This window comes from Salminus brasiliensis, chromosome 20 (genome assembly GCF_030463535.1).
Source record: "Salminus brasiliensis chromosome 20, fSalBra1.hap2, whole genome shotgun sequence".
Classification (NCBI taxonomy): Eukaryota; Metazoa; Chordata; class Actinopteri; order Characiformes; family Bryconidae; genus Salminus; species Salminus brasiliensis.
The window spans coordinates 18,591,806-18,880,163 of NC_132897.1; the positions used below are offsets into that span (position 1 = coordinate 18,591,806).

Here is a 288,358-nt window from a genome sequence, read left to right on the forward strand (position 1 = left end):
CGTTGAGGAAATCCAGCGGTGGAAGGTAAATTGGATGGGTAAGTATTAGATTAAAAAAATAAATAAATAAAATGTGTTGTGTGGTGCTGTTTCTCCCCTGATATGGCAGGGGCTGTGTTGCTATGTCTGGTATTAGCAAGCTTGTTAACTGTACTGTAACCTTTGCTATGATTAGCATCCAGATTAGACACTTGTTATCTGACTTATATATAACATCTATATAAAGTTAAGGAAACTTCTAAGATGTTTAACATCAGAAGAGCATGCACTTGGCTTTGCTTTCTCTCTCCTTATTTCATTGTCAAAGAATATTACCGTAAAAAAAGCACAATTCAGGGACCACAAGTGGTCCAGCGGGTTAAGGCGCTGTCACTCTGACCACAGGTTGCTGGTCTGAATCCCGGGTTCTTTCTCTTCTGCTCTTTATGGCATTGTTAAAGAATATTACTGCAAAAAAAAGTACAATTCAAGGACCACAAGTGGTCCAGCGGGTCAAAGTGCTGTCACTATGACCAGAGGATTGCTGGTTCGAATCTCCGGAAGAGTGTAATTGGTGCTCCTTTCTCTTCTGCTCTTTATGGCATTGTTAAAGAATATTACCGCAAAAAAAAGCTTAGTACAAGGACAACAAGTGGTCCAGCGGGTTAAAGAGCTATCACTATGACCAGAGGATTGCTGGTTCGAATCCCCAGAAGAAAGATGTTGGTGTTTCTTTCTCTTCTGCTCTTTATGGCATTGTTAAAGAATATTACCACAAAAAAGGGGGAAATTCAAAGACCACAAGTGGTCCAGGGGGTTAAAGTGCTGTTACTATGACCAGTGGGTTGTTGGTTGGAATCCCTGAAAGAGTGCAATTGACATTTCTTTCTCTTCTGCTCTTTATGGCATTGTTAAAGAATATTACCGCAAAAAAAAGGTGAAATTCTAGGACCACAAGTGGTCCAGTGGGTTAAAGTGCTGTCATTATGACCAGAGGGTTGCTGGTTCGAATCCCTGGAAGCGTGCAATTGGCATTTCTTTCTCTTCTCCTCTTTATGGCATTGTTAAAGAATATTACCGCAAAAAAAAAGGTGAAATTCTAGGACCACAAGTGGTCCAGAGGGTTAAAGTGCTGTGATTATGACCAGAGGGTTGCTGGTTCGAATCCCTGGAAGCGTGCAATTGGCATTTATTTCTCTTCTCCTCTTTATGGCATTGTTAAAGAATATTACCGCAAAAAAAAAAGGTGCAATTCTAGGACCACAAGTGGTCCAGTGGGTTAAAGTGCTGTCATTATGACCAGAGGGTTGCTGGTTCGAATCCCTGGAAGCGTGCAATTGGCATTTCTTTCTCTTCTGCTCTTTATGGCATTGTTAAAGAATATTACCGCAAAAAAAAAAGGTGCAATCGAGGCCGACCCAAATGGTCCAGTGGGCTAAGGCGCTGTCACTGCGACCAGAGGATTGCCGGTTCGAGCACCAGTTCGAATCGGCAGACAGGGGGCCCAGAGAGAGCATAATTCGGCTTTCTTTCTCTCTCTTCACACTTCCCCTCCCCAACCTTCCCCACTCCTCTCCCTTCCCTCCCTCCCCTCCCCCCCTCTCTCTCTCCCTTCCCCCCTCCCCCCCTCTCTCTCTTCACACTTCCCCCTCCCCTCCCCCCTCTCTCTCTCTCTCCCCTCCTTCCTCAAACATTGCATTGCCATAAGTTGGACCTCACCAACATCTGTTCTCCCTCTATGGGACAAAGTGTTCAACTGTATCATAGTACAACATTAATGTTTTTTTTTTTAATTGTACTATAATATACTACAGTTCCACCAATGTTGTAGTATATGTATATATATAGTACGGTTCAACATTTCTATACTAGTATTAGTATATTATAGTACAGTTCAACAGTACTGTATAACATTGTACTACAATGAATTAATACTTTTATTGTACTATAATATACTACAGTTCCACCAATGCTATATATACTTATTTTATATATATATAGTACAACTGCTGTAGTGGAACTGTAGCATATTAATGTTGTACTATGATACACTTTGTCCCATAGAGGGAGAACACATGTTGGTGAGGTCCAACTTATGGCAATGCAATGTTTGAGGAAGGAGGGGAGAGAGAGAGAGGGGGGAGTGTGAAAAGAGAGATAGATGGGGGGGGGGAGGGAAGGGAGAGGAGTGGGGAAGGTTGAAGAGAGAGAAAGAAAGCCGAATTATGCTCTCTCTGGGCCCCCTGTCTGCCGATTCGAACTGGTGTTCGAACCGGCAATCCTCTGGTCGCAGTGACAGCGCCTTAGCCCACTGGACCATTTGGGTCGGCCTCGATTGCACCTTTTTTTTTTGCGGTAATATTCTTTAACAATGCCATAAAGAGCAGAAGAGAAAGAAATGCCAAGTGCACTCTTCCAGGGATTCAAACCACCGACCCTCTGGTCATAGTGACAGCGCCTTAGTGCTATGCACCACTCAGGGTCCTTCGTTTGCATCTTTTTTTTTTGCGGTAATATTCTTTAACAATGCCATAAAGAGCGGAAGAGAAAGAAATGCCAATTGTGCTCTTCCAGGGATTCGAACCACGGACCCTCTGGTCATAGTGACAGCGCCTTACTGCTATGCACCACTCAGGGTCCTTTGATCATGCCTTTTTTTTGCGGTAATATTCTTTAACAATGCCATAAAGAGCGGAAGAGAAAAAAATGCCAATTGCACTCTTTCAGGGATTCGAACCAGCGACCCTCTGGTCATAGTGACAGCGCCCTAGTGCTACGCACCACTCAGGGTCCACCTCTTATACTTTTTTTTTGTGGTAATATTCTTTAACAATGCCATAAAGAGCAGAAGAGAAGGAAATACCAGTTGCACTCTTCCAGGGATTCAAACCTGCAACGCTCTGGTCGTAACAACAGCGCCTTAGTGCTACGCACCATTCAGGGTCCCTTGGTTGCGTTTTTTTTTGTGGTAATATTCTTTAACAATGCCATAAAGAGCAGAAGAGAAAGAAATACCAGTTGCACTCTTCCAGGGATTCAAACCAGCAACGCTCTGGTCATAGTGACAGCACCTTAACCCGCTGGGCCACTTGTGGTCCTTCAATTAGCCTTTTTTTTTTGCGGTAATATTCTTTAACAATGCCATAAAGAGCAGAAGAGAAAGAAATACCAATTCCATTCTTGCGGAGATTCAACCCAGCAACCCTCTGGGCATAGTGACAGCCCCTTAACCCCTTGCAGCCCTTGAATTGCACTTTTTTTTTTGCGGTAATATTCTTTAACAATGCCCTAAAGAGCAGAAGAGAAAGAAATACCAATTGTACTCTTTCAGAGATTTGAACCAGCAATCCTCTGGTCATAGTGACAGCGCCTTAGTCTGCTGGACCACTTGGGGACCTTGAATAGCCCCTTTTTTTGCAGTAATATTCTTTAACAATGCCATAAAGAGCAGAAGAGAAAGAATCCGGGATTCAGATCGGCAACCTGTGGTCAGAGTGACAGCGCCTTAACCCGCTGGACCATTTGTGGTCCCTGACTTTTTTTTTACTGTAATATTCTTTAACAATGAAATAAAGAGAGAGAAAGCAAGGCCAAGTGCGCACTCTTCGGATCTTAGAAGTTTCCTTAACTTTATATAGATGTTATATATAAGTCAGATAACAAGTGTCTAATCTGGATGCTAATCATAGCAAAGATTACAGGGCAGTTAACAAGCTTGCTAATACCAGACAGCAACAGAGCCTCTGCCATGTCAGGAGAGAACAGAACCACACAAGACATTTTATCTATTTCTTTTTTTAATCTGATACTTACCCATCCAATTTACCTTTTTCCTCAACGCCAACTGCACTCTCTCAGGACCCTGTCCACCAATGACTCAGATTCGAACCTGCAATCTTCTGGTCATAGTGAGAGTGCTTTAATCCTGTGGACCACCCAGGACCCAGAGCAGGACGTTTTAAAAGTGATTGATGTAGGACTAGGAACTAAAGCATGAAAGACAAATTTTGGCTGCGATGGCCTAACAGAAAGGCTGATCTTTAAAGCGATTGATGTATGACCAAGAATTAGAGAAGCGTGTCAAATTTTTTTCTCACAATCTCACAATCCTCTGACCTTAGCCACTGCACTTTAGCCTGTTGGACAGTCTTAAAACTGATTGTTGTATGACCAGGAACTAGAGAGGCATGACATAATTTTGGCTGAGAATGCCTAAGAGAACCCTCTGATCATTGCAGCAGGGCTTTAGTCTGCTGGACCACCCAGGGCCGTGTCGCTAAAGCCTTCATAATGATTGATGTATGACCAGGAATTAGAGAAGCATGTTAATAATTAACGAAAATGCTGGGATTTGAACCAGCAATCCTCCGATCACTGCAACTGCGCTTTAGCCTGCTGGACCACCTGGGACGTTCTGCAAAGTGTCTTAAAAGTGATTGATGTATGACCAGAAATTAGAGAAGCATGTCTAAAACGTGGCTGCCTAAAGCACGCAGAAGGAATGGGAATCGATCCCGCAACCCTTTGAACTAAGTGACAGCACATTAGTCTGCTGCACCACCCAGGATCTGCCTGCAAAAGTCTTCATAGTGATTGATGTATGACCAGGATTTATTGAAGTATGTCAATAAATAACGAAAAGGCTGGGACTTAAACTGGCACTCCTCCGATCACTGCAACTGCGCTTTAGCCTGCTGGACAACCTAGGACTTTCTATAAAGCGTCTTCAAAGTGATTGATGCATGACCAGGAACTAGAGAGGCAAGACAAAATTTTAGCTGAGAATGCCTAAGAGATAGGCTAGTGTTTGAACCAGCAACCCTCTCATCATTGCAGCAGGGATTTAGTCTGCTGGACCACCCAAGACTGCATCGCTAAATCCTTCATAATGATTGATGTATGACCAGGAAATAGAGAAGCATGTCAATAACTAACAAAACAGCTGGGATTTGAACCAACCATCCTCCGATCACTGCAATTGCGCTTTAGCCTGCTGGACCACCTGGGACATTGTGTCAGATGTCTTCAAAGTGATTGGTGTATGACCGGGAATTCGAGAAGCTCGTCTAAAGTTCAGCTGCAAGTGCCTAGCAGAAAGACTGGGATTTGAACCAACAACCCACAACCAGTAATGACAGGTCCTTAGAGCACTGTACCACCCACAGTGCCACAAATGCACTGTTTAACATGATTAATGTATGCTCAGGAATTAGAGAAGTGCGTCTAAAATTCACCGGCTGATGACAATCAGCTTAACTGAGATTCTAACCAGCAATCTTCCAATCACAGTGAAAAAGGCTTTGTCCACTGGACTACTCAGGGAACTGTGAGCGCAATGTTAAACGTGATTCATATGCAATCAGGAATTAAACAAGGCTGTCTAAAACTTGGCTGCTGATGGCTGGAATTTGAACCAACAGTTCTCTGTTTGTACTGACTGCATGGACAAGGTCTTATCCCACTCGACCACTCAGGAACCTGTAGGCGATCTGTTGAAAGTGATTAATGTATGACCAGGAATTAGAGAAGCTCATCATAAATTAAGCTGCCAAAGCCTAGGATTTGAACCAACAACGCACAGTAAGCAGGCACAGGTCCTTAGACCGCTGTACCACCCACGTCCCTACAAAAGCCATCTTTAACGTGATGTATGTATGGACGTATTTGTCCGCTGGACTACCCACTGAACCGTGCTTGAGATGTTCAAAGTGATTGATTTATTACCAGGAATTAGAGAAGCATGTCTAAAACTCAGCCGCAGACGGCAGTCATCACGACTGGGTTTTGAACCGTTGTGTTTCTGATCACAGCGCCAGCGCCTTTGTCTGCTTGACTACCCAGGAAACTGTGAGAGGGGGGTCAAGAGTGATTGATGTTTAAACAGGAATTAAAGAAACTTGTCTAAAACTTGCATGCTGATGACTAGTATAACACATGGAATTCAAACCAGTAATGTTCTAATCATTTCAGTAGCGCCGTAGTCTGCCGGGCCATCCAGGGTTTTGGGTCAACTACCTTCAATGTGAATGATGTACCACTAATGAACAAAGCATGAAAATGCAGCTTTTTATGCCTAGCAGAATGCCTGGGATTTGAACCTACAATGCTCTGATTGCAGCTACAGTGCCTTATTCCACTGGCCCATCGAAAACTTCTGAAATCAGAAGACAGTTGGAAAGGGATTGATGTATAACCAGGAATTAGAGAAGCTTGTCTAAAATTTGGCATCCTAAGGTCAGTAGAACAAGTGGAATTCAACCCATCAATTCCTTAACCAAATTTTCAGTACCTTAGTCTGCTATACTACTCAAAGGCCTGTAGATGCAGTGTTCAAAGTGATTGATGTATAACCAGGAATGAGAGAAGTGTGTCTAAAATTCAGCTGCAGATGGCTATCAGCAAGAGAGAGCTTTGAATCAGTGATCTTACAACCGGGATTTGAACCAACAATTTTCTGACAGCAGACACAGTGCCTTATTCCACTCGACCACCCAGAGCCAACCGAGCAGAGTGTTCAAAGTGATTAATGTAGGAATTTGAGAAGCGTGTGCAAAATTCAGCTGCCGATGCCTTGCAGAATGACTAGAATTTGAACCAACAGTTCCCTGATTGTACTTCCACAACCTTAGTACACTGTACCAGCCAGGGGCTTGCAAATGAGATTTTCATGAGAAATGAGGGATTGGAACCAACAGTTCTCTGATCGTAGAGAGAGTTCTTCGATCTGGTGGACCACCTGGGATTTTCCCTTCCCCCCGTGCCCATACAATCAGCCCGCAGCTGCCAGTGACAGCAACAGCAAGTGTGCTTTCAACACATCATACGGAGACTAGACTAGGATGGTTGCTGGTTCAATCCCAGTCGTACTGCTTGGCAATGGCAACCAAATGCCTCTAATTCTTGGACATACATCAGTTGCTTTGAAGACCTCAATCACAGCGCTCTGGTCGGTCCAGCAGCTGTATTCAAAGGATTGCTGGTTCGAATCCCATCTTTCTGCTCGCTATAGGCAGCTAAACTTTAGACACACTTCTCTTATTCCTAATTATACATCAATTACTTTGAACCCTTTATGCAGTGTCCTGGGTGGTCCAGCAGACTAACGTGCTGTCCCTGAATCTAAAGGATTGCTGGTTCAAACCCCAGTGGCTCCACTATGCATCAGATGCCAAATCTTTTGACATGCTTTATACATCAGTCAGTTTTAACACCTTGCACAGAGTGTCCTGGTTGGCCCAGCAGAGTAAGACGCTCTGACTGTCTTTGGAGCATTGCTGGTTCAAATCCCAGTCTTTCTGCTTGGCATTGGTGGCTGAATTTTTGACATGTTTCTCTAATTCTTGGTCATATGTCAATCACTGTCAAGACATGCACAACACCTTGGGTGGTCCAGCAGGTTAATTTGCTGTCACTACACTCAAAGGGTTGTTGGTTTGAATCTCAGTTGTTCAGCTTGCTGTTTGAGCTTTTAAATTATAGACACGCTTCTCTAATTCCTAATCACACATCAATCACTTGGTCACTTGGACTCTATCTATGAGGTCTTGAACTGTTATTCAAAGTGACTGAAGTGTTACCAGGTATTTGAAAAGCATGTCTAAAATTTGGCTGCTAGCAGCACTGGTAGTGACACCAGTGGTGCTCTGGTCATTGAAAAAGCGCTTTAGTCCGCTGAACCACCCAGGGCTTTGCATATAAGGTCTTGAACTGTTTTTTCAAAGTGATTTATGTATAACTAGGAATATAGAGAAGCATGTCTAAAAACTGGTTCATTCTGGACATTGGATTCAAACCAGAAATCCTCTGGGCATAGTGACAGCACCTTAGTCCGCTGGACTGCCTTGGGCCCTGTGTATGGAGTCTTTAAAAGCAATCGATGTATAATTAGGAAATACATTTTGTCTCAAATGTGGCTGCCGATGGCTAATATTTGATCCTGGAAGTTTACCTGGTTACCTGGAAGCTGAAAGTGAACCAAGGAGTTCCCAGTCAAGGGCATTTATTCAGCAATACTGAAATGGATCTGCTATTTCAGGTCCCATATTTCATGTCGCCTACCCCGCCAGACATTAGCTTCACACTGATATCCTCCAATTAATCAGACTCTCAGGTTCAGGCGATATAAACGGCAATGCAAAGCACCCTTGAACTGAAGAGCACTCAGGCTGACGGATGAATGTTTAGTATTTTTTATTGCTATGTGCTCCCCATTACAACAAACAGCATCAGTAGTGTACACTTCAGTTACAACTAACAAATGTAAGTACAAAGAAACAGAGAAACGGCTGAAAGCTGTTAGAAACTGTCAGCCGGACAGAGAATTAATACTTAAATGCACAGGCCGTTCTGGGGATAGATTAGATGCGTCTTGTTTTTCTATACAGCGGATCTGTCTGAGGCTCAGGGATTGTCGCTTAAATATCTACAAATATCTACAAACATCTACAAACACTAAAGTACTATCCTCTTGGGACTCTGAAAGCTTTGCATAACATTAGCAGCCAAGTCGTCATAGGCAGCAAATCGAAAAATATGTTTATATATATATATATATATATATATATATATATATATATATATATATATATATATATAAAACAATATCTACAAATCACCAACATTTTCCATGTTTGCCTGTGCTTGCCAATAGGAATGATCTCAATATGGGTTTCATCTTTCTTTTTTTATTTTATTCTTATTTTATTAAGAAGATTAAGAACTACTACTTAACTGTAAGAACAGTTTCGTTGGGTCTTTTATCAAAAACAGCTGTAAGTGACAGCGTTGTTGGGCCTCTAAACTAAAATGCTCTACTGAAACAGCTGTACTGGACAGCATTCTCAAAGAAACAACATCTCAGTTTGGTATATACGGCATCTAAAACGTTAGCTGCAGCTACTTATACCTTCTAACTTGCTAGCTGTGGAACATCAAGCATAGGTTTGCTTGTTTCTGTTTGTTTTTTGGCATCTCTAATGCTTATAACTACCCCATAAAGAATGCTGGATATAAAGCAGTCTAGAAACTCAATAAATACTCTAAAGCCCTGAATCCTATATACAACAGCTATACAGTAGCACACAGGAGAGCGTGTGCTATGTTTTTTTTTTTTTGTACGTTCGTGCTCCACGGACATGTATGTTGGGGGAAGGGGCTCCTTCCATGATATTGCAGTCAGATGCATTGTGGTTGAGACAGATGTAACCCTCTGCTTCAGAAATAAATACCTTCCATTAGAGATCCTGCAGGCAAAAGCGCAACACGTTATACAGTCAAAAAAGTTCATGTTCCTTTCAAAATACAGCCTTGCATGTCTTAAGCGCCTTGCTGTGGATGTGATGGACTCCTACACAGCGCCCCACTGCTTTTTTTTTTTTTTTGACAAAGTCGCCTTGGCATTCAGGTCTCTTGCTGGTGCGATAAAGCTTTACCTACAAAAGAAAATACAGTACAGGATAACAGGCAGGGAAGTTCAAAGAAACTGATGTCGACATCAGCTTCCACCATTGACGCAGTTACAGAGACAAAGGCTCTTGGTGAACACAGGTATTAAGAGAATGGGCTTTTTTAAGGTTTTCACACTGATTGGTCTGTTCTGACAGGAGAACTGAGAACACATCTTCAAATACTTCTGCTGTCTTTGTATTCATGTAAAAAAAAGGAAGTGTACTTGAATAGTAAAAACCTGCACCATGTTTTAGTAAAAAATAATACTGACTTTTACACACACAGTATTTACAGGAACATTCATAAATATCCTTTTTCTTTGTTAAACAAACACAAACACCAGTAGCAATTCTATGGATTTCTGGAATTCTATATAACTAAAGCATTATCTAAAACAAGTACCACTGATGTCTCTTTAGTGTCGGCGAAGCTCTTGATAAAGAGACCTCTGACTGCTTTCAAAAGATTGATCTTTGGCGCATTCTCCCAAGCCAGCATTGTGTGAGCTGACTAACGTGACTCCAGAATGGCCGCTGTTGGGAGGATCCCAAAAACCAGAAAGTGAACCAGCACTTTACTCTCTAACTCTCTCGAAAATCTCCTCTCATAAGCAAGATCTGAAGTAAGACAAGGGATAAAGCTAATATATTATATCTACAAAACAAAAAGAGAGTCCGGAGGAGAAAACAAACAAACAAAAAAAACAACAACAAAGATTTGAGTTCGGCTTCATCTTTCCACCTCGGATATGGCCTTGGGCCACCGGCTGTCTCGGGAATGATCCGTCATGATCCTGGATGTTGCATTGGCGGATTGTCCGTGGACTGCCATAGCAGGCAGGTTCCTGCCGTTGGGTTTGGTGGCCTGAGCTGGGCGTTTAAGAGTCTTACTGTCGCCGTTTGGTCTTTGAGGTGCAGCGGTGGAGGAGGTTTGCTTAGCGTTGCGGCCGGCTGGGCCTGACCCGCGATGGCTCTGGGGAGGGAGCTTGAGTGTGCCGTTGACAGAGGCTGACAGGGTCTCCAGGAGCTGTGAGGCGGAGCCAAAACGCACCTCCTCTTCAGTCTCCACAGCCACGGGAAGGAGAGTGCTGCTCCTCTTGCTGCATGACTCGCAGCACAGTTTGCTGTAGCCTGGGATGGAGCAGTAGCGAGCCAGGACTTCCATCTGACAGAATATGGACTTGTCTCCTCCACAGGGTTCATCTGAGAGAGAGAGAGAGAGAGAGAGAGAGATTGTTCAACAACATCATGTTAAGCTTTTCACATTTAAGAGACATTTGGTGCAAAATCTAATTTACATAACTTTCCCCAAACTATCAGCCAATACATGTTTGGTATTTAAAATGAACAGCACCACAGACAGAATCTGGGTGTTGGCCTCTTCCGTTAATGGCTGGGAGTACTAGAGCTAGCACTTTTCTCCAATGATGCTGTGTTAGCAATCTTAGAGGAAGCACATGCTAGCCTTCATCTTTCCAGCACAGGTAGCGTTATGTGATGGGGATCCCTAACTACTGGGGTAAGTAAACAAAAAAAAAAAAAACAGAAAAATCCCATTTGTCAGTATGTATTTCTGCACATTTTAATGTACTACCACTTCTTTGCTGAATGCAACATACTGGACAAAACGTGGAGGTGCAAAATGTACTTTAGTAAATTCAGTTAAATTTGCCTAAATAAACCTGTTAAATTTAGCCAATAACAAATGTCATCTAAAATGAGCACAAATGCCATTTCTGTAGAGGATTTGTATGGTTTTACTTTTACATCTAAATATTATTCAAGCATGTCACTTGAACAGAGCTATCCAACATAAAACTGGATATCTGTTGTCTATTTTTTGGAATGAGAAAAACTGAAATTTTTAGAAGCTAATTGTTAGCTCAAATAGCCTTATAGCTGTGAATTCATGGAGCATTTATAATATATTGTATCGTATTTGTTTATATAGACATTTCTTGGTATTCATGGTTCTAATCACAGGCAGTGTGGAGCATTTCTGGCATTTAAAACATTTTTTTATCTACAAATCTTTAAAAAAAATTTTTAGGATTTGTTATCCATATGCAGTATTTAGCATGATTGTAGTGTATCAAGAGAAGCAGGTTTGGGATCAGAAGGTCACTGGTTCAGCCCCCTAGACCAGCAGGAGGTTTGGGTAGGGTGAGGAGAGAAACAGCAGAGCTGTCTTCGCCCTTCATATTAACAGCTAAGGTGCCCTTGAGCAACACACACAAGACGCCTAAGTCCTGACTGCTTCCAGGTTACTAAGGTGGCTACCTAGTGTGTGCTCACTGCCCCTATTCAGAACTGTGTGTGTGTGTGTGTTCACTGCCACGGATGGGTTGAATGTCGTGCAATAACTGTAAAATGTGTTCTTCTGTTCTTACTTAACTTAAATACAATACTGCAGTGTATAATTAGTGAAACCTCTATGGAGTCTTTAGGCCATTCTTTTTTTATCATTAACTATTATGGCATGTGAAGGTGACTTTGTTATCAAAAATTAAATGATACCATTTAGGTCCAGTTCTCGAGGATACTCACCCTAATGAATTTGCTGCAGGAGCTGTACGAACACTGTCTCAGTAATTGGCGAACAAACCCCTACTTTTTCTAATGGAGCTGCTGAGCTCATAATTCATCAATCACTTCAGTAATAGCTGACATCCAGCTCAAGACGAGTTCTTCAATTCATGAGCCTGTGATTTAAAGGCCCCGGAAGGCTATAAATTATTAAATCGTTACAGTAAGTTCATTTCAATTGAAACAGGTGGGATTAGGAACCATTTGTTGCCATCTGCAACACCTGCGTCCTTTACAGATGAAAAGTAGCAACACGCTTTGAGCTCTCCAAGGACGTTCTTTTGTTCTGAGCAGAGTGCAGTGTTTCACTTAATATGGACTGGGTGTTCTGTTTTCACTCTTCCTAGACAAGCTTCAGCGCAATGTGGGTAAAGCAAATGGGAACTGAAAGACTCCTGCTTGCAGTCATCAAAAGCCAGTGCCTAAAAAAGAGAAGCTGTTTCTCAGTTGATATAAAATCTGCTTCTGTTTTAAACATGAAGTCTGAGTGGCTGAGTCAGGGTCTGTGAACTACAGTGACACTTTATTACTGAACAGTAATTTTACCATCTTGTCAGTGACTGCAGGTTAACATCTTAATTTTAAGGGCTCACGTTTCACATTCAGTCTGATGATTTTAATCCAGTGTGATTTCTAATGTTTGGACTATGAATGGAGCGAAATCTCCACACCATGCAAACATTCAGACACTAAACTCACTCATCCTGTGGTCATTTCATTGCTATCTGGGTGCAAGAGCTTTATCTCTGGGGAGACATATAACATTTTATCATATGCATCCCCCTGGTAAACTAATCGGTCCAGATAGGGCTTAACGTTAAAAAGTACTGAGTACCCAAAATGGAACACACAATGTCCTCCACAACTGGACAATCAATCCTGAGTATTCTTTCTAGTTTCTCATTAAACTTGGAGCAAGAAGATGACTTTTGCATATACAGGGTAATGTGGTATGATGGCATGGTTTGACTGGTTGACACAGGCTGGTCAGAAAGCCCAAAGCCTAATGGTGTTATTAAGGACCAAAGATTAATTTGGTGTCATAAGCTAAGCAGAGCTTTTGTTGGGCTGTGGGTCGGCTGGAAATCAAACTACAATAAGAGACTCTGGTGCAGACAGCTTTTGAAAGCTGTAATGCAGTCACCTTCATTACATCATGGACTAGAGTGCATTTAGAAAAATAAATATAGCAAAAATAAATCTAAAAATAAAGCATCACTTTACTTGGTTGGTCCACTATATAATGCCTTGTAGCTGCTCACCTTACATTCAATTGAACATCTATTAAATGTCTTTTGAATGTTACCCTGTACCTAACCCTAACCCTTTCTTTACCCTTAAATCAAGTGTAAATCCAAACAACCCTAACCCAAACCTTATATCTAACCCTAAACCTAGGCACTGATCAGGTTTGGCTTGGGTTCATGGAGACTCATTTTGGGCTGAAGTTTGGATTCCAGTTTGGACTGTAAATTTGGTGCTGAGGGTCGTGTTGAACTTGGGCGAAATGTTCTCAGACCATGTTCAGGGTAAGTTTTTAAAGGCCAATTAAAAATCTTAAACTTGAAATATTTATTACAGTTATGTTTGGAGGTAAAACCCAGCTTGCTAAATACAGCAATATTCTGTATTCACTTTACTGTGTTGTGTTGTTTTTCAGATCTGAAGAAATCTACTGTACATCACTGAGGGGCGAATGCGGCTCGCTCTCCCACAAATGAAATCCCCATGTAGCATTATTATTGATAAATGTGAGCTGCAGAAGAGTTTGTAAAGTTAGGAAAGTTAAGAAGTCATAAGGGTACAATGAGAAAAGAGCTGTAAAGTAAGTTCCACTTTAAAATAAGACTCTTTATAAAGGTTTGTCAGTGGTTAAATATTAAACATAACTAAACATAAATATTAAATATAATTGAAATCATCATTATGAAACTAAAGCCGACAAGAGAGAGTGGGTATACATTCTAGTAGCAAATGCCTAGCCGTTGTCCTTTTAACGTCCACTCCCTTGAAAAAAAAATCTGGCCTACCCACACATTAGAACTGGAACTCGGAAGAGCTGTACGAGGAAGCTATACCAGAAAGAGAGGAAAAAAAAGGCTTTTTTCTGTCCTGCACCGAAGTGGTGGAATGAACTTCTTTTCGGTGTCTGAACTACTAAGAGTATTTTCTGAGTAAACAGTGAAGCACTTTTATAAGTCACTCTGGATATCAGCATCTGCTGAATTCCATAAATGTAAAAATAACAGGGTTGTAAATTTGCTTTTAAAACCGCATCTGAACATTTTTCACCCTAACCAGAGGGAACGCAACTTTCTCATACTTAATAAATGCACTCTTCACCAGGTTTAACACCTTAATATAGAAGACAATGTAAGATCAGTAACCAGCAAGATCTGAGGTTTAACAGTATGGATAAATGTGAGCTTAATATTAGTAGGAATATTTGGGGTTATAAGTGTTCACTACTTATTTTTAGTAATTATTTAGGAGTTTATTACCTAATTAATAACCATAACCACTTAAATCTTATTATAAAGTGGTATGCTGTTGATCACAAAAGGGTATATCACATTATGAATTATACATGTAAAAACTTAATGTATTTATGCCCTTCAGGTATTTTGTGACCTAATTAAATGTTTTTAAAGAAGAGGCACTTCTGTACATGCTTGTGTGCTTAATACAGGAAGTGCATCCTTTAGGTTTAGTGCTTGACTCTAACCACAAAGCAGTGAGAAATAAAAACCGCCAGCAGGCAAAAACACAGTCCTATTTTTTAACCATTTAACCATTCCCTCTTCATGGAACAAAAATACTATCAATCTGGTCAGACTTTTTGGGCATTCGCAATCTAATTGTATCACTTGCATTGTATATGCAGGGAAAATATGCATGCAGCTCTTTTCCAACAGTTGGAACAATGCACCAACAGCAGTGAAGTACTTGTTTATCCAATAGGACTGCTGGACGTCTCTGTATTTCTGTCGGTAGCATGTATTGACTTACTCCTAGCGCACAGGGGAATGTGTCTAGGTTAAGCGTGTGCTTGGGGCTTCAGAAGGACTTTTGTAGTGATGTGCCCTGGGCAGCTTACCGTGGCAGGGACCTGGCCGGCAAGGCCTTTGCAATTCCGGTTTCTCCCCGCTGCATTGATCTCCGATGCGGCAAGTGACCAGCCGCCGTGCCACTCCCTCTCCGCAGGTCACAGAACACTGGGAGAGAAAAAAGAAGAAACAAAGTCAAGTGTATGGTCTCACTGTCAAATTGAGCAATGTCCAAGGTAATGGCACAAACACTGGATAAAAATGTTCAGAATGAAGAACATTAGGGGTGATTCTGCGTTACTGTGTAATAGATGTAGTGAACTCCGACATGCCTACCAACCTACAAACTGTGAAAACAGAGAATTTAACACACTGTTCAGATTTGGCTCAGATTCCTAGGTCCTAGATCACACACCATGTCATTAGTGTGCCCCCATAACATTTACATTTACATTTACGGCATTTAGCAGACGCTCTTATCCAGAGCGACTTACAAAGTGCTTTGCTATTTACCCAAGAAAACCTCAGCTAGTTAGAATAGACTAATACATAACTCACTCACTACCAAAAACAAGCTGGAAGCTGGAAACCTAAGGACAGAAAGACTAAGGTTCAGCAAACTACAGCCAGTATAGTGCATATGTGCATGTTTGTAGTGCAGGAGAGTAACAGAGTGACAGACAGATATGAACTCAAGGTGAAGTAAACAGTAGCAGGCTAGTGCAAACAGAGACGTACGAGAATAAACTTCTGAAAAGTCTGAGAAGCCGGAGAGAGAACTAATGAAAATATCTCATTTGAAAATAAGAGGTACTTAAACTGTCCTTTCTGAACAAGGTTGTTTAAACAAGGTGAGAAGGTGCTGTTGATGCTTGATCCTTTTATATAGTATTTTATAAAAGCATGTCACAGTTTTTGGGACACAGTCTTGGGACTTTACTTTACGAACACAAAAGCACAGGATAAACGAAAGGATAACCTGCGACACACAGAAGGAGTGGAATGGAGTGAAAGGACTTTGTCTAATAAAAAACTGAAAGGTTTGCCACATGCTGGGTGTGTGTGTGGGGGGGGGGGGTACATGTGTAATTGTGAAGCTGACTAATGGAAGAAAATTTAACTAGGATTAATGTCAGACTTTGTGAAGGTCCCCCAATATTACTGGGTATACCACAGGAACCACTGCAGGGTGCTTACTAATGTGCCATTAGTAGAAGCACAGTAATCCCTTTAGTTTGTGGTCAAAATGTGGTCAATATGATAAAGGAGGACAAACTGAGCTGCAGGACAACCTTTTTCTCTGGGTGGTTATATACTGATTTGTCTGGAATTGTGAATTGATTTTTTTTTTATCTTATTGGGTTATTTACGCAAAATGAATGCTTCAGCTGGACAATAGTGCACTGTTATGAAAAGAATACTCTCTCAAATGCTTTCCAATTATAGTTATAGCTTAAATATACCAGCTGCCTGAAATGACTGCTACCATTTGTGGAGCCTTTGGAAATGTCAGCTGGGATTTAATCATATTCAGTATGGGAATGGGGGTCTTCTGTACAAAGTGAATGCTGTTCGATAGCTTTTAGCACAACTAAATGGAAATGAAACAGTCATAGAAACCTTGCATTTCTTGTAGTCTTTTCCCCTTTAGGCAGTTTTGTGAAATTGCCTTGCTTGCTGACTGTCATCGGTACCTTATTCATTTGTTAAAGCACTTTTCAAAGCTTGCACGCTACATTTCCCTGCTTTTTAACTGATGAATGCATGCCGCAGGTACTAGTTCATCTAAACGGGAGCCAAATCAGTTCAATTAGTTAATTTGGCATGACCTATTCAAACAAATGATCGAACTAAGGCACTTAGAAAAAAAGGAAAACTGCACCAACTTTTTAGAATTCTACATTCACTTGCCCTGATTACATGCGCTAATCAGTGACTGAATGTGCGAGTGTTGCTGAGGTCATGTGTCTTGGCTTTCAGCTTGTTTCAGCTTAATTGAAGTCTCTTCACCCCAAATTGCCTACAGTGAAGCTGACATCACTTCCAGAAAAGAATTAAGTCTAGAAGCTTAGAACACATGCACAGTAATGAATTACAGATATCATAGTTTACAATATCGAACCGCCATATAACACTATTTTCCCCGTATTTTTAGGCGTTGCCAACATTTACATTATATAATTCAGCTATATTAAGCCAGATCCACTGCTCTGTGAAATAAGACAACCCTGTCAGTTTGTATGAACTGCCTTGAACAGCAAACGGAGCATTCAACACATCGTTCAGGTGAGTAGCTCCACCTGCTACCTGCAGCTGCAAGTCATAAATGTTGCTGTAGTGTGCAAAAATGAAAACGAACAGCACCACAGCTGTATATCGTTCCTGATTTGAGAAGGTGAAAACCTACGGTCAGAATGGTAGGTTCAGCTGACTACAGCTGGGAGGGAGGGATGTGAACTCAAGGTGAAGTAAACGGTAGCTATATACAAGTAGGGACAAATGAGAATACATTTAGAAACAAAAGACTTGATGCAACTGGGAGTAATAATTAAAACCGGTGGGAGGGGGGGTGGTCGTGTCATGATCAGTGGCGCATTATCATGGCACTCAAACTGACCATTTTAAACAGGGCTGTTTTAGACAGGGTAAAATGGGTGCTGTTGGTGCTTGATTCTTGTGGTATTTTGACCAGAGCATGTCACAGACATTCCATTGAGGGCTATAATATGCCATCTTTAATAAAGCAGACTCATTTTATTTTACAAACCTGACAGCATACAACTCCGCTGCTCTATAAACTGGCAGCAGTGAGTTGCGTTCCTGGATGGGTTGTAAAAACTCAGTTGTAATATCTGCAATGCCACTGTGTTTTGAATGTGTTTGACCTAGCCACCTTTTCTCACGACAAGTGCATGCAAAAGCCATGTACGAAATACACTACGACTATGGCAATGTCTTCGCTCTTTTATCAGGCTGAATAAAACCCCACAGAAATGCTCAGTTTTATCGCTGGCGGTGCAGCACACCTTTTCTGGCTTTAAACTGGTGTTCAAACTGTACGAAAGGAGCAGCCACTGTGCACACGTTGGATTAAACTGAAATCACTGCACATTCCCAACACTAAAAACTCATCAAGTCTATGTACAAGTCTATGGACTATATACGTTAGTCCACATGATATAAACATGAAATAAGCAGCAAGAGGTCAGGCAGATACGCAAAACAACTAGAATGTCACATTATACAGCTGGCGTGCAAAACTTTGGCTACCCTAAAAAAAAATATCCTCGTACTGTAAATAGTTAAGTGAGTAGAAGATGACCTGATTCCTAAAAGGCGTACATTTAATGATGAAAAGGATTCATGCATTACATTCTTTTACAGCTTCAAAGTAACAAAAAAATGAAAATGTCAGTCAGTAACACCCTCTTTGGTAAGTATCATAGCGTGTGAACATCCTTAATAGCCATGGCTTCTTTAGTTCCTGTATGGGAGATTTTTGCCCATTCGACCTTGTAAAATAATAATTCTCTAAGAGTCTAGTTCTGTGGCCGTCTGCTCTTCTAACCACAGATTTTCAATATATTTGGCGTTGGGGACTGTGGGGGCCAAGGCAAATCCTTCAGCTCGCAGCTCTTGAGGAAAATGTAGATTAAGATGCTCGGTCAGAAACCTTGGCAAAGTTATCTGAGAGCACAAATATCTTTTAGACTTTTACAAGGTGTTCCTTTCCACTCCCAAATGATACAAGACACAAATAATACACTAAACTAGTTCGAAAAGAACGTTTTGTCTTTCTGCTTTTCGGTCAGGTCATGTTCTACTTACTCAACTATTCACAATAACAGATATATGGACCAGGGTTGCCCAGCCTTTCACATAGTTAACTGGAATCCTACCATACCTAACCTTAATTGCATGCAGAGTCGGGTCCCCATGACTGGAACTCCACAGTTGTGGTGTGGTGTTGCTTACAGCATATTTCTTACAGGGACAGAAAAACCCACCTCAGACCAGGCTCCAGTCCTCCACTGAGCGGGGCAGGGTACTCTGTTGCAGGGCCGCCTAGCCTCAGGCTTCTCTCCACTGCAGTACTTGCTGTGAATGGAGCGGTTGGTGCCCTCATGAAGGAACTGGACGCAGCGCACGGTGCGGATCTGGAAACCTAGGCTCCCACAGGTTTTAGTGCAGTGCTCCCACTCCTCAGCAATCCACCTGTTAGGAAAAAGACCATGGAGATGATGATTTGCCGAAAGTAGTCTGTGCTGATGGCATGTGGAGCTTCTGGTGTTTTATCAATTCAATGCAAACACTGACACACATGCCTTGATACTGAGAAGAGATCAAGTTCAACAACTTATTCAATTGTAAATTGTCTGTGTTTTAGACTAACCATTTTTCATTTGAAACTTATCATGCTGTCACTCAAAGAGCATAGCGTGAAGAAACTACATAAAGATGCAAAGTATACAGATTGTATTCCTGATTACTTACAGATCCTTTAAAGATAAAGGTAGGCTAAAAGGCTCAAAGTAAAAACTAGCTTGTGCTTTTTCTCGCTAATGTAATATCATTTTATAGAGCCATAGTTGTTTTAAAGGGTTAAGAACCATCCTACCCAACCAGAGAAAGAGAGAGAGAGAGCGCAAGGCCAATAATGCTTTCTTGAACTCTTAGCCATTAATAGCTGAACAGAATTGCTGCTCGAACTGACAATCATTTAAGGTACAAGTGGAGGAGTTCTTTAATTAAACTGATGGGAATATAATTCATGATCAGGGATTGAACCCTGCTCTTCTCCATGAAAAAAGTGAGTTATTGTCTATAAAAACAATCACGCATATTTACAGTCAGCTCCATAAGTATTTCAACAGTGACACAATTTATGTACTTTTGCCTCTGTACATCACCTTGAGACTTTGAGACTTTGATTCAAGGGGTTTAACAATATTATATTATAAACCGTTTAGGAATTACAGCCATTTTTACACAGTCCCTTCATTTTCACAGGCTCAAGTATTTGGACAATTGATTGATTCATGTCCAGGTGTGGCTGGTGTCCTCATTATTTCAAATGACTAGAGATTAAAAAAAGTCTGGAGTTAATCCTAAGTGTTGAATTTGCACTTGCTAGCTCATCGAGAGAACTCTCAGATACAAGAAAAGTGGAGAAGGCCATCATTTGGCTGGAAAAAAAACTAAACAAACCTATGAGAGAGAGCAGAAACAACAATTCACTACATTCTTATGAAGAATGAATGCACTGGTGAGCTCAGCAACGCCAGAAGACAACAAAATTAGATAGAAGTAGAAGACTGAAGTGTAATAAGCTAAACATCTAGGATTCAGTCAAGAGCTGCAAAACCGATAAGTCCAAAAACTATAATAATAACCTAAAACATGTCGTGCCAGTATCCCAAGAACTTTGTCAGCCAAAGAAACTGAATGTTCTTAAACGGCAGAGTTAATCATCAGACCTCAACATGAAGCTTTTTTTTTGGCTGCAGTAATTTATAACTATGCTATTCATAATTATGTTAGTTCTATCAGTCCAATTATTTTTGAGGCTGGGAAAATGGAGGGAAAATGTAAAAATGGCTATAATTCTAAAACTTTTAGCATTTAAGTTAAACCATTTTAACCACTCTACACTTCACTCACATCATTTGCAATCCACTGATGTGGCAAAATCACCAAAAGAAAAAAAAATGTCGCTTTATTCATACCTTAAAGTTAGCTTTGTATTAAACACAGTAAGTATTTGCACTGTTTTAGATCTGTGCAGGGAATACAAAGTTCCATGTAATTGTTCATTTTCCTCACCTAATTTAAAAGATAACATTTTTATGAGCGTGGGTGTCTATTAACTCCGTTTGAGCTGCTTATGAAGCACCATGTGGCACACTAATCCTTTTCATTTCTACACAACCAGCTCAACTGACATAAATCATTCTAAATAATGTGTTTTCAGCATTTGAAAAGTTGTGTTTGCTGTGCAGGGTATCAGCTGTGCACACTGTCTAATTTCTATACTAGAAGAAGCATGCTTGGTAGGTAATGGCGTTTATGAATAATTTATCAGTCTGACAGTGCATATATTCACACTGCCGGCTACAAAATACAGTGTCAGTCACCGCAACATGCTCAATGACAGCACATAGCAACAGCTAAGATTCAATATACAGATTTGATGCACATATCGTTACAGGCCAGCGGAACTGGTGGAACAAGTGGACTAATGAAACAAATGGAAATAAAAAGTGTGAAAATGCTCCTGAAAATGTTTCAGTGGCAATCTTCATAAACCTCCAGAAAGAGATGAAGCTTAAGAAGCAACAAAGGCATCTTACAAGTGTTGTAATAACACAGCACATGATGTCATCCAAGCTCTTTTGGATCTATCTGAAAAATGTTCTTTCTGAAAACGATGGCTTGATGACTGCTGGAATTCCATAACAGAAAAGAAAACACACTCTGGACTCTACAATATGAGGGTAACATCTGCACTACACTGCAATACTCAGTTTTTGTCAGCTTAGTGTCGCACATGTACAAAGCTGTCACACAAATTACCCCACTGAAGCAAAATAACACCTTGAATAAGGTTGTTATTACTATGAGATACTCTGAGACTCTGAGACTGTGAGCTTACTATGAGATAATGTTAATGTTACTGACTACAGGTTCTTGTAAAACGTCATCCACTAAAGGTGTGAATAAAGTTTAACGCACTCAATAAAAACCAGTCTGGACTGAGTAAAAGGTACAGAGCCAGGATAAGCTATGATTTTAAGGTTCCTGCCCATCACAACTTCAGAACACCCAATCAAAACATGCCAGCGCTCGTAACAAATCCCCTTCATACATTAATCACAATGCAAATGAAAAGAGGCTGTCTGTTCTTGATCTGTTTAAAATTAGCAGCACTAATCTGTATATCTGTCCAACTCGTCTCTGATTTCTCCTCTTATACGTTTCGGCTGAAGTACGCCGAGAGCATTTTCACAGGGAAATACACAACAGCTGTCTGCTCTCAACAGGCTCTTACAATTTGCAGTGCACAAAGACTTGTCATTCATCTGGCATAATCGGAAGACATCTTCCAGACTAACATTAATATAGTAAGTCTATGTATATGTCTGTATATAAAGGTCTGGGAAGTGTGAAGCTTTTACATTAAGAAGGTTTTTTGCTTCTCCGGTAAAGTACTTTGCAGGCTTGATGACAGTCATGATGAATACAGCTGGTAAAGTTACTGATTTGTAGGTTAGAAGAACACAGTTTGAACACCACAGGTTTGGTTGTTGACTTTTTTTGGTTGAATTGTCTGGGACCTCCTGAAACTGCATGGATTTGTTTAGCTGATTAGGCCTAACCTGAGTAGTGAAGGTGTTGATTCCTTGGAATGGCGCTGCATATTTAACCAGAAATGTCCAAATATAAATGCACCGTCCCAGCACATCTGTAGGGCACTTTACCACTGCTAGAACAATGAAGGTTAATAGGAACACCTGTGATGATTATTACTGTGGTGCTCCGCGGACAAGCTGCAGTAAGCTAGAAGATTATGGTAAGCCTGTATGCTCAAATCCACCGACCATGACAAAGGCAGCTCATCCATATCTCCAACAGCTGGAACTTGACCCTGAACCCCCAGAAAAAAGCACTTGCATCTGCATTGCTAAGCAGTGCTTTGAGGAGTGCCCTTCTAACTACTGCGATCATAAATCTATCCAACAATGGTGAGGTTATGCAGCAGGAGGAGGACGTGATCCACTTTGATTCAGTGATGGGAAAGGGAGTTCTACAGCATGCTCTTCAGATCTCGGCTGTATATTTCAGGGATGTCATGGTTTAATTTCCACCGTTGGAAGCTGTGGGAAAGAATGCATGTGAGACAACAGCTACCATTCCAACGTGGAGCCAACTGGATGAGATTTTTAGGCCAGAAATGGTCTCCACACCACATTTCCACACTATTTTAGAAAAGAAAATGCTTTACAATGGAAATCCTACAGTAGTGTACTGTAATTCTTTATTAAAGCAGATTGCTGTACAGAATGATGCACTCTAGGAGACACAGGTTGTCTTGGTCAAAGATGGCAAAATTAGCCATTATTTGCAGAGCATATTGGGAAAGTGACTTGGGGTATAGCTTGCCAGCATTTATTTTGGTTCTGTTAATAGTCTGATAATTTGCTTTCATTTAATTCATTAATTTCTTTAATGTTTTTTAAATACCTCCACTTTTCTTTAATCTTCATTTTTACCTGTCTTAGCATAAAAAAAAACGCCGCTAATATAACATCTATTTTGCTGAGTGATGCAGGGAGAAGGAGACCAATTAAGATGTCTTGCAATCCCAACCATGGAGGGCTGTGGCATTACCATGGATTGAATGCAATCTCTCTGACAGATGAGGCAAATGCTTAGATAGCTGCACCATCCAAGAGCAGCCTCCAAAAACATGCTTGAAAGCATGTGTGTTTCAGTTAACTAGTAAATTACTGTATTATGTCATTGTAGACCCTGACGCAACCCCTCTGTGGCAGTGAACTCACACACACACACACACACACACACACACACACACACACACTGCTGAATACGGGCAGTAATTAGGGGTTAGTTGTCTTGCTCAAGGGCACCTCAGTCGTGAATGCAGAGGGAAGAGAAAGCGCCGTTCCTTGACTCCCTCTCACCCCCCCAATTTCTACCGATCCACATTTACAAGCTTGCTTCTCTAACCTTTAGGCCACGGCTGCCCCCATGAGCGCAGGGTCAGCCACGTCAGCCAGTCAAACTAGATTTAGATTAGTAAAGGTGCGCCCACTGAGTAATGGTGCTAATGGTTGGCAGCCAAAAGTGCAAGGACCTAAAAAGAACATAAAAAGTAGGACCACAGCGCAACTAGGATACGAGTGAGAATGTAAAAAAAATGCTTTAGTAGTTTCTACTGAACAGTATATTGAAGTGATGTTGTAGTACTAAGCAATAGGCTGCTGTTTTATTAAAACAAAATTATTATTATTATTATTATATATATATATATATATATATATATATATATATATATATATATATAATGGAATGCTCCCTCAGTCCACCCACAACGGAATGTCCTTGAGTTCAACAGCACATGTAGTACTAGTGCTTAAAACTGCGAAAAAGATTAAACATCTTGTTAAGTGCTTTGTGATGCTCGAAAAAACCAAGGTCAATGATTGCAATCAGTTTCTTTTATAATAAGTACTGCTTTCATGAAGAACATTGCAAATTGCAATATCTATCTTCTCTCACTTTTAGAAGCTCATCCCCAGCTAAATACTTCAGCTACAAATACAAGAAAAATGTTAGATCGGGTATCGGCAGAAAAAAAAAGGTAAGAGAACTAGCGGGATAGGAAGCTCTATAAACAAGCTTAGGCTGGAAAATTTGGCTAATTCTGGCTAAGGTGGCACATTTACAGAAATGCTGATCCATCCCTTTAAATTTACATAAAAAAGATCTAAACATTACATTACATGGTCAAAATACACCAATTAAGGTGTCTTGGAAAGGGCAAATCCTAAGTGTTTGCCCTTTGAAATTAAATTACTGTATTATGATCATTGTAGACCTTGCCATCCCTGTCCAAGGCTTTTCCTGACTTTGAGCATTTTGGATTTCTGTGAGCATTGAATTGCATTAAGCCATGCAATTCATGAGTGTTAGTGAGGTCAGGATGTTGAATGATCACCACCCCACCTCATCCTCAATTCCCCAACTCAAAGGTACCCAAAAGTATTGGATGAAGCACCATCATTACAGAGAACATAGTTCCACTGCTCCACAGCTCAATGCTGGAGGGCTTTTTACCTTTAGAAATATATAGCATTTCTCAGCATTAAAAATGGACCAATGCCTGCAGAACCCAAAACACTGATCTGATATACCAACCAGTTCTTAGACTGTAACAGTAAACCGAACAGCAGCAACTCAGAGGCGCTCAGGAATTCAAATTAGTCAGTGTTAGTAACAGAACAAGGCCATGGGCTAGAAAGAAAAGTCTGAGGTATATTTTTATCTCATTTATTCTGTAATGACCATATTCTAAAATAGCAGCCATCGTTAGCCCAGAGCAACACTGAGGATCTTAATCAAAACCAGGAAAAATTCACCAAGAAAAAAAAGGGTGTACTACATTTCGCCTCTATGTGAATTTATTATCCTGAGGTCCACTTATAATGTTTGAGAGGAGTTTTTTGTAGTTTTTTATGACTGACCACTGTCCAACTTACCTTTATCTCTTAGTATAAAATGGGGCACTTATGTTACTGTACTTTTTGAATGAGGCACAGTAAAGGCAGTCCAGGTCGGAACACTCAGCTTGAATGCACTAAGGCTATATATGGATATGTAAACATATACATGTTGTGACACTGAACTCAAAAGTGACTGATTTTACAGCTTAGTTGTTTGGCCATGTCATTAGGCAGAATTTCACAAAACAGGATCCTCAGTTTAGCCAGATAACTTAAGCCCAAAGTCAAGTGTTGAGGCTGCTACATGTTACTTGGCTAAGTGAGACATCCTGTGAAATCTTGTGAAATACCCCCCTGGAAAGTGAAAGGTACATTTTCAAGCCTTAACACTGCGTACATCCTACAGCATCCTATTGTCATGTAAAAATCCATGATATGGATCCTTTATAAAGGTTTATTCTGGTGGAATTTACTAACAGACTTTCAACGGGATTCTCATTTCAGCCTAAAGGTCTTATACAGTTCCTCACCACATGCTGTAGAGCTCTTCTAAGCTATTTCCCAGAAAAAGCAAGGGAAAATGTCATACTCTCATGGCTTTGTTAATTTCCATTGTTGTTTGTGTCTCCGTGCTTCAGCAGTTTAATTGAATAATCAGACTGGCTTTCATATTTTTACAATACGCTGCAATATCACAACATATTATTCATGCAGGTATAGAGATATCTGTATATGTGGAATCCACAGAGGACAGAGCACTTGAAGTAAAAATAGACAGTTGTTTTCATGTCTGCTATACAGGAAAGGAGCTGCTTAAAACAGGGCACAGACAAAGTGCTTTTAAAGCATATTTAAAATTAATTAATATTTATTTTCTGTTTCACTGAACACCCTGCCTCCCATAGGACTGAATAACTGAAGGAGACTTTGAACTTTGTGCTTTTTGATTTATAAATTAAATTAAATAAAAAGATTTAACCCCTTAAAAATCACCCACCAGTTTGTCCAGAAGTGCCTGTAGTTACTGAGTAATACACCTTAGTGTGTATTAAACCTTGGAGTGTTAAGGTGTTAATAATAAAGCTAAAGTACACAGAGGTATTGGGACACCTACACATTACACCTACAGGAGCTATATGCCATAAAGAGGAGTTGGTCCCCCTTTGCAGCTCCAACAGCAGGGTTGGAAGTGTAGCTTCCAGCCATGTAGCTTCACGTGGTCGGACACTTCGTGGCTGAGCTGCTGTAAGTCCCTAAATATATTTAAAAAAATACCACTCACAGTTCATGGTGGAATATCTAGGAATATCCTATTCCAGTACCACACTGGAATTCTGTGAGCAGTGAATTACCCATTCTTTCACTAATCTGTATAAAGGCAAACTGCATGGCTGCTGCTGGTGGTGATCATCCAACATCCTGATCTCATTAAAGCTCTTTTTGCTAAATGCAATTAAATCCTCACAGAAATAATCCCAAATCTAGTAGAAAGCCTTCCCTGGACAGCAGAGACAGTTACTTTAAAAACAGGACAAACAAGATAAAAATCAATGAGCAGGTGTCCCAATACCTTTGTGCATATAGCATGTATATATAAGGAAAGGAAAGGAAAGATATATATATATATAAATATATAAATTGCCTGTCTAAATGCACCCTTTCCATTCCAAGAGTGGTTATTAGCGCAGTTTGGGTACAGTTCACTTGGCTACATCTTTATCTCCTATTTCAAAAACCTTGGCAAAATACTGCAATTCCACAATCTACCCACTTTTTTTCAGCCCTACATGCTACTAATGGGTATGTTTTCACAGGCATTAATGTATAAATGTATGTAGTACTACATGCAACTGTATATGCAACACGTTTTTGATGTACTGTTACAAACATTACATTCTGAACATGTCTACTGTTAATATACTTGCTACTGCACTCTAAACGCAACATTACTTATTTATGCATTAAAACCACAGCGAGAAGTGGCCTGCAAAACTGTCTCCTAAGCAAATATGGCCAAAGCTTACCCCATATTTCCCATGCCCAGAGGCATTTATATATGATGTGCTGAATGTATAATTTATAAAATAACCTCTGCTTCTATAAATGAAAACCCACGGAATGTGGAGGTTACATGTTAGTGAGAGGAATAAGCAATTCAAAGGTATTTACAAACCATATTAATTGAACTCTGTTCTTTGTGTTAAGTCTCTTAGGAATCTATATGTTCTGAACACACATTAGGCATCTCTGTAGCAACAACCAACAGCACACAGAACAGTTCGAGTTTGTTAGTTACCTCAAACGTACAAATCATATAAATAAATAAAAGTCAATAAGAGTGCACTGCTGTTTGTTAGATATAGATATGACAGACCGACAAGATTATTTGATGGTGAGAAGACCAAAATGCTCCAACGTCTAAGACGGAACTGCAGAGAGTTCCTGAAAAGAATGGAAGCTGTGAGAAAGATCAACGCTGGATGAACTAAACACTGAAATAATATATTAAACTTAGTTGTCAGTGTTTCTACGTAATTAATAAATATATAAATTCTATGAAAGTGAAAAATGACTAACTTTTTTTTTTAGATAATAATGTTTTAGATCAATCAAATGCAAACGTGTGGGCATTCGTAATCATCTGTAATTACATTGGCTGAATTCAATATATTGCAAGAAAAAAAGTGGCATGTAAAAACATTACATAATGTACATATGATGGTTTTTTTTATTGTTTCATTCCAATATGTTGTATTTAGAAAATAATCAACAACTGTGCTGTAATATTTAGAATATGCATAATTATGTCATATTTTAAGCATTTGGAAACATCCTGAAGTTTATAAAAACATGTACTGAATTATATAAAATAAAAATAAATACTAAACTTAGGTGTTAAGTGAAATGCACTCTTCAGACCTCTGAATATTCTAATCGCATAATAAACATGGGTGACACAGCCCCCTATCACTGGCACTCAAAATTTAGTTTACATTACCATGGCAATGCTGTGTTTTTTTAGCTTTTTACTTTAAATTTTATTTGTCATGTCACAGATCTTTAGGGTCTTTAGCTCACCAGGTGTAGGTTTAGCTTTAGGTTGCTCAGACTTAAAGAGAGGGCGGAGTCATGTTAGCCTTGTGATTGTTCAGGGTTATGCTGACGTAAATCTCATTCACTTTTAGGACCGCCCATTCCACATGGAGATGAGAGCAATACTGGTGGAATACTGCAGATATTTACTAGACTTTGGGAAGATATTCTTTGTACATTTACACTGGGGGCCCTGAGGACCAGATTAACGTAACAAGCAAGGAAATTTTGATGTAGGGCTCCAGGGGCTTTACGTTTGCTTCTTGTAGAGGATTTGCTCTTTTATTGTCAATCAAAAAAAAAAAATAAATATGAGGAAAAAAATCTTTATATTGGAACTGCTTAGCATAAAGAAAAATCTGCACACATTCCATAACGCAATGCACCTAACGCTCATAATGCAGAACACTCAGGCCATAAACTTTTTAGGCCATTTTAATTTTCTACAAAGAACTTGTGATTGACAACTGAGGCCCTAATACTGCAGATGCGTTTTCCACCCTTTAGTCATATTTGGACTAACTATAGATTGTTATCACAAAATTGGATATTTTCTGTAGGTTGGAAATTGCGCTGAGCCTTCTCCATACTGCAGGAAGGGAATTATATCTGTTAGAGAGACTGCACTCGCAGGACTTCCTCTTATCACATGCATTTAATTACAGTTCATTCTGATGAACTGATCAAATTCAAATTTTCGACACAATTTAAAACATGCTTGAGACATGCTGTCAGCACCTGAACATGCTGTTCCAGAAAACAGGACTTTTGTTCTGAGGCATACAGCTGGAGGGCCTCAGGACCCCATGCTGAAACACAACCTCCTTTCCAAAGGGCTTAATTGAAGGAGCCAGCTACAGCAATCAAGATGACATCAAACGCGAACAGCGGGTTTCTCTTCTTCGTGGTCAGAACTCTGCACTCTCCTGAAAGTGTGTACTGAGTGCCATGTGGTTTCCTAATAATTACAATATGGCATAAGGGTTTTACAGTAATCATAACTACAATATCTATACAGCAGTTGTTCTACAATGCTCTGGAATTTTACAGGGTTCATAGTTTTCTCAGTGGCAAGTTGGACATTAATAGCTAGAATTGTTCAATAGTATTCAGACAACCTGTGTAATTATTACATCCAGGTACTTTAAAGTGCACACACTGCTTTTAAATGCTGCCAATAGAAGGAGATGCTCTAGCTTGGCTGTGTATAAGCTTAAGATCAACATGCCCGAAGCCGTGTGATATAAAGGCTCACTTATGCTTAACGTTAAGTACAGATACTGCTCCGTCCGTACTCTGCGTTCATTTTGGTCGTATGTGTGACAGAGCAGAGAAGCCCCACTGGGGGCAGTGTAGCCAAGAGTTCAAGCGAAACCTAATCACTGCCATATGGAAACGACATAGAGGAACCTCTAGCAGAAGAAATCTAGTGGAACTCTTACAGCCATTTATACTGCTGATGCGTTTGTCTTTTTTTGTAATAAGTGCGTTATTAACGTCACCATTTGTGTTCTCAAAAATGTGGTTACATTTTTACTGCCATCTGGTGGATGTGTTGCCTAACATCCATGCAAGTATAAGGGCAGTGACGGATACGTAGTTTAAAACCTTCATACGTAAAGGGAGTCATAATGGCTTCATACATAAAGCCATTCAATTCTCCAGGCTCTGTGCTCTCCAGGATGATGGAGCTCCATTTAATACCCTTGGGATGAGTTGGAGTGGCTTATGTGATTCAGAACTAATCATCCAACATTAGCATTAGGGCATGACTGATATAGGCCACCACTGGTTTTAATGGAATTAGTGAAAATATAACCAGAACTGTTGGGATTCAAACTTGCCTTCTCCTGATGATAGGGCAAAACCTTAGGCTTTAGGTAGGGCAATGCCTGCCACTATGGAACCTGATAGGAGGCTTAAACTGTATGCTGTAGCAGTATAATAGCAGGACTGGTGAACTGGAATGGCAAAAATAATAATGATAAAAATAATGCTCATAAAAAGCTCATAGATAACTTTGTACAACTGACAATCTCAACAAGTCCAAGCTTGAGGCACATGGATTTCAACAGCAAAAAACAAACAAACATGGAAACATGCTGGGTTCACTTCTGTCAGCCAAGAACAGAAAGCTACAAAACTAGACAATTGAAAATCACAAGGATAAAGCCTGGTGTGATGAGGAACACAGATGTTGGAATTTGGCACCAACAGCATGAATCCATGAACCCAACCTGCCTTCTGTCAACATTGCATGCTGGTGAAGGTGGTGTAATGATGTTGGCGAATACCAATCACTCGTCCAAAACCAAGACCAAGACCACAACAAGCCACGAGCACAGCTGCAGCTATAGTAATATGGGCCTTGCTCAAGGCCCCAACAGTGGCAGTTTGCAGTGGCATCAAACCCACAACCCTGTCATCACTAGTCCTGAGCCCTTTCTAATACCACAGCATTCTTAAACATTGTAGCTGACCATGTGCATCCCTTTATGGTCACAAGTTACCTTGTTATCTTGTAATTTCTATGAACCTGACGATGACTTCGGTGTTCTTCAGCTCCAGTACAACACCTTTATGTGTGGATGTGGTAGAAGTGCTCCTGATGCAATCATGCCAACATGAACCAGAATTCAAAAAGGAATGTTTCCAACATCTTGTGGAATCCATCCCATGAATTGAGGTGATTTTGAGGGCAAAGCAAGGCCCTAACCAGCATTACTATAAAGTGCTTGTTGAGTGTATATACAGAAATATAGAATACAAACGAGTCTCTGTAGATCTTCTTGGTATTTTTTCAACAGCTCCTCATTAAGGAAGCAGCTGTCTGAAGCCAAACTGAAAGCCCTTGGCATTGCTCCTGGTATACAGTAGCACACAGCCAAAGAGAACTAGACTACCCTGACGTCTAACGTCAGGCCCATGTGTTAGTGTCTCATTAAAAAGCTCTCTCATGTTAGGCAGCCTAACAACCTCTGACACACAGCATTACTGCTATTATCTTATAGCTTCAACAGAGGGACCAAAGGGGCGCTTGCATGAGTTGTCTGAGGAGTTGCTAGCCGTCCTCCCCAGCTGTCGGATGGAATGTGTTCAGTTGGAAAATTGATCAGGACTGCAATAGGGACTGTTACATGACAATGTTTTATGAAATGAATGAGATTGTATTGTATATCTATATTTTAAAAAATATATAGAAAATTATTTATTTCAGCATTCTTAAGATGACATGACTGTTTCATGGCATTGTATTAATATAGGAGGAAAAGATACATGGAAACTCCTCCTCCATGTATGGATAAGCTGAATGGTGGACTTGTATGATCACATCAGAAGGTGGATTATAACAGAATAGAAAGAAATAAATACTACTAATGTTTTCTGTTCAGTTCTGTTTAAGGTGGAGATCTGGCAGCATAGAGGGAGCAGGAAACCTGCCCTACTGAAAGCCATGTGAGGGTTATTGAGTGGCATTACTGCATAGACAAAAGTGATCATTTAACGTTACTGTCAGCCCAGCGGCGTCGCGGCTCCTGGGGTCTTTTAGGTTGATGTTGGGTTGATTTCTATGTTCAGGTACTTTCTGTTTCACCACCTGTCTGTTCTACTACCAAGGACTTTTATGTTGACAGCGGTCGAAGTAAGACGCCATGTTTTCTGTTTATCTCTAATTTGTTTCACCTGAGTGCTGGGGTACAAAGGGAGCAAACGCAGATGCCTCGTCGCCGAGAATTACTCTTGCGATGCCAAGCTGTGAGGTTGGCTTCACGTTCAGGAGACTTCTAGGGAGGTCTACGAGTTCAAGTAGTATATGCTCTCTCGGAGCAGTTTCACGTTCAGGAGTTCACTGTCTGGTTCACTGGTTGGTCGCCAGGGAGATTTGGCGTCCGGTTTCCTTGCACCCTAGTCAAGTAAGTTCATCAGCGCCTGAAGAGCGTGGTTTTGGGGTGAGGCTTTTGTTTGCTAGTTTCATTGGTTCCTTTGCGTTCTAGCCTTCCTCCCCCCGTTTGATTTGTCCCCTCTCGCTTTGCTCCTGGACTACTTTCCAGCCTCAGGTGGTCTTCCAGGTTAAGCCCCATTTCAGTTGTCACCTGTTTGTTTTCTGTTTCTGTTTATTGGACCCTGTACTTTGCTGCCTCATTTTTGTTGTGTTTGTTTGTTTTTGTTTGGTCATTAAAGACTGTTTCCTTGCATTGCTCTGTCCCTGCGAGTGTTCCCTTGTCTCGCCTAGCCAGCATGACAGAATTCTCGGCCGACACCCTCCGAACAGCGGGGATGGACGTCTTGGATCACGCTGTTCGCGCCCAAGGTCAATGCTTGGGGCAGCAGCAACACACTCTGCAGAGAGTGTCAGAGGCTGTCGGCCACCTGGCGCAGCAACAGGTGGGCCAGCAGCACCAAGTCACCCAACTAGTGGGTGACGTTCAGGGGCTCACGAATCTAGTAAAGACTTCGTTGGAGCCTGCTAGCTCTCCCAGTCCCGTCTACACACCCCATAGCGCGTATCCGGTTGGCAAACCGGATACGTACAGTGGCAATCCGGAACTTTGCGAGGGGTTCTTGCTTCAGTACGAGGTCTTCTTTAAGAACTCTCCGACCGGCACTGACCAGGCAAAGATCGCCTTTATAGTATCCCGGCTCGCAGGGAAGGCTCTGGACTGGGCCACTGCCACCTGGACGGAGCTTAGCGAAGGATTCCTCTCGGAATACCTTAAACATTTTAAGGCAGTGTTTCTACACCCCAGAGAGGGACTCACCAAGGGCGACCTGCTGCTGCGCATGGAGCAGGGCTCCCGGTCGGCTGCTCAATACTCCCTGGAGTTCCGTACTCTGGCGGCAGGGAGCGGATGGAATCAGCTGGCCCTCTTGGCCCTTTTTCGTAACGGGTTGAACCCCCGTCTGCAGCGGGAGCTGGCCTGTCGGGGCGAGATGTTGGAGCTGGACGACTTCATCGCGCTCGCGATCCGGCTGGACCAGCTCCTAGGTCGCCCTACTCACCTCAGACCCTGGGGGATCGGTCGCCTGCCCCAAGAAGCAGGCCAGCCAAGGTGCGCCAGGGAGTATAGTACTCTCCAGTTCAGCGGGTGCGGCGGCCTCCGCCTCACCAAGTACACCGGAGAGTGAGCCTATGGAGGTGGGTATCGGCCGCTTGGCACCGGAGGAACGCAGTCGTAGGACCAGAGAGGGGCTGTGTTTCTACTGCGGGGATGCGGGGCATCGTCGCAGAGACTGCCGGAGGAGGATCCTGATGGCTTCCCGCCCAAACACCGATGGGCGTGGGGAGGGGACTCCTCGCGCTAATGCGGTGAGTCTGCCCGTTCTGGAGCTAGTGTCAAGGTCGATCACGTTGCCAGTATTAGTGACCTACCAGTCCCAGTGTGTGTGTGTTGCAGCGTTGATCGACTGCGGTGCGGAGGGGAGCTTCCTAAGGGGGCCGACATCGTGGAGCGTCTGAGGATCCCGGTGGAGGAACTCCAGAGACCTCTTCGCATCACCACCCTGGACGGGCAGCCCATGGGTCCTCGCCCCATTACCCACGTGACCACTGGGGTCCACCTAGCCGCGTGTTTCGTACACCAGGAGGAGGTCTCACTGCTGGTACTCCCGGCCTCTGAGCATGCTCTGATACTAGGTCTGCCATGGCTTAGTAAACACAACCCTCACATCTCCTGGCCAGACAGGGAGATAGTATCTTGGTCCTCATATTGCCGCACACACTGCCTCAATCTCGCCCCCCCTTAGCGTCGGGTCCACCTCTGTGGAGAGCCCTGAACCAGAATCCCTAGTCGTCCTGCCGTCGGAGTATGAGGACCTTGTAGATGTCTTCTCTAAGTCCGGTGCTGCTAAGCTTCCCCCCCACCGCTCGTACGACTGCGCCATCGACCTAGTAGAGGGAGCGGTCATACCCAAAGCACGAGTTTACCCCCTCACTAGGGAGGAGGAACGGGCGATGGAGGATTATATAGATGAAGCCTTAGCACAGGGGTACATCACGCCGAAAGGGGGGGGTTGAGGCCGTGTATAGACTATAGGGCGCTTAACGCTATTACCAGGCGCTTCCCCTATCCCATGCCGTTGGTCCCGTCTGCCCTCGAACAGTTGCGGGGGGCCCGGGTGTTTAGCAAGCTAGACTTGCGCAGTGCGTATAATCTCGTGCAGATCAGGGAGGGGGGCGAGTGGAAGACGGTGTTTATGACCACCAGGGGGCATTACCAGTATCGGGTCATGCCGTATCGCCTAGCCAACGCCCCCTCCGTCTTCCAGTCGTTCATTAATGACGTCCTGAAGGACTACCTCGGACGATTCGTGGTGGTCTTTCTGGACGACATACTGGTGTACTCCCCCGACCTGGTCACCCATGTGCGCCACGTCCGCCTGGTCCTGGCGAGACTCAGGTCCCACCAGCTGTTTGTTAAATTAGAGAAGTGTGTGTTCCACATGCCGGAGATACCTTTTCTGGGTTACATTATCAGCGAGCGGGGGGTTCTTATGGATCAGGCAAAGGTTCAGGCGGTCCTGGATTGGCCGTCACCAGGCTCGGTCAAGGAAGTACAGAGCTTTCTAGGGTTTGCAAACTTCTACAGGAGGTTCATTAGAGACTTCAGTAGTTTGGCAGCGCCCATCACGTCATTGCTTAAGGGAGCCCCGCGGCGCATCACATGGACGCCGGCCACGGAGGACTCGTTCCAAGCACTCAAGCGTGCTTTCATGTCGGCCCCATTGTTGCGCCACCCCGATCCCCGTAGACCGTTCGTAGTGGAGGTGGATGCCTCCAGTACAGGGGTGGGGGCCGTCCTGTCACAAAGACAGGAGGTAAGCGACCGCTTACACCCCATCGCGTTTTACTCAAAGAAGCTCACAGGAGCAGAGCGGAACTACGGGGTAGGGGATCGAGAGCTCCTGGCGGTCAAGATGGCGCTGTCCGAGTGGCGTCATTGGTTGGAGGGCGCTGCCCACCCATTCCTAGTACTTACTGACCATAAGAACCTCGAGTATCTCCGGCAAGCTAAGTGTCTGAACCCCAGGCAAGCCAGGTGGTCCCTGTTTTTCGCCAGGTTCCAGTTTCACATCACTTACAGGCCGGGCTCCCGTAACACTAAGGCGGACGCCCTCTCCCGCATCCACCAAACGGCGGAGGGGGGGGTCGACCCTGTGAGCAGGCAGCATGTACCGTCAGCCACCAGCAGGGGGTCCGGCCAGCAAAGTAGGAAAGCTGGTGGGGTTGGAGCAAAGAACTCCAAGCCCCAGAATTCCCAGCGGTAATCAATGCTGACCAGACCCACCTGTGTGGCATGGTATAAATACACCCAGCCAAACACACTTCCCCGTCGCACCTTTGTAGAGGGGCGAACGGTAACAGTGGGTTTATGTTGAGAAAAGAAAAGAGAAAAGTGAAGTTTAAGCTGTGAACAGAAAAGAGAAAAGTGAACAGCTGTGGAAAAAAAGAAAAAAGAAAAGTTTAAGCTGTGAACAGAAAAGAGAAAAGTGAACAGCTGTAAAAAAAAAAAAGAAAAAAAAAAAGAAAAAAAAAAAGAAAAGTTTAAGCTGTGAACAGAAAAGAGAAAAGTGAACAGCTGTAAAAAAAAAAAAAAGAAAAGTTTAAGCTGTGAACAGAAAAGAGAAAAGTGAACAGCTGTGAAGAGAAAAGTGAAAAAGAGAAAAGAATTTGAGTTGTCTTTAGTTTGGTTTTCCTTTGTTTGTTTTCCCGCCTTTTTGTGTTGCTTACGCTCAGTGCTTATACTGCCACCCCTCACAGCTGTGGTGGCACAGTGGAAATACACTGGGCTCCCATTATCAAGGTTGGGAGTTCAAGCCCAACAGTCACCAAGCACACACCACAAAAGGAGTTCTCATTTGACAATAATAAAACAAACTTTAACTGCACTTGAGTCCAAAGCCCACACCACACCGTAACAGACCCGGTACCCTTATTACCACCTTCTGTCTCAGTCGCGGCGATTCAATGGGACCTAGATACGGAGATAGCTGAGGCGCTTTCACGCACCGTCGTTCTCGCGGTGTGCCCCCCAGACAAGGTCTACATACCGAGCACGTTCCGGGAGAGGCTCATTGGTTGGGCCCACGCCTCTCCAACGGCCGGCCACCCAGGTGAGACCCGTACTTTCCACCTACTGGCAGCCAAGTACTGGTGGGAAGGGATGCGGGCAGACATTCACCGTATAGTTGCTTCCTGCAGCACCTGCGCCCTGTGCAAGACCCCCAAGACGCTCCCCTCGGGGAAGCTCATGCCTCTGCCTGTCTCAGACCGCCCGTGGTCTCACCTGGCGGTGGACTTTGTCACGGACCTGCCCGAATCGGGGGGTTACACGGTGGTAATGATGGTGGTGGATCGTTTCTCGAGGGGGGTTAGGTTCATCCCGTTCCCTACGCTGCCGACAGCTATGCAGGCGGCTCAGGCCCTGGTAGACCACGTCCTCCGGAATTAGACCCCCCCCCCGCGGTCCACAGGCTCCTGGGGTCTTTTAGGTTGATGTTGGGTTGATTTCTATGTTCAGGTACTTTCTGTTTCACCACCTGTCTGTTCTACTACCAAGGACTTTTATGTTGACAGCGGTCGAAGTAAGACGCCATGTTTTCTGTTTATCTCTAATTTGTTTCACCTGAGTGCTGGGGTACAAAGGGAGCAAACGCAGATGCCTCGTCGCCGAATTACTCTTGCGATGCCAAGCTGTGAGGTTGGCTTCACGTTCAGGAGACTTCTAGGGAGGTCTACGAGTTCAAGTAGTATATGCTCTATCGGAGCGGTTTCACGTTCAGGAGTTCACTGTCTGGTTCACCGGTTGGTCGCCAGGGAGATTTGGCGTCCGGTTCCCTTGCACCCTAGTCAAGTAAGTTCATCAGCGCCTGAAGAGCGCGGTTTTGGGGTGAGGCTTTTGTTTGCTAGTTTCATTGGTTCCTTTGCGTTCTAGCCTTCCTCCCCCCGTTTGATTTGTCCCCTCTCGCTTTGCTCCCGGACTACTTTCCAGCCTCAGGTGGTCTTCCAGGTTAAGCCCCATTTCAGTTGTCACCTGTTTGTTTTCTGTTTCTGTTTATTGGACCCTGTACTTTGCTGCCTCGTTTTTGTTGTGTTTGTTTGTTTTTGTTTGGTCATTAAAGACTGTTTCCTTGCATTGCTCTGTCCCTGCAAGTGTTCCCTTGTCTCGCCTAGCCAGCATGACAGTTACCTTTATTTTCCTTTATATGTCTGTTGAATTCTACTTAATTAAGGTGTTCCCTAATCCAATCAAGAATCTGCATGACCATTGCAAAATTGCAGTCCACAACCAACATCATACAATCAACCTGCTCAACCTCAAGCAAAATGGGTCAAAATCACTCCCAAGCTCTAAGCAAGCCTGGTTGAAACCTAGCCCTTCAGACTTGAATCTTATTTTTTCAGCAAAAGGACAAAGTAATAATTTTGCATTTTCAGGTTGAGCTAACATCACACTGAACACTATCTCGTCTAGTTAGGATGATTTGACACTAAGATTCCTTTAGGAAACCGGCCCCTGGTCTACTTTTATGAACATTTATGCGTGTAGTAGTGAACAAATAGTGTAGCAGTGTTTCCAGGGTAGGTTTCTGCAACATTACAGGTATCAACAAACAAGCTCAATCTTAATCAAACTGAACATTCATAAATATGACTGACAATTTCTGATTTTCCTTCCTTTTAAAGTGTTAAAATTATCCTCTGGATGGAACTGGAGCCAATAAAACATTTTGGGTTTGGTTAGAGACTTTTTTGCACATTAGAAACTTATAAGTAGGACATGAAAATTATGAACTGAGCTGATCCAGAATGCCTGTATTATGGAAGTACTTGGTTGCCATGAAAAGGAAAAATATATAACAGTTTGCAATTTGATATCAAATGTAATATTTCATTCTGTCAAAAAGCACAATTTTTCTTCCCAACACTGGGAGGGTGAGGACTGACACATGCACAACCAGCCAACACCTCTTTTTAAAATGCAGATGATGTAACATCACTGGGGCAACCAACACTCTTGAAGAAAGCAGCAGGTACCCAGCTCTGATGCCTCAGCTAGCAGACACCCATGCCGGCCAGCACCGCACTGGAGTGATGTGAAGACAGAGCGAGCCATCTACTTAACTGGAGAGAGCAAGACTAATTGTGCCCCCCCCAGGCTACAGCTACACATGGCATGACGTGGGATCCGAACTAGCGATCCTCAGGTCAAAGAGGCAGCTCCTTAGTCTGCTCAACCAAACTCTATTAAATACGTATTTTACTGAATATGAATAATAATTTAGTATGGAAACATTTAAATAATTATTGATATAGGTGATTCATTGGCTTTGAATTCGTGGCTTCTAGTGGCTTTCTATATTGACAATATTGTGTTCCAGGCACTCAAGATTAATGAGGTTTTCCTAATTAGTGTCTGAAGCTTGACTGGTTAAGTGTTTTCTCTTGGCATAAATAAAGAACAGTTTTGTAGATTCCCTTAAGAACAGTTAAGTTTACGTCTGTGGAAGATCTGGGATTGGATTTCTTTCCAGTCCTTTCTTCTTGTTCCAGGTTCTCAGAAGATTTTGACCTTGGGACGCACAGGGACTATGATTGTTAATATGCCTAATGAAGTTTAATAGAATCACAATGAGCTTTCGTTCAGCTACATTCACCAATATTGTTGATATTCAAGGCTGTGCTCTGCTGCACTATTAAAGGCACTTAGTATTCTGGAGTATTTTGCTGGATATAGATCCATTAGGGATGGCAGAAAATAAGGAATACACTTTGTGTGGATGAAACAAAAAACTGTAATAGATTACCATTACTGCTGGGATAAAGAAAAAAATCACACTTAGATGTAATCAGTACATCAAAGAGAAGGCAACAGCCCCCTGAAGTGCTCTAGAGAACTTAAGGAATAATGGATGGGGGTCAGTTGTGCATTTGCTTGAATGAAAAAGCTAGTGAAAGCCGCCTAAGATAGAGAATTAAGACACTCCTTTCTCTTTCAAGACATAGACTGTAGAGTATAAATAAACTCAGGTTAAGAGAAAGGTTCGCCTCTTTTTCTACAACAAACTATAATTGATAAGGGCAGGTGAGAAAAGTAAAAATATATATTTTTGATTTATGACGACTCAAACTGGGTGACTAAAAAAGGTTCCTGAAAAAATAGACTTCATTAAAACTAACTAGAGTGTAAAAATCCTCAAAACGCTTGCTCTCTATTTTGGGCCATAATTGAATACTGGTGCAATGTGAGCTCTGTTGGGAATGTTCCACCATGCAGAGCTGAGAAGGAAAATGCAATAGTTTTGGCTTTGTTTTGACAACAGTGCTAATCATTTCCCTATATATATCCCATAATGCTATACTTAAAAATAAAAAAGGCCTGCACTCTTAAAAACAAAGGTGCTACCACAGGGTTTGTAAACCAACTGTTTGTAAACAATCCTTCTATTGAATTCATCCAGCTACATTGTGTTGCACCTATTGCTGACACAGATATGACTCTCTGGATATAAGACACCCCCTCCCACACAGCATTGAGCTGTGAAGCAGTGTTTACTATAATGATGGTGCTCCATCCGATATTTTTAGAATGATTTGGGAATGAGGTGGGGTCCAACATCCTGACTTCACTTCATGCTCTTATTCTGTCCTTTACTGGTGGCTCAAAGCATGAATTCCACCTCTGGAAAAGGTATTAAAGACATTGGAGTTGGAGTTTTTCAATCCAGATTATTCTAAATATTCATACAAATTTCTCAGTAAATCTTAGATTTAAGCCTTTTGGTACAAGTGCAATAGTATTGGCATATCTGACTATTACCCTATAAACCCCAAAACTAGAAAATGAATACACATAAAATTTAATCTAATTTATTTATTGCGTTTTTTAGCAACAGCCAGTGTCACAAAGCAGCTTTACAGGAATCCAGTAAGAGTGCAGTGCAGCATTACTAGGCAGCCAACGCACTCTGAGGAAAGAGCAGGATCCCCAGCTCTGATACATCAGCCAACAGACGCCTGTGCCGGCCAGCATCACAATGGGAATAATAAGGGGATAAGGCACCATCTACCCACCCAGCGAGAGCTTGTCCAATTGTGGTGCTTTTTGGGGCTTGCTGATGGCAAGGCAGCATGACCTGGGATTCGAACTTGTGATCCTCGGGCCATTGTGTTAGCATCTTAGTCTGCTGAGCCCCGGTTGCACAAACAAGATAATCTATTGAATAAAAAAGTGGTTCTTCTGTGGGCTTGTTCAAAGAACCCTTAGTAGCACCTGTATTTTTAAGACTGTGCTTGCTTACTGCCTCTAGCCTCAAGTTTGAGTGTGTTCACTGCCATGGATAGGTTGAATACGGAGGCTAAATTCCATTGTATTGCTGTGCAAAAGCTATAAAAGGATGATCTTATTATCTAATTTAGTGCCGTTCACCTTTAACATATAGGAAAACCAAGAGTTCTCCCTAATCAGCTTTTTTTTGTTAGACTTTAAAAGGTTACCTTATGATAATAATGGTGAGTTTAATTTGAGTAGATTAAGTTCATTATGTTTTGAGTAATGCCAAGTTAGCTAGTGGGTGGAACTGGACATAAATTGGTCCAGTTCCAATTTAAAAAAGGGTAAAAAAAAATTCATTAAAGCTGAGTGTCCCTCTGTCATACACACATGCTGCAGAGCTGGAAGGGTGAAGGCTAGCATGTGCTTCTGGCAAGTTGTGTTAAGTGCCACCATATGTTTTCAGTGTCATTGGACAGCTAACACTAACCGCCAGGTTCTCTTCAACCAGTAAGAGTGAGGGCAATTTAGTTGTCCTAGACATCCCACCATGAGTGGCATCACCGCTTAGATAGCTGCACCACTCAGGAGACCTGCTTGAATAACCTTTGACAAATTTGCATCAAAAAGACTGCATCATCAAAATGCATCAAGATGTATTTCAGCCATTTTAGTTGAGAAAGTGCTTCAGTAAGATGGGATTTGACTTTGAATCACTCTGAGCTGCTTAACATGTATAATGCTGAAGTGATTAACGCAAATACTCAGCCGCCTGCAAACACACAGATAAGATAAGAATATTTCAGAAGAGAAAACAATAGATCGCCCTGCTTAATGCATGTCTGGATCTCCAGTCTTCCAAGGCGAAAGGCTAAGACCCAACTTATTCTAGGTGTACTCATCCTACACAAAGCGCGTTTTCTCACTGCCAGTGACTCAATGAGCTGAGAAGAAAACTAAGCCCTCAACTCAGCACTCCAATAACAGTACACCTAAGGGGACATCATATAGCATGGCTAGATTGTGAGCATCATCAGGAGTGTTAGTTGGAGGTTACACCTTTAATTTGATGTTATCTGGGTGTGACAACAATGCAATATCACGAGACTACCACCCACCCAGAGAGGAGGCCAATAATAGGGCAAACACTCAACAATAGAGTCAACGCTTTGATGGCTGTGCCACTCCTCAAATAACATGCCCAGGTGGCACCTATGTGGTTAGCTAAGAAACTAGAAACTAAAAAAACAGAACATTTTGTCCATGGGTTCCATGTTGGACCCATATATGGATGCCAACCTGCGTCCCACCAGGGTCAGTGATGGGACTAAGAGGGGTTAAACTTGGGCCCTATTAGGGTTGTACACTGCACATGGAGCCGATGGGCTGTCTCTATGACAAACATGGTTCCAAAAGTGGTTCTTCTATGGCATCACCCCCCCAACTCATCCCAAAAGTATTGAATTTGGCACCATAATTCCAGAGAACACAGTTCCACAGCTCAATCCTGGGGGGGGCGGGGTTGGGGTCTACCCCTCTAGCTCACACCAAAAGGTTCCTGTTTACCTGCTCCAGAAAGATCTATTCTATTGGCAGTGCTTCTCCACAGGGACTAGGCAAGTTGTGTGTATGTATTTGCAGATCTGTGTCAGCAGCAGAATGCATTCATTAGAAGGAATGTCCCCAAACATTTGGACATTAGTGTATGTAGCAACCTGACAATCACAATACTAGTATTAGTTATAATAGTTATAATGGATGTTCTTCTAGAAAAACGCAGTGTACTGTTAAAAGAGCAGCTAGTTATAGAACAAGCTGTTATTCCAGATGATTCTACGACAGCACCAAGTCGAAAAAATCCAAAATCCAACTTGCTCTTTTAAGCATGGAATTATATGGAAGATGCACAGGAGGTTACACACAGTATCTAGTGGGAATATTTGCCTGAGCAGCAAGGGTGAAGGCAAAGCAAATTTCCAACTGTGCCCCCAGCACAAGATCTGTCAACACTTCACACAGAGCAGCCACAGTTCGAGCACAGAAACCTCAAGGCTGACTCGGCCCACATACATACACATACGCGCTAACAGACCTTAGCCTTGTTGTGTGGCGTAAGACGCAAGAGGAGCATGAGAAACCAGCCATGCCCCAGGTCAGATCTGAACTCTTCCTGCTATGCCCTCTGTGTGAAGTCATGCGTCAGAGACGGAAAAGCATATATTACTAAACGGATGATGAAACAGTACACAGAACCCTATAGCATGGCATATTCACATTTACAGGACATACAACAACAACATACTGCTACAGTTTTTCTTTTTCCAGCAACATTACCAGTTAATATAGCAGATACTGGTATAAGCCCATAATTCCCATATTGGTACATATCTACTTATTCTGAGGTGTAACATCCTGTTTTATAATGTACCACCCTTAGTATTGTACTGTATTACTGAGCTATATTGCGTAACTGCTACTGGCTGCTAAATGTCATTCAGGATCAATAAAGTATCCATCTATCTAACTATTCTAATAGATTTTATTAATTCTCTGACTTTCCAAACCTTGGTGTCATCAACCATGGTGTCCTCTAAACGACAGTCTATAGAGGTGAAAATGAAAGTAACCAGTGCCCAGAAGGCAGGTGAAGGCTATGAGAAAATAGCGTTTTCAGGTTGTGGTTGTGAAGCGTAATGACTGGCCTTTCAGGGTAAGGTGTGGAAGTTAGGATGTGATCTGGAAAACTCAACAAAACAAGTCATATGCTGGTAAGACATGCAAATCAAAACTTCCCTGACCTGCAGTAAGGTTTAACTCAGTTGAGGGTGGTGGTGCATCGTTTTACTGTGCAACCTTTTTTTTAGAAACGTAAACTAAATTAAGCATTCAAAATATACCCCAAGATCCACCACAGATACATTCAGGAGACGCAAACAGAAGCTTCTAAAGTTACCTTCACAGTCCCCTGACCGATACATCCTAGAAAACACGTTGATTGAGTTTAACCCCTTAAACAGCCTATGACCTGTCGGTAGGTCAAAAGGGCTATTACAAATTACAAATGTCTATTACAGAAGAATAGCCCCACCAGTTTGTACAGACGTCCCTGTAGTTATTAAGTAATAAGTGTGTAACAAGCCTTGGAGTGTTAAGGGGTTAAACAAACAGTACATGGAGAACAACCCAAGCATATCTCAGAACTAGAGGCCTTTTGCAGAGAAGAGTGGGAGAGAAAATTCCAACTGTGAGTACAGAAAGACTTTCAGCTGCCACAAAAAGCAGCGGCAAGCCTTCATGTTTCATATCTCCACTAATTAAAGTTTGGGGTTCTGAAAAATTCAAAGTGTAATGGTTCTTCTTTAAAATAAGAGGAAAGATCATGTGCTCTCGCTCAGAATTGTACAATTATTATCTGAAAAACTGCCGCTGGTACACACGGTCATCTAGAAGTGCACTTTCAATTTCCAACTATGTTTACTGAAGCTGCTTTTCACAGATGTATGGGCAGATCTGTGGCCAGTTCAGCAGTGTTTGTGACAGAAGCTCATGGCACGCCCCCTAACCCCCCAATAATGAACCTTCTTTCAATTAGAAGTGTTCCTCCTTCAATCTTGCAGTACCACAGAGGATGTGTGCTGTGCTGCCTGTCTGGATGCATCTGCATTCATTACGTTTCTCCACTCATTTATTCACTTTTCACATCTCTGAGAGAGACTGTATAATAATGCATGCTGTTATGGTTGATACACACCTACTTCCTTAACATTGCTTTCACCCAAAACTTTCTCCAAATCTCCAATATGATCTAGAACATCTCTATATTTCTATTGGTCCATTCATCATAGATTTTCTGTTACAATGTAAAAAACACATTCACAGATTGACAGATTGACAGACTGACAGATTCAAATCATGTCAAAAGTAAAAAAGATAAAAAAATAAAGATACAATGTTTTTGTATGACTTTTCCGACAGTGATATTAAGCTGGGCTTCTCTAATCCACCTGTAACAGTGCACGCAATGCATATTTGGCCATTTTTGTTCATGTGTGACTACACAGCTATTAGAGAACCTTAATGAAGTGGGAGCCAAAACTCCTCAAATGTTCTACCATAAGCAAAACACTTCAGTTGCCCACTCTTATTAGTACATAGCTTACATAGTTATAATTCCAATATTAACTTTCTTTCTTAAGTTCTGGGGGCTCACACCCTAATTCAGAGCTGAATAAAGCAAATTTATCATCAAAAATAATGACTGTGCACAAAACAAACAATAAGAAGTCCTTTCACATAATATCGAAGCAGCAACATCTACTCACTGTGGCTGTGTGCAGTCCTGTAGGTTGCACATCCTGCGGATGGGTTTGGGTTTCTTACTGACGTCGCAGTAGCTCCTGTGCACCATCTTGCTGTCCCCTTTTTTACGGCACCCATATTTGGTGTATTGGAATCCTGGTGCAAAAACATAGGGAATGTCATACACCTATAAGAATATAAACTGGGGAATGTTTAAATTTACACTGTTGTACATTTAGCCCAGGTGTATTGAACTAGACAAGACCTGTACCAAAGTGTACTTCTGTGCTAACACTAGAAGTCAATTCTTGGCACCCAAATCGTTTCTGTATATTGGCCGCTGTCCAATGAGAGACATGTATCTCCAAAATGGTGACTTTATAAGAAAAGGCAAAACTGTTGTTTGAATGGAAGTCGATGTAAAATAAGAGTTCAGTCCAAGTCATCTAGAGCATTTCTATTGGTCTGTTCATCCAGAAAATCAATCAAAACTGAAAACACAGATATGTTTTTTATTGGACAGCAGAGATGCACTGTAATACTGTTTCTCTAAACCTGCTCAAATCTAATCTAGGCCATCATTAGGGTCACACAGACTGTTCTAATGTAAGTTACAGAGCGGGGTCACAGAGTACTGAGCAGCATAGTGCATAAAAGCCTCCAATGCTCTGCTCTGTAATAAAAGCTCCTGTGGGTGTTGTGAGGCACACAATACAAACACACACACAGTAATACACACACACAATTACAATATATACAATAAAGCAAGTCTTCAAGCACTGCTGATTTATCAATAAGGGTAATTATCGATAGTATCAAAGTTTTAATGTACTATCTTACTCCAGTAACATTGAGAGCCTTATTGTAGTGAGTGGTAAGAAGGTGAGAGAAAGGCAGAACAGCGTGGAAGCAGATGTTACCTCCATCACAAGGTCGGGAGCACTGGGACCAGCTCTTGAGGGCCCACTCATACGTGTCCTCCTGAATCACATTGTTGTTGTTGATTGGGACCGAGTCTTCATGTATAATGTATTTGTACATCAGAGTGGATCTCGTCTCATTGTCCTTCGGTATAATCTTACAGAGAAAGACAAAACAAAGAGGAAAATGTAATCAGGCAGTGGGATTCACTGTACTTTGTGTAATGCATGAGTGTTATACACATGCAGATTTATGCACTTTAGCGCATGCTAAGGTGACTCAAATTCTTGTGTAATCACATCACTTTATAAAGAAAGCAGCTAAGAACAGCGCGACTCCAGGAGCCCATTCATTCCAATGTCACACATTACAGATTAACAGGCAGTCAGTGAAGCTCATTCTGGCTTTATGTCTGTTTCTCAGCAGAAATGAGAATCAGTGTAAACACATGCAATGATGTTAAGGTCTGGACTCCGGGATGTTCCACCAGCCGTTTCAGCACTTTGATTTTGATTTGATCAAATGTTTCTTTTTCCTAATAAGAGTGCCTTGTTCAGATGATCATTATTTTAAGTCCAGAACACTGAGCTGTCTTTTCACAGCTGAAGAATAGACTAATAGAATTAATGTTAATTAAGAAGAGTGGAGTTTGATTTTCACCTCCCTCCAGGAAATCTTTATGTCTGCTAGATCTTGCTCAGTTAATAGTTTTATTTTCTCTGTATCTCGTTCTTATGCAAGTGAATTTTCTAATATCTAATCACCTTAGACAGGTTTTCTAAACTGTTATCCATATTTCGACAGGATTACTTTTACATGGGGAGGTGGAGTAATGTAATTTATGACTTGCACAGAATAAGAAATCTCAGTGTGATAAAAAAGGGAGTGGCTACTCTGTTTACTAGGTACACTGCCGTCACCTAGTAAAAACTGTGATATCCAATCTTATAACCCACTTACAGTAATAATACAATTTTTGTTTGAAAATTAGCAGCTACATGCTCGTAACTCGTATGTAGGCTACTGGCTATGCTGCACGATGACTGTTGATGATGAGGATATGGGCAGAATATGTACCCACATGTAGATTCATGCGGAATTAATACACACATTTTATGTATGGCTTATTTAACAGAAGAGTCTTTACTGACGCGGGAGAGTTACTGACATGGCACATTTGGAGATAGCTAAAATCCCTGAGAAGCTCTGGTGAAAATTCTATAACCTCCCTACCCCCCTATTTAAACTAACCCTGTAAACTGATTAAAGGTCTCTGATTCTGCACAACACTATGTAAACCATAATTAGTAAGGCTATGTTTAAACAAACAAAAAAAAAAGACCATAACCACGCCTTATTACCATCACCACCACTGTAAAGAAATTGGCCTCGTCCAATATTACTACTGTGACGTTAGCATGCCGGCTGCGGGCCTCGTTCAACATTACTACTGTGACGTTAGTATGCCGGCTGCAGCCTTCGTCCAACATTGCAGCCGCAGTAACTACTATTATGGGGTTAGCACGGCCCGACTAAAACCATCACTACCTTCATGAGGCAAACACTTAAAAGTGAACTGCAGGGCTTCTGTAGTAAAAGTTGATGTGTATATATATGATATAAGTTAGCGAGCGTTAGTTAGCTACATTCGACTTTTAAAACTAAACTGCTGCCATACCAACATAGCAAATGGAAAAAGACTAATGGGCTTGTACCGGCACAGAACAGTATGGTGTAGCCTTAGTAACCATTTCGCCCAGCAGTGGGAAAGAGGCCAAAGTGGTTTGAGTGATCAATTCTAAGAGACAAACTGTTCCCCGTTCACACCTGCACAAGTGCTGGACGCATGATCTGACCCATGACGCATGTTAATGATGGGTGTTAATTGGGCCTTTGTGGGTATAACAACATGCTTATATACAGGATCACATTCATTTGCCATGAACAGTAACAGTAAAGGAAACTACATGATTCTGCGCTCTGATACAGTCACTGGGTAGCACCCCACTGCTACAGCGTTTGCCTTTGCGGAGGAGGGCTAAGCCTATTTCAAAAACGGTGTTTATATGCGCCGCAACTGGCATCTGTAATTGGCATCGCAGCCAGTGAGATTTTTTATTTGTAGGGCCTTTTTGATTTTTTTTTCCTGGCTTGGCAATTACCAACTAATGGAAAACCAGACTTAATGAGATGTGCAGGATGTGTGCTGCTCGCAGAAAGATGGTGGCAAATAATTTTTGCACAAATGCCAGAAACCCCACATTTTTTGCATGTGTATCTATGGTTACCATTATCTACGAAGTACGTGGGCTTTGGCCACAAAAGATCAGCCCTTATAGGCTCCTCATAAAGATCCTAATTATAAGGCACTTACCATATAGTACATGCAAAGCACAGTTATGCATAAGCATTAGAACATTTACAATCTGAACAGCTTGAGAAGTGCACTTTGTTCAGTTGAAAGGTCTTGATTCATTGAATGGCTGATTAAATTACTAAGTGCAAGGTGCAGTATTTATAATGTTCCTATTGAAAATGATAATTATATCGTTAATAATTATACCTTAGTGTGACCCTTTACTCAGAAGACCATTTCCAATAAACAGGGCATCACTGAAGCCTATTTTGTGTGTAGGAGAAAACCTGTGCTGTCAAAAAAAAAAGACTAAAGTAACTTTATAAAGTAGGGTTAACGTTCCTTCAGGGCAAGACTTGAGATTCATTTGACCAAAGTACATCATTCACTGGTCTTTTGTCTTTTGGCCTTTGTCTAGGTGTCCGATGGCAGACATTAGTCTTACCCTTACCATGTTTTTTTCACAGCAAGAGTTTAAAAAAAAAAAAAAAAACTTGTGCAGTCTCTTTCTGATGGTAGATGCTGTATTTTGACATTATCTGTGCCAAGAGCTACCTAAGGTCCTGTCATGACATTTTAGGGTTGCCAAAATCTTGCAGTCTGCTCTTAGGCTGAACTTGCTAGGATGGCTGATCGTGTTGGCAGTTGTTTCACTTCAGATCTTGCCATGGTGAGACCACTCACTTCAACAGTCCAGAGAAAATAACACAGGCTCCTCCAGAGTCCTCTCTAGCCATGTTCTAATCATCTGCACCAGATTCTAATGTTCTAAGGCATTTAAAGTTAGTAATAATTGTAGAGGCTAGATAAAGCTAAGGAGTGTCCATACGGTTGCAGAAACCTATTACAGCCAGTGTTGTACTCAGTGTGATCACCAGTCTAACTCAAACTTACATTATTGTAGAATGTGTAAAACTAATGTGCTTTTAGCACCGCTAACTGGATACCCCTCTCGAGAGTACCTCACTCACCCCAGTACAGGGAGTACCAGAACACAGCAGAGCTAGCAAACAGCACTAACACAGCAAACAGTGCAGACCACATTTAACCACGACCAAAAGTATAGCAGCAACAGCCGGAAAGCTTAAGGAATTGCATTAAGGAATAGAGTTCATTCACCGGTTCTGGTGTTTTTTCAAATGTGGTTGATTCCAAAAACCAAAGTACATATCATCTTGACAGATAATGCAGGGAACAATACAGAAACCCATGTATGATGATGCATTACTAAGTTTGCCTGGAAAGTTTAACATAGCATCCTGCCCTGCCCTCGACCGGTTTCAGCGATTGACCGAATGTACTAAAAGAGGGTTGGCGATCGGTATAGGCCCCAAAAACACTGATCTGTCCATCTCTAGTTAAAATAAAGTATAACTGTGTTTCAAAGAATAGGTCAAATCAAGTAATACTGTATGGATAAAATAAAGTATATCTGTGTGTTTAAAGCTGAAATAAAATGTATCGGTGTCTGAAGGTATAGTTAGACCAGTTAACGGTTCAAATAAATGCTGGCTTAGGCCGAAAGATAAACCAGACAAATACTGCTGCTACAGACCTTCTATACATCACGGGGAAACACACTCACTTACATTTATTCACCTTCCAGCTTGTCTAGCCTTGACTTGTCTCCATCTGTTTTAATAGATAACCTGACCTTGCCCCCTATTCCTCACTCAAAGAGAATCTGCTCTGGTGGAGTAGATATTCTCTCCCCTGTTGCCTCATTTTCCCTGGGAAATAAACACATCTGTCACAACACTCATGCTACTTCCTCATCAGAAACCCCTCTGTGGCATCTATGATGCGAAGTGGCTCAGTCGCTGACCCTGCCTGACCCTGGCAACTGAGTGCTTGCTCCCATGCAAGCCCATACGTTAAGCTGTTTACTCTCTCTTTTCTGCATCTTCCATTTACACTCTTCGTCGCCAGAGCTACGTGTGCAGGAGGACAGCTTTTAGAAATAGATCGTAGAAATGAAAGTAACATGATACATCTTTTTCCTGAGCTTTAATACGATGCACCAGACGCAATGTATCAGCAGTTTAAAACAGATTTAAAAATAAATAAATAAATAAAAAAAACTAACTAAAATGCACCAAAACACCGCTACTGACGCAGAGCAGCTGGCAAGGTGGCATAGGTATCATTTCAACTTTGGGAGTGGGTGCACTTGAGCAGTCATATCGGCTGGGCCAGTGATAAAAGGGGTGGGACTAAGCCTGCTGGGCTCGATTACTTATTGAGAAATCTAGTTTGAAACAGTAGCTTGTAATAAAAGTGGGCTTGGGACTGGGAGTCGACTGATTCAATCCCCATGACTGGCAGGAAGTGGGGGCATGGAAAGTGATGGACAGTGCTTTCTCCTCCTGACTGAGGTGCCCTTGAGAAAGACACAGGCATTTGAACCCATGATATTATACCAGTCAGTCACTGTTCTGAATGTAGACACCATCCACATGATACACACAGAAAAAAGGGGCCTGTATGAGTTGCCCAACTTGGAACCAGATAGTTTTGCCCATAGGTCCCATGTTGGCCCCACATGTGGATGCCCACCAGGAGGGGTTAAACATGAGCCCTATCTGTGTTGTTCATTGCACATGGGGCCTAGACGGAATGATGGGGCCCAACTGGGTCCCAGTAACAACACATGTACAAACCCACTCCGAGCCCAAGCTTACTTTGAACCCACCTAGCTCATGTTCCACCCATGTGAGCCCCACACTAGCTGGGATGTAGGCCTCTATTACACTTCTGGATTGCAGATTGATGTCCTACAGTTAACATAGGTAACTAAGTTTTCAATTTCAGCCTTAAAGGTATTCTAAAGGTATAGCCAGAAGTCCTTCCGAGCTACAGTTACGCACGGGGGCTTCATCAGTTTTCAATTATGGCCAACATGAGTCAATTCTAAATTACAATTTCTAAAGAAGGGTTAATGTTCGTAGATCGTAGGTGATCTTTGGAGTCTAGGGATGTCCCGATCTGATCCAGTGCATATTTCTGGATCTGGGCTGATTTTAATAGATCAGGTATCATCTATTTTAAGTCTGATCCAGATCTGATCCTTTGTTTCGATCATTCTAGCAGGGAACCTTCTGGTAACCTCTATGTGCCATCATAGAAATTTGTATTTAGGATTAAGGTCCTCGGATTGGGGGAGGGGGGGGGGTAGATCTGTACATCCATACAGCAGATTGTCAATGGTCAATTAAAATACATCATACATAAATATAAATGAACTTTAAGTCAGTACTGTGTAGTGTACACTAGGGTTCAATTCCATGGCCTTGGGCAAGAATCCTAGTGCTTCTTTCTTTTGTTGTCTCTCTACACAGCTGTGAAACATGATTCAAATGTAAGTCAGTCTGGATAAGATTGGCAGCCATATTCCAATAATGTAAATCTAATTTACTTTCAACAAGTGACAGCTGCAGATGTGAACACCAAGGCTTACTTTACAATCACAATCCTGTGCTTATCAAACAGCCTCAATACATTTTAAATGTAAAGTGGGCTGGGTTGGGAACCGATGGGATGGAAAAGCAGGTACGGCTGATTTTCTTTGGAGCCGTTTGTTTTGGAGAAATGAAGGCAACAGTAATGTGCCTTAAATCTGGTACCTTTTGCGGATGGCACACAGAGAGGATAATCTAAAAACGTGTTTAACAATTCCAAAAATACTGGTCATGAGTCAGACAACATGATTTTTAAGATACTGTGGGTTAAAGCTACACTACGTAGCATTTGTACCTTAAAATAACAGCTTTAAAATCATGTGGATGCTCTACTGTCCTGTAATAGGGAGAATAGAACTGCTATCATTGCTACTTCAGTCTTAGCAGGCTGCTAACTGCATTATGTAACTTCGAAGAAGCGAGCAGGACAACATGCAAAATCCTGTAATGTTAGTCTACCGCCTCAGGCCACGTTATTTTTTCACTTCACTGTCGGTTCTGTATCCCTCAGCTTGTAAAATGCCTGTGAAAAGACACTAAAATGTCTTTCAGTGGTGGCTCAAAGCGCAAATTCCTCTTTCTAACTATAGGGGGAGCCCAGGAGTATAAAACTAATTCTCGCATTATGCTGCTTTAAATCAGTAGGAGGCTTGAACCTAGGGACAAAGACATTTGCATTATGCATTATGCAATTTTTTTTCTTTCATTATTTCTTTCATTGTGCAAGAAGTTTATTATTTATTTCTTGCTCTTGGGCTCCCCCTGCAGCCTGGGACCACCTCTGAAGAAGAACAAAATTACATGCATTTCTGGACAAGCTGCAGAACCATCACTAAAAGTGAAGTGAAAGTGAAGTGAGGTGGTAGGGTAATATTACAGGATTTTACACGAATATGACACAGGTTAAGCAGTGTTATGCAGGTCAGAGGGTTTAGAGCCCAGAGTGGCAACCGCAGAGATGCTATTCTCCCTATTACAAGTCAGTGGAGCTTCATAATGATTTTGAAGTTGTTATTTTGAGTCAAACATGCTGCATAATGCTGCTTTAATATAAGCTAAAGCTAACAGTAAGATATTTTCTTCCCAGTTAACTCAACAAACAAACAACTACCAGCTTGTTTGTGTGATGATACCACTGTGAGCCATTAATGTTTATTTCTGTAACTATTACATACCACTGACTGTGGTATTTGTCATGCTCAGACCAGAGCTGTAATTACCTGCTTCAGGTAGGGATGGAAGTGGCAGGCTGAAAATGTGAAAAGGGCTCATTGTGACATTATTTATTGTGATTACGATATCATATTGTCACATTACTAACCTCTAAAGGAAGACTATTTTTATAATAATATTTATATATTACACCATTTCCACCTCCGTCTGAAAAGCACATGCATACACTCTTCGTAAACACACTACCTCAGTCTTTTCAGCATGTTTTTCCTTGATTTGAGATTAGAGAGTAGTGGCAATAGGCACCCCTGGGCAAAATATCTGTTACTGTGAATAGATAAATGAGTAGTAGATATGCTGAGATCACTGTATTTAACAGATCACTGTATTATTTCTGCTATGTACAATGAGTTCAGAATGGAACAAAGAAAATCACCATGAAAGGAACACCACATTAAAGTTTCATGGTTCATTCTAATAATTAACAATCTAACCATACCTAACGATCAACATTAGGAAAGGTCAGGTGATGCGAATTTCAAAGCTTTATAAATACTCCCAACAATCAACAGCCATTGGCTCCTCTAAGCAGCTGCCTTGTAGTCTAAAGAATTCAATATTTTAGGCCCACAAAGCAGGAGAAGCCAATAAGAAAATGTTTAAGGTGCCCATTTCCTCAGTTTATAATGTTAAGAAATGGCAGTTAACAGTAATCTGGAACAGTGGAGGACAAGTGGACAAGTGACCAAGACCAACATTTTCAGAGTGGTCATCTTATAGGTCATCAAAAGAAGACCTTTGCAGGGCCCTGGACACAAAATCCAGTGTCTGACGATTTTAGACTTTAGGACTGCTAAAGTCACAATACAACTTACAATACAATTTGGCCACAATGAGTGAAAACACTAGAAGAAAAACATGGGGTGACCAATTCATGCTTTGAGCTTGTGTTGCAGCCAGAGTCGCATGAACATTTAACTGGCAGAAGGAATCACAGGGAGGAATGGCTAGAAGCAAATCGTTTGTAAGAAAGTCAAAGATAACACAGGAAAACACTTCTAAATAGACCTCAAAACACACAACGAGGTGCTTTAAGAGGTGCAAGCTTAAGGTTTTGCCATGGCTCTCACAGGCCACCTATCAGAAACCTGAGGATAAACCTCAAAAGACGCATGTGAGACAACCCAGGAATAGATGAAAATCCCACAAACCACTGAAAGACTCTTTGCTGGCTCCAAACAGTCCATAAGCTGTTTTTTTGACAAAAAGGGGGTGTTACTAAATAATCTTTTACTTGCTTCTATTCACAGTAAAAGTCTATCCTGAGTCCAAACTGGCATGTCTGAGTCATTTAGTATAGTATAGGCCTGAGTATTGGTTGATACTGAGTCAGTTCTGACCTTTCATGAAAAAACACTTGAGGTAAGATAAGCGAGACAGCCTATACCAAGACACCATGCCCATGTGGGGCCTGTGTGGTTGGCCCAACTGGGAACCAGAAAGTTTTGTTCATGGGTTCCATGTTGGCCTCACATATGGATGCCCACCAGGGTCAGTGATGGGACCAGAAGAGGCCCCATCTGGATTTGTATACTGCACATACTGCCTAGATGGGACCCATGTGAGATTAGGGTGAGCTGTAACTATGAGGCTCATTTGGGAAGCCCAAATGGATCCCAGTAACAACCCACTCAGAGCTCATGACCACCTCACCTAGTGAGCCTCACATGAGCATGTTGGCTGGGTAAATCCTACAGCAAATCCCATTTTTACCTGTTTTTTAGGCCTGCATTCACTTAACAGTGTGTTTAATGTTTTTGATATGAGCGAATCTGGTGTAATCTGGCAAAAAGCAGAACTGTCTTACCCTTAGACTATAACCGCTATAAAAAACATGGCATACATGGCAAACAAGGAGATTTGTGGGAGTTAATTATGCAAGCTAAGTTTAGACAAGAAACTGCTTCTATGCTAAACACTATTTATGTTATGAAGATTTGATTCCGAAAATACAGCACAAAGCACCTAATCTACAGATATTAGCTGGACATAGCGTGTGTGTGTGTGTGTGTGTGTGTGTGTTGTCAAGAGCAGAAAAAAATGAAAAGAAAATTAAAAACAGTAATTAATTGAAAAAAAAAATCCTGTATTTCTGCCAGCAAATTATCCAGAAGGCGGTTTGTCTGAATAAACCCATTAAAGTGTGTAATCTCTTTTCTTTCAGCTACACTGTTTTCAAGCCCACCAAAATGATTTTTCTAATCAAAACTAATAGAAAAAAAGTATTGCACCCCTCCCACCAGCCATCAACAGACTGTCCAGTTCACTTCTTCAGACCGGACTGTCTCCACTCATTATTCATGACGCCGAATTGTAATCGTGAGCAGCAGCTTCGTGATTGATTCTGAAAACAGAACGATAACTTTACACCCCAGACAGTGGGATGGAAAAGCACACGTAGCCTTTTTTTTTTTTTGAGATATGAAGAAGCAGGTTCTATCCCCTCTCTTTGAAGAGGAGGGAAAAGAAAAGGTGGAAAGAAGCCTACACCATCTACACCATGGATGTGTGGGAATAAGGTGTGACCCGATCAAGAAAATCAGAGGTGATAACACTTGTTGCCTAGCAACACTCCTTTAACAGAACGGCAACTTCAAACAATGCCATGCTGCGGCCAATTTCTTAGTCGAAATAGGGAAGACAGCAGGTCTTTAGGCACATTCCTTTTGTAGCTGAGATGAATTTGCTGAGAGGAGGTTCTCCTAAGACAGGTCTCACGAGCCGTCTCTGTTGCACGTCAAACATCTGCACAGATCTCCTCAAATGTCTGAAGCTTGCACATGCATGCCATTAAAGTCTCCCAAGGCATATGCACATGCATATTTATAAAGGTAGCAGGGTAATTATTTCACATGTAGAACATCAAATAAATAAACAAACAAAAAAAGCGAGCACTTTTTGTTCTGTTGCCCTTTGGTAGGTTTTGTACTATATACTATAGTATAAAGTAAAAGCATAGTGCCATTTTTAGTCTTTAACATGTATTTATATCAGAGTGCATGTAAAAAAAAGGACATTCAATGCAATATAAGGACTACCATTAGTTTTATCATTATTGTGGTATAGTTAATATTATTGCTAACATTATCATTTTTAACTGACACCCACTGCAACCACACGAGTTTGATTGTACATCCTGGATTTATGCCTTTTTGCTCAGTGTATGATCTGATTTGATGGTAAGCAAATATAATAAAAAAAGGATCAATGCGAGCAAATCTACCTGATACATACAGCTGTTTAAAAATTGCAAACATTGGCATTCAGCTACTTTTAGTTGCACCTGTTGCTGACACAGATGTGCAAATGTAATGCACAGATGTGCAAATACCCCCCCCCCATAACTGATCTGTGGAGCAGTGGAACTGTGTTTTCTAGAATGATGGTTGGTGCTCCATCCAATACATCTGAGATAAGTTGGGGAGTTGGGGATGAGCTGGGGTGGTGATGCAACAGCCTGAGCTCACTAACGCTCGTATCGCTGAATGCAATCAAATCCTCACTTTTCTTTCACATCCCAAAGGTGTTCTATTGGATTCAGATCCAATGACTGGGAAAACCACTAAGGAACACTGAACTCTGTCATGTTTGTGAAAAAAACTGTTTAGGAGGCTTTTGCTTTGTGAGATGGTGTATTACCATGCTGAAGACCAGCCATCAGAATACTAGAAAGCAACTTCACAGGAGAGAGAAAAAAACTATTTTTAGAGGAAGTCAATGTAAAAAGATTTGACTCCAGCTACTTTTGGAGCATTATTGGTCCATTTAGCACAAAATGTGATACATCTAATTATGTCACAAGGTGAAAAATGGCAAAAACAGAAAATGTAGCCGTAGGCTGTTGCCATAAGGCAACAGTTTTCTTCTGCCTTATTGATTTGTTAACCCATAAAATCTAAACTTACATTTATTACATTTATCAAAATATTATTACATTTTTTTAAATTCATTTGTTAAATTTTACATTTAGGACAGATCTGGGAGATGCTCTTATGCAGAGTGATTTACAACTGAACTATGTTACAAACAAATATACTGTTAAACTTGTTTAAGCACTCTACACTTACTAATGTAGTATAATGTGCCAAACATTATGCTTGGTAGAGTTGGCCGAAAAATAATTGTTGCCATATGGCAACAGCATGCAGCAAAGGGTCGAATAAAAGTAAAATGCATAAATAAATAAATTAACAATAAGAACTATTCTTCAGAATTGACTATAAATGTAAATACATACCAAAACTATGACTGCATCGTGTAACGGTCCGTCCGTTTGGAGAGTCTCAATGTCGTCTTCAATGAGGTAGTCCCACTCCACTCCGAGGTCGATGAAGTTGTGAGACCTAACGTCCTCCCCTTTACCATTCAGGATGTAATGTCCTGTGGCTTGGTTCTTCACAGCTGCAACCAATGACCAGTGAGAAACCTTCACACCGTACATGTACTAGAAAAAATGTCATTTTCCTTCACTTCCCAAACATGTTTTTCATAACTCATGAATTTTTAAGAGGCTTTCTAAATGCGCAGCTATCAGTAGTTTGTTATTGCCACTACTAGAGAGCGCAGCAGTGACGTGAAGGGTGAAGGTGCCACGGCACTTATTCAGTGGCACTGGGAAGTAATGATGCACTCTGGGCCAAGGACAGTAGAGTTGAGCATCTGACTGAATGTCAATGGAGATTACTGCTGCAGAAAGACGTCAAGTGAATCACCATTGCTATCAGCCAGTAAATGTCACTGCAATGGAAAGCGCAAGAGCACTGGAATGGTGCTCTATTATACTACTGTGTGTTAGTCTAGTACTCTAAAGCCAGTCTATACAGCAGTAAAAAAATCACACCAAATAGAAGCTGCTGTGTTATTTCACAGACATGCAAGCAACATGGGTGCAATAGGTTTGATTAGTTAAAATTGAAGGGCTGGATTTTTAGTTTTAGAATTTGGAACTACCCAGTCAACATCCCTGCTCATGGGTGGAACGCGGGCTAGGTGGGTTCCAAGTGGGCATGGGCTCTGAGTGGGTTTGTACATACATTTCTACAGGGACCCAGTTGGGATTTCCAAATGAGCCCTTTTGTTACAGCCCACCTTAATCTCACACAGGTCTCATCTAGGCCCTGTGTGCAGTGTACATGCTTAACCCCTACTGGTCCTGGTCATCCATATGTGAGGCCAACATTCTGGTTCCAAGTTGGACTAGGTTAGCTGGGTAATAAAAGATACACACATGTTCAGATGAACTCTTGAATTGAGGCTTTAGACAGTTTTGATATTGTAACCTAATAATTGCAAATACACCCCCAGCTACTTACAGGCTAAATACAGTATCGAGCCACACATTTGCTGGAATCAAATCTCATTAAATATTAAGAAAGATTCAGACTCTGTGTGAATACTGAATGGGAGACTGTTAGACAATGAAGAATATTTTGAAATGCAAAGAGAAACCTCATTAATTAATTACAGACTAAAGCTAACGGTGATAAGGTGAAATGGACTAAAAATCACAAGTCTTCAAACTGAAGACTCACAAAGTGGTCAAGGAACCACTATCAAGGAGAAAAACCCTTGTGGACTGTGTCAAAGTCATGGAAAAAAATCCTTCTTTCTTTAATTAAAATAAGTTTAGGATTAATTAAAATGCAGTCTTCGCATTATAATTCTCCACTTTGGTTGAGGAAAAGGTTTGGAATGACATTCTGGCTCATGAATACTGACTGCTGGTAATTGCAAACCCCATGGACTTTGAGAGCTCTAAGGTGTAAATTCAGCAAATTTGTCTTTAGCTATTTATCTCACTGATCTTTTCAATTACTGCGAAAACCATGACTGAGAATAGGAAGGAGACAAAAAACCCTCAACTTGAACAGGGCATGAGGTGCTTGTGCAAATTTGGAATAAATATGTCTTTGGGTGGTGTGAAATGATCATCATGAGCACAGCTAAATCTCTCAACTAGCCAAATAGACAGTAAACTTTGCATGATGGAATGATGCAATTCAATTTATGCAATGAGGGATGGGGAGGAAAGCATGGTGTGAGATGACACAAATGAAATGACTATGGAGCCACCAGGGTTCCTCAGTGCTGGTGCGATATTGGTGGAAATGGACTGATTTCAAGGCTTAGTGGGTATGTAAAAAGGTCAGCATGCTTTTGATTTCCAGGTCAAAGAACCATTGAGGACACTTACCAAGAATGTGAGGGGAGGCCTCATGTTCTTGGATGACCACATGTCTAGTCCCAGGGGGGATGAGGAACATCTTTAGGTAACCTTTGCATCAGAGCGAAACGGCAACAGAAGCAAGGGCGTTTCCGGGGAAGGAGGAAGGAGGAAGACAGCAGAAGCAATTTGTGAGCAAAGGAAGGCTAATGTCTGGTTGTTCTTTGCAGAGGTGGACATCCTGGGGTTAGAAGGCACAGTGTTCGTTCTTACTGCTAGGCTCTAAGAAAGCTCGCAGTGTTGAAGAGTCACTACCACGGCTGTCCGGCGAGCTAGACTGCGCAAAGCCTAGGAGAGAAAGTTATCTAAAAAAAAAGGTGAGTGAAGGTTCTCCATTCAGATTTCATCTTTACTTCAGTAAATCTCCTAAGCAGAAGCTTTGACATTTACAAGAATGTTTCTAAAGCAGTTCAGCCAGAGTCAAGCAAGATGTTGACCTAAGAAGAGCAGTTGAGAACTTGCCCTCATTGACAAATGCATGATGGAAGCTGAACGGAGGAACCTTGAGCCACTTTTCAACACTCTAGAGGAGTCAAAAGCTCTAAAGGCACTAAAATTGCCTCCGGTTCTACTGCGGATGTCCATGCCTCTGCAAAGCATCACACCACTCACCAAGAACATTTCTAGGATCGTCTGTTTTATTCAGATACACGTGACGTGCTCCTTTGGGCAGTGAGAAGGCTCCCCTCGTCTTCCCTTTGGGGGATAAGAAGCGACTGTTACATCAGTTTTTTTGTACTGCACTCTTTTGCCATTGACATAGGAGTGTTTTCTTAGAAGTTGCTAGCAGCGCAGGGTCTATCTGGCTGATGACCACTGAGGTGCTGTTTGTTTTAATGACAGGGCATGCCATGGGGCTCTTGCCGAGAGATCTGCCTAATCTCAAGAGGGTTCAGGTGAGGTAGCAGAATTGGACTACTGGAGAACTTGAAGCAGGAGGGGAGAAAAAATGAAGCAATGAGAGGCTCATACTACGGCAGTAATGTGGAGGAATACAAATGGGGACAGGTCAACAGTGCACAGTATGTGTAATGTGGATCTTACATACTGCAATATTGCGATGACCTTGCTTAATTGGGGGTTGGGGCCAGAGGTCATTTTCTTTACACGTTTACACACCTTTAACCTGTTTTGTGTTATGGATCAATATAGTCTAAGAGATGAAGGGGACACAAAAGGTGCTTTGGAGCAATAGCAAACTTTTAGTTCCCTTTTAGTTCCCTAAAGCGTCTGTCAGATTTTGTATTTGAACCGAAAGTGGTTCTTTTAGGGCTTTTTGGCAGCTTTATTTTCCCGCCAGATCCAGGTCATCTTTTATCTTATTCACCTACATGGAAGCTTACCAGTCAATGGCAAAGAAAGCATTACAAAAGGGGAGAGAAAAGTGAAAGATTAGGTAACACAGAATACTTGCAGATTGTGTTTTCCAACAAAGGGATTTCTTTTTGGCATCTCTTGCTTAACTGTTTCCCTGTTAAAAAAGTGAGTAATGCACGTTAACACAGTGTTAGAGATGTGTTACAGTATCAACTTCGCTCATGCCACATTCAATTCAGCAGTAGTAAGTCACTTACTGTGCCGTCCTCTACGACCAGTTATTAAGATGACGTCAAGACACATTATCCACAAACAAACAGTCGTGCTTTTTCATGACCTCTTACACAAAACGCAACATGCTGTCACATGCCATTTTAGGCTAACTGCTAGACAGAAGTTGGGCATCGAGAATGCCAACATGCAAATTACGTCCAGTGTTAAACAACCGAATCATTCAAGGTCAATGCTAACGAGAGAGTTTCACATTTTGAATGGCAAGCTAGTCATACAGTCTTCATCCAGTTACGAGTTAGAAACTCACATTAAGTCAGGAAATGTACCAAGAAGCAAAGAATCCCATATGTTTTTATTTTCTTTTTGCATTCGTGTTAGAGGCCATAGGGCAACAAATGCTAAAAAAAAATCAATTTCCATTGGCGTAACAGTCCAGAGATCTGTGCAGGAGTTGTGTCGCTATGTCAACACTTGGGCTATGTCTTAAGACTTTAGAGTCAATAATTGAATAATAATAGAATGGCCCTGGAGTGCAGGTGGAGCTCGAGAACAGCTGGCATGATTATGGGGACGTATCCATAAATGAATAGGTTTCTTTTTGTAATTTAGCACAAGGCCACATGGTTGATGTTAATCGTGGCCTTGCATGACTGGTGTGGTATTAATTAATACAGCTTAAAATATCCACTTGGTTTTAGAAGGCTATTTTAATGGAGGCCTATTATTTTAATGGAGCTGGAGCTTTAGATAAGTAGCAAGCCCTGTAATCACTCCACATTGCATTTACGATGGCTAATGTGTATGCGGTGCTTGATGGCACTTCCGGAGCCATTGTAAAGCCTGTCAGTGCGCTGCATGTATACTGTTCTGAATAACTGAACACTGTAGTGTAAAGTTGAACTTAGTAGTAGAAGACGAGGGAGGGGGGCTTCTAACATACTTTTTCTCTGGCTGACAGAATTTTTGTTTTTTAAATTTTGCGTTTGCATAAAAAAAAAATCTATGCAAATGTTTTATAGTAGGTACACACAATTTTAAGTATTGTTTTATAAATACATGCATTGTTAAGTACTTCATTAATGTAACTTTAATGGATCAAACACTCCTTTAAATTTACAAATGAGCATTTTTTATTGTAAACACCCACAAATTTACGTCTAAACAAACGCAACAAAATTGCCTATTATTTCTAATATCTGATCTGATATTTATTTTTCATTTTACACCCAACTACAAAATCCAACTAGAAAGGATTAATTATGCTCTCTTTGTAAAATGTGCAGTTGGTCATGGTTCTATGAGTATTGTTGATGTTCATTATGTGCCCAGAAAAGCACATTTTTACATATTGGGCTAAATTCATGAAACTAGGTGATAGCAGTGCTACAGCACTATGCTGTATTTTACGGCCAAGAAATCCACATGTTAATGAGCTCATGCATATTAATGACCAACACTCCACCTATTTGGTTGCCAAAATGGACAGAATATCTCACAATAAGAGCAACAGATTCTAATAAAACAAACAGAAGTTCTTTTTGGATTTGGAGAAGCACAGAGCAATGGATAAAGAACATAACTAACAACAATAATAATAATAAGTAAAAAATATAGCTACAATATGCTATCAAATGTTACAGCAACTTCCATGTGCTGTCATTGAAGCAGCAAGACACTGCAACTGTGCTGAATTTATGGACTAAATGCTTTTCAATTCTGACAGAACAGCAGAATCACCTCTCTGTAATTATGTTTTTTTTTAGGACTGGGTAAGCTTTGTTTAAAACCATTCTGTATTATTGCACTATAAAACCCCTCTCGAAAAAGCCAAGCTGGACTCAACTACAGTTGTGATGTTTGTTTTGTCTGGTCTAATGTAAATAATATAAATATCGTCATAATGCCCAGCCCAAGTCCAGACTCCACCAAACTATGCTGCAAGTAGTTTGCCACTGTTTCTTCTGCATTTTCTTTTACCTTTTGACATTTTTTAGTCAGCTACCAGTCATGTGTACTTTTCAGGGTTTCAGGGTAAGGATATTTTATCTATATAACTATCTATAGCTATATCAAAATGATGCTAATGAATATATAAGGACATTAAAAGTAGTCCTAACAAGCTTAACAACGAGAAAGTTCATTATTATAATATAAGGTCTAAAGAAATAGCTTCAGGCCACTACAAAGCTCTGGTCCTTCAATGTATCCTTCTTCAAACAGAGGACAAACAGTGGGAGACCAACACTTGAGGGACCAGAGCCAATGTTTAAATGGCTTAAGTTTGCTTCAAAAAGAAGCCTTTTTTTCCTACTGTCTCAAATGTTCACAGAAACCTGAGGCAGGTTTTAATTCCTGTATGTTAAAAAGAGTTCATTAGTTTTTGGTTCTTTTTAATTCCACACTGAAATGGTCATTACTGTCAGAGTCAACACAGCGGTGGCTTTGAACACTAAGCTAGAACTATTGCTGTAATATTACAAAGGCAGGGTCAGATATATAACTGACTTTACAAGTACTATCTGAATATCTGAGGGGGTACAACAATTTTAGGCGAGCACATTCAAAGTTACATGCTCAGGGACAACTTTATGATTTTCTGTAAGAGTAATTACCTCTCAGCTTGCAGAAATTACTGTTGTTTTGCTATATTATTTAAATAATTCCATAATTACAGAGTTATGTAAGCACTCACACTGACATTCAATTTACATTCATCGGCAGAGCCTACAATTTTAATATCAACAGATGACAATTGTGGCAGAAATGTACTGGAGTTTCTTTCTTTTTGCAAAGCAAGACTGTAAACACAAGTAGGCATGGAACTATGGGACGATGCAGAGGATGGATATTTTTCATGCAACTGTCAATTTGTATAATGTAGAAATTGCGGCTATATCAACCTGCGATAATGTTAGAGTCGCAATGCAGATATTTTGCATTCAATGCAGATGCTGTGGTAGGCTTTTTGATTTGGTTATGTGTGCAACCAACGTACTCTTAAATACGCGGACGACCCAAAGCAGACATATATGGACTGGCAACATGATAAAACATCATCAGGAAAATGATCTCCATTTATATTCATGATCAATTTCATGAATTATACATGATGTCGAGTTCATGCCCTGATGCCGACATGTTTCCCAGCAGTGGATGTGGAGGGTGAGGGTACACATTTGATCCGCTTGAAAAGGGCTTATTCCTTTTAGCCTTGTTTTTCATCAGGCAAATATTCTTTACAAGCACTGCAAAACAGACAGGCTTGTCCTTTTCTGATGAATATGCAAATCACTTTCTCCATGGGTGACGGTTAAGTACCTCTTATGCTGCCACAGAGCTTCGGCACTCCACTATAACAACACCTATGCATATTACATATGTGCATACACATGCGGAAGCGCTGCTGAGTAGATGAGGTGCAACTCTAGGCCTCGAAATGCTGAATAAAGTTCTAATTAGAGTCAGCCAAAGAACAATGAGTGTGTGCTTTTGCCGACCTAATACAATAAAAATGTAATCATTTCTATTGAGATTTGACACTGTTTTATAACAGCCAGACACAAGCTCTGAATGAAGCAAATTACAGCTAATTACTTCTTATCTCTGAATGAAGGTATAGCACACTATTTAAACCATTTATCTTGGCATAAAAAGTAGTTTTACGGGAAAAAACTGTAGACCACACTAGAGCAGACGCAGGTAAACAGTAATAAATACAGAAAACAGTATTTATATACAGTAATATTGGAGAATTTAGAAAGATCAGGTGTTGGATGAGAACTCTAAATAATACCAGACGACCATGGAGAGACTTTCTGTATTTGTGTTATTTATATTTATTCTCATATTAGTGTTTTACTATTAGTGTTTTTTAGTAAATGAACACTTACTGCACAGGGGTGAGTTTCCCAAAAGCATCTATCTTCACAAATAATGAACCAACTAACGAAGGATAAAGTCTACGAGAGATTCCCGAACAGCCATAAACTGACACTAAATGAATAACGTTTAAAGATACGCAACGCTACTCTCACTTTTGCAAAAACAGTCCTTTATGGAATCAATAGTGTTTTTTCTATGATATCACTCAAACCATCACCTAGTGTTTCACTGTGTGATGAACAGCAGAAAACACATTAGGGTCTCGGTTTTTAACTGTTCAGAGGCAAGAGTCTGATGAGTCTGGTTTTCAGCGCGTCAGTGGCTACCTTCAGAGTAACGTCCGTTGCCAGATAAAGAGAGACTCTCGATGCACTTTGGTCCAGATTCAGCTGATGCAGTGACCTTTGATGTTCGTTAGAAATCAGAAGGGGACTGTTGGGTTGCAGGGCCTCAAAATCACTCTAAGGATACATATGGGATCTATTTTGGTCACAGCCCATGTCACTGCATTATGGCCGCCAAGCCTCATTACTAGGAAAGGCACAGCAGCCAGCAGAGAGCGCTGTAGGGTCTATTAGAAGAGAAATTCTACACGTGCTTCGGTGCATCCGCGAGTTTTAAAAATTGGCATTTTAACTTGGACCAAAGTCTCTATCCTTAAAGCTCGTCTCAACTTGCTATCAAGTACATTCATCTGAGCACATGAACAAAACTCAATATAATAACCAATTATTTAACAGATCTGCAGGAAAGATTGCTACCGATTAACCCATTGTTTCTCTTCTTACATATATTACAAATGAATTATTATAATTATTATTATAATTATTATTATTAACACTACATTCTTAATAAAAAATACAGATAAGGTTAAAGAGGTTTTCCTGGGTTGGCTGCTTTTAACCCTATCCTATACAGCTACATCTGCAGATTTCTGGAATTCTGTAAAACTTTCATTAGTTTCACAATTAGTTGTGAAAGTGCTATACACTTTTAAAAATGAATTTGATGAAGTTAGATCTGTGTGTTCAGTCTTGTTTTGCAGGAAGAATAAAAGCATTCTTTACATTTTATACTGTTTCCAGTAAAGTTAGACGAGCTGAGCCTTTCAGTTGAGTAACTACTCAATTAAATATGCAATTATCTAATTACGTTAGACCACTATAGCAATACAATCAACTCTCGACTCAGAAGGGATAACATGAGAGCTCTGAGGAGCTGCATCTTTAGATGATTCACAGGAGCACCAAAAGGCCAGCCTCCTGCACTTGCCAAGTCCTCAAAAATGTGTGAGCAGATCTGTGGCATGAGCAGACATGTGAGCTTGACCCTAAAGCCAAGACACAGCTTCAAAACACAGGAAAAAAACCCCACAGTGGCTGGACTGTTTTGCCAACAGGGAGGAGAAGGAGCAATAGAATGATTGTTCATGGGAAATGAAAGTGATTAGGGTCATACCAGCTTTCTTGGGGGTTCTCGTGAAGGTTCCTTTGACGGTTCTGCAGTGGGAGTTATCCCCTCCACACACTCCACACTTATCTTCCACCTTGTTGGAGCCGATTTCTCTGTCACAGCCCACTTTCTGAAAAGAGGGAGAGAGAGATTGAGAGAGAGAGAGAGTGAGGAAGTTAACAGGGAAGCAGAAAGAGAGAGGGCAGGCAGAAATGAGACATCGGCCAAGACACTTGTCTTGAAGCCTCTCGTCACTTTTGTCTCAGACGCCTATTATTAGTCCCAGTAGACGCCAATGTCAGGACACTGCAGCTCTAGTTGTGATTATTTTGCTCTTTGTGGGGAAAGAAAAGACAAATGTCCTGGTTAAAACCACACAAAAAAGGTTGTAGTCTGCTATATTTTTCGCGGAGGCACAGACTCTGGTTCTCCCAGAGAGCTTTTTCAGAGCTTCTGTGCATTAGCTGAACTTTTACAGGTGATAAGCACTTCCACAAACTGCTTATTTGCCCGTTTTATCCCACAAAAACGTGATTATTTCAGTCGCTGTCTCTCAAAAATGAGGAAAAAAATGACACGGTTTTATTATTTCATTCAGTCTGTCAAGGAAAAAAAATTGTGTGAGCTTCCATCAACCAGCGCAGAAATAGTCCATTATTCAAACAACACTATCAGTTTCCGCATAGCGCTCATTTATCCCCCGCAGCCATTTCTGCAGTGGCGGGTAAATGCGGTAATATGAATATATTGATATCAATACCACAGTCTTCTTTTCAGGCTGCTTTTGTGGGGGATTTTTTTATTTCTCTTCGTGACAAGCTGTTAGAGACGCTGTCAACATTTCGGGCAGGTGCTGTCAGGGGAGTTTTGGCTGTTTCTGTGAAGCTGCAGCGCTGTAGGGTTTGAGAGGATAGTGGCTGTCAGCGGCTTACCACACACTCTCCCCGCACACAGATGCTGTAGGGATCCTTGTAGGAGCACCTCGTTCCGTCGTGCACCAGCTGCTTCATGTACGCCACGTCGCCCGTCTCCTTGGACTGGCAGTAGAGATGACATCTTTTGTTGGCTGAAAGACAGTAGGAGGAGTTGTTTAATAAAGCCACATACAATAGACACAGTTTAATATTTAACAGAATTATTACATAACTTTCTGCAGCTCCATCCCCAGTGATGTCCCAGCCATCCATACATGGGAGTCCATAAGAGAACAAATGGGCTCCCTCTACCCCCATTTACTCACTCAACACAATGCTAGATAAGGAGGTTAGTGTTCTCCTCCAAGCGTGTTGAGCTGAGGTATACACTCTTAAAAAAAATAAAAGTGCTACAAAGGGTTCTCCAAACAATGCTAAAGGGCATTTTTAGACTTTTCCCATATACACAGGTCTAGAGGAAGAGCTCATTATCGCTGTTTTGCTTCCACATAGAGGAATTTCTAATTAAAACTAATGCATTTACTTTGCATTTATGCTAAATGGTAAGACCTAGGTTCATCTGTTTATTGCTTTTCCTTATTTTGCATTCAGAGCATTTCATCATGCAGAAACACCTGTAATCAAGGAACTGTTCTCATCGGAGGTTTTTGTCCCCAAGCAGGCGTTGAGTTGAAGCAGTCACATGACCATGAACCAATCACGCAACCTCACACACAGCGCTGGGAGTAGTCAGTAGTCAGCTCAAAGCGAACCCCAGAGATTGTTTCTTGAAAACACACTTGACCAAACGTGCCAAACTCTCAGAGCAAGCGCTCCCGGGCCCAGAAACGAGTTAGTATAGTGTGAAAATGTCCATAGATAAAACACTTTTAGTGTACAGCCCTATTTGGATGGGATTACATTTACGCCGGGGTCCTGGGGAAATTCTCTCTTTTATTTACCGTCCGGATCGGCTGTGTCTGTGTTTTTCTCCTTTGTCCTCTGAGAAAATTACAAGCTGAATTGCCTGCTGTTATTCACTGAACTCAGCTGTGCTCTGATAATTTAGTTCCTGTGATTCACATCTCTGTGATTTTCCAGACAGATGTTGGCCACATGCAAGTATCTACTAGATCCTCTAGTACATATTAAATACTTCCTGAATCGTGAAAAGAAACCAGTTTTTTTTTAGAAGCCAGTTTTTCTTTGAACATTTGGATGCAAATGATTTGTTGTGATTTTACTGTCATCTTTTATTATTCTATTATTATTATTATTATTATTATTATTATTATTACAGATGACCCCCTGATAAACAAATCCAATCCATATAGTGCTTAGGACGAACTTTTATTAGAAAACAACAACCATAATAAATATCCCAAATTACTGCAATCAGCTCAAATAATTATTATCAAGCATTATTACTTTATTTATTTATTTATTGTTTATTTTTTCCCAAGCTTCCCATTCACTCCCACTGGCCAAAACACTACAGTGCTGTCTTGATACTATAAGCTTTCTGGTATAACAAAAATAAGTATGTCCATATGTTAACATTACTATGTTAATGTTTACACCACACATACTCGCAGCAGACTAATGCATATAGACTATCCATCCAAATGTTTGTGACACCCCTTCTAATTCAGCTACTTTAAGCTGCACCCATTGCTGACATTGATGTGCAAAGTTACACACAGCTTATCTAGTCCCTGCAGAGAAGTACTGCCAGTATTGTGTTCTCACTTTTGAGATGAGTTGGGGAGTTGGGGATGAGGTGGGGTGGTGATCATCCAACGCCCTGACCTCACTAATGCACTTGTAGCTGAATGCAAATAAATCCTTACAGCAATGCTCCAAGAGCTAAAATCTAATAGAAAGCCTTCTTCCCTGAACAGTAGAGACAGTTACTCTACTCTACAAAAGCAGGATAAACTCTTTTTAATATCCTTAATTTCAGACGAAGCAATGAATCTACTTATAGTCTATTATAGACACATTGTTTGAGGCAGTGTGTGACAGTCTAGGCATGTAGTGTTCCCCGTACAAAATAGTGAGGTAAAAGCGTCCATTTCTTGTTAGCTTGAAGTGAACACTGGCAGAGCACAGCACAGGCCGGTCCAACCCTATACCCTGTTTTCACATAGGACAGATCAGATACACATTGGAGATCAACACCGACAGTGAGCTGGCATTGTTTTATAGCTAGAAGGAAAGTGAACTTATCGATCGGTAAGCTGGGGTGAGTCTTCATATGCTTGCTTTCTGTTTACTAAGGGTCAATATGGACCATCAACGCACGTCAACCACAACATTCACAGCAACCTTAGAGTTACATGTCTTTTTGCAAATTCTGTTTTCATATGTGACTCCTTTGGGTTCAGACAAATTAATCTAAGCTGTCTGTATAGATTTCCACCTTATTAGATATGACTGCCATGCAAAGGTCAACTGAAGTACAAGTTAAAATCAATGTACAATAGAAGTTTGACATGCCACTAGGGAACAGTCCCAAAAAAGGTATTATAGGGTCATTGATAATCTTATAGATGAGGTAAAGCTGTGGGTGCCACCAATGTATCTACTGTGAGACAGCCCAACACTACTGCAGTAGGCCTGATTGGGCTGAAAGTGCTTGTACCCCGTGCATTGCCATTTCTGGCTATATTAGTTCAAATTAGTAAAATTGCACTCATTTCTTCTATTCTACCTAGAAACAGAAATGTGGTACCATTGCTTTGACTCTAAATTTGTAATATTTCAATAAGCTAAAACTGAGAAATGATTAATATAAATTTAACCACACATTTTTATTACCTTCTAAGAGTTCACGTGAGAATTTTATGGCAGGGCCCTCTCTTAAATAGTAAATCTCAAGGGATCTGCTTAGTGAAAACTGATGAATACGCATTTCAATCAGTGGTGGTGATAAACTATATAAAAATGTAAAATGACCACGTATAAAAATAGGTACAAATAATAGCCGGGTACAAAAAAAAAAAAAAAAAAAGAAGTCCTGTTAGGTGTAAGCATCATGGCCTTTTCACCATCTGAGCAACACATTACATTTGAAAGCTCTTTTATCCCCAATGACCAGTGGTCAAAAACCTGCTGAGTAAATAGCTTTGGACACGAGGACCACCTGCATTAAGGCACTGCTGTGCTGGAGAAGCACAGGCTAAGGGGAAAGGGACATTTTTTATATGTGCGCCCAGGAGCAATCCATCAGTGTTATGTGGGAGGCTCCGTTTAAGACCTGGCTTCTGAAACTCGGCAGGCCTTGCGTTCGGCTAAAAGCGAGGTGAATGGAAGCAAACAAAAGCGTACAGATTAAAGGCCCGATAAAACAGAGGGGAGGAAAGGAGTGGGGCATGATGAAGAACGGCACAGAGCCTGAACTCTCGGCATGTGCAATAAGGCAACGCTGATTCTTTAAAGACCATTGCTTCACAATATTAAATAGGATGTACTTTTGCTACTTTTAACTGGCAAAACAGTGGATTTGTAGAGGCCGTAAATAAGCTGGACGATACGGTTAGTTAACGTAGTTAATTAACGTAGAGTTAATTTGCCACCATCTCTGCTGGCCAGTGCAACAAACCGGCGGAGGTCAATTCTCAGCATTTTCTACAGCTCATCTCCCTGCTTTATATTCTTACAGCAGCCCTCCTGCTTCTTGCTCAAAGGCCACCTACCAGAAGCTAAAACTTCAGCATTTTCTCCCATGACTGCCTTTTCAAACTACCTCAATTTGATGGCAGGTGTGCATGCTGTACAAAACACTCCAGGGCACAACCAATGAAAGGATAAGCTCTACACAAACACCTCTGCTGTAGGGTGGCATATGAGCCCTGCCTTGATCTTAACTTGTTTATTTCACATGTCATGTGGACTGTATGAAATTCCCAGTCCTGTAACTCACACATTAGCTTCTTAATAATTATAAGCCTTAGCCCTTTAAACCCTGTGTGCAGAATCATACTTCAGTTCTTCACTCTTGTAACTACATTACTGCCATAATAAACATACCTAGACCCTAAATTGGAATCATGTTGGAATCCTTAATATATGCTTAGCTAATTAATTCCCAGTAGTTTCTGCATCAGGATTAAAAACGGTGTCCAAAGGGATACAATCAATAACTTAGTCATAAATCTACAAAAAGGAAATGTGGACTCTCTAAAGGTATTCCATCTCACATATCACACACACACTCACCATCTGGATGCTCGTAGGGAAGCCAGTGGTGTTTAGTGTTTTGGTACTCAAAGTGCGAGTTACGGAGCTGACACTGCTGGGCCCTGAAGTCTTCAAAATGCTTGGGGCAGTCGTCCGTGTTGCACAGCTGGAACTCGTAGTTCACCCCTGGACAATCCTGACCACCATTAGATGGACTGTGTCACACAGCAGGAAAGGAAGGAAGACCAAAGTAAAAGACAGGTTCAGCAAATATTTCCTCTTAACATACAAAACAACAGTGAGGCTACTTCATTAACCTTTGCCATGTCAGGTCTTCTGAATAGTAATACATGTGCATCTTGAGTTGCATGTGTTCTTCCAGTCTTCAGCAGCCCGGTTTTGGTGAGCCTGTGCCCACTGCAGCCTCAGCTTTCTGTTTTTGGCTGTGAAACCTGACATGGTTTTCTACTATTGTAGTCCTTCCTTCTCAAGGTTGGAGAATGTTCTGTATCCGGAAATGCTTTTCTGCTCACCGCAGCTGTATTCATCTTTTTTTTTTTATTTTGACTTTATAGCTATAACATGTTTTATTTTATCTGTATCATTTACATTTCATATGAAAATTGACATTTCATATTATTATGAACTGTGTTTTGCATAACCTGTCTGATTTTACTTGCTTTAATTGCTTTCTAATGTTACTTTTATCATTTATTCAATTACTTTATAATTTTATAGCCATTACGTTTTGTATTTGTACTTATTCCTAATATTATGACTTTACTAAGTTGTGTTTATATCGATAGTTTCTTGCATGTGTTATTCTATTTGTGGGCGCAATGTTTACCCTTCTTTTCAAGTGCTCTGTGAAGCATTCTGAGTTGCCTTTCTGTGTGAAATGGGCTATACAAATAAAGATTATTATTAGTATTATTATTATTATTATTATTATTATTATTATCATTATTATGCCATTGATTGACTAGCTGTGGTATGACTGGCTGTGTGAAAGCTGAAGGTGTTTGTCACTATTTGTCCTGAATCCTAATGTCTCAGGTTGAGAGTATTTGTTTTTAAACATGGCAAAGGTAAACAACAGCCGGTTTGTACCACTAGTTATATGTTATGGATGCTATAAAAAAATAAATAAATAAATAAATTTTAAAAATCACATACGCTGGGTTGTTGCATTGCCGCGTCCTGAAGCGCACGCCTGTCCCACAGGAGCGAGAACACGAGCCGTACTTCGTCCAGGCTCCCCACGCTCCATCCTGCTTCACCTGGTTGGCGTTTTTCCACATGCAATGGCCTTTGTAGCACCACTTTAAGAGAATTAAGAGTCGCAATCACTTTAATGGTTAGGTACACTCACAAGTATGTGGAATTTGTTCTAGTGGAGTTGGTGCTTGTGTTAATGAACAACACAAAGTACAAATAAAGAGTTTAATTTCCAAACGCATTACTGTATTACACACACACACACACACACACACACACACACACAGTTAGAAAGGTGTTTTCATTCTCCTGTAAAGTTTGTTGTTTTTTTTTGCATTACTGCCACATTCAAACGGTGTCCACATTCATCCAAGTGTCCAAACACACTTTGTGTTTTTGTATGACAGAGAAAAAACACACACATATACTGTATGTCTAAATGTTTGTGAACACCTCTTCTAATAAATGCATTCAGGCTACTTTAAGCTACACCCATTGCTGACACAGATGTGCAAATGCACACACAAACAGCTTGTCTAGTCCCAGTAGAGAAGTACTGCCAATTCAATAGGACTCTCTGGAGCAGCTAAACATAAACCTATGGGCACCATGCTGTCTAATGCCAGGCAAGGGCTAGAGGGGTTTAAAGCCCACAGCATTAAGCTGTGGAGCAGGGGGACTGTGTTCTCTGGAATGATAGATGTGCTCTATTCAGTACTTTTGGGATAAGTTGGGAAGTTAGGGATGAGGTAGGTGGTGAGGATCCAACAACCTGACCTCTAGAACACTCTTGTGCTGAACAATATCAAATCCTCCCAGAAAACCTTCACTGGACGGTACTATATCTAGTACACTTAATTCTATCCCTCAGTAGAGAAATTACCTGACCCCCAACACACTATTGACTATACTTTACTATAGGATATTTACAGTAATACAGATTAGGTGGGATAGCACTGTGACAGCTGCAAATGGCCAAAGTGGGATTCAGCAGATGTTCCATGCAAGACGGCACAGAGATGAAAGTCAGGGGCCAACAAAGTGTTATGTGACACTGAAGTGTTTGGTTTTACCTTCCCGGGCGCACACTCTGTGCCGTCTAGTGGCGGTCCCTTTTTCGTCTTGCAGAAATATGGGTTGTCTGGGTGACTGCACCACAGCTGCTTGCAAGGATCAAATGTTCGAAACTGGGGGAAGAGAAATGATGCATTAGTTCCCATGGGTGGGTTTCGAGAAAGAAAGCGAGAACGAGAGAGGCACACAGAGAGATAAGGAGAGAGAGAACTGAGCAGCTTATGTCTCACTTCCGTTGGCCTTCAGATGGTCCTTTTCTGTAAGAAACCAGTCAGTGTGTGTATTTGATCAAAGCGGATTTAATTGATTCTCCCTCTCAAGTTTGCCCTGCCTGGCTTGGCATTGACAGGTCTGGTCTTCGCCCCGAGACACAGGCGTTTTTGATTTTCTACATAAAACACACTTCTGCACTTTTTAAGGTAAAATTACTATTTATTTGATCCTTTAACATATAACCATAAAAAACATTGAATGTGGTATGTGCTAAAGTAATAGAATATTGAATATGTTTTGTTTTATTTTTTAAATATGTTAAATTCAGAAAATCAATAGATATTGTGTTTAAAATATGCAGAATTACTTAATTAATTATTAATTATTTTCTTTTTCTTACTGATTTTTCAATTTACATTTGCTTACTAAAGAGGGTTTATTTAATGGTTTATTTGCAATTTCTTGGGCGATCTTATTTAACATTTTTAGTCATATGTGTGCTGTGTAGTAAATTCAGCAAACAGTGATAAATATTTAGTATTCATCTTTTAACATTTTGGTCATAAGTACATTTGACATGTTTATTCTTATTATACTTAATAAACCATGCACTTATTTCTGAACAAGTAAAATTCTACATTAATAATTCGTATTATTTATATTCGCTAAAGCCTAGTATGCAATACATTTTAAAAAATTACTTACTTAAAAACTGTAATTGAGTCGTACTGCTGCGATGTCATATGTTCACTCTCATCAGGTGCTGTATGAGTATATTTTCAGTACTTTTTTGTGACAATATTTTTTAACTTGTATTCTAATTTTGTCATTGTAGCTAAACACACAAACCAGATGGTAAGATCACTAAAGTTGTAGCATTAAAATTATTATGTTGAATTCTTACTAAAAGGATCAACAATGATTTGTGCTAAATTAAAAAGAATCTTGGTAATCAAGCTTGTTTTAATCTTTTTATGTGGCCAAATGTCATGCCTGCCCTTGTTTTGCCCTGACAAGTGCTTTCTCGTTTTGTATCTTGTCAGTTCTGGTCCCGCCTGTGCCTAAATGTTCACACCTGTACCCCGTTCCTTGCCACACCCTCTCGTTCCCTCCAGGTGTCCCTCGTCCTTTGTTGTGTATATCTACCCCTGTGTTTCACATTTGCCTTTGGTTGTCTTTCCTGTCAGTCAGTGGTTTGTGAATTCAGTGTTTCTTTGTTACCGTGTGTAGTTTGTCTGCCTCTAGGGAGTGTCTCCTGGTTACCTTGCTCGGTTTGTCTGCCTCTAGGGAGTGTCTCCTGGTTACCTTGCTCAGTTTGTCTGTCTCTAGGCAGTCTGTTACCTTGCTTTGTTTAGGTTTTCTTGTCTTGGTCTGTTCCATGCCTGGTTGGGTACATGTTCTTGTTTGTCAGGTTTGTATAGAAAGTCCCTTATCTGTAAATAAAGACCTGTGAGTATGTAGGCATCTGCGCCTGCTAAAAGGCCAGCAGTGCTAGCTGCCCCTTTCCCTATCCTGGCAGTGGCATCTGTGCCTGCTACCAGGCAAGCAGTGTCAGCTGCCCCAGTTTCTGTTCTGGTAGTGGTGGCTACTCCTACTACAGGTGTCCAAGATGGTGGAACCCCCTGTGTCCAAGACTACTGTGCCCATTGTAGGTTAGCCATGTGCTTCCTTTGCCTCCCCCTTTGCCAGCTCTGTGGGGTGGGGGCTTTCTAGTACATGGCTTTGTATCTTGCCAGTTCTGGTACCTCTAAGTGTTCACACCTGTACCGTTTCTTGCCACACCCTCTCATTTGCTCCAGTTGTCCCTCGTCCTTTGTGTATATCCACCCCTGTTTCATGCTTGTCTGTCTGTCCTTGCACATGGTACACATGTTTGTCTTCTGTCTTTGAGGTGTGCCTCAGTCAGCGGTTTGTACCTCACTCAGTTCATGTCTGTATCTAGTCAGTGTTACTTATGCTTTGTCCCTTTGTTTTGGTCTGTTCTACACCTTGTTAGGTTTGTATGTTGTTCCCTTGTTTGTTTGTATCCTGTTCTTACCTTAGTTCATGTATCTAAGTGAAGACCTGCAAGTGCTTCTGCCTCCACAGCAAGCTCCATGACACCAAGATATCAATACTTTATTCTCATTTTCTTCTATTAATAATGTGATAGCATGTAAGGTCACTTGAGTTGAATTGTTCTGATAAACAGTGCTTGGCAACTGCTCCTTGAAATAGTTCACATGCACATTCACATTTTTTTTTGTAAAAAAAACATAGCTCATCCTGCAAAAGGGTGACCTCATGGCTCTTTTGAAAGAGATGCTGTAGTGCACTGAAAGCCTTGCTACATTTGCCAATGGTGTCGTTTGAGCTTTGTAACTCATATGGCAGCAGATTTAAACCAGTAAAAAACAAAACACTAGGGGGCCTGAGGAAAGAGGAGCTGTAGGGGAGTGCTCACAGCAGGCTCATCTTGTTTACTTGTGTTTCTGACTTTGGTGACAGAATGCCAACCATCGTGCCATCTGCTCCACCAGGCTGCCAAGCCAGCGAGCAGGTGTGAAGATGCTGAGGTTTAGAGCAGGCGTTTGTTAGACATGTGGTGATGCATTGGGGAAGACACACTGGGGTATGGTCAACTGTGTTAAAATGTTGGTAAATCTTTTAATGAGAATTAAACTTTACTGTTCCTTTTTTGGTAAGGTTTTAATGAAACCCTTATGAGTGGTAGCAGGAGCCACTGGCTGTTCAGGCAAAACATCTAATGTTTCAAATGGAAACTGAAGTGATGGTAAGCTTGCGTTTGTTTTTTTTTGTTTTTTTTTTGTGGTTTGGTGTATTCTGCAACACTCTACATCAAGCTCATTGCTTGCATGGCCTGCTGACATTACTGGACGCAGTGACACTTTCTGTACGAGTGCATAATCTACTTCACAGTCGGGTGTGTTTTGTAAATGAATATGTATGTACAGACTGTAGTCCATCTGTTTCTCTGCATACTTTATTAGCCTCCTTTCAACCTGTTCTTCAATGATCTGGACCCCACAGCACCTCAGGGTAATTCTCAGCACTGCAGTGACTGAGATGGTGTAGAGTGTGTGCTGTGCTAGGACAAGTGGATCTGACACTGCAGTGCTGCTGGAGTTTTTAAAAACCACCAGTGTCACTGCTGGACTCAGAATAGAGTATTTATAAAACTCCATAGGCCCAAGAAGCTATTTAAGGGCTGAGACATTGGTCAAGGTTTTGAGAGCTAGAGCTCAGAGTGGCTCAGTGGTCTGATATGTTAGCACCAAGACGCAGGGGTTGCAAGTTCAAATACAGAGTCATGCTGCTTTGCCATCAGTTGCCAGTGTCTGAGGGTGCACAATTGGCTGTGCTCTTTCTGGGTGTGTGGATGGCTTTTCTCCTTTGACTCAGTGTGCCAGCTGCCCAGCAATGCCGCATTGGCAACAGTTAAAAAAGAAGCAGTGTAATGATGTAATGAACAGACTTTCAGTCAACTGTATCTTATGAGATCAGCTCATTCTTTACTAACCTAACTGTTTACAGAACAAGGCCAATTGTGCGTTCTCGGGGCCTCGGCTGCCTTGGATGGCTAGCAGCATGACCGGGATTTAAACCAGCGATCCTCCTGATCATGGGGACCGTGCCTAGTCGGGGCTCCTATGGTTGGATTCTTGGACACTCTGTCGGTTATATTAACATGAGCTAAGTACATAGAATGAATACATTTTTATCCTCCAATTATTCTAACAAACCATATCCTCCAACCCGACTGTAGCTTGGTTGCACCATGACGAATGTCCCCTGTGTCTGCAGCATTCAGGGCTTTTAAAAATACAATAGGCTGATATATTCAAAGTCTTGGGGGGGAACTTTCTGCAGGTCATGGCGATATGCATCAAAAGCTGAATGTTGACTTCAATGTGTTTTGAAAACTGATGTATTATTTATGGTTTTGGCTCGTCAGGAGAATGTGGTTGACGTAGATTATTTCGCTCTTCAAAGGCAGTTGATATTCAGTTCCACTAGAAAGCTTTCTAAAGGCAACCTCAAACAGCTTTTACAGATACGTCATACAGCGAAATGTAACTAGCTTAGAGTGACTTAGTGGGATGGATCCATCAGGTTTAATAGCGCGAGTGTGTCAAAAGAAGAAAACTGCCTTTAGCTAGACTTACTGATGTACAGATTTTATATCCAACTCCGAAATCGAAACGACACTGCTCGTCCATGGAGTAGTTGATGCCAGGCAGTTCAGGAAGCTGCGGCCAGTCGTGCTTGAAAGGATCGTCCAGCAGGCAGTCATAAGAACTGTGAGGAACAATAAGAAGAAGAATTACAGCAAATGTATGCCATTAGTCTGCACTGTTTTATGATGGACTTCATAAGCAGGTTCAGTACATCACAAACAATTCTGTTCCTAAAGGGTTCGAGTGGTGAAGAAACCTGGACTAAACCTTTAAACCTCAGTGTAAGCATCATGAATGAAGTCAGCAATGAAGGAGACTCACTAAATGCACAGTAATTAAGTCCTCAGTGCAATGCTCTCTCTTTACTGATGTAACTTTTGTCTATATGCAACCTCAGTAACAGCCAACCTGCAGTTTATTGAGGTCATGACAAAATAATGACAGATGTACAGCGGCAGTCTGGTGGTTAAAACTAACAAAAATCAGTTACTGATGCTAATAGAAAAATGAAACAATATATAATTTGTAAACAAACAAAACAATGTGTTATCAAATGTAACTTCTATCTTGACCGTATTGAGTTTAAGAAGAATCAGCTCTCCTCAACATACAGCTCTGAAAAATATTGAGACTTTTTTTCTTTGCATATATGTCAACCATTTTATTCCAGGCATTTCATCAAATAAAGCTTAACTGAATTTGCAGACCATGCATAATTTGCATAAAGTCACTGAATAGCAATGTAAAAGACTATTGGAGAGCCTGCCATCAACTTCAAACAGCAATATCTTTATTTGGAATTTAAGGGAAATGTTGTCCATGGTTTATGAAATATAATGAAAATGTTAATTTCCCTAAACGCATTACCTATAAGTAGTAAAACCAGAGAAACTGATAATGTAGGGTGGTCTCTTCTTTTTTTTTTTTTTCCAGAGCTGTATATCTGTTCATATTCTGAGTGGCTGAGCCACGCTTTAATATACACTATATTAAATTCTGTTTTAATAAACTCTGAAATCCTTCTCAACTGCAGTTGTAATGTTTGTCACGAAGCTCAATCCAAACCCTTCAAAAACGGTCTTGATAAGTTACCAAACATGTTTGAAAGCATTAAAAAAAAAAAAAAAATGCAAACGGCATAATTGTCATTTGATGCAATGCTTCCTTTGACATCAAAGTATATCTGCTGGTGGGTTTATGAAACATTTTGTTTTCATTCAATGGAGAGCTTATGGTTTTTTAATACATAGAATTATTGAAACAGCCAGAAATCAATGATCCAAATCAATAGCTCTTGAAGACCTGTTTTGCTGAAATCCCCACTGTCCTGATTAGTCTTGAGGATGATATAAAGAGAGAAATATATTATGTGAACTTTTAATACTAGGTGAGAGTGAATGGCTCTTTAACTGAGCTTCAAAGGGCTCAAATAGAGTGTAAAAAAAATGGCAGCAAAACCCTTACCCTAACCTCTAACTCTAATCACATCCCTAATCCTAGCCTTAGCGCTACCCTACCCCAACCCTAACTCTAGACTAGTCTGGTGTGTGTGTGTGTATATATATATATATATATATATATATATATATATATATATATATATATATATATATATATATATATATAAATAAAAGTAAGAAGAAAAGTTTTTTAAGGACCCTTATTGGTGTAGCATGGTGCCAAGCTGGGAATTGAACTCCAGTCATAGTGAGAGATGAACATTGCTGTGGGGCTTAATGTCACAAAAGATAACACTAACCAGTCAAGTTTTCCATTATCAACATTAAACTTTGTTTACGCCTCAACAATTGAACTGTGCTGCGATTTTGAAAAATAGGTAAAATTCCCCTTCGTGTTTGCAGACAATGACAAATTTCTGTTTTAAATAGAACAACTAAGCCACATGTCCCAGTTCTAAAAAAGGTGCATTGATTATTCATGAATTGGTATCAATGACTGTATTGAGTAAGAGAGCCCAGACCCTGAAAACTCAAGTAAAAATTGATATATATTACATAACACCCATACACTTTATTTGCCATTGTTGAAGAAAGACTTTCGTAAAGAATTTATGGGTACTTTTCTTCCAATCATCTTTTTTTCAATCAGGAATTAACCTTCAGTGCACAGCGATAGATTCAATTATTCAAAATCCTCGAGTGTTATTCAGAAAAGTCCTCCCAGAACCACCAAGCAAATCAGCGAATGCCTGGGAGCTACAATAAAAAAGATCACCCCAATTTGCAAGGTTTATTAAAACTACTTACTGAAGGCCACTGCAGACTGGCTGATGTATCATGGTTCTGAATACGGCCCATCTTCAACAAATGACTGGTTCCCCCGACGGCAGCGAAATACAGAAGTATTAACTACTGGGTTCAGCGTGCCTTCATACCAGAGAGGTTTACATTGTCTTTTTCAATTGTCATGTTTTGTTTTGTTTTTTTTTCATCCACAAGCCATTACCTACAACTATGGGATCCAAAGTTTGTTTTGTAAGCAATAAAGTACTAGTGATGGAGGTTTCCCGGGCTTGGCAAGCTGCCACTGTTGGGCCCTTGAGCAAGGCCCTTTACCCTCTCTGCTCCCCGGGCGCTGGAGTTGGCTGCCCCCCGCTCTGGGTGCATGTGTACTCACTGCCCCTTAGACACGCGTGTGTGTGTGTGTGTGTGTGTGTGTGTGTTCACTACCAGATGGGTTAAATGCGGAGGACACATTTCGCTGTACAGTGTACACTGTACAGTAACAAATATGTGCACCTTTACCTTGAACACACTGTAAATCAACCCAGCTTAACTGCCTTAAATTAAAGCAACTGGTCACAGTGGAAACCCTGCCAGAATAAAACAGTAGGTTCCAACACTTTAATTGTCTCTGTAAAAAATGAACCAAACTTTCAAAGACTTCAGACTTCAGAGATCAAAAGTAGTAGATACCAACACTACTGATTCCATAACCCATCCCAGTATTCCGAATCCTGTGAAGACTTCTGAAGCTGATTTTTGTAGGACCTTCAAAGTGTATTTGATGTGTAGCATGGTGTGCTGTCACACCTGCACAGCACTGCTTTTTTTGAACATCAGTCCCTTAAAAAAAAAAAAAGTTTAATATTGTTTGCCAAATATTCTTAAAAGAGGTTTTCTTGAATATTCCTTAACCAGTCAACCCAGTCAAAATCCATGGATTTCAAAAGTAATTGGACACTGAATTCACTTATTTTGTTTCTTGTTCTATCCAATGGCAGCGTATTGCAAATGAAACAATGACTTATAAGGCAGAGTTGTTATCCTGTCCAGCTCTTTGTTGTTCATGCACAAAAGACCTAACAAAAGGTCTGGAGCTGATCTGAGATGTGGCATTTGCATCCAGAGTCTCTTACTGTTGCCAGTCAACAGGATCAAAGAAAATCAGAATAAATATGATCTCAACAGGCCATAGCCAAAATATCTTACACACAGAAGCTTGTTAGGAATATCTGGTGAGCCTTGTGGATGAAGGAAGACCATGGTTTACCACAGGGTTTAGCACAAGACCGTGAGTCAACCTCACGAACAGAGGAACAGGCCGGGTAGGTCTGCAGGGACAACATCTTACGACGAGATGAGAAGTCCAGTGAAGAAAAGAGAAATGGAAGAAATAAAGGAAGGGCACATGATCTAAAGAACACCACCTCCCTCACTCACACCAGCAGCTGCTAAGAAAGCTTTGGAGTTTTTTGGGGACAAAACTGGAATTACCTTCATTGGCCAAGTCAGTCGCCTTAACTGAACTCTACGGAGCGTGAGGACAAAGAGCAAAGATCGAAGGCAAAGAGCAGAGCATCACCAGGGAGGATACTCTGACTCTGCTGACACGACAGGCTGTAAAAGAGTTCCAACATGAAACTTGTATTTTATATTTAATTCATTTGTTTTTGGTCCACTTAAAATGGAAGAATTACAGTAGCTGTGAAAAGAACACGCATTCCTATATAGGTTAAACAACGGCCATGTAGTTAAAGCTGGGATTCTTTATTCTAACCTCATTTTAACTGTTTTATCCTGATTATTTTCCTCCCTGAGGGCAGAATAATTCATGAACTGACTACAGTCAATGTGTTTTTGGCACACAGCTAAGGTCTACTGTTTATTGTATTGATTGCCATTGTTTTCCTTTACAGTTTTCTTTTTTTTTTTTTTTATAATTTTGAGGCTGGAACCAGAAAAAAAGAAAACCCAACAACTAATAGCTATACAATTAAAGTTGCTCTATGATGAAAGTCTCTGTTGAAGTAACCCTTGTCAGATTATGATTTTTAATCAATAAGTAAGTGTTAATGCCAGAGGTTTACACATTTACACTCATCATGGACATGCATTATTGGGCTTTTGATGGTTTCTTTGAGCTGTTCTTTTTCTGGTCCAGAATGAATACATGTTTTTATTTGAGGGTGTTTTCTGAATCAACACAGTGTCAAAATTAAACATACATCCCCTATCCACCTGCACCTTGACCAGATGCTTTTAGTAGCAATCAACAAGCTCCTGTCAAAAAGCTTATTGTTTATCTGATGTATCCATTCCAGAACCACCTGTGATGTGACATTGACTCTGTCCAGTTGTCAACTATCAGTTCGATGATTTGAGGGTACACTGAAGAATTCTAAGGTGGTCTTCCTTCATTATTACATCCATTTTTGTGCAATGGACCAGTTCACCTGGCAGCAAAACAGCTCCACAGCAAGAACCTCCCACCACCATGCTAAACAGTTGGTAGCATGTTCTTGAGCTTAAATACCTCACCTTTATCCCCCCCAAACATACATCTGGTCATTTACAGTGTCATCTGACCATACAACCTTCCTCTAGAAGGCTTTTTCTTTGACGATGTGGTCAGAGGGTCACAGTTTGCGTATTCTTCCAGACCATGGCTACACCTCCCAATAACTTATGTAACTTATGCACAATTGTTTGAACTGATGATCTTGGAATCAAATGACAAATGAACTCCTTGGACTTTCTATAGTACTGTGTGTTGGAAAATCTAATCAAAGCAGACAAAAACTTTTTTTTTTATGTGGGCACAGAGAAGCTACCTGCTGTGGTCAATCATAATCACTAACAGGAAGTTAGTTACGAGCCCTTGGCAGGGGAGAGTTAAAAGACATTATGGAACTTTCAGAACTACTAAAATGATAATTTACGCGGGTGGATGTATTTTTTGAACCAGTATGTATATATAGTATGTAACTATTACATATATATTACATATATATGTATATTATATATGTATAATAGTATGTAACTATTCCTCTGTGGTGGGTTTAGAAAAAAAAAAAAAAAAAACAAAAAAACTATTAAACACTGTCTGGTGTTAATGAATGCATGGATTTGCAACCTATTGATTGCTGCTCTTCATGAGAGGTCAATATGCAAATACTAAGCACACTAGAACTTTCAGGATATCATTTTAAGGTGTAGAGGATGGCGAACTTGTTGATGCTGACCCTGATCTTAATATCTCCTGTAAATACATTGCTTTAAAAGGAATTAAAAATTGTTCTGGAATGGATAAATCAGATAAACAATAAGCTTTTTGGAGTGACTTTTCCAAAGTCCTGAACTCAACCTTAATAAAAATGTGTGGTAGATGTTTCTAATGAAAAAAAACTATTAAAGATATATGTTGTAACTCATTCTGCCCCAGAAAAAGAACAGTACAAAGACATCACTGAAAGCCTAATTTTGCCATGACGCCCTTTGCTATGATGAGCGTATATAAACTTGAAATAACAAAGTGAGGTATTTTCAACCGAGCAGCTATCCTCTGGCAGCTGGCGCTGTCTAGTCTAATCAACAAATTAACGGTATTGCGCGATTAACCTGTGCATCTGGTCCCAGCAGTTGCTACAATTCCACCATTAAAACTCATCAGCCCGTAACATCCGCTGAGATCATGCTGGTGAAGACCAAAATGATTTTGTGCCTGATCTTTGAAACGTCTGCAGGTATGTAGGTTGTCTTCTAAGCTTCTTATAAGAACAGGACCACCGCTGTAAAGAATTTCAAATAGAAGGATTCTACGGACAATCATTTTAAACATACAGCTTATAAAATGAACAGCTTTAGTCTGACTCCACACAGAGCTTTGCTCTATTGGCTTGCCATCACTGTACAGATAGCCGCTGGACAGATTTTTTGTGACGTCCGATGTTGTGGAACTTCGTCCAGCGTTACTCTGTGTCCTTGTATTTGTTTGTCTGGTGTTAATGAATGCATGGATTTGCAACCTATTGATTGCTGCTCTTCATGGGAGATCAATATGCAAATACTAAGCACACTAGAACTTTCAGGATATAATTTTAAGGTGTCGAGGACAGCGAACCTGTTGACTCTGACCCTGATTGTCATACCTCCTGTAAATACATTGCTTTAAAAGGAATTAAAAATTGCTCACTATTCATTGTTGGGGAAAAAAAACCCTGAGCATCCCAGTTTGCTGCAATTACAACATAAAATTGATCATCCTACAAGCACCCAACATTGATCATCCCACAAATAGCTGTTTACATAACAGTGCACTACGGTCTGCAATGTGATACTTACAACAAAAGCCGGTCATGAAGATTAGCAATCAATTTGGCCAAATTCTAAAGGTTTGTGGAGTCATATTGGAAGGACAGATGTATACAAGTATGTTGAGTTACTTGAGCAGGGGTCAAATAAAGTGTAGCCAAAAAATGTGTATTAGGATTATAAATAGAAAATAAGACAAAACAGAAGCTTTACACCAAGTCTTCAGCCCCACTGTTTTAGCAGGTATACCAAATGAAATGGCCAACTACCACATCTATAAAGCAGGAATTCTTAAAAACTGGACTCACTGGATACTGTCCAGAGTTAGTGGCTGTGCTTTCATGCTTTCAGAATGTACACCATTAAAACAAAAGCAGTGCTGAAACTCTGCTGCAGTTGTGTTCTGTGTGTTATATCATACAATGCTCAGAGCCTAATAGATCACCTCATTTGGCCAACCTGTTCAACTGGGAAGCCTAAATATAGCCTCCCATCTGACCTCATGGTTTTCTCTTGGCAAAGGTCAAAGTATGGGTGAGCTGTGTGGAGATCGTTGCGATCAAAACAGTTGGCTGAACCTGAGCTGACACCGAACAAAGCTGAGCTCCAGACACACCAGGGACCGCTGTTGACTAGCAAGTGAGCACAGCTGTATAAAGAGATGTGATTTGCATGCCAGATCTGCAATGAGGAGCTGGAAAACATGACAATAAAGAATAATCTTTTAAAAGAGCCAAATGTTACATTTTTGATGATCTTGTTGATTGGGTATCGGATGTGCTTTGCCTGAAGGTCCCGCATACAAGTAAAAATACATTTAAAGACCCACGAAAACACTGAACAGGCAACGGTAGTATGGCTTGCCTTTTGAGGGCTCAGAATGCTACTGGATGAAGGTCTGAATGCTGATGGTGATGTTGTCATAAAATGGACTTTCCTGCAATAAAGCTTGCACACACCAACGGATGTTTATCAGACTTACAACACAGCTTCTCAATCTTGTCCTAAAGGGGTCTGACTGTCTCTGTTGAAGATAAAGCTGTGGGCTCAGACAGAGTGCTTCAAATCTCAAGTGACACTCCAAAGACAATACTAGCAGTGACTATTAATATTCGGATACTGAGACAACCAATGAGACCAGAGATTAAAAAAAAAAAAAATACATAATATAAAATCAACTGCCAGAAAATGACCTTATCTTGTGTAATTCACACTACTTAAGTGATGAATTAAGGTGTTACTTTCTTCCTCTCCAGGGGAGAGTTCAGGTCTTTAAAACACCTGAACTGAATTTTAATAAATAAATAAACATACTGTCAGGGTCCATTAATATTTGGAAAGTGACATGACTGTTGTGATTTTGCCACACAGTGGATTTGAAGTGAAGCAATTCAGATGTGACTGTAATGTAACTCAAATGGCTTAACATAAATATTGCAATAACACTTAAGAAATTACAGCTATTTTTTTTTTTACATATTCCCATCACCTTCACAGGCTTAAAAGTAACTAGACAATTAACTGATAAGCACTGACAGATGTGGCCTGTTCTCAAATCTTTACCTATAATTAAACTATAATTAAATTGGAGAATGGAGAAGAAGGAACGAAGGGGTTTATGATTACAAGCAGACCACAGCATAAGTCAAACATGGTGGAGGCTCTGTTATGGCTTGGGCATGTACGGCTGCCAATGCAACTGGGTCCCTGGTACTTACTGATCATATGACGGTTAATAAAATGATTAATTCTTATATTCTAATATGTATAGAGATTTTTGTTGAGATTCAGATTCAAGTGCTGCAGGATGGTGCCTCACATAGATGAAGATGGATAATGACCCAAATATCTACACTTCAGTAACATATTGATTGCTTCATTTTTAAATCCACTGTTCCGTACGTTATGGACTTATGGTCTCATCATAATGAGATGTTGTGAGTGCATCACAGATGCAATCAGGACTTCTGAAGCTCTGAACAACTGTATACATCATAAAAATGCAGATAAAAATATTACATTGTAGATCATTTAAAGAGTCTGTAAACAGAAATCAGTCTGTCTGTTCCTTCCTATATGGCTTTTTTATGCTTAGACAAAAATAATAAAGCGAAGAAAAATCATTTGTGCTTGTATTCATAGCCTTTAGTTAGTGAATAAGCCTTAGAACGTAGACAAGCAAGGCATCTGAAGGGGTTAAAGATAAAACCAGGGAAAGAGACAGTTGTTGACTCACTGAATGTATCTCTTCAGTTCTTGTCCACTGCACATGGACCAGTGATAGCGGTGGAAGGCTGCCTGCACCAGAGGGGCCATGACACTCCCCATGGCGGTCTCATCACCACAGCGATTGCCCTGTCCATCATGCTCCATGCCCAGCCTAGAGAAAACAAAAGGAGAGTGAAGATGGACTCATACCTTTCCTCATGCTCTATTGTCTGAATTAGCACATGGCCATTCCTACAGATGAATATACAATATAAACTATATAGACAAAAGTATTGGGACAACTGTGCATTCCTTGTTTCTTCTGAAATCAATTGTATTAAAATTAGTTTATACTCCATTCAGTGGCGAGCGTTAGTGAGGTCCAGATGTTGGATGATCAGCACCCAGTTCATACCCCTCTAGCCCATGCCTGGCTTTAGGTATGGTGCCACTACTATTAAGCATTTGCACATCTGTTTCAGCAATGAGTGCAACTGAATGCATTTATTAGAATGGCTGTCCACAAACATGAGGACATGTGGTGAACATTTTTAATAGAACATTTGTTTTTAAATATTGGGTCTATTGTGCCTTAGCAAACGGCACCTTGACCTTTTTGGTAATCTTCTCCTAGAGTTCTCAATCTTGTCCTAAAGGGGTCTGACTGTCTCTGTTGAAGATAAAGCTGTGGGCTCAGACAGAGTGCTTCAAATCTCAAGTGACACTCCAAAGACAACACTAGCAGTGACTATTAATATTCGGATACTGAGACAACCAATGAGACCAGAGATAAAAAAAAAAAAAATCACCATAATATAAAATCAACTGCCAGAAAATGACCTTATCTTGTGTAATTCACACTACTTAAGTGATGAATTAAGGTGTTACTTTCTTCCTCTCCAGGGGAGAGTTCAGGTCTTTAAAACACCTGAACTGAATTTTAATAAATAAATAAACATACTGTCAGGGTCCATTAATATTTGGAAAGTGACATGACTGTTGTGATTTTGCCACACAGTGGATTTGAAGTGAAGCAATTCAGATGTGACTCTATTGTGCCTTAGCAAACGGCACCTTGACCTTTTTGGTAATCTTCTCCTAGAGTTCTGGTTGGACATTTGACCACTCTTGTCAGAATTGGCAGAGTTAAATAAAATGTGTTGGTTTTAAACACTGTCCACACATTCTTAATAGAGGTGAGGTCAGGACTTTCAAAAGCTTAATATTAGCTTGCTTTATCCATTCTACAACCACTTTCTGTGCATGTTTGGGGTCACTGTCTTGTTGGAACATCTAATTGTGTCCAAGTCAAGTTCCACTGGCAGGCCCAAAACAGCCCCAGAACATGTTTCCAACAGTTAATAGTTCTTGGGGTTGAATGCCTCACCTTTACTCATCAATTACATCAGTGTCCCATGGTGCTGTAAAACTCGCTTGACTGTACACAGTGACCCTGGTCTTCCTGCAGCTTCAATTTCATGACAGGCCTGTGCCTCAGTGGTTCCTGGGTTGTTGCTAACCATTGGAACCAATTTCCTCTTAGCTGAGGATAATAGTTCTTTGAACCAATGGTCTTGGAATCTGGAATCCGAAAGACCAAGAATTCCTGACTAAATCTATTATCATCCTGCACTGACCTCCATTGACATCCCCATTAAACTGTTTGTTGGTCAATCTAATGAGTGCTGTCAAACAAACCCATTTTTGTGGCCACAGAGGAGCTACTAGTCCGAACTGTCCTTGCAGTCCTACAGAAATGTTGATCATGATAAGCAGATTTAAGCCTATGGCCAAAGTGGACATTAGCGTGACGTACTCGTACTGGTGGCAGAGGAAGAGTTGAATAAATGAGTTGCATTGCCAAAGTCTCGCGTATATAATTATTGTATAACACAGAATGTTTGGACCATTATACAGCGTGCTCTCTGTATACAGGACAATAAAGAGGATGTCTTTGTCTCTATTGAAAAGAATTCACTGAAATGAATGGTGCGCCTACTTTTTTGTCACTGCAAATGATTGCCTGAAACCATTTTCTCTTTTGACACTAGAAACAATATCTAAATGCTTCCAAAAATATATATAAACAGCTCTGTTCTTGTAGCACTTTCACACAGTAATAGAAATAATGGGCCTAACTGTCAGTTAAGGCTGAAACAATTGAGCTGGACAGGGACTTACAAAGGAATTGAATGGATTGTCGTTTGTCCTTCTGTGCATCCGGTTGCAATTTTTATTTCCAGTTGAGCATTCAATACATGTGCTTACTAATACCAGCCCCGGGGGAAGCGACGGCGCCAAGCGGCCAGTGAAAATGTTCAGCAAGGTGACAGACTAATGAAGGATCTTACCATACTGCCTCTCTCTCTCTCTCTCTGGTATGCAGTGAAAGCACAGAAAGAGAGGGGAAAGACATTTAGAACGGGTACAGATCTGAGCAGGCATGCACAATACGCTGGAGATGATGAGGCTGAGTCAGTGACTAATCTGTGTGGGTAGTGTATTCTTTGTGAACCCTCGCTAAATGCTCAATAGCCATGAGCTCTAAGCTCTGCTGTGGACAAAGGAGATTTTACGCTGATCTACAAAATAGATCTGGCACATGCGATCCAACTACAGATACATCTTAATAAGGGGTTTATTAACCCCGCGTCCTGCGGCGAGGGGGCGCATAAGGATTTGCGGGAACATTCTAAGCTGAGGGCTTGCAAATTAACGTCTGAGTGAAGATGTCTGGTAATGGGGAATACGGCGCAAGGTCATGTACTGTGAGGTTTTAGCTGGAAGGTGTCCTTAACCTCATATCCGATCAATTAAAGAACAGCAGAGCTATAATCCAGTAGGTGGGATATTTTCGCCGGAGCACTAGAATCACCTGAATTTGCTTAAGGTTACCCCCCCCCCCAACCCCCGGTTTGGCCAAAATACAAAGGCCTATACGGTCTTCTGAAAATGATTTATATTGTCAGCTATGATTCCAGTACACATTTGTAGCTGAGCAGTTTACTCCCACTCGTAACGCGAGCTGAATCTGCTTCCGCCCACAGCAGACATTCAAAGACAATAACTAATGTGTTATTGCATGAGTTGTGCAGCAAGGTCAGCTTTGATCACGTCAGGTGCAGAGTAAGTAAATAATGTAAACAGGTAACATAAAGAGCTGCATACAGCTAAGAGTCTTGATCCTTAAGAGTTTGAGAAAAGGCATGTTGAGGCATTGAAATCTTAGAGCAGCTTGTAAAGTTTACAGGAACATTTCACTTCAATGTAGAAAACAAACTAGAAGTAGAAGTTTAGGTAAATGTAGGCAAAGAGCCCAGATCCTCTCCCTAAAGTCAACTGATAATGTTGGCATGGTTTTATGTACCCCAGTATGTGAGCCTCAATCAGAAAGCAACCCCAGCTAAAATCTGCAGACTGTCAATGAACACCAATGGCAACGAAAATGCCAAAGTGACCAGAAAGGCACTCATAATCTATAATACATAATATATCATTTAGGTGAAATCTGTATTTTTTTAATATCGCTATATATCTGGCAGAAAAAAAATATATGTTGATGCCATAAATAATGCCATGTCAGCTTTTTCTAATATTGCGCAGCCCTAATATCATAAACTAAGCTATACATTAACATTTACAACATCTGGCTTTCTTGTCCAGGCACTCGCACCAGTAACAAATGTCATATTTAAAATTGTATTTGGTTAAATATCAATGCCCTGACATGCCATAGATCATGGGATAGCAGTATGTAAATTGATTATGTGGCGTTACCTCAGGGGACGGCCTGGGAGCGTCCACACCTGTATAAGTTGTGAGGTGTTATCTTGTGAGTGAGGTTAAACACTGGTCACCTGGGTTTGTGAGGTTGCAAACTGGACTCTACAGGACTAGCAACATGTGGCTAATGGTAGGGTTTGTGTGTGGTGCAAATCCCATGAAGTCATGTACCCTAGCTATCAACAAGGCACTGTGCTGGCGAGAGGTCCTTTTATACCCGAGATCCCAAGGGGGCTGTAGGTGGCTGTTCAGACAGATGTCAGGTCAAGTTGCTGCACTTCGCATGGCTAGAGGGGGTCCTACGCAAAACTACTTCCTGCCCCATGACTTTTAGCATGTCAGTGTATATTGCAATTAAACTGATGGGATACAACACAACATCATTACAAACACAGGCCACTAGGGGGCTGTGAAAACTAGGTATTTTTAGTCAGTAGTAGTTTAGTCAGTTTTGGCCTAAAAGAAGTGTGTACATATAGCTCACGCTGATCACCTATTGGCTTATGCTGGCTTATGCTCCCATCATTTTAAAGATGTTGTTTGTATGCTCATCTTGTCGGTGAAACAAGCTGCAATCTCTCTTTATCAAAGACACCTACCAGTGACCAATTTCCCAAGCAATGTTCAATAACAACACTCCTTATCACTTTACTGCGCAGTCTTGTAAAAAACTCAATTATGATAAATTAAAATAAATTATTAATTTTTTTTTTTTTTACAATGTCTCCATATATGGACTAATTCTTTGGACTGGAGACTAAAACAGAGCATGTTTTAAAATGTGCTTCCATACTACATCAAATTATTTTCCAAAAGGAAGGGAGAATATGAGGATATGAGCCCTTCAGCTGCTTTCAAAGCATGCTTTCTTCTTTTCATATTCACCCTGGAACACTGCATGGCCAGCACTGCAGAGAGAAACATCTTTGAGAAATATCACGCCTTGTGAGGTGCTGGAAAACTTACACATGTCCAGTCTCGTGGGCCACAACAAAGGCGGAGGAGAAGCCGTCTTCGTGGTTGAGGGTGCAACTGCGCACCGAGTGGCACATGCCAGTGACGGGGGCGTATCCTGGGATCAGAGGGAAGAGACAGGCTTATTCATTATGTAACAATGGCAAACTCAAGGCTACTAACTACTCAGGGTGACAGCTGGCACAGATATGGGGCGAGATCATTTGGGGTCAGGCTGTCGTATTTTATCTGAACTGACAATGATGACTATCTGGCTGAATTAGCAGATCTGTCCACATCAGTACATGCTGACGTTAATTATGAAAACATTTTTAGAAAACACAACCCAGGCCAACATGCCAGACCATCTTTTGTTCCGCAGTCATTTAGCCAACTTGCTCATGATTCCATTATGAAATTGACTTTATTTAATGAATCGGATGAGACATCTACCAGCAGTGGCTAAAATCCCAGTCTGCAGGAAAGTCAAAAATTGTGGCTGAAATACAAAACTGATTGACGCAAACCCTGCCTTAATAGTCTAACCTCAACAATTTGGAACAAAGCGCATCCCTCATCAGTTCAGTATGGAACACGATTCTGTATTTTACAGGGCGATTCTGCAGTTTACCGGGTGATTACGTATTTCACTGGATGGCAGATTTTTTTTGTTGTTTCTGTATATAACTGTATATAAAAGTTACCCATTTAGCCTGAGAAGATTGATAACACAAAATAGCATGTCAGACAAATATCAAAAGTGTCCGTCTGCTTTGTTTTGGTGTCCAAAGCTTGCCTCTGTAGCTTTACACTGGAGCTCCTAGGCTGATGTAGCTAACAAGTAATACAATTAGCCAGTTTAAAACAAATTAGCATTATGCAAACTGCACTCCTGAACTGTAACACACTTGTCTCAAACCACATCAACCTGTTCAACAATACCAAATACCTTTGATTTCTGACGCTGTATGACACAGTTATTTAATAAAAAAGTTAGCCACAATAGCTTTTTAGCTACAGCATTAACCTTAAGAAGCAAGAATAAAAATCTTGTAAACTGGAAAAACAATAATTTGTCGAAGGAATTTGAATGTACTGTAAGTATGATCCCCTTTGCTTTGGTGTCTAAAATTTGCTTCTTCAGATTTACACTTGAGCTTCAAGACAAATGTAGCTAACAGGTACTGGAATTATCCAGTATTTAGCAACAAATTAGCAAACCGTGCCAACTACATTCGTAAGTCATCACACGCTTGCCTTAAGTCACGTCAACACATTTGCTTATGTGCTTTCTGACACTGTATGACCTACTGATATCCATAACAAAAAATAAATATTACTTTCTTGGCTGAATTAAGCCTTGTAGCTCCAGCCCAAAACTGCAGAAGCTCGTCTTGGTCTACATTCGAGGTAAATCGGGTAAATCTTGTAAATTGGATCTTCTGGCAAACTTTTCCCTCAAACAAAGTAGCAGTGTTTGACATGTGGCTTGATCAAATATTGCCCTAAACTGATAAAAAGATTTTCTCTCTGTTAAAGCAGTGGGTGTTCGAGAATGGTAGCGAATAATTCACTATGCACAGCGCAGCTCCCCAGCACAGGAGACCTGTGAAAATGAAACAATGGCTATGTTTTTTTTGAATGGAAGTGGCAGACAGCCTTGTTCCACCGCCATGTCTGAGAGTGCATTCGAGTGCCAATTTGTCAGATGGGTGCTGAGACGCTTAAATTGATCTGCGTGCTGCTCTACTAAGCCTTAAGTATATATCTCAGGTGTCTCGAGAGAAGGACTACAGTTTGCAGGGAACAATTGCTTCACCCTCGCAGACAGTGGTGACAGTAGTGCGAAAACTCTAAACAATACCTCTATCAACCTACTGTGCTCGGAAAAAAGAAAACAAGACCTTCGCCCTTTTTTTTAAAAATATATATATGAAAAAAAGGAAACAGTCCCTGACGAATCCGTTTCGGAAAAGGTCGATTGACATTTACAAAATCTCACATCTGTTTGAGGACAATAACGAGACTTTCTCAGCTGGCGAGATGGGAACAGTGTTCAAATTGGCTCGTCGCTGCTGGGATTGTCCTCAGGGCAGTGTAGCAGACCATTCCTGATGACTGCAGTGTCATCAAAGCCAGGTACCGAATGCTGACCATTCGGTGGGCACTTAGGGAGCGTGTATTTGAAGGCATGGGAAAATGGGTTTTAGGCCTCCAATTAACTGACTAACCTTGTGCCACAGCAAGATAAGAAGGGACTCAAGGACAGTGACAGTAGCAGCAGAGGGCTGCAGCGAAATCTGTGCACTTCTGTTAAACCACATGAGTGCACTTTTTACCTTTCTGGACTCAATGGCCATACCTGGCGAGTGGAGGCTCGATGCTTTAGGTGAGCAGCAACCGCTTTCTGACTTCTGATGTTATGAAATTGTGCATTTACCACCCTTTTCAACTGAAGTCGGCCTCCTCGCCACATCACATAGCTTCGCTACGGGGGGATGTGGACGAGTGGGCAGGTTTCAAACACCAAGCGGAGGTTCTTCCATGGCCGCATTCAGACTTAATGTGATGACTGGGTTATGACAGGGCCTCAAAAGGGTCTGAGAGTGAAAGAAGGGGATGAGGAGCCCACACGTGCGGAAAAGCACTTTACGCAGCTTGGGATTTTTTTTCAAAAGAGAGGATGATGCAGTGGACAAGGCTGAAATGCTTAGGCAGGTGGGGAAATTAAGGGTGGGTGGTTCGGGGTTAAGGCTAAGCTACAAGAGCAAAGTTTTCACCAACGCTGATATTTTCTCTGTTGTAAAATGTAGTATTGTCATTAGCTTTACTCATAAGGCATCTGGCGCTTGCAGGTCTGCGAATGTGTCCAGTCAATATGTGTAGATGTCTGCCAGCTTATTTACATGTAATGTTAACACACGCACTAGGGGGCAGTGCCGCCTTTACCAAGCCAGAATGAACGGAAATGAACTAAGAAACCTAGCAGCCATACAACTGTTCAACTTAACGCGGTGCTGCACAGATCGATTGCTGCCCGGCTCAGCTACAGTGACCTTTACAGGAATGAAAATCAAAAGGGTTTTTTGGATGAAGAAAAATTCTTTACTCTAGGAAACATGTGTAACACTAGGCCCCCTATCTTGCGCATAGGAGCGACATGATGCTCAATGCTATCTTACACCCCGCCAACATTTCATTTTCACGCCTTCAAACTGTGCTGTTTAAATAGCAACGGTGCTTGTTAATGTATCTATGCAGATGGCTGTGGTGGTCTTGAAATGAGGTGTGTTTAGATATATTTCTATCGTAATGCTATTGATTATTGGGTAAATAGCAAAGCACTTTGTAAGTCGCTCTGGGTAAGAGTGTCTGCTAAATGCCGTAAATGTAAATGTAAATGTAAATATTGCGATACTGATCCGATAGAATTGTTGAATTGCTGAACAATATACTTCACCATATAGCAAAGACTTAAGGCATCAGGATTAATTTAAACACTTTACTAACTTTGTAAAACTAAATATGATAAATGATCACAGATATTAATTAACTATTTTGAATTTCTATTTTTTGTCTCTAAAATTGTGCTGCACCTCAGAACAGTGTTGTCCTGGCTCAGGACTTTTATTCTGAAATCTGTGTCTGTAAGTCTGTGAGACTAAAAAGGAGCGAACAGGGCAGATTGGGTAGGTCCTGATGTTTGCTATGACATGTGTATCATGTCTGTATGTCATTCAAATCCTGAGCTATGAAACCTAGAATACCGGCGGTGAGGGAATCAGATTTAGTGATTGGATCAGCCCTATGGATCGGGCCGATTATACAATACCCAATCCAGCTAATTTTATTAGTATAGGGACCGATTTCCGATCAGAGTTTCAAGGACTTAAAATGCTGTAAATTTTTTGTTTAAAATGTTTGTTTAAAAAAAATCTAATCAAAATAAATGTCTAAATATTATGAAGATATAACACGGACACCCAGTTCAACTGTATGCTGATTGTTGTTAACAAGCTCTCAATAATTTGTGTCATTTGTAGGATACATGTTGTTGTTCAGTCTTCTACAAGCACTAAACCATCATTTTGCTGCCCACCCCTACTTTGCACTACCTATTAAACAACTAGGTAGTAAAACAACACAATCAGAATAAGATCAGACAGATTAGAACAGAAGAGAAAAGAGAAAAAGGAGGATTTGGCGTTGTTTTTGAGACAATGGCGATGTTTCATTGCTCATTGTTTACTATACTTCACATCATCAGCTTACAGCAGTGGAAAAAGGAATGCAGGCATAGTAGCAGTAGACTAATACAGCTGCACTGATAAGGCTGTATCACTGATACGGCTGCACTGATCTCCCTATTCTAGGAAGACTAATGACACTGCTGATGGAAATGTACTAAATTTCACTGTACAGCTCAACATAAACAGCATCTTGTCTGTCTGTATGTCATCCTACCTTCCTACTGATTTACTTCCTTACTGAAAGGCTCACTCTCTCTGTCAACAGCCAAAAAAGGCTGCACATTTTGACTTCAGTTAGTTCCAACTGATGGGACTATTTGAAATGTGACAATGTATAAAAACGGGTGACACCTAAAAAGAGTGACACGTCTGTAATTTTGGGCCGCTTGGCTTTAAAGACATTGATATAGAATGACAAACACTGCCATAAAGTAGTATTATCACTGAAAGGGAATACTGCAATTTTTATTTAGTCATTTATGAAAGCAGTCATGTCACAGAGTAGCGAGTGTGTGTTCACTGTGTTTTTCTTTTACATCATTGGCACAGTTCTTGTCATCAAAGTGCACTGCTACTCTAGAATCTCCAGAATGAACAGAAAAAGTCTAACTACTCTAATTAAAAGTAATTAGTGATTACAAAATAATGCACAGTGGATACCATATGTATTGTATATACTGAATAAATCATAGTGGATACTCAATAATTCATAGCAGTTATTAAATAATTCAAAGAAAAGGTTTCATGGTGGGTACTGAATAGGTTATAGTAAATGCTGCATACTAATTAACAGTGGAATACTAAATAATTCCTAGTGGTTACAGAAACATTTATAGTAGATCCTGACTAATGCTTAGTGGATACTCAATAATTCACAGTGGATATTATATAATTAAAAGAAAATACTGAAGATTTCATAGTGAATATGGAATAATTTAGGTGGATACAGTATACTAATTTGTAGTGGAATACTGAGTAATTTCTAGTGGTTAACTGTAAAATTTATAGTAGATATATAATATAATATATTGTAGATACTGACTAAATCATAGTGGATAGTGACTTTATAGTAGATATTAAATAACATCGGACAGTGGACATTGAAGATTTCATAGTGGATACTGAATAATTTATAGTGGATAGTAAATACGTTACTGTTGATTCTGAATAATTTATCATAGTTCATCATAGTTTGTCTAATTTGTAGGATACATGTAGTTGTTCAGTCTTCTACAAGCACTAAACATCATCTTGCTGCCCACCCCTACTGTGCACCTCCCCTGGGAGTTAAAGGAACAGTTATCCATGAACAATGATGTGGGGTGTGATGCGAGGAGATGGGGGGGTGGGGGGTGGGGGGTTATTACCCTGCATGCCGGTGGGGCCGAAGCCCTGGCGGGTGAGGAAGATGGCGTGGTCGTGGTGCTCCGAGTGCTCAGGATCTTCCTTCTGCTGCACAAAGGCCCATCGGCACACGTTCTCCAGACTGCGCGACGGGTTGCCCCTCTCAATGAGGCTAATGGACTGAAGGTGTAAAAGAACAGGCCATGCTTCTGGGTCTCTGTTTACTCCTTTCACTCAAACACACATTAGTCTTCACGACCTGAGTTCCCTACAGAGAGGCCACTACTTAGAGTGGGATGCATCTCTGTTTGAGGCTTATGCTTGGCTTTGCATAAAAACAATGAAGCTAAGGCATCTGTGGGCCCCTTTGGCTTACTCTTTATATATGCTGCTACTTTTTTTCATTTGGATTCAGGCTGTTTTTTTTTTTGTTTTTTTTTCAAAATTAGCCTGAAGGGAATGAAGTGAGGGCACATGAAAGAAGTGAAAAGCCTTTTCCTCAGGTCTCATTTTAGATAAACATCACCCTGGGCATGCAGAATTGACCTTACCTTCGCATAGCCGAGCATGATCATCCTGACGAGCACTACGTTGATATGCACACCAAGCGACTCGTCGTGGTAGATCTCATTCACCTGCAACAAGATGTGTTATAGCAAGGAGTTAGAGAGCAGCTCCACTAAAAGAACTAAATAACACACTGGGCTATTGATGATAGGGTTGTGGGTTCGATACTCCGGGCTCGGCAAGCTGCCACTTTCAGGACCTTGAGCAAGGCCCTTGGCTGCCCATCGCTTCAGGCATGTGTGCTCATGGTCACTGTGTGTGCTCCACTAGTTTACTGCACAGATGGGTTAAAGGAGTACAACACAAATGGTGAACATGCCATGGTTGAAGACTGACATGCCAATATCATTTAGACTTGTTGATTTTACATGAACGCACTGGTTCATTAAAGCACCCACAGAAACACTTATTTGAAACTGTGGTTGGTCAAGATGCTCACAGAACACAGTAAAAATGGTTAGTTATCACGATAACTAATAGCTCGTGTTGCTTTAGTCTGTGTTCAAACGGTGTTGTGTTTTCCACTCCACTCCATGCCATTATGTGCTGTCTGGAAAGACAAGAATTCCGCATGTCCCGCACATTTCACCTCTACGTCAAAGATTTGCCATAATGTGCAATATAAAAGTGCCATTACATGCATTGTATGCTTCAAACATAAAACATTATGTCGAACAAGCATAACACAAACTTATCATAGCATAGAAATGGCACTTTTTTTCATTTAAAATGATCTTCAGGTAAATCGGAATGCTAAAACATCAGTATTGGTCCTCTTTTAGATAACCATAAGGCTTAATACTCTATACTTCTGTATATACTACACCTTTAACAGCGGTTATAGGTAGTTTTATACTAAAACTCAGTGTGCTGTATTGTACTGTGGTGAGCATAGAATGACATGGATTATGTGTTTTCACTGTTAGTGATAGCTGTGCTAGCCAGCTTGCTAATTGCTAGGTTAGCGCTAAGCAGCTTCGCTATGCAGCTATCCAACCACAGCAGTTCTACACTGTCTTGCCATGACTAGGTGTGCAGCACCAATCATTATTTACTTGTGTTTTTATTGATGGTTGAAATGCTAGCAAACGTTTTGGTGAACGGTCTAGCTTTTTTTTTTATTAACCTTTCAAGCACATGCACCTTCATATTTTAAGACTGATCCAGATGGTGGATAAAAACAGTTTTGCTTATATGGGTCATTTAAAAATATTGTACTCTTCAGATAAATATCACTATCCTCGCATGCGTACAATCCTTTTAATTGCTAGGGTGCAAACTGCCAATTTCTTAGATCTGTCCATTTAGCGTGAGGTGCGATGTGGTGTCAACCCTCCCGCCCTTAACACTGCCCTTAAAGCTCTACTTCACTGCTTCTCTGCTTTGCGAAACATGTCACAGGGGGATTGCTCACATTTCAGACTTGGAGTTTTTTCCGGGAGACGGTTCGCCATCTGAACGCAGCCTTAGGCGCACTGGCCTAGTGGTTGTTAATCCCGGTCTTAGGTATCCAAAGCTCCAAAGCTCTGCATGTATTTCCCCTGATTTAACACATCTTACTCAGCTCATGGTGAGATTTAAAAAAAGAAAAAAAAACACTCCAGATAACAGTCCACCATGACATTTACTGCATACAAAAACCTCCTGAAACTGTCTAATAGCGATATAAGCTTATTTTTGCAAGTCTCATTGACAGTCACAAAGACAATCCTAAATTTCCTTTCTATACAATTGATAGACTGGTTAGTCATTCTTCTCAAGCCCCATTAGAACTCTCAAATGACAAATGAGAGGAGTGTGTTGATTTCTTTGGTAATAAAACAGTTTCCTTCGGCGACAGCATAGGTAATGAATATCACCTGCCTACAGCCATGCTGGCCTATCAGATATTTAAAACAAGCATGTGACTTTCTCTCAAGGCATGTTTTTTCTAATCAGTCAGTCACTTTACCTATAAAACAGCTGTTATCAGGCCACTCCTAAAGAAGAGTAAGGTTGACCCCTCCATTTTTTTCTCCATTTAATTATAGACCAATTTCAAACTTTCAAACTATCCTGAACAGTCCCAACCTTTTAAGGTAAACATTTCAGTCGAAATCTTTAGGTTTATCATAGTAGCATAGAAACTTATCAAAGTTTAAAATTATCTTCAGGTTATTTAGGATGCTGGTTCAATTTTATATCGTTGTGAGGCTTTTGAAAAAGTTGATCGTAAGAATTTGCTTAACCATTTATTTGATTGGGGTGGTCTCTCTGGTGCTGTCCTTAATCGGTTCTAATCTTACTTGAGTGGGCATAGTGGGAAATTCTATGAAATTTATTTGCCCTGTGGAGTGTCCCAGTGTTCCATCTTGGGACAAGAACTTGGGACAGGACCCCTTCAATCTTACAGACCAATTTCAAACATTCCTATCCAGACTTTTTTAAGTTAAACATTTTAGTCAAAATCTTTAGGTTTATCATAACAGCATAGAAACTTTTAAATGATCTTTGGGTTAATCAGGAGGCTGTTAACCAATCTGTAGTGGTGTTCTAATCTTACTTGAGCGGCCACACTGGGAAATCCTATATACAAACATTTTATTTAAGAACTATTTAATCTCTTATTTAATGCTCCCGTTAGCCAGTGTAATCAATAAATATAACATGACACACAGTTGTGTATGTATATCACTAATACCGCAAAGATCTATTAACAATCTATTTGACATTAAGCCTTGGATGTGTCATCATTTCCTGCAGCTAAATTAGGATCAAACTGAAATCCTCGTCATTGGAAATAGCGAACGGAAAGCTGATGCACTTGCATATTTAGAATCCCTGTCTATGAAGGCTCAAAGCTCTGCCAAAAAACCTGGGCATCATTTTTGACAGTGCCCTTAGCTTTAAGATCCACATACGCCACGTCTACAAAACAGACGTCACTGGCTGATTATGAGAAAATTATACATGCTTTTGTGTCATCCTGCCTAGATTACTGTAATGCTCTTTTTCTGGCCTACCAAAGAGTTCTACTTCCAGCTTGCAGAGGCTGCAAAATGATGGGGCAAGAGTCATGACATGCACACAACCGAGGGGTCGTATTACAACCTGTGCTCAACCGGCTGCATTGGTGATCAGTATCATTTAGAACTGAGTTTAATATTCCCTTTTAAAATTCCTTCATGGTCTTGCTCCACAGCTCCTCATTGATCTAATTACTAGGTATGTTCCCTCAAGGGCCCTCAGATCAGCCAACAGGAACATGCTGGCCCTACCTGCTGCTTGGCTTGAAAGTGGAAAGGCAGCCTTTTGTCATTACAGCCCTAATCTTTGGAGCTCTCTTCCTAATGACGTGAGGGCTCTTCACGATCTTTGCACAATTAAGTAGAAGGTTAAGACTTTTCTGTCTTGCCTGGCTTTCAATTCATCAGATTTTTGTACTGGCTGTACTGCTCTGCACTTTATTGCACTTTTAAATAATTCATAATCTACTTTATTTTTATTCTGTTTCTTTTCATGTTCTTTTTCTTTTGCAAAGCACAAAGTATAGTGTTTTAAAAATGTTATAAATAAAGCCTTTGCCACTGAGAAGCACCCATAGCATGATGCTGCCACCACCATGTTTCACATGAGGGATGATAATAGCCAGGTCATGTGCATTGCCTAGTTTTCACCACATAAACAGCTGCATTGGTTATTATTATCATTTAGAATGGAGTTTGACATTCCTCTAAAAGTCATTCATGGCTTTGCTCCACAGCTCCTCAGTGATCTAATTACTAGGTTGCCTTGAGAGCCCTCAGATCAGCCAACAGGAACATGCTGGCCCTACCTGCTGCTAAAAAAGTGGAGAGGCAGCCTTTTATCTGCCTAGTCTGGCTTTCAATTCATCAGATTTCTTTACTGGTTTTACTGCTCTGCATTTTATTGAACTTTAAATAATTAAGCATTTTATTTGTATTCTATTTAGTATATTTTTCTAATTTCTTTTTGCACAACACAGTGTATTCAACCTGAGAATGTCTTCATATTCTCTCCATATCACATATTTGATTTTCTTGATTGTTACTAATCTCCCTGCCCACCGCCACAACAAAGCACCCCCTTATAGCATGAAGCTGCCACCACCATGCTTTACATATGGAATGGTAATAGCCAGGTGATGTGCAGTGCCTGGTTTTCACTACACCCATAGAAAGCACAATATCACAATGATCATGTGGTCTCCAGGGCTGAGACTGAAAACTATAGGCATAGTTTACACCACTACAAAGTCACTGTAGCTTGGGCAATGTCCATGAATTCACAGCACAATTAACATATCTAACTGTAAGTGGAAAGAAGATGATCTCACCATGTACAGTTAGAAAGTGCTCAGGTGGGCTTTCTGTATGGTAAAAAAAATACTGAATCACCTGGCCTGTGATCTGTCAGTCACATGCTGTGTTTGTACAATTCAAAACTGAAGTGATGTGGAAAGCCAAGTGTTGTTGCATACCTTTGGCCACCTGTGGAGGATGGCAACTGCACCTGCAGGAAGTTCACAAGTTCAGAGGACCAAGCATTTACATAAGTGCCGTTTGATTTGCTGCTACTAATTTTAAGAACCTGGACGAGTTGGCAATAAGCCAGCCAGTGTGTAGTTACAAAAAATGTACCTGCTGGTTTATTGTAGGTGTCTCTAGTGAGTGAAAGGTTATTGTGGATGCTGTTCTGCTTCATAGATAATTGAGCTAAAAACAAGGCATGTCCTGAACTGTCATTAAAGATCTTAGTCTCTCCTCCATGCTCAGTATCTCAATATTGACAAGACTGACCAAAGCCCCGTCTCAGACCACCTCCAACTGACTGACACATGGACAGAGTTGTTGACTACACTTTATAGACAAATGTATTGGGATACCTGCTCCTTTACTGTTACTTTTGAAATCCAGGGTATTATGTTACTTTTGTTGGGGTAACTGTCTCTACTGTCCAGGGAAGGGGGCTTTCTATTAGACTTTGGAGCATTGCTATAAGGTTTTGATTGCATTCAGGGACGAAAGCGGAAGTGAGGTCAGGATGTTGGATGATCACCACCCCGCCTCATCCCAAACTCCCAAACTCATCCTAAAAACATTGGATGGAGCACCAACCATCATTCCAGAGAACACAGGGGCTTTATACCCCTCCAGCCCACGCCTGGGATTAGTCTTGGTGCCAATATATTCTTATATAATCTTCTCCAGATTCTCCACATTGGTGATACTTCTCTACAGGAACTAGACGAGCTGTGGGTTTGCATTTGCACTTCTGTGTCAGCAATGGGTGCAACTTCAAGTAGCTGAATGCATTCACTAGAAGAGGTGTCCACACACATTTGTATCCATTTTCCTTTCAATTAGCATCCATTTTCCTTTCAATGGAAAACTGTGAGGTCTTGGGCTGGGCTCGATCCCTGTCCGGTAACTGACCCAGTATGCTCAGTCAAATATTCAACTCATGACCTTTTTTTCAATAGACAACAAAGCGTGACGTTTTGGCATTACCATGCATCAGTGTCTGCAGTCTAGCAATGCATTGTCCTCTTTGAAATCAGTGGCTATTTTTGACTGATGTCCAGACCACATGCGTAGGAACCAAGATAAACAGGTGGGACATGCTCTCCTCAATATTACAAAGGACTATTTGTGCCCCCCAGTGAAACAACCTACACCAGTCTCAATTAATATCTGTAACTAACTAAAATCCTTTTTTTTCTTGTCGTGTCACAAACGCATTTGGTAGTCAGTGGTAGTGAGAACAGCTTCTATCTTATAAAAACTGTTGCCATTACTAGTCATGTTTGGTATAGGATGGTATTAGCGGCATGTGATTAGCCTATAAAGATGGACTCTTTTCAAAATAAAGGTGGTCAAGGTGTTCTTTGAGTGATGGCACAGAAGAACCACTTTGGTTCCATAGAGAAGCATGTTTATAACAGGAGATGTGAGAGTGTCTATAACCTTCTAAAGTTCAGAAGAACCTTCACACATCTCTATCACACGTTTTTTTATGGAACCAAAGGTGGTCCTTCTATGGCATCTCTCAAAGAAGCACTTGAAGCACCTTTATGTTGAAGAGTGTAGCTAGATTTTTATAACCACTGGTGTCTTATTGTCTTATTGATGTTTGGATGTAGGACTGGGCTTGTAACCACCCTCACATTGAGCATTCCCATCCACACCTCTCCATCTTTTCAACCATCTCTGTTCTTCTCTGGTTGATTTGGTCACCCCTGATATCCACCTTCTTCCTACACCCTGTCCCACCAGACTGTCTAGTAAATGTGCCCTTAGTCTTGTAAGCAGTCACAATTTCAAGTGAACCACCCTGTAACACCTGACTAACTCACATAGAACGAACAACCACAGCTGAGTGGCAATTACACCACTTACAGGCTTAAAGACATCAACCACCAACAAAGTATGGCGGCGCTTCACCCGGCAGGCTTTAAAACCCTCCTTGCATTAGCATTTTGTCACGTCTGACGACAGAATCAATCCTACAATCGAAAGATTGCAGTAAATAAGGAGATAAAGAGAAACAGAGCTGCTTGGCTCCATGCGCGGGGCTCCGTACAGCAAGCAAGAACGAGTGAGTGTGTGGAAAGCCACACTTCTCTTCATAATGCATGCCAGCGAGGGTCTCTCGATAGGAGCGCTGGCATGAATGACAGAGAGAAGGGAAGGAAATTGGGTCTTAAGGGGCATTCTCTCGTTCTTTCAAGCCTCCTACAAGGAAGCAAGAAGGGTTGGGTTCGGTGGTGATGGCGGTGGTTGGGCGGAGGAGGGGGTCGGGCGGTAAACCCATGGTGTTTTAGGTGTGTCTACAGAATGAATGAACATCCAGCTAATGAAAAGACCCTAGTGTTAAGCCAGTAAGACAGGGAGCTCTTTAAAGGCACAGCTGTTTTTCCTTTCTCACCTAGCTAAGGGGCTGCAGTGTAGCTCTGGGAGGGGAGGCCATGACTAGGCTAGCTCTATGAATGCAGGATGTGATACTGATTCCATGCCCTTGAGTGCAAGTTTCCAGAAACCCATTCGGCCTCTGGTTTACATGTACTAGTTACGTCCAGGGTTGTCGGTTTGCTACAGCATTCATTTAATTGTTTTAATGTATGTGTATAACATGCTTAATTACATGTGATGTACATTAACATTCCATGTTTACATATACAGGTTCAAGTCTACACTTCAAATTTTTTTTGTTTTAACAGAAATAATAAAAGCTCTACTTATAAAAGCCCTATTTTAGCGATTTATTTATGACCTAGCGCTACTCGGAACATGCAAAAAGCATGTATGAAGTTTCTTACTTAATCATATGTGTGTTTCGTGCAATAAACCAATCAGCGTGTCACTTGCCTTTCCCTTTAAAGATGCAGGTGCGGTCTGACTTCAGCGGATTGCTATTTCAGTGGTGCAAAGCGGGGATGTCAGATAGCAATGAACATCTGACTGTTGACTGCCTAGGTTGTTTTTAGTTAGTGGAGCACCTGTGTATCTGCGTTGCCAAGATAGAAATACGCCAGAAATGTACCTGAACACACTTCATTTCGAGACCACCACCACGCCCTCTATGGGCGCAAGATAGCAATGAGCATTGCGACACACCTTGCACAGCGAAGATAGGTCCTATAGCCTTTCTCATAATCAGTGATAATTACTTTTCACTGTTCAACTTCAGAATCTACAGAACGGCAGTAATGTCAATTGTCAGAAAATTTCTTGGCCAAACATTTTTTTTGTATGTAGATGGCAAGATCTACATACTACACAACTGTGCCAAAAAGCTACTCTTCATATACTATATAAACTTATACATAGTATAAATGTTTTGACTGTGTCCAGTCGACAAAGTGTGTGGTTAGCTAGCAGAACAGATTGTAATTGGTCGGCTGGGGTAGCTAACCAAGCGCCTGCTCGCTTCACCAGCTTTTGCCTTGTGAGCCTCGCTTCCATATTCTCTAAAAGTAACCAGTGTGTGCTGGGTTTATTTACAAGTTGAAGGCATAAAGAAAACAAGTCAAGACTGTGATGTAACAGTTTTGGGATTTTGAAATTGGCTCTTTTTAGATTATGCCAGAGACAACAGTGTTTCAGTTTTCAATTCTAGGAAGCAAGGACAGGGACTCCAAATAGTAAGAAATTCTGAAATTTGTGCTAAAACATCAAAGATTGCATGTTTCACTCAAATTGTTATGATGATAGCATAGAGTGAAATTACGGAGATTGCCAATCTCAATCTCAACCAAAGAGAAGATCCACATCATCGCTGTTTTGTTAGTAGTTAATTCAAGGGGCATTCTAGATGTTCAAATCGCTCAGATCAAGATGATATCTTTATTAAGGTCAATTATTGCTCGTATGGAATGAAAGTAATAGCCTATTTGCAGGGTTGTTTTTTTTTCTTCCAAGTGGTTAAATTGCACACTGACCTCAAAGATCATTCAGGTGAGAGTGGAGCCAAATTGAACATGCTAACGCATAATGGCAGCTTAAGTGAAGCGCGTGGGAAGTCACGACACTGAAAAAGCCTCTAATTGCTACCCTCCTTTAAGCTAAATGGCATTCAAGCTCCAGACGTATATTTATTTACAGTGCAAGAGCACAATAATACCGGCAGTGTGGGTGACCGTGGCTATGAGTATCCATTTAATATTACTGTACGCCACTCAGACGTAAGAAAGGGTGCAGTGACCGTGGATGCGAACTTGCATCTGTGCACAATTTATGCACACCTCACCTCCGCTGTATGGAGAGCGGGCGATCAAGAGGTCCACTGTTTTAGTCCTTAAAGGCATACTACAGATATGCCATATGTTTCCTCGGCTGCGATAAAGCCCATAGGTGAAGGACCACATTATTATATCATGCCCTGGTCTTTGCACGGTGTTTAACATGTAAAAGGTTCTAGCTTCAGGGCAAAACACTTGGCACAGATCAAAAGGTCAGTGACTTCAAAATGAAAATGGGTAGGCAGGTGGACTGGAAAAAAAAAACAAAAAGAAAAAACAAGCCACTGCAACAGAAGGATAGCGATAGTGTGGGGTTCTCCAGGGATACCTGCTAGGAACACTTGTGTTTTTTCATAATAAAAAAACAAAAAAACAGACAAGCTGTATATGAGGCCTGTCAGAACAGAATGATGTCATATGTCTGAAATGGAAGTTTCACAGGAGAAGGAAAAATGTTCCTAAAGTGCAAGTAAACCATCATTTATCTTTCACCCATTTCCTCCCCAATTTGGAGCGCCAATTACCCAACCTGTATGTACCAGCTATGAATACTTTAAAGCGCTAAATGATACATTTTAGGATCGATTGCTAAATAATAAGCCTCCACTGAACTACATTCCCAGGCACAAGATCACTTCATTGAGAACATCTTTCAACTTCAAATGCTCTCTTCATCTGAGGTCAACATCTAGGGCTGTGAAAAGGTTTTTTGATGTAATTAACTTGGTGAATGAAAGAAAAGCCCTCAAGCACCTTTATAAATGAGTGTACTTTGAGTGGCTGTCAAAGATTGGGAGCAGTGTGTGTGTGGTGGTGGTAGCGGTGGCAGTGGGGGATGTGGGTATGTTTGCTTCAGCCTGGCTCTTTTTTTTAGAGGAAAGATGTACCCGGGCGAATGATTAAATTGTTCACTGGCATATGAACACAGATTGCCTCAACAACTCGGCTTCAATCAACTCAGTCCTCTCCCCATCCCACCCCATTTCACCCCATCCATCACCTCCCCTCCATATTCCTGCCCAAACAATTAAAGAGCAACTCCAGCTGATATAGGGACGAAAATGTGGCTTTGGGACTTCGAGGGGTCGGTGATGGTGGCGAGGGGGGGTGTGACTGGGACTTATCGTGGCAAGGTTGGTCAGTGAGGAAGCGGTGATGAAATTACACTAATTACAAAGAGGACTTCAGGGACTGACCACACATCTGCACCTGGTCAGAATCAATCCGTTCCAGTTTATTGGAGGAAAAAAACAAAAAACAAAACAAGCTATGGAACGTGTGCCGTTTTTCTTATTTTTCATTTACACACCAGCGGTGGTGGGTGGGTGGTGGTTGGTGGCAGACTTCAGCGCAACCCACACTAACAGGACTTTCTTCTCAGAAGTCATTAGAATAATAAAGGCTGGTAGGCCAAGTGGCAGAAAACATTAAAGTAGATTGGTAGGCCATGCTAGCACACTAGCAGCCAGTCATTAGCAGACAGCCAATTAAACTTCCCGGTTTGCTTCATTTGAGCGGAGGGGTCTGCGGACGCACATAGCAGCAGAGACATCTGCTGGAGAAAAACCGTTCTGAGAACAGCAAAACGGCAGCATCATAGCATGCAGAGCAGGGGCAGCTTTTCTGAATAGATACTTCAAGCCAATTAAATTACCCCCTGCCACCAGCTCATCTTCACACGAATGCTTGTGCCTCAAAGCTGGCAACACAAACAAAAAGCATCTGAGGGCGCAAATTAAATATACATTTAAAAGAATGGCCTATATGATTTACTTCCCCACCCCCCTAATACATAAAGTAGGTGAATAAGAAGTTTGTTTTATAGGTGTCTTATATCATACAGGAAAGCTGAATGATCTCATGAGGAATAAGGAGCTGACACATGTTGTAGGCCACACTACGGTGTAGATGTTCCTTGTACATATGCAGGCCTTGGCCTAAATCATAAAACACATTTTTTGATTTCCATTCAAGGCTGAGTGGAACATGTGGAATGATGTGAAGCAAAATAGTCCCCAAGGAAAGCCAAAATTAAAAAAAAATGCAGTGTGCCTTCATTTAAATTGCTTACACAAGACTCCAGCTTATTACTACAGAACGTAAATCGAATGTAAATGCAGTTCCTTATGGAACAATCTATGTAATTGAATTGAAACTGTTTAATCTAGTGTCACCACATTAATAATGCATTAAAGCTAAAAAGTATTAACGCTACCCATTTTCTTTTAAATGCTGCTAAAGTATTTTCCTAGCTTAACCCTTTAAACTGTCCATAGTTTTAAACTGACCTAGTACAGCTGCTCAGATGCGGTCCAATGGTCTTATAGGATCCATGGCTTAGTCTCAAATGGCTCTGTACTCCCTATATATTTACATTTACATTTAAGGAATGTGGCAGATGCTCTTTTCCAGAGCAGCTTACAAAAGAGCTTTACTGTTTACTCAGAAAATACCCTTAGCTAGTTTGTATAGACTAGGATGCAAAAGATAGCTCTAAGCTTAGATACTACTAAATACAAAAGTCACTATGGATACCATAATACTCCACACTACACCTCTTACAGCCGACAACACTGAGACCAGGCAGTCAAACATTTTAAAAACTATAACCGATAATTGATGGTAAGTTTCCCCTTTTTCTCCCAATTTGATTCTGCCAATTAACCCACTTGTTCGTAGCCCCCCTAGGACTAGCAATGCTCCCAACACTAAGAGGGTAATGACTCCTCTGATACAAAGCCAGCCACCGGCTCTTTTCTAACTGCTGCCGATGTGGCATCGCCAGGCAGCCATCAAACTTGGAGGAAAGTGCTTGGTCCCCAACTCCACAGCACTGCTTAATAGTGTTGAGGTGTACAGCCAATTGTGCTCTTTTGGACTCTGTCCACTGATGGCAAAGTGGCATGGCTCTGGATTCGAACTTGTGATTCCAGGCCAAATCCAATAGTTCACATTATTCCAAGGTTTTTCACAGTCACACATCTCTATTAAAAGCATGGTTCATTACCAGTTAAGTGAACTGAAGACAAAACTGATGTGTTAATATAATTGATCTGTTGATTCATCATTTTTTTTCCATTGGAGTAAATCCACTGTAAATGGCTATGGTACCTTCAAAGTCTTTGGTTAATGGTATTACTGTCAGGGAGGTATTTGGCAAAACATGACTCATGGTCCCTAATCTAATGTAAAGTCCTATTTGAACAAAAAGGACAAAGCGAGTTGAAAAGTAACAGGCTTTGCTTTCCCAACAAAAGAGATCAATGGATATTTTCATTCATTTATTTGTTCTTCTCACAGCAGATGGTAACGGCGCTCTGGAGCCTTCGAACTTCTGCTTCTGAGAGTTTGAACTGAATCGTTTGGAGATGTGCCTTAGCTCCTGGCAAACAGTGCCTACACCTGGGAAATTTCCCACCACATGCATGAGCAATCTATAAACAGGAGCAGTTTCGTGAGAAGGGGAGGCAGGAAAATATCGACTAGCATCTACCCGCTCAAGTGTACTGGCATTCAGAAGAGTGAGCTACCATTTGATCTGAATGACAAAAGGAGCAATATCAAATTAGCTCTGTAGATCTGTGGTGGGTAGATTTGCATGTTGGGTGTATTAACCCTTAGATTTTGAACTTACCCCTTCAGAAAATGCATGGTGTAATTGGATATGAATTTTTAGCTTGTTTCAGCTTGGTCACATCTTTAGACATCATGGCCTTAAAGCAGTGGTATGCGAGAATTAATATTTCTTGCTCCTGGGCTTCCCCTGCAGACGGTAAGTGCAATCCGCGCTTTAAGGCACCCCTAAAGGACACGCTTTACACATGCATTTCTGGACAAGCTGAGAGACACAGAACTATCACTGAAAGTGAATGAAGCATGTGGGCTAACGTGTAAATATTACAGTTACATAGTACAGTTAGCAGTGTTTCTGGAGTAGCAATGATAAACTTGCTACTCTCCCTTTTACAAGTCAGTGAAGCATCACAATGATGAAGCTGCTATGCTATGGTCAAATATGTTACATAAAGCTGCTTTAATGTTCATTGCTAAACTGATACTTATATTTCTATTAGCAGCCTGCAAATGTGAGTGTCTTCCATGTTCCCAGCACACCTGAGCCAAGTAATCAACTCATTTATACGCCTTAACTGAGCTGAAGTCGGTCCAAGCAGAGCTGTGGGCCACCAGAACCATGGTTGGAGACCACTGATGTAAAGCACTGAATGCCTGCCAGATTTCTCAAACTCCATTCTGACATGACAGAAATCTCACCAGTCCCAATCCCCTGGTAAACGGGTGCTCAGCTAGGAGTTTTGACAAAAAAAGGTCCCCAGCTGCTGGAAACCTCAGTTTTGTGGGTTTGAAGGTCAAAGAGGTGGCTTTGCGCAATGTGACATCAACAGTTGCAGCTGTTGCATCCCATTTTTGTCTGATCGTAATGAACGGCATACAATGTCTCCATCTATCTGCTCCGCCATGATGTTACTGGGTGATTTAATATTCATGTTGACACTAATTGCACACTCACTACTGAGCTCTTGGCTATTCTTGACTGTTTGGGTTTTACAAAGCATACTGATTTTCCACAATATAATCATAGTTGCTCTGTTCCACTGGTCTCCACATTTTCGTTTTTGTTACTGCTGCTACTGTTGGCTTAGTGATCACAGGCTCAATGAACTGTTATCTCAGGACCCCCCACTTCTAAACCACTTAAGAAAACTACTATCTCTGTCTGTAATCTTCATCCTGTTGACCTGCACCTGCTTTCTGACTCAGGATCTCTTTAAGACTGAGCTTTTTTCTGAGCTTTCTTTCAATTATGTAGATATGTATATATGGTTTCACTTTCTAATGACTATTTCTATTATATTTAACATTCATGCTCCTCCAAATATTAAACAGACCTCTGCCCACCCCTGAGCCTAGAGCTTTGATAGCTATCAGTTCCTGTACAAAAAACTGGCCTTACTATTCATTATTTGCTTTTTCCTTAAAATATCTGTCAGTACTGAGACAATCTAAACACTGCACACAGTGCCTATACATGGTGGCTGTTCTGAACTCTATTTTGGACCAAACTTCTTCAACCTTCTTCTCTGGCTACTCCCAGCTACGCTGAACAGTACCAGGCTTTTCAGGATTTCTTTCAGATTAAAATACGCAGCAGGTACCAACACTTCCCTACCATAGAACAGTCTTCGCAAGTAATGCTAACACTGTTCTCACTGCTTTCACCTCAATGTCAATCCGTGGACCGTCTCTGATATCATTTAGAAGTCTTTTCCCTCATCTTGTCCTGCTTCCACTTAGCATCTGTGCCTCTCTTTCTTCTCCCATTGCTTGATTTACCAGTGTTTCTTTTCTGCTTTTGCCCAAATCGCTGCAGTTACTCACATACTTCAAAAAACCTGGGTTAGGTACATCGTCACTTTCTCATTATAGACTCATCTCCAAGCTCCCGTTCCTAGCCTAGGCGATACTCTAGTGCCTAGTAATACTCTTTCAGTCTGGATTTCGCACCCAGCCAAGTACCTAGTCCGTCCTTCTGTGAGTCATATTTTACTTTCTACGTTCAGTTTTTTTAACATTCTTATACGTCTGGACTTCATTTCGACCTTCGACACCATACATCCTGACATACGTATTTCCAGCCATAAGTATTAATGGCTTAGCTATTGATCAGTTTCAGTCCCATCTTACCAACAGGCAACCGGTCATCTCTAACTGTACACATGCCATCTATTGTTTTTTCAGGGAGTGCCCCAGGGTTCTGTTCTTGGACCCCTCTTTTTTATAATATACTCTAAATTTAATTTCTATGTCAGATTTGAACTATCATTCCTAACTACAGTTTTCTATTTTCACTGTTATGCCGACGGCATTCAGGTTACATTACCACTGCATCCCCCACTGTTTCTTTTGTTCTGGTCCAAAGACTTTTTACAACTTGCCCAGCTTTTCTGTTGATGGTTTTTACATTCAAGTGAGCCCCATATTAAGTCACTCGTTTGCGTCACTGGTTCTTCTCTGGTTCATCTTCTCATATTAAGTACAAACTTCTCCTGCTCATGTTGAAAATCCTTTATGGTCTCGTCTCTGCTTACTCAACTAAGCTTCTTCATCCTTACTGTCTTTCCCGCTCCCTCACATCTTCTGATACTGGACTACTTGCAGCCCCATGCACAAGACTTTTCTCAGCTGGGGGCAGGTCCTTCAGTGCTGCTGCTTCTGATCTCTAAAAATTCTCTTCCACAGTCTTTTCATGACTTTATGCTCTTTCTTTAAAGGTCAGCTTAAAACTTTAATATTTACAGCAGAATATTCTTCATTTCCTATTTCCTCTTTTTTTGTTTGTTTGTTACCTCCTGCTCACCCCCACCAGTTTCTCTTTGTAAAGAGTCCCTGTGGTTTGTGAAATGCACTGTATACACTGAAGTTATATAAATATAATTCCTGGCTTACCTCGGAAACCTCTATTAGCTCCCTTGTCAGGACGTTCACATCACTGCACATAATATATTACTGTACTACTTATACTACTGTTTTGAATAATGTAATACCCTTTTTGCTGGCCTTCCCTCGAAAACCATTACCACATCACAGTATATTCAAAGTCCTCTCTTCCAGCTACCACTTTCTGCCCATGTTCTATATGAAATAGTCCTTTCAACCTTTAAAACCTCCAGTATTGTCTTGTAATCAAGTCATGTTTTACTGGCAGTCCCTAACTTCTCTCTTTTCCATGCGTGGCAGACCCTTCAGTTTACTGAAACATGAACCCTACAGAACCTTCATACTATATCTTGTAATGCATTATTGATCTATGTAATTAGATGTAAGCTAATCAGTCTCATATTTAACACATCAATAACATGTTTTAACATGCAATGCAGGTCTAAGAAATAACTTCTACATCCAAATGGTGTACTATATTCTAACAGCAGGTCTTTTTTAATCAGGCACAGATTGCAAGACTCTAAATTTAACATATGGAGCAATACTTGGGAGTAAAATCCTTAGTTTTATGATTTATGTAGTGCACTATATAGGGAGTAGGGAGCTTTTTCGATTAAACATTTAAATGATGTTGAAAAGTTATTTCTAGCTGCTGCCACACCCTGAACTTGTTCAGAAGTAAAGTACATTAAGTCCGAAGTATTATTGTAAGCTGTAAGCTGTAAGACAAGGGCGGGAGGATACAATCGTAGAGGAGCCAAACCAGGGACTGTATTTATGGTGTATATGAAATTTACTGCCTAAGTGGGATACATGTGCTATGTATATTAATAGGTTGGAACAGTCAGCCATTGTTGTGCTTAGTATTTGTCAGTGAGTGTCATGTTCTGTTTTTTTTACACAATAATGTTACTAAATTATCGAAAGTAATACATAAATAAATCTTATTTTGTCCACTCTGTAAAACAGTGTACTGCATAAAACATTGTGACTAAACTCTATGAAATATGTAACCGCATGACAGCCTGAACAACAAACATTTTATCTGAATAATTTTAACCGTTTCTAACAATGTCGTTAAAAAGTACTCACAATGTTCATCAGTGTAAGAAGATAGTTCTGGACATGCTCCTTTCCGTGGAAGCGCACAACAGAATCATCAACCCCAAGGAGAACCTCAATGTTGTAGTCATCATCACCGGCATGCCTGCGCTTCCTGGCTGTGTGGTTGACTTGTTTGGCGATGTTGTCCAGCACTCCAGGAACATCCAGTTCAGGCTCTGCAGGAGAAAATGAGAGTGAGTGAGTTTTTCAGTTTCTGAAACACTTGGCGAGAACAAATTCACACCCTGGGGTCAACAGGATGAATCAATGCACCATGAGCTTGTGTCTGGTATTTTAAAATTTGGTCGTAGAGTGCCTCTTCTCATGCTGTGCACTTTTTTTTAAAAGAAAAGACTTTCCCATGGGTTCCTTAGGGGTCTATATAGAACCATGACAACTTAAATACCCATTTTATTGCCTAAAAAAATGTTCCAATTATTGTTACATAGAACCTTTTTTGTTAAGTGTTGGACATTTTACTACATAGCACAAATTGTAAGGAACCAACTGTGGTTGGTGTAGCAGAATGGGTAGTAACATTGCCTTCCCTGTGGCAGACTAGGGTTTGATTTCCTGGCTAGGCAGGAATCCTACACAACACCAATAAGCGTTCTTTGGTAATACTCAGTCACCCACCTGTGTAAGTCACTCTGGATAAGCTTCAGCCAAACATCATTAACATAAATGTTCTCATCCTACCTCAGTCAGTTCAACTGATGTAATTATACTAAAGTGAAACCTATTGGCATATTGACATCAAATGCTACAGGCAGTCCAAGAATGGTAACTGACATTTAAACATGTAATTGTCCAGTGATCCGTCACACGCTACAAACGTTCTGCTAGATTCATTACATACCAAACATGGATTCTGACACTCTCAGTGGCCTGCTCCAAAAGCTTTGGTTACAATGGCGGTTCAGTCACTCTTTCTGCATAATTTAGAAAGCCTTTTGAAGTCGTCAGAATGCTTGCACAAAGCCAAGAGCTGTCACATTTCATAATGGAAGGGGATTTGTATGTTTGTTTACAGTGACAATATCAAGGCCTGAGTCAAGCCCAAACCACTTTGTTCACCAGCTCTTTGGGTTATGCAAGTGGACAGCAGCCAAGAATGCCAGCAACATACTCTGAGTGCTTGTTGTTGCTCGTTTTTTTTTTTTATTTAACTCTCTGAACACTTTGAGTAGAATAGTTTAGGGAATTATCCAGCTTATCGGCCTCAAAATTCATAATTAATTTATGCATAATAATATCTGCATTTGTTTTGTGAAACCTTTACAATTTTCTGTTTTTTTATGCATAGATGTGACCTGGAGTGTGTGTCAGATCGTCATCTCCAAGCCCTAAAACTTACCTAGGGGAACCCAATTACTCAAATAACAAAATACATAGTTTTCAGATTTCTTTTTTAAGCAAAATTATCTAACGTTAAATATCTTTCCTGTAAAAAAGTATCTGAAACTCTCAGTACTCTTTTGCTTTCAAAAACTCTTTCATTGCATTTCAAAAGACTCCCATAGCAGCAATAACTTTGCAACCTAGCTGTTTTGGTAAGTAGTAATTGGTGCTTGGCCATACCTCCTTATACAACCTGTTTCAACTCTGTGATCCTGGTAGGCTTCCTTGCATGAACTGGTCATTTTAGGTCGTTCCACAACTGAACTGAACTTTTATTGACTTAAGGTTGGGCTCTGATTTGGCCGTTCCAAAATGTTGAGCTTTTCTACTTCAACCATTTCTCTGTAGACTTACTAGTGTGCTTAGGGTCATTGTCTTGCTGCATGACCCACCATTCTCTTTCAGTGTTTGTCTGATAGTAGACAGATTACAGTCCCAATTTTAGGCTGGTCTTAAACACTTCCCAGATTATACAACAAGAATCATAACACCTAAAGGAAGAATGCAGAACTGGCTCTTAGCCTAGACAAATGGTTCTTCATATATAAGGAAAAGCTCTTGTAGATGCCTTTAAAAAAAAAGGCATCTACAAGGCAGCACCAAAAATGCTTCCACTGAGCTTCTTTTCCTGTACTGCTAAGAATTTATGTTCTAATAGTGAAATAACCCTTATGATCTATAATCAGCGATTCTAGCATTTCATAACTGATGCAGTTGAATTGCCACCAGCAGGTAAAAGCATCACGGTGCACTGATCTAGACCCACTCCTCTAGTCCCTCGCTCCAGCCTATGGACCTCTGTCTATCGTTAGCGTGGGTGAAGGTAAATACTGGGAGCGGCTTTCGCTCTGGGTTTGGCTCGGGTCTACAGTGTGGGGATTGTGAGGCGCATTCCTTTGCCCCGTGTCCCGTCATGACATACACATTCTTGTGCTGCCCAGTTCCCAGAAGGGTAAACATCGTTCCACTTCAAAAAATACAGGGCTTCCCCTCAGACTCCTTTAAGACTCAGAGCATGTGTTTGTGTGTGTGTCCCAGCTTGGCTGGCCTGACCCACAGTGGCTCTGCATCTCATTCCCTTGGGGATTTCTCTGCTGGGGAAATGGTGAAGCAAAGATAGCACACACGTGGCAAAGCTGGCCAGTATCTCTTATTAAAATATGTAAAAAAAAAAAAAAAACATGACCACCAATGGCGACTCACACAGACCAAACGGTCGCTAGTGGAAATCTACCGTGCCCGAGCTGGACGCCTCCAGGGGAGTTGGGTTTCATCGCTACGTCAAAGCGACGCACTCCAACACACAGGAGCTAATGGGGGTTTTTTTCGGCTCTGCTACACAGAATGCGTCCGTTCATGAAAAACTGGTCAGCATTAGAAACGTAAAGTCCTGAAATGTGTGTGCGGTCACCACCAGCCAGTTAATCTTCTATTTTTTGCCTGTGGGGCATAAATCCCAGCTAATTCCCCCTACCTGCTATATTATAGAGATTGTATTTTGGAGGCAGGGGGAACTTTCTTGCCGTTTGCATACATGCATAGGTCCCAACATGTCTCTTGTCACCAGTAGGAGAAGGAAAAAAAAGACCACAAGCAGACACAAAAGCATGCTCTATTATGTTTACTCAAAGCAGAAGTTAGCTTTACCTACACAAAAGCAGTATTTTGCTTGATTCCTATCCATTTTTCTTAAAGGGAAATTCCACCAACTTTTAAAATGCCTCTTAAGTCCGTGTTTTAGATGTAAACAGTAATTCAGAAAGGTTTGAAGCGAACTGGTTCATTATAGAGAAATGGGACTCCAGTTTTTTTTTGCTAGTGATGCCGACAGGAAGCAGGGGTTGTGATGTTTAGTGCCCAAATAGAATAGAGTTTCATATGTAATGTTGGTCATGGTAAAACTGTTGCACATCTCAAAAACTACATTTATTTTTAATCTATTTTTAATTGGGGACTGTCCCACCTTGTAGCAGCCTGTATGTAGCTCTCTACACTAAAACATGTGTAATGCCAAATCCTTCTCAAACCTTAAAGACATCCTGCAATATATTTATAACCATTTTACCCTAATAACTTTCTGTCATTAAGCTTTTCAGACATTTCAGACGTTCCATTCACCACCACTGCAAACAGTTCTGTCCGGGGAAGCTGCTCTAGAACGGCTCACTTCTCATCTCCTAAAATTCCTCTCTAAGGTACAAAACTTAGGCCCCTCCTTATGAAACATTGACCCCTTTTTAATGCAAAGAGGCCAATGCAAGCTGGCAGTGATCAGTTAATAAAAACCATCCACTGATGAAACTTATTTATTGATGAACTCCTGTAGAGTAGATTTGATTTTAGCATTGTCTTAGCCAACTCCATTATTTACAATGCGCCAAGTTGCAAAATATGGGTCAGCGCAGAGAATCAAAAGTGGAGTGGGGGCAGGGGGGGTTGTAGAGCTGCGTGACTGGATTTAATTTTGCTCGCCCTGCTTTTATTTACCTTCGGAAAAGGGGGTCGATCGGCTTCCCGCACATAAAACCCAGATTAACAACCCTCCCTTTGAAGGCTGAAGGTGGGTCTTTTTCGCTGCCTACTAGAATCCACAATTAAGACCGAACAGCATGCTAATAACTAACAGCATAGCGAGTGAGCCGAAAGATGCTGCAGGAGCCGGTTTACGTGGAGCTTTTATTTTTTTTTACACGTGGCACGGAGGAATAAAGAAGGCAGAAGTGGTGCTCTAAAGTGTCAGGAGCTGCTGGAACACTTTATAAGCATAGGAGAATGCCCTTGTAAATATTACAAGCTGAGCTGGCAAACTGTAAGCTTCTGCAGTCAAAGTGAAGCAAGGTGTTGAGGGCAGGGGGGTTACTCTTCATGAACACACATTTATTCAAGGCTATGGTTTGACTGTTAACTTGATCTTTTGTTTTTTCCTCTTTGATTCACTAGGCCTCCATGCTGAAAGTTGTGTCTCCAAACTTCACATCTTGCTCAGCGCACTTAAATTCCAGTTAACGGAACTCCGGCTACAGAGGAGGCCGCAAGAGGTAATCGATATATATACATAGAGCGTCTAGCTTTGAAACAAAGGATGTTTTTAAAAATCGCCAGCTGTTAAGTAACTGGAGTTTTTTGTAAGAGTGAGCCAAGGAAGGTGGTACAGCATGGATGGATGTATTTGGAATCATCTGGATCTGATGACAAATAAAATGTGGTCTGATCTTGACCGTTAACTAAACCAATAGCACGAAAACATTGTACCGTTCATCTCTCTTATTGAGTACATTGAGTAAACATCTTCATTGCAGGCTAGAAAAAGTAAGTGAACTTTTGAATTCAGTAGCCTCCACTAAACGTATCCTGTAACTGCAAATAAATGTGCACTATATGAAGAAGGTGTTTTGGACCGTACCTCCCTGCAAACATGCCTCAGTTCTTCAAAATTTCTAAGATGCCCAGGATGTCCACAGCCCCTTAATGTCATGCCACAAGCACCCTGATGAGGTAAGAGTCAGGATCCTGACTTGGCCACTGGTTACTTGCATTAGTATTTAGATAATTGTCTTATTTCACCACCCAAAGTCTCCAGATCATGGACTACTGCCTGTGTTCTGTAAAATGTTTTAAATCTTTTAAATGTAAACATTCAGGTCATTTCAAAGGGTTCACTCACTTTTTCTTCGTTGAAAAGTGGTTCTGTGCACTTCTGAAAAAGAGTTATTTGAGACAATAATGTGGAATCCTTTTTGCTGCTATATAGATTTTTTTAAACAGTGTAAAAAGAATCTCCAAAAGATTTGCTTTGTATGTGATGAATCTTTAAAAAGGTTGTTTGATCTCTGCCATTGCCTTTATTGACAAACCCTTGAAGAATTCTTGTTTTTTAAGAATATACTACATCATTCAGAGCTAACAGTACCACATATTACATTGAAACATTAACATAGTTTCAATAGGCAGCCTACAAATGCACCTGTAAATCACCAAACGTTGTCTGCCTGCAATGTAGAAAGTTTATGCTACAGTCTTTGGTCTGACCCACAGGCTTTGGTCATGCTGACGGCTCAATCATGGCCCTTTATGCATAATTCAGAAACGGCTTTAGAAATGCCGGAGCAAAAGCCGAAGGTTGTCACTTTTCATAATGAAAAAATATTTGCATGTTTGTCCACTATGACAATGTCAACCTGCCCTGAGAGAGGGCATTCTTCATCAGCTCCGATAGCACAGACTTTCTGCTGTCACCAGCACTTACGCCCAGCAAAAATGAAGGACTTTTTTTTTTGGCTAGATGCTGATTCTGTACAAAGCTGAGCAAAGAAGGGTAATACATGCTTTGTTGGGGCAGTGTTAGCTCAAGTGATCAAGTCATCAGGTTTAACTCTTTCAATATTCTTTCAAATGGCTGGGAACTGCTAGCTGGTCCAGACGTCTACTACTACCTATACCTTAGAAACGAGTCAGCTAGTTTTTAATTAGATTCTGAACAACAACAGGCCTGGATTTTCAAAAGGTGTCATAGAATGGAAAACTGTAGTTATCCTGGCATAGTTGTGAACAATGAGAGTTACCGGTACACGGTAGTGACATATTGTGAACTTCAAACACTGCTCTACATATGTAAAACAGAGCTGTAAAAGGGGCCAATTCCAGAACCTTCAAACCCTTTTATATAACAACAGTCTCGACTCCTGACGTTTACGCCACCAACATTTTCATAAACCCAGCCCACTAGTAGAATTCTTCCAAGGTTAAATGCAACGATTGTTTGAGGAGAATATGGATGTGAGGCTGGAAATGCTAAAATTTAACACTTGCTGACCAGTCAAAGAGCTGGGAGAGAGCCGCACTGCACATCAGCACGCTAGCAACACACCATGCCAAGTGGACACCAAGAGGAACCAGAGAGGACAGCAACACTATTCGGTAAGAATTACAGTGTTCTTGTTGCAGTGCTTAAAACCTAGCTAAGCTGGGTTCTGCTAGGCTACGTGGCTACAGTGAGCTGCCTTGGTTCCGTAAACCAGCTAATAAAAGCACTGATTTTCCACCATAAAAGGTCTAAAGTAAAATAACAGGGTTGTAAATAGGCTTGTTAAACTGCATATGAACATTACTTACTATTTTTACAGCAAAGAATACTATATAATCTACTATATATATCCATCTCCCAAATGCATAATAATTCCTTTAAACTGTTTAATAATAAGACATACACATAAGACCTCGTATTTTGATACTAATGGATCATCTAACGTACAAATCATAGAGACAGCAACAACTCGTTCCATGGATTGACATGAGGACAGCTCCTATTTGAAGTCATAAATGACATGTCATAAATAAATCATGGTTTATAAAGCAAACCGGCAGTGGACCTCTGTCAGACTTGCTCTTGGCTTTTCCTCATGAGCTGACATGACACTTGGCTTCCTTCTCAAATGTCACTCAGGCTGTCAGCGACGTGACAGCTAAATCCCCTCAAAATCACAGAAAGGCAGCCGCCAATGAAACTGGGAAATAGGGGAAGGCCAGACCGACCTCCTGCCCTTATTTCTGTGCTTTCATTGATAATGTAGAGTCATCAAGTTTGGCTCTTTGAGGCTTCTGGCCAACCTTACTGAAACAGTGAGGGGCCATAATTAATGTGCCCATGGTGGCTCCTACGGAAAACTGATCTTCACAATCTGTCCAAAGCTTTAGAGGGGTCTTGAGGGTGACGGACTACTTTATATCTCAATGGCGGCATGAATAAAACCCCGGCTTGTGTCAACTGTCTGCGATGGCCCCCAGGGAAAGACCTCCATAACCGAGCAGATGTATCCCCTCCCACAGCGAGGCAGTGAGCACACACGTCCAGACAGACAAATAGAGTCACGCACACACATACACGCGATCCGAGAGGCTTGGTGTTCCCCAGATTCTCTGTCTCGCAAAACAAAAACAGATGTGGCCACACTGACGGAAATGCGACGAGGTCTTAATATTAAGCTTTGTCTAAGGGGAGCCAGGTGCATCGCAAGAAGAAGAAGAAGAAAAAAAGCTCTTGCTAAAAAAGCAAACAAAACCTCACCGCAAACCCAACAAAACGCTTTCGGATATTCAGCATTAGAGGAATCTGGTTCTAATATCCCAGAAGGAGGAGTTGAAATTTCGTATGCTTCCCATATGACACAGGCACTCACATCAAAAGAGGGTCCAGAGGAAATTCTGGTCCCTGGGAAAGCCAGCCAGGGACACTTCATGAGCGACACTGACCATGATTACACTGACATCAAGAAAGGCCCACAACCACGGAAATGTCTCAAAATGCCCTGAAATTATTGTCAGACATCACTGAAGTCCTCCCAACCTCAAGACAAGCCCAGAAGGACCTTAAAATGTCCCAAAACGATCTGAAAAGGTCAAAGACAAAAAACAAGACATGCTTGTGAATTGAGCAGATTGAGCAGATTCTGCTCCGAAACCAGATGGTAAAGCCTAGCAAAGTAAAGTCTTCACATCAGACAGCAGAGTTCTTCACATTCATTTCAGCTAATGAACAATCTGTTGAGTAGAATAGGCAGGGTGGCAATGACATCATCCTCTGGGCCAAGAATTCTAGGAATGCCTCTTGTTTTGCCAGAGTGTCTAAAACCGGCAGCCTTTGCACAGAGAGAGTGAAGAAGAAGGGTATTGTGGGATGGCAATAAAGCACTTCCTATTTCGCTGCCAGATGGCATGGCTTCGGGGTGATCCAATGGAACAAGCGCTCGCAGCTTAAGTGACCAGCTCTGATACACTCAAGTGATGTAGAGTGCTCCCAAGGTTGTCTCTGTTTTTCAAGCTGGGACTATAGAGGATAATTATAACAAGGTCTCATGGAAAGAATTCATCAGGCAAGACCTCAACTATTACACTTTGGTTTTTTGAGAGAGAATATGGAAAAAACACAGCCTCGATTCAGGATTGATGGCTCGCGCTCGATTAATTTACGAGGATCAAGCGCAAACTCTCCTCAGGTGATGCCAATGCTTCACAAGTTGCAAGGAAATTTTCCCTTGTTGACGGGTGAAGTGAAAGTTTGTGCACAAAGCTGGTTTGGGAAGAGAAGTGGATTGCATACTTTGGAATCCCTCTGCGCTGTTCTGACGAGCAAGTGAAGGCTTGGCCAGAGCGACTCTAACTAGTGGTTCAAATTAAACCCCGAGAACTCCAGGCTCCAACGGAGCACAAGCAGATACTTCACACCGATTTTCATGCTCAAATCGGCCGTTTATCTAAAACCGACAATCAGCTGCACATTTTAATGAACTGGAGAGAGTATGTCCCATGGACAGACTGACTCATTAGTCCCTGGATGGATTATAACCATCGATAATTTGTCTAAAATGAGGCTTTGATTGGATAACAGAAGAAAGACGTCTTTTTTTTTCCCCCCTGACTTGGGGATCAGCGCTAGGTCACAGTGCATGGCGTTAAGAAGGTCAATATGGAAACCAGACTCCTGGGTTCTCGCACTCTTCACAGAGTTCCTAATCCACACAGATCAAGCTGTGAGGCCTCAAAAGTGAAAACATACCCTTTGCCTAAATGTTAAGCAATGCGTTTTATTCACTGGTGTCTGTTGAGACATTGTTAGAGGGAGCCTCAAGAGGCCTGTCATTTTATTCTGCTTGAGAGCTAAAAAATACTATATGGCATTCCCACCAGATTTATCTCTTATGTCTCGAGCTAGGTTTGGCATGGGCTACTTTGCAGCCGAGACTCCATTCATTATTTCACTGTTTTCATTAGCTAGGTTTCTGCCATTGTTACTTTGAGTATATTTTAGCATACTGTATAAAAAAGACTTGAATGAAATGCCAAATATTGAATATTGGCAAACGTTGTACAAAAGAGTGTAAGCTCACCTGGTTCAGATTCTTTTTCTTTAAAGAAATTAGATTTATGAAGTTATGATGGATGGATTGCTGGGTAAATACTGTAAATAAAAAAAAGTTAAATGACTGATCATGCGCTTTCTTTATATAATTTCCTGGCTATAGACAATAATGAAGGAAGCAGGTATCAGTGGACTGACTAAAGAATTAACACACCCTTATCAACAACAACAAAAAATATATATAAATCGATAAAGTTGTAACTGGATGTTCACATATACTGATCATGCACATGAATGCCAAACCAAAATTGAGCATTCATTGATTTTTTTGAACTGTATTTTAGGAAAGGGTCCTGAAATGAACATAGAGACAAACCATGCTAACAACATAAAAGCCACAATAACCAGAGATATGTTTGTAGGAGTAAATCTGACAAATTTGACCCTGAAAAGACTGTACCAACTGTTAAGATTAGTAGTGTACTTTTATGCTCTGCGGCTGTTTTGCTGCCAGTGGAGCTGGTGCATTGCACATGGATGGATAAAGAAGGAGGACTTCCTTAGAATTCCTCAGCATAACCTCAAACCATCTGATAGATTGTTGAAACTTGGGTACAACTGGGTGTTCCAACATGATAATGACCCCAAACACACAAAAAAGGTGGTTGTAGACTAGATAAAGCAGGCCTTCCTGCTTTGTCCTATGCTAGGAAACTAACAAACTGAATTAAGCTCAATTGCTTCTGGTCAGATATCCAACCAGAATTCAGTTAGAAGCTTCTTATGGGAGAGAAAATGTGACAAAAACTATGAATGTATATATAATTCTGATATTATGTGGTCATTCATTCTGCCCTAGAATTCGAACAGTTCAAGAAAAGCATGTCAAGATTTGTGTATTCTGCATGTATCTCATCTGTGCAGTGAACACACACAACACCAGTGAAACACACACAGTGGACAGTGAGCACACAGGCCCGGAGTGGTGGGCAATCATTGCTGCGGTGCATGGGGAGCAGGGAGGGTGAAGGGCCTTGTTGCCATGCTCAAGGACTTGCCGAGCCCGGGTATCAAACCCACAACCTGGTCATCAATAGCCCGGAGCTCTAACCGCTGAGCCACCACTGCCCTGCATGTCCACAACGAGTGTACATAAACTTCAACCACAACTATATCAAAGAGCAAACAAGCATAAGAGGCCTGTCACTGAAATCACTGTCCCCATGCTAGTCCCCAAAAAACAGCCATCGATTTAAACAAAGCGTAAAGCGAAGCAGCTGAACATTGTAGGGCTCTTGGAAGCATTTCGTAAAGAGTTTTATTCTCTTGTAAAGAGCTAATGGAAACTGTTTACTTCACATACACTTCTTGCAACACTTCAGATATTCAGCTGAATGGAAAACTGGCTACTTTTCTAGGTTCCTTTTTAAGAGCAGACTGAATAGCACCTCCTATCTTCTATTAAATGTTAAGTTCTACATACAGCAAACAACCCTGTTCTTCTTTTGTTTGGGAGGATTTCTCCCGTAGGAACGTAATAAACACCAGAACAGAGCCTGATGAGACTGTAATGGTGCAGCTGATTATCCAGCTGAAGGTTTTATGACGCTCATAAAATTCAGCTGTTTTCTGAAGTTTCTTTTTTCCCCTCTCTTGGTCCATGCCATAACTTCTGTTTCAGAGCAAATTAATCCTGCCTCTCATCTTTTTGTTTACAGCGCATGAAGAAAGCTTTCCTTTTCCTGCTGGCATGTGCCACTGTGATTTATTCATCTTCATGCGTCACAGACTGGTTCCAATATGGTAATGAGGGACGGGAAAGTGTCCAGCCTTCTTTATTCCGTTGCATAAAAAGCAGTTCAAAGCCCTTTATTCCTAATGTGGAAAAATATTTATGTTGACTCCTTTGACAGCCCACTGGAGGAGGAGGAGGAGGAGGAGGACAAGGAGGAGGAGGGGGAAGGGTCTATGAAACTGTCGTAGGGAAGATGCTATTATTCACAATCAAGTCCCTTGCCATCACAATGGCTCACTTCCTAAGTGCGGGCCGTTACTTGCTCGTTCCCAACTGTGCTAGAAAGGCCGATTATTCCCGGTTGTTGAGCGGTCACTAAGCGCTTCCCAGGGCTGTCGCATTCCTCAGAGGAAAAGATGCTCCTGGACGATGACCTCTGCGCGAATCCCAGTACACCTGTAGTGTGTGGGGACAAGCCCCGACCATTAAAGGACAATGAGGACTAGCTGTGAATGAAAGCTAGTGTTGTCAGTTAACATGGCAACATAAGATCCGGTTAATTGTTAGCCACATTAGTCCTGACTGGTTGAGCTATCCATCATGTTAATCCTTTTTACTGTCCCCTTTTAGGGTCAGTTCAACCAAACAATGCTAGCATTATTAGCATCCCTCTAGCTATCCGAGCTGGAGTCCACTCCAACCTCTACTGCAACCTTCTCAGCGTCTATGGTCAATCCGTCTTGGTCCGGAGTTGTAGAACTGCAGTGAATATTTTAGCCTCCAATTAGCATTCCACCCGTAGCCCTTCCCCACTTTAAGGATTCGGCTCGGAAAGAAAGAAACCCATTACTGATGTAATGCAGAACAGTGATAAGCAGCTTAATGTCAATAGCTTAAAGTCTAAGGCCATCTAACATTTACAATTCACTTCCCTTCTCCGCCTCTCTCTGACCAAATTTCTTGGCACTGCCACTTCTAACTCCACTCACCTGTCCATTCCGGAAGGATTATGTGTTGTTGTTTTGCTTACATGTCATCAGCTTTGAATATTTCTCATTCCAGCCAGCTCACCTTCCTCAAATTCCTCTTAAGCTGAGTAGCCCAGGCTCAGCTTAACACAGCTGTGACAAATATAAATGACTTTATTTATTTATTTATTTATTTTTTAAACCAGCAGGCAAATTCGGATCTTTCTTTATTAGAAGCCCTTGTGACTGGAAACAAAAGGCATTGACCACTACAGCTATGTGCTTCCCTGATTATGCCAGACCACAACTCTCAAAGGCGGCAACCTGTTTCTGTGAACCTCACGCACTCTGCCTTAACCTCACTGCTGGTGTAAAATCTTTGACCTCATATAACTGAATGTCCCACTTCGATCGATGCAGAGACTTCTTGTTAGCTCCTTGGTAAATCTGTCCATGTGGTAAAATATCTCAATACGTGGAATTAAATATTTCCATGGGTTCTTTTGCTATATAAAAGATGCACAAGGCTTCCTTTGTTGTTGGGTGCACTGTGACATTTTCTTAATGAGTGTGTGAGTTTATTAGGAGTGCATCTGGCATTTTTGGCATTATTATATGTTTAATCCGAGTAAAACACGACTGATGGAGGACTTCTATATTTCTGTTTATAAATCTTCTATACAGCATTACCAGCAGTCTGAAGCTACAGGTTTAGAAAGGTCTGCTGCAGAAGACCAGATCCAGTCATACCCAGATATTTTAAAAACATAGCTTTTTGGCCTCTTCTCTACACAAAGGTGGGTTTTTTAAGTGCTCTTCAAGATGAGTTTTTTTAAGCGTGTTTTCAGTGTTTTCGTGTAGGTGAGCAAAATGCAGCTTTTTTGAAAAGCTGAGATCTCAATCAGTGCTTTTACATGCACTTCACAATCCAATAACTGCAGAAAATGTTCTTTTGTCAGTGATCATCTTATTTTTTTTACACAAAAGCCCCCATATGAACATACATCATTATATTTAAGTATTTAGAGTATTTAAATCCCTCAGTTTCAGCGCTGCTCCAAAACTGTTATGGCACTGTCTTTGGTTAGCCGCCGTTTGCTTTTTTTTCTGTTACCACGGGCGTCCGAGAGAAATGCAGGTAAACCTTTTACATGCACTGAAAATTCTGATTACTGAGCTAAATTCAGCTCTCTTCATCAGATTTCTTAATCTAGACTCTTCGATCTAATCTGAGAATGCTGTTTGCATGACCACTTAAGTAAATCAAACAACTGTAGAAATCCCATTATTGGATTTTTTGAGTGCATGTGTATGAGTATGTGATTCAGTGTTAACTCTCTCTTTCTGCCTAAACAGGAGTGTACAGAAATGGACAACGACAGTGACGTTACCAAGGCAACAAAAAAAAATACAAATGTAGATTTATTTTCCGTTTTTTCTTCCTGGTGTTGTTAGTTAACTGTGTGTCAGTTTCTGAATTAAGCATTGTATTTAGGTCTGTTTTGGCCATTACACCACTTCTTCAGAAATAAAAAAAAGGTACATTTAAAAAAATATTGGGATAAGAATGGACGTGGCCTAAAGAATTTTATTGTTAGCTGGGTTTTAAACAATGGATTTTTATGCACATTTCCCCATTCTCTGTGAATAAGCCTGGGAGCTCATTCAGAGCGAACTTTGGAAGAGCTGATTAAACGTCAGGAGTAGCCACTGCTTTGAAGGGTTAATCCCCTACTGCTAGACATCTTTACTGACTGCTACATGTTAAAATGCAATTTCTGTTTTCCAGCACTGTGGGCAGCTCAGTGTATGCTGTTACTCTTTGTAATTGGTATCCCCTTATGTTAACTGCACCTACTCAGCTGTTCTGAACAATCTGCCAATCTCCAAAACACAGCCGTCTCTAATGTGTGTTGTGGTGAAGCAAGGCATGGCACTCACTTTACTGCAAGGTCTGCAATGTACACTAAACTGGGTCTGTCAGCGTGCTGATGTTTTTTGTTACCCTGCGGAGCCTTCTGACCTTTCAGGCACTGCCCGTGGAGGGAAACTACATCTAGTTTACGTTGGCAATTTAGAATTAATTACTGCAGGGCAGAACTTTTGAGTGACGTTTCAGCCCAGTTACTGATGCTTCTAGGCCTCCCATGGAGTACATGCCTTTACATGCCTTGTCTTACATTGTGCTTCATTAAAAATCAATGTAAACCAAATGACCAAAAAAAAAACCCACAAGCTTCTAGGTGTTAAAGAACCGCATTCATTATATCCCTACTGCACAGCATGTGGTCTGCACACTGGAAAAAAGCTCAAAGGCGTACACTGACTATAGTTTATTCAGGGACTATAGGGATATAGGGACTATAGGGACTTAGACGCACTTATTCGCATCAAGTGGCATTTTTGTACAATAGGATTGAAGAGGAATAGTGTTTAGCTGATTATTCTCACTCTCTTCTGTGTAATCTTCTCAGTGGCATTTGTTTAAATAAGTGCTCGACATCACAGAGAGCGTTTCACTGAATAAACCAGCGTAACCCTTAAAAGAGAAGCAGTATTTTGCTCACAAGGTGAAATGCTATTGACTGTTTACAGATCCGTCTTGCAAACTTACTAATCTTAACTCTAGAAACTGCGTACACTTCTTCTGCAAGTACACTATGGACCCTATTCTAGCGACCTTTAGGCGAGCCGTCAACCGTGCACCGTGCAGCTTCATTTAGGGCGTGTCAGTGTGTCTTTGCTATGGTAAAGATGGGAAAAGTCATGTTCAAAGTGTGTTTTTGGTAAAACGTGCAATAAACCAATCAGTGTGTCACTTGCCATTCCCTGTAAGAGCCAGGTGCGGTCTGACTTTGGCGGACTGATATTTCAATGGTGCATAGTGGGTATGCGCACGTGTTGGGCATGCGCCAGAATTGACAATTTACTGCCAAGAAACGTCTGACTGTTGATGGCTGCCTAGGTTGTTTTCCGTCAGTGTCGCACCTTTGCCAAGATAGCAATACGCCAGAAATGTACCTAAACACACCGCATTTCGAGACCACCACGTCCATCAGAGTAGATATACTCGCAAGCATTGTTGCTATTTAAACAACGCAGGCGGAAGGTGTAAAAATGACTGTGACTGTTGACGGGGTATAAGATAGCAATGAGCATCGTGATGCACCTTGTGGTGGGGATAAGATAGGGCCCTAGAGCAAACTAGAGGATGCTCTGCTAGAACACAGTGGTAAAAACAAAGGATCAGAAGTAGATCAGCTTAAAATAGTTTGGATCAGTCCTATTTCTGTCTTGTCCTCAATGAAATCCCACCATGATTTTGACCAGGAAGAAGTGGATGGATGGCTGGACAGATGAATGGACTAAACCCCAGATCCACAGGTTTGGTTTGGATCCTTTACATTAAGGCCTAATCCTTTACATTAAGGTTCTTCACAGTTCTACATCTCTATTCCAACCATGGTTCTTCATAAACCGAAAGAAAACATGATTCTTCTATGGCACTGCTCAAACAACCCTTTGTAGCACCTGATTTTATTAAAGAATATAAAATTAAGAAGACTTTCTTTTGTTTGTGTTGAGTTACACCAGCAGCTTACCTGATTTAATTTTATTTGATTGATGACTAATTAGATAAACTAGGTATTGGAGGCTAACTGTAAATACTGGCCTTCCTCCGGTAAAGCTCTGGAAAGTGTTAAGCTAACACACACTTTTTAATTGTGTGTTTGTATTTATTCATTATTTAAATGTTGTCAATCTGAGATGATGATGACGACGTCAACACCACGTTACCTGGGGCTAATTCTGTTTCACTCATTGTTAGCCACGTTAGCACGCTTCAGATGGCCTGTTCCCTTTAAGGAACTAGAGTACCTCTTTCACACTGGAGGGAGAGGAGAGGCCCTGGCCTGACCTTCATGGAAAGTGTTCAAATAACAGGGCCGGGAAGAGCACTGAAGGGCCAGGAGTCACAGCAGCCAGCAGCGTCTCTGAGAGCCTCTTTCACTAGCGTGTGCTGACTTACTGTACTGACTAACCTGCTGCTGAGGCCCATGGCCAAGTCAGTGCTCGCTCAACAGACACATTCTGAAGGTCTAAAACAGCAGAGTTTGTCTGTGAGGTCTGTGAGATTTCGGTCTCACTTACAATACAATATGAACTGGGCATAATTGCTACTTAGATCCACTTCTTGTATGCAAAGCCAGCATGGCTGCTGTAATGTAATGTAACGTATTACACTGCGGCAAATGGCTATGGCTAGCTGATCGGCGTCACAGTATATTGTTGGTGAATATGTCCCACCATGCCTAATTGGCCAAGAACTGCCGATCTGAATCGAGTGGCCGGGCTGGGAGAAAACCCTTTTCTCCAAGCTGTCATGAGCAGGCTGTGATTTCCAAGCAACCGGGACAGAGTGGGTAATCATTTCTCACTCCTGCATGCTTCCCACCTGGAACAATGGCACACCATCACATTGCTATGGCAACTGCAACAACCAGACAAGCACTCCCCCTTTAGGAGGCAAATGAATGAGAAGAAATCTTGAAAAGGGCTGTAGAGCAAGGAGGCCTGGAGCGTCCCCCTTTCCAGTGTAATTATAAAATTATTGCCACAACAACAATAAAAGTGTCACACTTGACTAAGACTAAGCTCTGTTTTTCATATGTAAATCCATATAAGAGGGAGAGGAGAAACAGTGGTGACTGGGGCTGCAGCAGTTTACCGGTTTTAGGTATACCATGGTAAGAAAATTGATGGTTATCGTTATACCGTGTACATTCGCTTAATACCAGTACTGGGAAAAAATGCAACCGAAGTGCAAAACAATTTATTACTGTTTCCGGTGTTGCAAAAACTGAAAAATCAATTGACTAATGGAGAAAATAATCAGCAGATTAATTCATAATAAAAAAAAATAATTATTTGGAAACAAATTAGTTCAACAAAGCTTTTTTAGCTATAGGAAATATCTTATTCAAGCAATTTATTTACAGTGCCCTCCATAATTATTGGCACCCCTGGTTAAGATGTGTTCTTCAGCTTCTAATAAATTGAGTTTTTTTCTAAATAATATAGGACCACGATGGAAAAAAGAGTAAAATCCAACCTTTAACTCAAGTGAATTTATTCAGTAGGAAAAAAATACCACATTAAGAAATAATTGTTTAACATCAAATCATGTGTGCCACAATTATTGGCACCCCTGATGTTAATACTTTGTACAACCCCCTTTTGCCAACACAACAGCACCTAATCTTTTCTTATAATATTTCACAAGATGGGAGAATACAGATAGAGGGATCTTTGACCATTCCTCTTTGCACAATCTCTCTAAGTCATCCAGCGACCTGGGTCCTCTCCTCTGCACTCTCCTCTTCAGCTCACCCCACAGGTTTTCAATGGGGTTGAGGTCTGCGGGCTGAGATGGCCATGGGAGGAACTTGATTCTGTGTGTGGTGAACCATTTCTGTGTAGATTTGGCCATATGTTTTGGGTCATTATCTTGCTGAAAGACCCAGTGACGACCCATCTTCAGCTTTTGGGCAGAAGCCACCGGATTTTGTTTGAAAATGTCCTGGTATTTCAAAGCATTCATGATGCCATGCACCCTAACAAGGTTCCCAGGGCCTTTGGAAGAGAAACAGGCCCACAGCATCACTGATCCTCCCCCATATTTCACAGTGGGCATGAGGTGCTTTTCTGCATACTCAGCTCTTGTGTTACGCCAGACCCACTTAGAGCATTTGTTGCCAAAAAGCTCTCTTAGTTTCATCTGACCAAAGCACACGGTCCCAGTTGAAGTTCCAGTACTGCTAAGCAAACTCCAAACCTTTGCGTTTATGATTGTGAGTGAGAAAAGGTTTTTTCCATGCATGCCTCCCAACCAGCTTGTTGGCATGCAGATAGCGCCTGATGGTTGTTTTGGAGACTTTGTGACCCCAAGAAGCTACCATTTGTTGCAATTCTGTAACCGTGAGCTTTGGAGACCTTTTTATTTCTCTTATCCTCCTCACTGTGCGTGGTGGCAAAATAAACTTGCGTCCTCGTCCAGGCTTGTTTACCACTGTTCCAGTTGTTTTAAACTTCTTAATAATTCCTCTGACAGTAGATATGGACAGGTGTAGGTGAGTGGCTATTTTCTTGTAGCCATTGCCTGACTTGTGGAGGTCAACACACATCTGCCTTACTTGAATGGTATGTTCCTTTGTCTTTCCCATGTTGAAGAGAAATGGCCTCTGTGTCACGTCATATTTATACCCCAGGGAAACAGGAAGTTGTGAATTACTAATTAAATGTTCCTACATACTCTGATCAACTTCGTAAACTACTGTAGAATTGACAGAAATACTTTAATTACATTTATTTCCTAAGAAATGTTAGGAGTGCCAATAATTATGGAACAGGTGATTTTATGAAGAATAATTATTTCTTAGTCAGGGTTTTTTTTTCCCTTAAAATTCACTTGAGTTAAAGGTTGGATTTTATTCTTTTTTTCATCGTGGTCCTATATTATTTAGAAAAAAAATCAATTTATTAGAAGCTAAAGAACACATTTTAATGGGTGCCAATAATTATGGAGGGCACTGTAAGTGTATAATAATAATAATAAGATGAAGAAGAACAAGAACAACAGCAACAAAATACCATTATTTCGTGAAAATCTTACCATTGTAACCCTAGTGGTGACTCCACTCCAGGGGATTACTAATATGGGAATTGGGGGCTGATTTCAATATCCAGTAATATATACTGATACCAATGAAGATATAACATGTAATATTTACAATTAGTGTTTTACATTAAGAGAACAATTATTTTTAGAAAACAGGAAGTGTCTGTTATAAAACCCGATTCCACAGTTAAATACTTAATAAATAAGCATCTATAATCGCCACACAACTTAATTAGGTAGTAACTGAATGCTGTGTTAATGTGCCAAATTAACTAAAGCCATTGCACTTTTAATTGGACTGTTATGCTGCGAGTATGGACCATCCAGTGTACTGATAAATGAGTTAGAACTTAGGCTTAACAACTAGACAAGGTGATCTACTAAGAAATGCTGTTTTAAACCCAAGCTAAATCTCAAATCACCCTTTTACTCTCTAAGCAGGTTATAAAATTTTGCCCTCTAACCCCAAATTTTGCAGTGCCCTCTCCTCACTGGCCCCCTGTAGCTGCCTGCATTATTTAAAACCCTGTCACTGGCCTACAAAGCTAAAAATGGACCTTCCACCTGATGGCAATGGTCAAAACTCGATCTGTACCAAAAGCCATTAAAGCTTCAAGTATGACTGGGCTTGACCCTACATCCCTTTAGATGGACAGAACACAAGCATCTAGGCTCACCTCTGCCCTGGCACAGAGGTGGCGGAACAGTTCACTTGCTGTCTTCTTTAAACACAGACCAAAGATAATTTATTTTGAGAGCTCCTAATTCAGCACTAATCTCCTAGTTATTATAGGCATGTGACTGCACTCAGATGTCTGACTGAGTTCTTGTGCATAGTATAGTATTGTCTATTACGCATCTTCTGTATCATGGTATTAGCGCTGCCTTTTTTTATTGGGCAGTATAGCCTATTAGCCTATTCATATTAGCTAGTTTTCTGAGTGGACAACTGAGCACTTCTGTAAGTCACTTTGAATAAGACAGTCTACTAAATGGCATACATGTAAATGTTGATGTAAACTATATGTCCAGCCGAGATTTAAACATACGTCTGAACCTCAAATAGACATAACAAGGTCACTGTTTGGGTGCAGGAGCTGCTATTTAAAGTCCTGTGCAATTGCATTGAGGCACTAATGAAAATTACGGTAAATCATTACATAGCTGTTCTATACTATGGAGATTGTGTCCGGCTTTGGCAATAAGTAGTTGCTTGTCGGCACTAGCTTCTACTGGCTAAAATAGCACCTATTATTACATATGCTACTGGCTTAATTGACGTGATATTAGATAGTGTACATTAGCTTGTTTCAAACATGTGCTACTGGGGGACGATCTAGGCAAGGCACAGTGCAGATAGCGTCAGTTAGCTAGCTAACATCATTTTATACAGGGACTGTGGCAGTTCCAGAACCATTTACAATACAAGGGGTCCTTCAAGGCAAAGACTAGTTAGGGTATAAGTTAGCTAAACAATCAGCGAATATTTAACGCAGTGGCACCTGTTGACATCAGGGGGGCCCAGGGTTGCGCTAATCAGTTACATTACTTTCATTTTGTTAAGCATTGGTGATTAAGCTTCGGATTGGAAGACCTCTGCAGCAGAGATTAACTACATTTCAGACAAGACATTTAAGAAAGAATCATACTCTGATATTTCAAATAATAATAATCATTGCCGTGACATTAGTTGAAGCACCTTTGGCAGCGATTACAGCCTCCAGTCTTTTTGGGTACCTGCACACAGGATCTTTGGAGCTCAGCCAGAATGACCATTGGGTTCTTGAACACCTCTCCTACCAAGGCCCCTTCTCCCCTAATGACTTGGTGGGGCGGCCAGTTCTAAAAAGAGTCTCTGAGCTCTACAGACAGTTCCTTCCTCCTCGTGGATTGGGTTTTTGCTCTGATATGAACTGTCAGCTGTGAGGTCTTATATAGACAGGTGTGTGTCTTTCCAAATCAAGTCCAATCAACAGTCACATTTATCACAGGTGAACTTCAATGTGAGGAACTCCAATCTAAGACATGGAAATTCAAATCTTAAAGATGATAAAGAGCTATGAGCTAGATTTCAAGTGTCATAGTAAAGTGTGCAATTTGAGTGCTGTTTTATAAAAGCAGTACAACACTTGAGACTGTGTACTTCAGTGATATTCTCACAGGTAGAAGGAAGAACACCTAGAACACCAAGCCGTTCATGGCTTATTGCTTAAGTACACAATTACAAAAACACAGTAAAAATAATGAAATGCTAATATCAAAGTACATGTTGCTTAAACATGCTGCTCTATTGGAGCACAATAAATACATGTTTGCATATTTCAGGTTTTCCTAGCTAATGGAAAGAAACAATGCCTCTTTAAATTGCATGTTTTCTCCACGTAAATCTAATGCATCTCCCACACCGATAATAACTTAATTATCTTCCTGCACCCAAAGCATGAGGCTTTCACAGCAGATGCGAGCGAGGTGGCTGATTTTACTGAATTACAGCATACATAATGTTCGCCTGATTGAACGAGAGCAATGGCACAACGTCCCTGAAGAACAAATTGCTCGGCGAAAGGGTCTGCGGAACAAAGGCCCTCAGATTGATCTGGAAGTTGACCTAGAAGACCTAGGAAGTTGGAATTCATGGGGGAGGGGGACTGTACATCTTGATTGCACTTGACTGTGACACCAAAAGGTGAAATCTGAGCAGGAATGTGAGATTCCGAAAGGGGCCAACAAAAGACTTACAGAGGGTTTAATGTAACCCTTCCATACATATACAGGCAAACAGCGAGTTTAATCATTGGAAGACATCGCCATTTGCAGAGTGGAGGGGCTGAGGGGAAGCAAAGCTGACAAGCAATTTAAAGCCAAGGTCGAGAAGCAATGAGAACTTAAACAAGCAAGGCGAACGAGTTTCCGAAGCAGAAAGCCAGGAGCCTCTGCGAATGAGCTGGATACAGAATAGGCCCAACCTCCACAGACCTTGGTTAGCGATTACTGTATGGATGGAAAAGAAGGGAAGACCGGAGCACGTACCTAGGGGTTGGTAGTCCACCGAGACATCTGAAGGAGCTTGAAGTAGAGCAGATCTTCGGTACACCACATGCACTCGTCCGTTCTCCTCATGCTCCTGCGTGCCACGCTCCAGAGGCTCTATGAAGTATTCATCCGCATCAGTACGGATCATGCCGGCCTTGGGAGAACAAGACAAGACCGGTCGTTCGATTGTGTGCAAACATCAGCTATGTGCAGAGATTTGGTGGGGCAGCCTTTCCACCAGAGGATCAAGTCTGGTTTAACAATGTACACTTCTGTTTTTTTTTTACTTTTGAGAGACTTTTGGAAAGAAAAGAGAGGGGTCCCATGTCATGTAATGTTGTTTCTGATTAAAGCAATTTAGCTTTCATGAATATTTTGCTTTTGCGTAATACTTTAATACGGAACATGTCTTCATGGTGGTCATGCTATGATTGGGTATATATATATATTTATTTTGAAATATCATCCAAAAACACCTTTCAATTTCCAATATTATTCACATTACTGATGAAAAAACGTTCCTATGCATATACACTCCATGTCCAAATGTTTGTGGACAATCCTTTGAATTGCACCAATTGCTGACACAGATGTGCAAAAGTCCCAGTGGTGAAGTTTTGCCAATAGAATAGGACTCTCTGGAGCAGATTAATATGAACCTATTGGCACCATGCTGCCTAATGCCAGGTGTGGGATGGTCCAAAATTCACTCCTCAACAAAAGCAGGATAAACTCTTTTATGAACAAATGAATGACCAGGTGTCCCAATACTTTGGTCCATATAGGGTGCTTTCTCACTATGTAAGGCTTTGTTAGCTCTGTTATGGATTAAAACTAATGCAGCATCATCTTATTAAAGGTGACGAGTAGACTGACACCCAAGTATTTTGTTTAACGCATTTATTCTCTGATGTCTGCATCATTGAAGTTATGTATGACTTTGGCCAGGGTGAAAAATGCTTAGATGAGATGAGATGAGACTCCATTTATAACCCTGTTATTTGAACCTACAATGAAAAGAGATCGTTTATATTCTATAATGGGCTCACGAGTAATCTGATGAGCTCTGTTCTGAAAAGCTGGTTTACAGCACTGCATCAGCTTACGCAGAAGCCACATAGCAGGTCACATCATAGCTTGGTGCTTAGCCCTATAACTACAGCACCTTTCCTTTTTGTCCCCAGGTCTTACTGGATTGTGCTGTCATCATGTCATGTGGTGGGCAGTTAACTAGCTAAAGTAGTTAAAGCTGGTTGACTAAGGTTGGCTTTTAGCCTAGCAAGGATTCCTGCTTTTTAAGAGCCTTGCTCATGGGCTTAAAAGTGTCAGCTTAAAAAACTACTGACAATTCTGTAGAGACATTCCTGTACGCTGGGATTTATGACTGTACACTTCGATACACCTGCAAATTCAGCTCTTCATACTGCAGCCTTTGGCACACCCAAATGCGATCACTCCTTTTTGCCAATCATTATATCTAACATCTAACATCTACTTTGCGACATGTTTTCCACACATCGAACAAGACACTCACTGCACTGTACCACCTCTTCTCAATCTATGGATCCTGCCACACACCCTGCAGGTATTTACATGCCCATCATCCTCATGCAGCACCTTCTGCAGAAGCCTGCAGTTATTACCACCTTGTCCGGGGATCTTATTAAAAAGGTCTTTGGTTATTGCTGTTGGTTCGATAGCTACACTATTTACAGTACTACATAGCTTGATCCACAGGATATTGACATTTTCATTTCCACCAGATTCAACGTAAATAAAAAATCTAAAATTACATTTTTGCATGTATTACATATTATTATTATTATTATATTATTTTTTATGTGGAAAAGCAATAAGCAAAGCGAGACTCAATCAAATCATCATGAAATGTGTACTCTTCTCCCTTTCTTGTTTCAAACAATGTGCGGAATTCACATTTACACCATCCTTTTATCATCACTGACAATAACTGCGACTTCTGAGGGTTCATTTGGAAGGAAGGGCTTGTAAAATTGGAGTGAAGTAAGTGTGAATTCCCCACCCACAGATAAAGCGTAAATACCCAACACAGCATCATGCTTTTGAAGTTGTTCTCAGCCCTTTAATGAGTACACAGTTCATTCTCATGTTCATTATGCCTTCTGATTATTTTCCTTATTTCTTCGAATGCCAGTGGCAGTTAGACTGCAAATCACTCTGTTTCCTGCGGCTTTGTAAACAACGCTCTCCTGCGTGGTGGAACAAACTCATTAGCGTCAACTGGCTGAGATTAAGCTTGATTAATAAGGCTTGTTATTGGCGGCAATTATTTCCGACACATCCGTGTGCGGAGTGTGCGCGCGCAAATGAAAGGATGTGTACATGTGAGAGGCAAAAGAGCGAGAGAAAAAGTCTAGCCACAAAATGAATATCTTTTCATCAGCAAAGTTGAAGTGGCCATTCACCGGCAGCTCCCTGCGGAGGGTGAGAATGTGTACGAGTTAAACCCAAGCTTAACCTTAAGTCGTAAAAATGATCTGCCAGTAGCTGCATTGCAACGACGAACTGCCTAGGTGTGTTTTCTCCTAGGCTGCAGGTGTCCTTCCAAAGGGAAGAGTCTCTTTGTTGGCACGTGTAATGAAACGTCTGCGCCTCCTGCGCGCATCCGTTTGTGCGGCCCATGTAAACATCCATTTGTATGCATCAATATCACACCCTGCCGCCATACAGCTGAACGCTTATGCTGCATTGTTCTTGAAAAAAGGGACTTGCTTTCTACTTCTTTCTGTCTTCCAGCTGTGTCAAAAGCAGAAAGCTTCATTCGTAATGCAGCCTTTTCTTAACGATATATTTCTATGTGACCGAGGCCTACAGACGGGGTGCTTTCTCTTAGTGACAATCAGGCTGGAAATGGAGTTAAAGCTTCAGCTTTGTGCTGTTTGCATGGACTTGCATCAGATACCTTCTACCTTTTCTTAAACAACTGGCAATATGTGTTATTAGGAGTGTGAAAATACAGCGCATCACGCTGCACGGTTCAATACGTGCCTATCAAGTCAATACACCCGGGTGCTGAACAATACATTTAACAAACTGGAGGAATCTAATAGCCAGTACTCGCTTCAGAAGAGGGCCGAATATCCCTCCTCTGGAAATATTGCTTTCTCCTTAACTCACAATCAAGAGCGGGAATGAAAAGCACAGTCCTCACTTTTTCTCGAGTTGCCGTAGCAACATCATCTGCTTTGACTTTTACCAGCAATCAGAAAGACATTTCTGGATTTGCTCTGAAGACGGTTTTAAACTTTTTGAAGTGTTTCTGAGCACCGAGCTGTGTGTCTAAGTCACAGAGCTCACAGCATATTATCTGATTCATCCTCTTGGTGGCTGAAATAAATAACCAGTTTAAAGCACGTAAACACCTCTAAACAACACTGAGAGCTAGCCAGGCTAAAGTACGACCTCCATACGACGGGGTTAGCTTTAACACAAAACACAAAAACAGAGGTTTACATAAGAGAGGTTTTCTCAAATCATTCCAACACCTTTGGTGTGTGTTGTGGGTCATTATCTGTTGGAACATGTAATTGTGTACAGTTTTCCACCGGGACTGTAGACAGCGACACCGACGTTTCAGCAGCTTCTGAGAACATCAGCACTGCTGTGTTAATGGCACCTTGAGGCCACCGTGGCTCTCTGAACACAGAATTAGAACTGGATTGAGATTAAAATAGTCAATACCCGATCAATGACACCATGCCTGGATCGCCCCTGATCCACTGGATTGGATCCTGACATCCCTAGTAGTCAATCATGATCGCTCACAGGAAATTAAGAGACCTTGGTCTTAATAAAGACAGTTTGGAACTTTCAGCACTACTGAATTAACAATCTAAGTGGATGTGTGTATATTTTGACCCTGCATTAATTACAGAAAATCTTCAAAAATGGAAAAAAGAATGTTTTCTATAATTTTTTTTTATTGAAGATGTTTTTTCTAATTTTCTCAAGAAGAGTTCAAAGAGATCACTGAAAGCCCGATACTACCATGACATTTACGTCCATGATGAGTGTGTGTAAACTTCCGACCACAACTGTATTTATACAGATACTAAAACAAGTGTACTTGCACCTAAATGTTTGGCAAGCAAAGTTTGTATTTTGCCTTTTCATTATTAAAAACATACGCCTTCAAAAATGTGTATTTTTGCTTACCAAAACAGTCATCCAAACACCAAAAAGTCAACAGAAACTGAAGCGGGCAGTTACAGTCCGGGCATACAGTGACTGACTAAGTGGTCATTAACTAAATAGGCCTGCTCAGTGTACGGCGCTTCTGATATTTTTTACCCCCCCTGTTATATACAGCTTTTTTAAAGTGTGTCTTCACATGCCCCTGCTCTGCGAGTGTGTCACTGAGTGCAACTGTGAATCTGTATGTGTGAACCGTGAGTGGGTATGTATGCATCCATCTGTGTGTGTACATACGTGAAGGGTGTGTGCGTACTGACCTCCTTGCTCTCTTAAAACGGCTCTTTTAGCCAGAGCCTCCGGCCCCAGAACCGGCCTCATGTACACAGACCAGCCTCTCAGTGCTGTGCTTTGGAATGTGTTAGAAGACTAGCTCTCTCTCCCTCCCTCCCTCACTCACACTCACACTCACACTCACTCTCTCTCTCTCTCTCTCTCTCTCTCTCTTCATCATGGCCTGGCCCTTCTCAGTGCCATCTAGTGTGCTCCTTTCTCTCTTCCTGCCTGCTGCTCGCCACTCAACCCCACCAATAAGCACCCTCTTTTCTGACCCATTCCAACATGCCTCTCAGGAATCTGTGTGTTTTTCTTAATTTGCACTTTCAAGAGCTGCATGTTTTACATTAAAGTGCATGAAGGGTTTTAAAAGCAATAGTTTAGTGTAGATTCAAGCAGGCCCAAATTTTCTTTTATAGCTCTAATGTATCCAATCAGGTTAGACGTTGTTGGTGTGTGAAGTTTGCTTCTTTAGTTTTGGACTGGAGATACGAGGCTAACATTTACTAGAAGCTTATAGCTTTAAATCATCCAACGCTTGCCTCAAACTGCATGAAGTTCAGTAGATATGTGGTGCGGTTTCTGACATTGTATGACTTATGAGGTCTAGAGTATTTGTACCGGACCATCGCATTATGGATGTCACAATTCAGTCCGCCGCATTATGAATATATAGTACACGGTATTAGGGTAAATGCGGTAATTCCATGGTAATTTTAAGATGTAAACTATTGCATTTGCATGGTACTGAGGGAAATGTAGTGCATTAAGAGTATTACTACAACATGTTCACATCATTTCTTGCATGAAACTTCCTCAGCAGTGACTTCAAGTGGGCAGCCCATCTCTCTAAAAGATGGAGAAGTGGGCTTGGGACCAGAAGGTCAACTGCTCTATCCCCTGGACTGGCAGGAAGGGGTGATGGAAGATGAAGGAACTTTGCTATGGATGGGTTAAACGTGGAGGTTGAATTCCACTGTCCTGCTGTGCAATGGTGGTAAAGCATGCTTTCCCTTCTGTTCCGTTTAATTTGGTTTAGAAATCTGTAGCAGAACCAATCAAAACCTCCGTTTCAGATGCAGGCGGGATAGGTTCAGGCAGTCCAGGTCAGAGTCCTAGCCAATCAGAATCTCAGAACTGAGCAAACCGCAAAAACCTTTTTCTGCTAAATCAGAAGTGGTGATAAAGGAAGGCATTCTCGTGCCACTAGGACATAGTTTTCAGTCTTCAGAAACCACAAAAGCAACTCTAGCTGAGAATGCATAACAGCACAATGTGGCTTCGGGCAAGCATAGCAAGAAAGGGAAGATTTAGGCATCACTTTAGCAGGTGGTGTTAGTGTGGGTGACTCATACTTCGTGTATATGTGTATGGTGCGTGGGTCTGTGAAGGTAGGGGCATTGAAAAACGAAACAGCGAGAGAGACAGAGTGAAACAGACAGAGAGAGAGAGAGAGAGAGAGAGAGAGAGAGAGAGAGAGAGAGAGAGAGAGAGCGATACCAAACCACCTTAGGGTAAAAGGTCTCATGCTGTGACTCTGAAGCGCAACGGTGCGCTAAACCAAATAAACATTTACCAACACACCAACACACACCGCAGCCCAAGCACCTTCAATAACATCACAGGCATGAGATAAAAGGTCGCCTTCGCACGTTTGTGTTAATTCCAAACTCTGCTTTGCACTGTAGCAACGTATCAGTGCAGATAGAGAGCGCTTGATATGGTCAAAGGCTTCCTGGGAAAATTAATCCCTTCCATCCGACAATCCTTAGCTTTTGTGAAGCCTTTTCACCCACGCCCGCTCCAGATTCACTCCGCTAACTGTAAGCAGCCGAGGGGACTCGAGTGGCTGGCGACGACCCCTGTACAGCTCTGTGGGGATTGGGTGAAGCGGTGAACAGGTAGACGAGAGCCTGGGTTTGTAACTGGGGCTTTGACAGTGTGCAGCTCATCTCTGACCGTCCAGTGGAGCAAGGACAATGCCTTATCCTGAGATATCGTCTGAAATGACATTTCATGGTTGCTTAGGACATCACGCCTTTAGCACTTAAATGTCTACAGTTCTTACTGTTGTTCTAACAGAGCTTTTTTTGGATTAACTCAAACTTTGTTGAGTCAAAAGTTCTCATAATTCGGTCTAATGTGCCACAACTATGCGCGAGTTTGAATCCTGAGCCATGCCACTTTGCCATAAGTGTCCGGAGTCGGAGAGAGCACAAGAGCTTCCTCCAGGTGGGTAGATGGCACTCTCTCTCCCCTCATCACTCTTAACGCAATGTTGGCCAGCAAAGGTGTCTGTGAGCTGGTGTCGGAACTGAGACCTGGCGCTTTCCTCTGAGTGTGGCTGCATTGGAGGCAAATCGAAAAGAAGCAATGGCTGTCTTTGCATGTAGTGGAGGAGACATGTGTAAAATGTTTAGTCAGTATCCCTATCCTGTCAATTTATTTACTGTTTATTCCCTTCTGTAGGTTAGAATCCAATCACATGAAGGGAGACCTTCCTATTCCTGTTCTGATCAAACTCTTGATCAATGTGATCGGCTACATTGTAGAAGAGCATTCCTCAATGCACCCCGAGATTAAATAAAGGTTGGCTGATCATGGAGAGCTGTGTTGATGGGATTCTTAAGAAGCAGGCAGTTAGATAGTTGCACCATCCTAGAGCTGTGAAACCATATACATTTCTGCTCCCAAGACAGAACAGAGGGATAAATGTACTCAGAGCTTTGTGTTTTACAAATCTAGAGCAATGGGAATGTCAAAAGCATCCCCATCTATGGACGTCATATGATGGAGGGGGTTTCTAATTTGCAGATGGGAATAAGCAGTAAACAAACTGAGACGGAGAAACACAGACTAAACATCTAACACAAGCCCTTGAGTGAAGGCTGCCCACCGCTCCAGGAATGTGTGCTCACTGTATCACTGCGTGTATGTGTATGTTCACTGCATGGATGGGTTGAAGGTGGAGGCCAGATTTCATCTGCGTTCAGCAGAGATAATGAATGTAGTGTTCTGTCTGTCTCGTCAGCAGCATTAATGAAGCCCCAAAATGTATGTCCTGATGTTGGATGACTAGTTCTGAATCACAAACACCACTCCAGCTGATCCCAGAATGAAGCTCTGGAGAATAGAGCCCAATGATATGGGGCTTTAAAACCCTCTAGCTGATGCTTGGAACTGCGTATGGTGATCTCAGACTCATGTGCAGCTGTTCAGGAGCATCCAAATCTATTAGCAATGCTTTTCTATGGTGCTTATGCACGCTGTGCATGTGCAACTGGTCACCTGTGTCAACAATGTATTCATTTTAAAGAAGCTGGAAGGCGTCCACAAACCTTTGGACAAATATAGTGTATGTATTAATCAAGAATTACCAGAAAAACATCTTCTTCGCTCTGGATAAATTCTATTCTGTAACTTAAAACGTGTCTATGTCTATCTGTTCCATCTTCTGTGTGTATTATTTGTTTGTGAGGAAACAAGCTGGTCAATGTATGATGATTGTACTGCGACTCTCAGAGAGGTTTACTCAGTAGTGACTGCTTTCTTCTTGCTTTTCCATTGTTTTTTTGTGTTCAGCAGTGTTCATCAACAGACATCCGTCTTGAACAATGACAGTCTATTTATCGATGCACATCCCCAGCCGCGGTGGATCTCAGACAGTAATTTAAGGGCTTTCACGTCACTATGTGGTGCCAAGGGTGTCCACAGTCACCGTTCAGATGGTGCAGATTCAGCACACTGTATAATTAATCTGTCTGGATCTTTCTTAAGGCCTCACCAGGTAGTCTGAATTTGGCAAGGTGTAAGGAATGAGCTGGCCTGTCATAATTATCTTTAAGCTCTATGCTCCAAAATAGAAAGCTAATATGCAAAGAGCAAGATCACACACATGCTGGGGCCCGAGACAGCTGGCTTGGGTGGAAGACGCGTTTTCGAATGCCCATGCCGAGGAACAGTGTGCCATGTGCACTTGGAACAGGGCCGTTAATAGAGCTAGGCTACAACAGCACAGTTATGCTCTGATTATTACAGTGGAAGGAGGGATTTTCCTTCCAACCCAACACACCATGGGTCAGCAAACTCATTTTTACCACAGTCCGGCACCCGGGACTGGAGTTGAAGTGGGTCACCTTGATGCTTAATTCTTAAGCTTGTGTCTGCTGTATGGGTGGAATATTCTGTGACAAATTAAGGAGATAAAAGTTGAATTTAAGTGTTGATAATGTATTTGTTAGCTACTCAGAGGAACTCTCAATATGTGGACAAAACAGAGCAGAAACAGGCCAGAAAGTGGCCAAATCAACAATTTAGTACGTTCTTAAAACTGTACCAAATGCACTAGTGAGTTCAGCAACACCACAAAAAGGAGGACCACAGAAGAGATCTAAGGTAAAGCAGGTGATGACAGAATGCTTTCCTTGGTGGAGAAAACCCTTTCACAACATTGGGTCAAGTCCACACACTCTTGAGGAAGTAGGCGTTTTACCATCAAAGTCTACAATCAAAAGATGCCTTCATGAAAAGAAAACATCAATAATAAAAATAAAAAAAAGCCTGACCAGTTCAGGAACAGCATTATTTGGACACATGGAGCCAGAAGTCGTGATTCAGAGCAATACCACATCATCTGTCAAACATGGTGGATGCTCTGCTAGTTTACACTCTCAGAGTGAGAAGAACCTTAAAATACAAGTAATGGTTCTTCCCACTTAAATCTCCATAAGAAATAAAATGTCTTATAGACATTCTTTATTGGGCCCAATAATACCTTCATCCTGCTACATCTGCTTATGTCACTCCAGGGCAGCTAAACTTCAGGATTTCAGGTCATAAACAGCTTTTGGGCCAATCACTGTCCTGCTATTGACACCATGGCATCCACTGCTATCCTGCTAGCCTCTAAAAAATACGGCAGGTGTGGAGCCTTTGTGGGTTTGTCTTTATCTTTTAGTGGTTTCCCTTTCTTTTTGCTTGTTATCTTGCCAGCTTTGGTTCTCTTGGTTCTCTTGGTTTCTAAGTGATGCTGAAGCACTATCATAATGCATAACCCTGCATTAGTGCCTGAAAACCATGTGGCAGTGTCATTCCCTACAGCAGACGAATGGTGCTGTTGCAATTTTGCGGGGTTTTTTCTGTACACTTAATGGATACGTTCAATTACTTGCCCCATGCATGATTAGATGCACTATATGAATCATTATTTATTGTTTTTTTATATATATATTTTCATCATAGCATATAACATTCTTGACCAGCATCACAATTTATGTCCATATCGTGCAGCCCTCGTTCCTAGGTATTTAAATGTCTCCTAAATGCCAAAATGCATATGGAAATTTAAGAAAATTCAGGAGGATATGGCAGCCTTTCGGATTTCGGATTATTATACCGGTAACGGGTAAAAATCCCCAGTCCATGAGTCATCCATACCAGCAGCACATGCAGCATATAACCACCCGCTTAAATGCACAATGTGCAATATGTAATCGCTCTAAGTCTGCAACAACTTTAAGACAGTGATGAGTGCAGAGCTGTCTGGACACCACACATGCCTAGCATACCGTATACTGGCCAAGGAGAACACATGCTACGGGAATGTCTAGAATACAGCCGACTGTCAGCATCGAGATGGTACTGCGGCGAGGGAATTCTCATCAAATTTTCAGTGCATTTTCACTTCCTCTTCCAGCTCTAAATAGCACTAAATAAATCTCATAAAGATCATAAACCTTTATCGAGGAGTTCAAAACGGGGGGGTGGTTGCCTCCGTTGCTGGCTCGCATTGCCCTGCGGAGCCGTGATGTGCTTGCTTTCTACGGCAGACAAAAGCAGGTGACCAGTCGGAGCCTTGCCGTTACCTAAATAGCCACCCTAAACGGCAACGTTCCTCAAAAAGGGATCAAGCGTTCTGTGTTCCATCAGTTTAATATCCCCACCATCAGGGCTAGCCAAGCAGACACCCGCGCCAGGCCAAGACAAACATATGGGATTCAGCTGAAGGGGTCCAGTTTTCTAAGACAACCCTCCAGTCTGAACTTCTTAAGGAGCCGGTATGAACGTGCTTTAAGAAAAAAAAGAAAAGCATGGATTCAGCCTGAGACACTGCCACCTTTCACCCTCCACTTTTAAAGGCGTGCTTGGTTTAGAAATGTGTGCAAACCTTCGTCATCATTACCTGCCATTTTCATCTCTCTTTAAAAAGGAACTTTAAGCAAAAATTACGCCAGCTAATTCCTCTATACAAGAGAGAGCCCAAAAAAAGCAACATTCAAAAAATATCATCCCAGAGAGCAAAAAGAAAAAAGGAAAAAATAATCATAATAAACAAGACGAAGTGTGAAGTATTTCACAGGTTCTGTTAAGAAAGTAAACACGATAAAGACCTCCTCACGCATGCACTACATCAGGCTTTTTGCAGGGATTCAGAACGTAGGCCCTTCCTTGATTTGTTTGGAATAAGGGAAAGCTTCCCACCTCCAAAACGAAGCAATAACCAGAGCAAATCTTTGCTCAGAAAACATATTTAATCAAAACAATCCAATCAAAGTTGCAAAAAAAAAACACCACGGCGTGAAGCCTCGGTTTAATTTCCAGTAGAAAAGGCAACATGAGAATTAAGCCTGTCTCGTTCACTTCTTTTTTTGTTGTCAAGAACGAAAAAAAAAAGGTTGGCGTAAATAGAGCAAACATTTACCCAGAGCTCCGGGTGTTGGTGAACCTTCACTGGTTAACTGAAGAAAACTCAATAAAGCACTGTTGGTGAACTGACCCAGTGTCCAAGGCAACAACGAGAGCAAATGTGGGGCGCTTTTCTTAAAAGTTCGGCCAGGTTGTGATTATAACGACATAAACATTTATAAATATATCAATAAAAAAAAGTGCCTGGTCTGCACTGCTTTTTGGTTTTCTGCTTAAGCAAACTGAAAGAAGCAGCTTGCCTCTGCATATCCTTGGGCAACTCCCCTTGCTGGACCTCAAAACCGTATACCAAAACAGCTCGAGGGGTCAGGCCTCTGCAACAGGCCAGTTCCTCGGCTGAATCAACATGGCACATCAATAACTATTAGTGAATACAACTTTTGTGCCTCGGTTGCACTTCATGGGGGGAAGGAACTGGCTCCAGTTCGTTCCCAATAAAAGAGAACCATTTTTGCTCTTGGCTCTCAAGAAATGTGTTCAAGCAGAATTCCGTTCCTTTATTAAACCCTCAGTAAAATGAAATGGTTTCAAAATCAAGTTGAAATGAAATTGTTACGTTGGGGCATTGGTTTACGAGAGTTTTCAGAAGATTTTGGCCTTTTTTCCAGCTGTATTATGATCTTACCAGTATCAACACTACCTGAAAGACACATGTAGATCCACATACTGGAAGGTAAACAAAATGGTTACACTGAAGGAGTTCCAATTAGGCATGTGTATTGCTTTAATTCTGACATTTGAAATAAGAAAGTTAACCATGAGCAAATATTAACATGAGGCTCTAGACATTATTTTACATTATATTTCATGATTTAGACATGATACAATTAATAATGTCGGCCCACAGTTTTGGATGCCGATCAAGACGTCTTCCAGGTCTTTTCTCCTCGGTGGACAATGTGCCATCAGCTTTTTAAAGAAACATCTTACATCAGCTAATGTAGTGAACCTACCTATATTTTTAAATCAACAATCAGTGAGGTCCCGCAGCACAGAATGGATATTTGGCCACGAACTAACTCCAACATGTCACAATTCTCAAATACCGTTCTTATTTCGAGATACCGACTCAACTTTTAAATACTGCAGTAAACGGTATTGCCGTTATGACACCCAACCCTACTTCTAGCTAACTTGAGCAAGACTAGTTAACATTATAGTATTTACCATCTTCAACCAAAATCTAATAATGCCTAAAAAGACACTTTGAAGGAAGGAAAAAACACAGTGTGATTTCCTATCTGCAGTCTGATTCTCTGACCTTGGCCTACAACCTTTCCCAATGTAGAAACTTTGTGAACTCTGGGTTGCTTTTTTTTTTGTTATGTCAAAGCAGTGCCTCAGTGAACTCTAAAACCAGCCATCTGGGGAGAGCACATATTTTTCACCAAATATTGGCTCAGCTCAATGACTCCTTTCAGCATCCACAACTGAAATCAGGTAAGGTTTGGATCGTGGGAGACGGTCCTGGCACTTGCAGCAGAAAAGAATAATTGACCTAAATCGAGATCCTCCGCAAGGAGCCTGCGGTTAATGTTAACTGTTACCTCACCACCCAAGAGGTGCTATGTACATAAAGTGTCTGCAACTTTGCTGCAAGTTACCTTCAACAAGCAAGCTGTTTTTTTTAGTTATTTGATCATGCAAATTCACAAAGGCCCTATTTCTTAAGAAGCACCTGCGTGTTAAAGCTGCGTTTTTTGCTCATACAATTGAGCAGAGCGAGCTGTTTTCAGAGCACAAGGAAAGTCGGCGACCTCTTTCCAGCTCTGCTATACTCAGCAAGGTTTACTGTACACAAAGCATTTGCCGGCGCGACAAACCGTGCTCTGCAAATAACACGGGTCCTGAAGCCTTGGCTTATTGTGAAATCCCTACCTGCATATACTGCTAAAGCCTCCTCACCATCTTCAGAAGGCAAAGGTGTTTCTTATCTTTCTCCTGATAGGAATTCCCTGAATGCTTACAGATATACACAGGAGGGCAAGCAGCAGATTGAAAAGGGAAGTTTTTCAAAATGTCTACATTTTTCAGTCATTGAGATGTAAACAGTCCTTCAAAGCGTTTTGACATGAAATTGTTTATCGAAAAGACTCCTGATGTCAGCTAGATGTCAACTACTCATGATGTCAGCAAAATTATTAACTACTCATGGTGTCATCTAGATGTTAACTACTCATTAAGTCAGCTAGATGTTAACTACTCCTGATGTCAGCTAGATATTCAGTTTTAGCTGTGTTTAACTGTTGGTGGCCTCTTCATGCAGGCTCCCAAGTGGTGTAGAAACCTGGAAAGTGTCTTTGTTTGAGGGAAACAAAGAATGCTACATTCGTTACAATTGGCAAAATGAAGCAGTGATGATGCCAAGTTGCAGATTCCACCGTTATTGAAGTTGAAGTTATTTAAGCTGCACTGACTCCATCCAACTTCAGTCTTAACCCCAGGCTTTAATATTTCATTTTTCTATTTGAAAGAGTTCACATGTACAGGTGTGCAAATTTCCCCAGGAAATCTAAACATGGTGTACATAGAAAAGTTGCATAATTGGACACTATTGTGCCACTGGGAGTCAATTTACATACTTTCTGCTTTGCCAGTGTACATTCAGATCTGACTTCTAATCATGAACAGCTTGTTTTAGATGTTGTGAACATTTGCTCAATCAGACTAACAATAAGAAGTGATTGAATCTAAAGAAAGCCTATGAATTTATTTGCTTGCTTAACATGATGATGAAGTTTCATCACATACCACAGATGCAGTCGATCAGATAAGGCATATGTGATATTTGATGTGAAATTATTTAGTTAATAACTGGAGTTGCTGGGCTAATATTGCTTACACTGATAGTTACTTCGACTGTCAAGAGTGTAATTTCTGTAAAGACATGCCTATTTTTAAACATCCTATTTTTCAGTTTAATAAATAAAAAATCTAGTTGTATGCATCCTTAATTAGCTAAAACATCACAACAATATCATATGCATAACGTCCTACTATGTTTTCCCTATTGTCTTACTTTTCCACTTTCCACCTGGACTGCAATGCAGTAGGTACAAGTGTCTCCTCCATTCAGATATGTAGAGAAGTATATTTTGCCTTTATAGACTAAAGTAAGTCATAGCATGTCTTAAATCACACTGATTTAATGAAGATTTGAATGCATTTAGTGTTTTTTGGAGATGTGGGTTGAGATTGGTGACCATCTACGTTCAGTGTTTATTAGCAATGTTAGCCTAGCGTCTCCTATTCGAAAACTGAAGAAGCAAAATGTAGACATTGAGCTCATCGGCTGCATTTGGGAACAGTGGTATTAATAATTAGATTAGAGAATAACATTTTTGGTCAAACCGCTCCTTTAAAACTGCACCCATGCAACCTGCATTCCTTCCTGCTCCTTTGTCTGACGTGGACCATGGTCCCACATCTGTGTTACAACTTTGCAGAAGGAACCAGGCTGACATAATGGGTCAAAGGTGACTTCCACAGTTCTCCATTTTACGTTCCACCTGAGCTCCAATGTAAATATAGAGTAGCCCTCTACGTACCAAGTAACAATCAGAAAAGCCTGAGCCGCCGTTTATGAAAAAAATGGATTTGCAGATGCTGCCAAATGTCGTCTCAAAGATCCTACAAACGAGATGGATTCTAACACTACGCTCTTTGTGTGTCTCAAGAGGAATGTTAGGCATGGACTGGGCAAAGAGAAAAGGCAGAGTTCAAAGACTGCTCCGCATCAGCATGTGGATCAGAGGGACACGGACAGTCGCGGACATGTAAAATGGCTCTGGAGGTCCGGGCCGGCCGGGCTGAGGAACGCTGCACCTCCGCCGGTCATTAGCAGTGCTAAGCTGCGGACAAAAGGTGTGGTGTGGGGGGCCGAGCGGCCTGGCGTCTGGCCAGCTGCCTGTGTGAAGCCATGCCAGGAAGTCCAGAAAAGCGCCTCAGATCATCAGCTCAGACAGAGCAGCATCCCTCAGCACCCTGGCCCCGGAGCACTGCAGAGTGCATGAAAGACGACGAGCCGCAGGCGACAGCAAGAGCCAGATTAACCCGAAGCGTGGAAGCATGGCTACGACATCAGCACAACTGGGAGGACATGACAGCGATTTTTCTCCCTTTGACTCGTAGCTATTGATGTATCCTAATGGATACCTTTGAACACAGTTGAGTAGATATCAGTGGATACATATTTGGTCACAGTACTCTACTACTATTTCTTGCAAACATTCAGTTTCAATCCAAAATTTTACATTTTATGCAATACTCAATTTTGAACAGGCAGTTTACTTTCATTTTATGTTAAAATCAGTTTGTAAAGTTTGTATTCACACTAATTTTTTTAACAACATTCGAGCCTCTTGTTGTTCCTTTCAATCTAACCAGCTGTTTTTGTGTCAGTGCCTTTAAGACTGATTTATGTAAATGACCTCTGTTCTGATTGGTCCTGATTGTCTGCATTGCGCCTCATTCAAAAAGCTTAATAACTCCTTAGCTGACTCTCAATTTGCGCTCTCATCTGTACTTGGGCTCTTGTGAACGTCATCAGTCTAAGCCTAAGTACTGTTCCATTCAAAAGTCTGCATCTAGCAGAGTACAGTCCAAATCCCCGGATGTTGTTCTTGCGCCGACATGTGAGGTCTCGCTGGCAGTACGTTGCTGTTGTTATAGCAAATTGGCTGTACTAAGTAGTTTGTACTTGCTAGTTCGAGCTTGGCCTATTTTGTTTTCAGAACTGTTTAGTGAGAAGGGGGCGGGGCTAGACCGCCTGTACATGTATGTGCTGGTTTTTGTGACATCATAAAACCGACTATTTCAAAATGGGCTATTTTTACAGCCTAGTTTCCAGTGTATGGACTATGTGGATCAGGGAGTGAACAGTATGGTCTGAAACTATGGTTTGAAAATTCAGATTTCGAGGATTTCCAGCCCTTTAAGTAAACACAGCGGCAACGGATTACATCATTGGGTCCCTCAGAAGTCCATTGCTAATACTGTCATTTTTCTATCCTGTTTTTTTACCCCAATGAGTAATTACAAAAGCACCCAATTCATTCCTGATATACTCACTTACTTTTAAACCCGACTTACACTCAATTAGTTTGTCAATTAGTTAATTAGAGTCTATAAAATTAGAGTCTTTGCTGACAGTTATTTCTTCTCGTTTCATTAAAACGGAGTTCAGAGTGAGAAATATTTCAAAGGAATCTGCAGCATGTTGATGTTACTGCTGGTGATAACTTCAAGGCGTCAAATATATCGTATAAGTCTCACTGGGCCTATCAGAAAAAACTTGCATCATCAGTCATGTACTTATTTTCCCTTTCTACCAGTGCTTTGGCTGGCATTCTGGGATTTTGCAGACTTGCGTAGCAGGATCATAAGCGTTACATCATTATGAAGACTTCCTTCCCCCCCTTTCTCAAAGGAATGTTCACGGCCTTGAAACATGCTTGACTCATATGAACAAGCCCTATTCCTCCTTCAGCTCCTCCTCCACAGGGGCTCTACATCGTCTCTACATCCCCCCCATGGGCTTCCAGCACTCAGAGGAAGTATCCACTTCATAGGCCCAAGCTCCAAGGCTACACATAAAGACTTCCAGACCTGCAGTAGCTGTAATTAAGAACATGGAAGCACACACCTAGCAAGGACAGAGAGTGCCAGTTTACATCAAAGGCAGGCCGTAAGAGCTCGCCGTTTGATCTGAGACGTGGTGTGAAATACTCTGGCCATACGTGGGTTTTGTGTGGAAGATACGTCGTCTGAGAATGGCAAATTGAGACAATGCCACATAAGCTACGAGTAGAGTGATGCTTCACTTATTAATGTCAACTTATATAAGTAATCGACATTAAAAGAACATGCAAGCTGAGCTTTGTAGCTTGCTGATCTAACACTTACTGCCACAAGCTAATACATTAGCCCTCAAGCCTACCACTCTAGCGACAAGCTAACATACTAGTCACAATACGATGGTACTTTCCACTGTATAGTTCAAAAAGTCGAGGGGGACCAATAAAAAGTGTCTACCTGTCTTTTTTTAAATGTGTTTCTGACGTAAATGATGTGTAAATGATGTTAAGCTGTAGCACATCTACAGTCACGTACCAGTGGTGGAGAATCAACAGTGCCAAAAGTAATGAGACACCTGCTCATTCAGTGTTTCTTCTAAATCCTTGGGTATAAAAAATTTGGAGCACTGCTGAGGATTTGATTGCATTAAGTGACAAGAGAGGTCAGGATTTTAGAAAATCACCACCCCACTTCAAAACTCCCTAAGTCACTTCAAAACTATCGGATGGAGCACCAACCACCATTCCAGAGAACATTGTTCCTCTGCTCCATAGCTCAATGCTGGGGGGGCCTAATGCCATGCCTGGCATTAGCCATGGTTCCAATAGGTTCATGTCTATCTGCTCCAGATAGTCCTATTCTATTGGCAGCACCTCTCTACAGGGACTAGACCAGTTGGAAGTGTGCATTTGCACATCTGTGCAACTTAAAGTGTAACTTTAAGTAGCGGAATGCATTCATCAGAAGGGGTGCCCACAAACATTTGGACATTTAGTGTACTTAGCCACGGTGCTCCAGTAGGCTAACTACTGTTCTTTTTGTGCTGCCTCTGTCAGCTATGTGCGTCAGGTGTGTCTGTTAGCCAACTGTTAGCCTATTTATTTAGTCCCATGACATTAAAAGGTTAAAAGTACAAGTTGGGTACAAGATACCATATTTATAATGAATTAAAATGTGCTTTCCAAATGGCAAGTAAGCTCTGGGCCTGTCCATTTATTTCTCATTAACTTGGGCTAATAATAAGGGGTAAATGCATTAGCCTCATTAATCTGGCTAATGACAGTCAGTAAACAATAGCTGTGCTAGTAATTGTTTCTAAAAAGCATATCTATATATTATCTGAGGTTCAATGATTTCAATGTCAATTTTAACAGTCACTTTCTTACCCTAAGCCCTATTTGGGCAGGATTAGTTTTACATGGGAAGGTGGAGCAATGTAATTTTACTACAGGACGTCTGTTGCATCTATGACAGATTCGCATGGGATAAATTTCAGCATAAATGACTGAGATAGAAGCGGCTACTCGATTTCTGCACTGCCGTCACCAAAAAAAAAATGCTATAGGCTATGCTACACAGTGACTTGACTAAAGCTACTGGAAGCGTTACGATTGTGGGGTTGTTTGGTTGGTCTTCTGGATTTGACTGAGGTTTGCCACAGACTTGAACGACCAGGTATATGGGCAATGCACAACAAAATTAAATGCCTCCTGAAGAGCCTCCATGAGGGTGCAATGTGTAAAAATCCTAATCCTGTAACAGGGCTTTAGTATATCTAAAAATATATATAAATAAAGGGTCTGGTTCCTGGACATGGACATTGGATAGGCGAAGCTTAGGCTTAATCTTGCTCTGAACAACTGGACCTTTACTTATAACATAAGGGACACTACAGTAAGGTAAGTTGGGGCTTTAGAAAGTCATGCATTGGGTTCTTAGTTGTTTTACTAGCAACTATTTTTCTTGATTTATTCGTTCTAATATTAAAGACCTTTGGTGTCACTTCCCTCAATAGCTTCAATAAAACAACTCCTCAGTCTGGACCGACTTAATAAATCACTCAAGGGTACTGATGTGCCGTATGCAAGGTCTGCTCAGATGTTAGGGGCACAAAAGATTTCAGCTATAAAGAAGTACTTGGAACTGACAGGTATGCCCTGACTGATGTACTGCAGATATGCACTTATAAGTAGGAAAAAAAAACACATTTTAAACAACTACAAAATAAGCAGCACTCAGAAATAGCATCAGACACCACAAGGTCCACCAATCATCTGTCTAACTTTCTGACAGTGCAAACTGTGCAGTCAAACGAAAACACTGAGCTGTTTTTTTCTAGGCCACTAGTCCTCTAGGAACACTGCTACACATGATCCCTCATTTTCGTCAATCACTGCGTATTTCTTGGACAGGCAGCACACTCTACTGGATCCCGAGCACAGATAGAGAGAGAGAAAGAGAAAGAGAGAGAGAGAGTGTGTTGTTTCTTCTTAATTTGATTAGACATGCAGTTCATTGTGTTCAGTACTTACGAGAGTCAAGATGGGGTCAGGAGAATTCAACACTGATGGCAACCACCCCAACCTCTGCTAACCCCAAACCACAGCCTTTCCCGCCAATTGCTTTTTTTGAAAAACAGTCCCCATATTGAATTATGGTAAGAATGGCCAGATCCAAGATCAGCTTTTTCGAGCCAGCAGCCCTTCCAGCTTCCTTCTGGACTCTGTAATAATGTAATATTACAGGTGTGGGCAAAGCTGAGGGCACAAGTATTAAAAGTATGTCATGAAGAGTCTTTTTTTTGTTGAATGCTGCACATTCCACACGTCACTGCACCGAATTATGCCTCAGATGTCCTGTGATATTACATACTGCCATACTATTTCTATGTAATGACATGATTACATAAACACTTACACGGTTAGATATGCTGTGAATTGTGTATTCATCTGATTCACATTCTAAGCCAATAGGTTAAGCCTGTTTCCGCTCAAGCAAGGTTCATAATAATAACCTTTCCTCTGATTCACATCCTATTCAATTCCTCCTCATCCATCAAATAACTACAACTTTGAGGGATTGTGCCTTGGGACGTCCTGATCCGATCCACTGGATCAGGATCTGGGCCGATGTGCAATAAGATGAGAACGGGCACTGTTTAATGAATTGCCGTAATTGCCGCCATGCAAAAACATCAGATTTCTAATTGAGATTTTATTCCTATAAGTCATATAGGAGCATTTCTAGTGATCCACTGATCAAGATATGTGAAAACGATGTAAAGGACAACTAACAGATTGAAATTGTGTCAAAAGGTGAAACACGACAAAAAAGGGATATAGGATTTTTGCAGCAATGTGTGCAAACAACCAGCACCAATCAATACCTGAGTCCAGCAAACTCCTCCCACCTCCCAGCTGTAGTCATGTTAGTAGATGGATACTGTATCCATTGTTCTTCATTCAAATCTTGTTCTACATATTGTAACAGTGCTGAATTGTGAATCTGGCACTGGGAACCAAATGTGCAAAAATATGATAAAAATCTTCACCATATGTGCAATAGTCCCGGTTTAGCCAGTCTGCTTCTTCATTCAGGAAGCGAGAAGCTATATCACACCCTGGACTGGACACATTTTTCAGCTTTAATGTACCAGAACATTATATAGTGTTCGATATGTCTTTCGCACTTGTGTCTGCTACATAATGGCCACCAGGCCCTGCAAGAGATTTGTGGACTAAACTCAAGCAGGCTATGGCCGCTGGCTGCAATTTTCTGCGTCTGCTGCAGAGAAGGAAAGTCTAGAACGTCTTCTTCATTCAAGCTAAAACTGTGACTTTCACAGTTCCAGGGACTGCAGTTATTACTCAACCTGAAAAAAACAACAACGGCAAAAAATCTTTAGCATATGGCTCTACATGGCCGTGTTTTGTGCTTCAGGTTGTCAGATCGGATCCAAGGTTATGTTGGCGTCTTCGGTGTCAGCTGTAGGGGAGGATGGATTAACGGCTGCAGCCCTTCACAGCCCGAAATCAGTAATAGCAGTTTTATTTTATGCTTGGCTTGGTTTCGCCAACAGCACCACATATTCCGGTTAAACATCCTGCCTGTATGTAGCGAAACGATATTCGGCTAGCGCAGCCGCCTGCCGGCTATGCTGCTACTGTCGTCTAGCAACAGCGCAACGTGCGGCCCAAAGCAGCCTTAAGAAACTCCGTGGTCTGACCTCCCAAGATACAAAACATAACATGGTGAAGCTCATGTTTGTTTCTCCCTTCAGAAAAGAGCAGTGTGAACCCCTTTAATAACACCTTCATTTCTTATCTAATGCATCCTGACTGTGCGAGTTCTCAGAGTCTCTAACAGTCCACAGTTTATCCTCTCTGTAACTTACCATAACCCCCCACCAAAAAAAAAACTAAAAAAAAACTCAACAACATGCCACGGGCTGGTTTTTAGCTGAGGAAAAGAGTGCTCTCGCCCCAGTGTCAGCCGAACCCCTGAGGACTGAGGGCTACAGCTCATTTGTCAGCATCCTGGAGCCACCCAGGGTTCACTCAACTCTGCTATCAATTTGGACACTTGCCCCGGGCATGCATGTTCTGTTGTAAGGGAGTCAAAGGGCTGGAGGAGAGCACAGCTTACGATCTTCCCTCGCACTAAATAAACCGATGTGAACCCGGTCTGCTTCTTCATTCAGGAAGCGAGAAGCTATATCACACCCTGGACTGAACGCGTTTTTCAGCTTCAATGTACCAGAACATTATATAGTGTTCGATATGTCTTTCGCACTTGTGTCTGCTACATAATGGCCACCAGGCCCTGCAAGAGATTTGTGGACTAAACTCAAGCAGGCTATGGCCGCTGGCTGCAATTTTCTGCGACTGCTGCAACTTCAGAGAAGGAAAGTCTAGAACGTCTTCTTCATTCAAGCTTAAAGTGTGACTTTCACAGTTCCGGGGACTGCAGTTATTACCTGAACCGGAAAAAAACAACGACTGAATGAACTAAGGTGTAGATGTTCGTGCCTCGTTTCTCTTATTGCTAAGCCTGTTTCTTATATTGCTAAGCACACAGTAAAGTGGTCATGTTTAAGCTGTTAAAGCTGGGAGCGTGCCTGAATGAGTTGAACGGCCTCCTACCCCACAAGGAAAAAAAAAAAAAAGCTTTACGAGCAGGGTATATGTTGCGTGAAGAGGAAGTTAAGTCTGCAGTCTGCATATTTTGTGGGAGTGAGTGTCTGACAGGCAGGAGGTTTCTTGTAAGTTTGCAACATACTAGGGATGACTAGGAATTCATCAACAAACTTACATTGTACAGGAAAACCCAATCTGACGGTAGAACTGCAAATGTAAAGCTTCTTCATTTAACTGAGGAACCAATTTTATTAGAAATCTGATCTGATCTGATCCGAGTCTCTTAATGCGTATCAGTCAATACCAAAATAAATAAATATAAAATATAAAATATTTAATACCAAAATATAAATAACACAGTCACACAGTTTAGACAAGATGAGCTGCTGATTAAAATGTTAAATTAATAAGTAAAATCCCTTTATTTTTAGTGTATTTTAGTCTATAATCAGACATTCTGGACTGATTGATTTAGTTTTGTAAAGCCTTTTCTTAAAATGTTTTATAGTGTGTTTAATATTGTATAATCCAGTCTGACTCACATCCCTGACCAATCAGCTGCCAGTCTCTGATGGGCAGGATGTTTCATGTAAGTTTGCAACATATTAGGAATGACCAATTCTCCAACGCATAACCAAACGTATAGAATAGTGGAGTTTTACCATTTAGCTAAAGAGAAGAGACTGGCAGGTCATTTGCATGGCAAAAACCCAACAACCCCAATGTTTATCATTAACCCCTGCACTTCCAGGCTTACTATTCTGTACTATCTTACGTAGGGATGCCCTGATGTGAGAATTGTGGCCACCAGCAGCTCATGTAGGCTCAAGTATGAGTTCTTTTTAATCTATTAATGGCACTGAGGTTTTCGCAAAGCATTGTTTTGTGATTTATTATTACTTTACCTCAACTTGAGCATTACATATGGAAACTCAGAAGACACATGTTGGACACTGGTGGCTTTAAACAGTAAAGTTAAATTTTTTTTGGGTGCTATGCAGAACCATCTACAGAACACTTTCCACCAATGTGAAGAAACCTTTTAAGCATTCAAGGTCAAGGTTCTTTGCCTTGTCATATATGTCATATCTTTGACAAGTCTATATAGAACCATTCTTGTACGTTTGCAACATACTAAGGATGATAACTTCTCGAATACATAATCAAATCATAAAGGATATCCACCCATATGTAGAACAACATAATTGCACTGTGGGCCAAGAGAAATATAATATTTATGTCTGTTGAGTGATAAAATTCAGTCAATACAGTAAACTGTTCCATGCCACTATGGTCTATGAAAGCATATATTGTATCTGCCCATATAAATATGACATCATTGTACAACCTCATTTTAAGAGTTATTAGTTAGTAACTACTATGAAACTAATATGACTGACTTTTTCTTGGACACATGTGTTGTTCATTAGTTAAATAGTAATAAGCTTTTTATTATTAGGCAAACAGTATGTCAAGGACCTCTTGCGTAATTAATAACACATAATTACATTACTTACAAATGATATGATTCCATTAAAAACCTTGCGCCTGGAAGGTCATGCTAGAGATGACAAATTCCCCAACACAACCACATCATAAAGGAAACCCACCAGTCTGGCGCATAAGGGTGGGACAGGGAACCTAGTTTTATCATGTATCTGAGGGAAAGAACTTATAAACTGCCAATCTCTGTACATATACAACAGTAGATATACATGTAGAAATTCAGAAGACAGATGTAGGGGGTTATTATTATTATTATTATTATTATTATTATAGACACTGGGGATATCGGGACAAGAGTGGAACCCTTTTTGGTGCTACAGTATATAATATATTGGTTTCACCAATGTGAGGAACCCTTTAACTAGGCAGGTTGGCATGGCTATACAGAACTAAAGCCTTTATTCAATATCTCGAGGAACCTTTTTTCGTATATTGTTTATATTTGCAACGCCATATTGCAACCTCTGGTTCCTATCACCATCACTGTAAAGGGAATGAGTTGGTAGGTTCCTCACCAAAGAACCATTTCTCGTCAAACCACTCATTAACTGAATTATATACAAATTTTTTTAAATTATGAAATGAACTTGAGTTCAAACATCTGACTGGTGCTGTAAGTGATGACGCAAGATCTTTTGCCAATTCTGTGTTTCCTCACTCACTGGAGACTTTTCTATGCAAGAAGCCGATAGAGCTCAGGATGACCTCGGGGTCTCCGGCCTCACAACACTGTAAAACAGGACTCACCAGGCCGTCGCAGTTGTTGATGGCGACGGAGGCTCCAGGTATGTCGGTGATGTCGCCTATGAAAGTGCAGTCCGTCTTCAGCAGCTCTCTCCTCAGTATCCTCTCGGTGCGCGTGCCGTTCTCTGTGCTGTTGTCGGGTGCTTCCACCTCGTCGTGCCACTCCACCATTGCCCCTGGAGCCACCAGCCTCCTGTTGGGGTGCAGGCGCAGGTGGAACTCCTTGCCGAAGGCAGTGATGTTAAAGAACAGGCTCTCTCCTGTGGGCTCCGAGCCAAGTAGCGTGTCGCGCTTGACGCGCTGCTTGTGATTGGCCGAAAGGAGGTGCGACAGGAAGTGGCCCTCGGAGTCTGTGCTGATAGGTGTGACGAGGCCATACTCCTTCAAACGACTCTTCAAGAAATCTGGGGGGTTTGAAAAGAGAGACAGAGTGAGAGGGCACATCAGCTCCTTATTTATACTAGGGTGTAGCGCTTACTATGTGCGCTGTTCACCTTTTACTAACTATAGAAAATAACAATATAAAATTATCTATATTTTTAATTTTGTCATATATCGTGAACCTGGCAGTTGTTTTTAATATTGGGTCACAGTGTGACTGAAACTATGGCCTGGAGGTCGCAAGAACTAATCCCGGGCCATGCCGCTTTGCCATCAGCCGGCGGAGTCTGAGGCCATGCTATCTCCAGGTGGGTAGATGGCGCTATCGTCCCTCATCATTCTTAAAGCGATGTTTGCCGGCACAGGCGTCTGTTAGCTGGTGGGGTGGAACTTTAGTGCTTTCCTCTAAACGTGCCGGCAGTTCGAAAAGAGGCAGTGGCCTTCTAGTGCCAGGGGTAGTTATGAACGGGTGGGTTAATTTGCAGTACCAAATTAGAAGAAAAAAGGGAAAATCCAACAAATTTATATATAAAAAAAAAAGAAAAAAGACTTCCATTGAAAGTTAGGGAGTTTTTTTCCTTCTCCTACATTTTTAGAGATTCAAAGTTCTTGCATGACAGCGACGATACATACCAGTTCAGCTTATACTTGTTTATTCGTGCTAAAGTAAAAACGAGTGGTTTGGCTCGGACTGCTTTTTAATGAGGCACAATACAGAACAGCCAATGAGAGCAGGGGTCATTTACATTTAGTCTTAAAGACACTTAAGTTACTCTTAAAATTTAACTGTGACTGTTTTGGGTAAAAAAAAAGCCCATTCCAAGTGGACCCCATAGTAATGCTTCACCAATACACTTAACACTGTAACAGAGCAAATTGACTAACACGGTGCATGCTTTTATAGATCCCATTTAGATTCATCCGCTTTATGAAGGCAATGCTACATTAGGAGAACATTCTAATGGGTCCATTTTTCTAAACTTTTAGTTGGTAAAACATATCTGATCACCTACACTATTGCCAATAATTTAATTGAATTGCTGTTCCACACAGTACTCTGTCCATGCAAGAAAGTTTAAGGCCCTTAAAGCGTTATTCTGAAAAGCTGTCTGAAAGGCCTTAGACTCCAGAGGGTCAAAGCAGGTTTCCACTAACACTTAGTCTGCCTCGTGGATGTATGAATGATGGCTTGCGTACAGGTAAGCATCTGAAATAGAAGAAAAAAAAAGAAAACTCCCGGAGCCAAAGACTGTGCGCCTTGTAATTTGCCTGCGGTACCTTTGGCAATGTGCGAAATAAGAGCAGATGTTATTGTTTGACACACGTTGTAAGTTTGGCGAAATTGCATGCTTTGCTTCCACCACAGTCTGGTTTTAGTAGCACTGCTGCAAAGAAGAAGAAAAAAAAGACGGTATTGGAGCTTCCTTGCTTGGTCTCAGGCTTTCAGGCCGGCCGGCTGTCAAATACTGAGCAAAAAGACTTCCAGAGGGATATCCTAATTCCTGTCAAACACGATGATTGTGTCTGATTGCAGTGGGCTATTTACTGGAATATGAATGAGTCATGGCTCAACAGAATAAATATCCACTTTCTGGCTGGCCAAACTAGGTCGTGCCAGCCGGAAAACTCTCCAGTGTCAGAATCCTGTTCTCTCAGAATATCGGGGAATTTTCCCACACAGTATTCTTTAGGATTTCCACATACAAGGCAGCTGCAGTTCATTCTCTGCAAGTTCTTGAGTGCCTGTCAATGTCAATATATGTCATATAACCCACACCTTAAAGGGATACTCAAATAAACAAAATTCTAGACGTCTCCACGTAGAGCTCCAAAGCTATACACGGCTCTAGCTACTGACTTTACCACATCCAATCTTTTTCAATGGCAAACTAGACCTACTAACACCACTCACACCAAACTCTGCAAGTCAAAGTTGGTGCACATTACCATGCTTAGGTTCAGGTGTCGTCGTGATGTGAATTTAATGTTATTTCCAGCTTTCCCTTAAAGTTCAAAAGGTCACAAGAAACATTTCTGCCGGCTGCTGAAAGACAAAGACAACACTTAGAGTCTCCATTTCTTCTCAGGATGGCTATTATGTTCTCTGTGATCTTCCATAGCTATGTTCTCTAGCTGCATTCTTACAATGCTCCCGGTTATTCCTCTATGTCTGATTATTTGGTCATTTGGGTGGAGGCCTAATGCTATTTACGTTAATATAATGAAGGAACTTGTAATGGAGAATTCCATCCATTTTTCAAATTATCTGCAGAACTCAAATGTTGAGATGTGAAGAAAGTTGTTCAGAGTGGTTTACTGAAAAATGATCGATTCTAGAGAAACTTCCTAACCTACATTTCTTCACAGTGGTGATGGTAGGAACCAGGGGTTGCGTGAACAGGATAAACTGAAAAAAACTGGACAAATAGTAGAACAAACCCTCTCTAAACTACAGTAAACACTCCAACAAGCAAACATTAAGCAAAGTATATACAGTGTATACAGTATACAGTTATATAATAACTGTTTCAACAATCAACATTTTGTGAATTTGCTGTTTGGGTGCCTGGTTTTTATCAGAATTTTATGAACATTTATGAACAATTTTATGAACTTTATGAACTCAAGAATGTTTTCTTTTTACTTCTTTACACCATCTAAGCAGATATTTAGAAAAAATGGGTGGGTTTCCTCCTCAAAGGTCAGGTCATCTATAATCTAGCAACAATGGAACTGACTTTCACACCATTTACTTTCTAAATTGAGCCTTGGCTCCTACTGGAAACGCCTTGCATTCATAGTCAGATCAGTGATTGCTATCCATTGAAGATAAGAAGTGCTGGGATGTGTTTGACTTGATACAAGTGGAAAAGTCCTGAACACTACTGAAGAACTTCTTCAAAATGCTCTGTACTGAGAGGCCTGGCTGATATGCATCCTGCATCATGTCTGAATTCTGTGGACAAACCCAGCTCTTACTTTTTTTTCCTGAAAAGATCTATATTATATTTCAAATATTTGTGTATATGCTAATTATATCATATAGCCTGTTCACAAACTTTTTTTTCCAGACTCACACAGTGGCACACTGTCTCCTTCCCTCTCGGCATTCAGTAAACCCGTTTACACTACACGAGTTAACCCCTTCAGTGACCAGGAGCTGCAGGCGGGTGCAGCTCCAGGAGCTTAAAAAAAGGGGCGCTGTGGCCGAGGTGAAAAATGGAACTGTGGCTACAACTGCCGTAAACATACCTGCTCTCCTCCGACAGCAGAGCCGCGGGAGACTCTTTTGGTTGTCTCTGGTGTAAAGACTACTAAGACACTCCCTTTCTGATGACGTATCTTGAAGGTGCGAGACACCTTTAAAAAAAAGTCCTAAGCATTTTGAGGTGGATTCTTGAGGATGGGCCACTTTTTCCCCCCACTAGCAGGAGGAGAATGGTCCTCCTTTATTTATTAGCAGTGGCTTTGCTGTTGATGTTGTTGTTGTCACCCCCCACCCCACCCCCCCACCCCACCCCATTGCTGTGTACTGTAGGGCCTTGGGAACAGCTCTGCTTAATTACTGAAGAACACACCTGGGAAATTAAGGGGTTAATCTGGCTCTTGCATCAAAGTTTGAGAGCCCAAGCGTTTTTTTCCTCAAACTGAGCAACATGTGAACACCAAGCCAGCTCCAGAACAGACCTCAATGGAAGTCTCGAGAAAGTTGAAGCACATGTAAACATTAAAAGTCAAAACAACAACAACAACAACAACTATGTCTTACCTTCTTTATGTGTGTCACCAACCTGAAAAAGAGGAGAAACAGAAGAAGTCTTTAAATGATTACAGTCCTATGAAGACACACAGCTCCAGGTCTACAGGTCCTACAACCCACAACCCAGCACCTCAAGACAGAAGGTCCCCCTAAACTTCACACCGGGCACATGAGTGAAAGCCTGGATTAAACGGTAAGGCTGTTGGGGCTTGGCTAGCGTTCAGGACCACCCAACCAAACACACATGAACCGTCTTTTGCGAGACGGCAACGCAACAGTGACATGTTCATTCAGCTGAGGCGGAGATAGCGGCTACATAACGCAGATTCTATCGGGAGTTAATGAGGGCTAATCCACCCGAAAGCCCCCTGAGGGGGGGCAGCGCCAAAGCAGGCTCGAGACTACAAACACTGCGCTTGACTTTCTCCCACGAGTGCCAAACTTTTCCCCCAGCGAGTCTTTCTCTCTCTCCCCCTCACCACCACCACCACCACCACCAACACACACAGACGCAGAAAATGTGCAAACGGCAACGTCTGCTCACTTACCGGAGAGGCTGAAGTCAACCCTACTACAACTCCTACAAGCAGCAGCAGCAGCAGCAGCAGCAGTGCCCTGAGTGACAGCAGCGCGACCATCACGGCGTCCGGCTCTGCTTCAACTTTTTAGTCCAACTCTGGAGCTTCTCTGCGCGCTGCGTGTCTACAGTGTATCCGCCAGTCCAGCAGACCCGATCAGTGTCTCTGTGGAGGAGAGGCGAACATCTGTCTCCTGGAGCTTGTATTTCTTTCTTTGGTTTGTTTGTTTCAACGTCAGTGGATCTGCAACCCGCAACTCACTCAAGCTAAACACTGCGTAAGAGAGCTGAAAGTTGCAGCACTTGGGTCAAGTGTGGTTCTGGCTCTCGTCTCTCTTTCTCTCTCTCTCTCTCTCTCTCTCTCTCTTTTTTTTTTTTTCTTGCTATTTGGAAGAAACTTTCAACGAACAGACTGGGTAGCCCAGCTGAGGTCTGTGTAAGTAAGTGAGTGAGTGAATGTGTGTGTAAATGTGTGTAAATGTGTGTGTGTGTGTGTATATGTGTGTGTGTATGAGAGTGCTCCTTGCTGCCCGCTGCTCCTTCACTCCCGCTTAATAAACTACAGACCAGCCCTGGAGTGACGTCAGCCTCTGCCTGGACCTGGCGAAACACGTGGTCGAAAAAAAGGAAAAGAAAGGAGGAGGAGGAGGAGGAGGAGGAGGAGATTGGGGGGGGGAGGGGGTCGGGGGGGGTGAAGAGTGGAGAAGGAGAAGGTAAGAGAAAAGAGGAGAGAAGAAGGAGGAACATGTACTTTTTTTTTTCCCCCCAAGTGAACTGAGGAGGAGGTCCTCCGGCCTCAGGCTGGTAATTCCTTGGCTTGGTCTTCTTGGTCTTCCAAGTAGAAATTGGGTATTGATTGATGGATTGATTGATTGATGGATTCATTCATTCCTTCCTTCCTTCACTTTACAGGAGAAGGAAAACATCTCACTTTCAATGGAAGTCAATGTAGAAAGCACGTGAGAGCACTTCTACTGGTCCATTCGTTGGGGAATTATAAATCGGCAACAATAAATAAATAAATAAATAAATAAATAAAAATGGAGATACAAGGTTTTTGCTTAACACCGACGTCATATTGGCTCTGTGTGTAACTGAAGGTGTCAAAAGATTGGCCTAGAGTCTGTAGCCTGTAGCCATAACCATCCCCTCAGTTTCTGTCAGCACTGCCTTTGGTAACACTCTTTTAGTAACTGTTGCTTCATTTGTTGGCAGGTTATCACCTTTATTACAGTGTTTTTACAACACAGGTCAACGCTAGGTCACACGTCAAAGCTTATTCTGGATGAAACTTAGTATAACTCATAAGTTTAGCCGCAGCCTTACGGGAAGTGTCGCTTTTTGCAAGCTACTGACTGACTCTGACCCAAATGGTACATTGACATGCTTTTCCATGTTCCAAAAAAAAAAAAAAAAAATCAAGCATTCATTCATTCACTTATTCAGGGTTGGAGTCAAAAAAAAGGAGGGGGGATCAAATGGGAATAATTCCAAATAAGCCAAATCAGCTGAGCCATGTTTTCTGTGCAGGCATGCAGCTCATTCCTATGCATAAGATCATCCCAAGAATATATATTTGATGTAAAAGCTAGATTTTCAAAGCCAGGTTTGTTTTTGTTGCCGTGTGTCTCCCAGATTGACTGATATGAAGAGATCCCACTGGCTCCTGCTCGTTTTGTGTGTTTGAGCTGTGTCATGCAAACAGCATGGCTTAAAGCTTAACCCATTGTATTGTAAGTAACCGAGGCCTTTGTTTTTTTACTGTTATTCTGCAGACTTGTTGCACAATGTACTGAAATTCTGGTTGTTTTTACTACCCCAATATGGTAATATTAAATTGATTATATATATATATATATATATATATATATATGTGTGTGTATTATTATTATTATTATTATTATTTTATTTTTATTTTTTTATTAAGTTTTTTAGGCTGGCATTATGTTGATGTTACATTCAGCCTATAGACAAATGCAATTGTAAAGGATAAGTTACATCAGATGGGCCCACTGCAGCAAAATATGTTACCTTAACCGTAGGTATAGCCCATTTTGCATTTCTTCACAGTGCAACAAATGTTTGACTACACTGTAAGTCCTTGCATCACTGTTAATCCTCTCTTCAGATGGAAAAAAGGTTATAACTATTGTACATGTTTTCTATACAGTGTACAGTACAGTGTATATGTAAGTGTTCCTAAATGTTTCTTCATATCATCTGTGTCGCTTATATGTGTCATTATAGCGTACAACTGAACCTACTCGTTGATGCATCTCCTGGTGAGCTTTATAAAGACCAGTGCAATAACCTTGCAGTTAAGTTGCCCCAAAGCCTTTCTGTAAAACACTCTAAGAACTACACTACCGGCCAGGTTTATAATCACTACGCTTGATTCAGAACTACAGGCAGTATCCAGAATAATGAACAAGGCCTCAAGGTGCTTCTAAATTGACGCAGAAAGCTGCAGAACATCAGGAATGTAATGATAATAAATGTAATATATATAAGGCTTAATACACTAAATAGACAAAAGTATTGGGACACCTACACATTACACCTACAGAAGCTTTTAGTCCATTCCATTCTAAATCCATAAGCATCAATATGAAGTTGGTCTCCCTTTGCAGCTATACCAGCTTACCCCTCCTCTAAGAAGGCTTACTACAGGGGAGGTTTTCCCCATTCGTCCAGAAGAGCATTTCTGAAATCAGGCAATAATGTGGGACGAGAGGGCCTGTCTCGCAATCTCTGCTCTAGTTTATCCCAAAGGTGTTCGATGGGGTTGCGGTCAGGCCTGTGTGAGGGCTAGGCAAATTCGTCCACACCAGTTCTTAACCCTTTTGTATTTGAGTTCAATGCTACAGTTGTAGCAGATGTTGTCACTCAACCATGTCTTTATGGACCTTGCTTAGTGCAACAAAAGAGGGCCTTCCCTAAACTCTTTCCACAAAGTTAGTCGTGGTCTGCTGAAGAATTAAGATTGCCCTTCACTGGAACTAAGGGGACTATAGACCAACCCCTGAGAAACAACCCCATAGCATTATCCCTCCTCCACCAATGTTCTCCAGACATTCGCCAAAACCAGACTTCTCTATTAGAGTGCCAGAGAAGTGAAATTCCTGAGAAGAGCACATTTCCACTGCTCCAGAGTCCAGTGGTGGTGCTTTACACCACTCCCTCCGACGCTTGGCATTGTGCTACGTAATGCAAGGCTTTCATGCTGCTGCTCAGCCATGGAAACCCATGCAGAGGAGTGCCTGGCACACAGCTTTTGCGCTTATGTTAACAAGCTTATGTTGGACTCCAAATCTCAAACCTCAATGCTCAAATCTCAAATTATAAAATATATAATGTATGATAATAGGATAGAGTACAGTTCTCAAACATTTTTAAATGTATATATTTTTTTATTGACATAAAAGAATCCCAGTCTTGTGGGTTTCTAAAAAATATATACAGTCCAGCTCAGTGCAGGAGAAATAGATAGGCGCAGAAGTCAACATTTTTTTTTCTCACTTCTGGTCCTGGCTGCCCTCCAAGCTGTTACTGGTGTTTTGCTGAGATGTAGGGATGAAATTCCAGCAGTATTGTTATCGTTGATTAAAAAGGGGCGCTTTGGGGGTCCTGAGAATCTCAGTCTCCCCTCAGGTCAGCATGACCCTTAAGGTTTTTATTGGGGGCTAAAAGTGAATGTCAGCAGCTCCTTTGTTTCCTGTCTGTGATTCCTTCAAAACAGCCCCCTCCCACCCACACATACATACACACACGCATGCCCATGCACATTCTGCCTACACATTTAATACGGCTGTAAAGTGGTCAATGAAACTATGAAAGAGTCTTTGTGATTGTGTTGACATTAAGGACCATGCTGTTATTATGTAGTAGATTTGGGGTTCCACGGTTGAATGAATGTGTTCCATATTTTCTTTCTCTTTGCACCATCAATTCTCCTACAGTTGTAAACAGAGCTGCAGAGCTTCCAAATGAAGGTTCCTTGCTCTGATGTATAATCTTTATATATAGAACTGTTAATCATTTTAGAACTTTACGTTACGTGGGGGTTATGTAAACTTTAAAAGAGGTGTGTAATCTCCTTTAAAAATATGGTTGTTTTAAGAACTATCCATTAAATGGTATTTGAGCACCATAGGGGGTTCTTCTGTTGCACCTGTCTTTTTTTTCAAGGGAATTCCATTAATTTTTCAGAATTTCCAGATGAATCGAGATGTGGTCAGAAGTTCATTGTCGTATTAGACTTTCGATGATTTCTGTGAACCGCTCTTTTTCGTTCAATTGGTTAAATGTCCCTTAGCAAGCTGCTTCTGGACCAGATGCTTTGGCAAGCCATCATCAAGCTTCGGGCAGGATTCTGGTTGGATATTTGACCACTCCTTTTTTACAAAATTGGCAGAGTTCACCTAAATTCCCTGGTTTCCTGACACTGTACACATATTTTCAATGGGGTTGAGGTCAGGACTTTGGAGTGGCCATCCCAGAAGCTTGATGTTAGCTTGCTTTTCCCATTCCACAACCATCTTTGGTATGTGCTTGGGGATCACTGTACTGTTGGAACACCTAGTTGTGTCCAGTTCTTAACTATCTAGTTGAGAATTCTGATGTAGTCCTCCTCCTTCTTTATTATTCCCTCCGCTTTGTGCAGTGTACAGCCACAGAGCATGGTGCTACTACCACCACCATGCTTAACAGTTAGTACAGTGTCTGTGAGGATGAATTGCAAATATAGTAGTTCAGAGTGCACCTGGAGTGAATAACACTCTACTAGGGAAACCAATCTTCTCTGCCATCAACCACCTCACACCAAACAATGAGCGACACCTCAGCCAGAATTGTTCAGCAATGTTGAAAAATCTGTTAGTTCCCCTTTAGGAATGTATCTAAAGACATTGGTTCCAGCCCCGACATTCTTGACACCCTGCATTTTCTCCAAGGTAACGTGTATTGATAGGCTCATGCTGGATGGCACTTGAAAGTTCTCGCAATCCAGAGGCTCGTTCATGTTGTTTGACGTGATGTATGGGACATGATAGAGCTGATTAGACCACACTTAAAGGCAGTTTGCATCGCGGCTGACCTTGCCGACATCCGAGAGGGCAAGCCGGTGGATGTGAAACAGGAGGATGAATGTCCTGCTACAGCTCCACCTTTGTTTCGGGACAAAAAACGAGGACTACAATAGGGACCAAAGGCATGCCAAAGTCACAATGCGCATCTTGCTGGTGGTGTGACCACCCTGCCAGGGGCTGAATGGGTTTGTCTGTGCACGTCACTAGGAGAAAAGAGGTACAGCAATAAAAATCTGTAGGGAGCAAGAGAGAGCATTCTCTAAAGATGGGGGGAGTGGAACCGTTTGACATAATTTAACACATCATTGTCGCATAATGAAAGAAGGGGCTTACTTGAGCGCCTTCCGGGTACTCTGGAATTTATTCATCTGGGATCATTGCACAAGGTTGAGTAGACATAAATGGAGTTACTTCAGACAAAAAATAGGGGTGAAAAGACAAGTCGGCGCAGGACAATTGTAATGATTTCACACAGAAAAACAGCCATTAGGAGTCTCTCACGACTTGTCTTATTCCAGAGAAGGCTAGTGTTTCATCGTATTGCTACCCTATATAAAGGTAATTATGCAATATGCATAATTAAGTTAAGTGTTAGTTACATAATAAATTGCTTTAACTTTATCAAACATTCAAGTCTGAGTTTCTGCCCTGTTCTTTTGGCTTTAATGTGAACTAATGAACAAAACCATGGAAAACAACATTAAATGACTGCCCACAATAATGCTTTAATAATGCATAATTAATCATCTCCTCTACTACTCACAACCACTAATGCGGTATTGATTAAACGTCTACTATCTGCACTTTCCACAGACTTTCTCAGCTTGTTTCAATTAAACATGAGAGCATTAAGTTACTACATTTTATTACTGAACAATTAGAATTCCACTAGATTTTCAACATTTCTGCATAATAAAATGGCTAAGATGTAAACAGTCATTTAGAGCAGTCTGGTGTGAAAGTATTCATTCTAGAGACACTTCTAGAGTGGTTTTAATACTTCTGTAAACTACAGTACATAAGTTCACATCTCAAGCATGAAATGGTCACAAATGACTGAGATATCCTTTAAAAATATATGGTTTTAAATAGTTTTGGCATTACCATACATTTTTACAATTCATTTGTGGTGGAGGGATACATGCAGATGTGTTGCAATGCAAAACAGTCCCCAAAGACAACTTAGATTTACCATTATTTAATCAACATTAACATGTACATATACAACAGAAGTTACTGGTTCCACTAAAGATGGATAATATGGAGAAATTGCATTGCAGACATCACAACCCCTGGTTGTTATCAGCACCACCTTTCATGAGCAAGGCCATTGTCATGAATTGCACAGTTAATTCAATAACTCAGGGGATGAACTGAAGACCCAACTTTTTTGAGAGTACTTAGGCAATATAGTATAGTAGTGTATGTTGAGTATCGTGCATCTAGGGATCCATACTGACTGTTGTACTTGCCAGCATCTAGCTTAAGGTATCTTTTGGATTCTAGCCTTTACAAACTAGCAAGAGTAAACAGTGAAGCACTTTTCTAAGTGGCTCTGGATAAGAGCATCGCTAAATGCCTTAAATGTAAATGTAAAATGCACCACTTCACCCTCATTGTTGCAATTACAAATGCTTTGGTATTCATGTGTTGTCTTCTTTTGGATGCAATTAAACAACACAAATAAGCTGCAAAAAAGTCAAGAGTCAAATCTGGTCTCATTCCACACAGAACTCTGCGAATGGAGTTCTGCATTTTCAGCATATCTGAATATTGGAGGGGCCGTGCCCCTCCCAATATATACTGTGATGATGGGATCTTTCTGAGTCTGTAGGTTTTCCTAAAATAAACCAAACCAAACTACTTTAAATGACTGTTCACATCCCAACCCCAGAATCATTTCGAAGTTTTGAAAAATCTGTGGAATTCCCCTTTAAAACACACAGCAAAGGGACAGGGCTTTGAATTGCAACCGTTCTGGCAATTGTCATGTGTGGAATTTTACTAAGCAGCCCTTGCGGAGTCGGCAGGACGCATTTGGAACTCAACCAAACCCAGAACTCCTCATCAACTAATGTGTTAATAGTGCATACTACGCCTTCCAGCCACACAGGAACTCGATGGGTGTTCAGAAGAAGTCTTTCATTCTGTTGGTGGACCAGCATAGGAAGCAGTAAAGGGCAATACTACAGAGAGGAGGAGAGCGTGACCTACTTAAACGGAATGTCACTTCGTGATTTCACCCCTTGACATTTTAATGAATACGGGTCACTTTTCCCAGCTATTCTTTCTGTGCAACAAGTGTCATTAATAAAAGTACACAGTGTGACAGATGATGGTAGGTTTCCTCTATTTCCCCATTCCCCAGTCGTGTTCTGGCTCTCGCAAGGCATGTGTGTGGGAGGATATATGTAGGAACACCACTGCGTTCATTACAAGACCAAACTAGTAGTAGTAGTAGATCCAACATTTCTGTTCAAGCCGATTCTCTCCTCTGACTCTAAAAGCGATAAACACTTTCTGAAACAGCACATAATTGGACGATTGATCTCACTCTACTGAGGGACTTAATTAATGGAAAGAACGTTTTTTTTTACCTGCAGACGATTTTGCGTGCCACCTGGTTAGTGCTTGGAGGCAATTCACAGTCTTTTGTTCCAGAACCATTCATACTGTCCACTTAAAAAAGGCATTCTCCAGTCACTTATATATATAAACAGGCAGGTTCCAGACAGTTAACCTTTTGAAACAACAACTTCTAGGAGGAATGCCCACTTTCCAGGCCAAACAGCCATGACAGAAGCCAGGAACATTGCAGCAAGCCACCAAAGCAGCCTGTGTTTGGACACATGTGGACGCATACATTACGCACGGCAAGGAACACATCATTTTTTGTGAACATTCACGACAGTGAATGGCAACGATTCAAATTATGGATTAAGAAAGTCTTGATTTGAGGAACTGACAGTAATTGCTTTGGTCGTTTGCTGGAAAGATGTATTTCTCCATAAACAGCATGCCACTGAGATGTAGTATGCAGTATAATGATATACTACCTGTCCAAATGTTTGGGGACACCCCTTCTAATGAAAGCATTCGGGTGCTTTAAGTTCCACCCATTGCTGACACTCCCACACAGCCTGTCCAGTCAGAGGAGAAGTTATGCCAATAGAATAGGACCCTCTGAAGCAGATAAACATGAACCTATTGGCAACATGCCTAATTCCAGGCTTGGGCTAGAGGGCTAGAAAGACCCCCCAGCATTGAGCTCCATCCAATACTTTTGGGATGAGTTGGGGTGGTGACTTCACTAACGCTTTTGGCTTGGCTGAATGCAATCAAATCCTAACAGTAATGCTCCACAATTGAGTAGAAAGCCTTTCAAGGGCAGAAGAGACAGTTACTCCCACAAAAGCAGGATACACTCTTTTTTTAATACTCCTGATTTCGGAAGAAACAATAAATGAGCAGGTGTCCCAATACTTTTGTACATACAGTGCAAGTGTAATGTGTAGGCCAGTGTTTCTAAACCCTGGTCCTGGAGGCCCCACTGCCCTGCACATTTTAATGCTTTTGCTGATAATGAATAATGGGCAGCTAATCAGCTGATTAGTTGGGTTAGGTGTGTTGGGAGCAGGGCAAACACTAAAAAGTGCAGGGCAGCCTCCAAACAAGGCCAGGGTTGAGTAATACTGGATATAGGCAAAACTTCCACCTCACACCTAATAGGGCCTAGAGGATCTGCTGCTAATTTCTTGGGGCCAGCTATTCCAGGACACCTTGAGAGGTCTTGAGGAGTCCAAGTCTTGATGGGTCAGGCCTGTTCTGGAGACATAAGGGGGACCTACACAGTATGAGGCAGGTGGTTTTAATGCTATGGCTGAATTCTTTCCATATGAAATACATTTAGCAAAATGTAGCACAAAGAAAACACAAATACTGATTAAGATACAGTGAACTAGGTCTCATAATACATAACAATGGCATATGGCTGACGTTCCATCAGCTACGTGTTGCTATGCAGTTCCTATACAGTGCTTGTTGGGTAATGGGTCTAAATCTGTCATTTTTCGAGAATGTTCATGATACCCTTAATTTACTCAGACAAGCCCATAATGACATCATTTGTCACACTGCCCACACTGTTTGAAGCACACACAGAAATGAGCTAGCAGATACGTTGTACTCTTGTATGGCTCATCATACATACAGCAGCTCTGTCATTTCTCTTTTGCCATTTCCCTTTGAGCTGCAATCTATGTTGAAAGGCAGAGCGGGGCTTAACTTTAAGCAAGCAGAATGTCTGAAGTGATTCAGTTTTAAGCCACACTTCTTATTTTAGCACTGTCATGTGCACTTAGCAGGTTCACTGCAGAGCACCGCCCATGTCAATGTGGATGCCAGTTCGCTCGGCTGAGAGATCTGTGAGGACTCGATTGGTACTCCACCGAAATCCCTCCCGTGTGTTAAAAAGCTGAAGCGAAGAGGCCGCATACCAGCCAATAGGGGGCTTTCCGTACATTACCGCACCTGCTGAACCATTGCTAGCATAGCACGGCATGCCGAAAGAGGAAAGAGAAACAAAGACAGGGGAGATCAGAGGCAAAGGAGTCTCTGATTCGCTCAAGCCTCTGATTCTTCTCAGTAAGCCTCGTGCCTTAGCTGAGGCATCTGTGCGAAAGCCCCGCCACGGCCTTACTTAATCAGCCGATCTGATTCCACCGCAGTTAAAAGGCTTGATCTTATCTTTCTGCTAAAGCCCCGGCCCTCTCTATGGATGTGGGGAAATCGCTTGAGTAAAAAATGACACCCGGCCATCTGGCTGCTTCACACAGATGGAGGACTGGATTAAATTGCATCTTTTCCAAAGAGTAGAACTGATATTTACAATAGGCAAGCCAATGAAATCTGATTCTGGCCAAATAAGGTCTGTATACTCCAGCTGCACCTAAGTGTTTTAATGGAGTTAAAGTCTATGGGCTGCTACTAAGTCTAGCCTTGGACATTTCAATGCAAATGGAATGGCATGAGAACAGTGGCGCTGCTGGAGATTTTGGGCCTCAAGAAAAGATGGGCCCCCACCTGCCCTGATGTGTGTATCATTATTACAAAAAAACAACAAAAAAACAACAGCATAACCAGTATATGATATATTTCTGATACTGCTATGCTGGACAACCAACATGGCCATCCTGGGAGTGACCAGCTAAAGCAGCACCAGACCAACACTAGATCATAAAAAACAGACTTAGACCACACTAAAAGGCAGGATGGTCCGTGCTTCAGTTTTGCAGCAGGGTCTAGAAAAGTAATGTCAGTGTTTCAATTATTTATATTGTAAAAAAAAAATAGTAATAATAATAATAATAATAATAAAATCCCACTGAGCCCCAACAACAAGGCGTTTAACACTTGTTGCCTTGTAGCCTCTGTATTTCTGTTCGTGAAGGTGCAATAACTTGTTTACCAAAAAAGTATACTACATGGACAAAAGTATTGGGACATTTATTGTTTCTGCGTTGATTAAGGGTGTATCCTGCTTTTGTAGGAGTAACTGTCGCTGCTGTCCAGGACGGCTTTTTAACTAGATTATGGAGCACTGCTGTGGAGATCTAAATGCATTTAGCAACACAAGTATAAATGAAAATGTTGGATGATCACCACCCCACCTCATCCCTAACTACCTAACTCATCCCAAATGTATTGGATGGAGCACCATCCATCATTCCAGAGAACACAGTTACACTGCTCCACAGCTCAATTCTGGGGGGGTTTATACCCCTTTATCCCATGCCTGCCATTAGGCATGGTGCCAATAGGTTTATGTTTACCTGCTCTAGAGAGTCTCATATTTTATTGGCAATTCTTCTCTACAAGGACTAAGCAAGTTGGGAGTGTTTGTGTGTGCATTTGCACATCTGTGTCAGCAATGGTTGAATGGTTAATAGCTGAATGTATTCATTAGAAGGTGTGTCCACAAACATTTGGATGAGCGGGATGTTTTAGTGTGAAAGCACCCTTGGTGTAGCTCAGATTTGCTCTTCAGGCCCCAGCCTTGATTATTTGTGCTTCTCTGTTTAAAATGAAATTTAAAATGGGCGTTAAAGAGGCCCACTGTTGAGATATCCATTCCTGTGACTGTATTTCTGGACTCAAATGTAACTTTGCTAAAAAAGAGATCGCAAATCTTACAAAAAAAGGAGGTTATTCATAAACGAAAGTGGAAAGCAAGGCATACCTGAGTACCAAGGCTGCATGATGGTTTGCAGCCATGACAGAGCAGAGGGTGGTGGAAGAAAGGTGAAGCATGAAGCCATTAAATATATGTGTATGTGTGTATAGGATTATGCAGGTGAGGTACCCGCTTCTTCGCCTAGTCGGATTGGCAGGGTTGGTTGCTCTTTCTCTCCATCTCTCTCTCTCTCTCTCTCTCTCTCTCGCTCTCTCTCTCTCGCTCTCTCTCTCTCAAACATAACGCCACCCCAGCAGCTCACCGCAGACGAGACAGAGATGCCCTCCTCCACTGGCCTGGCCTGTTGATGTTGGCATAGTGCAAGTTGTCACGGAGCCTCAGCCCCACAGGAAAGTCCAATATTTGAACTTTTCACTCCTGTTTCGGCTGCGAACCCTGAAAAGGTCCAGCTTTGTCGAAGAGATGACAACCAGACTGAGAAAATAACCGCGGCAGGGTTTGCCATGGCCCGCCTCGGACCTGCCATTTGCTGTGAATGGGTGTGCAAATTCCCATAAAAACAAGAGCTGCACTGGAATCGCTTGACCGAGTTGCGCAATGGCTTCAGCAGCCCTGAATATAGAATATGGGGTTGAAACTGTAGTGGATTTTACTGGGTCAGCCCAGTTTTGGGAGAGAGTGGCTCAGATTTCATACTGGAAGAAACATATACAGTCATGCCCGAAAGTATTCATACCCCTGGCAAAGTTTGACTTAAATTTACTTTTATTTAACCAGAAGTTATATTTTTGCCTTGAAACGACACAGGCATCTCCCAGGAGATAACACGATGATGTACAAGAGGCATCATTGTGGGAAAAAATATTTCTCAGCTTTTATACACATTTGAACAAAAAGTGGCATGTCCAAAATTATTCATACCCTTTGAAAACTGTCACAGTATATGGGAAAATCCAAAGTTCTATACCATTCCAAATAGTCCAAGCTGTTTTAAAGCATCCTAATTACCCTGATTCATTGGGAACAGCTGTTTTAATCAACTCAACAGGAGAAAAACAGCAGCTCTCTGCAGTTGGTTTGTGGACAGTCATGGCTAAGACAAAGGAGCTCACTAAGGACCTGCGGCTGTGCATTGTGGCCGCTCACAAGTCAGGAAAGGGCTATAAAGCCATATCAAAATGTTTTCAAGTTCCAGTGGCTACAGTGCAAAGTATTATTAAAAAATACAAGAAGTTCCGCACTGTGGAAAATCTCAGAAGATGTGGTCGGAAGCCAAAAGTGACACCTGTGCTGGCCAGGAGAATAGTGAGAGAGGTGAAGAAAAATCCAAGGATCACCACCAAGGCCATCCTGGTGAATCTGGACTCTGCTGGTGGCGACATCTCAAGGCAGACAGTTCAACGGACACTGCACACTGCTGGGTTCCACGGACGCAGGCCAAGGAGGACACCACTTCTCCAGAAAAGGCACACAAAAGCCCACTTGACCTTTGCAAATGCTCATCTGGACAAAGAAGAAGACTTCTGGTGTTCTGTTTTATGGTCAGATGAAACAAAAATTGAATTGTTTGGCCACAATGATGTGTGCACCATTTGGCGTAAAAAAGGAGAAGCCTTCAACCCTAAGAACACCATCCCCACTGTCAAACATGGTGGTGGGAACCTAATGTTTTGGGGGTGTTTTTCAGCCAATGGACCAGGGAACTTGATCGCAGTAAATGGCACCATGAAAAAAGAGCAATACATCAAGATTCTCAACAACAACATCAGGCAGTCTGCAGAGAAACTTGGCCTTGGGAACCGGTGGACATTTCAGCACGACAACGACCCAAAACACACAGCCAAAGTGGTGAAGAAATGGTTAGCAGACAAAAACATTAATGTTTTGCAGTGGCCCAGCCAGAGTCCTGACTTGAATCCAATTGAGAATCTGTGGAGGGAGCTAAAGATCAGGGTGATGGCAAGGAGACCCTCGAACCTCAAAGAGTTGGAGCTCATCACTAAAGATGAATGGGCAAAAATACCAGTGGAGACATGCAAAAAGCTGGTCAGCAATTACAGGAAGCGTTTGATTGCTGTAATAGCCAATAAAGGCTTTTCTATTAATTATTGAGAAGGGTATGAATAATTTTGGACATGCCACTTTTTGTTCAAATGTGTATAAAAGCTGAGAAATATTTTTTCCCACAATGATGCCTCTTGCACATCATCGTGTTATCTCCTGGGAGATGCCTGTGTCATTTCCAGGCAAAAATATAATTTCTGGTTAAATAAAAGTAAATTTAAGTCAAACTTTGACAGGGGTATGAATACTTTCGGGCATGACTGTATGTTTTGCCAAGGCATTTTTTAATGCAAATACCTTTATGGAGTATTTTAAATTGCTCTTTAATGTATAAGTTATGTATAATGTATAATAATATGAATAATATAACTAGTAAGTATAAATGTTAAAATAGTAAGTATGTGTAGTTGTACTAGCCCATTTACAAACCTGTTATTTTGCCTTAGGGGCTCATGTGGAAAAATGGTGAGCATTGCTTTTATTAGCTGGTTATGGCATCAGCCTGTGGCAGCATAAATTAGCATAGCCTACTTTAGCATAGGTTTCAACACTGTAACAAAAACTTTTTGTAAATATTCTAAAGCCTTACCGGATAGTCCTGCTGTCGTCCTGGGTCTTCAAGGTGTCCTGTCGGCATAGTGTGCTATTAGCTAGCTTCTGGCTAGTGCCAGCTCGCTGTGATGTGTGACTTTCTCCCTTTCCTGTGGAATATCCAGATTTCCTTTCTGTTATAAAGAACAACATTTTTTATTTGGTGCTTATTTCTGAGCTCTCACTGGGTAATACCACTCTTTTCATACAATATTGTTTCTCAAAATTCTCTATATTCAGAACCATTCATGACATTTTACACATTAGTTTGTCCAAGTTTAGTATGAAAAAACAATATTACAGAGAGATATCCCAATACATGTCAGATATTTGAGGAATTTATTCTATAAAATCCTTTCTCTGGGGTGTGTCAGTATTTATTGATTCATATTTATATAAAAAGCAACTAAAAGACAACTCTGAGATACAGTAGCTCATTTAAAAATAGTCATTGGACTATTTTGTTATGTTCTGCTTCTAATAGCAGAACAGAACACTGTAGGGAGCTTAAGACACTGTACACGCTGAACCTGAAACAAAAGACATATCATTTTGTTCTCTGACACTATACCACTATAGAGCTTTTACCAATCCTCCCATTTCTGGAGATTCCTCCCAACAGATATACATATACATACAACCCTCCAACCTAATCCACCCACAATGCTGCAGTTGCCGTAAATGTCTGGCAACTGCAACTTCCAAGGAGCTTCATACAGAAATTGATAATCGAGAACACATAAGGTCTAGTTAATGATAATCATCTGTTCCATGACTGAACACAAACTGAAAACATCATTAAGTACAAGACAAGAAACAGACGCTTTGGTTTGGTTGAACAATGCCCTGTTACATCTCTGCTTTTTCCCTTTCTGCCCCCCCCCCACCTGGCGGCTGCAGATGTTAGCTCATTAAAGACGACAACTTAGAAAAACATCTGGATAATTTCATTCGTATTCTTCATTAGTGCATCTGATCTTTTGAAATCAGTGCAGGAGGTCCATATGATTTTCCTAAAGGAATGGCTGGGAAATGAGGAATACTGCTCCGGATCAGCAATCTTTTTCTTATAAACTGAGGAATAACAATTAGTACACAGAAACTTACTGAAAATGTATTCAAGCCGTACTGCAGATGAACACAAACCACAAACTCTGTACCGCGTAGGATCCCTGAGGTAATTAAGTTTCTACAGAGGCTCCTACCAGACATTTAAATTGGAACTTTTACAAAAGTTCAGCGTAATTTAATTGTTAAGATGTAAACAAAGTCATTATAAGTGGTTGGATATGAAATGCTGTGTTCCAGGGAATGTTACTGAGTCAGAATTAAATTATTACACTCTGGTGGTGATAAGGAGTCTTTAATGGCTGAAGTTATTTCTGGTTCAGAATACATTGTTAGATGCCTGAGCAGGGGCTTGGCCACATGCCCTTTAAAAAAAAAAAAGCCTTGCCACCCCAATTTAATTTAAATGTTCTAAATAAATCAATAAATAAATCAATAAATTAATAAATACATTGGATTGGATTGCTGTGTGTTCCTCTAATAGGCTCAACAGAAATTATACTGCAATATTATTGGCTGAGAAAGATAAAGGGGAAGAGGTTAAAAGTGAGGGGGGAAGTCACACTTGTTAAAAAAGGGTCCACTGCCTCTCTACCTGTGTAAACCTACTTAATAGATTAGGCTTATAAAATATCACAACATCGAGTGTGTCATTCGCATAACTGTGTTATGTGTGGGTGCAGATCAGTAATATGTTTCCATATTGAGATCTAAGACTGGAAAGAAGAGTAGCCTCCGGCATGGTCCACCTCCCAAACTCTTTAATTTCATACATTACATGTAGTGACTGACGTTATCACTAAGCTCAAAATAGCAGTTGTTACCTGCACATTCATCCTGACTCTGAGTCACCAAGGTGACAGTTCCCAGTCCCCAGTCAGCAGCAGCTGATATTAGCTTGACAATCTCCTTGAAATACAATCCTAATCCTGGGTGAAAAAATTAGAGAATATGAAAGGGCTTCCTGCCAGCCCTAAAACTCTGTTCAGGAGATTTGTTTCAGGTCCTGCCAGAATAAATTCCCTCCATAAGCAAGTTGGCCCAGACTCCATCCTGTTCAGGATGGAGGGACAAGACACCCAGCTTCTGCATTGTGAAGAAACTTTCACAATCTTTTCCATGTAGCGCAAACCTAGCCAAATATACCTGCATGTTCTTTCAGACTTTCACTGGGGCACATTGGCGTTAGCGCTTGTGACAGCTGGGCCTTAAAAGAACTTAATTGATCTCTTTAGTCAGATATGGACACAGTAGTACACCTACAACGCAGAGAAGTAACAAACCCCTTAAATCGTACCTCACCAGTTACCCATAGTTTTTAACCATTCACAGCCCGTGTCTGTAGAATGAATGTTTATCAAAAAAGTCACACAGGGAGGGTTTTCATGAATCTTCTAGTAATCAGATGTTCTTTATCATGTCACACAGTAAAATATGACATAAAATGAATGTAAATCAAATAGGGGTTCCCTATTGGTTCCCTATATGGCCAGAACCATCATGTAGAGGTAATGTTTGCCTTGGGGACCCACCAAATATTTTTTCAAGTGAAATAAACTCAGTGTCAAAACCTTTATCCGTTCAACTTGAAGTCTCTCATTATTTAACCATTGTGAGGTGCAGTAAACCTACTTGGGTGCTTTGGGAGACTTTGTCTTGTAGCGCAATTGTGGCCTGAAGGTTGGAGAAGTGGCCTTGTGATGCCAGATGTTCGAACATTTCCTGAGGAATGGACCAAAATGGACATTTCCATTAAATAAATCATCCAAAAGAAATCATCCAAAATACAAAAAACTAAAATCATTTCACTTTTTACAAGCTTTTTTAAAGTTCTTTAGGTTCCAGTGTAACATGTGTCTTTATATGTTTTCCTATCCTGGTCTGTCTCTGTCTTACCCTACCATGTGCACATTAGCACGTGGCTCTGTTTGTTGGTCTCTTGCAATGATATATATATAATGTTTTAATTATACGACAGTTAGTTCCGGCCCGCGAGCTGATTGGTTCAGAAGTGTTCTGGTTCAACTGTGCTGTTATTTCGCCATAATAGTTTTTTTTTTTTTTTTTACAAACACTGTATCACTCCACTGAGTGCCGTTAAACCAAGAAGTAACGTAAATGCTCTGAGATAAAGAAAACAAGTATGACCTCAAACAAAAATAAAAGTACTTAGACAAGAATACATGATAAAAAAGAGAAAAGTGACATAGCATCAAGCGTCTTGTTAAGGAACTATAATTTGGTGAAGGATATGCTAACATGAAAACATCAAATGGTTTGTTCACGACAAATTTATTAATTTATTTCTTGCTTTATTGATTTACTGAACTGTTGTATAAAAGCTGAAGAACACTTTAGGTTGTGTTATCGTGAAATAGCAGCACGGCTGTGATGAAATACTGCTTCATCACAGCCGTGCTGCTATTTCACGATAACACACTCCCTCTCATGGGGACAGGGAACTTGCTTCATGAGTATTCTTGTGATGGTTGAGTCATGAAAACTGAGGCGAGAGCGGCCTGCAGTTCTTTAGATGTAGTTCTTGGATTCTTTGTCACTGTATGAATTTGCCCCCTGAAATTTTGGTAGGGCGTCCTCTCCTGGGAACAGCTGTTTTCAAGCTTTTTCAATTCACTAGGACAGTGTTGTTCGGTGGAGTCCTAGCGCCGGTGGTGGTTCTAGTATGCATGGGAGTGCTCCCATGATGCACTGGGCGCATTGTTGCTTTTGTGTACATTTCTGTTCCTACAGCTGTTTTTCATGTGGTCGGTTGGGTGTTTTTGGGGAGTTGTGAGTAATCACCATTATGATGTCAACAAAGCTAAGATTGAGCCTCAGGGCTGTTTCGAGGGGCTATGACTACCTCGGCTTTGAAGGCTCCAGCTGTCTTCCTATTGGTGCCTTTATTTCTGCTACCATTTGTTGTTCAACAAAAAGCTTCATGACCTGGCATAGCTTCGGGTGCCAACGCTATGATGTTGTTAACGTGTAAAATACATTTTCTGTTCCTTTTTTTTTGGCACGCACACGGCCCCCGGCAAGAAACCATGTCCATGTCGCCCACACTTAAATCTGCCACTGTGTAGAGCCTTAGAAATGGCTTTGCAATGTCTTCCAGGCATCTGCAACCTTTTTTGCTGAGGTCTTGAGGAATCTCTCTTCTTTGTGGTATGATGTGCCTGACTAGGCAACCTGGGTGCTGCCAAGTTCACTCTGCCCAAAGTGGACAGGGGTGGACCAGCTCAAAGCTTTTTGTTAAGTGAAGCACTCTCAACTGTTACTGATCACTGATTCTAATAAGCTTTTCAGTTCGGTTGTATCATCTTACTGCAGTACCTTTTCACACCTGAAGATTGCATAACTGATACATTGTACACCAAAGACGTTTGCTTTTCCGATGGAAAGCCTTTTTGTAGAGTAAAGACAGCTACTCTAACAAAAGCAGGATAAACTTTTTTTTTTTGGTGTCCCAATACTTTTGTCCATATAGTGTAGGTCTGAATCGATTAAAATGTCCAAAAGCCAGCATAAATACATGTGAACAGGATCTTTTGTTGATCTCATGACTCATTATTGGCTTCTTTTCGCTCTATACAGCTCTATAGCCGGCTCCGGCATTATGTAAAAGACGAACAGATGATTCAGAACAGGCCTGAAAATGACTAGTAGATTTGTGGCCAAGGCAGAAAAAGTCCCTGCAGGGATTATGAGGTATAATTTGACTCCTTTTTTTATTATTATTCTTATTATTATTATTTAAGAGGCCGCATCATGCTGCTATAATCACTAATTCCCCAATCTGGCCACTGTGAATTGAAATGCAGCGAAAATGTTCTCAGCTAGTCATATGGCGTCTGAGGTGAAGGTTGAAAATAATGTTAATGGCCCGGCCGACACAGCAGCTCGTGGCTGCATTACTGACGTAGTGAAAATTACAGTAAAAGAAAAGGTTCCAGATGGAGGAGAGAGGAACATGTTGTTCCGCCCAGACCTCTTATCACCCTACCATCTTATAAACCACATTGTTTTCGCACTGCAGACAAAACCTAAGGAGGAAGACATGCAGTCCCAAAGCCATTGTAGTAAATCAGGGCACTTGTCCAGTCGGAAAAGTGCTCTCCATGAGAATCAGCGCTTTACGCGCCTCCATTGTTTTTGTAATAAACCATTGTCGGACACTAGTAAAAGCCTAAGCAGTAATTGTTTGTTCATTTTAAAGGGAAAAAAAAACACAGCTTTTCGCTTTTTGCGTCTGAGCAAAAAAAAATTGGAATTTCGCTTTCCTCTTAACCCGTGCAGAAGTCTCCAGGGATGTCATTAGGTGGAAAATGATTTCCCTTTGTGGAAGCAACTCGATGAACTTAAATATGTAGCACCAGCCCGTGAAAACAAGTCAAAGACAAATTGGGCTTTCTGATGTTTTGTCAATGCATCACTAAAGCCATCAGATACTCTACAACTTTGGCAAACTGAACGTGTACTCGCAGTACAGTAGCCTTCAGCCTCCAGGAGGAAATAACAGACTTTTAACCAAGCTGACAAAATAACCCCTTTTTAAATTGTATACAATTTTTTTCCCTTTCAAAACAACTGGTGACCCTGGTGTTTGAAACGGCCTCCTCTAGCATACCTAGTCACTACCACATGTGTTGAACCCATTCTGAATAGCCTTGCATTCCTCTGACAAAAAAACTCTCTATCTCTAAAGATCCTTGAAATCCTTGGGTTCTGCATCCTTCAGTTCATGCCACAGGTTTGCAATAGTAAACAGACGCAATAACGAAAAACCTCGGCAACACTAATAGAAGTAAGTGCTGGAGCGTCTGTTATCTTCTCTTCAGGGCAGGTTGAAATTTTGGCATTTGGAACAATGTTGTAAAAAGTCCAATTCCAATTGCAGAATTTATATATATATATATATATATATACTTACATATATAACTTGTGCAGACTTCTAACACTACCATAACACTACCATAAAAGACTAATGATTAAAGATATAGAAATATATTACAATTTGGCCTGTAGTGATCATATAGTCCTAAAGTAAACCAGAATCCAAATGTTCAATCCAAAAAAATTAATAATAGAGCTTGTCATCATCATGAAACAAAACATCATATGACATAATAATCTTAATGTAAAGCAGAAAGTGGGTTGCATGACAATGACAATGACAGTCTTAGCAGCACCAGATTAACCCATTTCTGCTGCCTTGTCTGGATGTCCATTTACTAGGATGGCTAATCCAAAATACCACATGCATATAACGTTGTCGTAAGCTACTTTAGAAGACACAAAACCAGATCAACTCACATCACAAGCATACTAAATTCTATTAAAAGAAAGAAAAGAAAGCTATTCAAAGAAAGGGGCGAGTAGAAAGTAGTCAAGTATTAGAGTTGACTACAGATTAGGCTTTACCACAGAATACCTCCAAAAATGGTGCTTAAACAGAAATGGTGGCTTTTACATTATGTTAATGATCAATTGTCACCAAACAAAAACCCCTAATAAATGAAAACCTTCCTTATATTAATTCATGTCAGTGTAACAGGGCATCTAGTGTTTTTAAATGATGTTAAAAAATTTAAAGAAATAAAGGAATAAACAGTGGGGAAACAGAGTTATGAGGTTCAGTGTTTATCAAATAGATCTTGAGCTGTTATATCAGGTTATTTTTAAATACATAAACAAAGAGGGGGTGTTCTGTCATTCTGAGTGTGGTATGGTGTTCAGTTGTTTTCCATTGTGTTTTTGTCTGGGTTGGATATGTTTACGCTGTCATAAATGTGAACAGTGTGTGTACTCTTTTAATTCGAGCCACATTTTCACCTCCAGTTGTCATTACTTGGTCTACCCCTTGTATGTCACTTTCAGTTTCAATTCTCACTTAATTGGGACCATATTTCTGGGACCCCCCAATATTAATTATAGGGGGTTGTAGGGGTGGGTTGGGGGGTGCGCAAACCACTTTCTCTCAGCTTCACGGAGAAGAAATATTCAACAAATCCCTGAAAGCATCAGCGGATCGAGTGAGTCATCACTTCCTGCTCACTCAAGAAGAAGTCGAAAAATGTGGCTTTTTAAATCAATCACAAAGCCTGTCTTTAATCTACTGCAGGGCCTCTGATGTAAGGATTGTTCAGAACACAGAAATGGCCGTCCAATCCTCCTTTGCTCACATCTGCTTTAGAGTAATCATAACTCAAAAGCAGGGCTGCACTTTCAGAACTACTACCTGTGCCAATTGTAGTGTATTCTGAGTATTAGGTGAAATTATAGCAGGGGTGATATTATCGTGCCCTGACTAAAATAACACACTTTGTCTCTGTAAGGCAAAAACCTTATGTCTGAAAAATGGGGTCCCCATGGGTAACGATTTCTCAGTAAATAGTAAACCGAGAAAAAAAAAAGACCAATCAAAAACATCAGGGAAACAGCAAAAATGAGTTCAGGCTCAGTACTGGCACTGAGGGGAACAATGGCAATATCTCGAAAAGAGTGAGTGAGTGAGAGTGTAATGTTGTTTGCATAGAGGTCTCAACCTCTCAGGGGGGTGTAGACAGTTTGATGCTTTCCCTGCTCAGAGCATCTGCCAAACCTGGAAACTAACATGAGCTGAATTAGGTGTGTTACAGCAGTGACATCACCATCTCTCAGCACCGAGTTAGATAAAAGAGTTAAGGAACTTAAGGGAAAGGGGGCCAAAGTTGGTAGTCAATAGACCAGGGAGGCTAAATGCATATTGTTGGTCAAGGCAAAACTGTCCTGAACTCTGAATGGAAGATAATGTTAAATAAGAGTTCATCCTAAGTCATTTAGAGCATTTCTATAGGTCTATTCATCCAGAGTTAGTTACACAGACCAGCTACAGGGTTCAACCCATGGAGAAAAACGGACACAAATGGAGATACACACACACTATACTACTTTTTTGTGGCATGGATTCCACAAGTTGGAAACACTTTGGGATTGACGTCCATGATAATCAACAAGACGTTGCAGTCTGCAGAGTTGCCGCTCGCTCTGAGGAAACTTTCAGCATCACTCTGAGGAAACTCTCAGCATTACTCTGAGGCAACATTTTTCCCCATTCTGATGGTTGATCTGAACGTTACCTAAAGCCGCTGGCCTGTATTTGCATGATTTTATTTATTACACTGCTGCCACATGATTGGCTAATTGCTAATTGCATGAATCAGCAGGTGTGGGTGTTTCCCCATGAAACACCTGTTGGCTGTAGGTTTTGTCTGACTTTGCAACTGTGGATTTATGCCATTTATGCCATTTTACTGTGGTCTACAATCTAAATTATTGTTACATTTTTTTAAAAATGAGAAATGATTAGTTTAATGATTTCATTGATAATTTTTGGTGACTTTCATTTGAATGGGATGGTATTTTGCGAAGATGGTATTTTGCTACATAACAATGATAGAAACATGCGTAAAACATGTCCATTAATATAACAGTGTCACGTTACTATTACCAGTAATTTGTCATGACAGATACAGCTACAGTGTTTGAGATTATGACAGCTTTTGTCTTATAACATTAAACATTGTAGAGTCGGTCATGACACTTATCGCTAATGGTAAAACAAAAGTGTTACATTGCTGGACAATAGTTTAGAATAGTTTCTATGGCTGTTTAAGGCAGATAATGCAGGGTTTAAGTAAAGTGTTACTCCTTTTAATCTTATATATTTGCATGTTGTTGCACAGTGGCTGCTTTAGTGAAGATCTGAACTTAGCTAAGGTTATCTGGTGACCAGGGACCAGATTCATGAAAGCTTTCCTGAGGAAAAACTTTCACAGAAGGTTAAGATAACATTCATACCAGTGCTCTTTAAGTGAATTCTTGAACAAAAGCCCAAGACAGTCTTAAATATTTCTCGAAGAAAGTATTGTAGTATATCGCAATTAGTATAGTAATTAATGATCGCAATTATTTGTTTTTCTTATGTAGTTATTTGTAACATAGCCTGTATTCTGCATTTTACAGCTTATTATTAACAACACAAGACACACAAATCTGTATTAACTTTTATATATTCCTATTATTTTGTCAATGCAGGAAAGCAACATTACTTTCAGAATAATTAACAGTACTTTAACAACAGTCTCCATTTTTACATTGTTAAACTGGACATAAATAGTAGCAGTTCAACTCATTTTAGAGCCGGACCTTCTGAACTTACAGTCTAAGGGCTTTTTCACACTAGAGTTTTTTTTCTAGACCCAGGAGCGGTCTCGGTTCGTTTGGTGAAAGTGTGAAAGCTGTTTTTCGAGCCAGGGAGCAGTCCAGAGCACTGATTTCTGCTCCTCCCTAAATCAATGGTCTGGGGTTCGCTTTCAGTGACTTGTGGTTCCACGGTTTATGCAGGTGTGGAAGCTATCAGGTCCCGACGCCACGTGTAAGGTTGCGTGATTGGCTCATTGTGTCACATGGCTAGCTAGGTGCAGACCCATGTATTTACAAGGAGTGTGAGACAATCAATAAGAAATGATAAGAACATATTTTAGAGCATTTTTTTAAAGAATGCCAATTGTTCTTTTGAACAATTTCCAGACAAATGTTAAGGAAAAACTAAGAAATTTGTGAAAAATTACATTTTTAGACATTTTTGTGAATCCGCTTTTAAAATGAGAAATGATTAGTTTAATGATTCATTGATCATTTTTGGTGGCTTTCATTTGAATGGTAAAGGATAAGAAAATATTTTAGAGCATATTTTTAACAATGCCAATTATTCTTTTGAATGTTTCTAGAGAAATGTTCAGGAAAAACTAAGAAATTTGTGAAAAATTAAATTTTTAGACATTTTTGTGAATCCGGCCCATGTCAGTCCACACTGATTCCTGTTGTGTTCATGATGTTGCAGTTAATGAAAAAGTGCAACAGTGGTTGTGAAATTGTTCTGTCATTCTAGTCTCTGTCATTAAGTAATGAAACCCATCTAACATCTAAGCTCAAAAAAGGCAATGGTTTATCTAAGTTTGGGCTGGCTTGGCCTGGCATACCCTGCCTCAAGTCCCCAGCAACCGGTGTGAAAATGTGAGCAAATATGAATATAAAAATTTGCTCACTTGTAACTTCAAATCTGAACACTCTGAACAGATTTAAGAAAGAAATCTGATCTGGCCTGCAGTGTGAAGAAAACCCAAGGCAACTAATGCTAATTAAATACTGCATCTACTCAGACCTCTCTAGCTGCCTTTTATTTAAACCAGCCCAGTTATGTTTCCTTCATAAAACCATAAATACATCATAGCAAGTGGAAGGGCCTTGGAAGACCATAGCAATTCCATGTCACTATGAGCACACTTGTTTTCACTTGCAGGAAGGACATGATTGACCTCTATTTTTCTCCATTTCCCCTGAAATGATCTCATTTTGTCCTGCGCTATATGAAAAAAGCCTGAAACTGAAGCTGATGCTGCTCAAATGCTTTTTCCCTTCAAAGCCTCATTTCATTTACCTAATGTCCTCAAAGGCAGTACAGTAATATTTTCCTCAAGAATGACTACATCAAATACTAAATACAGAAATATCGTCGCACCTATGCCATTGCAGGTCTCCTCACAGATTTTCAAGTACAAGTCTTTCCATGTCTCAGACATTGGTAGAACATTTCACATATTTCGTCACCCTAGATGCCTCAAAAATAGGCGGCAATAGTGCCATTCAACTGCGACCTCCTGCACAAGGTCCAGCTCTAATAGCTGTCTGCTCTCGTAGTCAGACAGTTAATTTCTTCATGGCTCAGCTGTTATCTTTCATTTTTCGACGAAAAGCTCTGAGGGTGCCGGGTTATAGCCAGGAACTGCAACATTACCACAGATGGAAGTCTTTTAGGGAGGAACGGTTTGAAAATCAAATTCCTGTCAATCTCCCGCTACAGATTGTCTCTTGGCGAGGCGTAATGTAATAGACTGCAGAGCGTGGATGTTTTCATGACTAAAGCTGTTTGTCAAAGGCAATAACACAACATAGATGTGTGTCCTTTCCCCTCCTATCAAGGCGGGAGAAAAAGGAGAGATTGTGTTGCAGTCAAAACAAACCCACGAGCTGCCAGAGCATCACTGACACATTCTCCCAGAGGAAATAAGGTATGCGAATGAACAGGAGGTGGATATGGGCTCCTGAAGAATGCAGCTTACACTTAAGGGTCAATTTTGTATGTTTTTTTTGGGTTTTGTCTTTTTTCGGAAGAAAGAAGAAAAATTGGTGTCGCCGCCTTCTGCCATCCCCTCAAAGTCCCTGTCACATACTGTGTCCAATTGCGAGACTGAAGAATCCATTAATATTTCTGTGCATTCAAGATCCACCGTCACAAATGTAAAATTATATTCGCGCCTGTGCTGCTAATGCTATTGTGTCAGATGTGGGCGTCCATGACCTTGCGACTGAAGTAAACAGGGTTGAGATTACCCCCCCCCCTTCAGAAGATGCCCATTTACTGTAAAGCTAAGGCATGTGTGTTCAGGCGTTTTGGCCCCGAGGAGGCCCCTTTTGAAGATGTTCATGTAGGTTTTGTAAAATGTCCAATTCATATGTCACATCATGTCTATTAATTTTCTTAATTAAAAAGAAAGAAAGAAAGAAAGAATCTACAAATATTGTGTTTTACTAATGCGTTTCCAAGTACAGCCAAGTGATCACAAGCTTTCTCTCTGGGTGGGTAGATGGCGCCCTCATTAAAGGTGTCTGTTAGCTGGTGTGGTGGAGCTGGGGACCCGGCACTTTCCTCCGAGCCTATCGTTTATCCGGCAATGCCGCATCGGCTGCATCTTAATAAGTCTGGCAAAAGTCAAACAGCACTAAAATATAAACATTTGACATATTGGGGACACCTGCCAATTCATTTCTTCTGCAATTAAGGGTATTAAAAAAAGAGTTGAACCTGCTTTTGTTGGAGTAACTGTCTCTTCTGTCCAGGAAAGGCGTTCTACTAGACAAGAGCGTTGGTGAGGTTAGGATGTTGAATGATTATCACCCCACCTTATCTTCAACTCCCCAACTTATGCCAAAAGTATTGGATGGAGCACCAACCATCATTCCAGAGAATACAGTTCTATTGCTACAAAGCTTAATTCTGGGCGACTTTATATCCCCATAACCCACACCAGACATTTGGCATGGTGTCAATAGGGTTATGTTTACCTGCTCTAGAGAGTAGAATTGGCAGTGATTCTCTACATGGACTAGACATGCTGTGTGTTAGCTCATTTAATATTATTCTTATTAGTAGTAGTAGTAGTAGTAGTAGCAATAATAGTAGTATGGAAACAGCAATGATATCAAAGCAACAACATGCAGCATCTAAGTGCTAAGTGTAAATGGCTATTAGACATGGCAGAAGAACATGTTAAGAGTACATTTTCCCCTTGTCTGGCGGTCTTCTTGCTAATGTACTGCCCTCTTCGCAACCCCCTGTAATCAGATCATTTGAACATTTTTTATACAGCTTAATAAAAAGGCTTGGATTGCTATTATCCAATTACCAATTAGATCAACTGACCCCTAAATGTTTCCAGAGGGAATGAATTGCAGGAATGTAGTGATCCAGATGAAGGTTCTGGATACATTACACCACAGCCTTTTAGTAAATGTTTTAAGATTAGATTTGGTCCCATCATTTGATCAGGAGAAAAAATGGGGGGATACATCGTGTGAAAATCGTGTAGCTACACTTTGAGCAAAAAAGCTTTCTTTGACCATCCAAATGGTTCTTTGTGATGACATGGTTTTATACAGAACCATTGCTTTTACTAAAGAATCGTACTCTTTTCATAGCCAAATTTGTAAGACTATAAAGTTACTGGAGGACAGAGAGATGTTTGCTTCGTTTAGACAGATGGTTGGGGGATTGTGGGACCAACAGTGGACTGAAGTAGCTAATGAGAAAAAACAAACAACACAAATGTTGAGAATTTCAGACCTTCATTAAAATGTTAGGCTTCTTTTTTTTCATGAAACATTAACCCTTTGGAGTCTATGGGTATTTTCTCAATCTTCTTAAATCCGGCATTAAACACACTTGCATCTACTATCTATAATGAGACCCAATGTGACTTAGAGCACTGTGTGAAGAGATACTCTGACCCTAAACCTGATTTGAGAAGTTCTTACTTTTCTTGTGAAAACATACCTTTACTCATGTGGTGTTTGAAATGGGTTTACTAGAGCCTTGTATGTATGTATAAATGTATGAATAAAATAGTTTAAAAAAACACAAGGCAGTTTATTAGTGCCCATTGGACAGTTTCACACGCAAACCTACAGATAAACGCATGAATCCACTAATTACAAATAAGAGACAAATGACGGGCACATGAATCCACCAGATAGAGACGAGCGGGCTCTACAGATTCAGGAAATGTTTGAACCGTGTTTCTGCACTGTATTATTGCATAGATATTAACAGAAAAATCTAGAAACTCATCAAGAATGCATTTAGAACAGTGTATTCTGCCCTCAGTCATCGTTGCTTTGTATCCAGCATAGTGCCTGGATACAAATGGCTTTTCATAAAGCCAGTTTCCTTGGTTCATCTTAATCTGACATATTTTAATAAGGAATGACTGCATTTTTTTGGCAAAGTTAAATAATAAGAGTTATTATGATACATGGAAGTAACAAACCATCAACCTCAAACACCGTTGTGTCTTCACTGAAGAGCAAATCCATCATAACCAAAGCAGAGATCTAAAATGACCCCCTCCCAGAGATGGGGTCAGTTCCTAAACCCCAATACTGTTACATAACAGTTCTGACATGCTCTTAGTTATTGGAAAATGAGTTGCTGTTCCAACCAGGTCTCATGACTGAAGCTTTTTCTGTGCTAGTGTCCAAAGTGTGCAATAATAATAATTTAGTTTTGTTCCTTGTGGTTCATTATTACCTGTATCTTTTTTTTAATCTCATATTTCTCCCAATTTTGTTCTGCCAACTAACATACTTAGCCTAGCCATTAGCCTAGCCAACCTAGCCTAGCCATTAGCAGTGTTCCTGACACTAGGAGCTCATGCCTTCTCCAGTACATGCAAAGCCAGCCACCAACCGCTGCCGATGCAACATTGCAGAGAAAAGTGTTGGGTCCCAGCACCAGCTAACAGACACCCCCCCAAGTTGTGCTCTCTCAGACTACAGACACTGATGGCAAGGGTGACATGGCTCTTGTGTATCTAGGCCTGTCACAATAACTTTCGCTTGTTTTTCTTGCAGTGGTGTTTCAGTTTGTTTCAGTAACTAATCTTTATTGATGAACCTTTTCTTATAATAATACTATAATAGTATAATAATTAAGAAGTATAATAATTAAGAATTGTTTCAGAGATGTTTGTTATTTGGCAATTGTACTGGTACTGGCTGTTAAAGTTGGATGTTTTTTAACCATGTTTAACGGCATCAGTTCTTTCGCTGTACAGAAAGGTACACTATCTGTGAGCGTATCTTTGTGCAGCCATGACCACAAATGCACAAATGCACAAATGCCGTAAAAGCTGTTATGTTTCAGATGAGCTTTTAGGTTAGTTGCACTGCCACTTTTCATTGCCACTGTTTTTAAACAAAGTCGACACACCGGCTCATTCACATTAATGGGCTCTCCCTGCTCCTTCAGCTTAACGCCAAAATGTTCCCACATCGGAGCTGTGGAATGCAGCTTTGATACCAAGTCCATTTGGACTTACTCTTTTAAACTGTAATTCTGCAGTTTGTGGGAAAAACACCTACTAGTCTCGAGTAACACCTCTTTACCTGTCCCAGTTCACTGGCATTGGTCACTGCACATAAACACAACCGGCAATATTGAGGTAAGCAGAAAATACTGAGGTCATGTCCATATTCAGTATATGTTCAAAAGTTTGTGGACACCCTTTCTAATGAATGTATTCAGCTACTATAAGTTGCACCCATTGCTGACATAGATGGTCAAATGATCACACACATAGCTTGTCTAGTCCCTGTAGGGAAGTAATGACAATAGAATAGGACTATCTAGAGCAGATAAACATGAACCTATTGGCACCATGTCTAATGCCATCAAAATCCTGACTTCAGCAATGCTCCAAAACCTAGTGGAAAGCCTCAGTGACAGGACAGCAGAGACAGGGTAGTCATACATAAATCACCCACAAAAACAGTTATGTGAGAAATATCTGTCCCCGATATACAGAATTCACAACAGTAAGCACTGGAGGCTTACCAAAAACTGATGAGTTTTGCAAAATATGCTAAAAATACATATACAAATAACCTTTCTGCCACCGGAGCACAGTGCATTCTGCTGCATTCGCCCACTGTGGATTAAGATGGGAATGTCAGTGTCAATAACATGAGATTATTTGCATTCGTGCTGCTAATGCTGTTGTGTCAGAGGTGTGTGTCCGTGGGCGGGTTTAAGAAAGGGAGAAGAAGGGCAGCCGTCAGATAAGTGTGTGTTGGTATGCCAATGAGAATGTGCACCGCTGTAGTGTGTGTGTGTGTGTGTGTGTGTATATTCTGCAAATACTGGATCAGTGCTGAAACAGCGGCAGTGTGTGTGTACAGCAAAGTCCTTCCAGTAAGAGGGAGCGCGAAGAATGCCTTTAAAGATGACTGTCATCTAAACACACACGCGCACTCAGAGTGGAGAGGGAAAGCGAATAAAGAGAGAGAGGGAGAGCAAGAGCGGGAGAGAGAGAGTGCTGACATATCTGCTTTGCCTCCCCACAATGCACGCACCTGCTGGGTCCATGTGTTTTAATCCGCCGTCCTATTTTCAGGCTTAAATTCCTCCAAAGCACATCAGGCAGGTTGCTGAGGCCCTGCATTTAGTTCCCCGTCATCTCCCAGTTTGAACCCAACCCTACGGCCTTCTTCTTTTCCAATAGCCTGGTCTGACTGCACCACAGTCGGCATCGAGTAGATGAAAGCAAAAGGCACTCTAGGATGGTGGAGAGATGGTCAAGTGGGGATGTGCCTCAACAGTCCATCTTGCAGAAGCTCCTGCGCCCTTCAGGAAGCATTTCACAATCACATGCTTTCTCAGCGAGGGTCTCTTCTTCTCATCGCATCTAGCTGAACTGTACTTGGCACCACATTTCTCTGAAATTGCTGTAGCTTGGAGCTTTTGCAGTGCAGGCTCTTATCTAGCTCATACTGTCCACTGCATAGTATGTTTGTGTAGCACTAGTCGTGCAGATAAGGCATTCGAAAAAAAAGAAAAGCAACATATGGTGTGGAAGCAGGGTTGCCAGGTGTCCAAAATCATTTAACAGGACAATCTAAAGAGATATTAAATATGGATATGTGCATTCCTATTTATGCAACCCCAATTCCAATTAAGTTGGGACTTCTGATGATCTGCAAATCCTTTTCAAGCTATATTCAATTGAATACATTACAAAGACAATATATTTAATGTTCAAATGGATAAACTTTGTTTTTTGCAAATATTTCCTCATTTTGAATTTGATGCCTGCAACACCTTCCAAAAAAGATGGGACAGAGGCATGTTTACCACTGTGTTGCATCACCTTTCCTTTTAACAACACTCAATAAGCATTTGGGAACTGAGGACACTAATTGTTAAAGCTTTGCAGGTGGAATTCTTTCCTATTCTTGCTTGATGTACAACTTCAATTACTCAACAGTCCGGGGTCTCTGTTGTTGTATTTTGCCCTTCAAAATGTGCCACACATTTCCAATGGGAGACAGGTCCGAATTGCAGTGCAGGCTCTTTAACTACGAAGCCATGGTCTTGCTGAAATAAGCAGGGACATCCCTGAAAACAAGATGTTGCTTGGATGGCAGCATATGTTGCTCCAAAACCTGCATGTACCTTCCAGCACTAATGGTGCCTTCACAGATGTGCAAGTTACCCATGCCATGGGCACTAACACACCCCCATACCATCAGAGATGCTGGCTTTTGAACTTTGCTCTGATAACAATCCGCACAGTTCTTTTCCTCTTTGGCCCGGAGGACACAACGTCCATGATTTCCAAAAACAAAGTGGAAATGTGGACTAGTCAGGCTACAGGACACTTTTCCACTGACTGCGTCAGTCCATCTCAGTTGAACTCGAGCTCAGAGAAGCCGACGGGGCTTCTGGGTGTTGTTGATCTATGGCTTTCGCATTGCATGGTAGGGTTTTAACTTTCACTTGTGGATGAAGTGTCGAACTACGTTCACTGACAATGGTTTTCTCAAGTGATCCTGAGCCCATCACAGGCATTCAATGTTGGTTTTCGCACTTGCCGCCTACTTGCTGAGATTTCTCCAGATTCTCTGAATCTTTTGATGATATTATGGACTGCAGATGTTGAAATCCCTGAATTCTTTGCAATTGCACATTGAGAAACGAGAAACGTGGTAAACTTCGTCCCATCCTTGCTTGTGGACAACTGAGCCTTTCGGATGCTCCCTTTATACCCAATCGTGACACTCACCTGTTTCCAATTAACCTGTTCACCTGTGGAATGTTTCAAACAGGTGTTTTTTGAGCATTCTTTAAAAATATCTTTTGTTGCCCCAGTCCTAACTTTTTTGGAAGGTGTTGCAGGAATCAAATTCAAAATGAGGGAATAAAGTTTATTTGTGTGAATATTCATCAGATTCTGTTTTTCTTTATGTTTTACACAATGTCCCACCTTAATTGGAATTGGGGTTGTACATTAAAGGACTGGGCACATGTGTACACATATACAGTATGTAAGTGGGATGTTGGGGATGTTGGACAATATATCATATAAGAATCATACATATATTTTTGATTGGCATATGTGTGAAACATATACAGATCAGCCATAACATTAGCACCACTGACAAGTGAAGTGTAAAACATTGATTATCTTCATCTACAGGGCGCCTGTCAAGAGATGGCTATATTACGGAGCAGATGAACACTCAGTTATTGAAGGTGATGTGTTAAAAGCAGGTAAAATGATCAAGCATACAAATCTCACTTTGACCCAAAGAGCCAAAGTCAGAACATCTCCAAAAAATCAGGCAGGTCATGTGGGGTGTTTTCAGTGCTGGTGTGCAGTGGTCAGTACCTACCAAAATCAGTGAACCAGCAACAGGGTCATAGGCACCTGAGGCTCATTGATGCAATCCATGGACGCCCCGCCTTCAGAGGTCTTGTAGAGAGGTCATGCCTCGAATAGTCAATCTGTTATGGCAACAAAAGGAGGACCTACTCAATATTAAGCAGGTGGCACTAATGTTATAGCGGATTGGTGTGTATTGTCACTGCTGGGCAAAAACCTTGTATCTTAATTTTTTGTCGTATTGTGAATCTGGCAATTGTTATTTACATTGTGGACCAACAGAAATGCTCCAGAATTACATAAACTCTTTTTACACTGACTTCCATTGAAAGCCAGGAAGGTTTTTCCCTTCTTTGGTAAAGTTGGCATTTTGAGATACAAGATTTTCACATGACAGCGATGATCTGTTGGATATAAGGAAATTCCATATATTTGAATGTCATATATGGCATCTACATTTTGCCATATGCATGAGTCTGTGAACCGACTTTAAAAATGCTTCAGTTAAAAAGCAATCAAATGTGTGTGTTCAGGGGTTCTAGGCATACATAAGCAGCAGGAGCTCCAGCGAATAAACAACGAGTTATTCTCTCATTAAAACTAAGTCAGTAGTCTGGAAACCTGTTCAAACAAGGTCAATACAAACTAAATAAACTAAAGACAACTGAACTGCTTTAAAACACACACACACACCAGAAGAGAGAAGCGAGAAGACAATGTAGGGTGAGACATACTCAATGAATCATTTAACCCTAAGGGAACCTTATACAGGGCTCTGTAAATGGTCTACATATAACCATTGCCTTTACTAAAAAGACCCTCCTTTTTAAAGGAATTGGTTTAATTGTTTTCTTGTGTAGAAGATATGCATATATGGTGTATGATCATATACGAGTCAAAAAACTAGTTCACAGTACTATACAGAACCCTAAAATGTACTACATTCCTATGAATTCAGTTTAAGACCAATGCTTATTAAGGATAACTACTGATTGATTGATGGCTGATTAGATTCAGCAGCTTTTTTTTATTAATGCTTCTCATCTGGAAGATTCTGTGAGGCCTGGGCTCCTGAAGGCAAAGCACATCAGTTGGTTCTTTATTACTTTGGGCTCATGTGGCTGAGAGACTGAAAAGCTCCAGAAGTGCCACATTACCTGAGTATGTACCCAGGGGTTAGCAGTGCCAGGAGCACTCTTTCACCTAAATCCATGGCAATTCTACAGAAGTGACCAACAGGTTCAGCGTAGAACAGGAGCTGAGCGAGGGGGGCTCCACACCTTCATTAAGGATTCATAAACAGCCAATGAACTCCATTAATCTTCATAGCAGTGGCATCAGACCTCTTGACTGAAATAAATGGCTTATCATGAAGCCAGTTTCCTTCACTATTCATCATGACCTTGCGAGATGGTTTCTGACAGAATTATTAAGAATAAATGACTAGTTGGGAATGGGATCAGGACCGTTCTTCAGAGTCACTGCAGTGTAATATAGGAGTCGGGTGCTAGTTCAGCTGAGTACTAATGAAGCACAGATGGCTGAAAAATTACTGGAGCTTTAAAGAATTTTGTGAACAGTCACAGTATACACTTGTAAAAAAAGGTGCTGACAAGGGTTCTTTAGACAATGCACAGAAGAATTTTTCTCTAAAATGTTTGCGGTTAAGTTAAAGTTAAATGGCTGAGAGTGAAGAACCTGTTTAAAGTTTAAAGGTTAATACATAATAAAAAGTTCTAGAAAGACTAAGTGAAGGGTCTTGACACCTTGAACAGATCTCCTTGAACCAGCCCAGGAATCTCCAGCTACAGCATCCTTGGTCAGACATAAAAACTGATTAGCAGTGGAAAAACAGAGAAACATCCTCTCTAGCAGTTTTTTAGCAGCACTGTTCCTACAAGAAACTTACTGGTGCATTTTGGTAAAGACTAAAGAGTTGTAAAGAGTGTATCTGTTGCTTACCACACCAGGGTCAACGAAAAAGGAGGTGTGTACTACACCAAGGTCAACAGGATAATGTGTACTATACTAAGGCTTAAAGCTCAAGGTGTACTATACCAGAGCTAAAAGGATAGTGTGCATTATATTAAAATAAGGTCATTGTACTATACCAAGGCTAAAGGGCAATGTGTACTATAACAAGATCAAAAAGGTCAGTGTCTACTGTACTGAGGCCAAACAATCAATGTACTCTTTGTTTAGGCCAGCAGATCAATGTGTACTATAGCAAAGTTAAAAAGGTTAGTGTGTACTGAATCTAGGATTATAAGTAGGCCCAATAGGCCAGTGTGTACTTTATCAAGGTTAAAAAGGTCAGTGTGTATTACAATGAGACAAAAAGGTCAGTGTGTACTATACCAAAGTAAAAAAGGTCAGTGTGTACTAAATCGAGGACTATATCTAGGCCAAAAGGTCAGTGTGAACTAGTGTGAACAGTCAAAAAGTATTCAATGTGTATATAGGTGGGTGGGTGCTTTTAAATATATATAACATTAATAATACATCAGAAATCTAATTTAGTAGTAGTAGTATTTAAGTAATAAAGTCAATATCACACAGATACTAAGTCCTAGTTACAACAGTCCAAATAAATTAACATTCTATTAAGGCTGATTTTCAGATGAGGATTGTTTCTCTTTCTGAATTCTCAGCTGGTAAAACTAAAACATTAATCACATGATTGACATGTTCATCATTAAAATCTGAAAGGCGTAGAGTTTGCTTGTATGTTTGGTAAATCTGAACATGGCTTATGCAGGTAATGCAACAAGAATCAGAATGGTAGTCAAATATACAGCGTTTACTGCTTAGTTATTAAAGCACCATTTGCATGTTTCTTTAGGTATACTATCCAAAAGAATATCATTATTTGATTGCAGAACACCTACAAAGTGTAGCACTGTAACCAAAACTGCCACAAATGACACTTAAAATGCTACTGTATGCATGCCATTAAAGTGTTAATACAACAACAATGCTGCTCATCATAAAACCAACTGCATTGTACAGTAAATAGGGCTGTTTCCTCTTTCACACCTCTGATACAGCAAATCCTCCAGCACCATGAAACCTAGCCAAGTCTCCAGAGGAGCACCATCTGCAAACCATTCACCTAGCGCACCCCCCCCCCCCCCCCCCCCACAGCGACTAGCCATGCAACCAGCGTAAGACCAACTACTAACAACCAAGTTCTTCCATGGGTTCCTGGTAGGCATCTTATTCCTGGCAGCTTGTCAACTATAATCAGCCTGTCAGTCTCTCAGAAATGATTTGCATTCATATACGCCAACCACGTTGCCCTCGTCATTCGAGAAGCAGACATCCCTTCTCGCATACACAGACCGACCATGATACTTTCGTTTGACAGCATGCCCATCTTAATAAGGCTCAATAGTGTGGAGTATCTGTGTAAGTGTCAGAGGAAGAATCGGGGGTGTAAGGCAGCTGTCCAGTCCAGTATGGATGTCTTTTTCAGACAGGCTCACAGCTAAAGTGCAAAACTTTGCACCGTTTGTGGGGTCAGCGGAACTTTCCACAACATAATTTTTAGAAATACAAATGCAGTCTAGACTAGGTTTCCCAAATACACTTCAGCACCATAATGGTTCTTAATTGGAAGAGTGAGCATCACACTGAACACTTTATTTCTACTAGATTTTGGAGCATTGCCATGAGGATTCGATTGCCTTCAGCGACAAGAGCACTAGTGAGTTTAGGAGTTTGGATGATCACCACCCGAACCCATCCCCAATCCATCCCTAACCCATCACAAAAGTATTGGATGGAGCCCCATCATTCCCCGGGGGTCATGAGTTCGAATCCCAAAACATACCACTTTGCCATCAGCATCCAGAGTCTGAGAGAGCACAATTGGTCAGGTAGATGTGATGGTGATCACTCTTAAACTACAGTAACTTCTGTATAGAGTTTGTAATAACACTTTCGGCCCATCATTAGTCCATAAGGGGTTAAGCAATGTTGGCCGGCACAGGCCAACTCAACGTGGTAGAGCTGGGGACCCGGTACTTTCCTCCGAGCATGCCTGCTGCCCTGCAATACCACATCAGCGGCAGCCTGAGGAGGAGATGTGTTAAGTCGCTACCCTCCCAGCGTCGGGAGCATTGCTAGTGTTAGTTGGTTGGTTAATTGGCAGCACCAAATTGGGAGAAAAAGGGACAAATTTGACATGATGTGTGCTTCCTATACTGCATGCTGACTATAGCCTATCTTGAGGTTGTGCTTCCCATTTAGTGGAGGTCCTATACAGATTCTTTTTTTTTAATCAGAGACTACAGATATGCAATTAACTTTGTGTAAGTGTCCAGTGTTGTGCAAGAACAGCCTGCAAACTAAATTTTCTAATATTAATAAAAGGCTAGAAAGCTGTACAGTATTTTATTTTTGGTCACAGAGGCGGCCGCAATTACCTCAGGCTGAGAAGCTAATCAGCGCCTACAAGTGTTTGTGCCATTTTGCAACGGAAGCCAGCAGGATTCCTCTGTTTGCTGTCCACAACAAACGTATCTATGCGTGTTTAGATAAAAGGTCTGCTAGTTTTTATCTCTGCTGGAGGAAAGTACTCTATGTGAAGAGATAAAGGCCTCCTCAATCACGCTGCGCTCACCTAGCCACCGAAATGCTGAATCCTGCAGCGACAATGCATTTTCTCTGCAGCTCCCTTGAAGTGGTGCATGTTGGGCTATACAGGAGGAGCAAAAAAAATGATAAAGCTGCTACAAAGTGCGACTGGGATCAGAACTTCTAATAATAGAGAGCACCTGGCCCTTTTCATGTGAACGTACATATTTTTTTTATGTCACTTGAAAATGGAATTCTTTAAAAACAAAAAAGAAAGAAAGAAAAAAAGCCTGCCTTGGCTATCGAGTGGGCTGACCAGAACTCACAAAGGCTACAGAGGAATAGCAGGGATTGCGCTGGCACCTGACTTTCCAGCTGCCATCTCTGGCACGACTACAAGGATTACCGTCCAAGTTATCTCTTTCTTCAGAGGCTTGCTACTATCTAAACAGCTCGCCACTTCAAACGCGCGGGAAGAACAGGCGGCCATGGCTGCGAAGCCTCGGACAGAAATGGGCTTAAAGCAGCTTCAGTTAAACAGGCCGAGCACAAAACTGGATTGAAGGTTTTGATCTCTGAGGGGGAAAAAACTTGATCCAAATTGAGGTGGAGATGCTCCCTACTGACCTCTGGTGGTCAGGATCTGTAACGCATGTGAGGTTAGCGAAGTAACCAGCTCTGGTGCTTTGAGGAGAGGCGAACTGCAATACTGGGACAGGGCGTTCCTGTGACACAAGCATTTATCCTCGGATCTTTTCGGGAATAAAAACATCCATATACAGTACATCTTATATCAGCAAATCAAGGATGTTGAATGACTTTAACAAAAGGATTAAATGAAAGTAACAGTATCCCGCTCTCTGTTACAGTCTAGTTGGTTTCTTATTTGCCAGCTTCTTATTAGAACCTTAAAAATGGCAACTTTACAGAAGGAACAAACCCTCCTAACTAAGGCTACGTTCACACAGCCGGTAAAGTGTCCCAAATCTGACTTTCTCACCACTATCTTTTTAATCTGATCTGTCTGAACTGATCACGCTCCTAAACTGACGCACATGCGCAAATAAGCAGTGCTTCACATGAGGTTTCGGTTTTATCTTCACCAGCATCACAGGGGCTATCAAGGAGTTCCCATGGCTGACAGCTGGGACGAGACTGCAAAAAGCTTACTGTAAAAAGGGCACGTTAGTCGGCCACGCCCACTTCTTTAAGCTTTCATTTTCCTTCGACACAGCAGCAGCGCCCTCCTGTGGCCATGTTCAAAATTTCTTTAAATACTGAGCGGCTGCGGAATGGGCCTTCTAATTTTGTCTAAGAAGAGACATGACCCTCAGAATTGAGATCTAATAACTCGCTACTGAAAACCTCTGTCACTGCTGGTCGTCATCCATTTTTAGCTTCATGCCACACAGATAACACATCTGTGTCATATATGACAAAAGGATAGGATCTGGGTCATTTTGGGCCACTTTTAACAGCTATGTGAACACAGCCCTTCAATGGGCATCAGTGCAAAGAGATTTCAAGTCATTTATCATGAACTTTTGGCACAATATAAACAACAACTGCTTAAATATATACAAGGTTTTTGAGGGACAACAACAATATTCTATCTATTAATTATATCAAAGCAACTACTAATGGTATCCATCCAGTTGAATGTTATCATTCGGGGCCACTAACGGCACATAAGGGACTGTGCTGTCCCTGGTTGTTTTTTGCAGGGAAGACATGTTTTGCTTGCTGTTTTGTGCACTAAGCTCTTTAAGTTTCATGTGTCCTTGGTGGAAGCTTTTTTGTAAGATGTACTGAGCTAAAAAAAAAAAGGCTGTCAAGTCTTTCAGTCAAGTTTTCTTTCATTTAGCTGATGAATCAGTCTTTTATTGATAGTGTGGAGCACAGAGCGTAGTGCCTACAGTCTATTGCATGCATCTGCCATTTGATATGCTTCTTATAAAATACCACAGAAAACCTACACTACTTGGACAAAAAACACTGGGACACCAGCTTATTAATTATTAATTAATTAATTATTTATTAATTATTTATTTATTTATTAATTTTTTTCTGAAATCCAAGGTTTTGAAAATAGTTTATGCTGCTTATGTTGGAGTTATTTTCTCTACTATCCAGGGAAGGCTTTCTACAAGATTATGTAGGATTGCTGTAAGGATGTATTTGCAATTCAGCAAGAAGAGCACTAGAGAGGTCTGGATTTTGGATGATCACCACCCCACGGCTTCCCCAACCCCCAAATTATTGCAAAAGTATCGGCTGGAGCACCATCCATCATTCCAGAGAATGCAGTTCCACTGTTCCACAGCTCAATGCTGAGGGGGCTTCATAGCCCTCTGGCCCATAGATCAATTTATGTTGATCAACTTTTTAGGGAGTCCTATTCTACTGGCTGTCCTTCTCTCTTCTCTGAACTAATGTACTGTACTAATGTCCAGTATGATCTTACATGAGCCATTTCTTATGAACTTATCGTTGGTTAACTTATCTCCTGCGTGATACATGGCCTGGTAGGCTATGCTGAAACAATGATCATAAAAAAGCCACAGCAGTCAATATATACACCATACGTAGTGTGACCCACAATCAATCCCGAATGCCAAATCCAGAGCGATTATAAAGTCTTCCACTCTCAAACGTAGACGAAGACGTAACTACACAGTCTGCTTACTTCAAGAAAGGCTACCAGGTAGCCAGCCTTAAGGCTGCATACATTATATCAAATTGTTGTGAAGGACTGCGAACTGCAACACTGTTAACTAAGAAAAAAATAATATACTGTAGGTTTTATGCATTATACTGAAACAAACCAGGTTAAAACTGCATAACCCAGGAGATACTGTGATCAGACTGTAAAACCTGAAAAACAGTTAAAGGCGCTGACCAGCCAGCTGCTCAGTTAACCCCACAAGACCACCAATGTTGCCACACCACAACCATCCTAATTAGTCCTGGAAGACTTGCTCACTCCACTCAGAATCTGGTATCTGGCATTAACATGCATTGTTGGTGATTGGATTCCATTTGGATTTCTCATGTCCGTATAAAATCTAGGTGATCTGATTGACCAGACCAGATTCCGAGGTGGTCAGAGACGGATCTTGTCCGCATTTAATAAGTGTAAAAGGAATGTGTTTTCTGATATCGGATTCCGTCAGACATAAAATACATCTGTCCAAAAAAAAAAAAAAAACAACATTAATATGATGAATAATTCCTGTGAATTCTCTCTACCTCTTGCTCGCTGTCTCTCACTGTTTGTGTGTCTTGGTGTGCACGCTTGTGCTTATTTTCCAATAGATAAGAGCAGTATTACAGAGTTTTTTTCCCTTTCGGCTTAAATCGCATTATCTTATAGAGCCATTACGGGAATGCAAGAACCATCTGTTGTTCCACCGTGTTGTAGAAGCCCAATCATTCCTCTAAACTGGACACAGTCTCCCGGGGCAGGACAGTTTCAAGTGAAAAACGTTGTTTACAGGAAGTAAACGTAAATGATGTACGTGTTGGTGTGCTTTTTATGCAGGGAAGAAAAATCTGTTCTCGTCTGGTCACACTGGGACTGCATTTTAATGACAAGTGTGGATAGAATTCGTTCAACGTAGATCCAAATAGTATCCGGATACAAAACGCATTTTAATGGCATGTGTACAGGCCTACAGGCCCTTATAACGCCAACCACCAGTGACATTCTTTGCTTGGAGAGAGCCTCTCCTTATACCTCCCCCCTGTGACAACAGCTGATCTGCCTGGAATATTTACCTAGTACAATCCAAGTGTTTCTGGATTTCCTACACTGTACGTAGTAAGATTGGTTCAAAGAGACCTTAGGTCAGGGCATCCAAAGACTATGGCACAGAAGGTGCTCGTCTTGGTGGCAGCATCTGTGCTCCTTCCAAGAATTGGACAGCTATGGGATAAGCTCCTACAGACCTCTGATCCACTTTCTCCTGGCATGCTCAAATGGCCCTCAGGGTTAGCAATTTTACCTTGGTGAAACAGAATGATAGGCAGTGAGCATGACTGTGGTCATTCACATCTCTCTTCACACCGAGCAGTGAAGTACTCCCACCTGTATGAATATAGGGCTTGTGTGGAGGGGGCTCTACCATTCAGGAGAGTATGAATCACAGTGTGAGTCAGTCGTTGGGCTCTTAAACCTTCCCTCTAAGCAGTCAAACCCAGAGATCGAAGCAGAGCTTGAGATTCTGAGACTGCAGAGATTGAGATCCCTCTGTAATGGAACCTCTCATGCTTCTCTCACCAAGGCATTTCTGCAATCCATTAAGCCTGAGGCTGGTGGGGTGCTACCAGAAGGACATAAGCTCCATCTCTCTTGACTCTTTAGAGCACAGCTGGAATCAGAGACAGCGAAGGGAATGCATACAGAGGACCTTGAGGCCACTGGTGAGCTAGTGTGTCCACACCCAGAGTCCATTTGCTGTTGCTTAAGAAAGGTACAGTGGGGCAATGTGCCCACTCCTATGAGGCGAAAAACAAGGAAGTCTGCTGCTGTTTAGTGCCCCTGCAAGATAAAATGCTCTGATTGAACCCAGGTGAGCATTTGCCTACAGGATCAGCTCTTTGGCCAAAGTCCCTTGCAAAGTCTGAGACTTCAGACCCCCCTAGTGGTTCACAAGGGCCGTTGCTATTGTGTTGCCTGTTGTGATAAGGACATGTTTGTTCTGGCCCTATGGCTTAATAGAGCCCTTAAGACATTTACCATATTTGTAGGGGCCTAAGGTGGAAGACACCCAAGCAGACCACCTGAGAAGCTGCTGCCATAATACCCATAACTCTTTGAACTTGTATACTCTTTACAGTGCCGTCTCTTCTGAATCCTACAAGACACTGAAGAGCAGCCTGCCTCAATTCTGTTAGCTGTGCCACCATTGTAACTAAGTCCAACTGGAGAAGGGCCTAGTCCTTGTTTGTGGTCTACCACAATTGCTACCACTTTGCTGCTTGAACTGAAAGAGATCTCTGGTCGCCTCAAAAGTCAGGCCTTTCCAGACTTCTCCCAAGCTCCCAAGCAAGGTAAAGCCTGGTAAAGTCAGGCTGTGGAAGTGTCAATAGAGCCAACTGGAGTGTCGTTTCCTTTGCCAGGTACACCAAAGTGTCAGACACGTTATCTCTTGTGTGGGTGCTGCAGACAGGTCAGCAACGAGTATAGCAGCAGTCTTCATGAGGCAAGCACCAAATGCACTGGTTTTTGGCCTTCTTAGGCCATTTCTCTGTTGTAATACATTGCTTGTTAGCGTGTAAGGGATCTTGGTCAGCAAGGACTGTTGGAGCAAGGAGGTCATCCATTGCTGAAATAAATTTGCCAATTTCAACCACTGCTGCCTTAGGTGTTCCCACAGTGAAGTCATTTTCTTTTCGTATAAGATGCACTTACACCTTGTTAAATCATGACGGTGGAACTTCAGCATTAGCAGGCATTTTAATGTTCATGCGTCAAGCTGCCCTTGATGCAAGTGCCTGTAATTCTTGACCAAGCAGCTGCTCTATATTCTGGAGTGCAAAACCAAACTCAGTTCTGGCCTCTGAGTGGGCCAGAGGGGACGGGGCAACTTTGTCAGCTCTGTCCAGGTTATTAGACGGAGCTGATGATAATAAGTCAAAATCCATCTCACTCTCCTGAACGTTATGGCCCTGTTTCTCTGCCCGCGGCACTTGTTAAACAGTAGGCATATTTCCTAGGTGCTCTGAAAGTTATTTCATCATCAACTGCTACCTAAAGTTGAGACTTCCTCCAGCAGGAAAGCTCTAGTGTTGCTCCATGCTTTTTTTCTTGTCAGTTGAAGATGGCTTGGATAAACATAATCAGCAGGCATGACCTGGTATATTGATAAGGGGCTTTTGGATGAGATGTGCAGTTGCAATGTTCCTGTGGAGAAAGGGCAGCAGAGAGGGCAAGAAGATGGGTCTGTATTAGAAGAGAAGGCCTTTTCTGACCTTTAGCATGTTACATAAAGGACATGACTGTTTTCTGTTTGGATCTTGCCATTGCAGTTGGTGCAGTGATGAAATCCCAGCATGGCCTGGCATCTGGAGCATAAAACAACATGAAATAAAGCACCAAAGCAACACTGGGCTGAGTGGGTAATCAAACCACTGCCGCCCGCACTTGGAGCAGCCGCTAAACTAATCACACTATGCAGCCAGGCAGATACTAAGAGTGGATACATCAACACAGCAAGCACGCTGCGGTAGCCTGAATCAGCAAACGTGACTAAGAAACGATTCACTGCAGCCCTACCACTGCCCACCAGTGAGTAATTCACCCCACCGTGAGTGGAGGATGGAGAACGTCTCGCTCGTAATTGCTACAAAATAGATAGTAACAGACGTCATGCCAGTTTGCCGAGCTAGCTGCAATAAACAGCAACTGTGCAGTCCACCAGTTCTTCAAACTCGGCTCCATGTAGTTTTCAAGCTGCTCTGTGATCGTGTGAAGCACTAAAAGAGGACAATTATAGTATATGTAGTGAATGTTATGACCATTATTTTGACACAGCCACGTAGCACAGATGTATCACACAGGTTCAGATGAATATTGAACATCTTGAACGAAACACACAAACAACACTACATGCGACAAACTTACAGGAGTTATGACATATGAGATTATTGGTAAAGTTAATAATTTTTTACCTAATAAGGCTCCTATTTTTGACTTCAATTTACATAAAATTGGTTTATTGCCATATGATTAGATTTTCCTTAAATTTGTTTTCAGGCAAATGTCAGAGAACATATGGATAGGAATGTAGAACTTCATTTACTGGTGACAGCACCTGGTTTTCTTTGATAGTGTTTGATGTTTAGCACCTATTTTCTAAGGCCTTCACTAAGGCCTCTACCACTCATATCCAGATATTTTTAAAAAACTGAGATTTCCTTCCTTCTGTTTTTGAAATTATTCTATCCACACAGAGGTGAAAACACTGTATGGGGTGACAACAGCTCAACTACAGAAAACACTGACCTGATATTACTGAATACTGAATTCTCTGATTTATTGACTTGACTTATGTAGTTAACTATTCAGAGTACTGATGCCAGAATAATGCGTTGTGTTCGGCAGCCTTTCATAAAGCTCTTTTTTTCTCATCCACACATTCTAAAAATTCTCCACCTTGGTATTTTTTAAAAAGCTCCATTTTCAGTGACTAAAAACAACCTTTTGGTGTGTATGATATCCAGGCATATGTGGACGGAGCCTAAGGAGATCCGCTGCAGGCAGAGGTGGACTTTTATGACAGGATGGGGAGGTAGTAGCTAATCAGAGGTGCTAATCCTAACACAAAGAAAAATTTGCATAGTTTTGCAGTTATGTGCATTTGGTTGGATGTTTTAATTAATAATCAATAAATAAATAAATAAAATCAACTTGACTTTTCTCATTTGGAAATGTGTTCTTTTTCCATATTATTAAACATATTAGAAGTGTTCTGTTTAATTGAATACAGCAACATAATAAAGTACGCTTCACCCTTTACCCTATTGTGAAATCAGTACTCAAATAGTATTACTGACCTGATATTAATCTAATATTATTTAATACTGAATTGATATTGATCTGGTATTATGGAATACTGAATTCTCTGGTATTACTAATCCGATATTATTGAGTACTGAATTCATTGATATTGATATAAGATTATTGAGTACTGAATTCCCTGGTATTATTGAATACTGAATTCTCTGATATTATTGTACTGAATTCATTGATATTGATATAACATTATGGTATTATTGATCTGGTATTATGTAATACTAAATTTCCTGGTATTATTAATCTGTCTTTTATTAAATAACTAAATTCTCTGATATTATTGAGTACTGAATTCACTGATATTGATCTAATATCATTGAGTACTAAATTCACTGGTCTTATTGATCTGGTACTCAAGTAGTATTATTGATAAGTTTTGGTTGCTAGTTTTATTTCTACTTGAATCATTAGCAATATATTACACCATTGTATGTCTACATGTATTTTTATCTGGATGAATTACTCTTGTCTATAATGAGAAATCACTATGTTTAAGTGTTTAGAGTGTATTAATACTATAATAATTACTTGGGTGTTCTTTTGGGCTCCTCTACTCACCACAGACTGTGTTCTAATATCCTGTCTGTTTCAAGGCAGAACGAGCTCAAACCCCGACACGCTGACAGCTGAAATGAGTAAAAACATTTGAAACAGTTTGAAGCCATTATATAACACCACTACCATTGTGCATAACTAGTCACAAACTGAGAAAAGCTGGTATGACTTCAAAATGTACTATTTTCTATCCATTAAACCGTTGGTGGGGAGCACAATCAAACTTTGGTAACTATAATTCAGTTGTACATTATGTTCAGTCGATGTTCGGTTGCGTAACTTCAATAATATGCATAATATAACTCAATCTACCAAAGAGACTGAAGAACCTGAAGCAACCCTTCAAAATCTGACGTTTATTAGCTTTGGGCCATGAGCTACAACCACAAAGACATTGTGCAAAGAAAGCAAAGATTTGACACTTCAGAAAAGGTGACAAGCAGAGTATATATGGAGATCTCGCTGGCAACCAGAGGACAGACACAGAGAGAAAACGCACACACTAATACTGCTATATACGCAAGCTCAAAACAGAAAGAGCCATAGCATTCAACTTCAAATTAATTAAGATACATAGTAATATTAATATATCAATACAGTATCAAAGCCTACACTGAGCCTCTTAACAAAACCTTGCAAATCCTTGAAAAGGGAATACAAAAATATCGGCAGCTGTGAGACTTGGTATTAAAGGCGAGACACACAAGAGGCCCAGATGAAGAGAACAGACAAAAAGTCTGAGAGTATCTCACGAAACGCCTGCTCAGGCTTCTCCAGCCTCTTAAACAGCATCAGGCTCGGACTGTACGGACAGGACTGAGGAGAAAAAGATGCTGGCGAAATCAAAGACTAGTCTCAAGACATCCCTTCATGTTTTAAATCTCTGCTGAGCACATGACTAAGAAACACGTGTTTAAGGGCATAAGCTCACGTGAAAAGAACATCACTTTAAGTGTAACTGGCAGAATAAATGAATGATAAAGACACTGGTTTGACCATGTGCATCTATAACATCAGATAAAAAAACCTTTCCTCTTTTCGATAGCTTATAAATGAACGTTGAAGCTTTTCTGTTTCTTTTCTCAACTCATTTGTAAATGTGTAAAATATTGCATAAAGGGTAAAACACAGTATATAAGCATAGAAAATCAGCTTCCTCAGAATGTGTAGTGAAACCACATAACAGATGTGCAAAAAAAAAGAAAGCCTTTTCTGCATTGGTGAACATAGGCCAAGATGGAGAATAGCCATCCATTTTTTCCACTGAATCGGATTCCTGAAACCAAGCAGCAAAGTTACAGACAGGACTGAGGAGCAGAGGAAGGACGTAAAGAAAGGAAACAAAAAGAAAAACAAAGAAGGAACATAATGGATGAATAGTTTTCCACATCAGCTGGTCTCATCTTCATCACTCGTCTTCCGTGGGGCTGCCCTCAGACTGCTCCTGTCAACACACACCAAAGGAAGAGTGAGACTGTAACAGGCTCGGGCTGGTATCCTACCTCCTCCTTGGAGATACTAAAGGAGAGTTCCACTGATTGTCTGGGAAGTTGCTGGTTGCCTCAAAGAGGTGTTTTGGTGTGAGGCGAGGTGGTTACACGGGACGTGACTCAAAAAGTTCCAGTGCAAAGTGATTTATTAACGATTAGACAAAAAGAGCAACAAAACCATTATGTTCCATGGGCTCCTCCTCCTCACCAAATGTACTCACTCTCTCCCTCTAACTCAAACACACACACGCACTGCTACAGGCTGCTAGCAGACGCTTGTTGGACCAGCACACGAGTAGAGTGTGACCGGTGTGAGTGAACCTCCACTGAATACACCTGCCAAGCATTTAGGTGTCACACACATATCGCTGTTCCTGTACAAATTAGCCATGACATAACAGGTCAGTGGTCACTTAGTTTGTATACATGTATCGACTATTTCTGTTTTTCCATACAGATTCTCAAGGTCCCAGACCTTCTCCCTCGCTGAAGGTGGATCTGGCCAACAAGGATAAGGTGCCCCGGCTCCCTCTGCCTCCCTTCTGCCCCCTGACACTTACTGCAGCAGGATTAAAAAGTAAGTATGTGTGACCTGTTTACAATAATAATACATTTAATGTATTTTCCACCCTAGGTACTTAATTACACCGGTGAAGGGTTACCTTGCCTCATCACATTGTCCCTATAATTAAACAGTTAAGACACAGTCATTGAAGCTCATTCACAGTGTTCTTATTCAGATATATAGATCTTAGGGTTACAGACTCCATAATATTAGATCAAAATAAAACTTATTTTTAAAACCTACAGAAGAACATTTTGTAACCTTTTAAACCCATGTTTTGTTTTGATGATTTCACGCTTTCATTTAGTCCCATTGCCAAAGAAATAATGGGATGTTCTAAAGAGCTCAGTGAATTCCAGCATTGCACTGTAATAGGATGCCACTGTAGTCGGTTCAGGAAATGTCTTCCCTCCTAGATATTTCACCATCAACTGTGAGTGGTTTTATTGAAAAGTAGAACCACAGTGTCGGACCACGTAAAGTTACAAAGCAGGGTCAGAGCAGAGTGCTGAGCTCACAGCATAGTGCAGAAAAGTCTCCAGCGCTCTGCTGACTCAATAACTGCAGAGCTCCTAACCTGCAAAGGGGGACCAACGCCATATTAATTCAGATGGATTTAGAATAGGATGTCATAAAGGCTCCTGTAGGTGTAATGTGTAGGTATCCCAAGACCTTTGTCCATATAATGTAGGTAACCATTATCACAAAAAGTCTGCCAAGACCTGTGCCATATTCAGGCCCACCCCACTCTGAAAATGCTGGATCCACCGCCATCCAAGGCCCGACAAACGCCCTGAGGAGACTCATTACGTGTGGGGGCTTGGTTACATACATACCACTCACTCCTAGATAACGAGACAGGCTGACACCGAAGGGCCCTTAAGGGACATAGTGTTACATGAAAGCTGTCATTCCAGATAGAGAACGCAAAAAATTAATGTATTGGGGAATTAAGACTCAGAAAAGACTTACGATTTTCTCGTGAACTGCAGCAGAGGGAACAGAGACAAGAAGGAAGTGATAAAAGGAAAATAGATATAGAGAACAGATAGAAGAGAAGATAAGGGCAAACTTAAATCGTCATCCTAATCCATACCTGAATCTATAGATTGTCAAGAAATCGAACATTTTATATAGCTCATAATTTGAAATTAAATTATTATTATTATATATATATTTTTATTATTATTATTAATAAAGGTCAGCAGGCATATTAGAGAACTACTAAGAATCACATTAGTGTGAAAGTAAGAAGAGGAAGAAAGTGGTAATGTGTCCTGATGTTAATGGAGACCTACATTCTCCTCCTGCTCCTCGTCGCTGTCATCGTCGCTGACCACAGGTTTGGCTTTGGCCCGGCTCGGCCGCTTCTTGCCTTTATCTTGGCCGCGCTCCTCGCGCTTGCTCAGCTTGATCTTCACCTTCACTGACTTGGCTAGAGCGAGAGCACAAGGAATCAACAGTCACATACTGAGGAGCAAGACAACCCCACAGACAAACAGACAAAGCCTGCCTATGGTTTTTGATGGAAAATTAATGAAATCCGTCAGCTCTGGTAAGAGAGGAAGTTGTGAAGTGGTGAGAACTCCTAAATGAAGTACTAGTCACCCTTGTTTTGGGATGATGTAACCATATGAAATCTTCATGAGAAATATGCACTTAACACTGCTCATTTAGTCCTTATTAGCCAATGGCACTGGTCTGTTTCAGGGGTTTTGAAGTACTTGTAATATTCAAAATATGGAGTGCCTGCAACTATCAATAGGTGGCCACTAAATTGGTATTTTTCAGCTATCAACAGGGTGATTATGCACTGCACAAAGTAACACAAGGGGTTCACCAAGTGGGGGTGCGAAAAAATACATAGAAAAGACAAACAGAAAAATCTTACATTCAGTCTCTGACTCCTCATCGTCATCGTCATCATCATTGCTGTCGTCCTCACTCTCTTCTTTGGCAATCTTCTGTCTGGCACTCCTAAACACAGACTGCAGCACGATGGAGTCTTCATAGATCTTCATAGAAGAAAACAGCATGTTTTAGTTTTATTCTCATACTGTTGCATTACAACACACATCCATAAGAAAAAAAAAAACACTAAATGGACAAAAGTATTTGGATATGGGATGTTTAATGTGAAGGTGTTCCAGTACTTTTGTCCATATAGTGTAGACATAGCTGTAAACCTTTTGTGTGTAATATTTCTCTGTAATTGTAAATGTACAGCATGTTATTGTAACTGTACAGTATATGACAGCTAACTCTACAGCCAGCTGTTTATTGTAGGTAAAGTGTATGCTGTGGACTACTTCTACTCTCTACAGATGTGGCCATTTCAGAGCAGATACAGTGTTGGAATTGATTACAGAGGAGGATTTTGGCCCATAATTCTACTTTTTCTGGCAACGCATCTGAGGACACTTTAATATTACTCCAAAAGAAACATGCAGAAAAGAAGACTGTAAATGGAAAGAGATGCTATAATCTCAAAATCCCAATATCTACGGAACTAAAGCCAAATGTAGATCTGAGTAGAAGGCCAGAAGTTCTCAAACTTGAAATTTGAAAACAGATACTTTCTCTAATGATGAAGCTTGACAAGTTTTCCCAAAAGTGACACCTGCTCATTCAGTGTTTCTTCTAAAATCAAGGGTGTTAAAAAGAGAGACATCTGTTGAAGTAACTTTCTCTACTGTACAGGGATGGCTTTCTACTAGACTCTGGAGCATTGCTGTAGGATGTTGGATGATCACCACTTCTCCTTATCCTCAACTTCCTGAATCATCCCAAAAGTATTGGATGGAGCACCAACTATTATTTCACTGCTCCACAGTTCAATCCTGTGGGGCTTAATACCCCTTCAGCTCACGCCTGACATACATGGCAGCATGGTGCCATTAGGTTCATGTTGATCCTATTCCATTAGCAGTACTTCTTCACAGGGACTAGACTGTAGCATGTGTGTGGACATCTGTGTCAGCAATGGGTGCAACTTAAAGTAACTAAATGAATTAATTAGAAGGGGTGTCCAAAAACATTTGGCCCTTCTAAATCATGGTTTACATTTTTCCACATGAGCTGAAAATAAACTGCATGTAGGCTATTGCTTCACAATTTAGTTGTGTACTGTGGTGTGACATCCATTATAGGCATTCCAAACCAATGATGCAATCACAAATCTCTCAATAGCGATGTTTCACAATATCCCTGTCATGATAATAGCAGTGAGCATTACATGCTTTCACTCGCTTACCTGGGAACCTTCCAGATTGTAGGTTTGAGCATTGTGACAAAGGAGCATTACGTCTCTCTCTAAATCACTTAGGCTCCTGTATTTGTGGTTACGCACTCTCTCCTACAGATAGATCACAGCATGTGTCAGAAACATACACAGCATATAGCATCTATTAAAATCTATTAAAATACAGTGCTGAAGAGAACAGTAAGATAACAGCATTGTATTCCAAAATGAAAATGAACACAGTAACTTGTAAGCACTTAATATTATCACATCTTGCATTGTGCATTAAAAATTCAATTAAAACCTTCATGCCTGGTTAATCCTATTATATTCTGTCCCGAGTTAATGAAAGTGTCACTCACTCTATTATCGAGCAATAACACGTCACAACGATGAATACAGAATGGGAAGCTGAGCATCAGTGGAGGGACTTAGCTCTTTGTTTACCTTGATCTTCTTGAAGTCCACCGGCTTCCTTATCAGTTCGTAGTACTCTGGGAGCTCTTTCCTGGAGGGGAGCTGCACAAAGACCTCACTGAGCTGGCGGCCCGATCTGTAATCAGAGACAGTGAGCCATGTTTAGCTGGACTCCTCTGGACAGCGTGAAGATTAAGAGTGGTATCTGTGGTAGCGGAAGTTTCTTAGCTGTCGGCTTCTGATCTACAGAAGATTTCGATACATTGGTCCATTTAAATTCAAGGCAAAACAGAACGGCATAAAGGTCTAGCAAGGGTCGAGAAGATAAAGGTCAAGCAGATGGCAGTCCATTGGGCCCTTCTGTTATAATTGGTTCTAAATTTAGGTGTGACCAATAGAATGGAAGGTAGAGAGACAAAGATTGAAGTACTTCCCTTCACCCTCCCTCTCTTTCTCCAGCCAGAAGGGCCTGCACTGAAAACACAGATGATTCATCACCCATTTCATGATTAAATGAGGGCTCACACTGGTGCAATTACAGACCTGTTGGAGGCTTTTTTTGGAAGGATGCACACCATCGCACTCATGATAACTTGCCATCAAAGTTTAATGCATGGTTTAAACCAGTTCAACTGATCGAAAAACTACCGTGGATGGAATTCAAGTAGCAGTTGTTCTGACTCAGTCACACCACCCCCGCTATTCCAACTGTACACATAGCCTGTATTAGGTCTAAGGCAATTACCATAAATATTTCTCAATTTCAAAGACGTCATGCTCCGATATTGCTCCAAAGTACAGCAGATGGATAAGATATCTTTTTGTTGGTAAGCAACAGCGATAAATAGGCTCATAGCAGGGAAGCTGACCGACAGGTGAGAATGGTTCAAGCTGATGAATTATCGATTCAGAACATGGACGCATGCCACTGAAACAGCTAAGAAGTCTAGAAGTCTAGAAAAAGATATGTATCCAAACAAATCTCTCTATTTTTTATCTAAAGCTACTAATGCAAAAAGTATGAAGCAGATATTACAAACACAACGTTTTTTTTTCTACATTTACACAATAGGGCCCAACTGACATGGATACGTCAGGGCTGATGTTGATACTGATTTTAGACATTCAGATAACTAATAACATACATTTAATTTTAATATTTTATACAGTTTTAATGACAGTGCAATTTTTGACACACATGATTTTTAGTTACTTTTAGTTCTCCATTGTAACTAGGGTTGGGCAGTGTAATGGTGATACTGTATGCCACAGTTTTTAAAAATGCTGGGTCAAAATGAGGGCGGTATTTCAAAATTACTTCCTGTCAGGTTTCTGTTCTGCCAAACAAGCTATGTGTATTTAAGAGACACCTGTTGGGGGGTGCTGTGGGAACTCACTGATTGGTGATGTCACTGATCTAAACAGGTGGGAAAAAAAACAAGCCCACCACAGTTGCAAGTTTAATGAAAGACAGAGCAAGCAAACCTGGATGAACCAGTCTAATATTACTAAATTACTAAATGTTAGACTCCTAAGACCATTCCCTCGAATCTGTGCTGAGTCTTTATCCTCTAAACCTGTACGATTTGAGCCTCAGTTACCTGGAACATGGACTGTGCTGTGGTGTTTAGCCTGCTATCTACCTTCCCTAAGCCTAGATAGCCAGCAATTTGTTCTGAGGTAGAGCAGACTATAATGCTGCTAACTTACATTTTAACATTTCTTGAATGATTGCTTAAAAATGACACCCTGTGAGCAAATGAACATTGTATTTGGTAATTTTTTGGTTTCACAGTGAGGGACGCACAAAATTCCCTCTCTTACATCCACTGCCTGCTGTTCTGCTGGAGACTTGGGTTAAAATATTCATCCTTCATACTTGTCACTGTATCTGAGAAGCTGCACTCATGCAGTCTAAATTCCTCCACCGTCCTAACAGCAAGTGGAATCTGACTTCCACAGTCGTATGGTGTGACGACCAGCCAAAGCTCTGTCTGAAAATCTCCACAGGCCACAGTAATCATAGCTCTATTAAATCATTCCAGAGTATTCCATGCACGTGACTGGAAGAAGGCCAGCCTCCCCGGAGGATGCAGACTCTGCAGCGGAAAGTGTGTGCAACAAAGCACAGCTACAAGAATCAGCTTTAATTAAGACCCTGCCTAAAAAAAGGCCACACTCTCAAAGGGATGAATGTGACCTCATGGAAAGCAGGTAAAGAATTCTTGGAAAGAAAACGTTGGGGCGGGTGTAGAGAGGAGGAGAAGATGGGGCCAGCGGGAGCATATTTAAGGAGAAGAAACACGAGCACTGCCAGTGAAGAAAGCACAGTACATTCAGTACAGAATCACAGACCATCCAGCTTTCACGAAGACGGAGCAAAAATGACATGGAGTGTTTATCAGAATTCCCAGTACATTACATCACCGCCAATAAAAAAATGAAATCATCCTGGCTGAGTGTGCCCGTGTACGGACTGTGGTGTAACTGCACTGCTTTACTGGAGGTGGGTCAAATTTTACCCAGATGAAGTCCTGGCTCATGGGGCAGAAAATAAATGTCCTGTTTCCCTGTTTCTTATTACCCATCTCTGTAGTTGATGACAGTCTCGATGATGGCGGTCATCTGCTTGGTGAGTTTCGGGGGGTTGGGGGAGAGCTTCTCGGCTGGGGGACGTCCTCTCCTCTTTTTGGCTTTCTCCCCATCCTCACGTCGGCCACCTTTGTCAACGTGTCTCCTCCGTTTGCGCTTCTTCAGGCGGATCTCTTCCTCCATCTCCTCCAGGTTGCCATCTTCAATGGCCTGCAGGATCAAACAGGAAAGTAGCTCAGAAAAAAAGGTTCAAAATATTGGAAAAATGTTCCATAGCGAGTTACATACACGAGGAAAGAGTAATCTCTCTGCTTAAGATCAAGATTATTACTAAACCACAAACAGTTAATTTGCACACAATTAAATATTAAATGCACAACATGCAGCAAGGTATCATTCATTAGGTGAATACGGGTGACATAGATGTAAAAAAATTAAGGCTGATTGAGCACAGAAAAAGACAGTCCAGTAAGCGCAAGTCTTGCTAATCAGGCCCCTATGCATGACAATGAATCTTTGATTTAAAGCCCTAGCCAATTTTCATCTGGCTGTCATGCCAGCGATCTCTCATTAAATTTGGCAGCACTGTATCAAGAGGTGACTATAAGTACAGAACAGGGCACGTCTGATTATATCGCTCAAATATGGGGCCATTAGGAGTCTCATCATTCATATAACCTGGTTTGATTTCAGCTGAGTGTAATAATGAGGCAGTGTTCTTAATTAGAGTCATCTACTTGACATATCCTCTCCCTCCCTGCTTTTGTTTCAGAGCCAAAGGAAAGCTTGTCATTATTGCATATCATGTAGAAAGTACAGTCTTTTTAATGAGGTACAAGTATTCTCACAATTCCTCTCTAAAGTTTCCAGTGGTAAATCATGACTACCTGGTGTCTAAATAATGATATTCATGACCAGACAATAACCTGTGAGACAAAAAGTTGATTATCTTTATAAATTTGGCAAAATAGTTCTACACCTCGAAATAGCCACCTCCATTCTCCACTCTCCACTCACAATTTAAGATACATTAAACCTTTCAAAAAGAAGATGGCAGTGTATTTTGCCCCCACATACACAAAAAGAATTTTGACTTGTCAAAATATGTAGACACTGGTATCAAGTGCATAAAATCGATTGTAAGACAATAGACAAACCAACCACCAACAAACACTTGCAGTGGAATTGCTCGTACTGAAGAGCTCAGTGGCTGTCGTAGGATAAGTTAAATTAGTCAAATGTATTTACTACTAGTGCTGTCCTGGCCAACTGTAAGCACTTTAACTGTAAAGTTGAAATATCAAGAAGACACAATGTCTCTGTTCTGAAGCAGTGGCGTCCACAAAACAAATATAGAGCAAATATAACATTTGTCTTTTGTTAGAACACTCACTATGAGGCTTAGATCACCCTGCTCTGGCTCTAGGGCAGTGAAAAGGCAGGAGAACACCATATTTACATTTACTTTCATGCCTTTTGGCTGACGCTCCTATCCAGGGCGGATCACATATCAATCGTATTACACACCTAGGCCTAGCGAAAATTAAAGCCTAGTCTACTACAAGGAAGGTGGTGTTGTGCCAACTGTAAAGTATTAAGGAATAATAGTCTGAGACTGTGTTTCATGGTTCATGTGAATTCTTAATGCAACAGCACATAGCAGCTTCTATGTTTCCATCTCTGTGTAGACTGTTAAAGGTGGGGTTGCTTCTACATATAATGACTCATGGTTTTAAAACAAGATCTTTAACAAGAACATATGAATGTGATGAGGTTTGCAGGCTGAAAAAAATAAAGCTGCTAATACAAGAAGTTGAGGATCGTAGAGGCAAAAGGAATTTGAGCAGCTCAATTTTGTATTGATTTTTCTGTCTGAAATGAATGAAATGAAATGTTTTGAATGAACTAATTCAGAGCACTTTTGCTCTGAAGATTACTCCATTTTCTACCGTTACATTTCCATCGCTTTTAGTCTTTCATATCTGCACTAGGCTCCCAGTACGTCATTGATTTATTACCACAATCAAAGCCTGATCCTCAGTATTAATTCAGCCAACCTGCTGGAAGCAAAACCCATGTGCTCAGAGAGCGAGACGGATCAACTGAAGCAAATTAGTAAGCTACTAATACTAGAAGATAAACTTTGGATTTATCTCTTGCTCTTATCATTGTAAATGAGACATCTGAGGCAAGTAAGAATGTAGCTGATGCAATTAAGGTATTCATGTACTTATGTTGTACATTTTATACATTTTTGGTACCATGGTATTGCTCTAGAAATTCCATTTTAGCATTCACATGTTCTGTAGGAAGCCTCAAATGACCCCGGACCTTTGAAAAGCTATCTAGCCTTTTATGCTGTACCTCAATGAGGACCTCCTGAGGTTGGAAAATGTGATGCTGACTTCATCTTGCACTAACACAGTCAACTGTTTACTGAGCTCACTCATGCATTGCAAGCAATTTGTTGAGCCACTGAGCCATGGAGATGTAAAGACATTTGTTCATAATTCCCCATGTAAAAGCTGATTTAAATGATGACTTCCAGCGGCAGCTAAAGAAACCGTTTGTCTTTGAAGACGACAGCAAGCGACGGCTTCCTTTCAGTGGGAACTTTCTCCATGTTGATCCCTCCAGCTTAGAGAAGAACGAAGAACTATTTCATCAGTACCAGGGCATAAAAGATAATGACAGTGGCAATTTCAAACTACAAGTTATTTGACAAGAAAAGCAAAAAAGCAAGGTTATGTAGGTACCAGCAGCAGACGCTGAAAGCCCTCATCTTGTTGTAAAATGCACAGATGATGCACTGTTTCAGCAAAGGCTAAAGCAAATCAGATTACAGCATGTCAAACACCCTAAAAGAACACTCCAGGCCTATATCCGCTTCCTTTTTTTTAACCTTCTTCCAACACATTTTCGCTCCTCAGCCAGCCACTGTACAAATTTACCATCTAAGAGTTTCTCCGCACCTTGCGCGCTTTGTGCTACAGCTTGGCCCTCGTTATCGTGAGGAACCAGCGCTGGTAGCATAGTCTGGGACTGGTGAAGAAGCTCTCAGGAGCATTGCTGCTCCTCATTATAATCTGGAGAATGAGCTAGTCCTGTCAGTCTAAATGAAAATGTGCCATTGCAGTTTGGTGTGGCTGGGGCGATGAGGATGTGAGCTGGCATCTTAGTGTGGTTTGTGTGTCAGGAAAGTGCAGGTGTGGAGGGTGCAACGGAAATTAAGGACAGGCTAGCTGGTAACCTGATTTGGTGGCTTTTCGGAGCTGGGAGACTAAATGGAGAAAACACTGAATGTCCTGCTCAGTCTGAGCAGGGAGTATTGACATGGGGCTAATTTCTTGATCTCCACTGGCAGTGGAGAGACTGAATGTTGTGGTTGCCTGACTAATTTATGTTGTTTTTCGCAAGGCTGCTCTTGACATTGCTGTGCAGAGATACTGGAGAGAGGCTCAGACCTAACCAGATTAAAAATAAGACAAGTAAAATAAAAGAAAGAAAGCCATTAACACTGGCTGGCTGAGATATCTATTTCAGTTGGCTTGAAGTAACAAAGATAGCAGGAGTGTGTGACACAGTTCAATAAATCATGAGTAAAACAGAGTAAATCTGCTGAATTCTTTCCTCAGAAACTCACCACATTCTTTTAAGTGCCCACAGGAACAGTGGTAGTGAAACGTCAGCAAATTTCTTCCACTTAATTTAAGAGTTAAATCAAATGCTTCACTGAACTACGCAGACTATGCTTTATGTTAAAGGAGAAACTTCGCGTTGCCAGGGCAATTCACCAAAAGCTCAATTACGTCTGTGTAATGTGAATGAATCATTTTCTCCTGTAAAATACGGGACTCACCCTCAACCACTGTTTCTCGGTTAGCGCGTCGCTGTAGTCCACATCTCTGCGGTGCCGCGATCCGCGGCCAAAGATCTTCTCCTCCTCCTCCTCGCAGGTCAGCCGCTCCACCTCTGCGTCGTCTTTGATGATCCAGGATGGCAGCTCATCCTCCTCCATCAGACGGGGCTTGCGCTTGGGGTTACGGGCGTCCTCGCGGCGCCGGTCCAGGTCCATGCGCTGGAGAGACATGATTCATTTTGTCTTTGATGTGCCTTGTCTACGAAACCTTTTGAAGCTGGTCTAAATAACTAAAGATCATTAAATGATATGGTGTAACTGAAGGAAGAGCGCTTACCATGAAAAGCTCAAACTCGTCCTCGTTACGGGCGATCATTTGATTTAGTGTTTCATCATCTGGGACTTCATCTTCCTCCTGATTTTGCAATTAAACAAAATGTACAAAACAATATTCAGTTTTCACCATATTGAGGAGAAAAGAAACCTAACAGACAGTGAGACTGAAGTCAGAGTGCTACATTCTACAGCAGTAAGGTTGTGTGTGTTTTTTTTAAAAACACATTCACTTAAATCTGTATTATTAGTGGAAACGTCACCATAACTGCCCCCACCTGATTTTTTCTTTGAATGCATATGTCACAGCAAATGTTTTAAACCAAGTGAACAACTAAACATAGAGAATCTTATCAAAAGCAAAACATTTTTTCAAAAATAATATTTCTTACAGTTCAAAGTTATTCCACAAACTAATGTCCCATTAGACACAAGTCTCTTTTTATCTGGCTAACGGAAATGCTGCTTTTCAGAGTAGGAACATCATACCAGCACTCAAACATGGTGGTGGTAGTTGGACAGTGTGAAGAGGTTTTCCTGCTTTAGAAACTGAACTACTTGCTATTGTTGAAGGGGTCCAGAACTTTGTTCTGTATCAGAAGCTACATCCTTTTTAGACCGAGACAATTTAGATCCAAAACAAACAGAAGTTATTCATTTAAAGAGGAAGTTATTTTTGTGGGTGATTTACATGTTGCATGTGTGTGTTGTTTAACAATGTTTGTTGAAAGAAGTGTTTTCTTGGCACTGTAGATTGTACATTGTTGTACACCATGGCTGTAACAGCAGCACTGGCTTTTATTTTGTGTTTAGAAAAAAAAGAAACACACAGATAACTCTACACATATCCTTAAAACCAGAGGATAGAATGCTGGTTATAAATAAAATGGGGTCTGACAGCAACATCAACTGGTGTACACAAACAAAAAAATTTAAGCCCCATTTTGCAGTTGTCAATTTCTTTGAATGAAATTGCAGGGTTTTTCATCCAAGCCTCACCAAGCCAAAATCGATCAGCAAAAACAGCGCTTTATGCCACATCTGATTTCTGCTTGTTTGTAGACAAATACTGAAACAGACGTGATGTACTGCAATTTGTTGTGCGAACTGCTGTGACAAGATAATTCAATTCACAACATTCTTGTGCTCTCAGCTGTTCCAAAGGGTCTCAGTGCATTTGTTTCACACTGGGATGCTGTGCTCTCTGCTATATAACACTGAAGGTGGAGGTACTGTACTGTAGAGCGGTATCATATGTTTTAAGAGCACACCCTGCTGGTCAAATATGATTTTTCATGTTTCTTTACAGAACCACAGCTTTTCCAAAAGAACCTACAGAACTCATTATTTTAAAGTGTATTGTCACCAGGATGCAATCTCAGACTACCTCAGCTTTAATAAGTGTGCCAGTGATGCTTAAAATAAGCAAGTTTGGTACTGTAGTTAAGCAACAGGATTTAGCAGAACCAAAAAGAACTGACCTGTGGCCTAAAATTACTAAATGTGGATGAGAAACTTTGAGTATTTTGAGCATTACTGAGCATTTTGAGTTGTCATGTTTGTGTGAAGTGCAGCCTTTCAAAATGAGAGTTTCACTCCATTTGAATTTCAATAGAAGGCAAAGGCGGACGTGCATTGCTGACCACTGTGGTCAAACTGTGGTTAAACCTACCATGTTCTGTTCTTCGTGCTCCAGAATGGCCTGGAGAAAAGCTCTGCGCTCATGGCTTGAGGACTTCTGGTCAAACATGCCAGCCTGGATGACCTTCTGGTCCACGTTGAGTTTGTACTTGGCAGCAGCCAGGATCTTCTCCTCCACGCTGTTCACGGTGCAGAGACGCAGGACACGCACCTCGTTCTGCTGTCCAATGCGGTGAGCGCGATCCTGAGCCTGCAGGTCCTGAAGACAGAAAGATCACATTGGTTCCTGACTTACAATATCCACTGTTTTTTCACTGAGGTTTACAATAATCACTATGGAAAAGAGGTACTGGGCCTTATTACTGAACCTTTCAGAAAAGGCAACCGATTTTGAATCAGCAGTTCTGCAACAGAAGCAAGGACTAATATGCAGCATCCTGGTGGGGAGGGGGATAAATAATTCAGAATGAGATTTTTTTTAATAATATCTCATGAATAACTGGCGGAAGCTGTTTGGTGAAAGACCACTTGTGGATGTCTAATGTCTAATGTCTAAAAATCATGTGTAAAAACCTAAATTAAAATAATCCACACATTCTCTTTCAGCCAACTGTCACCCAGAAAAACCCACGATATTACAGTGTAGCTCATGAGAGCTCCACTCTTAAATGAGTCAGGTTACACCGCCTCCAGCACTTAGCTAAACATGCCACTCATCAGCACTGCCACAGAGTAGACTCTCTAATTCTCTCTAATCGCTGAGGTTGTCAGAGGCATACCTGGTGGGGGTTCCAGTCGCTGTCGAAGATGACAACAGTGTCAGCGGCCTGCAGGTTGAGGCCCAAGCCACCTGCCCTGGTGCTCAGCAGGAAGACGAAATATTGTGAGCCCTCTTCATTGAACTTCTTTAGGAGTGCGGCACGGTCTTCAGATTTGGTTGTTCCTGTGGGGTATGAACAAAAAAACTGTTTTGCATCTGAAAATTTTAGTAGAAATACAAGCTTTGAAACTAAGTTATTATATGAAATGGTAACGGTAATGATATTATTATTCACATTCTCTGGCTTCTTACTGGAATTTTCTAGGTGGCCAATAAGAAGCTAACTCCAACTTTCACCTTTAATTATGTTCAGTGGCTAATACTACAGCCAAATAAATAAGCATATCAGGTATTGCTGACCCTAATGTTTACACTTAAGTTAAGATTTTTACTGTGCTTTAAGCTGAAGAGCTGTTGGCTAACTGGGTGCAGCTGCAAAGTACAAGTAGTTTTCTCAAGTAAATAAGAGGAATTTGGAACTGGGCGCCTGTTTACACCTGACATTAACATGCATTCTGTACCTGAATAGTATCTGGATATACTCTGACCGGATTCTGTTTACACTACAACTTGTGGTCAATTCCAGAGAAAATCTTTACAATACTTAAAGTAATATAAAATTCATAAATAATTCATTTAGTTTAAAATCATTCATTTAAATGATCGGTTTATGATATCTGTATCTGCAACAACAAAGTGTTTATTACCAGTTATCATACGTACCCAGAAACTTCTATGTCTTTTTTTTTTTTTTTTTTTTTTAGTTTTACCATATTACCATTATCATAGACATGTAGGTTCATTCCTGGTAATATAGCAATGCTTTAAACATTGTGCCCCCTGGTTTCTATTGCCACATTTACAAAAAAATAACAATTTCAGTCTGTGAGCTTCTCTGCAAAGCACATTTCACTTCACTCTGCGTGAATATGCAGAAAACTTGCACTGAAGATGAACATATTGATCACCATCTAGTCGTAGATAGAGGAAGTTGCGGTATGCGAAGTAGTCCTCCATGATCGTCATTAAGGTGGTCATCTGGCAAAAGAGCAGGACTCGGTGGTGGGTGGCATGCAGTTTAGGCAGGATACGGTCCAGCAGTTCAAACTTTCCTGAAGCCCGGTATAGGTCAGAACTGGGTGAGGGAAAAAAAAAAAAGAGTAGAAACATTTCACAATTACAGCACATCCTCAGAGTGTGTCAGAGCGAGAGACAGGTGAAAGCTTTTGTGACCCACATGTGAATCAGGCCATTACTAATCCCTTATGGCTTTTTTTTACGAAAGAATTGGTTTAATTTAAGGACTGCTCACCCGTTTATGATGCCATTTGGGTAGCCTAAGTGCTCAGCAAACGACTCCTGAATGGGGAAAAAGAAAATAGTGTGTGTACAGACGGTCAGGTCTAGCAAGAGTGAGACAGGGCATCTGACGTTGCAGCGGGATATGAAAATGCTTCTGTTTTCCCCACTCACCTCAATGTGCTGGAACATGTATGGGTGGTTGCAGATCTTCTTCAGCTGCATGATGGTGTTCATCAGGGTCTTTGCTCCTCCTTTACCCTGGAATAAAGAGTAAGGTACAATAAGCAATCTTGTCAAACAACAAAAAATGGAGCAAAGTTGGTTTGTTTCTTACTTCCTATACCTTCTTGTCTTTCTCTGAGCCATCCGTAAGCAGGATTCCTTTGCCTTGCATGTGCCTATACAGAACCTTCTGGATTGCCGACATGTCACACTTGATCACATACTCCACCTGTGCATAAAAGTGACGTTATTAAGTAAATGTTTCAACTGATTATTCCACTCCCTACTCAAATTAAAGCTCCTTTTAGAGAAAGATGATGTGTGAAACCAGACTTGGACATAAATTAAAACTAATCTAGTTATCCATCACCTTCTCAGGCAGCTGAGACTCCACCTCTTTCTTCAGTCTGCGCAGCAGGAAGGGACGGAGCACTTTGTGAAGACGGCGGATGATCAGGATCGTCTCTTCTTCGTTCAGATCAACCTGTAAAAACAGAATCATGATAAGAATGTGGCATCATTTAGATCGTTCACCTTTCCCTCCGTTCAAGCAAATCTGGCATAGTGGGTAGCACTTCTATGTGGTAGACTAGGGTTCAAAGTTTGCCTAAAGGCTCCTCCAATCCTAAACTTTCCAACCCTACATTACATATCCTGTAATGGTGTTTCTGCAGCCCCAAACCACTTCATCTACACCCTGGGGTCTGGCCTTCTAGCTCAAAGTAAAATCCGCCTGATCTCTAGCTCAGCTTCTGAGAGTTATCTCTCTTCCTACACTCATACACTCTCTTCTCACTCTACATTCATATGCTAAAGGCATGGTGCGTGAATGTAAACATGTCAAAGTTAGAAGTATGGCTTACCCTTTCTCCGGTCATCGCAAAAGGAGCATTGAACCACTGCTCAAAGGTGCTGCAGCTTTTGAAGATGGTGGGCAGCAGGAAATTGAGCAGAGCCCAGAGCTCAGGAAGCTTGTTCTGCAGCGGGGTCCCTGTGAGCAGCAGCCTGCGTGGGGCCACATAATGAGTGTTCAACACCTGAGTCAGCTTGCAGTGGTGATTCTTCATGCGGTGACCTTCGTCAACAATCATGTATTTCCAGCGGATCTAAGAGAAACAGAATAATAGGCAGAGACAGCAAGGTTCCTTATCAAACGGAAGCTGGTCAGAGGAGGAGATATAGGCTTTTTTTTTGTTTAATTTTCACAGAGTGCTCTGCCCCAGACTGTCCTCACCTTGGCAAGAATGTGCTTGTCTTTGATGATGTACTCATAGGTGGTGATGAGCACATTAAACTTTCCACTGCGAAGCTGTGGCACCAAGGACCTCCGCATGGATGGCGTGCCCTTTCCCAAAAACAAACCCATAAGCGTGCCACGGTTATTTGTCGATGGCTCTCTACCTGTTACCTAATATTTTCTGTCACCCACAAAAACACAGAATCAGTGCTGACCTTGTAGGCAATTTTAACAATCGATGGCGCCCACTTGTCAAGCTCATAAACCCAGTTGGATAAGGTTCTAAGAAAAAAGAAAGAAAAAGATCAATAGCATAATTTTAAGAGAAACATTTTGTTTCAGTAAGTCTGTGAAAAAAGTTGCTTGCGTGGGGCAACTGGGGGGAGGGCAAAGTTAATAGGGATTTGTGTGAAGCGGGAGACAACTTAGACTGCGGTTCGCCCTCCCAGACAGATCAATCATAGTTATTAGCTTGAATCCCCTTCACCACTTTGCCACACATCATACTGAGTTGTTCGTGCGTTCCTCACAGCGTGCACCACACAGAGATGGCAAGTCTCCAAAACTATAATAGAGGGGCAACGATCCACGAATAAAGACTGAGTGAAGTCATATTAATGTGGAAATTGGGATGGGGGTGTCTAGTACACTTGGCTCATGATACTATATGCACTTGGCTCTATCAGTAATACATTAAAATCAATAGTAAATAACTTGAAAAATGACTCCTGTTTCCATAATCACATGCTGCCCACAGCAATCCATATACAGTAATACTTTACCTTACACCTACTCAATATTTATTGCTGTATCTCCCAAGAATAATCAATCTTCAGCTGGCAATGAAGTAAGTGTTGTGTTTAACACTGTGTACTAACACTTAAAGACCCAGTCAAATCCTCTTAGAGAACTTGACTCTTCATTATGGTCCTTATCGTCTCTTTCACAGCTCCTTTGTGTGTTACCCAAACGTGTTGTGTCTGTCGGCTTGTAACTCACGATAGCGGAACGATGATCAGATAAGGGCCATTGAGCCTCTTGTGTTCCATTAGGTATGTAATGAGGGCAATGGTCTGGATGGTCTTCCCCAGGCCCATCTCATCAGCCAGGATGCCATTCAGGTTGTTGTTGTACAAGGACACCATCCATTCCAGTCCCTGGATCTAAGAAGGGAGAACAAATCAGTATTACTAAGTTGTTGTTTTTTTTTCCTTGAAGAAAAAAATGTGTTGCTGCAAATCTGATCATTCAAAGGCTTGTTCTCCAGCTATTTTGCAGAATCAGGCTTTTTTTGCAACTTCCTCTCTGTCCGGTGAGCCCTGCCAAGACTCTTACAAAACTCAAAAAGTAATCAGCGAGGTACTTGAGCAATCAGGATGGGGAGGTGAAAAGAAAAGGAAATAAAGAAAATAAAGTTCTCTCTAAATCCTAAAAAAAATCCAAAGACATTTCATGGATTGCACACTGAGTACCACTGGCTTCTTTGCAAGTGTCTCATCTATTTTTAGATGAGATCAGAATCTCAGAATATTCCTGCAATCAGTGCTGGGGAAAGGAGCGTTCAGAAGTCGGCAGATGAAAGTTCTTTTGGTTGCGCTTCACCTGGTAATGTTTGAGTGTCCCGTTGATCAGCAATGATGACTGCTTCTCCACTTTCTCAATGACTGCGTGAGCAACTCCGTAGTAGGACTGAGAACTGGTCTGCCCCGCCTGGACACTGTACTCATCGTCCACATCCTGCTTGGCAGACCTACAGACAAAACAGCAGGCCATGATGTCAGAGCGGTCAGAAAAACTCAGTTAAGCCTTACAGGGTAACACACGGTAGTACACTTCTCTCTTTGTACTATAGTTTCTGAATCAGAAATTAACAGAAGACAAAAATGAAAAGCAGAAAAGACAGGTAGTGCTGGCTGACCTACGGAACAAAAAATTAAGAGATTCTAAAAAAAGTAGCAGAGAAAATCAGCTGCAGCAAAACACCAGTCATTATAAAACAATTGTCCCGACTTCCTTCTCCCTTCACATCTAAGAGGTGTCTTTTAGCTTTGATGTGAAAATAGGCCACCTACTCTATGATGTGTTTGGCGGCAGTTTCAGACACTTCGTCGCTGTTGGGATCGATCATTTTCTTTTCCTCCGATTCAGCTCTGGAGACCACTTCTTCTTCATCCTGGGGAGGCGAGAATAATGTCAATCTGACCCCTTGACTGGATGCGACAATGTGAGAACGATTATGCAGAGAAAGAACAAAGGAAGGCCGCTAAGATCGAAAAAAGAAGTATCGAAAAATGGCTAATGGGTGTTGTTGGGGAGGATGCCAGTGTCTGTGCATGTGTATGCATTTGTATGTGCATGGATGACTCACTTGAATGCGCGGTTGTTAAGAGTTAATGAGAGGAGAAACAGCATGCTCACCTCCTCTTCAAACTCTGAGCCACTTTCTTCGCTGTCTGACCGTGGAGCCACTTCATAGCTGCAATCAAAAGGATATATGCAAAAGCTAAGTTTCTGTGTACTCCTTATCTAAATAAGTAATAATACTATCTGTGATCTCAAAACAACTGATTTATTTGATATCTACAGTATTAAACTTTGATTTCTGGCCCTTTGCACAGTCACATAAGCTGACACAATGCAATGTAGTTTGAATAAGTTGAATTTATGCAGTAATAAAGGAAAGCCTAAATAAGGTGTATTTTAAGTATAAGTATTTTACAGCTCTCAGACACTGAATTATAAGTCAGCAATACAAAACCAATGCATAAATCAAAGATAAGAAAAAAAGATATCTCACCCAGGGTTCATTTCAAGCCAGGCCTCCAGCTGGCTGGACTTGGGGGCATCTGTGCCCTGCAGGACCTTCCCTGTCTCTGTCTGAATGACTTTGACTGGGAGTTCGCTCATCTGACTGCTCTCATCTATGGGCTACAGAAGTAAACAAAAACACAGACATCTGTACAGATATCTATGGAATTCAATCAAACTGAATGTTACTCTGGATGTTAATGGATTTCCAGTCTTCGGAGTACTACCAGATCTATACTTGCATGGATTTCTTGTTTTTCATAACTCACCTCTCCATCGGGTCCAATTACTCCAAGTCCTTCAGCATCTACTTCTTCCTTCTAAGAGGGTCAATGACAGGAAGGAACACACTTACCAGAGTAATGAAAACCGACATTACTGATTAAACTGAAGCAAATTACTTATGAGACTAATTCCACAGGTTACTCTACTTATAATGAGCTGAAATGAGGTATGGTTTGTTTTGCAACCCACCTTCTTCTTCTTTTTCCTTTTCTTCTTCTCTTTGGCAGCTTGAGCAGCCTTGTGCTCATAGACCAGGGTAGTGAGGTTGGCCACATACTCATCGGTTTGCTGGAGCAGATAGGCTAGACGTTTGTCCTTCTTCTGGTCAATCAGCTTTCTGTAGCCCTCTTCATCTTCAGCCTATACCAGGACAAGCACAAAGAGTTTAAAACTTTAATATTTTAAAGCCAGTAAACATAAAAAGGCCACAATTTGTTGATAAGAGAGAAGCAATATTCCTTAGACATTATCCAGATAGTTCGTGATAACTGTATCTAGGAGTTTCAGACCAACATACCATTAGTCTCCTCATTCGCTCCTTCTCAATTCTCTCTGTCTCCTTTTTCTGCTCCCTCTCTGTATTGGTATGCCAGGTGGCAACAGCCTTGGACAGCTTCTGGATCTTTCCTGAAATGGACCTGTGGTACTCCTTGAAGTCCTTAGCATGCTGGAGGATGCTGTTAAGATATTCCTAAAAAGATAAACAAAACACACAAAAAACACACCTCTCTGAAATCCACTGCAAGCAAAACTTGGTATGACTCAATTTCGATGTGGTGAAAAAATCCAGATTGGGCTACCTGATGTTTCTGCCGGCGCTTCCTCTCCTGCTCAATCTTCTGCTGTTTCTCCAACTTCTCTGTCATGCGGGCCTCTCTCAGCGTCTGTCTCTTGCTTCGCTTGTAGGCTTTGGAGTTCAGGGCTGTCTCCAAAGTGGTGTCTCTGCGCATGCAAGCCACTACATCCTGCCGGAGCTAAGGAACACCAGAGTGCAGCAGTTTACATGAAGAAGGGTAAATAAACATGAGCTTTTGACAAACACAGAAGTGGAGCAAAGTAACATGACTGTACTTTGCTCACCAGTTTGCTTGTTTATTACATTTTATAAAGAGCTGTAGATCAAAGTTGGTGTTAAATCAATTGATCATGACCATAAAATTCGATGAAGTTCAAGGCATGAAGTTGCAGTCAAAATGAATGGTTTATCACAGACAAATTCTGACAGTTACACTAAATCCGATTTAGTGTAACTGTCAGAATTAGTCTGCGATAAACCATCCCGTCTGAGTGCACTGCTTGAATTGTTTAAGACACATCCAGGTAAAGTGAGAGCAGCTGATTTAAAGGCCAGTAGATGTTTACTAACCTAGAGATGATTTAAGAAAGTTCCATCTAAAAATGCAGTAAGAGCACCCCCTAATGGAGATCTTGGTACAATTCACAAGTTACGACAGGTTTAAATTTAATGGTTCACAAACACTTGACTCAACCTCTAATTAACACAAGGAAAACATCTACATAAGCAATGCAAATGAACATTAATATGTAAGAGATACACACAGTAACACTTTGCATATCAAGTGCTGGGAGCTCTTCTATCACAGATGTGAACGACAGACTTTGGTCAAAGCAGTAGTGGACTTCTATTGTCAAAGTCTCTTTATCTTTACCTGGCGCTGGAAGTTGAGCAGCCTCAAGGCTTTCAGTTCAACTGTTGCTTTAGTTCTCAGGTCAGGAGGCAGTGAACCTGGTAAATTCTCCAGCTCTTGGATTCTGTGGGCAATCCTGGCCTGCAACCTTTTGACAAAGATACATAAAAGGTGAGCTTTCAAGGTGAGATTTCATTTAGAAATGTGGGGGGGCTGTATTTCACTCTTCCCGTTTGGATTGCTTTTGACCTCCTTGTTCAAATCAAGAGCTACTATAAACCATTCTCATGTTTTATTTTTGACATTCATAGTTAACTAGAATGAAACTACATGTCTACCAAATGTTTGTGGACACTCTTTCTAATGAATGCATTCGGCTACTTTAAGTTGCAGCCATTGCTGGCAAATACACACTAGCTGCTTGTCTAGTCCCTGTAGAGAAGTATTGCCAATACAACTAATACAACTCTCTAGAGCAGATACCTAAACATAAACCTACTGGCACCAAGCCTAATGCCAGGTGTGGGCTAGAGGGATTTAAAGCCCCCCAGCATTGAGCTGTGGAGAAGTGGTGTTCTCTGGAATGCTGGGTATCTGTTCAACACTTTTGGGATGATTTGGGGACTAGGGGATGAGATAGGGCAGTGATCATCCAACATCCTGACCTTTACTAAAGCATTTCTTACAGACACATTCAGTTTAAAGTTTGATTCACTAAGGTTTATTCCACCATGTCACTGTCAACAAAATCGGTGCAGTCACTGTTATTGCTCTGTTGTTATTATCCTATTCAGCAATTCTCCCCCTACCCGCTAATGTCAGCATTAGATTCTAAATGTTTACAGATGTTTTAACTGATATTCCAGCTCTGCCCCAAAATGTTGACTGTGAATCTCTTTACTTACACATTTATCTACAAATAAAGATTTACATGTCTCTACTGTGACCTTAATGCAAATGCACCGTAACAATTCATCAAGCTAGGCTACTGTAGAAAGGTTGTGTTAATTGTTGTATAGTGTTAAAAGTGTTAAAGCTTAGGGATCCTATTCACTTCATAACTACTAACCACAGACATTATTAGTGAAAGTCAAAAAGAGAGAGCAAAATTACACTTAATGATGCTCATTATTCCACATTTTGGGGGATCAAAGTCTTGCATGGTCTTTTTTAAGCAATATTTATTATTCCTTATCAACGCAGGACACTTTACAATGGCTTCACTACTTAAGAATGATTGCAGAGGCTTGCACACCCAAGAAACACAGCCATATAAGCATGAGCCCCATCATCAACGGTTTGATCCTTGGCACAGTGTAGACTTTGAGCTTTAATTTGATGGATTTAACAAAAACACAGCCCTTTTTCACATAGGCCTGTACAGCCTATGCAGTTTCCCTCAGTTCTTGCTTGTTTGTGGACCTTTTGGCCTTCAGCTTTGTCTTCAGTAAGTGAAAAGCATGCTTAAGTTGGGTTGAGTTCAGGTGACTGACCCGGCCATTCAAGAACAGTTCATTTGTCTGTATTAAAAAAAGTTCTTTGGTTGCTTTAATGGCATGTTTGGTGCCATTATACCTCCAATTACACCACCTGTGACCCAGTTTCTTTGGCACTCTTCCCATCATTTTGGTACAATTTAATCTCTGATGAAAGAATCTTCCGTTTCCAAAGTGATCAGGCTTCTTTAGATGTTTTGAGATGTTTTCTCTGAGTCTAACCTGACCTTTATGCTCTTAAGTGTTGCCATTGGTTTGCATCTTGAAGTAAACTCTCTGTATTTACATTTATGAATGGGTCTCTTGATCGCAGACAATCACCTACTTCCTCCAGAGTGCGTAGCAGTAAATTGTCCAATTACTTTTGAGCCTGTGAGAATGAATAGACTGTACAAATAACTATTTATTTAATATGTGATATTGTAATATTACCATGTAATATGTAATATTTATTAATACATGAAAAAAAATAATTGTCACTGTCCCAAAACGTTTGGACCCTACTGTACATAAAGTACGTATTTCTAATTGATTTGATGTCAAGTCTACACTTTTCTTTGCCAGATTCTACCCCCAATTTGCCTTTTCTGACAAATTTTCACACTCTGATGAGCAATTTTCCAGGTCAGGACCTCCATCAGAAACGTCTCAGGGTGCAGATGTTCTGGTAGTGTAAAAGGAGAAACCAGTCAATATTTTTACGCTCTGACTGAGCTCTGAAATGATCCAGGGCCGTCAATGTTTTAAAGCGTGGGTTTTTTTTTTTTAGTCCTTCAGTATAAGAGAGTCAACAAAGTAGTTGAACAGGTCATTCTGTTTATACCCAATGAAAGACCTACAAAAATATCCTGTGAAGAACTGACATTAAGTTTGAGATGCTGTTTTTTATCATTTAAGTCACGTTGTGTAAGCAGGGTTATGGATTAGCTAATTTATATTTTCATTAATTTTTTTTCCAGACTTGATTTCAGTTTAGTTCAGTTTATTGTATTGTGTATTGTTTATTATATTTACTACCTGCTATCTGTATCAAAAGCATCAAATACATGCAGTGGAATTGAATGTGAAGCACTTTTACCATATATAAATACGCATACTCACTTGTCAAATCAAGGAATTTAACATTTACACCACAAATGAATCAGGGTAAATTAAGAGTTGAAAGGATCTAGTTAAAATGATCACTGCCTAAAGTTCAGACTTCAGACATACACACACACACATTTTCAAATTAGATTTAACTAGCTGTCTAACCAAGTCTTCAAATCATTCACTTTACAGACTCTCCCCAACATAAGCCAGTGCCCCAAGAAAGAGCAAGCTAATTTACTCAGCAAAAGATGAGATTAAGCACAAAAACTGAAACTTGCAGTCTGGAGGTATCAGACAACACTTTTTTCAGACACTTTGTGAAAGTGAAAAAAACAGAACTTTATGAGCTTTGATCCCTCCTTTCACAGTGAGAGACCACTTGCTAAAAGCAGCACAAGCATTGACAGTACCACAGAGTTTTCCACAGGTTGGGGTAAAAACTTTTTAACAAGCTGAAAAGAAAGGGGAACATCTGACAGACAAGTACCTGTACTCTCGCTCCTGCAGGAGCTCCACAGGATCCAGACCCTGGGGCTTCTGGACAGGGGTGATGCGGTTCTGTTTTTGCTGGAGTTGGATGATGAGGGAGGGTTGACCCTGCTGTGGCTGCTGCTGTGGCTGAGGCTGGGCCTGGGGTTGAGGCTGCGGTGTGAGGGAAGTGCTGGGCATCGGCTGGGGGGCTGCAGAAGTCTGGGGAGGTGCAGGAGAAGGTCTACCGCTCGGGGCAGGGACGGGAAGCTTCTGGGGGCCTGTGGAGGCTTCAGGACCTTGACCTAAAAAATTATGGAGATGGACTCTAGAGTTCAGCTGGCAGTATACATCGAACTACAAAAAAGAAACAACATCAACCCGCCATTGATTTTCAACTTTAGCTCAATGTATGTCTTTCTAAGACACTCTGCAAAACAGCAGTGAGAAGACAACATTCGTTTACAGAGATTGTTTGGAAGTATCTGCAAGGGAGAACAGGGCACAAACTAATGTGGGGCACTTTTTGAACATAGCACTGTTTGAAGCAATGTAAAAAGTCAGCCTAAAGCCCCCAACAGTGTTCTAGACCTACAGTGGTACAACTAAAACTAACCAGGATGGAGTATACATACGGCGAAAACCGCTGTAACACACTGTTACACCTAGACCTGCAGTGCTACAACTAGAGCTTGCCAGACTAAGGCCCCCAAACAGCGGGCACAGCTGTAACATACTGTAATAACTAGACCTGCAGTGTTACCACTCCAACTAGCCAGACTAATGACCAGACTAATGCCCCATACAGTTGTAGCACAGTGGTACAACTAGACCTACAGTGTTACAAATAGAACTACAGTGTTACAACTAGAGCCAGCCAGACTAATGCCCCCATTCAGTGGGTACAGCTGTAGACTCACAGTGTTACAACTAGAGCTAGCCAGACTAATGCCCCATACAGTTGTAACACAGTGTTACAACTAGACCTGCAGTTTTACAACCCATACATTGGGTGCAGCTGTAAAATACTGTTACAACTTAACCTGCAGTGTTATGACTGGAGCTAGCCAGACTAATGCCTCAATATAGAGCGTACAGCTGCAACATACTATTACAACTAGACCTGCAGTGTTACAACTAGAACTAAAGAGTCTAGAGCCTCCACACAGGAGGGGGGGAGGTAATTGTAACACAGCGTTACAAATAGAACGGCAAAAAGTCCACAGTAGTGTAGTGACAGTTACAAATAGCCTCTCTGCCTCATACTAATTAATGGCAGATCTGCAGACTGTCGCTAAAATATTATTAATCTTGCTCAAATACATTCAAAATGATGTGACAAAAAACAAAATTTGTCAGACTGTGCACTGCTCTCCCCAACATAAACATCAGCACAAACAGATTATAGCTTTTATCTACAGTATGCCATAAAATGTAGTGCTTCAAATGTAATAGATTCCTGTAATTGATTTCAAAATAGGTTTGGCCAGAGGTAAGATGCTTTCCAGACATATAAGAAGCAAGTTTCAAGACCTGAATACATTTCAGAGGCCCTCTGCCAATTCCATAACACTTTGGGTTCAACATTTTCTGAAGTAGTATCAGACAGAGGTAATATCTTTCTGAGGTGAACAGACAGAACTCCAGTGTGGGTGGAATACAAACACATTGGTTCAAAGGAAGAGCTTCTAGATTTTAGAGAGAACACCAGGCTCACCCTCAGCCCATGGTTTTGGCCCCGTGATCTGAGCATGTGTCTGCAAGGCTGGAGTGGGACACGGGCCAGATGCAGGACCTGCGTGGGGCATCGGCATACCTGTATAAAACAACACAAACAAACACAGGATGGTAAACTATTATTAATAAGGAGGAGGGAGCCTTCAACAAAATGTGATCAAATTTAAAGATGATGTAACACTACACTGTCAAATATGCAGCATATTATTGGCAGCTCAATAAAAATGACAATAAATAGTACTCGCTCTGCAAGTCCCCTCAGTTGCCAGTATTTCACTGGAGACATTTAGAGCCAAGTAAAACTCTGGTGGCACTACCACAGTTGCACTACATTTGGGTCTACACACAGAGAGCCAAGGAAACGCTGACTCAACTCAAGAGTGTGTGAACAAGCCCTAAAAACAGGTATGGTTTAACACTGACTTATAGGATCCCTCATTCAAATACCCTTAATAAGTAAGTGAATGCTGTGATGAGTGCTCTCCCAGGTTTGAGTCAGACCTGTGGAAAACACTAAGGTTGTCTTAGAAATTCAACGCTCAGGTTTAAAATTTATAATCTCACATTAATGATAGAAAATCAACAAGATGTGGGGTTTGTCCAGGGGTGCCCAAACCTCTGCATTAGACTGTAGACTGAACTTTCAATGCTGCTTACGATTTTATTGTATTCCACTGCAGCTGGTTTTCACACACATCTTTTTAAGTATTAAACACAAATAATTATTATTACAAACACAGAGAATTATTCACAATATAGTTGTATTATTATTATTGTAGTGCAATTAAAAATTGCATAGATTGAATTGTACTAAATTATTCTTATTATTTCAACTTATTATTTCATGATGAATGCTTCCCTTGATTTTTGCTATATCTGGCACTGACAATATACTTTATTTAATGAGGTCATGGGCAAAAGGTCAGGCAAAAACCAAGGAAAACTTGGGGAATAGGGTTTTTTTTTCAGGTATTTGGACACGGCCAACTCAGTACCTGTACCGCTGTGTGAATAAGGTAAGTTAGGTAGTTAAGTTAATTTACCATCACTATCCCTAATGATAACTAATACTATGTTCTATGTATCATCTGTCCAGGCATCGTGGTCTTTCTCTACATGCTGTGCCGTGACGCTGTCTCGGCGGCGGTGGCCAGCACGGAGGAGCTGCGGGCAGTGCTGCTCACCTGCTTGTATGTCACCTGTTCATACATTGGCCATGCGCCAGGCGTTGCCTTTCATGGTGGAGGTGGACAAACATGGGAAGTGCACTTTGCGCTAGCTGTCTAGTGAAGTGTCGTCAGCGACAGTTCAGAAAGCTGCAGTGTTTGGCTTCATGTGTCTTGGAGGCAGTACATGCTAGCCTTCACTCTCCCAGCTTGGAGCAGCGTATGTGATGGGGACGACTGCTGATGCAGCAAACCTCCTCCTGCAGTCCGGCATTGAACTCTGTGATCTACTGTTAGCTTTAAACTCTTAAACTCTTCACATAGACACACACTTCAGTTATTCTTCCTCATAACTGCAGAACTCTCATAATTCACATCCGTTTCAGACCCTAAAATAGATCCCTGTGGGACTCGACATAACATGCTAAAACTGTTCCCAAAACTTCTGCCTTAATAACAGGATTAATAACATTAATGAACTCAGGGTTTAAAAGGTTAAATTAACACCATCGTCCGTCCGTCTTACATTCTGTAACAAAGACACAGACAGTAAAGGAGGATTTCTGAAGGACAGAAGCATGGACTGAGATGAGGACAGAGACAGAATGGAACAGCATTGGATACAGAAAGACCAGTATGGCAGAGAAAGGGGAGGAGCCTGACCAGGGAATCTCACTAGCAGGAGGCCAAACCCCCACACCACCCTTCTTCACCATGTGCTACTGAGGAAGTGACACAGCTGTCTTAGGGTTGGCCCTGCCATCAGCAAATCCGCAGTTTGGAACCCAGCAATGCTACAGCCCTCCGTGGCCTGGAGGATAAGATCTCGCTGGGTGAAAAGTTCCCTCTCCCTGTAACTTTCAAGAAGACTGGAGCTAAAGGGAACGGCAGCACTAGAGTCCTCCTCATGGCAGGCTAAGGGAGGTTTTCTCTGCTGGATCTCTAAACCTTCCTGTCTTGGGGAGCAATTATTAGGGTCAAATGTTGGTCACGGTGTGGCCAGTGAAATTGTCCATTATGGCTGTCTTACACAAACAGTTTCACAGGAATTAAACCCGCCGTAACGATACACTCTGACATTTAGTCAGTTTTGTCTGTAACTGAAATTGAAGTGGTCTTTAATTAAATTGATTATGTATCTATAAAAGAGGAAGACTGGAGATGATCTTACCTGTCTTAGTCCTCGGCACTATTGACAATTAAATCCAATATATAAATCAATATATTTCAAATATTTCCAAGAACATAATGGTTTCAAATGACATTTAAGTTTGCATTAATACAGTTTCTGCTGTTTCTACTCTAAAAGACACTTTTGCCTGATGTCTTATTTTAATTGGATTATTCTGTTGCTCTTAAAAAAATTGTGCCAAAAGGACTCTTACATAGTATTAGGCAAATAATACTGTAACTAGGCAAATTAGAATACAGCAAAACGGAACTTAAAAACATACACACCAGTACACAAGTTCACACCAGTAACACAAAGATTATATCACTAAAACAGAAAGGAAATATCACGGTGTGTCAGTTTATTAACATTTATTAAACACCCTGATAGTGCTTTGGAGTCAAATCTAAATTCATAAAAAAACTTAAGTAGATGCTGAGTAATAAACAGAATATGAAATGAATAACAGAATAGTAGGCCTACAAGTTAAGGGGTTAACAGACATCTACGTGTAAAAAAGTGCAGATTTTAAGAGAGCAAAGCTATAAATCCCAGCATGTACCTGGAGGCCTGTTGTAAGGACCACTGTTGACAGGCTGCTGCTGCATTGTGGGAAGGCTTCTCTTGCCTTGCACGGCCAGCTGCAGGTTCTCGGGAAGAGGCTGACCTCTGCCCAGAATCTTGTACGCCAGGATCTGAGCGCGGAGCTGCTGCAGTTGGACAGGGCTGAAGGCGGAGTGACCGCGGCCCTGTTGCCCCATCCCCTGAGGGTCTATCTGCATCATGGGGGCTGATTGGGCTTGGGGCATCTGGGGTGGTGTGGGACCACCTCCTGACATGGGGCTTGGCACATGCTCTGGAACAGGTCCCATCGGGGAAGGGTGCGGGGACATGTATCCTAGAAGACATGAGATATATTTGGGTTTTAAGGGAGAATCTGTCTTTACGAAGATCCTGGGCAAAAAGGCAAATAAAAAAACTTAGGTACCAGTAATCCACACGTATGAAATATATTTATATAAAATAAATTACGCCTGATAACAAATGGCACTTGATCGATGCTGCTATAAAAGATTTCTTTCTTAGGCCCTTAAATTGATACACTTGATACACACACTCTTACCAGTTAAATTTTAAGATTTGTTGACACATCAGTTATGTAAAGAATCATATAAATATAAGAGTAAATGTAAAATTGTAAACATCACAAATGAAAACCTTTTCCATTTAGAAGTATTAATTTTTAATAATTAATCATATTAAACTTACCAGCACAATTATTGCAAAAATATCAGTCTATAAAACTGACAAGCAGCTTAAAATCGACACTTAATTGTTTTGCTGCCCCTGTGGCCAAAAATCAAATTCTGCCTTATTTTAACGTATGCTTTTAATGCTGCAACACAACAACCAGCTTGTATGCTATAAATCAATATTCTGTAGTACAACATACAACTATTGTATAACGACGTATAACAAACCTTGGCTGTGCTGATCCATTGGACTCTGAGGAGGACCCATGCCACTGTGCAGAGATCTCATCCCAACACCTTTCATCTGGCCATAGTGAATGTCCTCTCCCATTCCCTTGTCATGCATTCCTTCCATAGACTAAAAAATAGGAGCAAAAATAGCAGTGTTTAGTATTAAAATTAGTATTAATAATAATATATTTTAAATAATATTATAATTACAAATAGGAATAAAAATCATTTAGAGTCGACATCTGCATTTCCAATTTTACAATTTAAGTAACTGCCGAAAATCATACTGTGTGAAGGCATAAGACTTACAGACTTACGACCGTTAAAGACAATTGGCCACACTAGGAAGTTGTAACTACACTGAAAAAGTAGGTAAACCCCTGTAACTTGTCTGTCCAGACACAGACCTACATACCTTGTGCATGGGGTGCATGCCCTCCTGAGTGTAGTCTCCTGACCCCTGGCCCTGCATGCTATGAGGAACACTGGGTGGTCCTGGGCTGGGACCCATCATGCTGTGAACAGAGCCTGGTGAAGGACCCGGACCAGGGCTGGGCCCTAGGATGGGGCCTGGGGACAGGCCAGCGCCTGGAGAAGGACCAGGATGGGACATTCCGACTGACGGATCGGTTGGCGTGGACATCTATCAGCTGTAAAAAAACAATAATAAAAAAAAAAATCAATAAAAAGTACTTTTTTAAGCTGAACTGAGATCGGCATTAACTTGAGGTTTAAAAGTAGGACCTGCTTTATAAACACATTGTTGAGATGATACACAGTATGTGGGAACCTGCATGTATTTCAAAAGCAAAAAATAAATAACTGAATAAATAAAGCAAAGTGCCTGACTTTTTCTTGATTTTTTTATTTTCAATGTTAATGTGTTGGCGCAGATTTTGCAGAACAATGCAACAACGTGACCCATTTGACATTTAGACACACTCCCCTTTTAGACCAGACAAAACTGAATTAGAAACAGATCAGCAACCAGTAACTGCCCAATCTTCCCATGCAAATAATAAAGCAAGTAGGAAGAGCTTATTTTAAACACATGCAGAAATAAAAAGTTTATTAAGACAAGTGAAGCTCAAATGAAGTGCTAGGAAAAGACTGTGCCGTCAAATATTTACAAAAACTAAAAGCAAAAAATAATATCATGGCCTTAAATAACCAAAGATGGCCAATTCTGGTCCAGAAAGTAAAAATCCACCCCAAAATCTCAATGTATCCTACAACAGTGTACAAACTGTATAGGCCCAAGGATTGTGGCCTCAAATTACCAAATATTGCAAAAATCCAGTCCGGGATTTTGTTCCAACTGCCTGGGCGGCTCTGCTGCAGCTGGGCTGCAGCAGAGCCGCCCAGGCAGTTGGAACAAAATCCCGGACTGGATTTTGTTTACTTTCTGAACCTGGATTTCCGCCACTTCTACAAATAACCAACAACAGCAAAACTTTGTGAGACATTGATGACACAAGATGCATTTTTAAAAATATTTAACATCGATATTTAACATATACTGCGGTACGGAACAGACTAGGAGCCTGAAGTTGTTATTTTGGGACAGCAGCGCCGTTGCAGTTCCGTTAAATCTGGTAGAAAAGTTTCGGAGACTTCGCCATGACAGCTGTCTGTAAATACACGGAGCAGGGTGCACAAGCGACTAGCTAAATAACGGGGCACTCTTTACTGTCCGCTGTCAGTTATTAGACACAGTCATGTCAAAGTGCCCCCCCACGCATAGCCCACCAGGCTAAGCTATCTGTCTACATCCCCACGCTCATATTTACCAGAAGTAGCAGCGCGCTAGCAGGTTAGCCCCTTCTGTACAGTTATGTTAGGAAGCCATAACGGCCCCGAAGACCTTTCCTGAACCCCAAAACTGACTCCTAATTTGACTAATAAATACGTGTTCATATTTTAAGGTAAACAGTATAAGACTCGGTTACCTTATGGGCGACAGAAATCGATATTGGGACCTAGAGCATTATTTCGGCTTCAGAAATATGACTGCCATTAGTGGATCCCCTCCCCCTCTGTTTTGCTGACATGTTCAAGTTAAGCGTTTGCTTCTTTGTGATTGGTCGACAGGAGCAGAAATATTGCCCGCTCTGCGGCATGATTGGTCGAGGGGAACGTCGATCAAGCGGTTCTTTATTTTGGGGGCGGGGTTTAGTGGTCACTTTCACTATGCTGCGCCGAAAGTACTGGAAATGTGGAGGGACTAGGTGTGTGTGTGTGTGTGTGAGAGAGAGAGAGAGAGAGAGGGGCGGGGGTGGTGCTGATGAACTTGACTCACTTATTATACAAGAAGCGAGTGTCATATAAAGGGTAACATATAATAATAATAATAATAATAATAATAATAATAATAATCTATAGTGTATTGTATATTTTCATAATGTTTGGAATTAGTGTAATGTAGCGTACATAAACAGTGTATTGTGTATACATAGAGAGCTCCGATACGACCCTCACTCATTTACTGTTTCTAACTAATATAAAATATCAAATATATTTTATATAATATATAAATTAAATATATAACATTAACTATTGTATACATGTGTCCATGTACTCGTAATGCCGAAGCTACAGTACTTCTTCAGCTAAAAGCAAGAAGCAAGTCAAAGCCAGTTTGTAATTACTGTAATAAAATGCCGTGAGCTGCAGTACCGCGTATTAGCCACAAGAGGGAGACAGAGACTTAGATATCCGTGCAGCCGCAGCTGCAGCAGCTGTAGTGAACCGATGCTCTGCCTTTGATGTGCGGGCTTATATGGTCATGAGCTGGTCAGTTATGGAAATCCAGTCTTAACAAGACCATTCAAATGTGCAGAACAATATGATTTAAGCAGAGTAAGAATACAATACAATTTAATAAAACAACAACAACAACAACAACAATAATAATAATAATAATACAATGCAATAATTTAGCTTGTAGTCTTATTTTGTTTTATTTTCCTAGAACAACACATGGATAATATGCACACTAATATTATTTCAGTAAACCAGTGATGTTAGGTTCAGAAAAAGCCAATACAACGAAAATTATATTGATTTAAATTAAATTAGACAAATCAATCAACAGTGTTTCTATTACTAATACTTATAAATACACTCTCAAGACCTGGTTGCTGACCTGATATTTTCCCTCAGTAGTCTCATGTGTTTACTAACATATCTTTCCAAAACATAATTTGCCTTGCAATGTGTGTGTGTGTTTGTATGTGTTGTGAGATGTGTGTAAAGGACACCTGGCTGATGCTATCAGGTGAGATGGGCATGTTGATTGTAAGGCCAGTGTCGGAATGACAGATTATGTTCTTACGCTTGTTTCTTTTACCAGGTTCACTCAAGCCACATGTTTAAATAAAGGGCTTAGAGGTGTTGTGAGAGCCTGCATGCTGCACACACAAATACATGGAAATGGATGCGTGAAAAATAGACGAATAAAGAAGAAACAGCAGTGATTATTATATCATTATATCATTAAAAAGTATGTTTAGTATGAAAGGTAAAATTCACTGACATCTATATATATATATATGCTCCAAAATGTCTTAATAAAATCTTTTTACACTAACTTCCATTCTGTAAAGTCTGTACATGTTTGTAGTTCGTGACTTTCTTCCAAAAACGATGTCATATGTCATATATCTATATATGTCATATACCTAACATATTAAATTCAGTAAATATATCTTATATATATATGTGTGTGTGTGTGTGCGTGCGCTGTCCAATAAAAAACATGTATCTCCAAACCTCAAGTTTACAGGAAAAGGAAAAAACCTTCTTACCTGTCAATGAAAGTCAATGTAAAACAATTTTATTTCAAGTAATTCAGAGCATTTCTATTGGTTCGTTCATCCAGAATTATTGACACAGCGAACAGAGCAGCTGCAGGAATCAATAGATGGCAAAAACTAAAAACGGACAAAACTTGAGATACATGTTTTTCATAGAACAGCAGTGATGTAATATTGTGTTTAAGCAAAAACGCAATGTAAAGAACAAGAATGTTTTTTTCATGACAGCAACAATATTATACAGTTCTGAGCATTAGTTTTACTATAGAAACCCCAGATCTCATTAGAACAGATGCAGGTAAACATTAATACAGTAAAAATGCAGCTTTGAAGGAAGTAGATGAGTCTTGTGAGTGAATCAGAGGAACACCTTTAACACCCGATTTAACATCATTAAGCACTGATTTACCAAACAGGTTTTGGATAAGAACGGGATGATTATAAGTGAGGAGAGTTTTGGAGATGCTTTAATGAACACGGTGATGTAGAACCACGACTTTCTGTATGAATATCACTTACTACCCAGATAAAGAGCTTTGTACAGTACAGTATTCTGCATGTATGTATGTATATATATATATACATGTTTAAGGACAGATAAAGATGGGGTTACTGGGGTTACTCTCTGCGTAATGTATGCTTTCATTGTTTTCAGAGACTTCAGTTGGGACAATTGGACTGATGTATAAAAACTGAATAAGCACAAATTACTAAAATAAGTCCAGGCAGCGTCAGCTATCTCTAAGCTTAAACAAACACATCTCACAGTCCGGGAATCTGAAATGAAACAGTGTATCTTCGATCAAACACAAAGATCCACTTTCGGCAGATAAACCGCAGTGAAACATAGCAAAGCGGCAAGCCTTCACGTCATCCTTTCACACAATGGGAGCTTTAATGTAAAAGCGAGACATTAAAAGATGTGATGCAGGCTGATGCAGTGCTTAGGATTTAAATAGGCCATAGGCAGATAAACAAAGTGCATGGTTTCGGTTATGTCCGAACTTCCTTTCCTCAAACAATCCTCCCCTTTCTTGGAGTTTTCACAAAGGATGTGTGCAGTGCTCCCCAATGTAAATGCAACCAAATAAAACCCCTAATTAACCTCAGCGGTTGCCCCACACCACTTTATATTCAAGGGCCTCTCCATCCTCCATTTGACAGGGAAAATGACAGTGGTCACAGAGTAAGTTTACCTTGAAACCAGCAGCTCTGCAGACTCCCCACTGTGAAATTATGCGCACACCAGTCACACGCACGGGCCCAGTTAGGATGAGGTTAGGGGGAGATGAGGGGCCAGCACAGAGGATCTTTTACACTGACCCCATAGCAGTGGCTTCGCATCATGTAATTTCTGGAGAGATGACGTGCACTAGATGAAGTTAAAGCTCTCTAGAACTGGGACAAACAGTTGCAGAGGACAAGCATGATACTTTATGACTTTTAATGGCTGTATTTTTGTGTATATTTAATACAGGCTATACAGATTATCACATTATGCCTCATTGTAGCCTATTAGTACTAATATTCATAGTATAACAATTAAAAATACCATTAAAAATGTACTATACAAATAATTACATATTACAGGAATATAGTATATAGTAAGACTATGATTGAATAATTATAGCAATTACAGTACAGTATATCATAGTACAGTATAATTATAGGACGTTAATATGTAATAATAATAATAGTACAATTACTACTACCTCTACTATAATAACAATATTAATAATAACAATGAATCTACTGGTAATATTAGCATTCCTACTCTAACTACTACTGTAACAACTACTAATAACAATAATACTAGGCTGCAATGATGATATTTATGAGGATTAATTGTCAGTTCAGAAACATTTCCAGCACCTAACCCCCTCTGCACGCACACACACACACACACACACACACACACACACCATTGATACTATTTCATATTCCGAGCGAGGTGTGTGTTTGCTCAGCGGCCGTGGCTATACTTATCCCAGATTATTGCGGCTTCCATACTTTGACTAATAGCTTGTCTATTCCAGGTGTAAGCCAACAAAAGGCACGTTATATATAGTTTTACATGCGACGTCTGTCAGTGGGCCAATTGTTGGTTTTACACCACTGGCGCGGTTGACTCCGTGTGCCAGGTGGACAACTTACCCTAATAAGCCTTTCACATTTAAATGAAGACGTAAGCACGTACCGGGAGGGAAGGGGATTCTGTGGAAGGATAGGCAGGATAATGATAATCACTTACCCTAGCTGAAGTTGATCAGATCAAGACACATTAGGTATCTGACATTAATTATAAGCACATTAAAACAAATTCATTACACAGCTTGAATAACCCTGCTGAAAACTCCAGCTCTAGACCAGCTTACGCTGGTTTCAGATGGTCTAAGCAGGGTGTTGATGGTCAAGGTGGTTGAAAAGCTGGTCATCCAGATGAAAACTGAATGAAATACTCTATACTGGTAAATTAGCTGGCTTACCAGCTTTTGACCAGCACAGCTTGGTCATGCTGGTCTTCAGCATGGTTATGCAGGTCATGGCGGTCAACCAGCTTGGTCATAGTGGTAGTCTAGCTTGGCCAGGCTGATCATACTTGTAAACTTGCTGAAGACATCAACCGAAAACATACCAAATGCTGGTCAAGAGCTAAGATGGTCAACCTACTTGACCAGCTTGAGTTGGAAAGGCTGTTTCTACCAGAAGGGAAAACATATTTGAACATTTAAATAGGACAGTTACTGAAAATGTCTGTCTGTTCATGCAAAAAAGTGTTGTACTACAATAAGACAGTGTTATCTAATATATCAGTTAATCTGTGGCAAACAAATTAAAATCTTGATGCATTTCGAGTGCATTGAGAGACATTTTTAGCAATTATTTATGCTGACAATTTTTTCCCACACAAATTATATTTGTGATTATATAAACTAATCATTCACAAAAACAGTAGAAACTTTAATGCTGACTACATAAAAAAGAAAAGTGACATGAAATGTTAGATGTCCAGGCGTAACTATACATAATTATATCACTATATCCGATCTGTGGCATTGTCCTCCATCGCAGTTTAGGTGTTGGACAATAATGGGTTAGTCTGGCCATAAACACCTAAACAAAATGTAGATTAATAAATAGCTATTAATTACGAATGTACTGAAAATACGTCCAGGTTCACAATAGCATAAATGGCAAATGCACCTCTAAAATATCTTGATAATCTGATAATTACCTTTGTTTTTGTGTAAATAACTGTGTAAATACATACCTACATTTTATAATCTTGTCAAAACAAGTCATATATGTCAACTTTTGTGGAAATAAAGAAGCCACAGTCATGAGGTCAACAATGAAACGCCTTTCCAGCTCATCGTCTTTGAGGTGTCCATTTCGGCCACCTCGTCTCAATAAAGACTCTCTAAACGCCCCCCTTGTGGCCAATTGGCTGCGCTGAGAGTGCACGGGGCCTTTTCATCTGGCGAGCCCCGGTCAGTGTTTACTCTTTATCTCAGTCCTTCATGTCGTCCCCCTTGAAAGAAGCTGGTCAGATTTACGCACAGGTGCGGTACACCCCTCCATCACTCGAGCCCTTTAATTTCAGCTCTGCTCGCGAGGCTAGCGTCTCTAACCGGGCTCCTGGGACTGCTGCATTTCTGATAGAGAGCAGTGCTGGAAAATCTTTTTCCAAGCTGGTTGCAGGATTCCTGCAGGGTCACGGCGGAGGTTGGGGGGTGCTGTCAGTGAAGGTTTCTTTGTAGTTGCAGGTGCTCTGCCACTCACTGTTATCCTCCTGCTCTGTTCATCTGCCCAACCTGCGCGACATCTGCCTGCAGGAAGAAATCAAGGCTAAGGCAACAGCCTAGTACACCGAACATCCTTCATTCACATCCTTTCCCTTTTGCCACTAATGTAGTGATGAGTTTGGTGGCAAGAGCTCCTCCTTCACCTAAAATGTAGATGTGGTCAGTGGTCATTGTCAGCTTTCTCACTTTTACACTGGAGCTAAGAGCCTAATCTTACTAAAGTATGACCGTTACGGCTCTAAACTCTAATTGGCTAAGCCACAATCAGAGCAGAGGCAGGCCACTCATGGATTAAGTGCTGTATTAATGCATCCAGGATTGTACTGCTGGGCAACTACAGCAAATCTTAACAAACTACTTTGCTTGGTTTAAGAAATGTATTACAGTTATTGTTCAAAAACTTTTTTTAAGGATTTTTTTAAATATTTAAATATTTTATCACATTTCACTTTAGAGGAGTGGTCAGTGAGTATAGATACATATCAATATCAAATTAAAATTGATTTAAAATGAATGCATAAAATGTCAATGTGTTTTTTTATGTTTGTAAAATTTAATCTAATCTAAAATTTAATCTAAATGTAATTTTTTTCTGAATTTAAGTTTCAAGCTCATGCATTTTTGAGCTTAAAATAAAAAAAAGCCTATGGATCACCAGTGGGCCAAAAGTTTTATTACAAAGTTCTATTACCAGAGAACAGCCCCAGCAGTTTGTACAGAAGCCCCTGTAGTTACTGAGTAATACACCTTAGTGTGTGATAAGCCCTTTTGCATTAAGGGTTTAATAGTCAGTATGTTGAGTGGACGATGGGAACATGTATGTATGAATGTAGGAATAATTAATGAGAGTAACATATCTGATGTTGGCTTCACGTATGACTGAATTAAAATCTACATCCTAAAATAGCCACAGTTCTTTGTGTGGTTCAGTTTCTGACCTAGTACCCATGCCAGTTAAGTCAAAATAATATTTTTTGAATGTACAAAGTGTAAAAATGTTAACTAAGAACAGTTCACTCTCTGTTTTGCGTGACAGGGTTGTTGGGTTGAATTGCAGATTGCAGACTGCAAATGGCACCCGTTTCGTGGAATGACTCCGCTACATTAGCTTCAAACTTCAAACCAATGCAACCTGATGCAACCTCAGACACCAATCACGTCTTGGCTGACCGGCTGCGTTTGGAAAAACTGTGTAAATCCGATTTTTGGCCAAACTCTTAAAATATTTAAAGCCATCTAAAGATCAGAGGGTTTGGCGATAACATGGTAAGTGATCTCTGTCCCGTCGTTTGAGAAGAGGGAAGTTATTGAGGCTGAGGCGGTGCTGAAGGGTAAGAACAGAGAGCCACTAAAATGCAAAGGAAAATGGAGCTGTAGGCCAGACCGTTATGAGACCATTGTTTTTCTTTTTTACGCCGAGAGAGAATTAAGAGATGCTGTCAATGTGTTATTCTCTTTTAAATGGAATGGTGGGCTGGGGGTAGGGGTGGTGCTGGGAGGGGTGCCCCGAATCGAGACGCATCTGGCGATTTAAGTGCTCAATGTGTTTCAGACTTGTCACACTGAATGCTTGCAGCTCCTCATGTGTGATGTCAGCAGAATACCTGCCCACCACTGACGAGCAGCCGGCATCTGGGAACTGTTAAAGCTACTTTATCTCCTAACCATCATTCCTCAACAGCAGCGCACTGCGTGTATGTGTGTGTGAAGCAGATGAGGCAGTTTCACACTGCCACACACACCTTCTGTTTCACTAGCTTTCTCTTTCTCTCTTTCTCTTACACACACACACACACACACACACATTGGAAATATGCACATACCGCATGACCTGTTTAATCCTGGGAATATCTTTATTTATATCTTATCTGTGAAGTCTTGCTGATGGATGTGAACATGGAAAGATGGAAAAAAAACAGTTTTGGCACAGTTACACACACACACACACACAGACACACATACACACAAGTTGAGTTATTTTTTTTAGATGACCATAGAGATTTAATAAGTGGACATTTCTATTGTTAAATTTGACAAAAGAAATATTCTGTGCTTTTGACGTCCAGTTCTAATGGGTTGAGAAGACATGTGACTGGAAATAGCAGCAACAGGTAGTCCTATAATCCAGATCAAGTCAAGACTAACAAAAAATTAGTTTGTGGTTCATTCTCCTGGTAACCAAACTAAGTGCAGATTTTAGGCATGTAGACTGTAAGCATAATAATAATTATAATATTATAGTTATTGTATTTTCCAACTATTAAAGCAACATTATGTAGTAATTTTAACTTAAAAAAACATCTAGGTCATATTGACGCTGATATACACTGTAATAGGGAGAACAGCGTCCAGAACGCTGCTACTGCACTATACAACTTTGGAGGAGCTGCACAAGTGCTCTGCATTAGGCTGAGTAATCCCAAAATGTTACTGTGTCAGTCCACATGATTCAATCTTTTTCTTGTCAATCACTGAATATATGTCAACAGTACATACACCTGCTCATCCAATGTTACTTCAGAAATCAAGAGTTAAACAAAAAGAGTTGATCCTGTTTTTGTTGTGAATAACTGTCTATACTGTACATTTTAGAGCACTGCTGTAAGGATTTGATTACATTAAGAGACAAGAGGGTTAGTGAGCAACTCTCCAACTCATCCCAGAACTACTGAACATTTCCACCGTTTCACAGCTCAACTGCATGTAAGCATGTCTTTTCTGAGGGATGTCTCAAAGTGTGAATTACACATTCTGACTGTAGGGGAGCCCAGTAGCAAAAAATACTTATTGTTACTTATTGTTGTATAATGTTGCTTTAATGACAGCAAGCACTCAAATGCCATGGTCAAACTCACACATTTACCTGAGTAGTTGCTTATAAATAGTGCAGAACTAAAAATTATATACTTCTATTTAACTCACCCATCTGTAGCTCCCCCTAGCACTAGCAATTCTCCTGATAAAAGGGTAAGAACTTAACACACATCTTTTCATATACATGCAAAGCCAACCACTGCCTCTTTTTTGAACTGCCAGGAAGCCGACACGCCAATAAGCCAACAAAGTGCCGGGTCCCCACCCAACCAACATCACGTAAGAGTGATGGGTGGCGCGTAAGAGTGAAGGAAGAGAGCAAAAGCTACCCACCCAAAAAGAGCATGGCCAATTGTGCTCACTTGCACTCCAGCCAGTGATGGCAAGGTGGCATGACTCTGGGTTCGAACTTGCGTGGTACTGCATTAGACTGCTGTACTGCTCTGAGGCCCAAAGATTTTCTTTTTATTCAAAAGGAATTCTGTTGTTTATTTCAAGGTCTATTTTGTATTTAGGTCTGTTGAGATGCAAAAGGGTAATTTCAGCAATTTTTTTAAACATTTGCATTTACAAGTTTCATATTTAGTTTTTCTGCTACTACATTAAATAAGAGACATATTGAATTATTAGAAAAAACCTACTGGGCCATCTCAGCATGTTGTACTATTTAGTTTTTTGTTTTTTTTTCATTCATTTAAGACTTTTGTTGCTGTTATGGACATATGACTATATGAAGAGAATATCTTGCAATTAATTATCAAAAGCTATTTGTCATATAGTTATTTTCTTTGCATAACATTAGACTTATTTAAATTAAATTAAATTAATTTTATTAAGAAACTTGATTACAGCTTGCTTAATGTTCCTCTTCAATGTGTAGTACATAAATATTTTGTAAATATTGTAAATATTTAATTCTTAAATATTTTTAAATAACAAGGTTTGCAGTGTTTAGATAGGGTTGGCTTTGGTTTATATGACAATAAACAAAGCAATTCATATTTTTTTAGTTAATTCTAATATGATCTCACATTAAAAGGAGAGAATTACATTTGTTCATTACAAACATTAGTATTCTTCAACTTTCACTTTCAAGTTTATAAAGAAGCTGCATAATAGTAACAATTGTAGTGTGTAGACAATTCATTAACAATTTTATATTTAAAATGCATTTCAATGGCTGAGCAATTGTAACTTAAAAACATGTCACACAACATTTGAACTGAAAATGCAACATTTAAAAATGTATCAATCAAGTGGAACATTTTATAAATATTAAACTTGAAAAAAACACTGGTGCCATACCAGTGCATCTATATATAATTAAATGCAATGTAAACATGTATGTAACTATTTGAATAGAATGCATTTGTGAATTAGTTTTCTTAGTTTGCTGTGAATATGCCTTTTGTGTTCTAGCCATTGCCACAATGCATGTCATGTTGAGCTGTTCATTTACAACAGAGCACTAACAGGGATGATTATCTATAAAACATGCTTAAGAAAGTGTCAGGAAAAAATTTACTTCCTATCCTTTGAATGCTATTCTTCTTTGTAATGAAAGTCACATGACTCAATGCAATAGATTACAGATTTACTGCTGTCTCCCCATGATAGCAATGTTTTTGTTCTATTTATGCATTGAAATATCATGTTTGATCTTGTAATTTAAAATCAAAATGAATGTACTTAATTAAATGCAAAAGCATTTAGTTAATTTAAGGTAACAAATATTTAATATTTAAAAAAGAAAGGAATGTGCTGAACACCTTTTGCAAAGGACACATTTTTGGCTCTGTAAAGGCTGAGCAAACAAGTCCTGTGGCATGTAAGCGAACTTCATGGAGAGGCGTGTCCTGTTCAGCCCATCACAGTGAAATCCAAAGGCCATGGGCTTACTTCCTTTCAGCAGCAACGACAGATTGGCCCCCTGTAATTGTCGAACGACTGACTACACACGTAATGCTGCTTGTTCTATTGAGTGGAGCTCGGATGCCCTTTTACAGCCCCTAAAGAATGAGCGGAGTGTTTACCCTCTGGGGTGAGTGGTTCAGGTATGCCGCTCGGCTTTTGTCAGTAGAAAGACACCTTACTTCAGCTGTAATTAATTTCTGATTCCTCTGTACACACACGGCAATTTGGACCAACCCATGCTCTCTTTCTTTGGCATACGAGAAGCAAATCCCTCTTGTTGTCATGTTGTCAGCAGCCAGCATTCAACAGGGGATTTTTTTCTTTCCTTCAGTGGAACACAGATGTGTATGTAACTTTTTCACCCTGTTTGATGCTCGTGACAACTTGTTGCTTATAAAGAAGTCAGTGCAGTGATTGAACGGCATTTGGTTTGGAGCCTGAGTAAATACTTAGAGTACCTGTAACAACTAGCAGATGACGAATGCATCCTTCATCGACGCATTCTGTGAGATCTGAACAGGGATAAAATACACACAAGCGGTGGTGACATACATTCTAAAAGCATATCAGCATCTTTATCAAGGGCAATATAGTTCATACAAGAAGTGCATTTCTAACCTATGGCATATTAGCTTAATTACAATGAGGGATATTATGTCTTAAATGTACTTAAATGGTCATCATGCCATTGTTGTCTCAAACATATGCAAGAAAACAAACTAAACAACATCAATGTCACTTCATAATGGGCCAAAAAGAGCTCATAGGAGCGATACAATAGAGCAGTGGCTCCCAACCCTGGACCTGGAGGGCCTTTTAAAACTTAAACTTTAAAACTTTTGAATCCCTAAAGATTTTCTTTCAGTTGAGTTGCTTCAATAGGGAACCATGAGAGGGTGTTATATAGCATGTAAATGACACTGTAGTCCTGCAACTTCTAAATACTAGTTACAACAAGTCCTCGTCCACTTGGTCTCACCCTTCACCCTGGGGAATCCCATCTTAATGGTTTATTTGCTTACCTGTCTATCATCATTCAAATGTAAGCCACTCTGGTTAAGAGTGTCAGCCAAATGCTGTAATTAATCTTGTATTTTTTTATGATAAAATTGAATGCTGTTTTTGAAAATTCATACCTGGGGCTGATTCATTAAAGCTTTCCTAAAACAATATATAAATATATTAAAATAAACACTAAAAGGTTCATGAGAATGTTCTTAAATGAAGTTCTCTAAAATCAACGTAGTTTAAATATTCTCTCAAAGAAAAGTGTAATTATTTTCTTAAGACATTGGATATTTTTAATAGCCATATTTATGCTGCCTATTTTACAGCCTATCATAAACAACACACAACCATTATTAAATTGTATCTGTTAAATCCATGCAACATGGAAGAAAACCAGAATCACACTAACTGTTCAGAAATCTTCAGTAAACAGGGAAAAAATCTATCTCGGACAATAGGATAATTGTGGTGTGACTTCAGAAAGCTACTATTTTCCTTATTTCATTCATTTCCCTTCCTTAGTAGAAACTACTTTAAGACCAATCTCCAATTTTAATCTTGTTAAATTAAACATGAAGTTAAATAATTACTATTTTAGAGTAACTATTTTATTATTTTACTATATTAACTATTTTAACTGATAATTTTAGAGACTTTCCGAAAATGTCCAGTCTAAGAAAAATGTGTTTTACAGTAGAAGAGAAATTGTAATGGTGAGAACATTTTTAAAGATCTTTTTAAAGAATTTTTATTAAAAGAAAAATGGAGAAAAAAGATTTTTGAATAACTATTTATCTTAATACTTTTCTTAAGTAAGTTTAGAAAAAAGCACATCTAAGAAGAACACACTATGATAAAAATATCAAATACTACTGACATCACAAACATATATTCACAGCTGATATGCATGGCTAGCTGATTAGCACACTGAGGTTAGCCTAGCTGAGGGTGAGTGCATTCCAATTGAATGAAAATACACACAAAGTACACTCCGTACTGTCCCCTCCCCAGTTATACTGCGAGTGGCCGCTCACATAGGCACTTCCGTGCGTCGAGTCAAGTTTGGCTAAAGCATGTTAGCAAAAAGTAGACACTCTAAAAAGCTCTGAAAAGTGCTCAGCTTGCAAGATTTTGCAGTCAAGCGTTTTTGCCAGAGTTCCCTGTGATTATAAAGGCTCATCTGTGCTGGCAAAGACAGAGGAGTGTATTCCCACCTGCGCACATGCCATTGAATCAGACAGAAAGAGGCATGATCTGTACTTAAGCCATTGTCTCACCATATTGGTCAGCTTCCCGTCAATAAATCACACGCAGGGCCGTTCTGGAACCGTCTGTCGGACAGCATTTCCAGGGCTGAGAGCTTTAGATTTAGAAAGGCCTGGTTCTCGGTGGAAAGCGGCGATAAAAAAAAAAAAAAAAAAAAAAAGCCACACCTGGAATCAATGAAACCACGCTCTCCCAGTTGTGCAAAGGAATAAAATCTTTCTGGCACAAAAGGTAATCAAATACTCGCCATCATAAACGCTTCGGAGGCTCGGACAGAGTCTAGGCTTTATGTGTCTGCTAGCGATGCATGCCAGGACCACAAAGGTCAAAAGAACTGTCAGGTAAAGGGAGCCTGGTGCTTTGATCAGAGTGACATCTTCTCGTTTATCTCTTCAGGACAGAAAATCAACTTTCTTGTCTTAATATCAGAAAAGATCACCCGTGATTGTCGGCGTTCGTTTTTGGAGGCCTGCTCAGTTTTTTTGTTTCCTTTCTGCAGAACCCATTCTTTCTCCCTACAAGTAGTCTTCCGTGTACACCAGAGCTTGTGAGGTTGGTCCCAGGCCAGAGGTATTACTCGGCTAAGTGGAGGAATTCATGTCATTGAGAAGGCCTTTCTTTGCTGTTCAAACAACAAGCAGTGAATTATAAGCTAGCTAGTGGCAACCTGTCCGCCCTTCGTATAAGGATGGGAGTGTTTCATCCTGCTGAAATAACAACATCCTCTCGACGCGAATTCGACACAATCCGAGAGATGACGGATATGCGTGATTTGGCCTTCTCAATGCGAGATGTAGCCGTGTTGATACTTTTCCTTCCCACGCCATTCTGCTGACTGACACACCTAAAGAAAGTTCACGCTTTATACTTAATTTGCTGACCTAAATTGCAACATGTTGAAAGTGCACCCACCCGAGTAGGAAAATGTAATGCTACATTGTGTTGCCGAACACTGCCAGCTGGTCGGTTGGTTACGTAAACAGGAGCTTTGGGAGTTTACTTTAAGCGCCAGGTTTGATGACATGAAGCAATTGGTTCTCAGCTCATACATGAAATCTAGATTTGTGTCCTTAATCTCCTCGGCTACACATGGGTTCAAAACCCTATTTCGTTTCAGGAAAACTGCCTTTGTTAACCCCTTAACACTCCTTATTAACAAAGGCTTATAACACACTAAGGTTTATTACTCAGTAACTACAGGGACTTCTGTACAAACTGGTGGGTTAAGCCACTATCCATAACCTCGGATCTGATAGACTTGTGTCTTATACGTTGATCATATATTTTTGCTACAAATCCATGTTGTGCATCATGTACATTGTCATAATAGTTTATAGTTTTTAGATTAGAGAATGACACACTGTAAATGTTCAGGTACGAATACATGTAGAGAAATGACAGATTTTTTGTAGCACTGTTGACAGTTGATTTAAAGGACTTTTTTGTGTGTTGTATGTAAACAGTTGGAAATGTATGGTACTTTTTGTAATAACAGTTAGGGCTGGGCGATATGGTAAAACTATTATATCACAATGTTCAAAGAGATAATTTCAAGGTACACAATATTTATCATATAATATTTTGAGATGCTGACAAAATGCATCGGAAGCAAATGCTCTCCCATACTGAGTTCACTGATTTATATTGAAAATCTGCTGCACTTCATTTAGATACACAGCACTTATTACACCCTCTATAATGAAATGTACAGTTTGTTATTGTTCTCACTTGTTTTGCAATGACAACATTTATAATGAATCATTTATAATAACAGTAGTAATTACATGCACTTGACCTTTCATTTATGATTACAAAAATCTTTTTAGAGTTGATTCTTATGATTTTACAGTAAAAAAAAAATATTATGGTAAAGACAATTACTGCTTTTTTTTAGGTTTATCTATATTTTATATCTGTAAAACCAGTAATTTACTATCGTCAGGGGTGTCAGTCAGTGTCAGTGTAACCACAGTATATTTAGTAGGATAAATGATTTGTCTGCCTTGTCATGTATATTTACATTTACATTTACATTTAAGGCATATAGCAGACGCTCTTATCCAGAGCGACTCACAAAGTGCTTTGCTATTTACCCAAGAAAAAACCTTAGCTAGTTAGAATAGACTAATAATTCAAAAGAAACCTCTAAACTTAGACATTACTAAACACAATACAATAAGGCGACCATAGTACTCTATTCGTCCAAGTACTCTCTGAAGAGGTGGGTCTTCAGTCTGCGTTTGAAGACAGCGAGCGACTCGGCCGTTCGGACACCCAGGGGCAGCTCGTTCCACCACTTTGGTGCCAGGACAGAAAAAAGCCTGGACACTTGTCTTCCGTGGATTTTGAGGGATGTCGGGTCGAGCCGAGCCGTATTTGAAGCTCGAAGGGCTCTTGGTGCAGATCGGCTTTTGACCATTGCCATCAAGTACGGAGGGGCTGGTACGCTTTGTAGGCCAGCGTCAGGGTATTGAATCTGTTGCGGGCAGCAGCTACAGTAAGCCAGTGGAGAGAACGCAGCAGTGGAGTGACATGGCTGAATTTAGGGACATTGAAGACGACCCGTGCCGCTGCATTCTGGATGAGTTGCAGGGGCCTGATGGTGCGCAGAGGGAGACCAGCCAGAAGAGAGTTGCAGTAATCAAGTCTGGAAGTGACGAGATATGGCATGCTTATGTCAGTGTTATGTAGCAGAATTCTAATAAAGTGCTACCTTCAAGTATTTCCTACACTAAACATATTGCAATTGTTGGGTGTGATTATCACCACCATCATTTATGGGTCAGCAGGGGTGCAAATTTGGTCTGAAATGTATGTTAAGGGGGCAAGATTTGGACGTTATTGCCTACCTACAGGAATTTGATCATAAAAGTAGACATGCTTTGACACAGCTACTGTAGCTATTTCTCCAAAATATAAAATAATATAATAAAATGAACAACAACATGACTGTGGAATGACCAGCAACCTCCTTGTACATCCTTTGGTGGGGTCTGTTGGACATTTGTGGTAAATATGTCTGTGAAAAAAATAATATGACTCAATATGAGTAATTAATGAGTGACAGCATAGCTATAGAATGCCTCTTGAATTTGCACCAGTACTGATTTGGCAGGTCTCTTTGGCATGGTCAAAGTCAACACTTCTGGCATTAGCAGTCTTCTCTTCAGCATTCACGTCGGCCATCGGCCATCAGGACACACACATGCAGAAAGACAAAGCTCCGGACAGTATCAAATCCCAAATCCCAAATGAGGCTGATCTCTGTTCTCCTGATACAGCAACTTCCCCTCAGTAGCTCCCTATCGGGTGTCCACAACCCCCCCAACAAGTCTCTTATGAATGCATATTCAATGGCTGCAGTCTACAAGTCTCAACTCCACCCGTTCAGTGTGCACCGCTGGACGAGCTTTCCCTGATCGCCTGATAACAGCGGGCCTAAACTCCCCAGGTGTTTGATAGAGCCCAGCCCGATTCTGCACTGTCAGGCCTCTCTCATTAATCATCCCATTACTTTTACTTCCCGTCCCATTAACATGCTATTACAAGTCACAGCTTCAGAGTTGCACTGACGTGTGACTCTCCTGTTGGGAATCCAAGTAACCCATGTCGCAATGTTTTGTTTTCTTTTGTTTTCTTTTGCAGGGGTGCTGAAAGCCGTTCACGTACTGTTACACTGTCCTCATTGTTCTCTTACCCCATCTAGCATTGCCCTTCCACCCCCACTTTCCTTTCCATTTTCCTTTTCTTTCTTCATTCTCAGATTATCTTCAGAGGCAGATTTGGCCCAGATCTGGATCATCATAGCATAGGACAAATAATCCAGGTCTTCTCTTCTGGTAACTCTGAAATAGCTGCTTTCATTGTTATTACAATAATGGTTATTGTGTCTGGTTTCTTCAGCTAGTGGGCTCGCATAAAACGCTTGAAATAATATAACAAGACCCCTGGAGTTTCCCGAGCACCCACATCTTATTTAATACCTGTATATCTTTGCTGTAATCATTAACAGTTGGTTCACTCAGAGTTCAGCTTGCACTGAATGACTGTCAAGAGTGTGGGCCATGAAATCGGCTTGGTTTTCAGAGAAAACCACAAGAGAGGGGCTGGCTAAATTGTTTTGGTTAGCGCGCCCGAGAGTAATCCTGGCGCAATGGGAACGCTGGCTCTTCACAGTCGACGGAAATAAAAAGCGTCGTCTAAAATTGCAAATGATCACATCCACTTGAGAGGTTGCATTAAGGGCGGAGCAGGGTGCTGACAACTCCAGCAAATTAAGGAGTAATCCGGCCTGTTGGGGACGGAACCTATACGAGTCAATGCACGACCCAGGAACTGCAGCCCCCTTCTCATGGAACTGATGGAACCCAATCCTGCGGCGCTTAGGCAGGCGCCATTTTCCCCAAATAGTGATTAGAAGTTCTATCAAATATCACCGCTAACCTTAAGTGCTTCTCGAACGAAAAGAGCCTCTCGCTTTTCTGGGCCTTCTCGTTGAAACCTGCGAAACACAATCTTTTACATGAAGAATTGGTCAAGCAACCGCATGTAACTATTAAACCCTGGCATGGTAACCATTAGACCATCCCAGGCCCTGCCACAACCCTTTTACCAATCACAAACCTGACTTAAACCCCTGTCTTTGTCCTCAGCCAGAAGGATCCACTAACAATTAAAAAAAAAAAAAATAGACAAAGAGACAAAAGCAGGAATTTGCGGCAGCTGAAGCAGACGCATAACAGCACTTCCTTTTAAGATGAAGTGATGGCTAAACAAACATTCTTTAAAAAAGCAGTTCAGTAACCCAGCCAGGTCCCCTCACTCCCCAAGCAACAATTACTCCCTGTAGGCTTCGCTAATCCTGAAATATGGACCTGTGACTAATGTCGGAATTTAGCAAGAAATCAGCTCTGGTTTCACGAGGCTTTATTGGAATAAAGCATGATGCAGATCCCCTCCCCAGCCTGTGATGAATGGCACTAGGCTAAGAGGCAGGGCCGGGCTTCCCCGCCGCTTGCCTTTCACTATCAGTTTAGCGTTAGTGCTAATGAAAAGTGTCACAGAAGCATGTAACACGGCTATTCAGCCTACTGCCAAAGAGATAAGCCATCCTGTCAACTGTAACTTTGAGAACGTACGTTTGAGGTGGTTTGTTTGTAGTTATTTTTTTAGGAGAAACACAGGGAGATTTCCTTCTTACATTTTGCAAGGCACCCGTGTCTGTAAATGGAATTTGTAGATTAGTATTAGCTTCTCATATGGCGCTTTTAAAAACAAGCAACATTATGAGACACATAAAGAGCTACACTACTGTTCACTCCCTTTACTGCTATACCACCCTTTTCACTCCAAAAGCCTTACTGCTGTCTACAGAGCACACAGCTTTACAAGTGGCTAGAATTTAGCGTGCTAACAAAAGTTTAGATTTATATCTAGACAGTAGATTTATTTGTCTCATTCCCCATATAAAAATGTATTTAATTGATGCTGTGATTGAATGCAGTGGTGGCTCACTGGTGAGAGCGCAAGGTTATTAAGCGCAGGTAAGTGGGTTTGATACCTGCCACTGTTGGGCCCCTAAACGAAGTACTTAACCCCTGTCTGTGCTCCAGGGGAACTGTAGCCAGCTTTCTGCTTCCAGCTGTAGTAAACTGCTTGTGTGTAAGTATAATGACAATGAAGGTACTTAATATAGAGAACAATTAAGGTACTTAAAAGTAACCTGAAGCACAGTTAATGGGCCTCCATGCATCACTCATGTGTCAGACTGGCCATTTTTCATTTTCAACTACCCAGCCATAAAGTAAGCCCCTAATTTTCAAATTAAGTTATAATACTAAAAAAACCTCCTGTTTCAGACATGGCAATCAAATCTTAAGGCTATAAATGATTGTAAACTAATTTATTGTTTTTTAATTATTTTACAATTGTTCACTGCAAACTCTAAAAAAGCCTCTTTGTGTCTGTTTTTATTTCTGAATTATGTTGTTGTGTATACATGCAAAAATGATATATATCATAATTAACATAATGAGTAATAATGAGTAGTGTAATAAATATACGGTAGTGTAATTCTGACTGTCTAAACATTCTATGAAGATCTTGCAACAAAAATAGTGACATGGGGAAGGTCCTACTAACATGCCACAGTTTACACAACAGAAACTTCACTTTGTTGTTACTACAATATAAATACGTTTTTTTAAAAATTTGCAAAAAATGTGTAAATAAGTATTGTGTTCCTCTAAAACAAGGTTCATTTTATGAATATGTTTATGAATCTGCACCACCTAACTGAGACACAGTGACAAAGCAAAGCACGGTGACGCACGAGCCTGTTTGGAAAATGTCCGAATTCCATGAAAAACGGAAATGCGTAGGCTTTTACGCAGAAACGCGAGTCTGAATACAGTCTTGGAAAAGCACATTTTCCATTTCTTTAAGAAAAATGTAAGCAAACGTGTATACAAAACACAAATGACCAACAAACACAGTGATGTTTAGAAATCAGTTTTTACAATGCGGGACTCACAATGATGAGTCTTGTGACAGATAGAAATTTTAGCCTTTCGTCTTTTTGGAAAATGCATGGATTTGTTTTTGCTTGCCTGTGTGGTTTGTTACATTACTAGCTGTTGTAATGTAGCCTATTTATCAGCTAACTAACACAGTGCAGTCTAAACACCGCTACAGCTACAGTCTATTCCCTATGAAAACAGTTCACTTAGCGTGACTGCAGAACCAAAAGCAGAATTCTGCAAAAAATAAAAAAAGGAAGACCCCTTAAACTTTTATTTATACATACACATGGAGCAGGCTCAATATACTGCATGTTCCAGTTCTGTGTTTGATGCTAAATACAGATTTCTGATAAAAAGAAACAGCACCCCTCGAGACAGCTGTTGTGTAAACAAGCGCTACCTGTATTTTTCTAGATAAAACTTATTAATCTTGTTTCACAGATAAACTGTAACAGATAACTGAACAAATTGCGTAAATCCTACTGACCACACACATTTCAGGGGTTTGGCATTTGTTTTTTTCCCCCACCTTTTTGCAAAAGACTTAGACTCAGCGATTCCTTATAAACACGACACGACAATTATGGCCGATAGGTTTTGTATATACTTAGGGAGCCTCGTCCGACAAGATGACGGTCAGGCTGTTGGATCTGAATGAGACGTTTTTCCTCTGGTTGTCTTAACCTATATATCTTCTCCTTATAACAGCTATATTTTCCCTTTAGGTAAACACATACAGTATATACAAGCTTTATAATCCTGTTAAATAAGTCCCAGCACAGCTTGATATCACTAGGGTTTTTATAGGCCACTTCGAGCCCAGATAGGAACTCTAGTACGTCTTAATAATTCCCCCGAGTGCAGACTGCAGTTGAGGAATGAGAACATGCACTATCAGCCTGAAAGTGCTTTAGCACATGTATCCCATTCATGACAAATGTGCTGTTAACGGTTTTATACCATCAATCCAGGACCAGCAATTTGCACCCTGTTACTGAAACTGTACACTCTAATGGACAGGCCATGGTTTTTGGTCATGGTCATTAATTTGTACGACTATTAGGAAGGTATTTCTAATTATTTTCTCCCTTAATACTATGGAAAACTGCTCAAAAAGCTTTTTAGAATAAGACTTCAGCCTCCATACCAAATTGTGCTGCTCACTTTCCAGTGCATTGTTGTCAGGACATAGTCTTGGATCTCCAAAATGGTAAGTTTACAGGAGAAATCTTGCCGTTACTTTACAGTTTAAGTAAAAGGGGAACTTTTTTGTCTCTGCTGTCCAGAAAAGGCATTCTACTAGATTCTGGAGCATTGCTCTGAGGATTAAATTGCATTTAGCAACAAGAGGGTTAGTAAGGTTAGAATGTTGGATCATTACCCCCGCCGCATCCCAAAAGTACTGGATGGAGAACCATCATCATTGCAGAGAACACAGTTCTACTGCTCCACAGATCAGTGCTCCCCGTAGTCCATGCCTGGCATTAGTCATGGTGGCAGTAGGTTTATGTGTATCTGCTCCAGACAGTCCTATTCTGTTGGCAGAATGTTGGCTGTTGTGTAGTTCACTGCAATCGCTAGTATGTCAGTATGAATAATCTTTAAATTGGTAAAGGGTTTGTAAAAGAACCTTCACTTTTTTTAATGAACCAAATTAACAAAACATCAAACAACCTTACGTAGCATCTTTATTGCTACTGGGGGGCGTGAGTTCGAATCCCAAGACATCAGTAGCAGCCAGAGTCTGAGACAGCATAATTGGCAGTGCCCTCTCCGGGTGGGTAGATGGCGCTCTCTCCCCTCATCACTCCTGGCACTCCCCTCTGAGCATGTTGGTTGCCCGGTGATGCCCTGCATCGATGGCAGTTCGAAAAGAGGTGGTGGCGGCTTTGCATGTATCAAAGGAGACATTTGTTAAGTCCCTACCCTCCTAGTGTTGGGAGAATTGACAGTGCTCGGGGGCGCTACAACTGGGTGGTTTAATTGCCACTACCAAATTAGGAGAAAAATGGAAAAACTTAATAAGCTATGGTAAACAATTCCAACATACTCTTCTCAGGTTTAGTTGCCATCATTTGCAATACACCAAGAGAGTCAACACAGTGGCATTAAGAACCCGCTTCGCCAGAACCCGCTTCGTTTTGGCTGCAAAGCAACACACACCCATCTACGCACAAGTATATACGCTCACAGCGGCGTAGGCCATTTGACTCGTGTTTTTCAAAGACACTCGTTAGTGTGCCTGCCCTGCTCGAGAATCGAACCCTAGTCGCCACATGGAGGGAGGGGTTGTTACACCACAAGGTTACATTATGAACACTGTTTCCAGTCATTGCCACTATAAAGACATTCATAACTCTGCAGGTTTCACTACTCTAATACACCACTTCACATCAAAGCACTTTGCATGACTTTTTCTGAGGAAATCCCCTGTAATGAAAGGCAAACCATGAAATCATCCATGGTTTCTTTGGTCCATTCATCATGGGATTTTCCCACAGTATAAATGGCAGTTGGGTTTTTCAAATTATTAAAAACAAGATGCACATTTTATCAGTTCACAACACAACTGATAACAACGATCAGCATCTTCAAACATCATATGAGCACACAGCCATGTTGTAGAAGCTACTGACCCAGACAAAGGAGCAGGAGATACACAAATGTGTGTAAATCTTTGAAGCCTGTCAAACGCCTGGAACCATTAATCAGTGCTTCTGTGTACCAGAAGCACCTTGCATTCAAACAAGTGAACACAGTCCCAGCATGACAAGGGTTCACATCTCGGCCATGGACTTGAGTGATGTTAGAGGGTTCTGTAGCCTTTGTGCTGTATATTATTGGTCATTTGTTTCTCCGAAAAAGCCCCTGCATTCTTCCAGCAGCTTGGTGTATCTAGCCCAGCAGTAGAGCATGGCAAAATAGTTTGGCATGCAGGTGTTTTTCGCAGCGACTGGCAGGTCTGCGGAGTTACCTGAGAAAGCTGTTGATCAAACACAAGATTCGGACCATAAGGGGATTTTCTTTTCGGACACTCGAGACAACAAATGCATTTATGCTTCCATTAACCTGATGGAGGCGTTTTGATCTGCGACTCCAGCTTCAAACGCCGATATTGTTCTGGACTGTCCGAAACATCTACATTACAGGACGCCCATATGACACCTCACTATTTGTACATGAGTGGTAACCAGTTGTCCGTGATCCTCCTGGTCAGTGAAACTGGTCATCTTACATGACACACTCTGATTCATATCTAACATCAATGGAAGATTAAACAGTAGCAGACGCTGCCTGGATATTAGCGGCTACAGTCAAAAGCACATCTAAAAGGCATTCCCCACAATCTCCTTTTGCAATCTTAGCACCGAAACCACATCTGCACTTGTTGACATTATCTCACCGCTGTTAGATATTTCACATCATCAGCCCAGAAGGTTCGCATGTGGGACGTGGATGGCTTATATACTGCTCCTGGTCGGCAAACATTTGCACCTTAAGACTTCACATAAGAGTATGAACCGAAAAAGCTGCAGACCTGCAGCTTGATCAAAACGACGTTTGCGGGGCAACACAGAGGGTGCGTAGATACAATAAATGCCATAGAAGGCCTTTGAAATACTGCACGGTGAAGTGCAGCATGGGTAAGGTGTCACACATTTTGAGAACACATGTTCCTCATGGTTGCGCGATCAGGTCTAGAGGAGATACACACGGCTCTACTGCCTGCTGCGTGACTGATAGCCCGGTATTTCTACATGTGAAAGATGTGCATTTTATTGATGTGTTGAGGCCCTCCCTCCAGCCTCACCCACAGCACGACAGAGAGCCATGCATACATGGACTTGCACATAAGCCATATGGCCACCCAAATTGCTTGAGAACGTGGCACAAGCTAAATGTTACACTGATTTTTGTGTAGGGCCAAGTAGAAAGGGTTTTTGGTGATGGACTCCTGTTCTTATAGCAATATCATCTGCAAATGTTGTCTGTATTCAGATAGATTTCTCCAGATATTGGTATTAAACCATAAAAATAGGAGTTGTATGTATAGACTTTGTGCCTGTAACGTAGTATTTTCCATGTATATAAATAATGCACAGCCAGGTTCAAATACAGCCTCCACACAGCAGGGTTAAATATGAATAACCACACAGTCATATCAGAATTTTTTGTCAGCTCCACCGACCATAAAGGAATATGCTGTAGTCTGATAATTAAAGACTATAGTCCACCTGTTTCTTTTTTATATTTTTGTTAGCCTGTTTTCACCCTATTAAACACCTCAGCATCACTGCTGGACTTAGAAGAGTCCACCAACAACAAATATTCAGCCAAATATCCAGCTGTGGGACTAGATGATAACTAACAACCTGTGCAGCAGCAGATGAGCTTCTGACTCTGACTTTACATCTGCTGTGTCTGATCCACTCATACCAGCGCAATACACACAAACATACCAGCACCATGTCGGTATTATTGCAGTGCTGAGAATGACCCAACACCCCAATAATATGCTCTGTGGTGGTCCTGTGGGGTCTTGACCACTGAAGAACAGAGTGAAAGCAGGCTGATAACAAAGTATGCAGAGAAACATTACATAAACTAAATGGTAAGTGGAGATGATATAATGGGCCAAGTTCATTCTAAACCAGGGGTGGTTATAATGTTCTAATATGATTGTGTACATATAGATAAATCCCAGGTAAATGAAACGATTGAAATGATTTCAGTTTCTGGTGCTACTGATAATCTGTGTTTCTTTTTTTGGTATTTTCCAAATTTGTCATTTCCAATTTCCACCCACTTGTAAGGACTTCCCCCATCACACAATTCTCTCGTTTTGGGGTTGAGGGTAAAGGCTATCATGTGTATCCTCCCAGCCATCTTTTCAAACTGTTGCTAATACAACTTCACTGAACAGCTGAATGTGTTTGAAGGATTGAGCTAATTGCCAATTCTGTTATGCCTGCTAACAGCTGACCTAGCATCTTGATTGATGGGGGTAGAGGTGGGGTATCCTACCCACCCAGAGAGAGGCAATTATGTTCCCTTAGTTTCCCAGTTACGGATGGCTGTGGCATCACCGGGACCTGACCCAGAAAAGTCCCAATAATAGGCCAACACTTAGGTAGGAGCCCAGAAACTTTATTTATAAGTATTTAAGCTGGAAAAACACTAGGTGGTCTTTACTAAATTAACTATTTTTGTATCAATTTGCAGAACTAAGAAGCTTATGTGTTACAGCTAACCCCACCTGTAAAGGCCTGTAGGTTGCTTGTGGGAAAATATAGTTTTATATATTATTATTATTATTTCAGATTTCTTCCCAATTTAACTGCCCCACCCACTAGTTAGGACTCCCCTGTCACACAAGGATAGTGCCAGGGATCTAGATGCTAAATGGCTGCACTACTCAAGAGCCATCACATTTATTTTGAAGAACCATCAATCCTTTAGGGAATTAAAAATAGTGTCAGAAGAACCATTTGGCACCTTTAAAGTTAAATCCACACTTTTACATTCAAGAAATGCTAAAAACTAATGAGATTTAATGCTTTCTTGGAGATTAAGAGAAGACACTTGAGGCAGTAGAAAATCACAAATCCATGGTTTGGAATCAGATTTTTTTCTCCCATGACTTTCCCAGTATTAGCTTAACGAAAGGCAAGAGCAGGTGGATAGGCCTTCCCCTGGCCAGTTAATAAATCAGTATTACGTTTCATTGCTAATGAGAAAGACCTGCTGAAATAATAGCTTTGACATTTGGATCGCTGGCTCAATTTTTATGGAAAGGTGTATGGCTCTTGTAATCTTTATGATACTATTGTTTCAAATCTCAGTAAACCTGAGCAGTAATAATGGCCTTGGGAGTCAGACAGGAGGCATCCAGACTGTTTGGTTTCATAGGTGTTAAGGGTTGAGGAAAGGAGCAGGGTGCCTTCAACACCTGAGAAAGGAGATCTTTTGATGGGATCTGAATGCAGGGCTGAAGGACCTAATAGGTGGCAGTTAGCCAGAGGTCCACGCTTTTCTTCTGCCGTGTGAAGGACGTGGGTCTCCTGTGGCCTTGATCCGGAGGGTCTCAAGGTAAAATCTGGGCCTCCTCAAGTTACACAGCCTGAGAAGTCAAGCACCTGGTCAGGGTCAGCAGCAATTTCTACATGTTCAGAAATGAGAGCGCCCATGAATCTGGACACAGGCACGCAGAAATAATCTCCATGATGCCACTGTCTACTTTGCAAAATTCCACGGGTCCACTATGTACCCTTGATCTCCACAGGCTCTTTGCTGTTGGTTATGTCTGTCATTTCCAAGGAGTCGAGGAGGGGGAATAAGAGGCTCTCTATTGATGAGAACCTTGCTGAGCAGTCTACACTTTATGAATTTTCTACCCTGCCAGGCTAAAAGACACAAGGTGGGAGGTTGTCCAAGACATGCCAGCAGCCTAGACAAAAAAAGGGCAGATTGTAGCACACAACCCAGGAAACGGAGGTCATCCCCATGGGAGCCATCTGTCTTACAGCAGAGTCCTGTGAACTTGTTTTTAGTATCAGGTGCGTGGTCTTGAGATCCCATCCGACATTCCAAAGAAAAATTAGCTCTTCCCCACACTTTAAGCACAGAGGCCAGGTGGTTGAGCACTAAATGATCACGCTGTGTAGAACTAAACAGGTTTGCATGTCTGCGGAATGCTTGGGGCAATTTAAACGCAGGTCTTTTTTTTTAACCTCAAACCATGGCTACTTTTAAGCAGAGCTGGCAGAAGAAGCCCATTTTTTATCAGATATCTGAAGGTCTGAGCAAAATATTTCCTATCCTTCTCACAGTAGGGTAATAAATTTGCCTTTTTCCACTGTCTAAGAACTAAACATTTCCATAGTTCAAATTTATTTATTTTTTTATTACCTTCTTTCAACAAGTGATCGCAATATTGGGCTTTTGTTTTATGAAGTCTATTTACTGAGCTAATGAAAGAATGCCAATTGAACAACTGTCTTTCTAAAGCTCAAACAAAAGAGATGTCTGCATATGACATAGTTATTCCCTTTAAATAAGTCATCTGCATTGTTTGAAATCTTTGTACCCGGGTCTTTCTCCTAGACTATGGTCGTCTACATGTGTTTCTTTGCCCCCTATGATCTTTGTCCATGACAAACTGTGAAGTCCTGTGACTGTCAGGCCCTTCTTCTCAGCCCATGTGGTTTGGTTTGGTTACACTGGGAGTGTGGTAAGATACTTGTGAGTGTGGTATGTGGAGGCTGCACTTGTTGAAGAGGCTTCCTGCTGCCTGTGATGTTTGACAGGTTAAATGAATTGAGTTAGTGGCAGAGGCACGCTAACTGCGGTGTAACAAAGTGGGTGCCATTAGTCCTAGGGAACTAAACTGACAATGCCCAATTTTCCTTCTTCCAGAATTAGCTAGGGTGTGCTACTATACAACAGCTTTAGGGATGTTTATGAAAGTTAAGGCCATAAAAAACTCTTTATTTTATAATTTTATTCATTGTTTTCCTCATCCTAGAAACATACAGGGGCCACTGATCTCCAATTAAATTGTACTCTGGACTACAGTCTTTTGGCACCTACATAGTGGACAAACTATCCATTATTAAAAGTGTTCTTTTAGGAAATATCTGTGCCACAGTACTTCACAGCCCATCTGCAGAATAATGGCCTTAGAGAATGTATTGGCTCTGGTCTCGCCAATCTCTTTTGAAGAGCTGACACCCAGATCGAATCCTGGCGTTCCATAAAACATGTAATTTATGAGCCATTACCAGTGTTTTCTTTCTTTTTGCCAAGCACCAGCTCAGAGGCAGCCTTAACAAAGTCATTGCTTGATACCAAAACGTTCTCAGGGCTCCTGTTAAAGAAAGGAAAACCATTGAGAAAGTGGAGTGCAGCAACCCGATGCTTGAAGGACCCTGGAAATTGAAGAACTCATCAAGCTCATTCATCTTGCGGGCTTATGTACCGTATTGCAGGGCTACAGCAAGTAGGGTTTGAGGATTACATACTGCAGATCTAGCCATCAGACCCAATGAATCATATCAGATAACAGGGCTAAATATGGCCCTTTGAGATTTCGAATTTTGGCCACAGTAATAATACTCGCATGGAGAGAGCCTCCTGTACCCAGGCCAGGTGTGATCCTGAGTCACTTCGGGGTTGGATGAAGGCCAAGGTTCTCCATGCTCTCCATGATCTGCAGAGGACGGCTGGTAGAGCACTGAGGGATGCCGCTGGCATGCTCTCAAAAAGGTAGTTGGGAGGATTTACGGCAGTGCGGGTTTTCTTACTGTCGCAGAAGACTTGCTGCAAACGGAGGGGGGAAAGATGTAAGATGACCCTTTGCAAGGCACAATCTGGCAGCGGCAAAAGCACAGGAGAGAGGTTTCACGCATCCATCGAAGCTTCAGATTCGTCCGTGTGAACAATTGAAACAAAAGCACGACACGCATTTCGTAATCCCCTGATTTACTGCAAAGGAGGCTGATGACAAAAGCAGCAGTGTAGCACTGTCGATTGAGATAGCCATGAAAACACGCCGCATCCTACGTCGGGATTTTCCGATTGGGCATGAATCACTGCTGTCACTAGGGGGCCAAGCACAGCTCTCGCTAGTCCACGTCGTCGAGCCGTTTCTTTCTTTTTGAAGATGAGCCACGTTTCACGCCAGTTAGGGGGGAAAGCTTCCCCAGTAGGGGAAAAAAGAGAGGGAAAAAAGAGAAAAACACAAACACAGCTACAGGGGTGCGTGATAGCTCTCACCTCCGAACCCAGCAGTTGCTCAAAGGTTTCAAATCACCCTAACGACCACATAATGACCTCACTCCAGTCACCTGCTGCTGTGGCCAGGCGTGACCTGCCATCCGTGCTGTGGAAAAAAAAGGAAAAAAGCTGAAGCCTTTTGCAAATGCTCTCTAATGCACAAGTGTATGTGCTTCTGCATAGTTAGCAGGTCTACCTCAGCCTACGGTCATCCCTACAACTCTTAGGAAAAAAACAGTTATCCCTTAGATCTGTTTGGTAGTAAATCGGTCAGGGATCTCAAACATATGACTGTGCGCGGGAAGGAAACCATCTTGCTGGATACATCCTGCACCATGAACAAAGGCCTTTTTCCAGACGAGCCCTGAGGGACTAGTGCACGACCTTTAAACACTCCGAACGTTTATGCTGCTTTAAATTTTTCGTTTTACATCTTCCCCTGATATGATGGCCCTAGGATATTGTTTGCCAGGACTACAAGTCTTTATTTCGATTATGTGAAGCCACATATGTTGGCCTTCACTGGTCAAGGTTTTATATTTCGACATGTTATTTGTCATAAGCTTGAGCAGCCATACTGAAGAAGGTCACCTCTTTAGGAAGATCACAGTTGGTTTGAATTTTAAACCACAGCTTTTTTCGAAGGGGTACGATATGAATATCGCAGTTCCATGTGCTGTGTATTCGGGTCTCTTTGTAAATGTCAAGGTATTTATAGCTTATTTGGGAGGTGCAACCTCAACCGTTACTCGTCCCACTTCTCGAGTTATTTGCCAGGAAAGATCCTCCGGAGGCCTAGGAAAACAAACTTGCTTTCCTACACCCACTACTTCAATCCCTTATAAGGCCATTAGCACTTAACCCCGCACAGTAAACTCCAACTGCCTCCAGCAACGAGCACTCGGCGACCATTTGCATGTCGGAATTAGGAAGCTTAAGCCGCCCTGCCAATTCCCATGGAATCCGTCGATTTTTCTTTCATTTGTTCTCCATTTGTAATTAGTCGTGGTCAGGCTGATCAAAGGAGCAGGCTGGTCGGTTGCATGTGAACCAGCGTCCCTCGCAATGACATCCACAAACCAGAATGAAATATGAAATATCAAGTTTCTACGGATGCATGGACTTGTAAAAAAGTGGAGGGGGTGGAAGGAAAAGGCGAAAGAAAAGGAGGATTTTCACACCAGTAATGTGAAACATTTGGTGCGTGTTGTAGGCCTCTGAAGAGCAAAGTCTGCAGCCAGAAAGCCGCCTGGCAGTAAAAGAACCAAATCAGGCGAGCGTTAAAACAACAGCGGTTACTGAGACCTATTGATTTAGATGTCATTTCAACTTCTTGTTACACTAGATAGCTGCAGCCTTGTGGGAAAGCACAATGTGTGCTCCAGCATGGCACGGCCTACCATGGAAAAAAGGAAACACATTTGTTCACGGCATTTCTGATGTTCTGCATTTGATATATGAAAATAAAGCTGCCAAAAAAATAACCACTTGCTTGGAGCTGTAATAAATATTTCAGTGATAGAAATATTGCCCCAGACTGCAGCGTGAAGTTGCTTCAGGTTTCCCCCAGATAATTAATGCAGTGGAAATAGTCAAAAAACAAACAAATGTTGTGTCTGGTGCTACAGACAAAGTACTAATCTAATAAAAAATAATGGCCCATTAAAAATAAACCCACAATTGTTTGCAAATAATAATAATAAAATAATAAGTAATTACTATATTAATACATTATTTTTCAGTAGACATGGGTTTATTTGCAACCATTTGCCCCATTTAAATCATAAAAGGTCAGTATAACATTGTTTTCAGGGCATAAAGTTGGTGAACATTAAATAATAAATTATCATAAATCACTGATTAATGATAAATGAAATTATAATTACTGTTATCTGTTTTTAGTTTTGTTTTTTTTTCAAAATAAGTTATGTGCTTTTTTTAAGCTCTGGATTTTACAGGCTCTGAACGCTATACCAGAATAACAGAAATTATTAACAAATGACATCAGCTATGAACACACAGATAAGTTGAAAGTCATTGATGACTGACACTGTTCTTAAATGATGAAGTGCAGTCATTAGACAAGCACTTAACGGAAAAAGCCTATGTCCTTCTGGTGGGCTGAAAGTGTTATTACAAACTTCTATTACCAAAGAATAGCCCGACCAGTTTGTACAGAAGTCCCTGTAGGTACTGAATAATACACCTTAGTGTGTAAGAAGCCTTGAAGTGCTAAGAGGTTAAACAGGTAACTATAGGCTTCCAATTTGTTGTATTCAATATCAATATGCCAGAAAGGGCAATGCCATAGAATACCACTTTTAATTGAAGAATATTTCAAAACTTCTGTGACAATTTAATGTTGAGTGCGCTTTTTAAAATGAAGGTGCCATAAAGACGTCTTTGGAGAAATGTCATCCATCCATTTAACCATCCATTTAAAAAGATTTTTTTCCCCCTAGATCTGTCCATACAAGCCAAGAACTATTTATGAACCCTTAAACATTTATGAACCTTACGGAAAGTTATGAAAATTGTAAGTGTAGGCTCTTTGGAGCAGTTCCATAGAAGCGCTACCTTAGGTTCAACCAGAACATCTAAATGTCCACTTCTTTAAAGAGGCATTTTTCGTAAACGTGATGTGTTGATGTGAGAACTTTTAAACAACTTCCATATAACATAAAATTTCTACACCAGTCAAAGGTTAGATCCATATATACAAGCCAAGAACCATTTAGGAACCTTTATTGTTGAGAGTGTAGAGGAAAATCTAACTTATTACGATGAATTAGAGTCTAAAGCCAAGCCACGTTTAGAAGAACTAGTTTATTCGTTTATGTGAACCAAATGGCACACTTCATCATACTTCTTCCACCGGAGGTAAATGTAGTATAGGGTTACCTCCTGCCTTTCCACTCCATCTTCTGTGAAACAGTTGATTCAAGTGGATAGAGCGAAAGGAGGTAGAGAAAGTGTGGAGGAGGTACTTAACTTTTTCATGTCATTCCAGGTCTGTTTTTTTTTTTTTTTTTTTTTTTTTTTTTAGCTCAGATGTTTCCTCTCAGCCCCAAAATGAAGTAGCAGACTTTGTAACAAACAGCGTCGGTCCAAGACAGGTGCAGGCGACAATTAACCTCTAACGACAGAGCGTGTGGCCTCAGCCAAAGCTGTGAAAGCAAATAAACGGTAGGTGGGTTCAAGTGGACGGATGTGTAATTTGCGACTGACGGAGGGGAAAGTGTAACAGAAACTAAACAAGAGTGCTTTATCTGTTTAGCAGACGCTCCCTCTTCAAAAGCGGCCCGGCCACTGCCGGTTCAAAAGGCCGCAGTTAGGGATACAGTGTGTTTTTAATTGCCCTCTATGCCTTCTCCATGTGTGTGAGCCAGCTTCCAATCAAGACAGGAGAGGGGCAAAAGCAGTCTATCTGAGGTAGGTCAGTGGTAACTGTGGTCAGTGTTAAAATATTTGAAGCTGCTCTGTTCAGTCACCATATTAACTAGCCACAGGCGTGGGAGTCGATGGTACAAAGGGCTGTGTAAATCTTAAAAGTGACTCTGTCAGTTTTACACCCAATTTAAGGCTATAATGGAAGGTGGTGGAGAATGTTTTTCATTCAGGACGTGTCACATACACTTTACGTCCAAGTTTTATCATTTGTTTCTATCATTGGGGAACCCGACAGTGGCTTTTGGAGTTCCCACTGAACAAAAGGGGTTTTTATAGCTTTAGGTTGTGGCCAAGTGTTCCGTGTAGCACCAAAAAGAATCTAGGATTTGTAACAACATAGAGGCCTTTTTTGAACAACCCTTCAGCTGTTTGTAATAAACAAGAGTCAACAAGAACTGTTCAGATATTGCGACACTATTATAATAAGTGCTTTCTCTGAATTGCCACTTTTAAGGATGACTTCAGTCTCAGCCACTTCAGAATCACCCAAGACTTCTGAAACCAAGCCTTGGTGCACTTGGAAGCTTGGAATCATTGTCCTTGGAATCATTGCTTGGGCTAATTGTCCTGTTGGAAGGCTCAATGATACCGAAGGCTTGACGATTTCTCATAGAAGTAATTAAAGCAGTCACAGAGCATCACTGAGCCACTGCCATGCTTCACTTTAGACAGGGTGCACTCTTTAGCGTACGCTATGCTTCATTCTTCCTTCTCCAGACATAGGGCTGATCAGACAAAGGTCCAGTTTCGTTTCATCAGTCCACAGAAACGTTGAGATTCTGTTCTGTCAGCCTGTCAGCTGTTGGATGATTCTATTGGCTATCGATAATACTAGACTCTCATGAGGAGAGCTTTGAAGACATTTTGATGAGCACAGTAATGTAAAAGCACTACTTATTCTAATATTAGTGTTTTACTCAGTAAATAAACACTTACTGTCCAGATTATTTTTTTTATTCTTTTACAGGTACATAAAGATCTGCATAGATTGCAAATTCTGCTCTGGCCATTGGAGGCGTGGACTCCATAAGACCTCTGAAGGTGTTCTGTGGCATCTGGCACCAATACAATAGCAGTAGATCCATTAAATCCTGTAAGTTGTGAGGGGCCTCCATGGATCGCATCAGTGTGCCTTAGACACCCATGACTCTGTCGCCGGTTCACCTTGAACCACTTTTGGTAGATACTGACCACTGTACACCAGGAGATGTTCTGACCCGGTTGTCTTGCCATTTAAATATGACCCTTGACAAAGCTGCTCACGTCTTTACACTTCTTTACTGCTCCCAGCACATGAACTTTAAGAACTGACTGTTTACTTGTCCAATATATACCCCACCCCCTGAAGAACCTGCTTTTTAAGGTTGCATGGAACACTTCCAGCAAATATTTCAATACATATATCGAGGGGCATCGCAGGATAATGGAACAATAGTGAGATAAAATCCAAAATTACATGAAACACCCACATTTCATGTTCTTTTCATCAACATTAGAATCTGATGTTCTGATGTTGACATCATCACATGAGTGAGTTCACTTTAAACCATGTGGGATTTTTGTATTCTCTCTTTCCAATTTATGGAATGAAATACATCAAAGCTGTAATATCCTTTCTTTAATACACCCCGAAAGCAAAAGTCGATAAAAATAAATAAGCTGATATGAAGCTAGAAATATGTTAAATTTACACATACAACGTTTCCTTAAAAGCCAGTTTCTCTTCTGTGGCAAAGAGGAATTCCTAAAAGCCCTTTATTTTCCAGGCCCAGCAGAAGACAATATTGCCTTGTCACAAAACCATGGTTTCTCCTGCCAAATGTGCACACTTTATAAGTTCTGTTCAGTGATGTAATTCTGGATTAAAGAGCTTTGATTTTTATTTTGCTTGGTTTGCCTTGAACTTGAAGCGTTCATCATTCTGAGAGCAGCGTTGTTAGCCAGCTACAACTTTAATGGAATGCCATCAAGGCAAGAGCATTCAATCTTAAATGACGCCAAAGATATCATCATAACTTATCTTCAGTGTGTTAGCTATTAAGCATAAGTGTGCGGATTAAATAAATAGGAAGTGTAATATTTCTAATAAAAGGGCCTCAAAGCGTTCTTTGAGCAATGGCATTCATCCTGAGTTCTTTAGTATAGGCAATTGTTATATACTGTCTAGAACCATTAAAACTCAAAGAACCACTTATATGCTTTGATGGTTTGCCTGTTTTTTCTCCATGGTGAAGGATGCCTTGTATATGTTTTTTCAAAGAACCATTCAAAAATGGTTGCTTATCACCAAAAAGGGTTTTACTGCCGTTATGAGTCAAAAGTACTTTTTAGTTATATACTGTAGAACCTGTTTTGCTAGCAGTGTAAAATAACCACTTTTGACTCCCTAAACACTGATGTTGTGAACAAAGAATGCAAAGATTCTAGAATAAATAAAAGAATAAATAAGACAATTAAAAACTAGAGGTCTTGTCTATCCCTGTGTTTTATTTAATGCCACTGACAGTGCATTATTCCTACACCGTTTGACCCCAAATAGACATAACTGCACATAAGTGTTTCCCTCATTTGTACACCAGTGCCCTGGTCCGGGTGTCTGGTTTAAATCTTTTGGTTTATAGGGTGATGCAGGGACCACCACCAGGCTCTAATTGCTTCAACATAACCTCTCCCTCCTTTGGTCATGATTAGTTTTCCTAGCCCTCCATCATGTGATTCACGAGCAAGGAGGGGTCCGGCACTGTTAATACACTTTCCTATGCCAGTCATGGGCAATAACCTCAACGGTGGCTTAGATCAACCTTCACTGCTACCACTGCTACTTCTTAATGGCTAGATACTGTAGTATTTTCAAAGTATGCATAGACAAACCTGAATAATTATATAAAAAAATAAGAATTATAGTTAAACATTAGAAAGATTACAAAATAAATGCTCCTAACTGATTCTGGGCTTGCATGTACATTTCTAATACAACACTTTGATTGGCATAGAACCTTCACATTATTGTTAAAAAGGTTCTTCAGTTCTTTGAACTTACAGAAAAGTTTTACAAGAACCAAAAAATTTAAGTTTTAATTTCTTATCCTGCTACCTTTATTTTTGTCTAATAAAAAGTTCTGCTTTATTTTAGATATAAAAAAGATCTTTAAAAATCAATTTCAGTGTAACACACGTGAGAAACCTATGTAGCTGAATATATATATACAGAGAGAGAGAGAGAGTATACAGAGTGTTTAGATTTGGATTAGCTATATATGACACAAGCTGTCAAACTAGAATTAGACACACCCACTAGAGTTTTAAAAGACAGTCATGGGCAAAAACTGTGGTTTTACAAAATGTACAGTGTCTGCTAAAACATTAGGCTGCAGAAAATGAAAAAGAACTGCATATGAGAGCATATATCAATCCTAAATTTGTGCTGGGGAGTAGAAAGGGGTGGGACTGGTTCAGTGGTTCTTGATCATTTAAATCAGCATTATCTTAAAAAAAGGTCTTTTTTGCTCCTGGGTTCCCCTTAGAATCTAGCTTTAGGCCACTCCTAAAGAACATTTCTGGACAAACTATACAGATACAGAACTGGTGTTTGTAGTGGAGAAGCATGTGGACTGACGCAGTAGAGTAAAATTACAGGTTTTTACACAAATGTGGCTTGGGTTACACAGCATTATGCAGTTCTTGCGAGTGTTGTCAAGCCTTCATCACCAAAGTTACATGGCGCAGGAACCAGCACATTCAGGGCTATATGGACAGGGTGAAAAGGGTACTGTGATGCTTGATCTTTGGTGTTTTACCAAAATGCAGGCTCCTGCTTGCCATTAAAGTTCCCTTTAAACAGGATGTGACATACACAGCATGAGCCAAGAGATACTTCGTATCTGGATCATCTACAAAAATACACTCCCACAACTCTTCATCCCACAAAAACTGAAAACCCAATTGTAAAAACACACATCAGGATAGGTTTTTCTTTGTCAGTCAAGCAGCGTTGATTTTGTACAGAGCAATTTTACGGACCCTAAACGTTACATGCCGGTAAATACTTAGGGAAAATTAGGTCAGTGAATACATAGAAGTCAGGGGCTCTGACTTCTACTACTGAGTGGCTCAGTGGCCTAATGTGCCACCACTATGCCATCAGTGCAGTTCCAGTATGCCATGGCCGGAGTCCGAGAGAGCACGACTGTCCGGCCCTATCTGTGTGGGTAAATGACGTTCTCCCCTCTGTACTTTTAAGTTATCTTGGTCATCACAGGTGTCTGTTAGCTGGTGCGGAGAAGCTGGGTACTGCACATTCACGGGCACTGGAAAAGAAGTGGCTGGCTTTTTACACATCAAGGAAACGTGTTAATTCTTTACCCTCCTAGTGTCGGGAGTATTGCTAGTACTAGTGGGAGCTACAAACGGGTGGGCTAATTCAGTACCAAATTGGGAGGGAGGAAAAAAACGGCAAAGAAAAAATTCCAGATACAGATAGAAGCACAGAACAAATACATGCCTTTTTTAACTTCCTTTTTTTAACTTAAGTAGAAAGTGAAAAGTTATTGTGATGTGTAAAGCCATATTCTTCGGAAAGATAAACAGTCCTTTATGTCATTTCACATAAGCAATAGATTAGCTACACTCTACACTCGATTGGCATTTGCTGGCAGACCTTGGTGTCCTTCACCAACCTAAATTTAACCTTCTGGGTGTTTTTCCAATTTGTTTAAACACATTATCCCAATTAACACCTCTGCTAAATAAATAAATGCACGCTATTTGATCTTGCTCTGTTCCTTGCTCTCTTTCCCGATCCAGCGCCCCAACCCCACCCCATGAGGCCACCGAGTCAAGCCAGATCCTTTGTTTTATTTCCTCTTGCAAAGGATTATGTTATATGGGGACTGTCAGCATCTCTTTGATACGGCTCTTGGAAGCCAGGCTAGGCAACAGCAATGACTTCAACATGTGCCTAATCAGACAGCCAAGCTTTGGCGAATTGGAGCTGTGTTGTAGCTTTCAAAAACGACTCAGCTTTTCTGAATTAAGCCCGCTGCCTGAACGCTCTTGGAGTGGATGTGACGGTTCAGCCAAATATCTCATTTACACAGTTTTCCCCTTACAACAAATGAAGTCTGTCAGCCAAGACATGCTTAGTGCACAAAGTTTACTCTTTTAGATTTGTACTTAGATTGGGCAAACTGCACATCTAAATCACCTCACGCTTGCCTCAAAGGTTTAGGTCATTAAATCAAACTAAACTTGATTAAAACATTGAACAGAAGTGGCAGAACTGCAAATGTGGTTCTAACACTGTGGCATACTGTTACCTTGAATGGAAGACTGAATTGTCAATGCACATTAATTTTAGTGTTACTGACAAAGATATTATATGCAAAGCCAGCTCTGTGTAAGACTTCAGTTAATGTTATTAAGTATTTCTTCTTCTTTACATTTACCGCATTTGGTAGACTCTTATCCAGTGTGACTTACCAGTTTAGTGACTATAGCATAATAGCATGGTGTGCTAGCTTGAGCAGGCATGCATGTACCATCTAAATTTATAAAGTACAGTTTTATTAAGTTTTATTACAGCATACTAAAAGTCTTATTAGTTTTATGCTAATAATATGCTAATAATAAGCCTTACAGATGTTATCCACCCTGGCCAACACTACACTTTGCTGGTCAAGAAAACATAGGCTATTCACTGTTTTTGTGATTTCCTGAGATTTCCTACAGTAGTTTAGCCCCAACCTGTTGTCACACTGCTTAATAATACAAATCAACCAATCAGAACAGACCTTATTTACATTCATGTTCATTAATCATATTAATTACATTAAATCACCGTATTACACATGAGATAAAGAGGTTGGAAAATGGTCACATAAAAGTGAATTATGGCTGATGGATTTTGGAACACATAAACATATGGAAATATTAGAAATGGACTAAATGGAATTAATTAAAAGATATGAAAACTGTCGAATGTCGGCCCTTTAGTACACTCTACTTCCCTCATGGCTGAGTGCTTTGATGTGCTATCTAAGTGGCAGAGCTAAGCATGAAAAAGAATTCTCACTGCACAACTGATGCAGAGCAATCTGTTTATAAGATCATGTGCTTTCATGTGGTGCAGAGGTTAGCAGGGCTAAGATAGGGGCTAAGGCTTATCTCTCTGTAGCCCTTCCTCAGAGGGAATCTAGTCTTGCGTTGCTACATACACTCCGGCCTCCAGAGAGAAATCACAGCACTCCATAATGTGAAGCTGTTTTCCTCACCACGCTGCTCTTTTATTGTGTAGTAAAGTTACTATGAGCACCGGTTCAATTTCCCCTGGGAAAGAAGTGATAAAACAACAGTTTGTTCAGGCACATAAAAACAAGTGGAGTGCGTTTCATTGGCTCATTCCGTGGTTTTTGCGTGTATTTCTCTCTTTGGTCGGTCAGCGGCCTGATCCATTTCAAAAAATGCTAAAGTTGTCTCCAAGGCTACAAGAGTAAAAGCCAGGTAGTGTTATGCTAATAGCACAGCTAGCACTTCAGTTGCTTAATATTACTTTTAATAGGTAGGAACTGTTGAGCTAACTAAGCACAAGCCCTTATCCCTGTTACATAACATTGATATTCTCATGCCATGAATGTTACGACAGATGTGTCTATCAAGTTGCCATTACCGGTAAGTGTCATTACAGATGTTTTAATGTTTGATGTCATGACTTTAAATAAGCATTAGTACATAAACACTCATAACATCAACCATTGTATCACTTGCCATGACCGTTCTCATTAATGACAGCATACACTGTTTGTATTAAAGCAGCATTGCATGGCACTGTTACCATATAATAACAGCTTCAAAATCATGGTAATGCTCCACTGACATGTAACTTTGGCACACTGCTAACTGCACTGTGTAACTTTGGTGAAGCTGGAAAGACAAGGCTTGTAAGAACTGCCTTTTGCTGTATAGCCCGAGTCATATTTGTTTAAAATCCTGTAATATTACTGTACTGCCTGAGGCCACATGCTTCTATCACTTTCATCAGCAGCACTGTACTTCTCAGCTTGTCCAGAAATGCATGTCTGGGATGACTCAGCATGAATTCCACTTTTCCACTATAGGTGGAGTCTATAGTAAAAAATGCCAGTTCTTGCATAGTGCAGCTTTAATAGACATAATTTGTCATGACAACTCATGGTAGCATGTGACGAGCCATTTTTTGTCCTTACGGGGAAACTAGTGCAGCTAACAAGTGAATGGAGCCTTTAGCCATCCAGTCACCATAAAATGTGATTTATACTACGTGAGTTTTACTCCCATTTTTCAGACCAGTCGGAATGTATTAAACATGTTTGATGAATAGTGGTAGTGTCTACTGGTGAACAACGCAATGTGAAGGGATCTCACCGATCCAAATAAACAAGAAATTAAATACAGCCAAAAAAAGAATGAAAATAAAAAAAACAAAAAACAAAAAAGAAATGTGTGGCAGAATGAATTGAAACACACTCAAGTGCCTTTACAACGTAAACCCATTTGTGTCAAACAGCTTCATCATGTTTGCTATAAAACTATATACTCTATAAAACATCTATACTTCTGTAGTCTCTCATGTAAATCTTAAAAAATCTTATTACACTTACTAGTAACATAGAGCTGTTTCAGCTGCTGGTGAGCCTAAATGGGTGTATTGTGTTAAGCATAACTTCATGGAGAACCATTTCTGTTTATTATTCTGGATACATCTAAAATCTTATTTTTGCATCAGAAAAAGGGGCTAGAATTTTGGAATTATTTTTCCATACACATATCTGCTGCCATACTGGTGTTCTATTAGATTAGATGTATTATGTATTAGATACATAAATACATAACAAAAGCATTTAGCTGCATTTTACCTTTTTATTTTATTTTAATTTTAGGTCTGGAGATCAGGGTCTAATCTTTATTGCACTCATTAGCTTGCCTGTAGCTTTGAAAGTATGTGTTACCGTGATGGGTTAATACAGATATTGAAAACATTGGACAGCAGCATGAAACCTGTTTTTCCTCATCCGTCTAAATGTATTAACCAGTCACTGAGAGCCGACATACGCCAAAACATAAAAGTGATATCTAAACCAGCATGTTTGGGGTTATAGCAACAAAATTGATGCTCCTTTTGCCTGGTCAAGGCCAGTGATCTGGCCATTAGTCCAAAAGCCATGGGGGAAGAAAAAGGTTTCCCATTCTGTTATTCAAATGTTTTGTCATTGTTTTCAGTTTGGGTGCCAACACCTGGTTATTTGTTTGTGTATGTTGTTGTGGTGCACACTAATATTTAACCTCCAAACACAGCTCACACCCTCTAGAATGCTTAGCAATGCGTTCTCATAACTTTAACCATAAATAGAAAAAAGAAAAAAAAAACTCTGGAGATGCATATCAACACTATAAAGCCATGATGGTATTGTTTGGTAAGGTAAAACAATTTATTGGCTCATGCTGAGTATAAGAAAAAAAATACATAACAAAAAATACAAAACAAAATACATTATAGACAAAAGATGTGTGGATCAGCTGATTATCTAAAGATCCAACAGTGTGTTACAAGGGGAGCACATCAAATATAGTAATTTCTTTTTATCACTATTATATTTACAAGGTTACATGGAAACAGCGGTCCCATAATCAAACTACTTGCAGCACATCTGAGCTTTATTACAAAGCACGATTTAGGAAATGCCCTATGCTTATAGTGTTTACTGTATGTGGAAGATTTAGATTGTATTAGATTTTACTGTCATATCTGAATTTTTTTATGCTTGGCAGAATTTAGCCAATCAGAACCACCCTACCTTATTTATTATGTATTATTGTTTTATACAGAATACTCACACTACAAAATTCTAAATTATATATATATATATATATATATATATATATATATATATATATATATATATATATATGGATTTAATAGATGCTTTTAAAATATAATTTATTTATTTATAATATATTCATTTTCTTATAACTTCATTTTGATGCTGTGCAGCTTTCTCTGCAAGCTTGGTTTATTATTCCTCATAATATATTACTGGATTAAAAAATAATCATTTTAATTTTTATCGCAGGTTTATAGTTTCCAGCTGATTTTCTGAAACCTGTGAAATTGCACTGGACTAAAATATTGACATCATTTTAAACTTTTTTCTGCAACCAGACAAATTTTATTGAAGACAAAGTTTGAACGGCAGTATGTGTACATCCCTTCAGATGTTTCTTCTGTGTACAATAACTACTTTAAAATTAAGTGGAAACAAATAACGCTCTCATAAAACAACATGTTGTGCAATAACATGGTGAGAAAGCGTTCATCTAATTTGGCAAAGGGAGTTTGGAGTCAAAACAAAGCTAACGCTTTCCACTGCAGAGGGCCAAACCCCTGCACCAGCGGGCAATGGAAAACTAGGTAAATTCAGGGAAAAATGGACAGTTCACAGAATGCCCTCGTATCAACACTTAAACACCCCCTGTTTTCTACAAACAAGGCTGTATTCCCTTAAACAAATTTGCACCCTGAGCTTGTGTGAACTTTGAACTTGTGCCAACTCCAGGCATTAGGTCATAGCAATAGCTATCTCTCCATGGGCGGCAGGACAAAGCTGATCTGACCAACCAGAAGTTGAGACAACTGTGCACAAGCTTCCCTTCAGCCAAACGTGCAGTTGGAACTCTGACAAGTGGGTACTCGGGAGGATTCAATATCTGAGAGCCGTTCTTTTCCACTTTATAGCATCCTGTAATACAAAACGGTGGGAGACCGTAAAACTATTTGCATGAGAAACATTAAAATTAATTCCCTTTTTCCTGGTCACATTAGCACCCCATATCTGACTGCTGCTCTTTGGTCTTGGCGTTTCAGGGTTACTAAGCTCAGCCTCTCTGTCTCTTCTGTCAATTTGACATACGGAGGACAGTCTTACTTCGAACAAGGTGTGTGTGCTGTAACCCAAAGCTGGAGCAAGCACCCAGTCTGCATTTGCAGAACAAGATCCTTCCTCCTAGAAGATATTAAAAAGGGATTCTCCATTAAGCTCCTGTTTCCATATTTGAGCCCCAACTTTGGAATGACATGTTTTTACCATTTAACAGCATCTGCTTGTGGTGGGACATGACCATGTCTGAATGATATAACCTGTCTAGATGTTTTAAACTTGAAGCTTGAGTCTCTTGCACATATTTCAGCATTGTTTGAGCAAAGTGAACAGTTCAGAGAAGGGATTTTCCCTGATGTTCTCTAGTGAGGGATAGAGAGCAGAGCAAATACAGCCCAGTTAAAGCAACATTATGTAGAACTGTACGTAAAAATAACAGCTTCAAAATCATTGTGACGGCCCACTGACCTGTAATAAGGAGAAAAGCATCTCTATCAATACTACTTTAGGCTCAGCTAACTGTGGTATGTAACTTTGGTAAAAAGTTAAGGACAACGCTTGCGAAAACTACGTAACGCTCTGACTGTAGGGGGAGCCCAGGAGCAAAAAATGCCAATTCTTGCATAATCATTCCATTATATAGAAATGGTAAGTGTATTGACAGCCAAAGCTGGGCCAGCTGTAGGAGCCACATTTAAGGTTTATCATGTGCAACCTACCATGAAAAAACTAGGTGGATCAGTGCTCGGAGCGCTTACAAGGTCCTCCGTCTGTTGCCGATGTTGGGCCCCTGAGCAAGGCACTTCACCCTCTCTTCTCCAGAAGCGCCATAGCATGGCTTTCCCTATGCTTTGTCCAAAGCTTTCTAGACTGAGATATGACAAGAGAAGAAATTTGTTGCATCTGTACAAGTGTATAATTATAATGCCAATAAAAATACATAACTGGCTCACCTGGAGCCAGCTGTGGCTGTGTTCCAGCCCCGCTAAATTCGAACAAAGTGCAGCGTTCAAGACGTCCCTAAATTCTTAGGTGGTTGGTGTTACAAGCATCAAATCAGACACAAGGTCCAATTTTTAATGACATATTAATGGGGGGATAATGCTGCTGCTTTCACTTGTGCACTTGCGTCTGCCACTGACTGTTCTTCGTTAGCCTGAGACGCACTAACGTAAAGGGGAAAGTCTAGACATGCACATTTAAGTCTTAAGTCTGTTCCCCCCTTTCTTACAGTATTTCTTACAGCAATTTTTCACTTCAGGCCATTTCCTAAATCGTGCTTTGTAATAAAGCTCAGATGTGCTGCAAGTAGTTTTGGGACTGCTGTTTCCATGTAACCTTGTAAATATAATAATAATAATAAAAAGAAATAATGAAAACATGTATAAGACAAACGTCTAGAAGTGTGGCTAGTCAAATAATAATGAAAACGAGACAAACTGGTATGAAGGGCAGGCTATTTCTTAATGTAACAAACTAAATAACCTGGATGAACACTCATTTTCAGATACTATGCTCATAACATGCTCCAGAGATCTGGAGCCACTACTGGCTCTAACACAAGCTCACTGTCAACTGTCTCCACTCTCTACACTGCTCTGACTGAATATTGGACATACAGGCTCATTTTACTCCACTTACTGATAATTTACACTCACTTATTTACTGATAATAGTTCTTTCTTTACGGCGTTCATGAGCAGAGTAAGCTGACCATGAATGAATGCATGTAGCTGTTTTATTTACAAAGCTAGGCTCATCTACTTGAACAGAAACGTTTTCCCAGAAAACGAAAACAGTGCCGTAAACTCGCTAAAACACACAAAACCCTGCACATTAACACATGTACATGGGTTTTATATGTTCTGTGGTTGTTTTACTGTCAGACTTACTTAAAAATACATAGAAAAATACAGATTTAGTTGGAGATAATGCTACTGCTTTCACTCGTGCACGTGCGTCAGCTACTGCCTGTTCTTCAGTAGCCGGAGACGCACTAACATCGTAGGTGGAGCAGTTAGCGTCCCCTTGTGACCTGGTTGAAATGTACTGCATGTATTGGACCACAGTAAGTACAATTGGTTGAATAGGCAATGTAATGCCCATGAGAATAAAAAATAAAAAATAATAATAAAAGGGGGGGGGGGTGGTCTTCCATATTGTCCACTATTGTTATTCAACCCCCAACGCATTAGCAGGACTAAAGAAGCAAACTTCAGACGTTGTTTGGAATTGAGGAAAAAATGTGTAAATCTGAAGAGTGGACAAAAGGACTAGAGTCATCAATCAGAGCTAACAATGACTCCATGAGTCTACGAGAGTCTCCTGGGTGCCCGAGCCTCACGATCCATCCTTCAAAACTCATCTAAAGCTCAGCCAGCTGCACACAGTCGGCCAGGTCCAGACCCCGTCTAAAAGCATTAATTGGCTGGGGTCGGTGATGGACCATCTCTCCCTGTGGCTCCACATCCATTTCTCTGGCAGGAAGGCTGGAAGCACATTTGTCTGGAGTGTCTGCGCCGCTCTTTTCTCTTTGCCTTCATTTTTTTGGCGCCACTTGCGTTCACAGTGCCAGCGAGTCACTGGAAGTCTTCATTCATTCAAATGTCAAAGGGATGTTATTTCAGCAAAGGCCGTGGTCTGGAACCATTTCCTCAAATTATTACAAAACTATAAAATAAGAGGTGGAAAGTAAGTAAATTGACCTCACTTGGCAGAATCTGCGTTGCATGCATTGGTTTTTTTGGATGGTATGGTAATTGAGATATGACAGTCGCATAGGGTCATTCATTATACCTGTGTAAATTTTCAGCTAATGTGCAGGATATTCACTGAGGGGCTGGTGAGTTACGACGGAAACCTCTCTTAGATCTGGAGTGAATCTTCCACATCCATGCTCCCTTGAGTGTTCCTATTGACACATGGCAATAAGATGTTAGTTTGTTTGAAGTTTTGAGTTTTTTATATATATATTTTTTTTTGTCCAAATCTTACATTACCGGTCTTGGACAGGTCAGTCTTCGGCACATCTGTCGACCAGCGGAAATACCAAAATCTTGCATGCCCTTTTGATTGTTACATTTAAGATATCGTGTGCGCTACCAGCTCGGCTGCTGCAAAGCATTAGGCTCAGTAACCGGCCGCTTGTAAAATACTTTTGGAAATACTATAGACAAGGAAAGGGGAGAAGATGAGGATTCCACATGGTTATCCTAGGAGATGATAAACAAAGGGATAAGGTGATACACTTTAAGTGATATATTGAGCACATGTGGGATTGCACAAAAGAGACAGAGGGAGAGAGAGAGAGAGACAGAGAAAGAAAGAGCAAGAGTAGAAAAAGAAAAGAAAAGAAGAAAGGGAGGAGGGAGAGAGAAAGCCTAGCATCTGCTAGCACTGCTGATTTATTCTATGCCTTAAAGGCTAGTGTATCCAAGAACAAGATTAGTTCAGTAGATCACATCACCTTACATCGTTTACAGATTTGCTCTCCTCCCCAATGTTATCACACACAAGAAAAAAAAAGCCAGCTGAAAGAAGAGGAAAAGGAGTTCTTGTTAAAGCTTGTGGTGGACAGACAAGGCTCATAACTGCTCGTGGCTCAGAAAGAGCCCAGAAACAAAAGGAAACCTCCAGCAGAGATTAATATGCCCCTTTATATATTCCAATCTAGATTCCAGATCCGTTGTGCTTTTTATGGCTTTCCGAGCATTCCTTTGGTATTGTACGTTCATGGAAATGGCTGCCTCATCCCTTTGAGCAGGTCGGTTTGAAGTAAACGCACCTAGTCCACTCGAAGCCGACCTCTTTAGCAGCAAGCTGGTCTGGGGAGTTCATCTTCACACTCTTCGAGGCTCTTCAAATCCTCCATGTTAACTTTTATGGAAAGTGTTTATGTAAGGTCAGGGACACCGGCTTACGCTTCTCTGTTTCTCCCGGCCTGAGGTTTTTACAGTGAGGCTCGCCGCTCTGTGTTCGCAGGACATAACGGGGTATGAGAGCAAGCACCCCGTTTAACCTCAAGCTTTAAAGGCAGGAATCCCCCCGACACAGAGCAACTGGCTACAAGTTTTGCAGTCTTAGCTTGTTGGCATGTCCTGCGGCTTAAATTTAGCGAGGTCCGGCAAAGCTCCTTGAATATGCAGTGGCTTGCGGACACAGCTTGATTAGTCATTGCCAAAGCCTTTTACAGGGAGGTCGGGCTCATTTGCAGACTCAGCCTCAGAGCTGCAATGTATCACATCGCCAGGAAGGCCACTAACCGAGCTGAGGAGGGCATCTGATTTCTCCAGCAGAGGCCTCTGCGGTTTAACAACCTGCCACCCACTGGGGGAGAACACACCAAAAGGGCAAACAAACCCAGCAGAAACCTCACACAAGTGGGCTTGGCAGCTTTGGGAAAGTCCTCCTCAAGAATCAGCCTCCCTCTTAGAGGTCGATGAAGCAAACAGACAAACAAGGAGAGTCTGGAAGTTCAAATGTAGGCTGCACATTTGCATTGCGAACTCAAAGGGGTTGGGGGGTTTTGGTTGGAGTTGGGGGGAGCAATGGATGATCCAGTGTTGATGGGCCATAATCCACTTCCCCCTTTCCCAAGCACTCCACTTTGTGTACTCGACTGATCCAGCTGTCTGCGGTAATCAGCAGGACTAGGTAACTGATCCTGTGATGGATTGGTGTTGTTTGAGCTTCCACTTTCAAGTGTCCTTCTCAAGAAGCCTGAACGACAACATGGAAAGGCAGGAGATCATATTTATGGGCTTTTGTTGAGGAAGTAGCTTGAAAAATGGCTCTACATATCAGAGAACATGTTAGAACTCTCCCTTGCATTCCTCTTGGGAAATATCTCAGTCACCCTTCAATGCAATCTTACCCTGTTCAATAGTTGTCATCTCAAAATCACCCAT

General features: G+C 40.9%; 2 protein-coding genes across 6 annotated transcripts; both read right to left on the bottom strand.

The window, feature by feature from the left end:
* Positions 1–8,162: 8,162 nt before the first annotated feature.
* adamts3 (ADAM metallopeptidase with thrombospondin type 1 motif, 3) lies at positions 8,163–209,168 on the bottom strand. 4 transcript variants are annotated; one of them, XM_072664961.1, is made up of 25 exons: positions 209,104–209,168; positions 180,982–181,071; positions 178,280–178,391; positions 164,318–164,512; positions 163,779–163,800; positions 159,632–160,032; positions 135,453–135,609; positions 113,773–113,960; positions 97,466–97,549; positions 96,938–97,094; positions 91,333–91,438; positions 86,612–86,755; positions 77,810–77,942; positions 73,430–73,543; positions 72,315–72,460; positions 71,178–71,353; positions 66,975–67,108; positions 66,049–66,172; positions 59,128–59,208; positions 57,172–57,335; positions 45,887–46,043; positions 44,990–45,122; positions 19,066–19,273; positions 15,109–15,226; positions 8,163–10,628 (listed from the first exon to the last, which is right to left on the bottom strand). In XM_072664961.1, exons 4-25 carry the CDS (start codon positions 164,405–164,407, stop codon positions 10,156–10,158), a joined length of 3,510 nt encoding a protein of 1,169 aa, XP_072521062.1. In that variant the 5' UTR covers positions 164,408–164,512; positions 178,280–178,391; positions 180,982–181,071; positions 209,104–209,168; the 3' UTR covers positions 8,163–10,155. The 4 variants fall into 4 exon arrangements, with proteins under 4 accessions (XP_072521062.1, XP_072521063.1, XP_072521064.1 ...); XM_072664962.1 differs by lacking the exons at positions 180,982–181,071; positions 209,104–209,168 and adding an exon at positions 180,174–180,211 and having other exon boundaries at positions 178,280–178,415; XM_072664963.1 differs by lacking the exons at positions 180,982–181,071; positions 209,104–209,168 and adding an exon at positions 180,174–180,207.
* A 273-nt stretch (positions 209,169–209,441) lies between these two features.
* Positions 209,442–242,215, bottom strand: smarca2 (SWI/SNF related BAF chromatin remodeling complex subunit ATPase 2). 2 transcript variants are annotated; one of them, XM_072664959.1, is made up of 35 exons: positions 242,125–242,215; positions 240,591–240,825; positions 240,173–240,302; positions 239,254–239,589; positions 236,335–236,433; positions 234,637–234,922; positions 231,583–231,709; positions 230,713–230,886; positions 230,430–230,603; positions 230,102–230,272; positions 229,897–229,947; positions 229,617–229,747; positions 229,238–229,295; positions 228,892–228,992; positions 228,422–228,569; positions 227,819–227,982; positions 227,035–227,101; positions 226,817–226,927; positions 226,446–226,688; positions 225,953–226,066; positions 225,704–225,811; positions 225,532–225,618; positions 225,371–225,417; positions 225,027–225,193; positions 224,018–224,181; positions 223,270–223,497; positions 221,602–221,679; positions 221,265–221,483; positions 217,398–217,615; positions 214,844–214,949; positions 214,409–214,510; positions 213,047–213,170; positions 212,454–212,590; positions 212,128–212,141; positions 209,442–210,544 (listed from the first exon to the last, which is right to left on the bottom strand). In XM_072664959.1, the coding sequence occupies exons 2-35, from the start codon at positions 240,816–240,818 to the stop codon at positions 210,490–210,492; spliced, it is 4,767 nt and encodes a 1,588-aa protein (XP_072521060.1). In that variant the 5' UTR covers positions 240,819–240,825; positions 242,125–242,215; the 3' UTR covers positions 209,442–210,489. The 2 variants fall into 2 exon arrangements, with proteins under 2 accessions (XP_072521060.1, XP_072521061.1); XM_072664960.1 differs by lacking the exon at positions 212,128–212,141.
* Between the last annotated feature and the right edge of the window lie 46,143 nt (positions 242,216–288,358).

What these genes read in the sequence shown, in the direction of transcription:
- adamts3 (XM_072664961.1), bottom strand. Translation starts at nt 164,407, where the DNA reads ATGGTCGCGCTGCTGTCACTCAGGGCACTGCTGCTGCTGCTGCTGCTG. An exon ending in CGGCCCCACCGGCATGCAGG is followed by an intron (nt 91,439 to 96,937) that starts GTAATAACCCCC and finishes CTCTGATCCCAG; the next exon opens with GATACGCCCCCGTCACTGGC. An exon ending in CCGGCCAGGTCCCTGCCACG is followed by an intron (nt 10,629 to 15,108) that starts GTAAGCTGCCCA and finishes TCTCTCTCTCAG; the next exon opens with ATGAACCCTGTGGAGGAGAC.
- smarca2 (XM_072664959.1), bottom strand. Translation starts at nt 240,818, where the DNA reads ATGTCCACGCCAACCGATCCGTCAGTCGGAATGTCCCATCCTGGTCCT. An exon ending in GGACACTCAAACATTACCAG is followed by an intron (nt 227,983 to 228,421) that starts GTGAAGCGCAAC and finishes CTCCCTTCTTAG; the next exon opens with ATCCAGGGACTGGAATGGAT. An exon ending in CCTCTATCTACGACTAGATG is followed by an intron (nt 224,182 to 225,026) that starts GTGATCAATATG and finishes CATACCCCACAG; the next exon opens with GAACAACCAAATCTGAAGAC.